The 265519-nt window shown below is 42.1% G+C and overlaps 5 protein-coding genes across 17 annotated transcripts in view; 1 reads left to right on the forward strand and 4 right to left on the reverse strand.

Annotated features, from left to right (window-relative positions):
* Window positions 1-422: 422 nt before the first annotated feature.
* SRPX (sushi repeat containing protein X-linked) lies at window positions 423-73882 on the reverse strand. 2 transcript variants are annotated; one of them, XM_073328353.1, is made up of 10 exons: window positions 73474-73882; window positions 30326-30385; window positions 25347-25538; window positions 24318-24494; window positions 12443-12569; window positions 9368-9489; window positions 8377-8556; window positions 4893-5026; window positions 3147-3268; window positions 423-952 (listed from the first exon to the last, which is right to left on the reverse strand). In XM_073328353.1, exons 1-10 carry the CDS (start codon window positions 73865-73867, stop codon window positions 772-774), a joined length of 1689 nt encoding a protein of 562 aa, XP_073184454.1. In that variant the 5' UTR covers window positions 73868-73882; the 3' UTR covers window positions 423-771. The 2 variants fall into 2 exon arrangements, with proteins under 2 accessions (XP_073184454.1, XP_073184461.1); XM_073328360.1 differs by lacking the exon at window positions 30326-30385 and having other exon boundaries at window positions 73474-73635.
* Window positions 73883-88936: 15054 nt separating this feature from the next.
* Window positions 88937-181879, reverse strand: LOC140916595 (X-linked retinitis pigmentosa GTPase regulator-like). Of its 12 annotated transcripts, XM_073358291.1 has the most exons (20): window positions 181812-181849; window positions 178109-178178; window positions 176079-176175; window positions 175516-175641; window positions 170462-170554; window positions 167058-167120; window positions 162318-162476; window positions 161017-161166; window positions 151921-152079; window positions 144586-144741; window positions 143906-144030; window positions 142552-142734; window positions 134803-134989; window positions 133837-133946; window positions 130225-130290; window positions 99911-100087; window positions 99635-99655; window positions 99394-99433; window positions 95496-95599; window positions 88938-90915 (listed from the first exon to the last, which is right to left on the reverse strand). In XM_073358291.1, the coding sequence occupies exons 4-20, from the start codon at window positions 175550-175552 to the stop codon at window positions 90688-90690; spliced, it is 2058 nt and encodes a 685-aa protein (XP_073214392.1). In that variant the 5' UTR covers window positions 175553-175641; window positions 176079-176175; window positions 178109-178178; window positions 181812-181849; the 3' UTR covers window positions 88938-90687. The 12 variants fall into 12 exon arrangements, with proteins under 12 accessions (XP_073214370.1, XP_073214379.1, XP_073214419.1 ...); XM_073358298.1 differs by lacking the exon at window positions 178109-178178 and having other exon boundaries at window positions 181812-181879; XM_073358305.1 differs by lacking the exon at window positions 176079-176175.
* LOC140916676 (uncharacterized) lies at window positions 125314-130215 on the reverse strand. Its single transcript, XM_073358321.1, has one exon. The coding sequence runs from the start codon at window positions 129227-129229 to the stop codon at window positions 127241-127243; it is 1989 nt and encodes a 662-aa protein (XP_073214422.1). The 5' UTR covers window positions 129230-130215; the 3' UTR covers window positions 125314-127240.
* A 12098-nt stretch (window positions 181880-193977) lies between the features above and the next one.
* On the forward strand, window positions 193978-232426 carry OTC (ornithine transcarbamylase). The gene is made up of 10 exons (XM_073358322.1): window positions 193978-194130; window positions 199620-199758; window positions 200362-200443; window positions 207339-207426; window positions 213538-213691; window positions 223252-223374; window positions 225501-225554; window positions 225635-225784; window positions 227723-227860; window positions 230197-232426. The coding sequence occupies exons 1-10, from the start codon at window positions 194054-194056 to the stop codon at window positions 230254-230256; spliced, it is 1065 nt and encodes a 354-aa protein (XP_073214423.1). The 5' UTR covers window positions 193978-194053; the 3' UTR covers window positions 230257-232426.
* A 26293-nt stretch (window positions 232427-258719) lies between these two features.
* Window positions 258720-265519, reverse strand: part of LOC140905222 (protein mono-ADP-ribosyltransferase TIPARP-like) — a 13203-nt gene continuing 6403 nt past the window's right edge. Inside the window, exons 4-7 of the mRNA XM_073328153.1 lie at window positions 262019-262190; window positions 261640-261827; window positions 259866-260138; window positions 258720-259161 (exon numbers count right to left, since the gene is read on the reverse strand). Of these exons, the coding sequence (XP_073184254.1) occupies window positions 258720-259161; window positions 259866-260138; window positions 261640-261827; window positions 262019-262190 (1075 nt within the window). The remainder of the gene's footprint in view (window positions 259162-259865; window positions 260139-261639; window positions 261828-262018; window positions 262191-265519) is intronic.

A 265519-nucleotide genomic window follows, 5' to 3' on the forward strand; every position in this document is an offset into this window, starting at 1 on the left:
TCTCTCAACCCCGCAGGTGTCTCCCCAAACAATCAGGTGACAGCTAGTACAGGTGTCCATCTGCAACAGCCTTCCAGTAGCTTTCCATTTAATTTCAACTCTGTGGAAAAGACAACTGTTCACCTTTGCCTACACATCTGTCTGGCAACTACCATTTATGACTGTAACTGTATTAAACTCTGTAAAGTGAGATAAAGATTGTATGAAGGACACTACAATTCAGAGCTGCTTTGTACAACAGAAGCAGAGAATAACTAGTGATGTTGAGGGATTCTGAATTGAAAACCCACACTTCAAAGTCTGGATCAAAATTTTCAACATTGCACTGTCCACAAGAATTTGGATCTGGATTTTTGGCTTGGTCTGACCCCTAGTTTTGAGATCAGCTTTTATACACACAAGGACCTTTAAACAAAACTATCTGAGTTTGCAAAACAATATTTTATTAATAAAAGATTTATAAACAGTAAGAAAGAAACTTTACTGCATGAAATGTCCAAAATAATTCCTGGAGCCATGACTACAGCTGTACAAGGGTTTCCAAAGGGGAGTAGTACTAAGTACAAATTTCTCTAAAGATGGCTGAAAGTACAAAAAAGCATCATGCATATGTCATATGCAGAGAAGCTACACAATAAAATAGACTTAAAAAATACACACACAAAATCTGTACATCAGTGATTTCAAAAAGCCATGCTTTGTGTAGCACCACGGGGGGAGATTAGGGATGATCATATAATTCACTAACAGAGGAAACGCCATGCTTCTGAATCAGGTACATGACTGGCCAGTTTCTGCTTGCAATTTCATCTCTTCTTTTCTCAAGGGGAAGCTGTCAATGAGCGCAAAGAGCTGCGCCGGTGTAGCTGGGAAAGGGTAACGCTCTTTGTCCATGCCGTGCTTGTCCATCACCACCACATTGAAGTTATAATGGGGGATGCGCAACAACAACCTGAAAAATTAGGAAATCCGATTTTGAACAGCCTTATTACCATAAGGCTCTTGAATGTCTAACACAGTAGTGAAAAGCAGGACACCAGGACAGAGTCGGAGGAGAGGGAAGGCCGGGGCGGCCAAGCTACAGGAGACAGCGTTCCAAAATGCAGACCACAGTTGTGCTTCACTGGAACGTGAGGCCTGCAGGGAATACAGCTCCTAGCGTGCCCAGCACCCTATTCTTCCTCTCAGAGCAGGTGCCACTGAGGGATTACAGGTGCTGCAGGCTGTGCCACTACATTAAAGGGCAGTCAAGGCAGCTGCAGTCTTTCATTTTATGCTCGGTCTGACGTCTGGTCTGGGCAAGTAGAGAGCCAGAGTACAGCCTGGGTACATATCCACAGGCCTCAGGAGCGCCTTTACTCGCCTAAGCAGTGCCTCGCCAGCTACCCTGCTATTTGCGCCTATGCTGGGGGGGGGAGTGTAGTGTATGTACTTTGCACGCTGCTGAAGGGAGTGTGCACCGTATAGCTGTACCTTAAGCATCTGCTCCCTAAGCGTTTTGCCAGTGGACTTCAAAGGGATCAATCCTAATTTGGCATGCCAGAAAAGCCCCCTGCATCAGTGTGTGTAAGGAATCATTTACACCTGCTACTTTGCCTCCCCATGCCCTGCCACTGGCTCTGGCTCTCCCCCCAGCACTCTGAGCCCCACTTAGGAAAGCCTAACCCCCTCCCAGTCCAGCCTTAGTGCTGTTAAAGCAGCCTAGGCACCTGTGTAACTGCTGAACGCCACAAGCAGGCTGGGCAAGGCCATGGTGGTTTCCCTTCTGAAGCGGCCCTGCCTGTAGCATTCCTAAAAGTGGGACTTCAAAGGGAAACCACGCCTAGCCTGGCTGCGGTGTTCAGCAGCACTACACAGGCAGCAGGGCTGGTTCGGCTGGGCTGGGTGCTGATACAGGGCTTCCTCGTTCAGCCTTTAATAAAGGCTTCAGTGTCTCGGTTGACCAGACATCCCGTTTTGCCCAGGCCATGCCCCTTTTTAAGCCCTGTCCCAACTTTTTTTTTTGGCAGAAGTGGACACTTGTCCCTTTTACTCTCGCCAGCTTGATCTGTTGGCAAGAGCAAACGGGACAAGTGCCTGCTTTGGTCAAAAAAGTAGGGTACGGAGGAATGTGTGAAGGGGTGAGCGGCACTGCCAGCCCCATGCTGGGGGCGGTAGGGCTCAGACAAGGAGCAACGCCAGCCCAGCGCATGCAGGGCTAAGGGAAGTGCGTCAGGCCAGCCCTGCGCAGGGAGGTGGGATGGGTGGGGGGTGGCCTCGAGCAAGCGGCTCTGCGCAGCCCCACAGGGGTGTTCTGTTTTCCCTTTGGGACGTACGTCACCCTACAATTGCCTGAAAGAGCAGCAGAGATAACCAGGGCTGGGAGGGGGAGAGAGGGGCAGACTGTGACGGCTGCTTGAGTGCGACCCTCCCACCAAGTTAATTTTCAATGGGATTTGTGAACAAAAGGGGAAACCAAACACTTCTATTCTGTAGACTAGGAAGTAGCACTCCAGGCCCCCATCGCTGGGCCAGGCGCAGTACAAACATACGCGCTGCTTTGCTCTACGTTGTAGGCTGGTGCGGCTGAAAAGGACCAGTGGCGCACTAGCGACATAACTGCTTCTGGGAGGAGTCCGCTAGCAGGAGAACGTGAGGTGGGAAGAGTCTTCCTGGCTGCTCAAAGCACCTAGTTACCACAAGTGGCAACAACCCTAAGAACGCGGAGAGAGTCCAATGCTCACAGCGTGTTTCAATAGGCAACAGGGTGAAGTGCTGGTTCATCTGTGCGTTTGGTAGACATTCCTTTTACACCGAGCAAAGACCAGCTCACCGTGACGGTGTGCAGCTAGAGCACAATCAGGACCAAAGAAACTCTGAGGCTTAGCTGTGCAGCCAATAGTTTTAAAAACCAGATAGCAAACCCCCTTCCCCTCCCCGCCCCGATATCCTTCAGCACCACCCTGTCTCTATAAAATTCATTCTTGGAAATAAGTCACTGATGTGTATTGTTAGAGCCTCTTCACACAACTACATTTCACTGCGGATGTTATACTGGGATCAACAAGGTTCTACTATAAAAAGGATCCAAGAAACGAAAAAAAGGACGACATCACGCCCCCCGCGGCTGAGGTGCAACGGACTGGTGGCGAGACTTTCCCTTTTACCTGAGTTGCAAAGCAAGTGCTGGAGGCAGCATCTTTACTCCTATTCTTCCTAGCTGTGCTGGAAAGACACCAACCAATTCGATCACTGTCACGTGCCGGAGGTCCAAACCACACTGCTCTGGCTAAAGGGGTCAAGAGAAAAAACCAGGAACATGCATCGGGCTTGGATTTGATTATAATAGTTGTTTACATTAAATGCACAATAAGGTGATATTCTATACAGAGCTCAAACTCTTTGCTCTCTCTAAATACTTTCTTATTTCTATTATTATTATGGGAACCTGAGAATGTTTTCTGGAGTCGTGAAGGCAGCAGTTCTGCTACAGTACTGGATTTTTAGCTGATTATTAAAAAAAAAAAAAAAGACCACCAAAGTACAATGTAGATGTCTTGGTAACGAACTGAAATGATGCCAGTCTATTAAAAATGGTGCCAGCACTTTAATCTGGCACCCAAACAAAGAATGTGAAATGTGAGCCTGCTATAGAAAAGTGTTCTCTGATGCCAAAGTGTCTGAGGATCACGGAGAGCAGGGGGGAAAAAAGGATTGCACCACTTAAATTTTACCTGGTAAAAAAGTCACCCAGGAATTGAGAGTTTGGTTGTATTAACTGGTCAAGCCACTCTTGTTTCAAAAATAAACTGTTGAAACACCATTACAAAAAAAAATTTTTTTTTTGACATTACACAACTGGCTTCTGGCATCTACGGGGGAAAATAAGAGTAAGATCAGGAGTCCAGATTTGCAAGCGACACATAATCATCACAGCTGAATTTTGTTCCAGTGGTGGCAGGCAGTAAATTTACAGTCCTCACGGCCACCAATCATGCGGTGCTGGCTCTATTCCCAGCTGGGCTGGCAAACAATCTCACTCTCTTCTGGGCACTTGTGCATCCCTCTTGCATGTCGCTAACTCTGACAACAGCCCGAGTAAAGTTTACAGTTAGATAAACTGATAAGCCCTGAGGGTGGGATTCACAAAGGTATTTAGGCTCCTAAGTCCCATTAATTTCAATTGGAATAACTAAGACTGTTGTCATCATTCCATGTTTTTGGAGCAAACACCATAGTCTCTTCTATAAAGACTGATCTTAGTTTACCTTGAGAAAAAATACTATTAGAGTTTATACTAAATAATTTGGAGCGCTTTCCGCAAGTCCTAGAAACAGGACCACATTGAGGCTACATTCAGGACCAGCGAGAAAACAATTCTTTTGCTGATGATTAATTTGGATTCTGTGCTCCTTTGGTTACTGGTGTATTAGTTACTTGTGCAGACAGCCAACACAAGCTTGACATGGATGAACAGTTTACCAGCAAGAATGACTGCAGGTTTCTTTAAAATCCTTCAGGGGTTCGCTAAGAATTGGATGGTGATGCTGGTATTAGCTGGTAATGAGCACAACATTAATTTCTCTTGGGAAGACAGAATAGGGTCAAACTAGAGCCATGTGAAGGCCAGTGTTTGGTTCATTTACCCCATTGAACTAGACTATACCCATGAGTAAAGTGAATTAGAGCGGTCCACTTTGGAGCAATGTTGAAACTGATGATATTTCAGAGCCTTGCAAACATGTTTACTACAAAACTAGCAGCTCTTGGGCCAGATCCTCAGTGCTGTAAATTGGCATAGCTCCACTGCAGGGAGAGGGTGAATCAATGAAGACTGACTGATTTACACCAATTGAGGATCTGGCTCTCGAGTTTAAACAAAAAAAATCCTGGAAAAAACGACCATGTCTTACCTGTAGCATTCCCAATTGCAACCTGTAGAAAAAATTGGCGGCAGTAGGAGTTGATATAATTAGTAGTCTCCGTTTCTCATAAAACTGATCCAAGAGAGCCGCTGCAGTTCTCACAGCAACGTTAATATTCATAGCTGGAATTAAAAAACAAAAGCCGTGGAGCTCCCAGAAACAGACCCTTTTCAGACTTCAGCAGCCAGCAGCTGGACATGCATGCCCCGAGAGGTATGCAGGAGCTGGGTATCCATGTTAAAGGGCCCAGATCAAAAGGTGCAATCCTGGTCCCACTGAATTCAATGGGAGTTTTGCCATAGGCTGCAGTAGGGCCAGGATTTCAAGCAGTCCCTCCCTCTCTCTCTCTCTCTAAGGCTTTGTCTAAGCTTGGAGCTGGGGGTGTGATTTGCAGCTCGAACAGACCTACTTGTACTCGCTCTCATTGAGCTGGTGCTCTCAAAATAGCAGCACGGGCAGCAGTGAATAGGGCCTAGCTGCCCCCGACTACAAACCCACCTGGACCCACTACCCCGTGCTGCTGCTCACCGCTGCCTGGGCTGCCATGGCTACGTGGCTATTTTTAGCTTCCTAGCTGGATGAGCGCTAGCACAAGTATGGCTCCAAGTGCAGACACAGCTTTAGTGACACCCAAACCTGGTGAAAGCTTTGTTTAGTTTTTATAGCAATGAGCAGGATCGGGTTCCTCAGTAAACTGAAGTAGCATATAGTGCTCCCTCTCTACACAAAAAGAACTGTAGGGAAGGAAGAGTGAACCTGACAATCACTGCACCTGAGGTCTAGCTTCTATCATGAGTACAATAATGGAGCCAAGGCTAAGAGAAAATACCTCCTAAACATTGGGACAGGAAATGGAACATGGATTTATTGGGGGGCAGGGGAAGTCTTGTAAGAGGAACTACGTTGGTGAGGGGGGGTTGTTTTAGAGTAAGAAAATGAGTGGAAAAGTGGTAGGTGTAATAAACTTTAGCTTTTAGTATTTAGCGTTTGAAACAGTCAGAGAATATATGTGCCAAATTAGAGCCAATCAGCTTGGCTAACGAGCACTGAAAACCTGACCTGAAATGACTGAAATCACTGAAAAAATGACCTGAAAACTGTCAGAAGGTCCATAAATAACGGTAATTATGGATGGAGAGGTATCTAATTGGCGGGTAAAGGTTTTTAATGCCCCTCAGCAGGGGATGGCTGCCGGAGTTGGCACAAGAGTCTATCATATTTAACAGCTTCCTCAGTAACAATCTGGAAGAGGACATGTAAGTAGCACATTAATGAATGTTAGAGATGCCACTAACCCATGCTAGCATGAACCAATGTAATGGGATCTAGAGAGATTCGAATTATGGACAGAAAATAACAATGAGCTTGGAAAAATGTAAGGCAATACATCTAGAAAAAAAAAGACATGAAACACAGACCTACAATAAGAATAGAAACCAGGAAACAGTCATGCTCACACAGTGAGGGGAGGTAAGGAACAGCAGACTAGATCTGCATTTGCAAAGTGATATGATAGCAAAAATAACCAGTGCAGTTTTGAGTTGTATACAGAGGCACGACATCATGGAGGGAAACAATTTAGGATGAGCAGGAGGCATGTTTTTCCCGGCTGGCAAAGATTTCTCAGAGCGTAGACTAGTTTTGTTTGGAGAATAGTGGAATCCTGGTTGCTTGAGGGATTCCAAATTAGGCCTGGACAAAATGTTGGAGAACATGATCTAATTTTGGGGATTCTCTGAAGATACTTCTCCCTTAGTTTTTAAAACACAAGTTAATACTGAGGATGGCACAATGCTGGGTACGTTTCTATAGCTTAAACAGAACTGATAGACATTGGTGAGGCCTCATCTGGAGTACTGTGTCCAGTTTTGGGCCCCACACTACAAGAAGGATGTGGATAAATTGGAGAGAGTCCAGCGAAGGGCAACAAAAATGATTAGGGGTCTGGAACACATGATTTATGAGGAGAGGCTGAGGGAACTGGGATTGTTTAGTCTGCGGAAGAGAAGAATGAGGGGGGATTTGATAGCTGCTTTCAACTACCTGAGAGGTGGTTCCAGAGAGGATGGTTCTAGACTATTCTCAGTGGTAGAAGAGGACAGGACAAGGAGTAATGGTCTCAAGTTGCAGTGGGGGAGGTTTAGGTTGGATATTAGGAAAAACTTTTTCACTAGGAGGGTGGTGAAACACTGGAATGCGTTACCTAGGAAGGTGGTAGAATCTCCTTCCTTAGAAGTTTTTAAGGTCAGGCTTGACAAAGCCCTGGCTGGGATGATTTAATTGGGGATTGGTCCTGCTTTGAGCAGGGGGTTGGACTAGATGACCTCCTGAGGTCGCTTCCAACCCTGATATGCTATGATTCTATGATCTGAAAGAGTCTTTTGGAATCTATTATTCATTATATTCCCTGAAGCAGTAATGGAGAAATTTTGCCCCTAAGCCAGGAAAGCACTATGCAGAATGCTTTTTAAAGCTCTCAGATTTCATGATTTTGGACGAAATTTTCACTCGTGCATGAGTAACTCTGGTGTCTAAGTTACATGCCTAAGTCACTACCCTCTGTAGTTAACGTGGTTTCAACTGGTCACCAGTTTCTTTTCTATTCCCTTTTTAAAAAACGGTTGCTGGGTGCAATTAAAGATTTGCTGCTATGTTCTGCTTTCGTGCTGTCTGTAACGATTCCAGAATGCGAAGTCTGTAAAGAGTTTTGAGGGTAAAGGTACTATATAATTGTAAGGCACTATTCTCATCCAAGGATAAAGTTGCAAAAAGAGGCAAAAGATGTGTGGGAAGAGGAATGGGGAAAATGTTGCACTTGTTATTTCTAATGGATTAAAAAAAACAAAATGTGGCTTTACCTTCCCACTCTCAATCCAGTAAAAATCACCACCTATTCCAGATGCCAAGTGGGATCCACTTTGTAAGATCTGCCTGGACTCAGTGTCAGTAGTAGAATGTAGGGCCTTCAGCAGTCAAATGTGCATGGATAATCAATTTTATCAGCAAAGAACTGGTATCTAAAGAGCACTAGGGAATGAGAACTAGAGGAGAAATAAAGAAAACTCAAAAGCCAGAGTAAGATAATCTGTACCCACTGATACCGGTGAAAGAAAAAGAAGAGCGAGTCAAACTTACAAAGAGATGTGAAAAGAGGTGATAGAACTGATGCGAGGGGAATAAGAAGCTTTCAGGTAATTAACAGCAGAGCTGGTCTCTGTCCTCTCCAATACACAATATGCTGCTTCAAAGAGACTTGTGAAAAATGCTACAGTTGTATTTTGTATATTCATTAGCAGAACTATCCAGGTTGATTCTATACACACCCAGGGCCAACCTTTGAACAACTGACAGCATCTGTGCCATAAACATAAATCATGAACCTTTGTGCAGTGCCATAGGGAAATCCTTTGTGCAAAAAGTACAAGCAATCCCCTTCACTGACCTTTCAAGAGGTAAGAAAGTACTCACGTACGTGTACAAGTTGGCTCTGTTCCTGACCAGCCTAAATTGTACTGGCACACTCTGGCTGGGCTTCCCTGCAGCTCATATCCACCAATGCAGGAAAACTCACAGGTGGCACCATAGTTATCTCCATCACCTGAACATTTTATGTAGCCATTTTCTGGGGCATTCAGTTTACCACAGCGCCTAACTTTAAATACAAAAAAGAGACAGAATAACAAATAATTCCCCATCTCTGGAGCAGGCTACTAATGAAATGATATTGTACTAATATTAAGGTGACATTCTGGCTCACTGCTTATTATTAGCTTTCAAAGAGAACCCAGCACTTATTTCTTTTTTTAAATACGAACCCAGCACTTATGTTCAGCTATTGATTCCTGGATCATGTATGCATACAAGCTAGTTTATATATTAGTAACACAGGGTTGTGGAGGGGAGGGGCAGTTGAAGTCCAGATTGTCAGAAACCCACAGCTTTCCCAACTCTGTGACAGAAGCAGCTGCTCTCCCTGACAAATGTCCTATAGTTTGTCAGATGGCAGCCCTGTACAGCTCTGAGGAAGTTCTGCTGAACTACAACTCATCTGTTGGTCAGCAACTATGGGACTAGATATTAAGGGAGGCATGGACCCAGGAGGTCCTGGATAATGGGAGGAAATGGACAGGGGAAATATGGGCAGGGGAGGAAGCAAAGATTTGAGAAGCAGAGCTGGAGGACAGGGGCTGGTCAATAGAGCTACTATCTGTCTCCTAGACCCCCCCACTGCTCATCTGACCCCTAGATCCCTCCCCAGAGCTCAGTTCCCTGGCTCCCTAACTTCCCTCTGGTGATTCAGGCACTTTCAAGTTGTATGAGACAGAGAATATTCTTCCAGTGGGAACAGTTCTCTCTCTCTCTCTCTCTCTCTCTCTCACACACACACACACACACAGGCTGTCACTTGGATCCTTAAGTAAGTATTAACTGGTTTTGTTTACACTATTAGACACTGTTCTTACCTCTGACTTTAATAAGAAATTTGCAAGTGCCTTTGTTTTCTGCTCTGTCGTACACAATGTATTGGATCTTGTGGTCACCTTCTGAAAAATGTGAGCCAGGGGATGGGCCTTTCAAAATCACACTAAAAAATGAAATAAAATAGACTGGGTGTTCAGAAGTTAAGTCAGGGTTTCTCCAGTAGGAAAATATTAACAACCTTTGGACAGAAAGCCCTTCTGTCACTGGGGAATGTTCAGATTGCCTGTCTGTGCTGAGAGTTTGTGGAGTGACAGAAAACAAGAGGAGGATGTGTGGCAGAGCCCACAATATTTAAGAGCTAAAATCGCAGTAGCCTGGCTACTCCTAGCAACATTATCCACTACTGCCTACAGCTAAGTGTAGACAAAGGTAGTGTGACTCGCATTGCTGTACGACAACTGTCAATGTCATTGTATTTATTTATTTAAATTTCATGTCACAGTCAAACAAACTCATGCCTTTTATCTTTCCATGAAAACAAAAAAAACCTGGATGGAGAATCTAGATCAACTGAGCATCATTCTATATAGCAGGACAGTTGGCTGTAAAGGATTTGAACATCAGTCAGGGCTAGTAGAGTACCTCTGTTTGTTTGCTTGCACTGTTGTTGTTGCTTGTTGGCCCAGGATATTAGAGAGACAAGATGGGTGAGGAAATATCTTTTATTGGACCAACTGCTGTTGGTGAAAGGTATAAGTCTTCAACCTACACGGTGCTCTGTGTAGCTTGATAGCTTGTTTCTCTCACCCACAGAAGTTGGTCCACTAAAAGATATTACCTCACCCATCTTGTCTCTCTCATTGTTTGTTTGTTTTTAAAAAGCCATCTGTTAACACTGCAGTATGCCCTTTGAGTGCTGCTTATAAGGTTACCTCTCTGTGCCAGACTATACATAAAAAAAGGGTAGGAGGAATCAGGATTTAATATCTTTCTTTTTGTGATAGGAAAGGCAGGCATCCCATTGCAGGCTTCAGCTCAGCTGCTCATTTCCAACCAAAGCATATGTCAAGAGAGTTCTAAACTCTCAAGGCAGAAACTTATAGACCAGGGCCAGACTAAGCATGGTTCAAGAAGCTTCAATCCACTCAGGGCCACAATTTTACCTCAGTAGAGTCCCCCTCATCCCTCCATATGCAGAAATTGTGGATAATTGCTGTCTGGGGCTTAGAGGACAAGAAGTCTTGAGACTGAATAAACATTCCTTAATCACCTGTTAGGAAAGTGCTGCAGCCTGGTATATGTGGCAAGTCCATTGGTAATGAGCCTCTGAATGTTATGCTTCCAGCTGAACAAATGGGGCTTAAGGTGATTCCTGAATCCAGGGTTCTTGGATGGCAGCTTAGTTTCATCAGACCTTGAACCATCTTACCAGCACAGTAAACAGTACTGCTAACCCCAACCAGTCAAAAACCGTGAGTCAGGCTTCAAAGTCAGGAGACTGGCTTAAAAATAATCTTACCATTTCTTTAGAAAATTTTGGAGGGTGGCATTATTAACTTTCTGGTTTTAAAGCCTTTAGGGTGTACGCAGGTCACATTTCTCTACAATAATTAGGGCTACAAACTTTCATTGAGAAAAAACTGAGATACTCACATACTCATCCGGCTCCAGGAACCGAGACTTTAAGAAAGGCAGCAAATATCACAAGATTTGCAGTAAAATCACAAGAGTTGGCAAAAGAAATTCGGAAAATGCACATAGCCTTCACAGAAAGTTTCCATAGAATAATAGCTATCTCACTGGATTGGGAACAGTTATTGGTCCCATTACATTGGATTATACAGCTCCTATTTTTATCATTTGACACCATTTCACTGGGATTGTGTAGGGGGCAGGGAGCATTATTAGTAATTTCCTCATTCTGACACCGAAAAACAAATAAGTCAAAGTTCTTATTTTAGAATGATAAGAGCTTCTTTACTGTCTCTTAACATCACAGTTCTTCTTTTGCAGTCACAAGCACTAGCCTTTATTTATCTAATGAATTCCTCCAGCTTATACTCTGATATATAAAAATGACCTGTGCTTGTTTCTTTTCATGTGCTTTTTTAGTACTTTCAAATGTCCTCATTAAATAGTTCAAGCTCTGAGTGTCTTTACCTTTCAGTGAACTGGAAGTCAATATTCTCAACTATTCAATTCTTTTAACAGTTTCTGTGAGTTTATAGGTGGATTGATTAAGTTTATTGCAGTAAAATAAATGATTTTCCATATTCTCATCATTCAAGTATTTTGATCATGCCCATCTTGAATCAGTGGAAGTGGCAGACAATGCTGCCATTAAAAAGGACACCATCAGCATAGAAATTATTAAGTTTCCCCTATTGTTTCTATGGGTCTTTAACATCTTAACAGGCAAGAGCAAAACACTGGGGGTCAGGGAGGAGAGGGAAAATGTGATAGTAAAATTACAGGAATTGGCAGGGGTCCCCAAAGCAAACGTAGTACCTGAAACTACATTTAACTCCTTTTTTAATATTATAGATTTCAAGTTGATGGTGTCATTTGAAAAGTAACATACTGAAGAACTCAGTATCATAGTAACTATGCTATATTATGTGAAACCTTAGAGATGCATATAAGTTTGTTATTAGCACACAATGGCTTTGTTTATTTTAACATGGTCACAGTTCTCCTCATGTAGTACTGTTCTCTCACTTTTAGTATACCTAAGAGGTGCTGCCCCATATGCAAAGTGTTGCCCCTAGGAGAGCACAGAGCCATAAAAGGCCCTTTGGAAATCTATTTATTGCAACACAGATGTGGGCAAAAATGCTAATGTATCTCATCAGCTTTAAAACAGTCTGCTGGCTATTTATATGCCAACTCCTGAATGATCTACCTTGGTGTCTGAGATGTCAGATTTTTTTTTTCAGCTAAGCCTGCATTATAATTTGAAGGGTCACACAGATCCAACAGCAAGTGCTCACTCCTTCACAGAACTGGTGGGGAAGGATGTTGACCAAGCATGTCACCTAGATCAGTGAAAGGGGGTCCAGGAAAGGGCAAAACAAGTGACCTTAGTACAATAATACAGTAGACACAGTTTCACCTACTCTGTCAAAATACCATCAGCAGTGTCTCTTCCTTCAGGGGTTTCCCAGAACACTCGGGCTGTCAGCTTGTTTGGCTCGGCTGTTTTCTCCTTCACACTTGGGCACTGGATTCTAGGAGGTTCCATATCTGTTAAAATAAGCACCAGAGAACCCATAGTTTAATTCTTTTCACTACTGTTCACTACTCAGTGTACATTGTGATACAGCTTCACACCACCCTGCCTACACGAGGTGCTACACTTAGAGAAGAAAAACCAAATGCACAAATACAAAATGGCAGATAACTGCACTGCTGAAAAGGATCTGGGAGTTGTGGTGGATCACAACCTAAACATGAGTCAGCAATGTGATGCTGTTGCAAAAAAAGCAAATGCAATTTTAGGTTGCATTAACAGAGGCATAGCATGCAAGTCATGGGAGGTGATAGTACTGGTCTACTCAGCCCTGGTTAGGCCTCAGCTGGAGTGTTGTGTCCTATTTTGGCCATCGCTATATAGAAAAGCTGTAGAGATCATGGAAAGGATCCAGAGGCGAGCGACAAAGATGATCAAAGGGATGGAATGAAAGCCGTATGAGCAAAGGCTCAAGGAACTGGGTATGTTTAGTTTGGATAAGAGGAGGTTAAGGGGGGATATGATAGCAGGCTTCAGATACTTGAAAGGCCAGGAAAAAGATGGAGAAAAATTGTTCTCTCTTGCCACAGCTGGCAAGACAATAGGCAGTGGGTTCAAACTACAGCACAGCAGATTTAGATTGAATCTCAGGAAAAACTTCTTAGCTGTAAGAACAGTAGGACAATGGCACAGATGCCTAGAGAAGTCATGGAATCTCCTTCGCTGGAGGTTTTCAAAAGGAGGCTGGATGGGGATAGCCATCTGTCTTGGATGATTTAGGCACAACAAATCCTGCATCTTGGCAGGGGGCTAGATCTAGATGATCCCTGTGGTCCCTTCTAACCATATGGTTCTATGATTTCTAACATCAGAGCCCAGTGCACATAGAGCACATGTTAATGTCTCCCATTTTCAAAGGGGTAGGGATGGGGAGGAAGCGTGAGAGATAGGCATAATTAATTCTATTTTAATCTCCCAGGTAGACTAACAAATAAATAAATTGATAAATTAATAATAAATGAAGTACCAACAGTCACCATGGTAATGAACTTTTTTTTATCCAGTCACCAGCAAGGTTGAGGCAGCTGTGTCTAGTGAACTGAGCTTGAGGCTGAAAGCCAGGAACTTCTCTGATTCTCTCCAAAGCTCTGCCACTGACTATATGTCCTTGAGCAAGTCACTTACGCTATATCTACCCAGCCCACGGAAGAGAATCTCCCTGCCCAGGTTGACAGACTCAGGTCCTGTGCTAGCGCACAATAAATAACAGTATAGGCAGAGCTGTGAAGTTGTGGCTTGGGCTGGAGCTCGGGCTCTGAAGCCCACCCCTCTACGTAGGCTTCAGAGCTCCTGCTACTTCAAAGTGCTGTTAATACAGCTATTTTTAGAGCACTAGTGCCACTTCTGCCAGCCTGAGTCTGCCAAACAGGCTGGGAGGCTCGCTTCCACGGGCTGTGTAGACACACACTTATGAGCCGTGCCTCAGTTTCCTTATCTGTACAACGGAAATTATACATACCCACCTCCCAGTGGTGTTATTTAAAATGTTAATCAAGTGCCTTGAAAATATAAAGCTCTCTCTAGGTGTTAGGGGAGACTCCTGTCTCTATCACATTCAAACGCAACACAGAGTAGCTGCCTATAAAGCTGCAGGAATGGTCCAAACAGCCTTTTAACAAAACAACCAACCCCCAGCCCCTCGTGAACCACCTCCACCACCCACATCTCTCCCTGCAGTACTGCCAATCAAGTCACCCTCCAATAGGTTACACAGAATATAGTCAGCAGGACAGCAGCTAACAGGAATAACAAGCTCACACTGTGTGAGCAATTCCCAGTGAACAAATTGTGTAGCACATTAAGCCATTTTTGCACGTGCATATCATCTGCCAAGAGACTGCATTTTTTAAAACAGATGTCTTTGCTGTGCAAAGCTGTTTGGCAAATGTTTTTTCAGCCCATAAATTAATTACATGTCTCCTACAAGTATACCTTTTGAAGTGACATGGTATTATTTCTTCTCCCCTTTTGGATGAGTCAACCTCTATAATGGGGTCCTGGTCTACAACTGGGGCTGACTCTACAGAAATACAATTAAATAAAATAATAAACTAATTATGCTTCAGCCCCAAATTCACTTTCCCCCAGCACTGGTGAGAGCAAAATCTTCCTTCTAGAAAATGAACAGGAAAGTGCTGCAAACACACTGAAAGTGAAGCTTTATTGAGAAAAGAAAAGGAGGACTTGTGGCACCTTAGAGACTAACCAATTTATTTGAGCATAAGCTTTCGTGAGCTACAGCTCACTTCATCGGATGCATTCAGTGGAAAATACAGTGGGGAGATTGATATACTGTAGCTCACGAAAGCTTATGCTCAAATAAATTTGTTAAAGGTGCCACAAGTACTCCTTTTCTTTTTGCGAATACAGACTAACAAGGCTGCTACTCTGAAACCTGTCTTTATTAAGAAGACACCAACACATTTGTGAACAACAGTTTTCATTATTTGCTCCAGCTCTAGTCACAAAACTTGCCAGAGCTTCCTTTGACTTTGAATAGTTATTTATGCCACTGAATTTGATACCAATCCACCTCTCTGCACTCCAATCACACAGCGCACTTGCCTTTGTCCTGTTACTCACATTTTCTCTTTCCTTCAGCTCTCTTCATTGCCACTTTTAAAATTCTTACCATTCCCTTCAACCTTGTCACCTGACTGCACCTCCTCTCTTGTCACCGCCCTAAGTGTTGATTTCATTCAGCTTCTCAAATTCTTCTCACTGCAATTCATTCATCTGCTGTAGTCTCTAAATAAGAAGTGTTTTCACACTTCCACTCCTCCTCTAGGGGATGCTTTAGGGAAATACTTTCCTGTTCATTCCCCCTCACTTTTCTTGTTCACTCCATCATTTTAAATCTGCCCTGCACGTTAAATATGAAATCCTAGCCACACAGAAGCCAATGGGAGTTTTGCTCTGTTACATCCTTAGGGCAATGACATTCCCTACCTACCTCCTTTAATGACGGCTAATGTTGCATTTGTACTGGGACTACTAATAGTGACGTTTTAGTTGTTTTTTTGTCTTTCTGGGGCTGGTTACTGTGTTTCCTTTGCAGCCACCGCCCAGGATTAAAGGCACTATATAACTAAATAAAATACCATGTAAATGATGGGAGAAGGAGCAGGGCAGTGTTTAGGATACTCATGTTTTAAGTATCCAATTAATCAGGAAGAAGATTCCATCACTAAGCAGCAGAGGACACTGGTTTGAATGAACAAGCATGAATTTTCACTTTATTAAGACAACAAAACTAAGTTACTCTAGGAACTGCATCACTAGGCACCCGTGGGTGAGTATGCACTTCTTGTTGGACCTGAAATCACCAGAAAGGATATTGTCTGTAGCTACTTTGACTGCCTTTAAACATTTACACACACACACAAAACCACCATATCACACCAAACAAACCTCAAAATGATCTAACTGAATACAACAGAGCACTCTAACTTTGCCTACTGAGGCCACACTTACAGACTGCCAGGGCCTGAAGGCCACATATAGGACCTGATCTAGCAGAGTTCTTAAGGGTGGGCTTGAAGTTATGCACACGCTCAAGTGCTTTGCTCTCTTGTTTTTAATTTGCACTAGGACCAGGTGGTGCAAATTGCCATCACCCTCTTATTTAACAGGAGAATGCCATGTGCAGAGATTACAGGGCCTAGTATCTAATGCTCTGTGTTGAATCAAGCAGCTCCAGGATTTACTCCACTCTGCCATTACCCTAGTATACCAGTTACATCCAACCTGCAATTACATATCATAGGATATTAAAGAGGCACAATGGCATGGGATAAAATAGATTTTCAGTCATCCTCTGAATCTCTTTGCTGACATGGCATATGAACTGGTTTATTTAAACCATTTATTAGGTATTTCTGACATTAAGGTTATTTAGTAAGTGGACTGATCTTGTTTGGAAGGTTTATATCCTGGTGGGGAGGGAAGCAGGCATTTAATGAAAAATTTGAAGCTGCTCAACCATGATTTTCCTCAGCTACTTTCTCATACTTTATTAGTGCTTCTTTGGCTACTATATTCTAGTAGCAATGGTACAAGTACTCTGCCTATGGAAATCATCTTGCTTTAATGACGGCTCCAGAACAAAAGGTCAGTAATATTCTACTGAATAAATGCAGCTAGTTGATCTCAGCGGAAAAGGGATGAGGATGAGTTTTCAAAGAGCCTGTGGCTTTCTGAACTCCCACACTTCTGACATGGGCCACCTCACACATTAAAAAGGTTTATTGACCACTTGTTTCTTTGGCTTGTTAAAGGTTTGAATTTATTTGTTTTTGAGAGAGTGGGGGAGGCGAGGCAAGGCAAGGCTAGGGAAGGAAGGGATGGTAGAGAATACAAAATCCTAATACTCATCTGAGTATCTGTATGTGATGGATAAAGATTTGATGCCAACACTATTACTGACTGTAGATGTAATTAAAGATTGCTATAGTTAATTAAAAATACTTATTCCATATAAAAAGCATGTAAGAATGCAAGGCCAATTTCAGACTCTCTCAGTCAGAAGGGTTACTTAATTGTTGGTCTTAACATTTCTATAGGATGTAACATAAAGGATGTAGTAGAATGGTGAAGGCTATTTACCACAACATCTGTTATACAGCTGGCTGAAAAATAAGAATTTTCAAAGTTTTGAGGTATTTCCATTTCCCAGGGACTGAAGTGGACTAATTTCCCCACAATTTGATAATGTTTTCTATACAAAGTGGTTACCGCCGCTCCCTCCCTTACCCCTCCCCCCCGAAAAACCTGGTTTTGATTGAACAAAAGGTTTCAAGGAACTCAAGCATTGTGTGAAAAAATTCATTTAGAAAGAAGTCACATTTCATTTTTAAAAAAACCATTTTGGGGGCAGGACTTCAACCAGCTCTAGCCCAGAGCTGGCAAATGTGCCCAGCCCTAACCCTATCCTGTTACCTCTTCCCAGTCCTGACCCTCACCCTAGCTTGAGACCTAGTAACCAATCCTAACACTAGCACAGAGCTATCATCCAGACCTAATGGTAACTGGGCCCAAAAGCTGGTCCTAAACCTAGCCCCAAAACATCCAAGATTCCCAATCCTAAATTTGGCCCATGGCTACTCCCTGTCTGCAAGCCTACCCCCAGCTTTACACCAGCCACCAACCCCAAACATGAGCCCTACTAGGAAGTACAACTGGTTGAGAAACTGGGGGGGAGGAAGAGTGTTTTGGGGAAAAAATGTTTTTCTCCCCACTTCTCAGGTCGGAAAAGGACACATATTTTGTCCCTTGGAATTCTTTCTGAAATTTTTTAATCAAGATTATTTTCTAAACCAAACTTTTCTTAACATTGTTACCAAAATTTGCTGCATTTCGGTAACTATTTTGATAATGATTCCAATAAAACTTTTACTTATTCGTTTTGATAAAAATGTTGCAAACATAAATTTTGTGAAAAACAAAAACATTCCAAAAAAGTCAAGAGTTTTTCATGGAAGTTTCATTAGTGAGAGAGAACATTTTCAACTAAAAACTTTTCACTTATTAGACTTCCAACTGCTCCAACCCTTTGTTATTGGCACAAAGAGAGGAAGCTGTAGGGGCACAGAAGTTGGGTTTTTAAGGTTTATTTTCTAGTGCAAAATGAGCTGCTTCATCATCAAGAATCATCAGAACATATGTAACCCACACACCTCCCGGGTTTGGTGTTCTGTCCCATCTAGTGGCACCGAGACCACTTACAGAGAGAGAAGATAGATAAAATGAGTCTGCTCTACAGTCTTAGCTAAAAGCCATTAGCTTTTAGCTCCTGCAGTAGAGGCTCATTACAAAGCTCCAGAGGTCCAAGCTTCGATCCCACCTGCTGACGACTGGGGTCTGTCGGTGTTACACATACAATGGGCCAAACTCTATCCTCAGTTACACCTTTGCAATTTTGAGCCAGGGAGTAGAGTAAGGACCAGAACAAAATTTTAACAAAAGAACAAAAATCAATACATACTGACAAGTACGAGAAGGCCAACATTTTCAAACATGGGTGTCTATATTTAAGCTTCCCAATTCATAGTTAGTGGCCTGATTTTCAGAGTGGCCGTGCCCCAACACACCCCATTGAGTTCAGTGGGGTTTGTGGGTACTCAGTATCTCCGAAAATCAGAGCATTTCTATTTAGGTGCCTAAATACAGATTTAGAAGCCTAACTAGGTTCAAAAACATTGGCATGTGTGTTTAAAAAGAGTCAGAAAAATATAACCACCACCTGAGATTTAAAAGTCTTGTTTTGCTAATTGTTGATCTGTGTCTGGTGCTACTTTTAAATGTTAGTTATTTTATTTTAAATATGGTGGCAGGGTTACAGCTTGTTTGCTAGGGTGGAATAGACCAAACCAGACCTTTTGTTCTTTCTCAAGGTTACTGCTGACCATGCATGTGGCTTGGGATAAATGAACCCCTGGCAGTCTGCAGACTAATTCTCACCCAAATGTAAATCCTATTTTGCTTTTTAAATGTTGAATAAACAAATACATGGGCCAATCAGTGCAGCCCATCTCACTAAATATGAAATTAGCCTCATGACTTCTGTATGTAGCTGCATTTTTAATATTGCACCTACAAGCTCTATATGATTGCTGTTGCCAAGATTCCGTTACAGTTGCATTGAGCTGGATAAATTTAAACCATGAAGCTACAGTAACAAAGGGTGGAGCTAAACCTGACATTTTGCAAAAACACCATTAATTCAGGTTTTTAAACATTTTTTGCATAGCATGGACCACATCTTAGTAGCAAGAGGTTCCCATGGACACCTCCCTTCCCATTCAAAGTAGGGTGGATCCTACCTCCTGTCCCATTCGTGATCGCTTAATGCCCCAAGGGTACCTATAGGAATTGCCTTCATGAAAAAGTAACACACAAAATGTCTCCCTTTGGTCTTCATTTCCTCTCTCCCTCTCACTTGTTCTAATTCTCTCAGCTGGAAACAAACCATCCCGATGTGTCGAAAGAATAGTAAATATGGCAGGTGACCAGCTTGGCTTAACGGTGAAATCCTAGCGGATCTTAAACATAAAAAAGAAGCTTACAAGAAGTGGAAGGTTGGACATATGACCAGGGAAGAGTATAAAAATATTGCTCGGGCATGTAGGAATGAAATCAGGAGGGCCAAATCGCACCTGGAGCTGCAGCTAGCCAGAGATGTCAAGAGTAACAAGAAGGGTTTCTTCAGGTATGTTGGCAACAAGAAGAAAGCCAAGGAAAGTGTTGGCCCCTTAATGAATGAGGAAGGCAACCTAGTGACAGAGGATGTGGAAAAAGCTAATGTACTCAATGCTTTTTTTGCCTCTGTATTCACGAACAAGGTCAGCTCCCAGACTGCTGCGCTGGGCATCACAACATGGGGAATAGATGGCCAGCCCTCTGTGGAGAAAGAAGTGGTTAGGGACTATTTAGAAAAGCTGGACGTACACAAGTCCATGGGGCCGGATGAGTGGCATCCGAGAGTACTAAAGGAATTGGCAGCTGTGATTGCAGAGCCATTGGCCATTATCTTTGAAAACTCGTGGCGAACGGGGAAAGTCCCGGTTGACTGGAAAAAGGCTAATGTAGTGCCAATCTTTAAAAAAGGGAAGAAGGAGGATTCTGAGAACTACAGGCCAGTCAGCCTCACCTCAGTCCCTGGAAAAATCATGGAGCAGGTCCTCAAAGAATCAATCCTGAAGCGCTTACATGAGAGGAAAGTGATCAGGGACAGTCAGCATGGATTCACCAAGGGAAGGTCATGCCTGACTAATCTAATCGCCTTCTATGATGAGATTACTGGTTCTGTGGATGAAGGGAAAGCAGTGGATGTATTGTTTCTTGACTTTAGCAAAGCTTTTGACACGGTCTCCCACAGTATTCTTGTCAGCAAGTTAAAGAAGTATGGGCTGGATGAATGCACTATAAGGTGGGTAGAAAGTTGGCTAGATTGTCGGGCTCAACGGGTAGTGATCAATGGCTCCATGTCTAATTGGCAGCTGGTGTCAAGTGGAGTGCCCCAAGGGTCGGTCCTGGGGCCGGTTTTGTTCAATATCTTCATAAATGATCTGGAGGATAGTGTGGATTGCACTCTCAGCAAATTTGCGGATGATACTAAACTGGGAGGAGTGGTAGATACGCTGGAGGGCAGGGATAGGATACAGAGGGACCTAGACAAATTGGAGGATTGGGCCAAAAGAAATCTGATGAGGTTCAATAAGGATAAGTGCAGGGTCCTGCACTTAGAACGGAAGAACCCAATGCACAGCTACAGACTAGGGACCGAATGGCTAGGCAGCAGTTCTGCGGAAAAGGACCTAGGAGTGACAGTGGATGAGAAGCTGGATGAGAGTCAGCAGTGTGCCCTTGTTGCCAAGAAGGCCAATGGCATTTTGGGATGTATAAGTAGGGGCATAGCGAGCAGATCGAGGAACGTGATCGTCCCCCTCTATTCGACATTGGTGAGGCCTCATCTGGAGTACTGTGTCCAGTTTTGGGCCCCACACTACAAGAAGGATGTGGATAAATTGGAGAGAGTCCAGCGAAGGGCAACAAAAATGATTAGGGGTCTGGAACACATGACTTATGAGAAGAGGCTGAGGGAACTGGGATTGTTTAGTCTGCGGAAGAGAAGAATGAGGGGGGATTTGATAGCTGCTTTCAACTACCTGAGAGGTGGTTCCAGAGAGGATGGTTCTAGACTATTCTCAGTGGTAGAAGAGGACAGGACAAGGAGTAATGGTCTCAAGTTGCAGTGGGGGAGGTTTAGGTTGGATATTAGGAAAAACGTTTTCACTAGGAGGGTGGTGAAACCCTGGAATGCGCTACCTAGGGAGGTGGTAGAATCTCCTTCCTTAGAAGTTTTTAAGGTCAGGCTTGACAAAGCCCTGGCTGGGATGGTTTAGTTGGGGATTGGTTCTGCTTTGAGCAGGGGGTTGGACTATATGACCTCCTGAGGTCCCTTCCAACCCTGATATTCTATGATTCTATGAAGGAGGAGAGACAGAACCGTGGGACCAGCCAGCTTTCTGCAGGCCACCAGCAAGTTCTTCACAGACCACAGTTTGGGAACAGCTTTTCTGCACTGCCCTTTCTCAGAGGCCCTGACCACTGCTCACTCCATCCCCCTTCTGTCTGTTGCTTGCTCTCCCAAACCCTCACTTACTTTCACCAGGCTGGGGCAGGGGGTTGGGGTGCAGGAGGGGGTGAGGGCTCTGGCTGGGAGTGCGGGCTCTGGGGTGAGGCCAGGGATGAGGGGCTTGGGGTGCAGGAGAGGGCTCCGGGCTGGGGTTGGATTGCAAGGGGGTATGGCCTCTGGGCTGGGGGTGCAGGCTCCAGGTGGGGCCAGAAATTAGGGGTTCAGGAGAGGGCTCTGGGCTAGAGTAGGAGTGCGGGGGGGGGGAGGACTCCAGGGTGGGGCCAGGGATGAGGGGTTTGGAGTACAGGAGGGGACTCTGGGCTGGGGCAGGGGATTGGGGTGCAGTGCTTGAGGACTCTGGCTGGGGGTGCGGGCTCTTGGCTGGAGCTGAGGGGTTCAGGGTGCAGGAGCACACTCAGGGCTGGGGGTACAGGAGAAGGTACGGGGCCCCAGTGGTGCTTACTGTAGCTCCCAGGAAGCAGCTACCAGGTCCCTGCAGCCTGTAGGCACAAGGGAAGCCAGGAAGACTCCGTGCGCTGCCCTCGCGCCCGTAGGCGCCGCCACCGCAGCTCCCATTGGTCGTGGTTCCCAGCTAATGGAAGCTACTTAGCTGGCACTTGGGGCGCTTCTGGGAGCTGCTCAGAGCTAGGGCAGGCAGGGAGCCTGCCTTAGCCCGGGGCCCCTGCTGCAACCACTGACTGGACTTTTAATGGCCTGATTGGTGGTGTTGACCGGAGCTGCCAGGGTCCCTTTTTGACCGGGTGTTCCCATTGAAAACCGGATGCCTGGCAACCCTAACTTCATTAATGAAGTACTTCACTCACCGGCACACTCCACAATTTGCACCCAAATCATGGGGGTGGAGGGTGTCTCTCTCTACTCTACAGCAACGTGCTGTATTTTGGACTTAACTATGGCACTGTCTTACAGAATTACTATAGAATACATTCACATGCTGTGAAGTTATAAATATTGATTGTCTGCATTTGTTAAAGGAACATTTCCAGTACACTGCTACATTGTCATTTGCAATGAGATGCCCAGGTCAGCAGTGCAAACTGGTGAAGTCGTATAAAAGATGATGACATTTCACCCTTCCCCTACCAAAATCATAAAACCAACCCTGCAAAAGAGCCAGACTTGAATTTGCACATAAAACACAAGACAAACCACAAACTTAGTCTGAGTATAGACAGGCAGGAGCATGTATACAATTGCAAGACAGAAAGTAACTGAAAAATTGAATGAAACCCCGCGAATGTAAAAGCCACAGCAGGGAGACTCCCATGTTGCTTCACCCACTAACCTAGACTGAGCCACAGGCATCCTGAGGAAAACCATAGTGTCACACACAGATCATTAAAAACACAAATATTGCTCCAGCCATGACATCAAACTGTTGGTGGCCAATTCAAGTGGCTAAAGACCTGCACATCTGGGTGACTGAAAACTGAGCCCTTATCCAGAGATTCCCAAGAACAGCAGCAGCAGCTGAGACACGTTGGCTACATCTTCCGACGAAATCTTATTAGTACAAAGGAGAATTATGTGAACTGAGCTGAAAATGTTCCCTAGCCTAATGTAACTGTTCCCATCAGAAAAGCTCATCCTCATTTCCCCAGAATTCACTGGGAGTCCAGGACCCCAAGATGCAGAAGTGACAGAGGAAGTCCCACCATACTGGTTAGTTCTGATTCTCTTCTAGGCTTAAGATGTCGTGTCTGTGACACAAAGCAGCAGGTACAAGATGCTGCTGAGGAAGCACAAATAATTACATCAGGCTTCATAGAATCATAGAATCATAGAATATCAGGGTTGGAAGGGACCCCAGAAGGTCATCTAGTCCAATCCCCTGCTCAAAGCAGGACCAATTCCCAGTTAAATCATCCCAGCCAGGGCTTTGTCAAGCCTGACCTTAAAAACCTCTAAGGAAGGAGATTCTACCACCTCCCTAGGTAACGCATTCCAGTGTTTCACCACCCTCTTAGTGAAAAAGTTTTTCCTAATATCCAATCTAAACCTCCCCCACTGCAACTTGAGACCATTACTCCTCGTTCTGTCATCTGCTACCATTGAGAACAGTCTAGAGCCATCCTCTTTGGAACCCCCTTTCAGGTAGTTGAAAGCAGCTATCAAATCCCCCCTCATTCTTCTCTTCTGCAGGCTAAACAATCCCAGCTCCCTCAGCCTCTCCTCATAACTCATGTGTTCCAGTCCCCTAATCATTTTTGTTGCTTCGTAGACGTTAAGATCAGAAGGGACTATTATGAGCATAGCACAGGCTATAGAACCTCACCCCGTAATTTCTTCATCAAGCCCTTAACTTCTGTCAGAGCTACAACAAGTATTTTAGAAAGAGATCCTGTCCTGATTTAAAGTGATGGAGAATCCATTATACCCCTAGGCAAGTTGTTCCAATGCTTCTCTAAAAGACACTGTGTTTGTTTTCTCACTGACATGGATGCAGGAGCCATGTTTCCAATACATTTAAAATATTTTGGCATTAACAGGCTACAACAGCTTTACATCTAGGCTCCTTAGGAAGTGCAAACCTCATCTTACTTACCAACACAGGAGGCTGGTCTGCCACTCCAAACTTTGTTGTCCATACATGTTACTGTCCGGTCTCCTTTTAGCTGGTATCCTGGGGAACAGTAATACTCACACCTGGAGTTAAAGTATGCACCATCTATGCACTTGAACCCTCCATTAGTTGGCATGGACAGCGTTGGGCACCGTATTTCTGTAAAAGAAAACAAATGTATCCAGGATCTTCTGTTTTCCATTCTAGAGGAGTGGGGGGTGAAACAGATGTGCAGTACTGCATGTGAACAAAACATGGTTAGGAATTGTTCAGTCAGAGCATGTGAAACTGCTCATATGATTTCCCCTCCTCAGACAGACTTCAAATTTTGCTATCATACAGCTAAGTTAGCCCAATGGAATGAAATCATTTTAAGGAAAGACCAACCGCCCACTCCCTTCTTCTGTCAAAATGTTTTCTCTCACAAACCAATGGTGGGCCCATTCAACCTGGTGACATTCAAATTTTGCAAAATGACACACAATTAACAGTGCAGCTAGAATTAACTATCCGCAGTATTTTAATATGTTTGCAAAGGGGAACTCTTATAACCCCTCATTTTCAGAAAGATTTCTACAGACTCAAAGCCTACCTATTCCATGAAGCATTCCTGCCTTTAATGCCTCTCTCCACTCTGTGTTTTCTAGATTGCACCTGCCATGATTTGAACCTGCAAGCTCCTCTGCATTCAGCTAATTGACACAGTCCACCTATCATACAGCACCATGTACATCACAGGGGCTATGTAAATAATGTCTGAAATAGGTGCAACTAAGTTAGCTATGGCTTCACAAAGACATATTTATTTTTAAATTCAAAATATGAATGAAAGCCCAAAGATAAACAGAGTAAACTCTAAGAGCAGCTCCTGTCAGTTAAGTTTCTCCCCATCCCAGCACTGACATTAAATATAAAAGCTACTCACATAAACTCATCTCTGTTTTATATCTAATGTCTATCACACAAACAGTGACATGTGCACACATGCACACACAGTTATGATCTACTCACGTTTACACAAAACCTTCCCAGACCAGCGCTTGTCTGACTGACAAATAAGCTGTTGAGGACCATGCAGTTCATAGCCTTTCTGACAACGAATATCACATCTCGTCCCCAAGACATTTTTGTAATATTCTCCTTGAGGTGTTCTGCAATACGCATTACCATGTTTCACCTTCATGGGAGAACACCAAGGTGTTTCTGGCAAAGAGAATGGAAAAACAAACACAGAACACACATATTTTACAAAAGACTAATTGGCTTAAGTCACAATTGCAAAGTCATTTTGTTTCTTCAGTGTTGTAGAGAGAGTTTATTAAAAAGGAAAATGTAGAGAAGCAACACACAGAGATGTAATTTCCTGGCCTGATTCCACAAGGTGCTAAAGATATCACAGCATCAGGCCTTTAAAGGTGAGCTGTTCCTGCCTGTTACAAATTAATGATCGTTTCTATTAAATTGGGTGTCTAAATGTCATGCTGGTGGAATAAGTGTGCCACCATGTGGACAGTTTGCTGATCATCATTGTGTTTAGGTTTTAATACCCCACAGAGGATGCATTTACCTTCCCTTTGGTAACAGAAGCTGGCAATTTAAATGCAAGTTCAATGCCAATGAAGCTTTATCTTTATCTGTGGCATAATTTTAATTTTCCTTATTCTTATCTTAACACCCTTTCATTCGAAACTTCCTTCAGGACCATCAGATACACGCATACCAGGGCACCATAGAAACAGACATGGCCACTGGTGAATTTCATGAAGGCTCAAGCTCCCTTTTATTAAGGGCATTATTATTTACGTCATATTACAGAAATGTCAAGTTTGGTTGCTTGGACACAAGAATGACAGAGACCCCAGGCATATGTGTGGGTGTTTCACTTATGCTGAATGAATTTCCAGTTTCCATCTCAGGCGTCAGACTAAGCCAAAACTCACCAGCATACCAGGATAGCACTTCTCTGATGGCCCCATTAGTTGCACAATATTTAAGATATCACTTTAAATATGCTTATTTTCTCATCCTGATTATGAAGAAAACCATCTAAATGTGAATGGGTGCAGTGTTGTCTTTCTTACTAGATCTGTAGATCTGTCTGTCTAGGTCTGACAAATTGAAACAAAAGCTTTTAGAGAGTTAAGAACTAGCTTCATTCATCCTGAGTGGGTGTTAACTCAGAGTCTCCAAGTACAATGTATGCACTCAGGCACCGGGTTTGAATGTCAGCCAGTATATGGATGTCCTATGAGTTTCAAGGTGTGCTTATATTAACTGATGAATGTATACTCAGTCTTGCGTTATTTCTTATGTCTAGCACAAGTGTACATACACACACACAAACGGGAAATGGACCCAAGCCGCAAAGTTCATATCCAGATCTTAAACTATTCCAAAATCTGAAGAGTTTGGTTCTGGGGTTTTGGTTCAGGCTCATCTTTAAAATATGATAGCACACACTGGTCCTGAAATGTGGCACTCATCCACCAGCAATTCTATACAATCATTCAGGAAAGAAAAAATACTTTGCCTAAATTCAATTTAGGAATGGAGGTGCAGAGATCCCATCAGAAAGGCACCAAGCTGATGAGGAACAGGGTTGAAGGCCCAAGCATCCAATGATGCTGGGCCACTCTGAGTTGTGCTGGGGATTGGAGCCAGATGAGAGGAAACACAAAGATGTCTGAGAGTCACCTTTTCCCCAGCCCCAACCCATTCCAGCACTTTGCACACAAATGGAGGAACACAGAAAACTGGCCTGAAGTATGTGATTCATCTTCCTCTAAAGCATCCAGTATAGGTTAGACATGAAATTCAATGGATCACAGGAAGTGTCAAATCAGAGCAGAACTGGCATTTGGCCACAATACTGGGATTAATACCCATACTGAATTATTGCAAAAATAAAGGGGGGGTCTTTAATGACTATAGGTGGTCAAGACTATAAAGATACATATTCAAGAGAAATCCTCCATCAGCAAAGCTTCCATTAGTACCATGCTGGGGCACTGGTTCAGTATGCACACTGGGGTGTGTCAGCTACAAACCTTTCCTAGGAAGCCAAAACTACTTTTGGGGGGTGGGGGTGGGGCAACAAGTGAGTTTTCTGAGGGGGGTCTTCTATCCAACTAATACCTAAGGTGACTCTGCTTAATTTTGGGATTTGACAAGGACACCACTTAAGGAGGTAAGAGTGTAGGCCAAAAGGAAGACAAGCACTGAAATGTCACACAGCATGCAACATTCAGAAGGTATATAATGAGCCTTTATGGGATCTGGGAGTGTTTCCAGAACCTCATGCCTAAACAGTGGCAAAACCACAAGAGTGATCTAAAAGTTGCCTTTCACAAATGTAATCAGTTTCACAGATATTTATTATTGGCTCTGTTGATTAATTGCATTTCCACATTTCAAATGTCTTTCCTCATATTTGGGATTAGTCCCATGAACATATTTAATGTGCTCTTATTTCATCTACCATACATGTTGTATTTTTTATTCAGTGTATAATTCCTCTACATAAAAATGGTGAGATATTTTAACATCTCCCCCAATGGAAATTTAAATTTCCACATAAATTCTACTGTGCTGTTACTAGAACCACAGAAACAGCATTGGACAGTGGAAGTGGAGAGACTGAGAATGGAAAAGCGTGTGACTGCCAGGGTTCTAGTTTATTTCACAAAAAGCATTTTAAAGTAGCACAGCCTGTTTCTGAAGCTGTTTAACTCAGTGACATACTTATGTTCTCTTACAGAACTGCAACATCCACATGGGTATTTTTAGTGCACTTGCTGGAGTTGTACTAACACGTCTGTCTACTCAGGCTGGGAGGCCCACTTCCAGCTGCAGTGTAGAGGTACGCTTAAGGGCCTGGATCAAAGTGGCTTTTGTGCTGTGGTGAACAAAGAAATAATGCACTCTGGGGCTTTTTTCTTCTCATGGGAACCCCAGGTAGAGCAGGCATCTTATAGGTCAGTTAGGGAAGAAGCATTCTTCTTGACAGCGGCACTTTCCAAAGTATCTGTCAGCACTGTCCAAATGCTGGCTTTGGATCAGTGTTCCTATAAGCTCAGCATGCAAAATGCAGAGGGTTTTTTAATACAATGGGGCTTATTGGTTGATTTGGCATTTGAACAGAGGGGTCACCAGAGAGGAAGGGAACTCTTAGCTAAGTTGTTGGGAAGGAACTCCATAGAGATGTTTCCTTGGAAGTCTGAGTTGGTTGAAAGACATCCAGATGAGCACGGAAGGTTTGGCATGTGGCCAACCCCTGGCAAACAAACTATAGGGTTTAATTTGCAAATAGCATTGCGAACTGAAAATCTGCTGGGTTTACATAGCTCTGCTTAAGATGCACATACACACCATGCCATGCTAGGCATGTACTAATGTACATTTTTCAAAAGGCATGCATAATGGTTAGTATATTTGATACTCTGAAATTTTTACCAGGAGAGATGGTCCATAACCAAAATCCTGGATATGAACACCCTCACATTTTGGTGAACTTTTGATCCAATATTAACAACTCAGGTCCATATCTGGTTTTTTTGTTGTTGTTGGGTTTTTTTTGTTTTTGTTTTTTGTTTTTTTAAGTGACCTGCTTGTCAACTCAAATAAATGCAAGCAAGTTAATACAACTTAGGTCTTCTCAGCTTCATGCCTTTGATTTTTGGATCTGAGTTGTCTAATCTGTTACTAAAGCTCACATTAGAGCTTCCAAATTCAATACAGTTTTTAATATTTGTGTGAAAAAAGCACTGTGTTTCACATACCACTGTTACATCCTTGCAGCCATTGAAATAATTTGTTTTCGATCGCTTTTAAAAGACAGTTCCTAGACAGAGTCTACATTTTCACCACTAATCCACAGTCCAGCCAGCATTAATTTATCTTTAGTGAATCATTTGAATTCTTTGTTTAAGTATCCACAGAGGATTAAATGTTAAAGATAAAGAACAACACATTTACCATATAAAGCTATGGGCAAATACATTTTTTCTGATTATACTTTTAAAGCAGAATTTTCACACTGGGATACACCTTGGTGGGGGAGCAAAATAAATATTTATAAAAACGTAAGACAGACAGTATTTTGTACCTTCTCCTTTGGTACTCATAAGTAGCTGATAGATTTGCATGCATATCCTTGTGTAAAAATCCAGTTTTATTCTCTGTCTACTACCAACATTAAGCAAAGCTACATTAATACCCAATATTTCTATGTTACCACAACAATGCAATACACTGTCTTGTATGTCCATAGACTAGTTTGCTGAAGCAAAACCTCAGTAAAATGACTTTTTTGGGGTGAGGGAAGGGAAGGGGGCTGTGTGTGGAACCAGATTCTTCAAGAAATAGGCACATATGTCACAGACTCACCAGTGATTTTGCTATCAGATCCCATTGGTCAGGAAACTTGTTTGCAATAGGGAAGAAAATCTGAATCTGATTTCTATACTTGCAGAATTCAATTATCTCATTAATGTGCCAGCATATTTTGTTTAATGTCTTGTATGTTCATTGGCAAACACATTTTACTCTTCATTCCAGGTTGCAAGATGAACCAGAAATGTCAAGGACTATATTAAGAAGCTTATAAAAATCAAGCTCTCTTTCATGAGCTTCCATACCTTACCATCAATAGGTCCAGATTCTGAACAGGATTATCACTGATGGCTTTGGCTATGAGGTATGAAAGAGGCAGAAGACAGCTTATTTTTAATATTCATGAGCTAGCAGCTTGACCTTTCAAGGGTGAAGGCAATAAAACCCAGCAATTTACTCATGTAAGCTAAACAACACACAGTGCTTGTTCCATTTTCCATTGTTTAGAAAAATAAAAAAATGAAAAGCTTATCTTGTCTGAAAAATCTGAACACAAACAAGGAGCTGGATCGCTCTAAGACTTTATGATGCAGGAAGGAAAGAGAGAAGATCTCCCAGCAACCAGCTGATTTTCTTTAGCACAGAAGCAAAGCATTCACCTTTATATCTATTGCGTGCATACACATCTTCGTCATCTTCTACGGGTGAATATCCTGATCCTACAATACAAAATGACAAGAAAAACTGCAGCAAGAAAGGAAATATAATTTTAAAAGAACAAGAAAAGCTCTTGCAGAGACATGCAAGTGAGATTAGGATGCAACAACCTAAGCAATGCTGACAGCGTAAGCTTCCATGATGATTAGATTTATAGTGGAACCAGTTTATAGTGAATTTGGATAGAGTGAATCTCTGTTTATAATTGAGTAGAATGAAAATCTCAGATTGTTATTATGCAACATGTATTGCAAAATGCAAATCACAATTTCTCTCAACAGGAACTTCAGCGAATGTGAAAGTTATTTGAGAGGGGGAGTCGGACGACGGAGTGATTTCACTGTAAGATGGTTCCCTAGTATAAGTGGCTGTTAACAGCCATCATGCCAACCAGCTGTAGTAAAACTGCCAAACAGCTGCAGTAAATGTGTGTGACTGAAGAACAACCATGGTTTACAGCACAACTTATATAAGTGAAAGGCTGGTTACATTCCCTGCAAACATAGTTCTGCCCAATCAAAAGGTTGTTTTGTTTTGTTTTTGTTTTAAGTCTTCCATGGTCATTCAAGCTAAAGAAATGACAGGTCAGCTTTCTTTGAAGGATCTGGACAATTGCTGTAGGCTAGCAGGGTGGGTAAGAATTGCAGAGATACTTATCACCATAGACAGTGTGTCTGAACATCTCCCATGTATTTAAAAATAGAAACAACTACTCTCCTTCCATTCTCGCCTCCAGGAGAAACAGCTTTGTTACTGTGTAGTTTTTGTTTTCATGCCTGCACCGCCTGTGTCCCCCATGATCTGAGCCCAATTTGCTGCTCCTTTATGTCTGCAGTTTTGTCCTTCCCATTTATGCCATTGCTACTAGTAACTCCCCAGAAAGCATGCCTTGTCTGCTCTGCCAGCATGGCCTCCCATCTCCATCCTGCACAACTACATGAAGCAGCTTAATCAGCATGTTGAAAGCCCTCGATTTGAAATGCGTGGCAAACACAGAACCTAAAAGGAATTTGCACTAGGTTCTCTGCTCTGCTTTACTGATGTTCCATAGAAAACCTGCAACAGGCCACAAACTCCAATACGAGAAATCCAGCCCTCACTTCCACAGCTGAGCTGGAAGTGGACTTGGCAGCGGGTTCCATTGTTAAAGGGTTCATACCCTTCATGCAGCACAGAGTTCAGCTATGAGGGGGGCATATGGGAAGGCAGGCACTGTGCAGATCCTCTGATCTTACCCCTTAAAATAGAACTGTGATAGAGGTGCCTAGGGCTCTTCACCCACTGGAGTAGAGTAACATACAATAGAGTCATTTTGATAGCCCCTCCATGGGCTATGGGGGAGAGAAAAGGACGCCTGAACCCAATTCAACTACTCACTCCTGGCATTGGGGGGAGAATTGGCCCGATGTGAACCCTTTCAGCCTCTGTGCTTGAAAATCAAGATAGCCCTAAAATAAACCTATCCAAGGATTAAAAAAAAACCCAGTCACAATTAATCGCAGTTTTAATCACACTGTTAAACAATAACAGAATACCAATTTAAATTTATTATATTTTTGGATGTTTTTCTACATTTTCAAATATATTGATTTCAATTACAACACAATGCAAAGTGCACAGTGCTCACTTTATATTGTTATTTTTATTACAAATATTTTCACTGTAAAAACGATTTTTAAAAGTGTAATCTATAAGTCAAAGCATGAAAGGGTATACAAATGTTTAGCATATCTGGCACGTAAATACCTTGCAACACTGGCTCCAACAGTGCCATGAGAACGCCTGTTCTCACTTTCACGTGACATCCTAAATAAGAAGCGGGCAGCATTATCTCCCATAAATGTAAACAAACTTGTTTGTCTGAGCGATTGGCTGAACAAGAAGTACGACTGAGTGGACTTGTAGACTCAAATTTTGATATTGTTTTGTTTTTGAGTGCAGTTATGCGAAAAAAAGTTCCACATTTGTAAATTGCACTTTCACGATAGAGATTGCACTACAGTACTTGTATGAGGTGAATGGAAAAATACTATTTTCTGTTTCTTTTTTACAATGCAAATATTAGTAATCAACATAATATAAAGTGAGCACTGTACACTTTGTGTTCTGTGTTGCAACTGAAATCAATATATTTGAAAATGTAGAAAAACATCCACAAATATTTATAATAAATTTAAATTGGTATTCTATTATTGTTTAACAGTACAATTAAATCTGCAATTAATCGCGATTTTTTCTAATCTAGTTAATTTATTTAGCATTAATCACTTGGGTTAACTGCGATTAATTGACAACCCTCGTTTATTTTGATTTACAAGAACAGTAGCAAAAAGTGCAATTTAATTTTGGCCTGATCCAATGCCCACTGAAATCAATTCAATGGGAGTCCAGTGGGCTTTAGATCAGGCCCCTGAAGCAATTGTCAATCAAATGTCTTTTCTTACTCATATTTTTGTACAGCACAGACTTCCTAGCCCTTGCATTTGTTACTTAGTTTACATTTAATGAAAAACTGCTGAGGCCTGTATAAATATTGCATTGTAACAGCCTTCCAGTATACAATATTGAATTTAGTAGCATTTCCAATCACATTGTGTAATACCAAGTGCAAGCTTCAGTCTCAAAGCACCACATGAAGATATTGATATTTTAATGATCATTGTCTATTCCAGCAAAATTAGGAGATTCTTGGTTGAATAATTTGAGACAGTTTTTAATCAAACATTATGGATAAAAGTTTTTAAAGTGTCTAGGTGACTTAGGAGCCTACATCCCATTTAAAGTCAATGGAATCTAGGTTCCTAAGTGCCTGATCATTTTGGAAATTGGGATATAAGCACTTCTGAACAAACTTGCCACATACTTTTAACACATTTTTGAAATCTTAGGTTAATCATGCTAAATCTGAACTACTCATCTGAGATTTTCTGCTTTGTGTGTTGGATGGAATAAAAAAAACCCCAAAACCAAATAAAAGTAAACAATTTTATTCAGCATCCCTCTATCGCGTCCATCTGCTCATTTTCTTATTAAAAATGGAAGACAGCAATCACATCTCTGGTTTTCATTATGTGCTGATTGTGCTTGTAGTAGTAATACTGGTCTTTGTCATCATTGTTTTAGTCAGGAAATGGATTACGGGAATCCCAAAGGTGAATGTAAAACTGTTGACCTTGCTTTACTTGTAGAGTGTGTCATTTATGCTTTTTTGTGACATCTATTTGCACAAAGAAAAATGGCAAACATTGGACTTCAACACAGATGTGTTATACCAGCAAAGGTATAGACTCCAAGTGAAGTCAATGGAAGTTTTGCCATTGACCTGTATAGGTGCAGGATCAAACTCTAAGGTGCAAATCCAGAGCCCACCCCAGCTAGCTAGGCTGGGTGCGTGCTGGCTAAAACGATGGCAAGGAACCCTTCAATGGCATGTACATGGAGGGAGAAGGATGGTACATCTGGGCAGTAGGAAATTTCCTTCAATTTCCCTATGTCCCATCTTCTCTCATGCCCTCTATGCTGTTCTCTCTACTTCTAGCCTTTCCTTTTTCCTTAGTGGAACCATAAGGAAGAGTGGGCTGGATTTACCCCTAAAATAAGTAGCCATATCATAACTGAACCAGGACTGTCCATTTGCTTTAGGAGATAGCATACTAGAAAAGCTAGCATGATTCAGTGGATGGCATATGGACTTGTGAGTCAGGAGTCCCACGTTCCATTCCCAGCTGTGCCACTCACTGACTGTATGACACTGGAAAAGCCACTTCACTTCTGCCTTAGTTTCCCCATCTCTAAAATGCGAAATATGTTTCTATATCTCACAGGAGTGCTGAGAAGGTTTATTCCTTAATGTTTGTTCATTGTTTGGCTATCAAGTGCTAAATAATGTTATCACAGCACTAATAAACATGGATATTTTAGAAGGAAGGGGGAGCACAATCCTACGTTAAAAATACATTGATGGCATGCTTTATATTTCGGTGGTGTCTTACAAAAACTGGCTGCAGCTCTCAAATTCCAGCTGATTACAGGCAAAAGCCACAACATGAAACTATACAATTTTAACAAGAAACCATCATCAAGATTAATCCACGGAATCTGATGATCATAGGATTAGCTTTAGGAAAAAATGACTTCTGTGTTCACAGAATAATCTCCATGTTTAATATTTGAGGAGGAGAGCCTACTGTTTTATATATTTTATTAGAGCATAACATTTAAATAGATTTAAATTCAGACCTACAGAAAATGATTGGTAATTACTGCCCCCCAACAATCCGTAATTGATAAAGAAACACAGAGAAGCATTTGGCAAAACATTTCAAAAGGAACTGAAACAATAAATTGGACCAATATTTTGATACAGTACAATCCTCAAACATACAAACCCCATTATTAAGGACAAGGAATAAATGATATAGGATCAGTTCATGAAACAATTATACCTTTGTGTCTAAGTTGTCAAGCCTAAGTAAACGAGGCACTTAAAAACTACAATATTTACCCACGTGTGGAAAAACGTCCTTAAAGCATTTTAAATACATTTTGTGAAACTTTTGCTATATAAACTGCCAAATACACTTAAAATGTTCTAACTATGACCCTGTCCAGGGATCAGCAGTTAGGCCCTGACCCAGCACACTATGTTGGCTCCAGTTCATCAAAGCACTTAAGCAAGTGCTTCATTTTAAGTATGTGAGGTCTTCAGTGGGACTACTCACAGTTAAGTACTTTGCTGAACAGGGATGGAGTCACGCATCTGGTAAAATGTTCTGCTGAACAGGGGCCTATGCACATGATTAATCCTATTGACATCAGATGGAGCATATGAACAGTCTCACTGACTTCAGTGGCATTTCTCACATGCTTTGTTGGGTTGGGGCCTTACCGAAGTAACTGACAAAGTAAGGTAGAAATTAGGAGATTGTGACCACATTGCTGAACCAGTAGGCAATACAATAAAGGGCTCACATTCACAAACAGTGCACAATACATAAATTGGACAATTTATTTATAAACAAAGTACCATGCCAAAACATGCAGACATGCAGGTAACACCACATTCTTTGTATTACTTCTCCAGAACCATTTAATTATCCCCACATATGTGTCATACCCTTCATCTATTACCTGCTAGTGAGGTATGCAAGAATTTATGGTGTGTGCATGTGGAAAAGCCACAGCCAGTCCACAAATGTGAGTAGCCAGACAGGAGCTTCCTAAGAGATTGTCTGGTTCTTGGCAGAAAGAAGAGGAAGGATGTCAGATTTCGGAGGACATTTCAAGAGGACTTTCCTGTTCCTCAGTTTGTTTAGAAATTCATCTTTTCTGCTATAAGATTCCCTTGCGCATGGCAGACCATCGAGCCAATACCGAGCTTCTTGCTGGGGGCCATCAGCCCCCTGCACAATGACAACCACATGTGGTGACCAGCAAACCTCTCTGTTGCATAGGTAGCACATAGCAGAAGTTTTCAAATATTATAGGGAACCAAGCTTCAAGGGGGGGGGGGGGGAATGACACTGTGCCCTGTCTCTTGGAATTAGAGGAGAGATTCTTAACCATTTTGATCACAAAATGTAGGAGAGCACTCATTACCACTTGAAACACTCTTATTTTTGGCTAAGAGGAGAATTTTTCTCATTGGAGCTTTTCAATTCAGCCTGGCTGGCAAGCAGCAAGACAAGAATTAAAATAATTATTAATGTAACCCTTCTGCCCGTCACAGTTGGCAGCAACAAGGCCTGGGTTCAGTATCTAGGGGTTCTGTTTCAACAACACAATGCAAAACCGGCTCAAGCCCCCACCCAGTGACCTGGGACAATTACATACCACCCCCCTGGGCGCCTCTAAGAGGCAATACTTCCCCTCTCGCAAGCACAGAGTCTGAGTGCAGCAAAAGCCTTTTAATAAAGGAGGGAAACAATGCGGCATTATGTTGCGGAAACACCAAAAACAGGATTCATAACACCAACCATGAGCAAAAGACCCACCCCAAGTAAGTTTGGCAGTGTCCTTTTCCCCTCAGGGTCTCAAGTCCAGCAACCCAATAGTCACCCCGCCACAGTTTCTGTCCTTGGTCAGTGCAGCCCCTCAGAGCTCAGAAGTTCATCTGCGGAGTATACCTACCAGCCTGGGTGGAAGTGAAGGGAGGTATGGGGGGCATCTTACATGCTCCACTGCTCGGGTCAACGGCCGAGTGCCATGCCTCTCCATGGGGTTCTGCTGCAGTCTTCACCGCCAGCCGCGCCTCTCCACCAGCCGCCCTGCTGCCCACTCTACTCCACTCTCTGCTAGCTGCCCTGCTGTCTGCTCCTTTCCAACAGCCGCCCTGCTATTCACTCCGCTCTGCTCTCCACGCCTCTCCGGTAGCCGTCCTGCTGTCTGCTCCTCTCTACCAGCTGCCCGGCTAACCGCTCCGCTCTCCACGCTAGCCATTCTGCTGTCGGCTCACCAACTTGTCTTCAGGCCCCTCCCTACAGCTCTCAGTAACTTCAGCTCTTCAGTGATTTCAGCTCTCAGTGATTTTTAGCTGGTAGTAGGGGGAGCCTCAGTGCTGACGCAAAGCCCAAAGTAGCTAGTGCACTAGCCCAAAGTAGGTCTAATGCTTAGAACTAGGTATCAGTGATTTCAGCTCTGCAGCATGTAACAAGACTCCTAAGGGAGCCAAAATTAGCTCTGTTATTACAGGAGGGGTCAGTCAAAGTTTAAGGCCCCTGTTCCCAGCCTCTCTCAATTCACTGGGTTTTGGAACCCATGTCCCTTGTCTAGTGAGTGCTACTTAGTTGAGGGTGAGTCCCTCTGTCATAAAATGCCACGTACAGTTCTACTGTCCTTGATTCACATAACTAGGATAACAACCCTTTATTACTCCTGCCCCAACAACAGAGAGACTGGGGATCCCACAGCAGCCAAAGTGACCATTTGGGCAAGCAGTCCACCATGCTAGGCAGGGTGGGTGTGCTCATGCAAATGAGATCAGCCCCTGAAGTCCTTTTCCACAGCTTACCACCACATGTCAGGGTAGAGCTCATTCTGACTCTGCTTACATTAACAATGGGCAAAGGCTCAACATAAACAATACAAGTTTTAAATGTTAAATAGGTAGCGTGGGTTAAATATCAAACATGGAACATTACGCTGGAAACACTTATGCATATGAGTAACTTTACATACAAGGGTTTCTGATAAAAATCCAATGGACTACTCACATGCATAATGGGAGTGCAAGCAGGCAGTGTTCAATCCCTTTACCGGATATGCTTTAGACATGCAAGTGGTTTCACATGGGTGAACCCCTGAGCTATGTGGAATCCCAGTAACGGAATGAGGGACTGCATGGTGCCAAGGTCCATCTGCGTAGATCTTTTTGGGGCAGGGACTGTGTCGTTCTCTGTATGTCAATAGCGTCTAGCACATTACAGTAGAACCTCAGAGTTACAAACACCAGAATTACGAACTGACCTGTCTACCACACCCCACATTTGGAACCAGAAGTACAGAATCAGGCAGCAGCAGAGACAAAAATAAAAAAATAAAAAGCAAATACAGTACAATACAGTGTTAACTGTAAACTAAAAAAACGGAAAGTTTAAAACAAAGATTTGACAAGGTAAGGAAACTCTCTGTGTTTATTTAAATTAAGATGGATAAAAGCAGCATTTTTCATCTGCACAGTAAAGTTTCAAAGCTGTATTAAGTCAATGTTCAGCTGTAAACTTTTTAAAGAACAACCATAACATTTTGTTCAGAGTTATGAACATTTCAGTGTTACGAATACCTTCAATTCCCAAGGTGTTCATAACTCAGAAGTTCTATTGTATATTGTGTTAACATTAGAATAAATAATAATGTATAGCCAGGAAAGGAGGTGGCGGGGGGAAGGGCCACAGAGCTATTTTCATTCTGACTGTCATGGGAGGGAATCTCCTAGCACCACTTCTGTGTTGTGTCAGATTAAGAGCCCACAACTAAAATAACCTACATATATTACTTGAAACAAACCACAAGTTTCTACGATTTGTTGCCATTAGACAATGTTAGACTTGGCACCAAAACATCAAAACAGGACTACACCACTTAAAAGTATCCCCAAACATAGTTACAAGCTAAAATAGAATGTAAAGACTTTATTCTGAGAGGCAGTATTCCATTCACTAGCTTGGCACTAGGGAAAGTGACAAACTTCAACCGTTCAAATCTATTGTAACTATATAGCTACAGAATAATATTTTAAGGCTTGGGTGTGCTCCCAAGTGCTATTTTTGCCACATAACCTGGACATATGACTTTAAGGTTCTCTCTTCCCCTCATTCTTTTGTTTAGAGTTTGCCATGTTGTGTGAAGATTACATAAAATTACAGAACATACTGTAAAATCAACAGCCAAAACCAATATGCCAGTTGCAGCTTTATGTTCTACTGAAGTTTACAGTCTTAAATACAGTACCAATTTACTTAAATACATCCTTCTGAGAGGATCAGTTCATTTCACATTTTGAAACATTGTTGGGCTTGAAATTAAAAGGAAAAAAAAAAGGCAGTTCGAAAGCCAGATTCTAATTTCAGATGTGTCTCATATCTCAGAGGAACTGAAACAACAACAAAGATCTGCTGATAACATCCTTGCACATACACACCCTAAGAATTAAGGGTTTGCAAAACAAGACCGAATGTCGCCTACTCTGGTCTCCTGACTCTAGCCTTGGCAATACCTGATCCTTCCAAAGAAAGGTGTGAATCATCCCTTACCCCTTTATTTACCAATCCAATTGTGTAAAGCTGTACCATAGGGAAGAGTTTTGAAATACCTTCCCAACCCCAACAGATGATCAGTTTATACCCTTAAGCACAAGAAAAAGAAAGGACTGATCTGTTTTCTCATCAATTTTTAATACCTCTATCTAATCCCCTCTAACTTTTCTTTTCCCACGGTAGAATTTTTATGTTCTACAGTAACACAAACCATGCAAAGAGTATGAATGGAGAAGCTAACCTGTTGCGTCTAAGTCTACAGAACCTCTTCCAGGAAGGCAGAAAGAGCTAAAGCCTGAGACCCAGAAAATCGGACAGGGAGATATTAAGGAGGGAGGAAAGAAAGGCAGCAAGAAAGGTCACCATCTTTGCAGGAGAAGGCAGCACCTGTTGTGAATATAGGTTTTCATACATTTATATGACAGTATCAGAAATACACACACTTCTTTTTTATTCATAGAGCACTCTGGCCCCAATTCTGAAAAGCACTTAGTTGAAGTAAATGGAATTTAAACATGTGCTTAATGTTACGCACTCCTCTAAGAGGACACAGCACTTCACAAAATACACTGAAAGGTAAAATACAATTTGGCAGTAGAGGAATGAGTAGCGAGGAAAGATTTAACTACGTTCTTCACATCTAGCTTAATCTTTGATGGAGTCACACAAATTAAGGAAAGCAGGTCTGAATCTGTTAGGTAATTGTGCTGTTTTGATTTACTCAGATTCATTCAGGGCTTGAATTGGGGAGGGGGAATAAAAGTTGTGACGGGGCGGGGGGAAGATTCCTTTTAGGAAATATCTTTAACACATGATTTGCAACATAACTGAAATTGCATGTTATATTGTGTACTCAGTTTGTATACAATAGCTCTGATGGGCCCAATTCATATTTGAAATTACAATACATTTTTTTGAAGTGTCAGCTGAGCCACAGAAATCAATTCACGGGACTTTTTTTTTTTTAAACCAAAGTGTTGATTAAACATTTTCATTAATATAAATTGCAATTTTATAAACGGGATGAAAATAACTTAACATATCCTCATCCTGATTCACCTTCAAGCCCTACAGTAACTCTTGATGATAAACATTAAATCTGACCTCCGTATGAGGTGCAATAACTGGCTACACTGCAGGCTACTACTTGAGAAAGGTCAAGACAACAGTCCTGAGCATGTATGAAGAGGAATGGAGTGCAAAAAAGAACAGGGAAGCTGTGGAGTTTTTTATTAAACCAGAGTTCCATTGGACTGGGATGTGCTGCATATCAAGTTTATCATAGTGTGTTCAGAAATCAGAAATGTGACACTGTGCACCCCACATTCACCATAGTAATATGATTATAGGTTTCAGAGTAGCAGCCGTGTTAGTCTGTATCTGCAAAAAGAAAAGGAGTCCTTGTGGCACCTTAGAGACTAACAAATTTATTTGAGCATAAGCTTTCGTGAGCTACAGCTCACTTCATCGGATGCATTCAGTGGAAAATACAGTGGGGAGATTTATATACATAGAGAACAAGAAACAATGGGTGTTACCATACACACTGTAAGGAGAGTGATCAGGTAAGGTGAGCTATTACCAGCAGAAGAGCGGGGGCGGAGGGGTACCTTTTGTTGTGATAATCAAAGTGGGCCATTTCCAGCAGTTGACAAGAACGTGTGAGGAACAGTAGGGGAGGGGGAAACAAACATGGGGAAATAGTTTTACTTTGTGTAATGACACATCCACTCCCAGTCTTTATTCAAGCCTAAGTTAATTGTATCCAGTTTGCAAATTAATTCCAATTCAGCAGTCTCTCATTGGAGTTTGGGTTTGAAGTTTTTTTGTTGAAGAATTGCCACTTTTAGGTCTGTAATCGAGTGACCAAAGAGATTGAAGCGTTCTCCAACTGGTTTTTGAATGTTATAATTCTGGACATCTGATTTGTGTCCATTTATTCTTTTATGTAGAGACTGTCCAGTTTGGCCAATGTACATAGCAGAGGGGCACTGCTGGCACATGATGGATATCACATTGGTGGATGTGCAGGTGAACGAGCCTCTGATAGTGTGGCTGATGTGATTAGGTCCTATGATGGTGTCCCCTGAACAGATACGTGGACAGAGTTGGCAACGGGCTTTGTTGCAAGGATAGGTTCCTGGGTTAGTGTTTTTGTTATGTGGTGTGTGGTTGCTGGTGAGTATTTGCTTCAGGTTGGGGGGCTGTCTGTAAGCGAGGACTGGCCAGTCTCCCAAGATCTGTGAGAGTGATGGGTCATCCTTCAGGATAGGTTGTAGATCCTTGATGATACATTGGAGAGGTTTTAGTTGGGGTGAAGGTGATGGCTAGTGGCGTTCTGTTATTTTCTTTGTTGGGCCTCTCCTGTAGGTAACTTCTGGGTACTCTTCTGGCTTTGTCAATCTGTTTCTTCACTTCAGTAGGTGGGTATTCTGATTGTAAGAATGCTTGATAGAGATCTTGTAGGTGTTTGTCTCTGTCTGAGGGGTTGGAGCAAATGCAGTTGTATCTTAGAGCTTTGGCTGTAGACAATGGATCGTGTGGTGTGGTCTGGATGAAAGCTGAAGGCATTTAGGTAGGCATAGCGGTCAGTAAGTTTCCGGTATAGGGTGGTGTTTATGTGACCATCGCTTATTAGCACCGTAGTGTCCAGGAAGTGAATCTCTTGTGTGGACTGGTCCAGGCTGAGGGTGATGGTGGGATGGAAATTGTTGAAATCATATTGGAATTCTTCAAGGGCTTCTTTTCCATGGGTCCAGATATTGAAGATGTCATCAATGTAGCACAAGTAGACTAGGGGCATTAGGGGACGAGAGCTGAGGAAGCGTTGTTCTAAGTCAGCCATAAAAACGTTGGTATACTGTGGGGCCATGCAGGTACCCATAGCAGTGCCGCTGATTTGAAGGTATACATTGTCCCCAAATGTGAAATAGTTATGGGTAAGGACAAAGTCACAAAGTTCTGCCACCAGGTTAGCCGTGACATTATCGGGGATAGTGTTCCTGACAGCTTGTAGTCCATCTTTGCGTGGAATGTTGGTGTAGAGGGCTTCTACATCCATAGTGGCTAGGATGGTGTTTTCAGGAAGATCACCGATGGATTGTAGTTTCCTCAGGAAGTCAGGGGTGTCTCAAAGATAGCTGGGAGTGCTGGTAGCATAGGGCCCGAGGAGGGAGTCTACATAGCCAGACAATCCTGCTGTCAGGGTGCCAATGCCTGAGATGATGGGGTGTCCAGGATTTCCAGGTTTAAGGATCTTGGGTAGCAGATAGAATACCCCTGGTCGGGGTTCTAGGGGTGTGTCTGTGCAGATTTTTTCTTGTTCTTTTTCAGGGCATATTGTAAAAAGTATGCCTTGTAAAGTATCATTCTAAAAGTCTTGATCTGTTGAACATTAATATCCTGTTGGGTTGTGTTATTATTGTATGTGAACTTATGAAGTTTTGCTATGTATGTGTTACTGAAAGATGTTGTGAAGTTGGAAACACCCACAGCTAGCCTTTCAGGTACAACAGTGAAGAAGCTAGACAGTGCTAACGGCCCATCAGCAAAACAAAGAACCATGGAAAAGGTTTGTCCTCACCTTGGAACGCTTCAGCCAGCCTCGGAATAATGGCTACTATGACTCAGCAAGTCATGCAAGGGTGTGTGACCAGACCACATGATACTGAACTCCATTTTGTATTTTTTGTGACAAGCTAGGCTGGAAACTTAGCTTGGAACAAAGGGTTCCTGCCATATGGAGAAACTATATAAGGTGGGGAGTGACATCATGTCTGGTCTTCACTCTTCCCCAACTCAACACCTCAAAGAAGCTCTGGAAGACAAAGGACTTGGAACAGGGGAGGGGAATCCAGGCTGCAGAGCAAACATAGCCCGTGTCTCAAGAATCTGTAAGCCTGCTTGTATCATCAATCAGGGCGAGATATTTCTGATTCAAATCTTATCTAGTACGTTAGGCTTAGATTGCTTAATTGTTTAATTTCCTGGCTAACCTGCTTTGAGCTGTTTGCTATCACTTATAATCACTTAAAATCTAACTTTGTGTAGTTAATAAACTTGTTTTATCTTAACCAGCGCGTTTCTGAGTGAAATACTCAGCTAGCAAAGGCTTGGTGCATATCTTTCCCACATCGAGGGGGGAGCAAACCATATTAATGAGCTTGCACTGTACAGATCCCTATGCAGTACAAGATGGTATAATTCTGGGTCTATACTCTAGCAGGAGTGTAAGGCTGGGAGCTGGGAAATTGGCTGGTGCTCCATTGTGGGTCCATAAATGGCTTAGGTAAAGCACTCTAGTAACTCAGTTGGGTGTGTGGTGCCACCTGTTGTCATGTTGGGTGCTAACAGGGCCTGGAGAGGCTAGCTGTGTATCATCAGCAGAGCAGTGTGAGAAACCCCATCCCAGCTGAATGGTTAGGGGGAACAGTGGTTCCAATGGCTTCCAGACTGCACCCCGGAGGGTACAACCCATCACAAGAACCCAGTTCATACATATGGCATGGCTTAACGTTTTTCCAATTAGTGCATGCTCAGCTTGGAAGCTCAGACACCTAACTTTCAGAAACCTCTAGGGCTGCCCTTATCTTACATAAATACTCATGTGGAAAACAAAGATATCAATTCTCCTGTCCCCCTCCACCTCAAGCAATATGCCATAAGTTTCCCTCTGCTGCTTGCAGGTGCAGGTTATTTCAGGCACAGAAGAGAATTCCTCATGAGGAAAATCCCTGAGGGCTGTATGTAAATTTGATTACCATCAGGGTATTCCTTAAGATGCACACACAACATTTTAAATCACAGGTTTTAACTTGCATTCAAGTTTGACAGATATCATGAGTCATAAAAATACATCTTTAGAATACCACGCAATTAATAACTTCAAAAGAGATCAGGGTTGATTGATAAATTTATGTTCCAGCAGTAGTATGCTTAGACACATTAGACTATCATTCTTATCACTTTACTCAGGAACTGTGAATTAGAGGAAGAAAATTTGGGACTCAGAACTCAGGTTCTCTCCAGAAAGATATTGACACCTGCCCCCTGGGTAATCTAATGGGGTCATAAAGAAATTCTGCAACTGATTTCGGCCAGTGGAGATATGAATTGAGGGCAGAAATGATTACCACTTCACGAGCGCCCGTGAAAGCTGGTTATGAAAATAACCATTTCATTTACTGATAAATAATTCAATCTCAGCTCCGGTTATTCAGACAGAATGTCTCTGGCCGTCCAATTACCCCTCCTGTGATTGCCTACTGGAGATTTAATACAACAACAACAAGTTGTCTCTCACCCTGAAGAATAAAATCTTGCATGGGTAGCTTTATTTTCATGAACATGTATAGGTAAGACTTTTCAGAGTAATTTATTGTAAATTGACAAATCAAACAGTGTTGTACATTTCCCAGAAGGTCACCCTGATACGACTGTACCTCAGAAGATTCAAAATAGACCAGTCTCCTTTCAGGTAAAAATTGGTTTTTAAGTCTTCTAAACAACTTGCCACTTTAACACAAAGAACATTTTCTCCCTCCCCCCAAAAATGAGTGGTAATGTCACTTTAATACTGCATGTAGGCTTTTAAGGAACAAATCATGTAATAAACTGTAGTGTATTTTGTATGCAAAATCCCCACAGCCCCCCAAAAAGATACATAATGTGATTCATTATTTTTAGTCTTATGAGACTTGAGTATCAGGAAGGAGAATTCCAAAATATTTCATAAGCATAACAAATACAAAGCTACAGCTATCAGGGGTAGCCATGTTAGTCTGTATGCACAAAAACAACGAGGAGTCCAATGTCACCTTAAAGACTAACAGATTTATTTGGGCATAGCTTTTGTGGGTAAAAAAGCCCACTTCTTCAGATGCATGGAGTGAAAATTACAGATGCAAGCATTATTATATTGACACATGAAGAGAAGCGAGTTACCTAACAAGTGGAGAACCGGTGCTGACAGGGCCAATTCAATCAGGGTGGATGTAGTTCACTCCTAATAATTGATGAGGAGGTGTCAATTCCAGGAGAGGGAAAGTTGCTTTTATAGTGAGCCAGCCACTCCCAGTCCCTATTCAAGCCCAAATTAATGGTGTTAAAGTTACAATGAATTTTTGTTCTTCAGTTTTTCTTTGAAGTCTGTTTTTGAAGGTTTTTTTGTTCAAGCATGGCTACTTTTAAATCTGCTATAGAACCATAGAATATCAGGGTTGGAAGGGACCTCAGGAGGTCATCTAGTTCAACCCCCTGCTCAAAGCCGGACCAATCCCCAATTTTTGCCCCAGATCCCTAAATGGCCCCCTCAAGGATTGAACTCACAACCCTGGGTTTAGCAGGCCAATGCTCAAACCACTGAGCTATCCCTCCCCTCTAGGGAGATTGAAGTGTTCTCCTACTGGCTTTTGTATGTTACCATTCCTGATGTCCGATTTGTGTCAATTTATTCTTTTATGTAGAGACTGTCCGGTTTGGCCAATGTACATGGCAGAGGGGCATTGTTGGCACATGATGGCATATATGACATTAGTAGATATGCAGGTGAATGAGTCCCTGATGGTGTGGCTCATGTGATTGGGTCCTCTGATGGTGTCGCTAGAGTAGCTATGGGGACAGAACAGGCAACGAGGTTTGTTACAGGGACTGGTTCCTGGGTCAGTGTTTCTGTGGTGTGGTGTGTAGTTCCTGGTGAGTATTTGCTTCAGGTTGGGGGGGGCTGTCTGTAAGCGAGGACTGGCCTGCCTCCCATGGTCTGATAGACTGAGGGATTGTTTTCCAGGATAGGTTTTAGATCATTGATAATATGCTGGAGAGCTTTTAGCTGGAGGCTGTATGTGATGGCCAGTGGCGTTCTGTTATTTTCCTTGTTGGGCCTGTCCTGGAGTAAGTGACTTCTGGGTACCTGTCTCGCTCTGTCATTCTGTTTCCTCACATCCCCAGGTGGGTATTGTAGTTTTAAGAATGCTTGATAAAGATCTTGTAGGTTTGTCTCTGCCTGAGGGATTGGAGCAAATTCGGTTGTATCTTAGGGCTTGGCTGTAGACAATGGATCTTCTGATGCATCCTGGATGGAAGCTGGAGGCGTGTAGGTAGGAATAGCGGTCAGTAGGTTTCCGGTATAGGGTGGTGTTTATGTGACCATCGCTTATTAGCACTGTAGTGTCCAGGAAATGGATCTCTTGTGTGGACTGGTCCAGGCTGAGGTTGATGGTGAGGTGGAAATTGTTGAAATTCAGGTGAAATTCCTCAAGGGCCTCCTTCCCGTGGGTCCAGAGGATGAAGATGTCATCACTGTAGCGCAAGTAGAGGAGGGGCGCTAGGGGACGAGAGCTGAGGAAGCGCTGCTCTACGTCAGCCATAAACATGTTGGTGGTGTAACCCTGGGCCACAGTATGTATTACTAGCTATATTACTACAACTAGTAATACAGATTATAATACCACCAAAGGGGTGTCCCAGAGTGAATCTCCTTCTAATTCACTTTTAGCTGCATAACTGCTTGGGTTTGGGGGTTTTAAAAATAGGGTTAGAATATTTCTTTTTGAAATATCGCTTTTCTATATTCCATATAACACCTTGCACCTACGTTACACTGTTCAGTGCCTTGCATGGTCGCTTGGGCTTCTATGAGGAGGGCAAACAGCTATGAAGGCTGATATTAGTGGAGCATGTTTTTTTTTAATCTTTATTTTCTGGCTGGTAGGTTCTGGTTTTGTTGATCAGGAAAGAGTGCTGGCTCTACTGTGGTTTATACACACTGTTGTAAACACTAATCAAAAGCACTGACCTAGATAGCTATTGCTAAGGCCCCATCACTGTAGTGTCTGAGTTTTCCCAGCTAAATACTAACTTGCTGAGGGCTGAGATCATGTCTTCCTAAATGTTTGTACAGCACTTAGGCTCATATCCTGACTGGAAACTCCCAGCCCAATAGGATCACCGATTGGTGATCTTCACTCAGGTACTAATTTTGGCCAGGCACTGAGGAAGCAATGGTGCTGTTCACATTTGATGTAAAATGATGTGGAGCTGAGCATTGCTGGCACGGCAGCCCATGTTGTCTCATCAGCTGTCCCAACGGTCTCACTTGTTTACTAATATGAAGAAGAGGACTAACCCTTGTGGGACTCCACACATGAATGCTGAGGTGAAAGGACAGTTGCCCATAACGATTTGAAGATGAGATCTAGTTCAGGTTGGCTTTGTTTACTCTTTCAGCCTACTAGAGGTGGAGCAGGGGCATTCAATCATCAATGGTATTAAATGCCATGGAGAGGTCCACCAGAGTAAGTAGAGATGGACTATCCTTTTCCATGGACAGAAGGAAGTCACGTTAGAGCAGCAAATGCTATTTCTACCCTATGTCCTGGCCTAAATCCTGATTTAGGGAGATCCAGATTATTGACAACTAACAGATTGCTAACTTCACAAATAACTGGCTTAGAAAAGGTAGGTCAGAGAATGGGCAGAAGTTTGCAAGGTCACTAGCACTGACTGATGGTCTCTTTAGTATTGGTCAGTTTATTGCATATTTTTGGGTTCCCTTAATTGAAGGATATTCTGGCCATGGAGTTGAACCCACAGAGAAGAATACTCACATTACCACTCCCATGAGACACCATGGTGGCACTTCTAAATTAAAACAACTCAAGTGAAAAACAAAGAAACCGAAACTGGTTCAAGTGAAACAACACTGCCACATATATTGGTATACGTACTTGTGTGGCAGGAGGTTGGGAAGCATGAACTACTACAGACACAAAGAAGGAAGGCACGATCAAGTAAGTTTGAGAACCACTGGTCTATAGGAATCTTTAATAAACACACTGGGCAAAGTCACTGAGGCTGTGCAAGGAGATGTAATATACAAGAGTCTGACACCTAGAGGTGATATGGCCACTGCCTTCCCTTGGATTTATCACCAACAAAGCAACTTTAGATTATAGCCAGGACTATGAAGCAGCCCTAATGGCAGGGGCTCCAGAGGGGACCGGCCATGCCTTCTCCCACTCGCCCACACTCACATTTTGAGCTGCACTAGCCATTTGCAAACTACCTTGCAAAGAGCAGGCTGTGGAGGAGAAAAGTGACTACAATCTCCCCTTGGTAGATCTGCCACCACTAGGAGCTTTGGCCAGGAATCATACTGGCAAAAGTACAGCAGGAAGTTTTCTTTAAGAACAGATTGTTTGCCTCAAAATTCATAAAAGCAAATATATGCCAAATGAGCAGCATCTGATTAGTTTATTTAGAAGTGACCCACGGATAAATACTCTATTTATTACAGCACTGTGAACTATGCCATTAGGAATGGAGAATTTCTAATGAAGACTAATAACGCAAAGCCTGGATGATAAATATCAGAGCCTGCAGGGAACAATAACAAAAGCTCTTATTTTAGTTTTTCATTACCATTGAATATTGTTGGTGCATTAAAAATGTGTGCAGGGGGTTGTGAAAAAAAGTTTTTTTTGTTTAGTCTGTGAGAAAGACCATCGGAATTTGATTTTGGCTTAAGGTATTCTTCGGCAGACAATGCCAAAACAAAGGAAGAATCTTTGTTTATGGCCATGAATTGTCACAATCCCATAGATGGTTAGCAATAAGTCATTAACTAAAGAGAAAAAAATGTTACCAATTTGCTCAAATGTAAAACAATACAATTCAATAAAGTTATTTATTTGATTCCTTAATTTACAAAGTCAAATGAAAAGATAGTATATAAAGTTGTGTGTTTATTTCCTATGGTAGCTTCACAGTGTATGTATGGCTAAATCAGTGTATTGCATAGTTTTGTGATTATCGGAGTGTATATATTGCTTATACACCATAAGTTACATATGCCAAAGAGGGAGAAGGACAAGGTGGGTGAGGTAATATCTTTTATTGGACCAACTTTGGTCAGAGAAAGAGACAAGTTTTCAAGCCACACAGAGCTCGTCCTCAGGTCTGGGAAACATACTGAGTGTCATAGCTCAAATCAAGATGGAACAGAGTGTTTAACATAAATAGTTAACACACATTTCAAGGGACCATTCAAAGTGAAGTGGCCTGCTAATAACCCTCTAGTCAGACGAGGGAAAGGATGGGGCAAAAGCAGCTGGGTGGGTTGTTATAGGTGGGTGCCAATAAGCCATAAATCCAGTGTCTCTCTACGCATTCCATGATTTTTAGTGTCTAGCGGAGTTATGAATATAAGCTTCTAGGCTCATCTTTTTGAAATTGTTGTGCAGGTTTCCTCTAAGGATGAGGACTGATAAGTCAGATACAAAGTGATCGCTTTGTGAAAAGTGTTCACCCACAGGTGACAGGGTGTTTTTGTCTTTTATCATTTTCCTCTGTAAGTTCATTTGAGAGCATAGTGACTGTCTGATTTCTCCTACATAGTTGTTATTGGGGCAGTTATTGCATGGGTAGTGATAGGCATGTGTAGGACCCATAGATCTTGAAAGGGGAGTTGTGGAGGGTGTTGATCATTGTAGCAGTGGAGATGTGTCTGGCAGGGGCTGGTGTCCAGCACACACCAACTCAAAGTGGCAACAGACTCTGCCAGAGCAACAGATGCAAAACCTGCAGACATATCTCCACTACTGCAGTGATCAACCCCCCCTCCCCCATGACATACCTTGCAAGATCTATGGCTCCTGCACATGCCTATCACAACACACTTGGAGCAGATCATCTACGATTTTACTCCCCTCTCTCAAGCAAGACGACCATCAAGTCTCCCTTTGGAACTGTGGTCATTGGTGCTGTTGTCAGGATGATGTCATTATACTATTATGAGGTAAATTGCTAAATGCATGTTACAAAAAGTCACCAGAGCACTGTACCTACAAAAATGTAAATTCAGTGTTTCCAACTCTCATGATTTTATTGCGCAACTCAGGACATTTGGTCAGCCATTGGAGCTGTGTGATTATGGGACAATCTCAGCTTTCATTAAAAATTTTAAAAAGTAAATTTTCTAGTCCTCAAGATAGCAGCAAAAGGCACAAAATCCTGAACCCTAAAGGCTCAAAAACTAGAAGGCAAATTAAAAAAACCTGACATTTTTTAAAATCTAATATTTTTAAGCTGATCTGATCATTTTGGGGATACTATTTTTTAGAACTCTAGGGTGCCAATACTGATATGATAAATTAACAAAAACTAAGTCCAACAGCCTCCTCCCCTGTCAACACACACCGACCCCTTAGAAGAAGGCGGCGGCAGAAACAGGAGAAGTACAAGTGGCCATGACTAATCAGACAATTAGAAAGGACTTACTTAGGAGATTTTCACAGCAGCCACAGGGGGCAAGTTCCACAGGCAGAGCCATACCACTGAGACAACTGCCGGGGAAGCCAGGGGATACATGCATAGCAGGTTCGCAGGGCTTTTGGGAGGTGTAGGATTGGAAGAAGAGGAAACAGGAGAAAAAGGCAACTGCCCCATAAGCCTTCCAGACTCATTTCCATTCCCTGTCCCCAGCCAAACCAGGGTTTCACTAGAAACGACCAGGACAGCCAAACTGGGAAAATCCTAGAGAACTCGCTGCCCCAGACACTGGCATCACCGGCACCCTGACCACACCAGCAGCACAGTCAGGCCTGCTTACCTCTCTCCTCCTCCCCATTCCCTGCCCTCCAACTCCCTCTCCTTTCCTACTTACATCTTCATCCCATTCCTTCTTTCCCTCATGACTGCTCTTGCTCTCTTCCTCCCTTGATACCACACTACATGGCCACAGTTGGTTCAGGGGCCTTCTCCACTGCTTTGTCTGCCATCTGATACAGCCTTCCTGTCTCTTTCTCTCTTCCACTCACCAGCTCATTTCAAATCTCAACTAATCATGCTTCTCCCTAACCCCCGCCTATTGCTGATAACTTCTCTCTCCCTCACTTGACCCTAATTGTATCATTTAATTCTGTAATGTAGAATTTCTGAATAGTTTTTATGGAACAGATGAAGTTGCATTGTATACAACATAACACACATTACAGGTCTGAACATGTTACATAAAGATTACTGTTTTCAGGCAATCTGTGTTTAGAGAAAGCCATTCTTTAAAAAAAAAAGATTTCTCTTTATTATTTTTTAAGGAAGTTTGGCAAGCATTACCAACACTCAGTCAGTCATCCAGAAGAGAACCTCATATATTAATCACAGCAATCTGAAGTTATTACTTGCCATAAAAGAATATGGTCCCTTGATTACTGAAATATGAGAGTCAGGTGTCAACACTTATTTAGTACAGAATGCAAGAAAGGTCCAAACATCATACACACTGCACACAAAGCATCCACAGATCCTAAGAAGGTTAGGATGGAGATCGGGGCAGGAAGGGTGGACAAATTCGGAGAAAAACAGCTGTTTTCTTTGGGAGTTTAAAAAAAGATTTACAGTTGTGCTTGTTCTTATAGTTTTTATTGACACCATTTTATAATCTTCATAAGCTATTGCCGAAATAATGTTTAAGCTATCCCATATCTAAGGAATTTTGGTGGGGGTGGGGGTTAGGGTGAGAAAAAGCGACATATTGCCTGCCTCACAGAACAAAGAATCTGGACCACATTATATTTCTCACCACATAGTCCTCATGACACAGAGACATCAAAGTCTGAAAAATTCACTCTGGAACTTTTAGAGTTTGCACATTTAGAGAGACATGCTGACAAAATTCAAGCTTCTCTGCTAGACTTGATGGACCCGATAGACACATGAAGGGAGCGTATTACTCTCACTGGACAAAGCACAGAGGCAGGGTATTAAGGAAATAAAAGGAACCACAGGAAAATTAAACTGCTGTACAAAGTAATATTAAAAGTCACTATTTGTAATGCAAGCTGGAGGTAGAGAGATTCATTTGGGGACAAAAAGATCTGAGACATCTAGGATTGCCCCTGGGTATGGAAACCTCAGAGTAGTGTGGAAAGGTACACCAAAGTACATCCTAATATGATGGAAAAAAGGTCAAGACTCCCTTTTAGAAATCACCTGCACCTCACAGGAGGGAAAAATAGAGAGGAGTGACCACATTCATAAAAGTTGTGGGGGACTTGAGCAATAGTGATGGGGTACAGAAGGCACCATGGTCTCACAAAAGGTAACAGTTTTAATTTCTGACCTGAAAAATCTTTTGGGTAATGGAAGAACATGGACACTGCACTTCTGTACCTACTGAAGAAACAGCCTCTCTTGTCAGATGTGAAGGCAGCATAGCCCCTGGAAAAAGCTTAACAATGGCTAGGACTGCACAGATACTGTCAAGCCAGGGAACTGACTCTACTTGGATTTCTTGATTGAATGCATTTGCTTCCTGTTTACAATGCTGACTAAGGGCCTGATTCTGAACCACTGAGATCAATGGGAGCCTTGGGACTGACTTCAACTGGAGCATGATGAGACCCTGAGTGAGAATGCCAGGTTGGTCAACGTATCCAAGTTCCTGTCTAGTTCTAAGTACTCCTTTTTGTTTTGTAAGTTGGGTAGGACATACACAAAATGTTTCCTGCCGGTCTGATAATACAAAGTTAGAGAGAGGTGCAATCCTGGCCTGCTGCCCTGAACATAGGATATAAGACCAATCCTGCATTTCCCATGCGTGCAAAACTCTGACTGAAATTGATGGGAATTCTGGGTGTACACTGAATGCAGGATTAGGCCCTATGCTGAGTAAGCAGGCTGCTCCGTAATTATTGTATTTTGCATGCTTTAGTCAGTGTTACCTAATTAGGTATGTACGGCATCACTTTAAACCATACCAATTTAAACTGGAAACCAAGTTAGCCTGAACGTCCTAGAGAAAGGGGGTTCAATAGACCTTATTTTTAGCTCATTCACTCCTGTTACCATTTACCCCCAGCACTGTTTCCCTTCACCTCCCCCTGCAATGGATGGCTTTGTAGTATTCTCCGAGTAGCAGCAAAACCAGTCCTGTGGCAGTTTCAAACAACTCAACATCTATCAGCATAAGATCAAGCAAAGGGTCCCACACACGACTAAGGCAGATGAATGCCTGTCTACCCTCGATTTGTGGATCATACTAGGGCCTAGGTGGGAAATAGGAATCTGGATGCATAGAGTGAGGCAGCACTGCACATGCCCAGAGGCAGAAACGTAAGTGCCTAGGGACATTTTACCCTGCAAATTTAGGTGCTGAGACAGTTTAGGCACCAACAGCATTTGGTGGGAGTTTTGTGGGCCTACGTCTGAGGTGGAGGTGCCTAAGTACTTTTGTGGATCTGGGACAAAGAGCCTATTTGAGAATAAAATAATACAGCTTTCAAAGCAGTTGTGGGGAAGATCTAATCCATACCAGGCTGTTGTGTGTCAGTTCTCATGGGAACTTGAAAAATCTGCAGTTGGTTGAACAGCCCAATGAACCAGGTTTTTTAGTTGATTTATTTAAATTGGATGATTTGAAACCACCAATTGTGCAATATCTAACAACATAACCACAAGTTTTTACCATTGCCCTCCCACCCACACTTCCCTGCTTTGTCTGTCACACTCACAAATTGTTGTGTCTTGCTTCATATAGGATTCCAAACTCTTTGGGGAAGAGACCATGATTTCCTGTGGGTCTGTCCAGCATAACAGGGCCCTGAGTTTGATTGAGATCTTCAGGAACTACTACAGCACACATAAATAATAACTACAGTAATAATAAATGTCATTCTACAGCATGTCACTTATTATGAACTGCAAGTTCTCTTTTCTTTCTTCCATTCCCTTCTATAATAATGGAAGAATGACTTTGTTAAGCATCCAGAGAAGAAGGAATATTCTAGGGCTGTCCTAAGACGACATATTACAATAAATTAAAAAATAATCTATTTCATTTTCATCATAGGGGCTTATTGTTGTGAGTCCATTGAGACTTGATGGGAGACTTACTTCCATTTCCCCAGCTTTGGCTCCAATTTAGGGCTATTCGGGTTCCCTCTGTGCTGTACTGTACATTCTAATTCCTTGTTATCTTTTAAAGGGTACCAGTTGAGTGTTTTTGTTCATTTAAAATACAGTTTGTATGTAATAAAACATACACTTGAATTATTAATGCTGAAATACACCATAAATTCTAAGAATACGACATTCTTGCCCACCTATTTCTTAAGAATATCTAATTTAACTGAGCATAATCAAATGGACTTTCAGGCACAAAATGAGTTTCTCTGATCAACACACTTTGCCATCATGCCCAAGAGGTCTGAAATGCCATCCTAAATCATCTAAAAGCATAGTAATTTGATTAATATAGTCTTGTATTGAGCATTCAGTCATAAACCCAGGCACACAACTGCCAATCAGAAAGATCTTTTTGTCAAAATAGTTCAAAATCATAACAAAAAAATGTGAACATTTTTATTTTCTGATAAAGCAGTGATAATCATCATTCAGATGAATTATTATTTAGCACAGTTGCCTTCTGAGTCTTTGATTAAGGTGTCAAATGTGCTACTACCTCCTTTCCACCACCATCAAAAAGCCAGAGATAATTAACGTTGCTGATATTTCTGGAAATATCACTTCACTCTGTTCTACAGGCACTCAGGCCATGTATGCACTACAAACTATGGCTGACGCAAGTTACGTTGGCATAAAGCTGCTGCAGTTAGTATATCGCTCATGCAAGTGCATATTTGGCTCCTTGCATCGGGCTGCATATACTCACCAGGAGTGCTTGTGTTGATGACAGTGCAGTGCACCATGGGGTAAGGATCCCAGTGTGCAAACTGCCACCATCCAGTGCCCTGTCTTTTGGGAAGTTTTGGCAATGCATGGGGCAGGGGGCAGAAACAAGTTGCACAGGGCTGACTGGGAGCAAAGGGTCAAGTTCCGAGCATGCAACTTTCTTCACCCTATAATGTCATCCATATCCCATAATTGTCATGCCTTCTAAAAAAATCCTATGAACCCACATGGCCCTCCTCACTGTCCACCATCTCTGACAGAAGCATGAAGCCTGCACTGCTCTGTACTATTGTCACAAGCGTTGTAAGCACAGGACGTACAATCTTCCAGTATTTGCAGAGCCGCGAGAACCACATCAGCACAAAGATTTCATGGAGGACAGTTTGCTGTGGGACATAGTTAAAACCAGTTGAGGTTGCTGCTGGCATTCACAGAGCAGCTGCAAACAGCAAAGTGCTGCTTCTGGGCCCAAGAAAAGAGCACTGACTGATGGGATCACATCATAATGCAGGCTTAGGACAATAAGCAGTGGCTGCAGAACTTTCAGATGTGAAAGGCCACATTCCTGGATTTGTGTGCCGAGCTTGCCCCAGCCCTCCACCGCATGGACACCAGAATGAGAGCTGCATTTATGTTGGAAACATGAATAGCGATTGCACTGTGGAAATGTGCAACACTGGATTACTACTGGTCACTCGGAAATCAATTTTGAGTTGGAAAATCCATGGTGGGGGCTGTTGTTATGCAAGTGGGCAGTATCATTAATCACCTCCTGCTATGCAGGACTGTGACTCTCAGCAATGTGCAGGACATAGGGAATGGATTCGCAGCAAGGGGGTTCCCGAACTGCAGTGGAGCAATTGATGGCACGCATATCCCTATTTTGGCACCAGCCTACCTTGCCCCAAAGTATATCAACAGAAAGGGCTACTTTTGTATGGTTATGCAGCATTGGTGGATCACCAGGGACATTTCACCAACATCAGCATGAGTTGATCAGGGAAGAAGCAGAATGCTCTTATCTTCAAGAACACGGGACTCCTCAGAAAACTGCAAGCAGGTTTCTTTCCCAACCGGCAGATTACCATTGGTGATGTTGAAATGCCAATAGTGATCCTGGGGGACCCAGCCTATCTCTTGCTTCCGTGGTTCATGAAGCCATACACCAGCCACCTCAACAGTACCCAAAGGAAAGATTCAACTACTGGCTTAGCACATCCAGAATGACAGTTGAACGTGCTGTTGATAGGCTAAAGGTATGGTGGCATTCTTTACTCACAAGACTGGTTCTCTGTGAGAAAAATATCGCAATGGTTATAGCTGCCTGCTGTGTCCTGAATAATATCTGTGAGGCAAAAGGGGGAACATTGCCTCTGGGGTGGAGGGAGGAGGTGGAGTGGCTGTCTGCTGAATTTAAACAACCAGACACAAGGGATATTAGAAGAGCTTAACACGGAGCTGTACAGCTGAAGGAGGCCTTGAAAAAAAAACCTAACAGTAACGTGTTGGTATACTGTGCTTTACCTGGCCCTGCAGTTTGGGGGCCTCTTAGGAATTGTGTGGTGCACGGTGCACATCTACAAATATAACACTGTTAATGCACCTATCAATTTTGTAGTGCTTTCTGTACATTTATAATTATTAAACTGTGTTTGTCATTGATCCTATAAGTTCTGTCACACTGTACAAAAACAAGTGGGTGCTTTCTGTACCACTAGGGGCATTATGCAGAATATGTTATGAACTAATAAAGATGAATTATTTTCCAAAGAATAGAATTTTATTGAGTAGCACAACCAGTGCAAAGAAAAATCTGTGCAATTAATGGAACAGAACTTAACAAGGGAAAGAACGTTCATGTCCATTTTGGCTACACATACAACCACTGTGGCGTTCACAGGTCACTATATGTAATGCTGTGGTTGTCTTTACTCTCCCCCGGTGTGGATTAGTAGGGGTAGGGATGCAGCTGCTGATGCCACTTGGGAACGTTGAGGGGGGTGTAAGGAGGTGCTGTAACAGAGTTCTCCATGTACTGCAAAGTGAGGCGAGCCTGTGATTGTTGAACCTGTAAGTCCACAACAGTCTGCAGCATCTGTGTTTGCTGCCCAAAAATCCCCATTATGTCCTGGTGGATCTACATCTCCTTTTCCTGCTGGGACTCCTGGGCCTCTCTCTCCATACAGTCTGAAATATTCATCCTCCAGGCCTTCTGCTCGAGGTCCGAAGCAGCACTGGCTGGCAGGCTCTCATTGAACATGTCACCCCAAGTCCTCTTCCTTCTCCTCCTCATCTGGCTCAGGCGTTCCGCAGGTGTGGAGATTGTGCACTCACAACACCAGCCCTGGTGAGTATGGCCTACAGGAGTGAGGGAAATGAGGAGGGAACTATTTGGTCACATGAAACTTTTGAGGATATGGCAATGGCACTGAATACCGGTATCATTGTCCACAGGTGGTGGTGATTTTAGCAGATATCTCACTCCTAAAGCACAGAGAGCACAGCTGCTACCGGCACCTCAAAGCCATGCTGGCCTATATGCTGCTAGCCTGCGTACTGCAATGATGCCTGCCAAAGTTATTGCAGGCTAGTATGGGAGAGCGTCCTATTGTGGAGAAAGACATATGGCTGCCATCCCTAGAAACCCTTTGGAGAGGATTGCAGAGTACTTCCATGAAAGTTGCATCGAGATCTCTCAGGAGATTTGAGGGACATCCCTGTATACAAACAAATTGCTCTGCATGGCCCCTCTGCCTAACTCCACAGGGGAGTGAAAAGCGGATAACAGCGCTACCTCATGTTGTTGTACTGGTACATCTTCTGGTACAAGCAGATTAATGAAAAGTCAATAGCTGTGTGCATCACTGTAATGGGAAATACATATACACAGTTACCCATGGTTTCTTCCCCTCCACTGGGCTTGCCCAGGCTCGACTGCCAAGATTGACTGAACTAAGGTGAAGATCCTGGCACAAGGCACAGCTGGACCCCCCACAGTTGCATGTCCCCCATCCACCACCTCCTCCTTCTCACTGTTCATGGCAGGGGTCTGTGTCCTGGGCTCCTCAGAGGTATCCAGAGTGGCCTACAGGGTGGTGGTGGGCTCCCCACCAGGTATGGCATGTAGCTCTTTGTAAACGCAGCAGGTCTGTGGCTCAGCACCGGATCAATGGCTGGCCTCCCTGGCCTTCTGGTCTGCCTGCCGCAGCTCCTTCGCTTTCACACAGCCCTGCGCCTGGTCCCGTTCATACTCATTCTCCTGCATCCTGCTCGTAGATGGCCACAATTCTACAGCCTCTTCTCCCCCACAGCTCCAGGAGATCCAATCTCGCCTGCCAACTCCAGGCTGGTCAGCTGGGCAGTTACACACAACAATGGGGAACAGCTTGATGTGCTCGCCAAGCTGGGCTATCAGGAAAAGGCATTTAAAAAATTTTCAGGGTTTTAAGGAGGGAGGGGGGGCAGGCTTTCAGTCTCTGTGACCCCTGAGCAATGAGTTCAATACTGTAACCAGAGTGGTCAGTGTCGGGCATTGTGGGACAGCTGCTGGAGGACTGTTAGGGTTGACATAGGTAATGCACTGAGCACACTCGCACTGCTTCGACCTCAGTACATTGACTATGGCGCTATGCCATTTCGGGAGGTAGTGCTACTGTGTCACCACGACAGAGCGCTTACGTCGTTGGGAGACAAATATAAGTGTAGACACATATGCAACTAGTTTGATGCAAGGCAGCTTACGCTGACCTTTGTAGTGTAGACCAGGTCTCAGAATATGGAACAGCCAGATGAAAATTCCTTCACAGAAAACCTGTCTACTGTTATGGTTGTCATTGCTGTGTCTCCCCAAAAAGATTTTATATCAAATTACTTAAATATATTATCAAGTACTCATCACATTTAAACTCTAAACCAATATATTTTAAAGGGTGGTTTCTGATAATGATAAAAAAATAATGAAATGTGTGTCAAAGAGCTGAAAACAAAACCATAAAAAGACAGAGGAAAAACTGCTTGAGAAGATGGTAGACATGACACTCCAAGGCATGATGCTAGTCATGAATCTCACACTTTCAGAGACAAGGAGATCTCAGATCTAAAAATAGGTCAAGAGCTCTTTGTGAAGGTTTTGTAACTAAACGGAGTGTAAATTCTGCATGTGTTTTCAATTATTATGATGCACTGCACATATAACAGTAACAAGAGTATCTGGCACTTACGCAGTGCTTCTTAGCCAAAGCTCTCAAAGTGTTTTATCATGGGGGACAAATATCACTATCTCCCCTTTACCGAGGGGAAAACAGACACAGAGGTCTAGATCCTCAAAGTTATTTATGCACCCAACACCCACTGAAATCAACAGGCATTAGGCACTGACATACCTTTGAAGATCTGGACCAGAGTGGTTAAACAAGTTTCCCAAGGCCACAAAATGAGTCAATAGCAGAGATGTGAATGGAACCAGACTCCCAATCTAGTATCCGATCAGCTGTAACATGCTGCCTTCAATATATTGTCTCTTTTATTCTAATACAGTGATGAAGAAAATATACTGGAGACCAGGCAGTTTTCTACCAAGGACAAATGATTGTTCATACAAAAAAAGAGGGATTTAACCTTACTTAGACTATGTTTTTAAAACTAACCTGCAATTTTTTCTAAAAATGATATCAGTAAGTATAATTCCACTTCACATCATATCTGTAAGATCTGGAAAAGCATACAAACAGAGGGCTCACTTGAGACTCAGGGGACTGAGCTCAGGAAGGGATCTGAGCAAAGCAAGCAGTGGCAGAGTGAAATGAACAAGATGTTGGTCAGTTTCACAGTTGCCATTCAGAACCTTACAACAGCAACACAGGTAAGAGCCAAGTCAATTTAACCTGGTTGTAGCTGCTGCTCCTGGGGAACACTACATAGCAGCAGCTGAGGTAGGCTACTGCATATGTAGCTTTCCCAAGCACCAGCAGAGTTAAATTGACATGGCGCTTACCTATGTTGCTGTTGTGGAGGTCTCAATAGGTATTTATGGGAAGGAAAAGAACCCAAAAACAAATGGTAGTGAAGGGAGAGAGTAGCAGACTCCCCACAACTAACTGGAAGCTCTGGATATCTGGGGGTTGGTGAGAAAGCTCTTTCTTACTTCCAACAGCTAGAGGTAGAGTGCAGAGAGGAGAAGGGACTTCACATTTATCAAACATCTACTAACCAGAAGCTGATATGAAAGATGGTGCCCCCAGTCAGGGTCCAGAGATGCACCCTGGTAGGACACCCAATATCCTAGCCACTGGGAGCGTGTGGAGGCTGGGGAAACTGGATTTCCCACCAGGGCATTGCCTCTGGAACTTGGAGGCGAACATTCAGTCTTTGGGATCTGCCTCTGGCTAGGACATTTAGTCTCCAGCATAGGGGATGTCTGGTACATAGACTGTTTTTAATCCTAATGTGTTTTTAATCTTGTAAAATAGCCAGATGAATGCATATTAATTGTGGCCTGTTTTACTTGTGAGTGACGTAGAGAAGCCAGACAGCAAGAATGCATGTATTCAGATGATGAGATTCAAATTAAATATTCCTTATAAATATGCAGCAATTACTTTGCAACTTTTTTTTTTCCACTGACCCAAAGTTAAAAACTCCAGAGGAAACTGTAACTTATTTAGGCTTATAACTCAGCTCTGACACAAGTTGGAGACAATGTCTCATCCTAGGTGGCAAGACCATCGCAACAAGTCTGACAAAGATCCTTTGAATGATGCCAGCATGGACCACAGTCCCTGGAAGGTTTAACATTGGCGGTACAGTCAGACATGGTTAACACTGACTCATATTTTGCCAGCCCATGCTGGTTAACTGTAGGCTTTTGGTAAACCATTCAGCATGACAAAGCAGTGCTGAAGAAACCTGACTGATAGAATGAATACACAACTACATTCAAACTATGATGCTATTCTTAGGGTCCATATGTCCCAAATGTCTACTTGTTGTTCCTTAAAAGGAAATGGCATTTCCTGAAAAGACAAAACAAGAGAATGAGGGGTGGGGGTGGAACATAATATATTTGTCTAGCTTTATCACAAACTGACAATCTACACACCAAACTCTTCACTACATCCCTTGAAATCTCAGATGTATTTATACTGTAGTTCTAAGGGCCAGCTGCTTTAACCAGTCTTCTCAAATGTATGATTTGAATAATGCTGTCCATGTAAAGTTGTGCAAGTAGTACAAATTGGCAAGATCATCGAGAAAACCTTCTACAGTGATAACGGTCTCCTCGGCCTAACTTGAGCAACTTCAGAGCAAGTTGTAGAAAATAATTTTCTAACTCATTCATGAAAGTTATTCAAATGCACACATATTTAATATTCACACATGGTGATAAACGTTAGCCACAACACTTCCTGAAACAAAAGATCATGCAATTTATGTCTAACTCATCTTCAGCCATGCTGTTGTAAAGCTGCAAAGCTCTCCTCTGTCTTCTTAAAGTATTTTTATACATTTATCATTCAAATCTGGAAGCTGTGATGGCTGAAACAATGCAGTAAATATTAATAACCCATTTCAACATACCTATATTATCTACAGAGGGCTAATTAGAGGAACTACCAGACTATGCATTCTCCTCAAGAAAGCAATTGCAATTTCTCATATCAGAGAATACCATCACTGCGTCTCTGAAAGCTACCTGCAGCATCAGAGCTGTCAGGTTCCATTACTCTTGAAGAGGAGCGTAAGTAGCACACAAATGTTTAAGCTATCTCAGAAAGGAAAAATGATGTGTGAACATTTCATGCATCCATACGCTCTCCCCATTTTCATTCATATGCCCAGCCTGATTTAGACAGAGCGGTTTGCCCTGGGTTCTCACAGGGCCTAATCAGAAGCCCACAGAAGTCTCTCCATTGACTTTAATGGCCTTTGGATCAGGCCCCTACTGACTGAATAGGATACAAAACGACATCACAAAAAATGTCCTATTTAACCCGCCTTGACTTGGAGCGGTTTGCAGTGTCTCAGCAACGTGGTATTTTTGCAGGGGCTGCCATGTTGTACTCCACAACTTACACTTTAATTTAATAAACTAGCCCTTATGATTATGAAGATAATGTTGAGGAGATTAAACGAGCATAACCCATGTGATGATGTCAGCCTAGCTCTGCAGAGGGCCAGCTGAAACAATACACCGGGGAGGTGTGAAAAGGCCATGTCCCTCTCTCAGCAAGGTTCCCAAAAATGATAAGTTATCTATTTCAGTGTGGGTTAATGCATGTGTCTGGAAAGAGAAGGAAGGGTCTCCAAGCCCCATCCTGGGAAAGCCAGGCCTGCAGAGCCCTGCTAGCCCCACCAAAGCACATGCAAACCCAAGGAGCCCAGTAGAGCACATAGGATCATATTTTAAACAAGGGCCCTGTCTGCTATGAATGGTCCCTCATTTAGACATCTCAGATGGATGGCATTTGTCTTGGGGGTGGAGCTTGGAAGTGTACCCCCCCCATGTGACTGCTATATTAACCTATGAGGGGAAAAAGAGAGAGAGAGAGGGGAGTTGAAGATAGCGCCAAGACTGAGAAACGGGTGGTAGGATAGACAGTGTTTTCAGCAGTAACAAAAGGGATACAAGGAGAGGACTTGGCAGAAAAGTGTTTTGGAAATGATATTCTTTATCATAGGAACCAGCTCCATGGGCGCCGCCAAAGAGCTGATCAGTGGCTTGGGGAGGAGCTTAGGGGAGGGGGGAGAGCAGTGAGCGGCAGGTGGGCAAAGGCCTTGGGGAGAGGGTGGAGCGGGGGCAGGGAGAGGGAGGAGCCTTGGGGGGAGGGACTGAGCAGGGCCAGGGCCTTAGGGCAGAGTGGAGGTGGAGCACCTGGGGAAAAAATAAAAAAGTCAATGCCTATGTTCTTTATTACTATTTGTTCTGCGGTAGTGCCATGAGGCCCCAGTCACAGATCAGGACCCCATTGTGCTATACACTGTACAAACACAGACCTAAACAATCGTCTGTGCCCCAGAGAGCGTACAATCTAGTATAAGCCAAGAGACAATAGGTAAACATAATAAAAACAAACAAGGGGAGCAGCACATACAAATGAGACAACACTGGCCAGCATGATAGGCTGTTGGTTTCAGCACACCAGCAGCCTAACCGTTGTCAAGTAGTTTGCAGACATCGCCGCAAAGGAGAGTTTTAAGAAGGGATTTGAAGGAGGACAAAGAGGTAGTTTTGCAGATGTTTAAAGGGAGCTCATTCAGAGTGTGGGAAAAAGTGTGAAGGGGTGTGTTTCAAAATTTAACAAATGGACCACAAAGGCTGGCATGTTGAGTATTAGGTGGCAGCAACACATCCAGAAGTTGTTAGAAAGACAAGCTGAGATACAACAAAAAGAAAAGGAGGACTTGTGGCTCCTTAGAGACTAATACATTGGTTAGTCTCTCAGGTGCCACAAGTCCTCCTTTTCTTTTTGCGAATACAAACTAACACGGCTGCTACTCTGACACCTGAGATACAACAGAAGTGAACAGAAACACCAGCTCAGACCATAAAACCACTAGTGATTCTTTTCTCATGGAATAATCTTTTCAGCAGAAACGTCCAATGTTAATATTAGCTAGTATCAAGTTGTTTGATATATTCAGCTATGCATGCTGGTCATCTTCCTTTATCACTCCCATCCTAAAAGCCCTTCCTCTCTTCACTATGCAGGATTTATAACATGGACATCAACTTAAACATTTGTCTTTGAAAAAAAAAAAAAGCATTGCTACCAAGTAACCCCTAATATTATACAGTAACTCCTCACTTAAAGTAGTCCCAGTTAACGTTGTTACACTGCTGATCAGTTAGAGAACATGCTTGTTTAAAGTTGTGCAATACTCCCTTATAACGTCGTTTGGCAGCTGCCTGATTTGTCCACTGCTTGCAGGAAGAGCAGCCCGGTGGAGCTAGCTGGTGGGGGCTTGGAACCAGGGTGGACCTGCAGACCCCCATCAGCTCCCCGCTCCCCTAAGTTCCCTGTGCAGCAGCCGCCCAGCAGGCTATCAATTGCCAGGCAGTTCAGCTGGCCCTCCCGCCACTGCCATGTGTTGCTCCTGTCCTCTGCCTTGGAGCTGCTCCCGGGAGCCTCCTGCTTGCTGCGTAGGGGAGGGAAGAGAGGGAGGCTAATGTCAAGGTGTCCCCCTCCCCCCTGCTCCTGCATCCCACTTGCCCCATCTCCATTGGGGGGGGGGGGGGGAGAGACACGACAGGCTCAGGACGGAGGGAGCTTCCTGGGAGCAGCTGCCATCTCAACTTGCTGATCTGCTTAACAAGGCAGTGTACTTAGAGTGGGGTCAGTGTACTTAAAGGGGCAATGCGCATCTCTCTCTCTCTCTCTCTCTCACACACAGGGTGTGTGTCTCTGTCTGCCAGGTTGTCTCCCCTCCCTCCATTCATGCTGCCTTGTAGAGTGTGAGGCTACATTAGCAACAATGGGTTAACCCTTGAGGGCTCAGCCAAAAGCTAGTTCATCATTTAGCAGCAAGACATTCCTTGGGAAATATCCCATCCTCTTCCACGCTCTGACTTCACCACCTCAACCAAGCTTCACAATCATCATCGCTGTGTACAGCATTAAATTGTTTGTTTAAAGTTTATACTGTGCATGTGTGTATATATCTATATCTATAGTCTTGTGTCTGGTGAAAAAAATTTCCCTGGAACCTAACCCCCCCTATTTACAATAATTCTCATGGGGAAATTGGATTCGCTTAACATCGTTTCGCTTAAAGTCGCATTTTTCAGGAACATAACTACAACGTTAAGCAAGGAGTTACTCTACTATGACTGAGAAAGAGAAATATTCTTCTCTTTTTAAAGTTTATTTTCTGCATTTGACAGCACTTCGTGTCAAGTCAATATCTACTTTTCCCTGTATAGTCACTTCCGCTTGTTTACCTGTGTCTTTTGCATAGCAAAAGAAAGGAGAAAAACATTAAAACAAACGAACGAGCGAGCAAGCAAGCCCACCCACAACAAGAAACCTGGCCAAACGAGTTAAAACATATTACAGGGGAATTTAGGGGCAGGACAACTTCATCAGAATGATTTGTTCATTTTGTAAAACTGAGCAGTTTCATGTTGACAGAATCCCCTTAAAAACATGAGAAATCACCCTGCTCATCTTCATATGAAGACAAAACAATACATCAGAAGTTTAGGTTATTTAAAGCTCCAGGAAATCTCAATTTATGAGCAGTTATTTCAAGTTACAGCAAAGATCAGAATCATGGAAGTTAAGAGATATAATTTGGAACCCCTTTTAAGGTCCTGCAACATAATTTTTTACTCTGAACAACTTTTATGGTGCTCCTTTAAATATAATTAATAGCTAGAAACCGTGGAAGAGTGCTCACTGTCAGCCAACAACTCTGTATGCACTAACCTTTTAATTTACTGAACTAAAAAAAAAGTCCATGCCTTGATTAAAAGATGATTTCTCAAAATTTCCCAGCATTTCACTCCCGGAAAAATAAAGTAAGTCAGAGACTGACCAGGTCCCATTTGAAACCTGAAACAGCAAACATGTGTTTGAGGCTACCTAGTATTCTTTGCCCCAGATGCTGTCACAGCCCCTGTATAACACAGTCTTCATCACCTTTGTAGATGGCATCAGAGATAGCTGCCGATACCATGTTAAGGAATTATCAATGAGTCGTCTCTGCAGTAACCCAGTCTCAAGCAATGTTTGATTTTTAACTTGGATATATATAAGCAAGACATCCAGCTTCATTGGTTAGACTTGGAGCACATCCGTGTAAAAGAATGCATATGACCATTGCTTGAATGGCTTTTACACAGATATCCAAAGCCCGTAAAAGCTGTCAAGATGCCTGAAATGCTGCTGAAGTCCACGTGTAGCTCCAGTAATATGCTCTACTCTAGCATCTAAATGTGCCTGAAACATAAATTATACTTTTCAGCTATGTAGCACTTTTTATCCATTAATCTCAAAGCACTTTTACAGAGCTAGGTATTATTACTATTCCTATTCTACAGATGGGGCAAATGAAGCAGAGGGAGGCGAAGTAACTTGCCCAAGGTTGCACAATGAATAAATGACATGGCTGGAAATAGAAACCAGGTCTCCAGACTCCTAGCTCAGTGTCTTATTCCATGCACTAGTTTCATACAATAATAGAGCACTGGTACAACAGTGTTCCTGGTTTTGTACTCCATATCTTTTTCAGCCACTATGTGACCTGAACTGTACCCATTCCATTTGCCCTGACATTCCCGGAAGGAATTTGTTTTCTATCATTTGTTTGTAACAACTATTTTAGCCTATTGCTATCTATGGGAGATGACAAAACCTCAGTAAAATGCATCTTCTCATTATCAAATTGTTTGTGAATCTGCAGCTTTAATATTCCAAATGGTAGTGTCATAAATATAAAGGGAAGGGTAAACCCCTTGAAAATTCCTCCTGGCCAGAGGAAAAATCCTCTCACCTGTAAAGGGTTAAGAAGCTAAAGGTAACCTCACCTGACCAAAGTGACCAATGAGGAGACAAGATACTTTCAAAAGCGGGGAGGAGGGAGAAAAACAAAGGGTCTGTATCTGTCTGTATGCTGCTTTTGCCGGGGACAGAATAGGAATGGAGTCTTAGAACTTTTAGTAAGTAATCTAGCTAGGTATGTGTTAGATTATGATTTCTTTAAATGGCTGAGAAAAGAACTGTGCTGAATAGAATGACTATTCCTGTCTGTGTGTCTTTTTTGTAACTTAAGGTTTTGCCTAGAGGTATTCTCTATGTTTGAATCTAATTACCCTGTAAGGTATCTACCCTGCTGAATTTACAGAGGTGATTCCTTTACTTCTATTAAAAGTCTTCTTGTAAGAAAACTGAATGCTTTTTCATTGTTCTAAGATCCAAGGCTTTGGGTCTGTGGTCACTATGCAAATTGGTGAGGATTTTTACCAAACCTTCCCCAGGAAGTGGGGTACAAGGGTTGGAAGGATTTTGGGGGGAAAGACGTGTCCAAACTACATTTCCCAGTAAACCCAGTTAAAGTTTGGTGGTAGCAGTGGAAATTCCAAGGGCAAAGGGTAAAATTAATTTGTACCTTAGAGAAGTTTTAACCTAAGCTGGTAAAAGTAAGCTTAGGAGGTTTTCATGCAGGTCCCCACATCTGTACCCTAGAGTTCAGAGTGGGGAAGGAACCTTGACAGGTAGTCATAGGCATCTTTGTTTATTGCAACAGAGATGAACTGTAACAACCAATAAAATGGATTCACTAATTTGTAGATGCGAGTAACTTGTCAGCAAGAGCTGTCTTGCATGTCTCCTTTGCCATCACCAGTGCTTGCATACATATGCCCATCCAAGCCATTATGTGGTTGTTCTATGTACACTATAGAATCTCGCTAGGGACGTCTATTTTAATGCAGGTAAAATAAGAGCTGGCCATCTCGTATACTCAGTGATTTTTTTGAAACCTCGCCCTTTTATTTATATGATCTCATGTTTGGTTTCTCATCAGTACAAAATTCCCAAGATGTTGCTGAATTGTTAGTAGGCTAAGTCTACCCATCAGAGGACTTACCGGCTCTACTGCGCAGGAACCTTTCAGTAAAGTGGGTTGGGCAGAAAAAGATTGGTCACGTATAGAGGTTGCTATGGTTTACTGTTTGGCATACTGTACTGTGTCATTTTCTGTAACACTTTCCTGTAGGTACACGAAGTTAGGATCTGTAAATAGAAGGCATAGCTGGCCAAAAGTAAAACTCTTGTTCTGCATTAGGATTCATGGGTGCAGCTGCCACTGAACTCGACAGGAGTGGTTTATGCACATCCAAAAGCACTAAGAGATCCCACATACACACACTATTTTCTCCATGATTATTAATAAAAAGACAGCAGACTCTATCTGGAAACAATTCTCAGACACCCAGGACAGGAAGCTGAAAGCCATGTGTTTCACAGCACAAGTAGTGTAGGTATTTCCAGAATTCCTCTACAGCATGGACCAGCGGATAGGGCCCTAGACTGAGAATCAGGAGATGGGGCTGGGTTCTAATCCCAATTTTGCCAATAGCCTGCTGCATGACCTCAGCAAGTCACTTAACATCTCTTCTCAGTTTCCCCTCTCATTCTTTGTCTGTTTAGGTTGAAAACTCTTCAGGGCAGAGACTGTCTGAATGCATGTACAGCAGTTGTGGCTTCTACACATTACTGTAATACAAATAATAATATTTGAAAACAGCTATTGTTTTTCAAAAACCAACCAAACTAGGAGGTTGAGAAATATCACAATGTGAGTATACACATATAGCCTTCCTCAAAATAATCAATTTAAAAAAGTTTTTGACTGCTTTGTTTTCAATATTTGAAAAACTTCTTAAATTGTTTTCATACCTTTCTCTTCAAGCCAGTCACTCAAAAGATTCATGGTCCATCCACTGGTCACTTACGTTCTGTTCCTGTCTGAGATCTCTTCTTTAAAACTGTGCCTACTTACTATGAACTTTATTTTAGATATGATTTTCCTCATTTCCATCCACTGAAACTGATGTGAAGAGAGAAGAGAGCACATTGAGTTCCTCTCATGAATATCATATACTCATTCAGTGTCTTATTATTTCATTCCCAGGATCCCAAAGAACTGGCTGAAATATATACATACAGGAATCATTTTACCGCTCAAGACACTGTTAACATCTGTCCCCTCCCCTGGTTACAGCACTACTGGAAGGTGCTCAGATACTATGGTGATGAGAGCAGTACAACCACCTTTTTTTCGAATGGTTACAATTCAGGACTTTAACCGTCTTGCTGAACTATCCTAAAGCCTACAACTGCCTAAGGAAAAAGATCAGAGGAGGGAACCTCCACAGGAAGAGACTGCAAAGAGCAGAAGTCTCCAAGGAAGAATTCCACAAATTATTTTCCCTCTCAAATCCCTGGAAAGAAGATTTGGGCCAAATACCAAAAGAATAAAATAAAATAAAGAGTAGAAAGACTCCTGTATTTAAAACTTCATCAGAAAGACTTCGCTACAGTAAACTGCATGGAACTGAATTTAACCACTTCCAAAAGACAGAGCTGAGTTAACCTGCTGGGATTTGAACCTGTTACAAGGAATCTAGGTATTCCGAAGCTGACACTGTAATCGTTTTGATGATTAGCAAAAGTGATAGGAAAATGAAGGAGTATGTGAATATCCCATAGAATTATCCAAACAAGGTTCAAGTAATCTTGACTTGAGTAGTTTTTACTGCACACCATCAGAACCATCAACCGCTATTCAAAGACTTACTTTAATCAAGGCATTGTGAAAAGAAGTATCTGAAGCGTGGTGTGTAGAACACTGTCAGAGCCAGCGCTAGGCATAAGCAAACTAGGCAATTGCTTAGGGCCCTGAGCAGCTCAAGGGACTCCCCATTCTCTTTTTTAGTATGTGTTGTGGGGAGGTCTCAGAATATTCCTGCTTAGGGCCCCCAAAGGGTGAGCACTGCTTTTGAATGCTGTATACTGTTGAATTCAGAATATGGAGCCCAGAAACACAGCATTGCTAATAAGTTGGCAAGCTGAACTGTCTCACTTCAAGAGCAGTAGCCAAAAGAAACTATTTTCCATGTTTAGGTAACAAATTATTATTGAAATAACAGAAGCTCTGCCTGGATCTAACACAGGGTGCTTTTCTTTATCAGCAGAAACGACCAATTACCAAATTCTTTGACTGCAACAGAGAGTTAAAATGGATGTACAGTATGATTTGTTTGTATTTAATATAGCATTGACACAATGAGATTTTTTAATTCATCATTTAAAAGTCTATCCATGTCTACTCAAAGGTATTTCACATTTAACAGCTGACAATTCTAGATTAAAGTAACTCCAAGGGAGAAAAGAAAACACTTATTTATAATTACAGTAGATTTTATATTGACCGAAAAGAAATATTTGAGAAGAAAACAAACATTTTTATTATATTAAATGATAAGGCCAATGGAATGTGTAATCTTTTAACTATACAGTAGGTTTATCAATACAGTTGCTACTGATTTTCACTGCCTCGGAGTCTTCGCCACTACAAGGAAAAGGAAAATTGGAATTTCAAATGCAATGAAAGCTGAGACAAGCAGGCCATTGTGCAGTCATCTCAAAGATTATGAGCAAAGACTTGGATTTTTGAAGTCTGGGTAAGCAGAGACTGGACACAGAGCAGTAGCGACATGTTTGGACTCTTAAGAGGAAAGCCAAACACTGGATATTAGCATTTTCATGCAGACCAGATAAAGAATAGCATCAACATGACCTGCAATGTAAGGCGCTCAACTGTCCTCCCAAGCAAAGAAACAGAATCTGGCAGCAGCAACTCTCAGAGAAATGGCAGTGCAGATATTTCTGTTGACTTCATTGAATTAGCAATTGATGTTTTTAATACCTTAGTGTTTATTACAGAAACAATGCAAATTTGTGTTCCAGCATCTTTGTGTTGGAAGGAAATTAACTGAAACATGCCAACAAAAATAGACAAACTTCAGCTCATTATAATAGTCACATATCTAATTTTAAAAAGAAAAGGAATACTTGTGGCACCTTAGAGACTAACAAATTAAGTACTCCTTTTCTTTTTATGGATACAGACTAACACGGCTGCTACTTTGAAACATATCTAATTTTACTATCCCCAAAGATCAGGACTATTGTTCAAGCAAAGAATGCTCCTGGACCCAAACAACAACTTATGTCAACAATGAGCAGAGGTTCTACAGTTGTAGATTCCTGGATTACATTATGAATCACACTTACTTGTTTACTGCTTCTATCTTCTGTGATCCTAGACAAATACATCCTTAGCTGAATTGACAAATACCCATTAGTTTTGAACAGCTTTGTTTTTGTGCATTAATTTCAGATGGGTAGATCTGTTACCATTTTGACATATCTTAATTTGGCAAGATAGCTGTTTTAAAGGAGCAGAGAGCTACAGACTCTGATTTCCTTTTGCCTTGGGAATGAATGCAAATTTCAGTTTCCAGCTTAAAACTTGATAAAATACATGTGATACTTTGAGAAAGACAGCATTAGAATAAGTGCAGTACAGTTTTTTAGGAGTATGATGGCTACAACTTACCTATTTATGGTCCAGTTGTGGCACTTCACAAGATTATTCTAAAATACTTTTAGTTAATTAACCTCTAATTAAATTAAAACAATTAACAAAAACAAACAAAAGCAACCTGCTGTAACTACTAAGAAGCAAAACTACATCACCATGCAAACTTTCTGTCACTGAAAATGGAAACTAAGATTAACCCTCTTTGTGCCCAGTCACAGATGGGATATCGGGAAGGGAAGCTAGATGAAGAAATCCTCAGTAATCCTATATTAAGTACTCGCAAAAAGAAAAGGAGTACTTGTGGCACCTTAGAGACTAACCAATTTATTTGAGCATGAGCTTTCGTGAGCTACAGCTCACTTCATCGGATGCATACCGTGGAAACTGCAGCAGACTTTATATATACACAGAGAATATGAAACAATACCTCCTCCCACCCCACTGTCCTGCTGGTAATAGCTTATCTAAAGTGATCATCAGGTTGGGCCATTTCCAGCACAAATCCAGGTTTTCTCACCCTCCACACCCCCCACACACAAATTCACTCTCCTGCTGGTGATAGCCCATCCAAAGTGACAACTCTTTACACAATGTGCATGATAATCAAGTTGGGCCATTTGGCCATTTGGCCCAACTTGATTATCATGCACATTGTGTAAAGAGTTGTCACTTTGGATGGGCTATCACCAGCAGGAGAGTGAATTTGTGTGGGGGGGGGGTGGAGGGTGAGAAAACCTGGATTTGTGCTGGAAATGGCCCAACCTGATGATCACTTTAGATAAGCTATTACCAGCAGGACAGTGGGGTGGGAGGAGGTATTGTTTCATATTCTCTGTGTATATATAAAGTCTGCTGCAGTTTCCACGGTATGCATCCGATGAAGTGAGCTGTAGCTCACGAAAGCTCATGCTCAAATAAATTGGTTAGTCTCTAAGGTGCCACAAGTACTCCTTTTCTTTTTGCGAATACAGACTAACACGGCTGTTACTCTGAAACCTGATATTAAGTACTGAGATCCTTAAAGAACATTGGGAAGCTGAGAGGTCCCACATTTGCCCTTCTCCTCAACTAAAAATACCACAGACATTCCATGCTCCTTACATGGACTTCTATGTGCACCTTAACTGTCTTCCACCAGCTTTACAGGAAAAAGGTGTGATGAGTCAAGGTACCATACCTTTAGGCCTGCATCAACAGAGCAGGAAATGCAGAGCAGTGGGTAGATATGCTGGCTTTGGTCCCTTAATTTAAGTGTTATTGTAGCCATTATTTTGGAAGGCTGATAACCTTTGACAACATGAATGTGCATTGTGGAACCAACATAGACACTGTCTCTTTAAGACACTGTCTTTTTGAAACCAAAAAATTGCATGTTTTAAAAACAAATAATCCAAAAAGCTCTGACACAGAGAAATTTTATTTAATGTTTTTATCCCACTTTTTTTCAGAACCAGCAATTAAAAAAAAAAAAAAGTGTGCAGACCTCCTGCACATTCCCATATAGCAAGTAAGTAACAAACACTACTTCAAGAGCCCTCTTCTGATAGCTTTTATGATGCTGGTACAAATGCAGGGAGCTAAAAGAACAAGAAAGGCTTTGTTCATTTCAGTGCCACGAGAAACACAAAGTAAATCCATGTTTGCCAAATAAAATAGCACACATTTGTCAAACAGTAAGAGGGTGCCACAAAGAATGGAAAATCAATAAATATTAAAAAGACATTAAAAAGCAGATGACACGGCTTGTGTTTCTGTAAAAACATGTGTAGATCACTTAATATTTTACTAGTGTAAACTAAGAGATCCCATATGTTACCTCTCCCCCACACCCCCAGGATTGTACTTTCTTCAGAAAGGGCTGACTTCAACGGAAATACAGAAAGCCTTTCCAGGCTAGTAACTCTGCCTCTCAGTGTCTAGTTTGCGCAGGGCTTAGTCCTGGAAAGATGCGAGACTTCAATGTCAATAGAGGAGCTGGGAAGGAGTTGCAACACTGCCTGCTAGCCAGGGCAACAAGAAATGCCCAGCACGCCTCTACAGTCTACGGTGAAGTTAGATATTTGCAAGAGTTGTGCGAGAGATTTTTACAGCTACTCCCACGTCAACAGACCAGCGTTTGAATGAACGCGAGGAGCCCAGGCAGGGGACCGCTTCTGGGTCTATCTGTGCGCAGGGAAATCAAGGCACGTTGGTATCCCGCTCCCGTCCCAACCCAAGTCACACAGCAGGCCGGGGGAGGGGGCGCTGGGCTACGCAGGGGAGCAGCCAAGCTAACACCTGGCGAAGGGGGGCTCGGCGAGGGAGGACTCCACCCGAAGGCCAGCGGGGCGCACCTAGGCTGGGCCAGGGGAGGCTAGAAACGGACGCGTCCCTCTCCCAGGAGCCTGGCCAGGGGCTGTTGCTGCAAAGGAAGGCGAGTGACTGCGGAGCCCCTGCCCCGCTGCAGCAGCGTCTCAGGGCTGGGAGCGCAGGCTCCCCTGGCCGGAGCCCCCGCCCCAGCACAGGCGCCCTCGGCTGCAGCAGGGTAAGGCGCCCCGCTCCCCTACCTTCATACGCGAGGCTCAGGCACACGCCCAAGGCCAGCAGCCAGGCTAAGCAGAGCGAGCGGCTCCCCATGTTGCGCGGCTGAGTCCCTTCCCCGCCGGAGGCTGAGCGACTAGGGGGCAGGCGGAGGAGCGGGACAGAGACATTCTCCGCGCGGGCTCGGGGGCTCCGCGGCAAACTCCTCCCTCCTCCTGCTGCTGCCGCCGCCGCCGCAGCTCTGAGCTCCCCCAGCCCGCGCCCCCCAGCGGCCCGGGACGCCGCGCCGAGCTGCAGGGAGCCTGTGGCCCAGCTGCCTTCCCCGTCTCTCCCGCCAAGTCTCACCCCTTTCAGATGCATTTGAAGGCGGCTCTGGGTTCTCCCTCTGGCGGAGTTTGCAAGAGTTCCTGTAGGAGCCATGGACGCTCAGAGCCCTGATCGCTGGCTGGTCTCCAGCCTGGAAACGATCAAAGCCCCACACCCCAGTGCTACCATACCCGGTCCCGGGCAGACAATACCTACCTCTGACAGACAGCTCGGGGGGCTCTCTCTGTTACACCTTGCCAACGCTGGCATAGCTCGGCCTGCCTGCAAGGGACTAGGAGTGAACTGAAAGGATTTTGTTACAGCCCTCTTCCCTCCCGCCCTCCAGCAAAATCACAAGACAAAGGATCTCACCCTGATATACACGCAGCAGTTTACTGCTTGGGACCCCCACCACACGGCTTGCCTCTCAATCCCCATACTGAAATGAGGGACATTATTGTTTTCTTGAACACACAGTTTTGTTTTGTTTTTTAATTACATACAAGGGTGTAAATAGCCTGGACCTTATTACAACGGAACTAAATGATTTTGGGTACTAAAAGCACATTATGTGGAAAACCACTATTTAAAAGAAAAAGACCATTTGTTCTGATCATGGAATATTAGAAATGGAGAGATGCAAGAGACCCTTAAAGGAGATCAAGTCCAGCCCCCTGTGCTGAGGCAGGGCCACAGTTACCAGGCCCCTGTGTCAGTGACCCTCAGCACACCCTCCCCTCTGTCAGAGACTTTGGCCCCAAATGGGTCCTCCCTAAGCCATCCACACCCACAGCCCAACTTGGTCTATGGAAAACTTTCTCAGCTGCATGCTACTTTAGAAGGGAGTGGGGCAGACACAGCACCACATGTATCAGGCAAGGTGGATGTATCTACCACTGGGTGTGGTTGTGTCCAGGTGCCAATGTGGGACTTTCCAATAGCAATGTGGGACCAAAGGACAACTTTACAAATCAGGGCCAGATATGAGATGTCCTGCTCTATGCAGGACACTTGAGAGGGATGCCATCTGGCATTGACTCAGCCATTTGCAAGCTGGGATCACTACTCTCTTTAGTGTGGGAACAGTGGGAGGAAGCTTGCCATGAGATCTCCTTCCACCTCCACTTCCACCAGTCCAGATCCCCTTTCAGGAGCTGTATGAGGGGAAGGCAATACGCTACTAGTTCCAATCCCTTCTCTCGCAACAGTGGACCAGAGAAAGAAGCAAATGGGTGCCAGCTCAGAGCTCCTCCTGTAACAGCAGTAGGACAATAGGGATGGCACTCACTGCTAGTTTAGGCCTGGAAAATTCCATCCCCCACAGCCCCCATATCAGATGTCCTGCACTTGCGCTGCTTTGGTTGCTCAGAAGTTTCCAGTATTTCCAACCTCCAGTGCTCAAAAATCATGAATCAAGCACCGCAAATCATGAGATTTTTAAAAAAAATATTTTGGGGGAGGGGAGGTATTTGTCCTTGGATTTTGAGGTACGAGGCTACCCTTGTGTCACGTTTTTAGGCTCTCCTCCATAAGCAGAAGGGACAGAAACTTTACTTTGTTTTTTTAAATGAAAGCTGAGATTCTCATGTTCAGTAACTCCTTGCTTAACAATTGTAGTTATATTCCTGTATATAGCCTGAAAAATGCTACTTTAAGCAAAACGATGTTAAGGGAATTAATGTAAATAAGAATTAATGTAAATAGGGGGGTTAGGTTCCAGGGAAATTTTTTACACCAGACAAAAGACTATACAGTAATCACTAATCTACAAGAGTTGGGACTTTAAGAAAAATATCAAAGTTTGCAAAACTTATGATAAAAAACATGGGAACTGGCAACACTATGTTGGCAATAGCTAGAATAAGAACTCATCTTCCTCCACTCTAGAAAGGAAGCATCTGATGTGGGTAAAAGAATGTTGAAGGGATGGTGTAAGGGAGTGGAGTCCTGCTGGCATGTAGCCTTCAAAGACAGTGCAGGCCAACAGTGTAAAAGGAGAGAGATTCCAGCAAAAGCCTGGGAGCCCAGGTCAAGACAACAGCAGGATTTGGAGCAGGCCTCTGCAGAACAGGGAAAGGTGCCAAACTGGGAGAGGGAGTTTTCTTTTTCTGAATTATTTTTTTTAAAGGGCATCAGTTTTCTCATGGAGGATAGTCACTGCTCAGAGAGTGATGTTTGAAAACAAAGCAGAGAGACTAAAACCAGGACACTGCACATAAATCCTCCATAGTAGGACTCAGGGATGGGTGTCAGAGGCTGGGCTAAAAGATCAGGGGTATCATGGTCCCTGTGTGTGTTTGTTTACTAACATGTTTTCTACGCACACGCAACTTATTCTTGCCGAGAATAGGATTAATCTGCACAGAGTAGTGTTGTATCAAGAACCATTGCCAGCAGAATCAAGGATGTAAAATTTCTTGCAGATAATTTCTGTTCTCCTAGCATTGTCCCCCCCAGATTTCTGACATCTGGGCTGCTCTCCTCCCTTTGCAGCTCACAAAGGCAGATCAGAGTTTTGGAGTTGCATGGTCTGGCCATGCCCTCTCAGTTCCAGCTTCCTTCCAGCTGAGTTATTCCCAAACTGTAGAATTTGCATAACATCATTAATAACAAATAACAAAGTAACTATACACTTTAGACCAAAGGAGACAGTCATATCATAACAATCCCACTTAGTATCTGACCCTTGACTCATGAGCCATCCAGGACGGGTAGAATTGTGGGAGACGCTACTACCAGAAAGGAAATTATCAGTATGAAATTTTCCATTCAGCAGCTCAGTATCTCCCATAGTTCTTGATATCTGGGAAGTAGCGAGCAATGAACAGATGTAAGGAGGGTTATAGAAATGGTCAGAAAAAGGAAAACAATATCCCTCTCCATCCATATTTTCTCAAACTGCAAAATCATTTCTGGGCAAACCCGCAGCACCTTCCTGCCAAAGGAAGTCCACCTTGTAGTTATTGATAAAAATGGTAGCATTTGACGAGGTGGTTGCCTTACAAATTTCCGCTGTGGATGAATTAGCTCTTTCCGCCCATGAGGTTGCCAGAGATCAAGGAGTGTGCCCTGAACCCTTTTGGAACCAGAATCTCCAATGCCTTGTACACTTCCACAATGCATAGTCTTATCTACCTAGCAACAAACGACTTTCAAGCTCCGAATCCTTGGCATTTCAGATGAAAGGATACAAACAGGGCACCTGATCGCCTCATGGCCTCTATGTTTGAAGAACATTTTCAGAGCCCTTCTGACAACTAAGGTGTGCCACCTATGCTCAGTGGATGCTGTGGCACTGGACAGAATGAAGATACAGTAGAACCTCAGAGTTATGAACACCAGAGTTACAAACTGACCAGTCAACTACACACATTTGGAACTGGAAATACACAATCTGGCAGCAACAGAGACGAAAGAAGAAGCAGCAGCAGCAAATACAGTACAGTACTGTGTTAAACATAAACTACTAAAATGGAAAGCAGCTGTCATAAATATAAAGGGAAGGGTAAACCCCTTTGAAATCCCTCCTAGCCAGGAGAAAGCTCCTCTCACCTGTAAAGGGTTAAGAAGCTAAAGGTAACCTCGCTGGCACCTGACCAAAATGACCAATGAGGAGACAAGATACTTTCAAAAGCTGGGAGGAGGGAGAGAAACAAAGGGTCTGTGTCTCTGTCTATATGCTGGTTTTCTGCCGGGGATAGACCAGGAATGGAGTCTTAGAACTTTTAGTAAGTAATCTAGCTAGGTATGTGTTAGATTATGATTTCTTTAAATGGCTGAGAAAAGAATTGTGCTGAATAGAATAACTATTTCTGTCTGTGTATCTTTTTTGTAACTTAAGGTTTTGCCTAGAGGGGTTCTCTATGTTTTTTAATCTAATTACCCTGTAAGATATCTACCATCCTGATTTTACAGGGGGGATTTCTTTATTTCTATTTACTTCTTTTTTTATTAAAAGTCTTCTTGTAAGAAACTGAATGCTTTTTCATTGTTCTCAGATCCAAGGGTTTGGGTCTGTGGTCACCTATGCAAATTGGTGCGGCTTTTTATCCAACATTTCCCAGGAAAGGGGGGGTGCAAGTGTTGGGAGGATTGTTCATTGTTCTTAAGATCCAAGGGTCTGGGTCTGTAGTCACCTAGGCAAATTGATGAGGCTTTTTACCAAACCTTGTCCAGGAAGTGGGGTGCAAGGTTTTGGGAAGTATTTTGGGGGGAAAGACGCGTCCAAACAGCTCTTCCCCAGTAACCAGTATTAGTTTGGTGGTGGTAGCGGCCAATCCAAGGACGACGGGTGGAATATTTTGTACCTTGGGGAAGTTTTGACCTAAGCTGGTAAAGAGAAGCTTAGGAGGTTTTTCATGCAGGTCCCCACATCTGTACCCTAGAGTTCAGAGTGGGGGAGGAACCTTGACAGCAGCATTTTAATTCTGCATAGTAAAGTTTCAAAGCTGTATTAAGTCAATGTTCAGTTGTAAACTTTCGAAAGAACAACCATAATGTTTTGTTCAGAATTATGAACATTTCAGAGTTACGAACAACCTCCATTCCCGAGGTGTTCATAACTCTGAGGTTGCACTTTTGAACCATCTCTTGGGAAGTGTGGAAAAATGTGGAAAGAACGTTTCTCTTTAGGGATAAACGATTCCAGAGTTCTGAGCACCACCTTCTCCTCATGTAACATGCAGTAAAGTTTCTGTGTAGGGAGCGCCGCTAGCTCCAACACTCACCTGGCCAACATAATGGCCAGCAGAAAGCAAGTTTTGATAGACAAATAAAATGCTGACACGGACATCAGTGGTTCAAAGGGATGGTTTGTCAGGACTCTCACTACAAGTCCCACTTGGGAAAAAGAGGTCCAATTGGCTAACCAGACTGCCCTCCAGAATCTGGCTACCTGGGGGTTCTCTGCCACAGAACCTGCAGATCCTGTGAACATCACACTACTAAGGGCAGACACCTGATGTACAGTGGTGCTAAGTTGGAGACCTTTGTCGAAGCCAAAACCAAGATAGCCAGAACTCCTGAATTTCTAGGGCTTGCTTTGTGTTCCTGGCACCAGCCCCAAAACTTGATCCAGACAGAGGAGTATGCTTTCAAGGTCAATATTCTTTGAGAAGAAAGAAGTGTTCTGATGACACTGGAGGACAGACCCAACAATATTAGAGCTTCCCTTTCAATAGCCAGGCTGTTAGATGCAGCCGGTTCAGTTCCGGATGAAGCAGAGGACCTTGTGAGAGGATGTCCTATGTTTCTGGGAGCTGTAGAGTGGTCCCAATTTCAGCTCTATCAGGTCTGAAAACCAGGGTCTCCTCAGCCAAAGTGAAGTTACCAATATTACTGTCTCCTGATCTCGCTTTATTTTCTGGACCACCTCCCCTAATAATGGGAAAGGTGGAAATACACAGAGGAGGCCCTAAGGCCATCTGTGTGATAGGCCATATGTCCCCATGGATCTGGGGTCCACTTTTCTATAGTGAAGTACTTTTGTGAACCATGTTAACATGGTTCACAAATAAGTTGGTTGAGGTCAGGTGGAATAATTAGACGATTAACTCAAAGACTACCTGATTCAGGCACCACTCAGAGTTGTTCACCTTGCACCTGCTGAGCCAGTCCACCTTCTGGTTCAGGTCTCCCTTTATGTGAACTACCCTGAGGGAGAGGAGAGAATGCTCCACCCACTGCACGTTTTCCATTGCTTCATCGTGTAGTGCTGGGCTTCTTCTTTCCCTCCTGAGTTGTTCAAATATGTGACCGCGGTTGTGTTGTCTGACTGAATCAGAGCATGGTTCCCCTCTAGGCTGGACTGGAACTTCATAGTGCCAGCTTGACCACTCTCCGTTCTAAAAGGTTTATGCTGCGGGTCCTTGCCTCCAGGTTCTTAATACCTTGAGCTGTTTGGGACCCCAGGTGTGCTCCCCAGCCCTCCAGGCTGGCATCAGTTGTAAGGATCAGGAGATCTGGAAAGGGGATCTGCAAGGCATATGGGAGTGCCCTTGCAGACATTGCCCTGGGCTGATCACCATTTGATCATCTGTGTCAGAACCCACACTTGGAGGCCCATACTAGGAGGCCTAGGAATTGAAGGCCCAGTGCAATACTGGGTGTCTTACAGTTCCAAAACAAATGCAAGGAAGTCTTCAATCTTCTGGTACCTCTCTAGAGATGGATATATCCTTGCTATCGAAGTGTCTGTGCACACTGCCAACTGAGTTATTTGGGTGGACAGAATCAAGGAGCTTTTCTTGATGCTGATAATAAAGCCATGTCTCTGCAGGAGATTCAAGGTCAGTTATGTAGCTCTGTGGGCCGCTGCTTGGGATGGAGCTCTGATTAAGATGTCACCCAGAAAGGGGTTCTGGTGGAACCCTGTGACTCTGGGTATGATCACCACCTTTGTAAAGACTGGGGGAGGGGGGCAAGGATGAGTAAAATGGGACCGGGATGACACCATAGAGGTTAGGGTCTCCCTCCAGAACTTCAATTTCTTCATCCATTTGTTGAGCCTTTTGAGATCTAGAATGGCTTGGATCCCTCCCTGTTTACTTCTGAATGATAAAGAAGATGGAATAGCACCCTGAAAATCTTTCTTCTGAGGGCATACTCTATTACTCCCATACCTGGGATATGAGAACTCTCATTCTGGATTAGATCCTGCTTTACAGGATCATTCAAGACGGGACTGGATGAAAAACAGATGGGGTGGAGCCTGTAACTCAAGAGAGTATCCCCACCTCACTATCTCCCTGACTCACTGGTCTGGGATCAAAGCAATCCATTCCTCCAGGAAATGGGAAATCCCTGCCCCCAAGCTTCAGCTCCAAATCTGGGCAGAGACCTATGCAGTCTTTGTCATAAAGAGGCTTTGGGAGTGGCAGGGTTCTCTTGAGCCTTTTCTCCTAAACCACATTTCGATGGCTTTCCTCTGGAGAACCTGCTTATCTCTTTGCTGGTATTTCTGTAAGGATGAAGACCAAAGGAATGCCTGTGTCTGAAGGCTGGGCTGTACGCTCTCTTAAAGGCACGGTGTGGCATTGGAAAGAACTGTTTAAATTTTGCGGCATTGTCTGCCACTAGCTTGTCTCCAAAAACCCGGCCTTTGTGAATTTGGCAGAGCACATATCTGTTTTGAGAGGCTATCCACCTTCCAGGGACAGAGCTATCTGTGAAACCCTCTGGCAAAATGTAGGCCTCAACCCCCTCTAAGGCTGGTTCACACAGACGATGACAACCTAACTACTACTGCTATCAGTTACTCCATTAGCTCAAGTGGCAGAGGGCTGTGCAGTGGATGATGAACCATATGGGTGTCAATATGATTCCATACAATGGAATTTTTTTTTCAGTTTCAACCTTAATTCGATTCTCTGGTGTGTCTGCATTATGATACAGAGGCTAATCATATGACCACATACTATTTCTTCCACAGGATCCATGCTTCTTCAGTGTATGTCTTGGGGAAAAATTTATCCCTATACTGTATATGCAGAAGAGAACTTACTCATTTTGTAGTTTTTCTGTCAGTGACATTCTAGTTTTAAAGTTCAGCAGCAGGGGGAGCAGCAGCCAGCTGTTTTTCATAAGCTACAACGGGACAGAACCACTAGAGGCCAGCATATCACCAGGTTTTTATCTCACTCACTGGATAAAATTGTCTGAAAGATACAGAACTAAGGAAGTTTCATTCTTCTTTAGACGGCAAATTACTAGTGCTACTTAACAGTCACTTCGCTGTTTGCAATAACCATCTTAGGAGAGATCCTAACCATTTTTATTAAAATGGGACCTACGCGGTTGACAGAGTAATGCATCAAATTGTTATACCATCTTCTGTTAAGAAGGTGGAGGACCAAAGTATTGTTGCTAAGTGTAGGAGTATTATTCTTGTACTTTGCATCATGGGATGGTTTTAAATTTTGTTAGCATTGATATTTGTTATTGGTAGGAAGTATGTAGCACGACTATTAATCTGAAAAACGGTGTCACATTACAGAGTATTGAAAAGGGCTAGGGTGACCAGAGGGCAAGTGTGAACAATCGGGACAGGGGGTAGGGGGTAATAGGTGTCTATATAAGAAAAAACCCCCAAAATCGGGACTGTCCCTATAAAATCTGGACATCTGCTCACCCTAAAAAGGGCTCATAGAAGAGCTGCCAAATAAAGCCTTTAAATTTCACAGGGAAATATGCTTGGATGTAGCATATGAAATTTCAGGGGGAATAATTTGTTTCTGTGGGACTGAAAAAGGAGGTTCATAATGGGAAGCTGGTTTGTCATTTAAAATATAGAGGCAGATGCATCCCTCCATAACTGAGTTTCACTGGTTGTATCTGTGAAAGTTCTAACTCACATAAGTAAATTTTATAGGGATTTAAAAGATTATAAGCCTTAGTGTCAATACATTTATGATAAAGCTTTCTAAATCTATTACCTTAGTAGCTTATCCATTTTTCCATCTGCAAACTGATGGAAATATATTGTCTATTAAAACTTAACCTTAAAATCTGCCAATCAGTTTAAAGATATTTGCTAACTTCGTAACTTGATACTTATGGCAGGGTTGTGTTCAGGAGATTCCACAGCTAGAAAAGTAAGGGTGTTATAGGTCAGGACTACACTGCAATTACTCCATCAGTTGAAGAAGAAGCATATAGCTGCATTATGGTTTTGTCTAGGGCTATTAACACACTTCTTCAGAAGCATTAAAAACTGAAATAAGGAGGTTTTTTTTCCTTTAGTACATAAAAGGAGTCAGTGAGATATGCTGTGGGCAATATTATCAACAAATATCTTGAGAATGTAAGTCTGGATATATTGGTTCAATTTTGGGCAACTGAAGTGATGCAGAGGTGTTTTTAAAAGAAATATAATAGAACATGTCAAATTCCATGCATTTTTGTGAGTGTGTTCCTGATATCTACACTAAAACTATAACTACGTTATAAAGTTCTTTTGGTCATCATTTGTCAAAAACCAAATTGTGATTAGCTGGACCATTTTAATGTCATACTCACGCTTACATTCTACCTGAACTCACATTTATGTTACCCACAGCCTTAGAAGAAGATAGGCTCGTGTACACATGATAACATGCCAAAATGTGATCTGATTTACATCAACTCCATTGACTTCACCTGGGTAACTAGAGATAAGGGATGGACACAATATGTGTATATAAGCTATCTGGGGAAAAAGTAACAAAAATTACCACTCGGTATAGCACTATGTTCTTTGGGAGTATGAAAAACAATCAGAAATGTGTGTTCATGTCCCACTGCCCTGTTCCTGCACCAACAAAGTCAATGGGAGTTTTGCTATTATATCACCAACATTATTGTGTGGGCTGTATTGTCTCTTGAGCTCATGCAGGGTTTTTGAACACCCTTGAAGTTGGTAGATGTAGGGCCAGATCCTGTGCTTTTTGACATCAATGCTGATTTACTATATCTCTATCTATAAGCTAAGCCATCTTTTAAAAAAGCATTATATAAAAATAGAAATGCAGAAAACATTAAAGCAAAGAGCAAAAGATAGCTGCACTCAGCCGTTTTCTTGAAAAGAAAAAAAGCTCTAAAAGATATATTTAAAGCAGCAAGTACAGTATGGATTAAGAGTAAGGTGACCAGACAGCAAGTGTGAAAAATCAGGACACGAGGTGGGGTAATAGGTGACTATATAAGAAAAAGCCCGAAATATCAGGACTGTCCCTATAAAATCGGGACATCTGGTCACCCTAATTAAGAGTGAGCAACTTAACTGCTGGGTCAGGGGCCAGAGGGAGGAAAAGAGTTGGCTGTAAAGATTGAGGTGCTATAGTTATACTTGCGGAGCACACAACCTCCACTGCGTGGTAATTTTGATGATGAGTTTTAGAAAAAAAATGAAGTTTAAAGAGCCATCCCACTGGCATGAGCCAGGACCATGTAATCCAGGAACAGTGATTTTTGCTGAAATACTTAGCTTTGGAAAATAAGGGTAAATGGTAAAAAACAAAAGCAGTGCTCCAAATCATTTCTATGATGGAACCTTCTGCTATTATTTAGCTCACAAAATACCTTTTAATGAACAATATCCTTTTTATCGTGCAGTAAACTAAACAAAATGTGGTATGATTAAAGATGAAAAATCATTTATTTTTAATCGGTGCACACTGCCTGTTAGAGACTTGACTTTTGTGGCAGCAAACATCCCGTTTTCATGTTACTGTACTTGGAAGGGAACCAGGCAGAGGAAAAGACAGGCTACTGAAGGAGAAATAGAGCTCAAGAATAGGTTTGCAGAGTTGGAAAATGAAGAAGGGGCTCAGCAGGTGGTCACTGAAGGTGGAAGAGCAAGGAAGAAGAGAAAAGCAGCTAGTCCTATAGGGAAAAGGGAAGAGTCAATGGAGACTACACCAAATATGAGTCCCAGGAGGTTACACAATGGGTTGAAGAGGATTACAAGGGAGAATAGGAATAGAAAGAACTTGCAGCCAGAGGGAACAGGGGATAGACTGGAGAATAGCACAGTCACTAGGAAAAGGCAGGTCTACGTGATCAGGGACTCTTTACTGAGAAGGATGGACAGACCTGTAACCAGAGCTGATCCAGAGAATAGAAGGGTGTGATGTCTTCCAGGTGCTAAGATATGAGATGTAGACCTGAGGTTGAAAAGGATCCTAAAGGGAGTGGGAAAGAATCCCCTAATTATCCTTCATGTGGGAACAAATGATACCGGTAGATTCTCACTGGAACGTATCAAGGGAGACTATGCTAGGCTGGGGAAGATGCTTAAGGAAATCGAGGCTCAGGTGATCTTTAGTGGGATTCTGCCTGTTCCTAGAGAAGGGCAACAAAGGTGTGACAAGATTATGAGTATCAACAGATGGCTTAGGCAGTGGTGCTATAAGGAGGGCTTTGGGATGTATGGCCACTGGGAGGCATTCATGGACAGAGGTCATTTCTCTCAGGATGGACTTCATCTGAGTAGGGAAGGAAATAGACTTCTAGGATGGAGGCTGGCACAACTGATTAAGAGAGCTTTAAACTAGGAATTTGGGTGAGATGGTTGGGAAATGTCCAGGTAATCTCCACACCGGATTTTCGCATTGAGAGGGAAGAAAACAAAGTAAGAAAGGATACAGCCGTGGGTAGGAGAATGGACATAAGGAGGAAGGGCAGTGTAGATACCAGTCTATTAGGCTATACTGGCTGTAGAATCACCGTGCCTAATCGGGTACAGAATGTGAGTGAGGCCAAACAGCAAAAATTAAGATGTTTGTACACCAATGCGAGGAGCCTAGGTAACAAAATGGAGGAACTAGAGCTACTGGTGCAGGAAGTGAAACCAGATATTATAGGGGTAACAGAAACATGGTAGAATAGTAGTCACGACTGGACTACAGGTATTGAGGGGTATGTGCTGTTTAGGAAAGACCGAAATAAAGGTAAAGGTGGTGGAGTAGCGTTGTATATCAATGATGAGGTAGAATGTAAAGAAATAAGAAGCAATGGAATGGATATGACTGAGTCTGTCTGGGCAAAAATCACATTGGGGAAGAAAACTACTAGAGCCTCCCCTGGGATAGTGTTCGGGGTGTGCTATAGACCGCCAGGATCTAATCTGGATATGGATAGAGCCCTTTTTAATGTTTTTAATGAAGTAAATACTAATGGAAACTGCGTCATCATGGGAGACTTTAACTTCCCAGATATAGACTGGAGGACGAGTGCTAGTAATAATAATAGGGCTCAGATTTTCCTAGATGCGATAGCTGATGGATTCCTTCATCAAGTAGTTGCTGAACCGACTAGAGGGGATGCCATTTTAGATTTGGTTTTGGTGAGTAGTGAGGACCTCACAGAAGAAGTGGTTGTAGGGGACAATCTTGGTACAAGTGATCATGAGCTAATTCAGTTCAAACTGAATGGAAGGATAAACAAAAATAAATCTGCGACTAGGGTTTTTAATTTCAAAAGAGCTGACTTTCAAAAATTAAGGAAATTAGTTAGGGAAGTGGATTGGACTGAAGAATTTATGGATCTAAAGGCAGAGGAGGCCTGGGATTACTTTAAGTCAAAGCTGCAGAAGCTATCGGAAGCCTGGATCCCAAGAAAGGGGAAAAAATTCATAGGCAGGAGTTGTAGACCAACCTGGATGAGCAAGCATCTCAGAGAGGTGATTAAGAAAAGGTAGAAAGCATACAGGGAGTGGAAGATGGGAGGGATCAGCAAGTAAAGCTACCTTATTGAGGTCAGAACATGTAGGGATAAAGTGAGACAGGCTAAAAGTCAAGTAGAGTTGGACCTTGCAAATGGAATTAAAACCAACAGTAAAAGGTTCTACAGTCCTATAAATAAGAAGAAAACAAAGAAAGAACAAGTTGGACCGCTAAACACTGAGGATGGAGTGGAGTTAAGGATAATCTAGGCATGGCCCAATATCTAAACAAATACTTTGCCTCAGTCTTTAATAAGGCTAATGAGGATCTTGGGGATAATGGTAGCATAACAAATGGGAATGAGGGTATGGAGGTAGATATTACCATATCTGAGGTAAAAGCGAAACTCGAACCGCTTAGTGGGACTAAATCGGGGGGCCCAGATAATCTTCATCCAAGAATATTAAAGGAATTGGCACATGAAATTGCAAGCCCATTAACAAGAATTTTTAATGGATCTGTAAACTCAGAGGTTGTACCGTATGTTTGGAGAATTGCTAACACAGTTCCTATTTTTAAGAAAGGGAAAAAAAGTGATCCGGGTAACTACAGGCCTGTTAGTTTGACATCTGTATATGCAAGGTCTTGGAAAAAATTTTGAAGGAGAAAGTAGTTAAGGACATTGAGGCCAATGGTAAATGGAACAAAATACAACATGGTTTTACAAAAGGTAGATCGTGCCAAACCAACCTGATCTCCTTCTTTGAGAAAGTAACAGATTTTTTAGACAAAGGAAACGCAGTGGATCTAATTTACCTAGATTTCAGTAAGGCGTTTCATACCATGCCACATGGGGAATTATTAGTTAAATTGGAAAAGATGGGGATCAATATGAAAATTGAAAGGTGGATAAGGAATTGTTCAACAGGGAGACTACAGTGGGTCCTACTGAAAGGTGAACTGTCAGGCTAGAGGGAGGTTACCAGTGGAGTTCCTCAAGGATCAGTTTTGGGACCAATCTTATTTAATCTTTTTATTACTGACCTCGGCACAAAAAGTGGGACTGTGCTAATAAAGTTTGCAGATGATACAAAGCTGGGAGGTATTGCCAATTTAGAGAGAGACCAGGATATCATACAGGAAGATCTGGATGACCTTGTAAATTGGAGTAATAATAATAGGATGAAATTTAATAGTGAGAAGTGTAAGGTCATGCATTTAGGGATTAATAACAATAATTTTAGTTATAAGCTGGGGCTGCATCAATTAGAAGTAACAGAGGAGGAGAAGGACTTTGGAGTATTGGTTGATCACAGGATGACTATGAGCAGCCAATGTGATATGGCCATGAAAAAAGCTAATGCGGTCTTGGGGTGCATCAGGCGAGGTATTTCCAGTAGAGATAAGCTCTGGTCTCCCATGTTTAAGAAGGATGAATTCAAACTGGAACAGGTACAGAGAAGGGCTACTAGGATGATCCGAGAAATGGAAAACCTGTCTTATGAAAGGAGACTCAAGGAGCTTGGCTTGTTTAGCCTAACCAAAAGAAGGTTGAGGGGAGATATGATTGCTCTCTATAAATATATCAGAGGGATAAATACCGGAGAGGGAGAGGAATTATTTAAGCTCAGTACCAATGTGGACACAAGAACAAATAGATATAAACTGGTCATCGGGAAGTTTAGAATTGAAATTAGATGAAGGTTTCTAGCCATCAGAGGAGTAAACTTTTGGAATAGCCTTCCAAGGGAAGCAGTGGGGGCAAATGACCTATCTGGTTTTAAGATTAAACTCAATAAGTTTATGGAGGAGATGGCATGATGGGATAACATGATTTTGGCAATTAATTGATCTTTAAATATTCATGGTAAATAGGCCCAATAGCCTGTGATGGGATGTTAGATGGGGTGGGATCTGAGTTACTACAGAGAATTCTTTCCTGGGTATCTGGCTGGTGAATCTTGCCCGTATGCTCAGGGTTCAGCTGACTGCCATTTTTGGGGTCAGGAAGGAATTTTCCTCCAGGGCAGATTGGAAGAGGCCCTGGAGGTTTTTCGTCTTCCTCTCTAACATGGGGCACAGGTCACTTGCTGGAGGATTTTCTGCTCCCTGAAGTCTTTAAACCATGATTTGAGGACTTCAATAGCTCAGACATAGGTGAGAGGTTTATCGCAGGAGTGGGTGGGTCAGATTCTGTGGCCGGCATTGTGCAGGAGGTCAGACTAGATGATCATAATGGTCCCTTCTGACCTTAATATCTATGAATCTATGAATCTATAAGGGCAAAAGGGAATAGAAAAAATATGCTGTATAAACATAATTGGATCACAATAGAATGTGCTTCCAAGTGTGTTTTGCTGTGTCAATAGCTTTAAGGAAACCTCCCCTTCTAGACTCTAGAGTAACATCATATTTAAGAGAATTACTCTTCACTAACTGAACTCACATTTTAAAAAAAAGAAAAAGACCTTAGGGGACCTTCCTTTGGGATCAATTCCAGCCCCCTTTAAAAATGTAAAACTAATTTCAACTCACTGAAGGAAACCATTTAGTTTATCACTCCTCTTCCAAGATTTTTTCCTATTCAGACTAGGATCCAAGCAGAACAGAAGTCAAATGTGCACTGAGGAAAAGAGGAAAACAGTAAATACCATGTATTTTTCTAGAAAGAAAATAACATATTTAACGTACATCTGTAGAACTCAAAGCTGCCGCTTGGAAAAATAGCAGAACAAAAGGACAGGATCTTAATTAATTCTGGAAAAGGATGACACAGAATGCAGGCTTTTAATATGATGCTACTTACTGCAGTCCAGAGGAGGCTCCATTAAAGTATTTGGGTATTTGCCATACTTATAGGGATGAAGCATTCAGCTGGACCAATTTCTAGGTTAAGAACAGCCCTAGTCACTTGTGACAGGGTTATATAAAGACTAAGCAGCCCTGAAACTAGGAAAAATAGATAAATCAGAGGTGAAGTTGGGCCAAAGGCAGATTCAAAAGTGTGCACGAGTCAGTGAAATTAAATAACTTTTTCCTAGTTGTTTTTTAAAGATCAGCTCGTCTCTTATGAAATATTTTGAAAAGGATTCAATTTGGCTACAATTCTGATTTTATATTATATGTTGTACTTTACATGTTTAGCTTTGTTTAATAACTAAGGACTTTTGAATACAAAAACACAATCCTGGGATCAGATTAATCACAGGACAGGATGTGTTTTTAAGTTTATTAATAAACTACATGCTTATTTCTTATTTATTTGCAGCTGAATTTTAAGGAATCTTGTCTCTTTATGAATTTGGTAATTAGAACTGTGTGTTAAATATAAGAAATGTAAACAACAAATAAAAATGACAAATTCTGAAAGAAAAAAACATTTGCATCCCACTGATGGGTCTGGAAATTGGCTGAAGCATTCACTTGCTCCTTCTGCATAATCCCTACCTGAGAGAGGGCCAAATCCCTTCTCCTCCCTTAGAGCAGAGCCACTGAAGCTACAGAAAGTACTTGCCTGAGAAAAACAAGAGGGATTTAGCCCATAATGATCTGTTTGCAACATCAATATTTCCCATAGTAATTCATTCAGATATCCCAGAGGATATTAACTCCAGGCGGAAAGCAGGCAGCTGCAACACATGAAATGTTAATGAAGAAAATGTTTTCCTGCAAATGTCCTTCATAAAATGAAAAGGAAAAAAATACAGAAAATTATACATAAACTCAAATGATTTCTTAATACGACAGAATGCTTTTCAAAGTTTTTCCACAAGGCATCAGCTGCTCTATAAGGATGAATATCTTAGTAGCCTTGTCGATGTGATCAATTTATTTCCTTTACTAAATATAAAGTTTTGCTTACTTCAAGATGTCCACCATGTGTAATCATAATTAAGGGTCTCAGATGCTGTAGCTTGTATGCTAACAAAACCTCCACTAAAGTACAGTGAAAATTTGGGTGCTCAAGGATGCAGGAATAGGCTCCCAGTAAAATGGTAAAATGGCAATATTGACAATTGGTTTCATTCTGCCCTGCTGTTGGCTTGATTCTATGTAGAGGTGAATTCCCTCAACAACTCTCACTGATTTCAGCTAGAGTTGAAAGCACTCAGCATCTCCCAAAAATGAGTGGAGTTTCTGCAAGGCCCTGATTTGTCCAGGTACATAAGCACATTACACATTACTTACAGTTAGGCATCTCATTGACTTCACTGAAACTAAAAATATTCATAAAGCTAGACACATGTTTACAGTACCTTGCTGAATCAGGGCCTATATTCTTAAATACTTTTGAGTTTTTATTGCTATTTTTCTATTTCAAAATGGAACAAGACAGATGATTCTAAGTGGCTCAATACCCTTAATGTTAATTTCTAAACATTCCTAGCTATTTTGTTGAACTAAATAATACACTACAGTAGCTATTTACAGCTTTGCACCACATCAGACTGTAAGTGGTACCATATAGATACAAGCTTAGGATACAATTATTTAGCAAAAATTATTAAAATGCCTGAATCCAACTTTTCACATACAAAAATATATTTTTATTACAACACTGAACAGTTAAGGCCACAACACTTCAGTAACACTCTGATAAGCTTATCAGTTTCAATTACTAAAATTATCAATAGAAATAAATACCAAAACCATGGTCTTCAAGTCCAAAACCAAGGCAAACAACTTAATTATTTTTTTTAAATCTGTCATCAGTAACAATAAGAAGTCATAATTGTTTTCAAGTATAAATTGCAACATGTGCTTGCAGCCTGTCAAATATATATTCTGACAGCATTACAGTATTATACAAGTAGAGGACTTGGTCTTTCTGCCCTGGTTAGTTGTGGTTTCCTTAGGATTCTTCCTCGTGTGATTTTGGTTTTCATCTTTCCTGTCATAGCCAGATAAATCTGCTTCCTTTCCTTTATCCTTTTCACTTTGGAGTGGCTTTTCAGATTTACCTTCATTGCTGTTATGTACATTTTTCTGACTTGTCAATGACTTTCGCTTAAACAAAGAAAACTAAAATAAAAGATGATATATTACCCCCTCGACAATTAATAGTGATTTTCAAGATGTACAAAAAAGCCTGCACACAAGTTAAAAGTTACACTCTCAAATGAACTTAGGCCACACAATTATGTTTGGTAAAACAAACAAAAACCCCACCTCCTAAACAAAACAAAAACCTCCTAAACGTAAATGTTTCAACAATCTTTTAAAAATGTTAAATGGATAACATTCCTTTGCAGTATTTGTAACCCAAATATTGCAAGTTTTGCCCGTGTGTGTAAGAACGAGAAAGTGAAACTGAGCATACACTGATGAATAACACAAGTTTGTTTACACAGACCAAACTCAGCAAATTGCAAGAAGTAAACAGTGTAAATGATGAAAAATAAGTTAAATTTGTAATATTTTTTTCAATTTTAGCATTAGGGCTCAAAAAATTAATTGCAATAAAAAAACTGCTATCAATCACAGTTTTAATCACACTGTTAAACAATTGAAATTTATTAAATATTTTTGGATGTTTTTCTACATTTTCAAATATATTGATTTCAATTACAACACAGACTACAAAGTGTACAGTGCTCACTTTATTTTTATTTTTTATTATAAATATTAGCTCTGTAAAAATGATAAAAGAAATAGTATTTTTCAATTCACCTCATACAAGTACTCTTGTGCAATCTCTTAATCGTGAAAGTGCAACTTATAAATATAGATTTTTTTTGTTACATAACTGCACTCAAGAACAAAACAATGTAAAACTTTAGATCTTACAAGTCCACTCAGTCCTACTTCTTGTTCAGTCAATTGCTAAGAAAAACAAGTTTGTTTACCTTTACGGGTGATAATGCTGCCCGCTTAATTACAATGTCACCTGAAAGTGAGAACAGGCATTCGCATGGCACTTTTCTAGCCAGCATTGCAAGGTATTTATGTGCCAATACGCTAAACATTTGTTTGCCCCTTCACACGTCGGTCACCATTCCAGAGGACATGTTACCATGCTGATGATGCTCGTCAAAAAATAATGCCTTAGTTAAATTTGTGACTGAACTCCTTGGGGGAGAATTGTATGTCTCCTGCTCTGTTTTACCTGCATTCTGCCATATATTTCATGTTATAGCAGCCTCGGATGATGACCCAGCACATGCTGTTCATTTTAAGAACATTTTCACTGCAGATTTAACAACATGCAAAGAAGGTACCATTTGAGATTTCTAAAGATAGCTACAGCACTCGAACCAAGGTTTAAGAATCTGAAGTGCCTTCTAAAATATGAGAGGGATGAGGTGTGGAACATGCTTTCAGAAGTCTTAAAAGAGCAACACTCTGATACCAAAACTACAGAACCCAAAACATAATAAAGAAAAGCAACCTTCTGCTGGTGGCATCTGACTCAGATGATGAAAATGAACATGCGTTGGTCCACACTGCTTTGGATCATTATTGATCAGAACGTGTCATCAGCATGGATGCAAGTCCTCTGGAATGGTGGTTGAGGCATGAGGGGCATATGAATCTTTTGTGCAACTGGCACGTAAATATTTTGCAACACCAGCTACAACAGCATGCGAATGCCTGTTTCTCACTTTCAGGTGACATTGTAAACAAGAAGCGGGCAGCATTATCTCCTGCAAATGTAAACAAACTTATTTGTCTGAGCGATTGGCTGAACAAGAAGTAGGAATGTGTTGACTTGTAGGCTCTAAAGTTTTACACTGTTTTATTTTTGAATCCAGGTTTTTTGTACATAATTCTATATTTGTATGTTCACCTTTCATTATAAAGAGACTGCACTACAGTACTTGTATTAGGTGAACTGAAAAATACTATTTCTTTTGTTTTTTACAGTGCAAATACTGGTAATAAAAATAAATCTAAAGTGAGTACTACCTTTGCATTCTGTGTTGTAACTGAAATCAATATATTTGAAAATGTAGAAAACATCCAAAACTATTTAAATAAATGGTATTCTATTATTAACAGTGTGATTAATCGCACGATTAATCGCGATTAATTTTTTTAATCGCTTGACAGCCCTATTAAGAATTTAAAGCCAGATCCTGGAAACGTAGTTCATGAACAAAGGCAAACCATTTAGTTACATGCTTAATTTTAAGTATGTGTGTAGTTCTAATGAAGTCAATGACAACAGACTTTGACGTTAATGGGACTACTCATGTGCTTAAAATTAAGCGTATGTTTAAATGCTTTGCTGGATTGGGGACAGAGTGCTCAGTACCTTGAATGACTGAGCATTTGAGTTCTAACCCTTCAAGGGGCTCCATGTAAGGTGGTCACCTGCAGCCCTGTAAAGAACTCCATGGACATCAACTCTGTATGTTTTCAGCTCAGTAAAACTCAAAATGGTGAATTATTTCCTTCTTTGAGGTACACTGTATAAGATCAAATAAGAATTATAGGCCTGATCCAACTTTCACTGAAGTCTTCAGAAAGACTTACAATGACTTTAACAGGAGTTGAATCAGATCCTAAATCTGTGGTAGACCCTGCAAACCCTGAAAAATATTAGCTCTTAATTATGCAAAGAACAGTCTCATTCAAGTCAATACGAATATTCATGTAAGTAAGTTTGCAGGATCAGTCTCGTCATTTGGACTATAAAAAAAATTTTAATCTAAAAATCCCAGACAAGTTCTCTAATTTATTCATTGTCAGTTATACAAGAAAACAATTGTGTATCTGATTTAAACTAGCTGTTGAAATTGATGAAACAACACTACTTCCTTTTTGCTTTTTTGCCAGGATATGGAGAATTGTGTGTGTCAGAGGGTTCAGAGTTCATATGCATGTTCTTTAGGAACTGCCTAAAATACTTTGGAAAAGACAGATCGTTATTTAAAAATCTGGGGTTGGAGTAAAATGTTTACTTTTCAAGCAGGTGATACTCACCTTTTGACAGTGTTCTATTCTGCTGTTATTCATATTATCTGCATTCATTTTAGTTTAGAGAATAGCCTATTTTAAGCTTCAATCGGAGAGCAACATAGCCCTAGAAAACTTCTTTTAAAACGTACAATACGTTGTATCTATAAGTATTTTTACACTAAGGTGTCTGACAAAGAGATTCCAGTAATAAATTCACCACTTAACCTTCTTTTACTGGCACAGAATTGTTTTCAGCTTCACAATACTTCTCCCCCACTGTATCTGATGTATACCCCAAAACTCAAACCTCTGGGGGTTGGGGAAGGAGGTGAGACTTTGTGGGTTGCTTGGAGCAAAGCAACATATATTCAAATAAAATTTTAACGGAATGCTTCTTTGTACCTGTTTTTTATTATGTGATTTCTGGGTTTTAATATTATCTTGTTTTCTACAGTCTTCTGCTTTGGAGGAGATTTTTGAACATGGGGGATAAAATCCTGGCTCCATTTAAGTCAATGGGAGTTTTGCCATCATTTGAGTTCAGTGGGGTCAGGATTTCACCTGGGTGTTTCCATAGCAATAGGTCCTGTATGTCAAATGCATTGGCTACTTCTTCTCAGAGTTCTTTACATTCCCAATACTGCAAATAGGACACAGGCCCTTGAAATGGGGTTCAGTAGTCTCTCTACATCTTCCAAACCAGGTTTGTCTTCCTTCTTTGGTCCCTTTCCCCTACAGAGTGTGTCTACACAGCCCAGGGCAGTCAGAGTCCTAGCCTGGTGTCCATACACTCCGGCTTATGCTACTGTGTAGACAGCCCTTTGAAATTGTGCCTTGGGCTGGAGCATGGGCCCCTCCGTAGGCTTCAGAGCTCAAGATCCAGCCTAAGCCGCAACCTCAAGCACAGTCCACACAGCTGTTTTTAGCATAGTAGCACAAGCCCTGTGAGTCCAAATCTATCGAACCTGGGCTGGGAGCCTCACTGCTGCAAGCTGTGTAGACATACCCAGAAGCTCTTCACCAGTCATACTGTGCTGAACCCCCACCTCCACCCTGAGTATTCCTAAGGCTGTTCATATGCCATCAGGTCCTCTCTTCCTCTGATTAGCCTCTGGTTCACTCCTTGCTCTACTAAAAATATGGGCACAGTAGGGAATAACCAGAGGAAGAAGAGAAACCTGGTGTAAAAGCAGCATAAACCACTGCTACACTGTGGGACATATAGAAACATGACAAGATGGTATGACACAAAAATGGAAATATCCGAACAAGTGAGATGTACAGCAAATGTAGGATACTTAAGAGATAAGCCTGCCATCAGTGGTCCAAGTCTGGATATTTCCCCTGACTATGTCTCAACTCTTCCATTATGGGGCTGTGGCTCATAATGCTTTCACATGATGTCTTATCCTCTCTATCTGCATATTGGAGTCAATGGAATCACTCGTGCAATAAGTTACTGTTGAATGTGAGTAAGGTTCTCAGGCCTTCTGCAATTCCAAGAATGATCCACAATAATGGATACTCTTCAACAGTAGCCGGCACATACAAAGGGATGTTCACTGGGGCTTTTCAGTCAGCTATGATGATGAGGCTCACTTGTGTGGACAAGGATCAAAAATTTCAGTAAGTGCTCACCATTATTATTATTATTTTATTATTAGTCAAATTACACAGAACTGAAAACTCAGGTGGTTTACCTTTTTAGTCCTTCCAAGTATTCCTCCAGATATTCTGTCAGTACTACTTTCCGAAATTGCCCCTAAAGAACTGTTCTCAGGATGAGTGTCGGTATTTTCTCTTTCTAAAACAACACAAGACATTACATTGAACTTTTTTTCACAACTGCAAAAAGAAACCTGTGCTTTTAATTATTTTTAACACTCAGACACACAAATTAGTTCTGCATCTAAAATGGAACAGACAGAATAAAATATTCAGTTCCACTTGATACCCAGCCAAACCTGAACAATTCTGTTTTTATTTTTCTCATTTCTATTTATATCTGTTTACCATACCCCAGATGTTTGATTTTCAAAAGCAGAATTAATACTGAGGGCACTGGCAAATATGTAAACTATTTTGACTAATCCACCTACAACTGCATATGGTTAACAGAAGACAGAGTATATTGCACATGAATTTAGAAAATGTATCTTAACCAGCAGAGAGTGACTCCTGGTGCAAGAGTTGTATTTCAGCACAAGTCTTTGTTCTGTAGCAACAATACAGAAAGGCACAGAATTCATCTCGATTTTCATACATCCAAGTTGCCCTCTAGTGCTAGCTTTAATGATATAAATCCCCCTCCTAGAATCAAAGAACCCCAGATTTATTGGGGGTTGGAAAAATATTTAAAGATCTGTTCTGGGTTACCTAATTGCAGCGCAATATTGGAGCGAGATGCCCTAGCTTCTTTGTAATTAGATGGAGTGATGTGTTACTTTATGATGCATCACTGATTTCCATAAAGGCAGTAATCATTTTTTATTCCAGAAGTTGAAGAAAAAAAAAGGCTCGATTTTTTTCATTCCAACATGTACATTCCAGTATCTTTCCAAAGGACAGCATAATCTTCCCTGATATTCTCAAACCTGTAAAAAAGCTTTAGGCTTACTATATCAATGTTGCTGCATACTGTCCAACAATTCTATATTTCATCTAAGATGGTTATCCCTTTCAGTAGTGGTGGTAGGAAACAGATTCCTACTTACAGTGAGTTACATCCAAGTGGTGAAAAGGCTTATGAATTGGCCTTCAGGTAAAATGCCACACAGTGCTAGGGCATTAGCACTGGTGATGAAGGGGTGGGTGGTCTGGAACAATAAGGTGCAGGAAAAGTGCATCTGGAATGCTGCAGCATTGTCTGCCCCTTTCTTGAAGACTGAGGGTGAAATCCTGGCCCCGCCAAAGTCAGTGGGAGTTTTGCCATTGACTACAATGGGGCTAGGATTTCACCTGATTAGGTATACCAATTTAGTCAGTTTCTTGGTTCATTAATGTCAGCCAGGAAGGTGAGAACAGCTCACTCTCCAAGAACTTAAAGGAGTGTCCTGGAGCCTGAGAATCAGCTGGAAGGGGAGCCTGATGATTAAAATATGAAGCTAAGCAATCAGGACAGAAGTATCCCTCCACACAAGGTATTGTGCTTTAGTTGATATTTTATTTTATCCTTGTCCACTGAATAGGGAAGGATAGGGTTACTCTGAGCCTGGGACATCTGTACCCCAAAGCAACACCCTGGCACCCCCACATCTACCATGGTGATATAATTATGATGTGTTTTGTACACAGTATGCCTTGTGGGGTACATTTTAAAAGTCTTGATCTGTTGAGCATTAATATCCTGTTGCATTGTATGTGCTCTCATTTTATGTGAAGCTTACTATGTATGTGTTTCTGAAATATGCTGTGAGGTTGGGAACACCCAAAAGCAGCCTTTCAGGTACAACAATGAAGAAGCCAGATAGTGTTGATGGCCCATTAAGGGGAATATACACACTACTAAGGATTACCCCAGAAACTAAACAATGGAAACCTCTCTGAGATAGCATATACACAATGGAGGCTGTTTGACTCCCATCACAGCAAAGGATCTTTCCAGCAAGCTGAAAGAAGCTATAAAAGGGGGAAGTGACATCATCATTTGGCCTCATTCCTCCACAATTCAACACCTGGAAGCGGGTCAGGAGGAAAAAGACTTTGAATGGGGGAGGGTTGTCCCAGGCTGGAAAGGCGTTCCAACCTGTGTATGGAAGATCTGTAAACTGCTTGTACTATCGGGGTGAGACAGTGCTTGATTCAAATCCTGTCTAGTTAATAGAACTCAGATTGCGAATTTGTTTTATTTCTTAGGTAACCAACTTTGATCTGTACGCTATTACTTATAATCACAAAAAATCTATCTTTCTGTGGTTAATAAATCTGTTTTATAGTTTTTTACCTAAACAGTGTGTTGTTTGAAGTGTAAGGGAAATCTGCTCGGGAATAGGTGTGTTGTCCTCTCCACATTGAGGGACTGGGTAATAAACTTACACTGGTCAGGCTTCTGACCAGGGCAAGATGGTACAACTCTGGCATCCTAGGCTGGGGAGCTGGGGGGAATTGGCTGGAGCCACTCTATTGTGAGTGGCCGGTGAAAGCATTAATGTAAGTCACCTGTGTGTGTCCCTACCTGTGAATGTTTGTGTGAGTGCAGGACCTGGAGGGGTTTGCAGCTTGTCACATAATCACAGTGTGAGAGGGAGCCCACGTTGGTAAGAGAGAGAGCTCAGCAGTACCCCACTTCCAGGTTGCACCTCGGGGAACCTGTCACATTATACTCATGGACTCTCTCTTCACCACTATTGTAAAGTGGAGGTGGGCACCACTGCAGGTGGAATTTCCCAGAATTCCCAGAGGAAAATGGGCAAAGTTGACTGGAACTGTGATTTCCCCCCGTTCCTTTTTTCCAGCTGAACTATTACAACAATGCAGCAAACCCCCAGTCCTAACCCTGTTATCTCTGCAATCAGTTCCCTGTAGTTGGCCCAGGACACTGCACAACTAATAGATTTGGCTTCAATAATGTCTCTCTTGCAGATTTAAAATTGGCAGTGTTCAGTTACTATTTCAGCAGACAATAGGAGTGGAATAACTCTCCTCAGATACGGAAACTGATGGTATGCTAGATGTATGAGTGCAAAAGCATACAGAAACTTTTGAAAAATTTTACCCTGAGTATTTTAGGAGCCTAAGTCCAATCTTCAAAAGTAACTTAGACTCTTAGAAATCTAAATCTCAGACTTATGCTCCTAACTCACTCTTGAAAGTGGAACTTAGGTTCCTAGGTCATTCAGGTGCTTTTGAAAATGTTACCCATAATCTTTTCAAGAATTTTGAAATCACATTTTAATTAATCCACGTCTGGCAGCCTGTCTTTCCCCCTAGTATGGTAATGAAGGCAGGCAGCTAATCAGACCCTACAGTTTTCATAACCATATAGATTTCATTTCATCCTTTGTTTCTGAGTATTCCCCATACAGTTTCATGCATAATAATTACTAGAAGGACATCTGAAAAAGGCAGGGTGCAAAGCTCTCTAGTGCTCCCTCCCCTCAAAAGTATATAGTCAACTAAGGGGGTGGGGAGAAGATATCTGTCTGTCTGACACAGGATCCCCACAAGGTGAGGCAAGGAAACACCTGGCAAAACGAGTTCCCTATGCCAAACAGTCAGCACAGATACCGGCCTTTACAATTAGTTTGTCATCTGTGAACTAGAACTTCGATGATTTCTCCTTTAATGGTTTGCCTGTGGCAACAAGCATGTAAAAAAATACAGAATATTCCTGCAAGGAGCATGCCACTATGATAAGCTTCCTCTACTACACCCCCGAAAATATCTTGTGAAGAAAAGATTTCTTTCTTGGAGGCAAATAAAATTGGTAACTTTGCTGTGTTGCTAGCTTTAGAGCATTGCTTTGTGTGTCTTACAAAGTGTCTGCCTCATTTAACATTTATATAACCTAGATACATATATAAATGTTGCCAGGTAAAATATGTAGTTTGTATTTAGAAGTGCTGTAATGGTTAGATTCTGAATGGAAGGTTCCTGTACCTTGCTGAAGTATTTTCTCTTCTTGGGTGGTCTTCTCTTCCTATAAATAATAAATAAAATAATGAAATCTTTATACTGTACTTTCAAACCCTTTAAAAAAACTATATTTAACTGCAACATGTGAAATACATTGTATTTTTTTTAAATATTGCATTATTAGTATAATTCTTGAAAAAATATAGTACAACTGTAGGTATTACTTTATTGGTAAAAGATGAAATAAGATAAAAAAATAACATACCTGTTCACCTAAGCAGCTAATCTTAAAAAAATAGGAAATATATTTATTTAGACAAAGCATTCCAGAATATTTCTTTTGGCTACAAAATAAAATAACTGAATTATAACTGCACTCCTATTGCTATTAAAACCACATACGAATGAAAAACTAATTTGGACTCAAACATAGGGGTAAGTTTTCAATGCTGAGCACAGGTATTTAACAGCATGCATGTTATAAGGAATTATACAGCTAATTCCTTCACAGTAAACAATTTAAAAGAAGTGCATGCTTTACCTCTGTAGTGGTGTTATTGCTTCTTTCTCCCTCAGGTGTTTTACTGTCACGTTCCTCCTTTTCATGCACTTTCCCATCATCACTGCTCCCTCCCTCCTCCTCCTCCTCTTCTTTGTCTGTTATTTCTTCTTCTTCTTCTTCTTCGTCAGTCTCTTCATCTTCAGAAGTTTTTTGATCCTGTGACAAAATGGAAAAAATAATTTTTTTAAAAACTGTGTTCTGCAGCAATAGTAACCAGTACTCTACAACAGCCCTATGCCTCATATTGGAATGGATTCAGGTACCCTGGCCCATGTTCCCTTCACAGGCAGCTGAAAATAGGAAAAGACAAAAGCATTTTATTTCAGAGTATTATGAGTCCTTATTTAGGCTCTGACCTTGGAGTCTTATTTTAATGTCTGTTTTAAGTACAAAACTCAACTCAGCCTTAATTCTGGAGCTGTGGCCAGTAATAGCCTTTTTCTGACGAAGATGTCCCCTTACAACAGAAAAACAACGAATGCGAATGCTTTTTTGGAAATCCTGGATAATTCTTTTTATTTGATATCTGTGTGAATAATGAAATCGATAATGCTTCCAACACTTTAACAGAAGGAACCTGTTAAATACCAGGTCTATTTTTCAAAGAGTTGATTCAAATACTAAAGTCACAGCAAATGGAATGCTCTGATTCCCTTTAGACGCTATCATTCACAGCATGTTTGAGCTCAACCCAGTATAGCACCTCAATATATCTAGGCTTTTCTACAGATACTGTTTTGTTTTTATGATAACCATGGGGTATTATGAAAAACTAATTTACATCAAAGAACATGTCTCTGTGAAAACTGTTACTAAGAAAGCAACGAGTAATTTGTATGATTTACATGACATCATTTAGTCCAATCACCTTTGCTGTGCTAGTTATACAGTTTTGGTAACATGAAATGTAACTTTTTTTAAAAACAGAAACATTCTTTCTCCTATTGCAAATCTACGATGAACATATAACAGCCTAATCTGAAATTCTAGCTTGGATTTCTAATGACAAAGCAGTGGAGCTCTGCTCTCAGTTGATCATTTCACCAGAAAACGTAGACGATATTACATCCTTGCACTGTGTGGTTGTTTAACTATCGTTGTTAAAATACATTTAGATGTTCCAACTAACATTTCACAGAAACATTCACTGAGCTATTGAACATAACACAACGATCCCAGTTGTAACTCAAATCAGTGGTTCCCAGCCTTTTTTTTCTTTTTTTTGATGCCCTGTTTTGATTTGTTGGTGGATGGGCACTCCTTACCTGGTAGCCTCTCACTTCATGCTCAGGCATAGTTGCTGTGTCTCTCCTATTTTCTGTCCATTCTCTCTGGTTTTTTCCTCCTCTCCTTTTTGGCTACACTCTCATAGTTGCTTACTGTGCCCATTCAGGATACTTGTTGCTCAGGGCAAAGGCCATTCATTGGTGGTTCTGTGGGGCCGGGGCACAGGATCTTGCAGCCATGCTGTATATCATGAATGTGGACACAAATGCCTAAGCTGATGAGCTCCTTCCTGGATGAGTTGCTCTTATGAACAGGTGTATTTGAGGCTGCTGCAGGAGCAGGAAGGGTAGGTAGATTTCAGGAAGCTGCCCACCACTTTTCCCACATCAGCACGTTTGTAGAGAGCAATCAGAGTGGATCCAACTTCATGCAGCTTTCCATACTTCCACTGCTTTCCTCTGCTCCACTTTTCATGGACTAGTCTAGTGCTCTCCCACCCGCAGAGACTTGTCCCCAGGCTGAAAACACTGCCTTCCGTACACACAGGCAGCTTGCACTTAAGTCAATGCATGCATATATATCTAAGGGCAGAATCAGGCCAGCTCCCTTTAAACAATGATAAAATCCTGAGCTTGAATATGCTAAGTTTATGTTATCTAACTGCGTGTTTCATTACTTCAAAGCAGAGAAAATGTACGGTTTCAGAGTAACAGCCGTGTTAGTCTGTATTCGCAAAAAGAAAAGGAGTACTTGTGGCACCTTAGAGACTAACCAATTTATTTGAGCATGAGCTTTTGTGAGCTACAGCTCACAAAAGCTCATGCTCAAATAAATTGGTTAGTCTCTAAGGTGCCACAAGTACTCCTTTTCTTTTTTAGAGAAAATGTAAGTTTTCAGTAGCATAATTCCACCTTTTTTAGAGTGGTGGTGTTCATGACCTGACAGATTTTGTCAGCTTCTAAGGCCTAGACTGTCTAAGGCCTAGACTGTACCCCTATGATCCATACTTGGATTTCCCCACTTTCACATCAAGGGAGTGGGAGATGCAGGAGTCACTTCTGTAGCAGCAACCCCCTCACTCTCTAGAACCTGCAGATGGCACTTTGCCTTCTGGGCAGGGAGTGAGTATAGGGTGGAAGCTGGACCATATGGACACACATCATCCCCACACTGACCCCACGGAGATTAGCTGGAAAGGGAAATGCAGCTTGGGAGTATATTAATTTTCCTACTGAGCCCCATCTCTGTTGGGGAATGAAATTTAAGCAGTGGTCATGGGCAGTCATGACTAGGAAGAATCCTTGGTAATACAGCAGTATTGTAAGCGTACTACGAGGAAGACGGGAAATGCAGGGGAGCTTCTGCTGATGTGGATGGCCCTGACCTTTGGGGATCTATGAAATTTGTAACGGGCACTGCAGCTCACTCTGCTGGGGGCAAGCCCCATTACCAACATAAAATCTGCAGTGTTGCCTTCACTGAGATTCCCTCCCCGTTTGCTCCCTCCAACCGATTTCACTGCAGTTTCATTTAGTTCTATAAGAAGAGTCTTCATAGCAGGCAATGAAAAAACATCCTCATACACAACCTTGAAAAAAGAAAAAAGGAATCACAAGCAACCCAGATGCAATCACAGATGCAATATTTTGTTTTGCCTACATTTCAATAGAATAATAGAATCACAGAAGATTAGGGTTGGAAAAGACCTCAGGAGGTCATCTAGTCCGACTCCCTGCTCAAAGCAGCACCAACCCCAAGTAATATTTTACATTACTATTGGGACTTGCAAACTCGCATATCATTGTCAGGATTCCTGGAAGCAGGCTGTGCAGATTGCAAATGGAGAGCCAACTGTGAATTCCACATAGTGGGCAGTCATCAGTTTGAGAATGTTGACAAGCTGCCAGCAAAGATCATGCCTGCTGGCTTTTGGAACAAATATGAGAAGACTGACAAGAGGTTTCAGAAGGGTATGATTTTGTTGCTGAATTTTTTGTTTTTACTGAGGAACACATTAATCATCAAGTTACAAATAACAGTCTCTTACACACCAGCTTAATTTCTATATCATTATTTATTCAAGCATCTATAAAGCAATGGAAAAAATACTAAGTGTTCAGCAAAAGCTGTCTTTTTCAGGCCAGCTCTGAGGGGGAAGAATTTACAGATAAAAAATTGGAAATGTTTTCATCTCACAGTTCTGTGAAATTGCTGTGTTATTTATCTTTAGTATGATACACATGCAGGCCTGGATCTGCAAGTGCTTGTACATTGCATAAGGTGACTGTACTCCAGTGCATATGTGAGAGGAGATTACACATATGCACAGGACTGGATGTCTTTCTAAAAGGTATGCTCCACCTCAGCCAGATGTTATAGACTTGATGTAGGACTTAATGGGTGAAATTCCATGCCTTGTGTGGAAGGTACGACTAGACGGTCATAATGGTCCCTTTTGGCCTTAAAAATCTATACATCAGTAAGGGTGAAATACACCACTGTGCAATGGGCCAGCAAAAGGCCTATGCAGCACTTAAGTCCCACTTTAGTCCTATTTTGAGGAATTAAGTGGTTCATAGGTCTTGGGTTGGTCCATTTCACAAGGGTAAATTTCATCCCACAAACTTAGTCCTCTCCAAACTGCAAAGAAGATTAAAGCCCTGATGGGCCTACTCCCTTGGACTTCAGAGCACAAAGTTTAAACAAAAAGGAGTGTGGGTCATAGGCGGAAAATGGGCATGTCTCAGGAGATACTGCATTAAGTGTGTGTGACCCACCAATCTCTTAATGCCAACTAGCAAGAGGATGCACAAGGGTTACAGGGATCTCTTGGGTCTGGCATGTACATTCTAGTTTACCAAAGTGCGTCATGTGAAGTCTCAAATAAAAGTCAGTGTCACACTGATCACCAATATAACTGCAAAATGCATGTGCGGATGTTGTGTAAGGAAGCATCTACACACTCAGAAAATTATGTTCTTAAACTCTGCGTCTAGCGACTGGCCACCAGCAAAGGTGAAAAACAAGTTTGCTGCCAGACAAGCAAAGTTTATCTAGGTAGCTGTTTACATGTAAATTAAGTATTGTATAGTTCAGAATGGGTCCCCTCCCACCAGTCTGAACAGAATGCTAATGGAAGATTGTAAGAACTTCAAGAAAGACAAGTAACAAGAAGAAGCAAACAGCTGGGGGCAGAACCCTATCTTGAAGTGCACATTGAAGGTTTTGGGACTCTCTTTAAAGTACAAAAAAAGACACCCTATCATCCTTCATCTAGGAAATAAACTGACAGCACATTCTCTTAATGAAAGAGGGGCTTCAAATAAGCTTGGATGAAAACGTTGGATAGTAACTGCGGGTGAGATAGCTTCGTTAGACAGGAGGTAAACCTGTTAGTTAAGGTTAGTCTCCAGGAAGTATGTTATGATTTTGTTTTATATGTAACTGTTTGTTTCCAATATTCTTACTCGCTACCACTTGAATCTTTGTTCTTTGACAATAAACTTATCCTGGTTTTCATACTGAATATATCAAAGTGCTGTGGTGTTAACCAAAGTGGTTGAGTTGAATCTTATGAGCTACTGTATACTGTTCCTTTGGGAACAGTGGGCCAGGTAATACTGTGAGTGTCCAGTGGACAAGGGGCTGGACACTACCAGGAAGGCTCGGAGGGCTCGGGATTTGATGTGTGCCTTTCGCTAACCTGTCCAGAGAGAGAGAGAGAGAGAGAGCACTGCAGAGGCTACCACACGCTGGTGGGTCAGGGAGCTGAGCCACAGCAGGCACAGACAAGATACCCTCATGCTAAGGGCAGGTGGTGCTGAGGTGCCGCAAAACCCTAGGCACCCCTGGGGAGTGTCACAATGTGATCCTCAGCACGCAAATGGGAAAATTCTGTCTTACCTCTGAATTTGCATTCTAGGACGCTCCATGTCAGACAGATTTCACACTGCGGTGTTCCCAGTCTCCATGGAAACCAGACCTTGCTCTGAGTCTAGGTTTAGGACCAGCCCTCAGGAAGAACTCTCCAGACTCATAACTTCCAAATACTAAATTATGTAAAAGTTTAAATTTATTATTTGGCTCAACATGTCAGCCTTGACATGAAATTGAGGGATTTCCTGGAGGAACTCCCTTTCCTTTCAAACTACTTAACAAGTGAGCAATAGCCAGAGAGGAGGAGGGTGCAACCCTGGACATAGTCTGACCCTCACTCAGAGGATTGTACTATCTCCCATGAAGGGTCCTAGGACAAAAATTCACAGGTAAAACAGAACTTTCCCTTTCTCACTCCCCTCCATGTCAGACACTCTTCACAACAGGACACAAAAAGCAGTAAATCATCTGTAGTGAGGAAGGAAGGATTCAATTTATCCAGACAGAACTGAGAAGAAACTTAAAGATCGGTGGGGCATCCTGTTCAGTAACACCCTTCTACCAAACACTGCATCAGCATGGGTGAGGATGTCAAGCCTAGAGTGTAGGAGAAATTGTGAACAGATGACTCTGAAGTAGACTTATGAACTCTCCTTCTCAGAAGATGTGTAATCTCTTTGCCCACAAAATTGCTACTTTTTTCAGACTGCATAGTAATGAGAGGAGCAGTACCTGATGCTTTGAATGCCTCTACTATCTATATCTTTATTCCTCTGTAGGCTCTGTTCACATCTAACTTATTAATTTCTACTTCCTCAAGATGTTTGTATTAAATCAGAAATGCAACAATACCACTTCCTATTAAATGCGAAAGATTGGTGTAATCTTGGGGATGGATGCCTGGTTAGTTCACAGAACTGCTGCCTTTGGCAGAACACGTAACGGGTTTCATTGAGAGCATGCCAAGCTCCAAAACCCCTTGGACAAGAAGGTGGCAATGCAGTAGGCAAAATACTTTCATTGAGAAGAGGAAGAGACCTACCAACTGTGAAGCTGAAAAGTGGTTTTATTAGGACTTGTAGCTCTCAGAACAAGACCAGAATCTGCATATTGCCAGAGGACTGATAAGAGTAATGGCCCTCAGAGATCTGTTATATGACAGTGATGAGAGATTCTCACGGGTTTCTTACAGTGCAACGTCCCCGCAGTCATTGACCTGTCTTTCCAAAATGTGTTGGCCTTGAACCCCATGATCAGACTATCTTGTAAAAACACCAGAACATTCTTTGCTTCAGCTGACTTTGCTCTGATGTATATCCCTTATAAGCCCAACATCTAAACCTCAAGTGAGACATAGACATCTTTTGAGAATTTCCTCCAAGTGGCTAGGAGGGTGTTTATTCACCTTCTTAGAATAAGTGACCGTAATTCTTTCTTCTCAGCTTCCCAGACAATGGGTTGATGGGTTAGGCAATGCTAGATATTGGTACAGGATAGGTCCCTGTTGCACTATGCTTTGTCTGTGTTAGGAATTGGAGCAGAGATTCCAGTTACATCTAAATCAGGTCTGTAAACCGAGAACTGAAGGTTAATGGGCAGGTGATTATGATCACCAAGGTCTGTTCCCTCACAAACTTCTTTAAAATCATTACTCTCAGTAGTGGGGATGGGATGGGGTCGAGATGGCATAGACTCATAGATCATAGTCTTTAAGGTCAGAAGGGACCATCACGATCATTTATCTAGTCCAATCTCCTGCACATTGCTGGCTACTGAACCTCACCAATCCACTTCTGTAACAGACCCCTAACCTCTGGCTGAGTTACTGAAGTCCTCAAATCATGATTTAAAGACTTCAAGTTACAGAGAATCCACCATTTACACTAATTTAAACCTGAAAGTGACCCGTGCCCCATGCTGCAGAGGAAGGCAAAAACCCCAAAGGGTCTCTGCCAATCTAACTGGGGGAAAATTCCTTTCCAACCCCAAATATGGTGATCAGTTAGACCCGGAGCATGTGGGCAAGACCCTCCAGCCAGACACCTGGGAAAGAATTATCTGTAATCAGAGCCCTCCCCATCTAGTGTCCCATCACCAGCCACTGGAGATATTTGCTGCTAGCAGTCACAGATCAGCTACATGCTATTATAAACAGTCTCATCATACCATCCCCTCCATAAACTTATCAAGCTCAGTCACGAAACCTGTTCCAGAACTTCACTCCTCTGAGATAAAGGAACCATAGCCTCTGCTTTTGAGTGTCTCTTCTTCATTTAGTGCCTTTTTTGGTTTTAGGATGGAAATAGGTTCATCAATAGGCTTCCAACATGGCCTGTGATGCACCGAAATGTTCTAAGCTTGTCTTGCTGAGCCAATCGACCATGACTTTCCTTTTTGGTGTAGAATCTTGAGTAGAGCAACAGCTTCTGCATAGGATATGAACTAGACTTCTTTTCTCAGAAGTGCTGAAGGTTTTCTGCCTTCTTAGCAGGCAAATATACGCTATGTTTCTGAAGAATCATCAGCTGGAAATGGAGATGCTGCTTGATGGTCCATAGCATGAGACAAGTTATGCTCCATGTCACCTCCTTGAGCCACATCCCAACCCTCAAAGTCACATAAGTGTCCAGATATGTTCCCCCTACATGGAGTCTCGTATCTATACTTTGTTTCTATGTTTCTCTGGGCCTAATACCACACAGCTGTTAAGTAATAGTAAGAATGAATTCAGCTAGTACTGAACTGAACCAAGATCTCTATATACTGATTTGCTGCAGTTGCTCACTGGAATTGAAACAAGGATTGTGCTGGATATACATATGAGACCAACTAGCTCAGGAGCCAAGTCAGAGATTTTTTCTGAGGAGAGCGTGTGCTCACGTTTGAAAATCAGAAACAATCTTCCTCCCTCTCCTCTTTTGAAATAACTACTGTTTTGGAAATGATTATTGTTTTGACAATAACTTAGATACTAGAGTTTTGTAAAGGCCATAATTGGTCCTTTCACTTGTTCGCGCAAATCAATGTTTCTGAAGGCTTTCAGTGATGGCTGCGGGGCTCTGTGTAATGATGAGAAGGCTGTCCAGACAAGGATATCCCTTTCACTTGCAGGGAGGGATGATATGGTATTTATGAATACCCATGTAGAAGTTACAAACCAAAGAGGGAGTACTCTATTGAAAATATTTCTTATAGCAGAAGCTGAAGTATCTCCAGTAGTTCTCCAGGAGGTTTATTTTCATATTCTGAAGTTTTGGGAAAATAATGTATAATTGATTTCAGTATTTCCACCTACAATATTACACTCTTTTATGAACTCATTGAGAGACCTGAGATCTAAAGTGGCCTACATGTCACTGTTTCTCTTTGTACCACAAAAAGAATAATTTGAAGAGTGTCTCACTGGAAGAAAGGAGTGACTTTTTCCCTTCTCTAAAGCCCCAGGGACTGCTTCGTCTCAGTGCTTCCCAAAGAGCTTCCCAACAAAATATTTGGAAGGATATTAGATGTTAGCACACAATTCCAATTTCATTAAGTGGAGCCACAGTTGTTCCTGAGACACATCTTTGGAAGTTCTGAATATACAGCAAGTCAGAATCAGGTGAGACATCATGCACTGAAAAAATTGCTAGGGAAGCCTAGTTTAAAGCACATTCTTTGTGGTGGGTTTTGGAAAGGTTGGGATGGGTGGGGCGGATGTTTCTGCACGCTTAAAACGGCCTTCCAGTTGAGCACAGACCTTCACAATAAGAGACTACAGCCAATATTCTCAGGCTACTGTATCCACATTTAGCCTGAGTGATGATCTTATTCTCCTGTCTGTGGATTTGACAGAAGTACTCCCTTGGCTGGTATGACTATGCCCTTTACTAAGAAGGCTGCAGGAGGCTTAACCTTAGGCAGATTAATGAAGACCTCTTAGTCCTTACCTACAAGTAGGTCTTAATCACACCCCCATAAACCAGGTGAAGAATTACACCATTCTTCAACTTTGCAACATGGGTTTTTTAATTTGTTTTGTGTTTCAATTGCTTAAAACACAAGCACCTACAAAGTTAGGCCTCCCATTCATGCTTACTTCTGTGAAGCTTAGTTAAGACAGTGAGGTATCTTGTTCATAACCACAGCTCTAGAGATGTGTCCATCTCTTTAGAGGATCTAGAGGGGAGACTCTCTCATGAGAGGTTTTAAGACGATGAACAACATTCTTCACCAGTCCCTGAGCCAAAACAGAGAAGGGGAGGGGGCGCTGTGAGGAGAGTTACTAAGGAGATTGAAAGGACAGTCTGAAGGCATATATCCTGCATGTCTTACTAAAGGAAAAGAGTAGCTACTTTATGACCTCATGTCACACCCCTGGAGGCAGGAAGGGGAATGATGGTAGGTCCATCTTCTAGGAAAGGTGATCTAAAATGCTTCACTCTATATTCCCTGCTGCTGGATCTAGGCTAAGTGGGGACTGACTTGGATCTCCTGGAGACAAATGACTCTTTGGCACCTTGCATAGCAGCTAAGGTCATGCAGGCAAAATAGCTCGTGGGAAGGGAAAATACCTTGCGGCCTTCTCAACCACCTCAGCCTGGACCTTGCCAGGCTGGGAGGAGGAATTTCTTTACCCTGCTCACTACAGGAAGAACTTTTGCCTTCTGCCAAGATTCAGGAGGCTCCGGTGAAACTTTCCTGCTTGCTCTGCAAGCTGTGGGAATGGGGTCCCATGCCTAGGGAAGACGCAGGGGCACTTTGAAATAAAATTTAGCCCCAGTTCCATGCCACTGATTCTGGTTTTGTCTCAGTGAAGGGAGTTTTCATGTGGCTGTTTATCTCTCTTTGCATAGGCTTCAACCACACACTGACTAGAAGCCAAGTTTTAATGCAGCCTGCTGAACTATTTCCACATGGCCTTTCCCATACACCAGCTGAGAGTTCAGTTCCTGGGACCTGCTGTGTGTGCCTGCCATTTCTGAAGCAGGAGGAGAGGTGCTATCCTTCAAATCCTCCTCAGAAAGTCAAGATTTTTTTTTTTTTTAGTTTACAGTTTTGAGAAGACAAACTTTAAAACCAATGAGGAAACAGAGACATTTAGTTGAAAAATCTTTTTAAAATCCCGTGAAAGCTCTGCTACAAAGGGGCCCCTGAAGTCTGTTTTGTATGCCACCTAGAAGCAGAGAATTCTGAGGATTTCTTCCTGAGGGCTGGTCCTAAGCCTAGGCTCAGAGCAAAGATCTGGTGTCTCCACAGTTACCATGGAGAAGACTGACAGAGGAGACTGAGAATGAGGCACTTAGCTATGTGCTCTTTCCGTGGCCCAGCTCCTCCTAATAAGCAGGAATAAGTTGGCAGTGACTCAGCTGTCCTCTCAATAATGCAGGAACAGGTTCCCTCACAACTGTCCAGCTCATCACCTTAGGGTGTCCAACACTCTGCCAGTGTTGTACAGGCTCAATCCCAACAATCTCCAATATTACCTTCAAAGTCAGCAATTCAGAAAAGTTTACCAATTACTGTGCTATTTCACACCTAAGGACACAAGTGAATAGAAGGAAAAGCAAGTATATTTGTGGACACAGATTCCCAGCATTATATGAAGCAAAAGGCTATGCAGACAGAAAATCATCTGTGCCTGCAAAATTTCTAAAAGGCAGAAGTATACAGTGAATTCTGCTTTGTCATGCACACTATCCCTAGGTGAAACGTTTGAAAAGTAATCAAGTTAGTTCTAAATGTTTTGGCTACACTGCAGTTTTAAAGATTGTTCTTTAGAGATGTTTATGCAGCTGTATTTGTTTTACAATTTCACATAGCAGATAAATTAGTCATTTTTTGTTTACCTCCAGTTTATTAAGAACGATTTGCAAACTCAGATGTCGCCTTTTTCATATCAGGCTTTTAAATTTAAGGTTTCACCTTTTAAAGAAATCAGAAACTAGATCCAATGGGTCAGACCTTCCTTTGCAATAGACCCCCCCTGTGAGGTACCTCGGTGGTGCAAAAGGGCCAGAAAGTTTCCCTAAATAGGTGGTTGGGGATTACCCCACTGTGGGTGAATGTAGAGCTGGCAAAGCTCCTCCCTGTCTTCCAAGTCTGTGTGGTAGGAGGGGATACAGCCAGAACATCCCCAACAATCTGGAATTCACAGTCCAGTGTAACAGACCCAAATAGGCCTTTACAAGCAGCATATTTAAAGCTGGCTGCTCTAGATTACATCAAAGGGCCAAACCAACCCAGCAGCCCCTGGGACAGGGAAGGTGAGTGGTGGTATAAAGCTACCTTTGCTCTTTCCACCCCCTAACACACAAACCTTGTGTCCTGTGCAGAGTACCGCTCAAGCAAACTGAAGGATTGGAGTTTATGCTATAATCTAATTAGGATGTGGCCAGTAGGCTAATGGTTCTTGAGAGACTTTGCAGGTCAGATTTTTTCCCCCCAGATTCTCAGGGGAATAAACTTCTTTTAAAGCTTCATAAATACTGAGAAGTCATGGCCCTTTGCATGGGTGCAATGTGGGTTGAGTGTGGACAGGTTGAGAGTTTTAGAGACACCCACTAATTCCCATGCAGCAGCTGAGCAGAATATATACTTAGCAAGACCCTGAGTACTAGGTGGGGCACCCAGACAGAGAAGCTGATAGGCCTCATGGGTACAAGGGATTGTGGTCAGCTGACGTGGGTGCACAGCCAGCGTGAAGGCTGCCTTCATAAGAAGGTCTGAGGGAAAATGAACACTAATTGTTTTATGAGCAGTGGTGAGGGGTGCTACAGAGTGCATTGCCCTAGACCATCCGACCCCGCTGAGGCAGGACTTCACAGGAATCCTCCACTTGGCAGATATTTTGTTGTTCTCCTCTCCACTACACCTCAGAGATGGCAAGGACAGGATTTTACCCTCTGGGGGCTTGTCTCTATGGGAAAAATGCATCATGCTAATTAAAATGTGATAACACTTGTTCTAACAATATTAAATAAAGGTTTGGTAGAATTCATTTTTAATATAATTTTGATGGATAATATCCTTGTTTATTTTTATCAATTTAAATTTTCATAGTTGTGCAAGATTATAGGTTTTACTTTTTCTTTTTAACAATTGAAATTTTCACAGTTGTGGAAAATTATGGAGCTGTTGAGATTCAAAAAGTTAAAGCTTTATAACTGTCAAAACAAATATCACGTCAAAATATACAAAGTAAATATCCTTAGCTCAAACTCTGGTAAGTTCTCAAGCAGCATTTTTCTTACTTTGCCTATTTGTAGATTTCTATTATTATTGTTGATAGAAATATTTTTTCATCAGTTTATGTAAGTATGGTGAAATTGATGTTTACTGACATTTACACACAAAAATCTAATCCTTCCAAGAGTAATTATATATGACTTTGCCTTGAGTGTGGACAAGGACAGTCATTTAAAAAAAACATATCTGACCACGGTTAACCCTTAGGGGATTAGATATATGTGGGTATCTTGATCTGTAGAACATTTCTTTAATACTGTTGTGCTTATTGCTCTGATCTTGGATTACTTAATGTGATGACTGGAGGTACTGCTTTCCTAAGCTCTTAGCAGTGCTAATAAATACATCTGGTTATCTCTTACTGAGCAACAGGGCAAGCTTAACATCTTAAAACCCAAATACTCTCAGCCATTTACCTTCATAAATTGAGAGCCTTATTTAAATTTCTAACTATTAATATAGTAACTTTGTTAGCTTCAGCTATTCACCAAAAGTGGCAACAGTTTCAGCATCCACCACAGGAAAAGCTGTCCACAGAGTTTGATGACAAAACTACGTAAAAGCATGAGTTGAGCACTCTGATGGATTTAAGAGCTTATTCTTTCAGCTATAAGTTATTAAGGTAGCTGTCAAGCTAGAACTTCCTTCTGTGTTTTCATGGACACAAAAGCCCCACTGCATACTTTAAAAAGAGTTCTGACAGTAAAATTTAGGGAACAATTACTAATTCTTGCTTAAGAGAGAAACTTTGAGTAAAATCAATCACTTTTATTCAAATGATTTGTTTTATTTTACTAAAAGATCATATAAAGCATTATCTGAAACCTGCTGATTGTGAGCACAACGTTTTATTAAAGGCTATATTTACACCGGCCTTCAGTTTGGACTATGGGGGCATGAAGAGCAATGTTGCACCAAAGTGCTATGCTGTAACTCCCTCATGTGAACACTGCGGGCATGAATGAAAATGGTTCCTAGTTCGCATTAACATTAAAGAGGACTACATTAATGTGAACTAGGAACCTTTTAATTCATGCCCAGAGCATCCACATAGGGCAATTACACAACAGCACTTTGGGTACACACTGCTATTCATGCCCCCATAGTCCAAACTGCAAGGTAGTGAAGACAAGCCCAAATTGCATGTTCCTATCTCTGTTATTCCTGTTATTCTTTCTCCATTCCCTCCAACTGTTTGCAATGCCCACTTATTGCAACCTGTCCAACATTATAGTATAAACTCTTCAAGTCATATTTCTCCTTATGTGTTTCTACAGTGGGCAGCACAATGGAGCTTTGATTTGATTGGGGCAGCTAGGTGCTAATGCCATACAGTTTGGCAGACGTATAGTTGCAGAGCCTGGGACAACTGGGGTAAAGGAGACAGACAAGTTGTGTCAGACCACCAGTCAAGGCTGCCTGCTATAGATGGTATCTGTTATATACAAACATATACTAGATATAGGGTAAAATTCCAAAATTGCCAAAGAGACATAGGAACATAAGTCCCAATGTCAAAAGTCACTTTCAGTGGGATTTATGTTCCTATGTCACTTTTGAATATGGAACTTAGGCTCTTAAATCTTAGGCACTTTTGAAAATTTTAGCCATAACATTGGTACATGGAGAAACACACATCATGCAAGCTACAAAGTATATCAGCCTGTGTGCTGTTCCCTCACAGGTACAGCTAAGAATACAGTAGATTCTTAAGCACCATCTACTGTTCATCTCCCTTATTGGAAACTAACTCATTTAACACATATTATACTTAACACAAAATACTAATTTGATAGGTAATCCAGCACTATTCTATCTACATTTTAATTGCACTTTTGTGTTTTACAATACCTATTCATCTACTTCTTACTTCCTTCTCATATCAGTTTTTCTTAGTAACTGGAAACATTTGTCCTGCAGTATCTCTTCTTTTACACTCTGTCTCAGATTAAATTAACCTTTGGAATTGATTGACAAATCTGAAACGGGTAATTATTCCTTATATCAATGCTTTGTCTTGAGCTTTCACTTCATGCGGGGAGCAGGGACATATGTGTTGGATCAAGTTGTTTCTATATGGTAATACAGTTCGTCCTATGATTTAAGTGGGTTGGTAGATTGCTGCTGTGAATCTCCCCAAGGAAGGCTAAGTCTTTGCCATGTTGTCCAAGCAAAGCATAAACAACTACTGTACTTTTATAATTGTTTAAAAATTATAGTTGTTTGTAACACGTTTGTTTTAAGTATCTGCTTAATCCCTTTTATTTTACAAGCAATCTAAGTGGACGTTAACATCTTTTCTGCCAACAGTGAATCCAGAGAATTACCATCAGGTCTGAAAGATTTTTATTTACATATTCCCAGGGCAAGTCAGCATTAGAAATAGCTCAGGTAGGCTATGTCCTTAATTTACAAAACAGCATCTTCTGAAAGGAAGCAGGCTGTGTGGAAAGAGCAAAAAGATACAACTTAGATGGCCTCAGGCTTAACTGATCTTCTTGCTAAAATGGACAACTGTAGAATTTGAAGCCAGTTTTAAGGAGCTTTGCAAAGCATCAAACAACAAACTTAACACTCTCACTTCTTCCAGACCACCTTAAATAGTAAAGTAAATATCTTTTAATCTTCAGTCATTTGGGAAAAGTCATACCAAAAGCAGCCCCAGACACAAAAATAAAATAGTCAGTCAAACTAGGATAGACTATTAAATCACAGTACACTTATGATATCAACTACTTAATGAATCTCCAGGAAATTATTATTAATGCTAATTGACACTAGAGAGACTAGCTTAGGAACATTAGCCTAGCTTTCTGGCTGTAATTTGTATACGTTTCCCAAATGCTTGAAGAAGGAAACTTTAAACATTATGCCATGCAGCTTCCACAAATTTCTCAACTGAGTAGTGGACAGATGCAATGTGTTCACTGGTATCGTGCCTTGGAAACAGTGAAATTATTATTCCTTTCACTTTTTTCTAAACATTAGATATTCTGGCCTAAATTTTCAAAGTGATTAGTGATTTTGGGTGCCTCTTTTTTTTATATCTAAGATGAAACATCTTAAAAAGGTCTGATTTTCAATGGATGAGTGCTCAACACTTTATGAACATGAGGCCTATTTATGGTCTTTCAAGTGCTGAGTGGCCGAACCAAATAATCAATTATTCTTTCAGCTCTACTTGCTACTAGAGGGTCAGATGCTTTAAAAATGCACCTATCAACCCATTCAGTGAATTAAAAACCTTTAGGGTTTTAGTTTCTATATCTGCCTCAAGAGGTGAGATTAAAATCTTCTTCTGAGCACCCCTGTAAGTGACCTGGCTATGTGGGAAAATCTGACTCTTCCAAGCTAGAAGTGCTTTTAATGTAAAGAAAAAACTTTTGTTTTTCTTTCTGGTTGAGTTCCTGGATCTGTATCCAAGCATTTCCCCTTCTTTTGATGGCAATTCAGAGCAAGATTTCTGAGCAGTCTTTACCTCCAACAATGCAACCGTTGCAATGTTTGCAGTAAATTATGAAGTCCTGTGAATTGCTCGAAAATGGTGATAATATTATTGTACATCCCTCATCTTCTATCCTATAGACAGAGACAGCCAGCATAGGACAAACTGCTTCATGATTTTGCCCACCAAGAAACTGAGCAAAAGATCCATCAGCCAAGTTCTGTATGTAAACCCCAGTCCATGCATTTTCCACCAGTTTTCTCTCTCCCCCCCATTGGGTCTGGAAACAGACATTTTGCCTCATTGGTCATAACCAGCTCTCTCTTATTTTTCTTTGTCTTTCTTTTATTCCAACTCTCCAACAGCAGACAAGGGGGACAAGAAGGATCAAAGAGCCACACTGAAAGGAAAAGGAGAAGAGAACAGGCAGCAGAGATATAAGCTCTCCCAGTAAATCCTTGCTTCAAATAGAGACCCCAACAACTAGTAGTCTAGTAGCACACCCTCCAATCTGTCACGGAGATAAGGCTGGGACTCTTTTCCTTCCCTGCCTGGAATACTGCAAGCTCCTCAAGACTCTGTGCTTTCAACTTGGATTCCCCAAGCTGCTCCTGCCACAGTGAGCCCTACTACAGTGAGCCTGTCCTCCTGCTGGACTGCTTCATTCCTATCCCTTTTGTCGCACATGTACGCACACACAGTTCTTCTCTATTGGTGATTTCTCTCTACTGCTGGCATTTTTAAACAAACTTGAATTGTGCCTGCTCCTATGTTGTGCTCTGTGGGACCCCACTAAACAGCTCACATAGCACCTTCCAAATCCTCCCCCCCCCACATTCCCAGACATCTGTCTTGATTGGCCTTTGTAGCAATGGCCCTCGTTTCCTCTTTCTAGTGTCATCCCTCCACCCCATAAGCTGTGCAGGTCCTAACCAGTCTGAGCCCGAAGATATGATCTGGGCAATTTTTGCCTCTATCCTTTAAGAGGGCCCTTCTTCCAAATGCAGATTCTTCAGACTCACAGACCTACACACACACCAGAAGGGATGCCGCAGTTCCTTCAGTTCACTCCTAAACGTCCTTCCCACCAGGTTGACTTTCTTGGAGACGATTTCTAGATTGATATTACTGTGGTACAGAAAGAAAGATTTCTCCCAAACCACTGAAGGCTCAGGATCCCAAGGCTGAGTCCATTATCTTTTATATCCTTGCAACTGTTTAGAGTAAAGAACCCTGGAAAAATCATGGAGCAGGTCCTCAAGGGATCAATTTTGAAGCACTTCAGGGACAGGAAAGTGATCAGGAACAGTCAGCATGGATTCACCAAGGGCAAGTCATGCCTGACTAACCTAATTGCCTTCTATGATGAGATAACTAGCTCTGTGGATGAGGAGAAAGCAGTGGACGTGTTATTCCTTGACTTTAGCAAAGCTTTTGATATGGTCTCCCACAAAATTCTTGCCAGCAAGTTAAAGAAGTATGGGCTGGATGAATGGACTATAAAGCAGATAGAAAGCTGGCTAGATCGTCGGGCTCAACGGGTAGTGATCAATGGCTCCATGTCTAGTTGGCAGCCGGTATCAAGCAGAGTGCCCCAACGGTCGGTCTTGGGGCTGGTTTTGTTCAATATCTTCATTAATGATCTGGAGGATGGCGTGGATTGCACCCTCAGCAAGTTTGCAGATGACACTAAACTGGGAGGAGTGGTAGATACACTGGAGGGTAGGGATAGGATACAGAGGGACCTAGACAAATTAGAGGCCAAAAGAAATCGGATGAGGTTCAACAAGGACAAGTGCAGAGTCCTGCACTTAGGAAGGAAGAATCCCATGTACTGCTACAGATTAGGGACTGAGTGGCTAGGCAGCAGGTTCTGCAGAAGAGGCTGGGATGATTTAGCTGGGGATTAGTCCTGCTTTGAGCAGGAGGTTGGACTAGATGACCTCTTGAGGTTCCTTCCAACCCTGATATTCTATGATTCTATAACCCTTAGCTAAAATCCAGGGATCTGGAGTGGAATTTTCAAACACACCTCAGATATATAGGAGCACAAGTCCTATTGACTTCCAACTAGATGAGAGTTCCTAAGTCACACAGGTACCTTTGAAAATTCTACCCTTGATGTTTAAATGGACTACTTTAAAATGTAGTTTGCCTTCCCCCTGCACTCTGCCATCTGGGATATACTCCAATTTTATTGCAGAGAGGACAATAAACGTACCCGATTTTAAATTCTATTGTTTTAAGATGTGTCAGATGAGTCGAGCCTGAGGCAGCTGCTTGATAAAACACAAATACATTCTTTAAACCTCTAATAATTTTGGTTTTAAATATATCCAACCTCTGCCAAGGTGGTTCACAATTCTGGGCTAATATGGGATCCATGCCTGCTCCTGGGTTGCCAGGTGATGCTATTACAAAGTGACTTTTATCATCTACAGTTGATCTGGAAGTGGTGAACATTCCTCTCCAATGTCATAGAGATCCACGCCCTTCTAGCCACAGGATTTTTTGATTAATACAATGTGTCCTATTTGAAGCTACCTTTGATAAGCACCTGGAAGCTAAAAGCATGGACCACAGAGAATCATCACTTTAGTAGGGTATCAGTTACATTCTGAGTATGTAACGAATGATTTATGCTCTGCATTTTCTACTTGTCCATTTCCAGGTGCAGTTCAGAATATTGGTTACAGTCTATAAAGCCTTACATAATCTGGGACACAGTATGGCAGTGGAGGGCTCATAGGCAGGAAAGCAATCACAACTGAGGGCAAACATGGCTGATCTTTCTCCAAGAGGGAATATGCCAATCTTCACGGTTCAATATAAAATTCTGGTTATTCAGAAGTCTGATATCTAGGTCTCCAACAACAAGGAATGGGTTCTTGAGATTCTGTTGTTGTTAAGTATCCGAGGTGTGTTTGAAAATTCCACTCCAGATCCCTGGATTTTATCTAAGTGTTCTTTACTCTAAATGATTGCAAGGATATAAAAGATAATGGACTCAGCCTTGGGATCCTGAGCATAAAATTCCTAATTAAGGATGCAATGGGAACGGTTATAAATCTCTAAATGAAACAGTGATCAAGCATACTTGTTTTGTCTTTTTGCTATAGACTAATAATAACCTATGAAGTTCTCAGCAGTACAAATTAGTTTTTCTGAAACAAAAATACCCATACCTCATCCAAATATTTTCACATACAAAAGCCTAGGTTTAAGTGTACAATCACATTCTGGGCTCGGTGAGCGTCTCCAAATCAAGAACATATTGCAAAATGTAACTCAGGATAACACTGGAGATTTCCAAATTGCACAATCAAAACATTTGGCTCAGTTGCTCACATACTGCCATGATCCCAAACATTCATATATTTGCACTGCACTGCTAGAAATGAATTTCAAAAGAGACAGTTTGTTAGTGTACATCAGCTTCTGTACATTCCATTAAAATGTACAGATCTCACAACTGACTAGATTGTTAGGTGTTCACGCAATTTGCTATATATGGGGTCGATCCTATACCAAATTTAGTCAATGGCAATGCTGTCACTGACTTCAGTGGATGCAGAATCAGACTCTAGGTGCATTTCCAATGTAGCAGCAGTATGGTAAACAGATGTCAGGATACTTTTATTTGATATTTATTCTAAAATTAGAAATAATGTCACAAATTCTGTTGAAATCGTAATGGATAGTTCAAAACATATTTACAGCTTCAAAATGCATATTTCCATATTACCGCAGTCCCTTCTTATTTAGGTTTCCTATATATAAACATCAGGTATACAGCAAAAATCAAGCTATACAAGATAAAACACCATTTTAGTGCAGACATCTTAAATCTTGGGGCAAAGCCAAAAGAAATGCTGAAATTATTTCTTGTTGCGTCACACAAATAGAATACTTTGCATATAAAATTATATCATTTGAAGTTCTCATACTGTATCACAGAAGAAGATTGTGGGCCAGAGTATGGTCCTGCATAAGTTAGGAAGGGAAGAAGGTGACAGTAATCAGCCATAAAGACTGCTCCAAGCTAGTTCTGGCCCGTAGAGCTGACCTGGCACAAAGTCAGGGGGACCGTATACATGGAATGCTTGCAAAAGGTGATCAAGCTGCCTTTTCATCATGTACTCTTCCTAAAGCCCCGTGAAGAATTCTGGGGCAGTCCAGCCACCATAGCTCCAGAGGCTTTTGCAGCAGCGTTTTCTTCAAATTCCCCAAATGCAGGCTGTGATTTGAAGTTAAAATCTAACTCTATGTAAAGTGAAACTTATTCAGACTGGGATTTCAAAGGAGCTTCAATGAGAGTTAATGGGGTTTGGGCTTGCTGAGGCCCCTTTGGAAATCCCACCTTTAATCTAACTAAAGCACTATTTGTCACATTAACTTTTATACATATCAATGCTTGCATATGCCATTTTAGAGGTTTTTATTGTGGGTTTGTCTGTCATTGGTTAACCATGTCATTTACTGTGGCAGTTACCCAGTCTTTGACTGATTTCTTTCTTTAAAAGAAAAAGCAACTTTATCTACAGACTTCTCATGAGTAAAGCAACCCAGAAAGAGGCTGGAGTAGACTATACAAGGCTAAGAAGTAGGATATCATGATAACTTTAAAACAAAAGCCCAGACAGATGTAAGGCCATCATGTCTAAGACAAGTATCTGGCTTGTTTATGAAAATTAAAGTAATGAAAAAAGTATGGCTGTCAATCGCAGTTAATGCGCACAATTAACTCAAAAATAATCACGATTAAAAGAATTATTCATGATTAATCACAGTTTTAATCGCATTGTTAAACAATAGAATACCAATTGAAATTTATTAAATATTTTGGATGTTTTTCTACATTTTCAAATATATTGTTTTCAATTACAACACAGAATACAAAGTTAACAACTCATTTTATATTATTTTTTATTACAAATATTTGCACTGTAGAAATGATAAACAAAAGAAACAGTATTTTTCAATTCACCTCATACAACTACTGTAATGCAATCTCTTTATCGTGTAAATGTAGATTTTTTTTGCTACATAACTGCACTCAAAATCAATGAAAAATTTTAGATCCTACAAGTCCACTCAGTCCTGCTTCTCGTTCAGCCAATTGCTAAGACAAACAAGTGTGTTTACATTTACGGGAGATAATGCTGCGCACTTCTTATTTACAATCTCACCTGAAAGCGAGAACAGGCGTTCTAATGGGATTTTTGTAGCCAGCATTGCAAGGTATTTACATGCCAGATATACTAAACATTCATATGCCCCTTCATGCTTCAGCCACCATTCCAGAGGACATGCGTCCATGTGGAGGACACTTGTTAAAAAAATAATGTATTAAATAAATTTGTGACTGAACTCCTTGGGGGAGAATTACATGTCTCCTGCTCTGTTTTACCCGCATTCTGCCATATATTTCATGTTTAGCAGTTTAGGGTGATGACCCAGCATGTTGTTTGTTTTAAGAAAACTTTCACTGCAGATTTGACAAAACGCAAAGAAGGTACCAATGTGAGATTTCTAATGATAGCTACAGCACTTGACCCAAGGTTTAAGAATCTCAAGTGCCTTCCAAAATCTGAGAGGGATGAGATGTGGAGCATGCTTTCAGAAGTCTTAAAAGAGCAACACTCAGATGCAGAAACTACAGAACCCCAACTACCAAAAAAGAAAATCTGCTGGTGGCATCTGACTCAGATGATGAAAATGAACATGCGTTGGTCTGCACTGCTTTACATTGTTATCGAGCAGAACCTGTCATCAGCATGGATACAAGTCCTCTGGAATCGTGGTTGAAGCATGAAGGGACATATGAATCTTTAGTGCATCTGGCATGTAAATATCTTGCGACGCTGGCTAAAACAGTGCCATGAGAACACTTATTCTCATTTTCACGTGACATTGTGAACAAGAAGCAGGCAGCATTCTTTCCCACAAATGTAAACAAACTTGTTTGTCTGAGCAATTGGCTGAACAAGAAATAGAACTGAGTGGACTTGTAGGCTTTAAAGTTTTACACTGTTTTATTTTTGAATGCAGGGTTTTTTTGTACATAATTCTACATTTGTAAGTTCAACTTTCATGATAAAGAAATTGCACTACAGTACTTTTATTAGGTGAATTGAAAAATATTTCTTTTGTTTTTACAGTGCAAATATTTGTAATAAAAAATAAATGTAAAGTGAGTACTGTACATTTTGTATTCTGTGTTATAATTCAAATCAATATATTTGAAAATGTAGAAAACATCCAAAATATTTAAATATTTGGTATTCTATTATTAACAGTGTGATTAATCGCATGATTGATTTTTTAATCACGCAATTAATCGTGATTAATGTTTGTAATTACTCGACAGCCCGAGAAAAAAGGAAAAGTAAGATGCTCAACTTTTGTTCTCTTTCTTTTGTATTTAAACAATGGTCCACAAGATATTCATGCAGTAGGAAAAACAAGGTACAAAATGTACTTACTATTCTTATGTACTTATCCAAGAATAACTAAGTTTTATTCACATGTTGAACCAACAAAAATAAAGTTCTGTTTATCTTAAAGTTTATAAATGTATAAACTGTTGGCAATTCTGAGGGTGAGGAATGTTGTGTCATGTGGCCTGAAGAGCCCAAAGAGTTATTTTAAATTCCTGATTGAAACAGAAACTAAAGCTAGCTACAATTTTTCAGCCAAGAGTGATTTAAGAAAAGAAAAGAAAGAAAAGAAACTAAAAAAACCCAGAAAAACCATTTTCTTTTTTTTAAAAAGATCATTCTTAAAGGCTCGCTCATGACCAAAAAATTGTTGCTAAATTAATAGAGAAAAGAGAAAACAAAGTTAAGTACCTTCTTGGGCCATTTACTAACAATTTTACCCACAAACCTGTTTATGCTCCTCAATAAACAATACCTTGGGCATACTCAGTGGAGTCTATCTTGTGTCAGTGACAGTTGTCCAAATGACACATTACAGAAGCACTGCTCGTCATTCCATAGTAAAGGGTGAGTTTTGCTCTTAAGAATGAGAATTCAACTACATTATTACTATGAAAAATACAGCACATCCTCTTCAAAATTAGAGCATTTTTGTCTGAAAAAAAGGGTGGACTTAAGGAGCTAGCAACTTGACTTCCCCTCAGACCTGGTGGAGGGGTTGTAGTTGTCCACACTGGAGTTGGAAGCACGCCTCCCAGCCTAGTGCATGAGCTGAGCTAGTACATTAAAAATGGCAATGTGGCTGTTAAGGGTGGGGCTCAATCTCAGACTCAAGAGCCTGAATGGCAATGCCCACGCTGCTACTTTTAGCATGCTAGCTAGAGCACCACTAGCACGAGTCTGTCTACCCGGGATGAGAGACTCACTCCCCGCTTAAGTGTAGACAAACCCAAGACAGCCCCACAACCTGGGGCAACACATAAACTGTCTATGTTGAAAAGGACAGCAGCACAGAAGGCCCCAATATGGCATTCTACAGCCACCAAAAAGGGGGAAGCTGACATTTTAAAATGCCTCCTATAGCAGGGGTTCTCAACCTTTTTCTTTCTGAGGCCCCTCCCCGCCCCCATGCTATAAAAACCTCCACGGCCCGCCTGTGCCACAACAGCTGTTTTTCTGCATATCCAGCAGATTAAAAGCCAGGGCTGGCATAAGGGGTAGCAAGCAGGGCAACTGTCTGTGGCCCCACACCACAGGGGGCCCTGCAAAGCTGAGCTGCTTGGGCTTTGGCTTCAGCCCCACATCTTGGGCTTCAGCTTTCTACCCTGAGCTCCAGGGAGTCTAACGTTGGCCCTGCTCTCTGGTTTATTTTGGGGGACCCCCTGAAACCTGCTTGTGGCCCCTGTGGCCCCTGAGAACTGCTGTCCTAAGGTATAGCAATTTGCCTTCATAAATGAGAAAAGCTGAAAAGAGTAAAATACATAAACATCTTCTCCAGTCTGTATGACATATTTTCCATGGTTTTGGTAATCGGCATTGACTGTAAAGTTTACTAAAAGGTAGAACTTTCTGAATAAATGACTATGTTTAAGTATATTGGCATTTTCAGATAAAGTCATGCCAAAACTTACTTTTGTTGAATTTAAATAAGTTTGGAAGTATGAAGGGATGACAACTCTTTCAAAATTTTCAGTCTGCTAAAGAGGATTTCAGAAGTACTGCTATAGTGCTGCTTAAGTCCTGCACATAAATCTTTGTGCATCCGCTAAGGAATACTTAACCCAGACTGAACTATCATAGTATTGCCAGGGAAATACTATACAACTGAATGACGGTATGAAACTTTGAGCAGGGCTCAGCAGGTGTCAGTTCCAGTTATGTTAATGAAGTTAGAAGTCGCACAAGAGCCCAGTAACGTTGGTGTGTTGTTCAGTTTATGTAACAGTTCCTTGGAAGACCCTTAGAAGTGCTGCAGCTTTAATGTGCTTATTCCCCTTCAAAAGGAGAGATCCACATAGCAATATTAAATCAGTTTCTTCGCTCTAATGCATCCCTATCCAGTCAGGCCCAGATGATGGCTGGTCAAAAAGAAGCTTCCCCCTCCCACCGCATGGTTGTACAAAAGCCATTCACAATAGTAATCCCTGCACTCCAAGGAGAAGAGATTATTTGCTCTTGCAGCTCCCCAAACCAGGGAGGAGATGAGGCCATGACTTAGCTTCCCTTCTCCCCCTGGAAGCCTTGGGAAGGGGCGGGGCGGGGCCAAGCACTACTCCTTCGTAATGGATGTAGAAAACTGTGTTCCCCACTTCAACAAGGTGGGGGACTCCACTTACACAGGCTGTGGCTTGAAAGCAACGTTCTAGCGGTCAGTGAAGAATCAGTTCCTGCCTGGATTTGGACTAGAGATCATTGGCCTCAAAAGCAATAGCTCATCGCCTAAACTAAAGAAGACTCTCCAGTATCTATCACCAGACATAACACATATAGTTAGGGGCCTGAAAGGAAACGATTAGGGTTTGTTGTAACTATGCCAGGTGTTCAGTCTAAAAAAACAGTTTCAGTCCTATACAAATCTCTTTTCAGCATTACCCTAAGTTAAATCACAGCAATATTCTAGGACTGATAATGCATCACCTGAGATCAGGTTAGCAATGTATCTAAATATTTTCAGAACAGTTCAGTGATGCTTTTGCAGCACTTAAGCAATATAAATGAAACTCCATCATTAGAGAAGTCTGTTTTCAGTTCCTCAACCAGTAATTTATTCTGTTGTGCAACATACATACTATTTACACAGGCCACTCTGCTTTGATGTCAGAATTCATATATGCACCCCTTTACCAAGATTTACACACACTGATACCAAACCAATAAGGTCTACAGATCAACATTATGTATGCACCTGAGCTAGAGACAGTTGAATTTGGAGTTCATTTCATTTTGAGGACTTTACCTTGAACAGCGCAATCTAGAAAATTCAGAAATTTACAACGGCTATGTTTTCAGAGGCAAAATTCAAAACCACAAAACTAATTAGGTTGTGAAAGTCATTGGACAAACTCACATTAGTGATAGTGAAAATATCTTCTGAAGCTTGTGAAAAGGAATGAGTGACTGACTGAAAAACAGGAGAACAAATAGTATAGCTGATCAAGATCTATTGGCGTTTGGTGATTTTCATGGAGGATAGGTCAATCAATGGCTATTAGCCAGAATGGCAGGGATGTGTCCCTAGCCTCTGTTTGCCAGAAGCTGGGAATGGGCAACAGGGAATGGATCAGTTGATGGTTACCTGTTCTGTTAATTCCCTCTGGGGCACCTGGCATTGGCCATTGTCGGAAGACAGGATACTGAGCTAGATGGACCTTTGGTCTGACCCAGTATGCCTGTTCTTATTACTAAATTACTACAGCCTTTTTTGGAAATAAATCTGGAGACAATGAATTAAAACATTTTAATACCAAGATGTTACAAAACAAAAATTTTAAAAAAATGTTTCATAACCACAATACAAGTGCTAATTAACATTTTTACTGCTTGACATCTGTTAATCCCACGCCCCTCCCCCATGCATTTTGATTTCCTCTTCCTCCTCTTGTCCTCATTTTGAAAGAGAGATTGAAGGAACTCTCTTCAGAGACTGTCAAGACCACTCAGGTTGGTTAACAGAGATTTGTCTACTTTAGGGTTTCCTATAGTGGCCACCAATATGGTACGCAAGTACTAAGGAAAATGCTGGATGACAAAACCACCTATTTTTCCCTTCCCCTCACCAGACGCACCATTACAAACATAGTGCAAATCCTTTAAAAATTATTTGCTAAGAGTTTCAAAAATTGAAAAAAGGGGAACTATGATTATTTAGAGTTTAGGGGAACACCAAATCTTTTAGAAATTCCAAAAATTGTCTTTTCAGCCATCTAGATCTTTTATGGCAATTTCCATTCTATTTCATCTAGATTCTTGATTTACTACATCTTCCTTTCATCACTTAGGCCCCGATCCTGCAAACAGTACCCACATGCTTTATTTTAGTACTGTGAGTAGTCCCACTTGCAGTAAAATTAAGCATTTGTGTGTTTGCAGGATCAAGACCTTTGTGATCCAAATTCCCAGTCCTTTGTTACCTAGGGGTATTGGGTGCCTATCTGATGCGCTCTATGAGGCAGGGACCATGTCTTCTCTGTAATGTATGGCACAGAGTACATTAACAGTGCTCAACAAGTAAATAAGAATGAAGAAACATTTCATGGCTCTGTATGGATCTGAGGTGAATTGCCTCTAATAATTAAATAGTTTTGTTATCACTAACTGGATATACTTTAACCACAAATACATTTGGGTTCAGATTTTCAGAGGCCCCTGATTTTGTGCTCATATTTTTTAGCACACAATTGCATGTTGGCACTAGAATCAGAGACTAAGCTGAAGTCCTTTTGAAACATCAAGGCCTCAGTTTACAGAAACCAAGTACTGACCACATACTGGCACTGTCTTTTCTTGGACTTATCTGGAATTTTCTAACAAACTATTTGTCTATAAGAACAAATGAATACATTGGCCTACTAGAAATTAAAAGGAAAAGAACACTGTTGATATATTTCTCAAAATTGAATTTTTATGATTTATTGATATTCCATTCATATAAGGCACATCAACATGTTAGTTACCCCATAATCAAAATTAAATGTTTCAGCTCCAGAAATCTGATTAAAAAGGCAATTAAAATTACATTGTTACAAGACATAATACATGCCATCATCCTAAAATTATGACAAAATTTGTGTCAAGCAAATGCTTTGTCTCAGGGAATCACTTTCTGTATCTGTAATAGTGTTGTACACAGTAAAGATGAAAGTGATTTCACCAGAATTTATATCTGATAATTTGGTCTGATAAAGGTCACCAAACTCTTAAATGTTTTCTGTAGCCCTTTAGGAAACTGGCACTTGATGTTAATATAATACATTTATTGTGATTAATTTTTTTTAAAAAATCACTTTAAAAAAAAGTATTATAGCTAAATAAACTTGGTATGGCACAACAATATCCTGAATGAATCTGTTTAAAGTAAATCTCCAGCATCCTGTACTATTTTAGTGTCAAATAATGAGGTAGCACATTGTTCCAAAATTGTTCTGAATTGTGTAATCCATTCACTACATGTTGTTTAGTCCTTACTTTCTGTTTAGAGCTCTGTACAGCACTTTCTTTCTTCTCCTGCTTTCTGTTTTTATTATGTCTTTGCAGAGGCTTATTTTCTTTGATTTTTTCTCCAACATTCTCCTCTTCCTCCCCTTCTTCCCCCTCATCTTCTCCCTCTCCTTCCTCCCCCTCCTCATCTTCCCCCTCCCCTTCCACCTCCTCCTCCCCCTCCCCCTCATCTTCCCCCTCCCCCTCCCCTTCCACCTCCTCATCCTCCTCCCCCTCATCTTCCCCCTCCCCCTCCCCCTCCCCCTCCTCATCCTCCTCATCTTCCCCCTCCCCCTCCATCTCCTCATCCTCCTCATCTTCCCCCTCCTCATCCTCCTCCCCCTCATCCTCCCCCTCCCCCTCCTCCTCCTCATCCTCCTCCCCCTCATCTTCCCCCTCCCCCTCCTCCTCCTCCTCCCCTTCCTCCTCATCTTCCCCCTCTTCCTCTTCCTCATCCTCCTCCTCTCCCTCCCCATCCTCCCCCTCTTCCTCTTCCTCTTCCTCATCCTCCTCCTCTCCCTCGCCTTCACCTCCCTCTTCCTCCCTTTCACTGTCTTCATCCTCTTCTCCACCCTCACTCTCAGCCTCCACTTCTGTGTCTTCACTCTGCTCCTCCTTACATTTACCCTCCTTTCCTCCTACTGACTCATCTCTCTTCTCCTCTTCTCTCTTGCCCACTGTTTCTTCCTCTTTAAAATTACACTCTTGACTTCTCTCCTCTGTGCCTCTTCTGTGATGATTCTCTTCAGCCTTTGCCTTTCTCTCATGATCACCTTCCGCTTCATACTGTGCTTCAGATTTTTCACTTTCTTCTCCATTACCTTTCTCCTCTTCATCTCCATCGCTTACTATTGAGGTATCATCATCATCTTTTCTAACCTCATTTTCATCTTCCTCCTCTCCAGATTCTACTTCACTATTAGGGTTTTCATCTTGGTTCTCCTTTTCACTTTCACCCTCTTTCATTCCCATTTCACTTTCTTCACTCTTCTCTGCCTGATTAAATTCTTCATTCTTAGCATCTTGCTGTGGGGCCTCATCAGGTTTATCATCAAACTTTTTCACTTTTGTTTCCTCTTCACTCACGCTTTTCATATTGGTCTCTTCTGCACTCTCTCTTTGTTTATTTGTATCTTGCTCTTCTTCTGTCTCAGTATCTCTTTCTTCTAAATCATTCACATTTTCTACTGCTTCTATTTTCTTCTGGGTTCCTGTGTCTTTATAACGATCCTTGCGCATTCTTCTCCTTTGAAGTACATATTTCGCAAAATCATTACTACTTTCCTCACTTGAAGATGATGACACAGTTACTGCTATTTGTTTAATGAATTTCTCCTTTTTCTTAAGTTCTCTCTGTTCTTCATTACTTTCTTCCCCTCTGACATATATTTCTCCATATTTGTCAGATGTCCTAACTTCATCCACTGCATCTTTACTTTCTCGTTTACCAGGTTTTGGTTTTTGTGCAGTTACTGAAATGGTCACTGGTTTGTTACTCGCTGCAGAAGTCAGTACATCTGTTTTAGGGGGGTGCTTAGATTTAATAGCTTTTTTTAACTTTTCAGTGGAAAACAATAATTCTTTAGTCTTATCACTGGAGAGACCATAAGATGTGTCTTGTATTCTAGGTTTAAGATTTCCTGCATAGTCTTTCTTCCTTTTCACTAATTTGAGTTGATGTTTAACAGTTTGCTGAACATCAGACTTCAGTTTGCTAATAGTATATGCCTGTTCTAGTTTATCTTTTATATACCTGTTATTAGCCTTAATTTTCCCCACAAAGGCATCATAATCACGGCATTCTAGATCTGAACCATTTCCATGAGACACTGAATTTAAAGACTGCTTTTGCAAAGAACCATCAGTTGATTTTGAACCCTCCTGCATGAAATTAAGATTAGTCTTTTTCAACCCACCCTTACCATCACTTTTCAGTTTCACATTTTTATTGTTCTTCTATTCCACATGAAAAGCAGAAAATTAAAAAGAAAGAAGGAAAGCATTAAGAACAAATTAAATGAGAACAAATGGAAAAGACTATAGACACATCTGAAAAGATTTGTTTGATAGGACTAAAAAAAATGGCATAAAATACGGAATATTCCAAATAAAATTAATTTAAACAATACATAATGTTTAAAGAATGAAACACTTATTGAGTAGGTTAAATGCACTCTCCCTATTCCACGGTCAATGTATTTACTATTGACCTAAAGCTACTTTGTCTTTTTTGGCTTAAATTTAAATTTTTCTTTTTATATACTCCATTTATCAATCATATTTTGTGTAATCAATTTTGAAATATAAGATTATGAGCTGATATTGATGTACCCCTAATATCAAAATTCAGTTATCACTTTAAAATTAATACAGGATGGTAATACAGAAGTCTCAACTTTATAATGTGATAAAAGTATTATTGCCCAGTGAATCATTACATTTTACTGTAAAATTACATCCAGCATTTTGTAAACATGGTTACTTTACATATATTTTGACCTGGATTTTAATCCAAATATTCTAGTATCAGCAATCAAGTAAAAGGCAAATTATCATTACTATATGTTACAAATGTATAATGTAAGTTACAGTATACTGCCCCTTCAATTGCAGTAATATTATAATGTCTCATCTCAAACTGCTCCAAGCAGACAGATCCCTGCATCTGCACAGAGCCCCAGTGATTTCCTTGCAAGCTCAGGGTTCTACCAAGTGGAGCCGTTTGCAGGATCCAGGCCTAAACATTTAATGTAGGAAGTAGTCTATGGAAATTGAGGTTTACTTTATGAGAGTTAGGAGCGAAAGAGAGAAAGAAAAAAAGACGGCGCCCTATGAAGAGAGTTATACATTTTCTACATTTCAAACATGATTAATTACAGTACCTTTTGTTTTTGAACTGGTGTTAATTTTAAGGACTGGTCACTGGGATTCAGTCTCATCATATGTGTCTGAAAAGAATGAGGATACAAATTAAAGAATGAAATGTAAATTAATGAATAAGAATGATACCTTATTTACATTTAATACGTTTCTTCAGAGGATCTAAAACATTTCCCAAAACATTAACCCTGTCAATTAAATTGTAATTAAAACTGCTGTGAATAAATGTATTCTATTGTTCAATTATCAATATACTAAATCCATCACACCATTTAAAAATAAAGTGAGCTGTAGCTCACGAAAGCTTATGCTCTAATAAATTGGTTAGTCTCTAAGGTGCCACAAGTCCTCCTTTTCTTTAAGCTACAAGATGACATTTAAGAGGTCTCCAGTATATTCACACTGGGCTCATTCAGGTGATCTTGAATCTGAATCAAGATTCTGATTGAATCTGAACCATTTTTAGCAAACAGTTCAATTCAGCTTTTAATGAACCAACAGTTCACCATTCTGTAACCAACTATAAGTATACTTTGAAGCCACCCTCCATGCATCACAGATGTATGACCACTAGTGTAGTGCCTTTTTTACTTAAATATGAAAAGGGGGGGATCCTCATTTTCTCCCATGGTCACAATCAATTCTCTTTTAGAAAGGAAATCTGTCACCGCTGCAACAAGATCAATCTCCAATTGAATGGCAGTAACTAACACCTAATCCTATGATCAGAACCATGTACAGAACTGCTGATTTTCCCCTGAACCAACAACATTTTAGTTTCTAAGAGAGCTTTTTAAAAATATAAATACCCACATATCCTTTCTACTAACGCCATCAAAAAAACACCACCAAGGCTTTTCATGCCTTTGGGGCCCACAAAAAACAGTCACTGCTGCCATTTAGAATTGGAGTAGCTGGTGCTGTAAACAGATAATTTAGCACCAGGAAGAATAATTGTTTCTATTTCCGTCTTGATACATTTTCCTGAAACAGATATCTTTTCAAAACGCTATTTAAAAATATATTTCTACTACTTCTATATCAGTCTCTTAACAGAAAGGTATTTCTGAATTTGTTCACAACCCAGTATACAAAAAAAAAAAAAGTGAAAATATGCCTGGCATACAGACAGTGCATGATGAATGCAAGATAGTTTAAAGAGATTTCTTCATGTGTCAGTAAATTCTTCAAGACCTATTTTAATTTGTATATTTGGCAATTTTTACACCAAATATGTATGGAGTATTTTCACCATTCTTTTACAAATATGGTATATTTAAAAAAAAAGTAAACCTCTCTCTCTTATTCCCGAGCTACTATATCTATTTTGCTTTACAGAAGAAATTCCCAAAATATTATCTATGGAGCACTATTGGGGGAAAAATTATTTTATTTTTTAAATATTTTTTTCTTTTTTTGTATGTAAATGACTAGACTTTTTAAAAAATTTTAAATGATTAAATTAGCAAGGAACTCTGGCCAAACTAATAATGGCTCCTGCAAAGTACTGCATCAACCACAGCACATTTAGGAACATAGATACAGTATGTTCACTATGGCATCAATTCAGCCCAGCACTTAAACATATGCTTAAGTCCCCTGAAGTAAAAAAAACTACACTATTGCCTCTCCATAATGCTGATCTGGATTCACCAATTCCTAAACAATGGATGGGGCTGGGACATGTTCTAGTATGCCTGGATAGGATAGGCAAAGATATGTAGGTGATACATTAAAAATTATTTTAAACCCCCCCAAAACTATTATGGCAACATGTTTTAGGGTTGTGAAATACTCAAATGCTCCATATTTGGGATCCTTTCTTTAATCTCCTCCACCTGTATCAAAAAAGCTGTGCCAGGAGCATATTAAAAAAAAAAAGGTAGAATCCTCTGTCTTCCCTTTGCATAGTAATGTTGTCACATGACAAATTATAACAAGCTGCAGCCCTGAACAATGGCAGCATGAAACACTCACTGTGTGATGAGAATTAGTGGTACACAAAATATTTTATACCAATGCCACTTGAACAAACTTTTTGTAATAAAAAAAATATCCAAATATTTTCAATGATGAAATGAGAGGTCAGCACATTTCAAGCATCTCTATAGTAGTCCTCAGGATTAAGGGACCTCATGTGAAAAACCAAGACTGTCCTGGTAAAACAGGGATGGCTAGGTGTCTTGATCAGGTGCGGGTGTTTGAACAAAAAGAATGACGGGCTGACTATAAAACAGTTTCGTCCTGTCATCAGGGACACAAAATTTTTCAGATATATGCAAAAGCAACAGCCTGATGAGTGCTGTAATGGGGTGCCTACCCCACACAGGCATAGAAGGGGTTAACCAGGCCCTGCCACAGATGAAACAATGGAGGTGTCTTCCGAGTGGCCCAGAGAGGCTCCATGAAGCACAGCCAATCAGGGAGGAGTTGCTGGGAGCAACCAATCCAGGCCTGGCAGGCTTAGATAAAAAAAGAGCTGCAGGACAGAATAGGGGCAGTTGCTGCTGGGAGCCCAGGGAGTAAGGACTGCATCCCTGGAAGGCTGAGAGAACTGTAAGCACCTTGGACAGAGCAGTGGCTGGCTACTGGGACTGAGCAGTTGAGTGCCCTGAGGTGAGGGTGAAGGAAGTGCTGGAACCACAGGGAAGTTGACCAGGGAAATAGAGCAACATTGACAGAGGTTACAGTGGAGCAGCAGGAAGCTGCTATTTATCAGATTCCTGGATTGGGGCCTGGAGTAGTGAGCAGGCTCCTGTCCCCCTCACTTGCCACTGGGGAAGTGGCTGGACTGTTGGACAGAGATACCCAACCTGCAACACCTCCCCCACACCAGAAGGGGGAAACCCAGATGGTGACATGGATGGAGGGCTGAGTTGCAAAGAGGACGCTGCAGGTCTGGAAGCGAAGAGAGGAGCCGTATGTGGGAGCAGAGACAGATTGCCAGTGTGCAGGCCTGGGTGGGGACGTGGGTGTTGGCCTTGAGCTAATCCCCAGCACGACTGGGAGGAGGTGGCAGTCTGGCTATGAGGGCCACACCCCATGACAGGCTCCTATGATGAATCAATTAGGAAAAAGAAAAAGCAAGAGGTTCACATATAGACACCAGTAAGTATGATTATCACTACCAACCTTCAGCCTTTGCAACTAAGATGGCTAGTACATTTTAGCAGGGCTCTGTGCCGTTCTTGCTTAGATGAGAATAAAGTTCATGCTACCATTTTATTTTTTGTTTTTATCTATTTCTTCTCTCTCTTTCTTGAATGAATGGCATCTGGTTTAAACACAATTATAATTTGGATGTAATTTTTAATATTCAAGGAACAAATGCCAATTGTCCATCCTGGGAGACATGAAAGGTCCTATTCTCTGAGGAGGAAAACAAAGAGGTGGAGTCCACTAACGCAAACATGCCAAGGACATAAAGGGATTGTGGTCCTTGTAGTAACAGATGCCCCAGACTGGGGTCTGTGCTGGCATAAAGGGAGCCCCAAGAACTTGGAGGTACCAAGGTGTGGTGACTACTTTTATTACAGCCATAATACAAACAATTTTACTGCTATGTTCTCCCTCAAAATGATTGCTAAGCCACAATTTAGTAGTAGGTATTTTACCATATTTAGAACATCAGTTGTGTTTCCAAGGCTTCTGTCATCACTTTCCTTATCTGAATCTTCCTCTGTGGTACTTTCTTCAGGTTTATCTTTTTCCTGCTTCCGATCCTCTTAAAAATAAAACAAGAAAATAAAAAGTATAAACAATAAGTACAATAAATTGGAGCAGGTGATATATAGCAAGCCAAACATCACCCTTAAGTGGTAGGGAAGTATTATTATCCTTATACAGATGGTGCCTTAGCTCCCAGACATGCCCCAACCCCTAACCCCAGATGGCAGCTCCTCCACATGAGTTTAGATTAAGACTAGGATGAAGTCTAGCAGACCAATGCATCCCAGGGCATTGCAGGTCTCAGCTTGTATTTGCAGATTTTCAATGCAAAAGAGGCATCTGGAGCAAAGTTCCTTTTGGGTGAGCCTTTTAGTAATATTGTACTTCCAAGGAAGAAAGAGTCTTGTGATTAAGGTACAGAATTGGGAAAGACCCAGGTTCTCTTCCTAGTTCTGCCACAGACACATGTAATGTCTTGGACAAGTCACTTAATCACTCCGTGCTGCGGTTTCCTTATTTATAAAATGAGGGTAACAATTACCTACTTTACAGGGCTGTTGTGAGGCTAAACTCATGTATGTTTGAGGTCTTTAGCTAGCAGGAACTATACATAAACAATAGCAGTTGTTTTTTCTTTTAATTAGCCCCCCCCCCATGAAATCCTTAAACATCTTTTCCACAAAAGGGCTGGGGAGGAACAGATTCCCCAGCCTAGCATAGGCACTACTTCCCAGCCCTTGTTTTTGTGCTCTCTGAGTCTGACCAGCCAACACTGGGTTGAGACAAAGGTGTAGTGCTCAGTCGCAAGTTGTGAAGATCCCTTCTTCAAATGAGTGCTTCTCTCACAAAAGTACAAACAGTATATATGTAGCGCTTGAAAGACAACAATGAACAGAAACATCATGTTTTACCTGTTTCGCAGTCCACAGTTGATTCAATGGCTTTATTTGTATTCGCTTCCGTTACATCAGGATGGTTTGTTGTGGGTAAATTGGGTGGGACAGTGTTGCTGGCAGCACGTAAAGAAGGTTTTAGGGAGCCTTCTCCCAATGGAGGTAACGTTCGCACCATTCGACAAAACTGTTCTGGAGATTTTTCCTTAAAAAAATATTTGAGAAAATGTTGAGAACATTCTGAGGCTGATAAGAGAATATCACCTTCTCATACTTTAATTACAGTATTTGCCTAGCAAATACTGTAATTAAGTATGATAAAAGCTGTTTGTACATGTCAATTATTTACAGTCTTAAAAAAATGGACAGGTATATTAAGCTGATGCTTTCCACAAAATAGTCAAATAATTGTGCAATATCTTAAAATAAGCAACAATAAAAAAAGCTTCCATTATGATTTTAAAAGAATGAGAGTTTATTTAATCCACAATTTAAGTACATAGAATATTTCCCTTTATTTTGTATTTATCTACATTCTGTAGAATGGAAACTGGATTTCAAAATTCAAAGGTATCAAAAGGGCACAATCTCCTTCAAGGGATATATCTTTTTAATATTAAACTAAAGGTAATTTGAACAGGTCAAAATTCAAAGGTTCGCACATTTCTACACTCTTTTCAAATGTAAGAATCTGTAGAAATATTATAGTATGTTTCATTACATTATACATAATAAAAGCATCAGAGCTTAGCATAAACAAAGCTTGGAAGCTAGTTTCTGAAGAAAAATGGGCTTGTGTGATTTCCTGTTTCTTCATGATGTATAAAGAAGGCCGGAGAAGTTTCTCCTCCCCAATGCTAACCTCATCCCTGTTTTCTTTTCCTGTTTTTTATATTATAAATTCAAGTGTTCTCTATGCTGTTTTTTTTTTCCCCTGTAAGACACTATGGACAACTGGAGAACTGGTGGTTTTATGACACCACAGATATCAAGGAAGCAAAACCTTATTACTTAAGAGGAAGTGATTTTTATTCAGGTTAAGAAAACAAAAACCAAACACCTATTTAACTCACACATTAGATAAACAGCCAAGAAATTGCCTAATTTACTTCTCAGGGGCCTCCAAAGGAAGCCTCTGGGAAAACAGGGAAGGTGAGATTCGACATTCCTGATATCTCTAAAGAGAGGAACAAAAAGCTTCAGGCTCTTACACATTGTTAAATTTCAGGCCTCTACAGATCATAAAAAAGCAAAACAGGGCAATTACCCATTTTTCCCCCATCATCAAATAAGAGGAGGTTATTCACCTTGTGCAGTAACTGAAGTTCTTCCAGATGTGTGTCCCTGTGGATGCTCTACGTCAGGTGTGCCTGTGCCCTGCACCTTTGACTGGAAATTTTGATGGCAATGCCCGTCCAGCCCGCACATGCGTCCTACACATCCTTCTGCCCCACACTCAAGTTATATGGGGCTGCACAAGTGAATCACCCTCAGTTACTTCTCCACCATAAAGTCCCACCAGGGAGACTCCAAAGCAGAAAGGAAGGAGGGCGGGTAGTGGAGCACTTACAGAAACACACATCTCAAAGAACTCCAGTTACTGCACAGGGTGAATAACCTCTCCTCCTTCAATTAGCGTCCCCCTGAGTGCTCCACTTCAGGTGACTCCCAAGCAGCACCCCCTAAGGAGGCAGGAGCTTAAGAGCAGAGGAAAGAACTGCATTGCCTACTGCAGCATCTGATCTTGCAGCAGGAATGAAGGCATAATGGCTAGAAAAAGTATGAACAGAGGACTATGTTGATGCTCTACAGATCTCTGCAACTGGTATGACTTTAAGTAAGGCTACGGATTTTATATAGTGCTCTTATGGAATGTGCTATCATTCCTGAAGGAGACTGAACCTGAGTTTGGTTGTAACAGACCTTAATACAGCTGGAGATCCATTCTGATAACCTTCTGTTTCAAAATTACCAATCCCCTGTTTCTGTCTGCAATGGATACAAGCAATCTAGATCTAAACAGCCTGGTCCTAGCTAGATAAAAGGCTAATACCCTCCTAACATTTAGGATATAGAATATAGCTTCCTGACATCAATGTGGTTTGGCAGGGGAGTGGGGGGAAAGAGGAGATAAATAGTTTAATATGAAATTCTGATGACACCTTAGGTAAAAATTTTGAAAGGGGCTGCAGCACACTTTGTCTCTGGTGAATACCATAAATGGGGAGTCTGACATTAAAGCCCTCAGTTCTCCAACCCTGAAGGCAGACATGATGACCACCAGGAAAGTTGTCTTAACTGATAAATTTAATAAAGAACACACAGCTAGTGGCTCAAAAGGATGTTTCATGAGGCAATTAAGAACTAGGTTCAGGTCCCAGCTGGAAATAATATCTCTGATTTGAGGGGAGAGATCCAATAGACCTCTTAGGAATCTTGCCATGATTGGGTGAGTGAAGACTGGTAAAAAAACCCTATGGATAAAGTGAAAAGCTGTTATTGAAGCTAAGTGGACCCTAATGGAATTCACAGAAAATCCTGATGTTTTCAATTCCAACAGGTAATCAAAATACCATGGGAAGAGAAGAGTGAGTCCGTGAGATCTGAATGTTACACCAAAGATGATATTTTCATTTCAGGAAGTAAGTATTTCTTGTAGATTTTTTCTACTATCTAATACAGTGCTCTTCACTATATTTGAAGTGGGGGCCACTTTAGCAAAAAACCTTCAACGTAAGAGCCACATGAACTACTAAATTAACACACTGCTCACTAACCTTAATGATGTAATGTTACAGAGCCACTCGTAACTAAAACAAAGTCTACTTGCACAATAAAACAATACTCCTTTTATAAAAATAATAACCAGAAAAATATATGGAATTAAAAAGGCACCTATGCAAGTAAACTTTTTGAGAGCAGAATAATGCAAAACTTACTTTAAAAACTGGATGAGCAAAAGTGTGCCTGTTCCTCCTTGACTTTGTTCATGCAGTATTTGTAATCTGTCATCGCAATCCTAGTAAGGCTGTCCAAATGTTCATTGGACCATATGTTCCTCTGTTTTCTTTTCACCCCACTGGCTGGGGGTGAGGGCTCTAAAATGGAGCTGCGGATGAGGGGTTTGAGATGTGGGAGGGGGCTGCAGCCAGGGATGAGGGATTTAGGGTGCAGGAGGGGGCTCAGGGCTGGGGCCTCTCTCTCCCTGCCAGCAGGCAGCATGGAGCTCCAGGGGAAGGGATCCTCTCTCTCCCCTGCCAGCAGGCAGCACGGAACTCCTGGGGAAGGGCCCCTCTCACCCCTGCAGCAGCACGGAGCTCTAGGGCTGGGGGGAGAGCCCCACAGCAGCCCTGCAAGCCACAACTTGCTCCCTCCGCAGTTCCGCCCACACCCTACCTCTCTCCTCTCAAGGTCCCTGCTGCATGGCCCTTTAGAGCTGCTGCATGGCTATTTATAGCCTGCTGTGCGGCTGCACAGCTTACAGGGAACTTAGTGAGCCTCATTTAGGGTCGATGGGAGCCACCACTGGCTCGCGGGCCCTGCAATGAAGAAAACTGATCTAATAAAACATGTTGTACTTCTGATGAACAGGATATCTCTACTTCAGAGAACCTTTGAGGAACCATACTTGAAGCCTCAGTATCTGCAGGTTGGGGTGAAGTGTTTAACCAGCATACTGAGTCAGCAGACGAGAAATGACTGGAAGATGCTATGGAGAACAACAGTTGTGTCTATTTAGACAGGGATCCCAAACTTGTCTCAGTCACACTGGTGCAAGCACTATCAACCTGGTCTGATCTTGTTGAGAACCTTCAACAATAACGGTGTCAATGGATAAGCATAGAGAAGACCCCTTGTCCATGAAATGAAAAAAGTGTCTCCTATGGGCTAGGGACTGAGACCCCTCTGGAGCAATACTTGATGCATTTTGCATTGGCTGCTGTTGCAAACAGATCAACCTCTGGGAACCCTCAAGCTATGAATACTGTGTCAAGGACTCAAGAGTCCAGTTACCAATGGTAATTCAGGAAGAAATCTTTGCTGAGGTCATCTGCCATGGTATTCTGATTATCAGGGAGGAAAGAAACTGCAATGACTATCTGGTTGGCTATGCACCAATGCCAGAGTTTTGATCACCTCAGCACAGAGATGGGGCATGTGATGCTCCCTGACGATTGATATAGTATGTGTATTCCACATTGCCTGTCATTATCTTTTTGACCACTCTCAATTCCAGACAATTGATGAGGAGGAGGAGCTGCTCTTGTAGTGACAATTTGTCCTGTATCTTCTGAGGTCCCAGATGTATCCCGCTACCCAACATTGAAGCATCTGGCATTATCATTATGGTAGGAGGATGCTAAAAGAACGCAACACCTGTGCAGGTTTTGGTCAGGTCCTTCAATCTGTTGAGTGACCACAGAACCCACTGGGGAACAGACACTAACCTGCCTAGAATGTGCTTGCTTGATTTGTAAACCATTCAAAGCCATCCAGGGAGACCTCGGAAATGTAATCTGGCACGTTGCACTACAAAGACACAAGCTGACGTGTGCCCCAGCAGTCAATGACAATCTCTTACTGTTACTTGAGGACTGCCATGAATCCTTGAGATAAGACTCAGCACGAGATAGCTGCTGGAAGAGACGCATGTTCTGCCTGTCACTGCATCCAGGCAAGCTCCTATGATGTCTAGATACTGTACTGGAGTCAAAACAGACTTTGAGGCTGAGTTGAAGGCCCAGGCTGTGGAACAGAGAACACGTCATCTTTACAGCCACCAACACTTCCTGATAAGTTCTGCCCCAATCAACCATTCATTCAGATACGGGGAAATGACCCAGAAGACGTAGGTGGGTGGCAACTATCACCAGAATCTTTGAGAATAACCTGGAGCAGAAGATAGCCTGAAAGGGAGCATGTGATATTAGTAAGTGTTTGTTGTTGATCAGAAAATGAAGAAACCTCTTATGTGAAAGGTGAATAGTGACATGAAAATGTGTCTTGTAGGTCAAGAGTCACAAATCTTGGTTTCCTGGCCAGGGGCTCAGATGATCTATGGTAAGTTGAATTGAGGGCTGGGTGTGATCTTTGTGCGCTCTGGGACCTACTAAATCTCCTCTTATTTACAGACGTATAAATCAGGATCTCAGCATGGCTTTCAAGTCCTTTAAAATGTGGAAAGATGTACCCATTGAGTCTGCAAAGAGCTTGTGAATATCAAAGGGAAGGTCCTCAATGGTACTCTGGACCTCTCCTGGGAAGCCTTACAGCGCAGCCCAAGACATTTTTCTCAGACTGTGCTGGAGTATCTGAAGCATCCAAGGAGACCTGGAGCAATGTCTTTGCTAGGAGCTAACCCTCTTGAATAATTACCTTAAATTGGTCACAATGTTTCTCTGGCAGATGATCAATAAAGGAATTAAATTTGTTGCAATTCAAATAGGCATACTTCACCATGAGCACCTGATGGTTTACTATTCTAAAGTGAAGTGTGGCTGAAGATTTATGGCCAAAAAGATAGCACTTCTTGTGGTCCTTGCTGTACGGGGTGGACTTTGAGCTATATTGTTTGCCCCATTCATTAACAGACTTCACTACGAGAGAATTTGGCACTAGGTGAGAAAATAGAAATTATGATTTCCTGGAAGAGACATAATACTTTTTATCCACCTTCTTGCGGATAAGCAGTGCAGTAGCTGGGGTTTGCCAAACAGTCTTAGCAGGTTCCATAAGAGCTTTGTTGACCGGAATGGCAATCCTCAAGAATTTTGACATAGGTAAAATATGTAGGAGTTTATGGTGTGACTCCTGAACTGTGTGTCATCAATTTCATCAGTTCCTGTAAGTACCTGAAGTCATCTGCCAGAGAAGATAGTGGAGGCAACACAACTTCTTCAGACAAGGAGGAGGAAATATTTGTAAGAGGTGTTACCTCCTTGTCTGCCCTTGAGTCCAACTCCACAAAGGTTTCCTCCTCTGGCATTTATGGTGCCACAAGTGGTTGGGGAATGTACTCTTCTTTGCTTCCTTTGGTGGTGTGATAACTTCATCACATATTGTTGACAGAATGCCCACAGCTCCCAACAAGGCCACTGGAGGGGGGGCATATGGGATAGGTGGAGGCAACCATCTCTCTTCTTGCCACCTCGGGTGTCCTTTGAGGTTTATCCTCCTCCAATACCTCAGTGTAGGAGAGGCAGCAATGTGTTCTAGAGTAGACAGGGGAAGCCTGTACTGAGATTTGAGAGTCCTAGGACTCCTTTTCAACATATCCAAGTGGGGAGGAGGGAAAATAACTGTTCTGCTTGTGTTGTAAACGAGGGTGAGTATGATATTCTAGATGATGGGGGTCAGTGACCAAGTAAATCTTGAGGAGAGTAACCCCCAGTACCAGTTGGCAGAGGAGTGTCTGACTCTGAAGATACTAGATGATCCTTAGAGTATCCAAATTCTTGCGGTACTAATGGCATCAATGACAGGCCCAAGCAAGAACCTGTGGAGGACAGCTTCAGTACTGATGTAGCTGGCACCAAGTGCTTGGCATGGGAATGAGTAGACTCCAATTACACCAGTCAAGCAGTCTTCAGTATCACAGACTTCTAAGTGGCCGGCACCAACTGATGTTCAGGGATGAGACTAGAATTCTTCTTGGAAGAGTGTCTATAGCTCTGGGTATGATACCTGAGTTCGGTAAGGAGTTTGTCTTTGAGGACTGACTCTTTGAAGCTGTCTTCCCTGTCTTTGCAGTACCAGAATCACTTGGACCCTGCATGATACTCCTCTGGGGACCTGAGGTTTTCGTAGCCTTCTTGTGCACCAGTGACTGAGACTTTCTCAGAGATTTACTCTTTATTTCTTTCTGAATAGAGGCTGATGTCAAGGCTACCTTTGCTGAGGTCTTTGGTGCCATAGATGCAATCAGTGCCATGATATTGCCTCCATCTCTGTCGACCTCCAGTGACCAGGATATTGATGTGGATGGGGCACAAGCTGTTCTGGGAGATCTGTATACAGGGTGGTCTTCCGCCCCTGGATCTGAAGCCAGTTTTAAGGCTTGCTCCATCATCAGGAGTTTAAACTTGATCTCCCTATTTTTTCAGGATCTATCGTTGAAGGAAGTGCAGATTATGTACTTACTGGGAAGATGAGTATCTCACAGACAATGGAGGCACTGAGAATGCCTGACTGGGACAGCCTCGCAGCAATAGAGGCACCTTTTAAATCCCGGGGAACCTGGACTACCCAAGCAATATAACAAAAAATGATCCCTAAATAGGGAAATCTTTCCCATCAATATTTTTTTAAGAGAAAGGAAAAGAAAAAAGGGAACAACTGTTCCAACAACTACAAACACTATAAAATATCTAACTACATATTAATTAACTAGCTGCTAAATAATAAAGAGAACAGGCATACAGAAGCCACTGTCTCAGGCTGAAGGCAGTTGAGAAGGAACTGAGGGCAGTTTGTCTGCACAGCCCCATTCAGCCTTGCTGCAAGGCACAAGGATGTATGGAGCACATGCATGGGCTGAATGGGCACTGTTACTAAAATCTCCAATTAAAGGTGCAGGCACACCTGAAGTGGAGCCCTCACAGGAACATTACTCAAAGAAGAACCTTGAAATACAAACATTTATTTCAAAGAGGGATATTTATCTGGTGAGTGTAAGTTATAATTTAATTTTTTTTAAAAAAAGTCTTTTTTCCTGTAAAAAATCATGAAAACTTAATAAATGTCAGAAATAATTAGCTCTGAATTTACCCTCTCTCTCCGCCGCATTCGAGCCGATAACGTTCTCTGCAAGGTGTTAGTTACTAATGAATCACCACCCAGTTTAGAGATAGTAGCAGCCAAACAGTTTTCACGTAAATCTTCGTGTATTTCTTCAGACCCTTTAGGCCTTGGAGTGGCAAAAACTAGCATATGACAGCCACCGCAAGCAACCTACAGTGTAAACACAAAAGGATCTCATCGACTTGCATTCATCTTCTGGACCAACGACTAAGAAACAGGTTAGAAGATCCAAATGTTTTGCTCCACACTAAGTTACAGATTTCAGTAAGATAGAGTACAAACTGTAATCACTGATGTTTAAAATATATAACGGATTGAAACTTTTTAAATACAATATATTGTAAAACCGAATAAAACTAGCCAACTCTCTGGAAGCAAGCAACAAATTCTGCATCAATTTTCAAAGGAGTTTAGTAAATCATTCTGAAGTTAGCCAATATGACATATACACAATGTTACCATCTCTTGAAAACTACCACAAGTCTCATAATATTTGATGTTTTATTTAGAGCCCTAGCCAATCTGGGAGACAGTTATTACATGAGAATCTCAACTTTCTTTTTTTAAAAAAGTTTCTAGCCCTCATAGCTGTAGAGAAAAGCTTGAAAACATGACCCAACTGGCATGTTGATGGCCCAAGAAACAGAAGCAAATAAAAAGAACTCAAAATGGTTTTGGTTTTGTTTGTTTGTTTAATTGATCTTTTGGGGCCTGACTCAATTTCTGAATGTTTGGAGCTAGCATTACAGCAATTTTCCTCAATACCAGCAGAAAGACTAAAACAATAACCTAAAAGAACAATATTGCCTCTCTTTTCTCATCATGTTTGGAGTAAAAAACTAATACATTTTCATTTGATTAAACTTTTGTAAATAACCTACATTATAAATAATCTGTGATATTAAAGTGATATAAACCAGGTGGTTTAGGTCCACACACTGGGTAGAAGGCTATTCCTAAAACTAAAACTACCAAAATGTTTAAAAAAAAATTTGTCTGAAATTTATGGATTCCTTTGAAGTGTTTGCAACATTGCAGTGTTGTGAAAGCGCATAACAATCTGAAAGAAAAACTGACTAGTCTATTTTTATGGTCCAAACCGATCACAGAGCAAGAAGTGAAGCAGCAGAATGAGAAGTGGTAAATAAAACAAAACATTTTAACATTCTTTCAGTATTAATCTACAGTATTAATAAAATACTATAAAGAAATAATATAAATATGATTTTAAACTGTCAGATTTCCTTTAATAAGATATGAAATGATTTTATAAAGTATAAGCATTTCAAAGCTTGAGAAAAAGAACAAAGCAAAGCCTTACCAAACAGACTGTAAACTTCAAGAAATTAGAACATAAGGTGGGTATGAATTGATTAGTAAAATTCTCTTCTCCAAGTCCTAATTTGCCGTGTCGTCCATCTCCAAAAGTAAACATAAGGCCGTTGTCTACATGGAAAAAGAAACATGTTACTAATGTAGAAGGTGCATTAAAAGCACATGACAAAACTGTTATAAGAGTAGAATTCAATACATTTTGAAAGCAAGGTGTATTTCATTTTCAAAAATTGAATCTGAACCAAGATTTGTATGATTTTTAAACTGCTGAATATGTTTCCAGAAGATAAATACATTTTCAGACAAAAGTATTGTCTGGGATTGTTAGTCTAGATAACCAAAAAATAAAATACTAATAAAAAATACAATAAAACTGTATAGCAAAACTGAGACTCATGCATGAGTGTTAGAGAGGACTTTGTGAGGCTACAGCTTCCTTAAGAGGCAGCATGGTCTACAGGAATAAGCATATACAGAAAGTCAAAAACAGAATTCCTAAATTCCAATCTGGCTCTTCCACTGACCACTGGATTGGGCAGTCACTTAACCTTAAATGAAATCTGCATGTTTTCCTCACTGTGCTCATTTTATAATAAACCAATTCCATATCATAAATGATAATACTTTATCATTTTAAGTACATTTCAGAAGTTTCAGCATACATACCTGCTATTACAGCTGTATGATTTTCCCCACATGCAATGTTACATATTTTATGCCTCTTCAGATGTTCCACAGCCTTTGGTGCCGACATTTCAAAAATAAACGTACCATGTCCAAGTTGCCCATATTGTCCAAGGCCAAAGGTATATACATCTGTTTCTGAAAATTGTACATGGAAAGTAAACAAACAGTTAATATGTCCTAATTATGACCTCCCCACTACTGGCAAAACAGAAATCAAATCACTCTCCAACTTTATGAAAAAAAGTTTTACATTTTATCAATTCATAAAGTGTAATCACAATGAAAGAGAAAAATCAAAAGGAACATGACATGAAAAAACCACCCTCCGTCCGAAAGATTTAACTAAACATATAGATCAGTGGTTCCCAAACTTGTTCCGCCGCTTGTGCAGGGAAAGCCCCTGACAGGCCCGGCCAAGGGGCGTACTGGCCACCGCTTCCAGCAGCTCCCATTGGCCTGGAGCAGTGAATCTTGGCCAGTGGGAGCCGCCATCGGCCGAACCTGCGGACACGGCAGGTAAACAAACCAGCCCGGTCCGCCAGAGGCTTTCCCTGCACAAGTGGTGGAACAAGTTTGGGAACCACTGATATAGAAAATAAACTGGTACGAGCTGCTACATATTTTGTTTCACGGCGTACTTGCAAAATAAGCTATTGACTAAATGCACATGTGAAAGTCAGCCAATGAAAATTATACAATGTTATATATTACAGCTGAGGTCAACACAAGCGCACAATTATTTTAAAAAAATCATTATGTATATTTTCCTCTTCAACAGCTTACTCTTGAACTTCTTGCCATATGCAAAACTCTATTTTGTACGATCCAGATCTTTGCAGGTCTGCTATTGCTTAAACATTAAAAAACACTGACAATGTTGTTATTGCAGTGTATCTGGAGACTCCAGGCTTAATTTTCCTCTTCATATACATTATCCATATAACCACCAGCAGGTGTCAGGAACATTTGCTTTTAGAAAGTTTCTCTCTGTTCAAGAATCAAGGTCATTCAGATGGCAAGGTTACATTCAGCAGCTAAATAAAAGCATTTAAAAATAGTTTTAATGTTTGCATATGTTGAAAATAGCTGATGATTTTTTAAGTGGAAGTAAAGGAGCCACACATCTCGCTAGCAAGAGAAAGAGAGAACTCAAGACTTTTGAATGGAAGTGAGTATGTCTGAACGTACATTGTACTCCCACAGGAAATCAAACTTAAGTAGAAGTCACACTGCACACCAGCAGCAGGGCGACTAGGTGCTCCTCCCACTTGTGGGGTAAAAGCCAGACTGCAGCACAGGGGCAGGAATTCCTCCTACCCACGGAGGTAGACACCACACCATAGCACCAGAAGCAGGGCAAGCACAAGCTCCTCCCACCCCTGTGGAGGATGCCAGGCCGTCACACCAGCCATCTATGTACAGTAACTGAATGCTTTTTTGCTGCATTCTCAGAGGAGCAATAAACTGGTAGCACATTTAAACACAAATCACACATTACATTTACTCCAGCGCTATCTTCCAACCACTCTCCCACCTTCATCTTGTCTTTATTGTGGGAGAAGAGGAGGGATGGGAAGAAAATAGAAGTGGAACAGACCCGGCATTACTAGCCCAACATAGTCATTGACTTTAATTGCAACTTCAGGTCAACAAAGAATACAGGATCAGACCTTCTAACACAAAGCTGAAAAAAAAAAGTTTTCTGCTTACAGGATATCTTTTCCTCTCATCACTCTTTTAAAACAATTTTAAGGGTCACTTCTGCAAAATCAAAAGACCATGAAATATAAAGAGCAAGACTTTTTTTTTTTTAAGTATGCAGAATATTTTATAAAAAGTTATCTTCCTACTAAATTTAATATTACAGCTCCCTCTGCTGGAAGATTCAGTGCTAGGAAAAATATCCAGAAAGGGATTGCTAACAAGTAAAGTAAAATAAGAAATCAGAAAGAGATCCCTCAATTCCAATTAACAGAAGAATAACTGATAGATATCTAGGCTTTCCATACGAAGTCTATATGAATACAGATTGTTCTTGAAGCAGATACTTTCTTTAGCCAGAACTGAAGTCTCACCCTCAATTTGGCAAATGGATTTCCCAGGATGCAGGATGCCATAAATTCTAATAGCCTTAGCAACATTCAAATAGGTTGTGAAATTTCTCTGGAGACAAATAGACCTTTGTCATCCTTGCTCTGATGAACATAATGAGTTTAAGTGAAGTTGGATGTTTTATCATATTTTTCACTAAGTCTAAACCGAGGTATGGAACATACTCTTCTCTAAGGCAATTTAAGCCTTTTTGAACATCTGTGCTTTCAATAGTCAGTTGCCATGGAAGGAGAAAAAAAGAAAGCACAGCTTTCTCAAGTGAGTTGCCACCACAGTAAGACATTTGCTGAAGAACATGGATGCAAAAGAAAAATCAAATACAGGTAATGATCCTCTCCAACACAGAAAATAAGGTATTTCCTGTGAGCAGTCTTTATGGAATACATAGAAACAAGAGGGTCAGGCAAACCATCCCTTAGATTTGTAATGCAATTATTGAGGCCAAGGCCACTATTCTGAATTTTCAGAGTGCTTGAGCCTACAATAGAAGATACCCCCCCAAAAAACCCAACCAAACAAAAACCATTAGGGCTAAGGAAATATTGGGAACAGCATCTCTGTCTCTGATATGGCTGAGGAATCACTTCTGTTACTCTACTCGAGATAACCCTTCTCTATGACTAAATCCCTCAGCAGTTTCTCATGAACGGGATCCCTGTAAAGGGATAAGAAAAGGAGGAAGTTTTGGTCGAGTGCAAAGGCATAGCAAAACTGTTCCAAACTATCTTGAACACTTACTGTTAGGACATGATTCCATTCCATGCCACCAAAACAGAATAAATATGGTCCCCTCCAAAACTTAGTAAAATGGGATAAGTTCAAGATCGTTTGAGTTAGGACTCAAGCATTGTGTTCGACAGCAGAAAAAGGCCCAAAGGTACAAGCAGCATAACTGTGCTTCTGACAATAGGGTTTTATATTTTTTCGAGCCAAAATAAGGTTTGAGATTTCTTCTCGTCAGTCTGGCTTTGGAGCAAGTTGAGAGGATTTATGATATATGAAATATTTTTCTTAAAGAAGGGGGTGGTTTGGCAAATGACCAAAGACTTCAATCTTTTTTCTTCTCTATCACCTTATTTATGAAATCTCCACCTTTGTATACATGTCAATAGATACAGAAGAACACTTCCTCCAAATCTCACCTCAAAGTGGTAGCTGAGATTACAGATGAAGCAGTTGTAGCCAAAGAGACCAGGTAGTTTTCACATTTTTGATTTTCTGTGATGGTGGCTAGAGGAAATGAAGGTGTAGGAGGACCATGATTCCTTATAGGAGTGCTCCATGACTCAAGATGAGATCCATGCAATCCCCGATGGCTAGAGATTTCTAGAAGGATCCAGGTTTGGTGTGAAACATGCAGGCACATTCCAAGAGTGTGTTTGCATAATGAGAGAGCTCAAAGGACAGCTATCCAAATATTACACATATCCCTTCCCTATCCAGATTAGCTATAACTCCTATTTACCTCCTCAACTTTGAATTTTAGGAGACTTTTGAAAATGAGCTCTGCATGCTGCCTTAATTTTCTCCTCGGGAAAACTAATTTTTCCCAAATCATTTTGGGCAGCTGAACTTCAGTTAATTCAATTATATTGCCCAATTCCTTTTTTCCTTGCTTGCTTCTTGCACCACAGTATATTCTGGCTTCGCACAATGTTTGGTTTGCTTGATTGGGTATCATCTATAGGCAGTAGCAACACCATTAAGATCTTCAATAAAATCTGTTCTATTTGCTGAACTTCTAAAAAGAACAGCATCACAGCTGACAATAAGAGTAGGGAATAAGGAGTTTGGTCACTTCTGCTCTCCCCATTCTGAGCCTGAAGAGGGAGACCTCAGAAATAGGCGGTAGAAGGCAGTTATTTGCATTCATGGAGTATTAGGAGTGATATGGGCTTTACTCAGCCTGCCAGTGGGGTGAGGGAACAGGGTATACTCAGGATCTGTTCCTTCATGCCAAACAGTGCACCAATAGTATCTGCTCACACACAGCTTCATAGCTGCTGTGCCTGTTATTCTTGCTTCATGTTCTTAAAGCTTTTTTATCATAATCCTTAGAGACAGATGAGTTATACAAGAAGATCTAGATGATCTTGTAAACTGAACTAATAGAAATGAGATGAAATTTAATAGTGCAAAGTGCAACATTTTGCTTTTGGAGACTAAGCAACATAAATTTTTGTTATAAACTGGGGGGGCGTATCAATTGGAAGTGACAAAGGAGAAAGACCTGGGTGTATTGGTTGATCACAGGATGACTATGAGCCATCAATGTGATGCAGCTGTGAAAAAGGCTAACGCAGTCCTAGGATGCATCAGGCGAGGTATTCCGGTAGAGATGGGGAAGTGTTAGTACCATTGTACAAGGCACTGGTGAGACTTCATCTGGAATACTGTGTGAAATTCTGGTTTCCCAGATCATGTAGGAAAGATGAATTCAAACTGGAAAAAGTACAGAGAAGGGCTACTAGGATAATTTGAGGAATGGAAAACCTACCTTATGAGAGGAGACTCAAAGAGCTTGGCTTGTTTAGCCTAACCAAAAGAAGGCTGAGGGGAGATAAGATTGGTCTCTATAAATACATCAGAGGGATAAACAACAGGGAGGGAGAAGAGTTATTTAAGTTAAGCATCAATATGGACACAAGAACAAATGGATATAAACTGACTATCAACAAGTTTAGGCTCGAAATTAGGCAAAAGTTTCTAACCATCAGAGAAGTGAAGTTCTGAAACAGCCTTCCAAGGGAAGCAGTGAGAGCAAAAAACCTAACTGGCTTGAAGACTGAGCTTGATAAATTTATGGAGGGGATGGTAGATGAGACTGCCTACAAGGGCATGTAGCCAGTGGTGAGCTGGAGCTGTAAAATTTAGAAGCCCTTTTAGAACTGGCCAATAGTAGCGCCTTAGGCACCGACTCCATGAGTGCTCCTGCCATGGAGCACCCAAGGGGAAAATTTGATGGGTGCAGAGCTCCCCGCCCTACCCCCTGCCCCAGCTCACCTCCGGCTCCTCCCCTGAAAGCGCCGCCCCGGTCTGCTTCTCCGCCCCCCCAGGCTTCTGCGAATCAGCTGTTTGCGCGGGAAGCCGGGGCAGGCTGAGAAGTAGGCCGCGGCTTCCCACTCAGGCCCAGGGAGGCGGAGGTGAGCTGGGGCTGGGGGGCACGAGGAGGGCTGCCCGTGCCCCAGCAGGTAACCCAGGGGGCCGCGCATGGGAACTGCTCACCTCTGCCCTCCTCGGCCTGAGTGTGAAGCCATGGCCTGCTTCTCAGCCCTCCCAGGCTTCCTGCCGAACAGCTGATTCGCGGGAAGCAGGGGAGGGGGCGGAGAAGCAGAGTGGGGCAGCCCGTTCAGCGGAGGAGGCGGAGCACGGTACAAACAACTAATACATTCTCACAAAATCCCGATGAGGTATTATATAATAGTATCATATATGGAGGCAGACACATTAAGTACTTTGCCTAAAGCCACAGTATTGGAGCTAGGATTGGTATTCCTGGGGGAATTCTGTGCCAAAAAAATTAAAATTCTGTGCACCATATTTTAAAATTCTGCACATTTTATTTGTCAAAATAACACAATATAATCATGCCAGTTTCAATTATTTTAGTAGTTTATTTCAAAATATATGTCAGCAAGTATGTCTGTAACAATACAGACCCTCCCTCAAAAAAAGATTCTGATCATTTTTTTTGACAAATAGATTCTACACTAAGCATATTAATACAGAACTTTGAATAATTAATTTAAATTACAATATAGAACTGTCAGAAGCAGTGCAAAGGCTTAGGGGAGTCAGGGGTAACAGAGGAGCTGAGGGAGAGGGAAGGAGTCTGGAGTGAACCTGGAAAATTGTTGGGTATGGATGTAAGAAGTATGGAACAGGTTTTTTGGGGGTAGGGGCGGGATTGTTAGGGAGTTGGGGAGCCTCTCCCATGAGACCGTAGCTGAACCCAAACCTCTCCCATTCAGGTCAGGCACATCTGCTCTTGCCCCCACAACCTCATCCGCATGGGTCTCTGCAGCCTCCTCCCCTATCCTCATGTGTCCCTGCAGTCCCCCCGCCTGTCGCCAGGCTCAATGCTGTCAGCCCACTAAGTCCTGAGCCTTTGCCCCAGTATTTCCACCCCTAGCTATTCTGAACCCCAGTCTGTGACCCCGCTTCCCTCCCCGCCCCAGCAGGCCTGTGTGCCTCACTCTGTTGTAACCTGGCTCTGCGAGCAGGATGCTGTGATGAACTTCTACTCCTGGGTGAATTCTGCAATACTGGGCATGCATAGAATTCCACCCCCACCCCCCAGTACATTCTGCCCCAGAAGTGCTGCAGTTGAAGTGAGCTGTAGCTCACGAAAGCTTATGCTCAAATAAATTTGTTAGTCTCTAAGGTGCCACAAGTCCTCCTTTTCTTTTTGTGGATACAGACCAACACAGCTGCTAATCTGAAACAGTTCTGGGAAAGTCACTTTTCTGACTATAACCACTCTTTAATGGCTATAAAGAAAAATGTATGATCTATTGGGAAAAATACAGGACTGGGATCCATGAACTGATTTTTTCTAATCTACTCCTGGCGGAATTCTGCACATCTGAAGATATTCAGAATTCATGTATCCTGCAGAGAATTTTTTTTCTGCAGAAAATACATTTCTGCCAAAGAAGTGCTGCAGTTCCACCTTTCACCCACCAGAGGCCACTGTGGTGCCAGAACAGCCAGCAGCACAAACACAGCCAGCTGTTGTGGCACCACAGTGGTCTCTGGTGGGTGAAAGGTGGAACTGCAGCACTTCTTTGGCAGAAATGTATTTTCTGCAGAAAAAAAATTCTCTGCAGGATACATGAATTCTGAATATCTTCAGATGTGCAGAATTCCTGCAGCAGTAGATTAGAAATAATCAGTTCATGGATCCCAGTTCTGTGTTTTTCCCAATAGATCATACATTTTTCTTTATAGCCATTAAAGAGTGGTTATAGTCAGAAAAGTGACTCACTAATTAACACATATTCAAGATTATTTTAAAATTTCACAAGGGGAGGCTTTCTTGTAGAACTCATGGGAAAAAAACACAGATTTCATTTTCAATGTAATAAGATAGAAGAAAAGTTTCTCTAGGCATTGTCTGACATTTCATAAGAGTGTTTGCTCTATCAAGCAAAGTGATTCTTTTAATTACAGGATCAGAGAAAAGCCAACTAGTTTGCATACCTGTAAGTGCCACCGTATGTCCTCCACCACAAGCAACCTGATTAACCCTTTCCAAAATTCCAGGAACTAGCTGTGGAACCCGATTGTTTTTCAGTTGTTCAGGCGACAAACCTAGCTTCCCATTTTCAGGTTCTCCAAAAGTGTAGAGCTCACCATCTCCTGGGGAAATACAAAACAGAGCAGGAGTCATAGTACTTCACTAAAAGGCAGAGCTGGGCCAAGTTATTTTCTCATGCTTTCCTGGTTTGTAAAGTACCCGTTGCTTTTTGGACTTTTGTTTTAAATTATAAATAAAACAAAATGAGAGTTGTAATGTTTCCCTATGCGAGGAGTCTGTCAAGAAGAAAACCAAAACAATACTTGATTCTGAGAGGTGTCAGTGAATCACAACTCCCATTCTAGTCACTATTTACATCAATTGGAGTTGCTTGCAGCAGTCTTAGCAAAGACTGGCCCTACTAATGGGATACATGAAAGTCCATGCTCGCCTCTGATGGAGAGTGAGGGGACAGAATAGGAAACCAGTGCAAATATTGTAAAAAGATTTGTTAATGAGCTACATAACAAGAAAAGAACCATTGTACTGAATACTAGAAATAAATGGCACTATATCAAGCGCTCCAAGGTTCACCATGGCATTATCTCCGTCAGAAGAGATTTCACCACCTCAGTATTACATAACAGCTTTCTGGTCAGCCCAGCAGTTAAAGAAAAAAAAAATCCTTCCCAGGCACCCAGACTTAGTTTTACGAGCACAGGGTTTTCAGTCTGTTCAATCCTAAATACAGCAATCCATTCTTTTATAAAAGAGTTTCCTTTGTTTTAACACTTTTCAGTTTCCACCTTTGTTTTTTTTAAACAATCAGATAACAGTCTGAGTTATCTAATCTGGCCATCTGTTTACCCTTCTACTATATTGATAGAAGAGTTAAAAATTTCAAAGTTACTGTCTACTGCTGTGCCAGTTCCGATCTGATTTTCTGTTCCAAAAGCTCTGTTAGCATTCTGCTATCCTAGGTAAGAGCTAGGTCAAGTGGGAGAGATCTCTGGTTGCTGGGTAAAGCTCCAAGGACGTAGCTATGGGTCTCCACCAAGCCTGAAAGAGGCCTGTAGAAACATTTTTCATAGTACTTGAGTTGCTCCTTAGAACTGATGTTCACATTGAGACTCCCTCTGTACCTGAAGCAGCTGGATGCAGTAACTTTTTTTTTTAAGCGAAAATTACAGTTACTCCATGATGGTGCTCTGCCAAACTGTAAAAGCAATAGGCATTAAGCCAGTTGTAAATAACAGAAATCAGGAGGCCTGGGTTCTATTCCCAGCTCTGCACCGACCAGCTGGGTTATTCAGCACTCTGTGACTGTTTCTGCAACCGTAAAGTGGGACAATGAAACTTACTTTCCCCTTTTTAAAGCATTTCCATGGACTTCTATGGATAAAAAAGCTATATAATAGCTAAGTATTATTAAAAGGTGCTTACTGACTAAGGGTTTGACCCAAAATCTATTTAAGTCAAAAGGAAACTTTCCAATGATTTCAATGGTCTTTGGATCAGGCAAAAAGTTCTTAGTCAAAGTCTGTCCAAGACTTTGAAGACATAAAACACTACATTAAGTGCTATATATTATTACTATTATGGAGTTATCATGCACAGTGTCTTTATACCAAGCAAACTTTATATAAAGTCATTTAATCTTTTCAGCGGACAAACAGGTTAATAATTTACACTTGGGCCACATTCTCCACTCCCATTCACATGCAACTCCCATCCACCAGAGTCAATGGAAGTTGCGAACAACTAAATGAGGTAGGAATTTGGCTCTTAATAGATTTGGCAGAAAGAATCATCATAAAAATTATTTACATCTCCATATATGCTCTAAGAACCAGAGCATTGATTTTGTTTTTTAACCTATAGCTGGATTTACCAAAGCAAAAGGATAAATAAAACTCTCATATGAAACAAATCGAAGACAAAGAAATGTTTTGACTAAGGGCTGGGTGCTCAGGGAAACGTGTTAATTATGTGCTGAAGCCATTACTTAAAACACTGGGCAACTGTCCCATTATTGAAGCATAATTATAGATATCTATCTAGAGTACATTTCTGAGATACACTAATTTTCCATAATTATAGCCCAATAAACTTAAGCATTAACAAACCACATTTATAGAATTAAGAGGCAGTCCTAATACACACAGCAAATGTCTAAAGGATCATATCCAAATGCTATGAATTCAAACACACTTTCATAAAACTACATTTTAAACGCTCTTGATACACACAAATCACAGACTCCAAAACATGAGCCCATAAGTAACTGCACTGTATATAACACTATATTTCCTTGTATGGCACAAGCAATTTTACATTAGAATCCTTCCCTCGTGTTTATCCCTTTCCGCATCTCTGTCATTTGGATTTTGAGGTCCTAAGGGCAACAACCATGCCAAAACCAAATAAGTCTAGAGGACAGAAATTGAAAATAAGAAGAAATTAAAAATAATCACATAAACTCAAAATAGAAATATATACACACTTGTCCAAAGCAAATGGGTATGACTTATTAAAAAGCAAGGTTAATAAAATCAAGGACCAGTTTCCAAAGCCTACTGAAGTCAATGAAACCTAAATGGGCAGAACAGACAAAAGCAAGGAATTAAAATGTTTTTTTATTTTGAAAAATGAAAAAGTAGCAATTCAGAGTTCAAAAGAAATGCACCATTTGTGTTGCATGCATTCCATTTCCCTCTTCCCTTTACCAAATCTTTATTCAGCTTTTACTCTGGTAAAACACTCACTGAGTGTGCAAGACATTCTATATATAGAGTTGTGGCTCAAATTAATTGCTGAGGTAATTCTATTTAAATCATCTGAATTGCCCAGGGCTGAATTTGGCCCATTGTATTTTTCTGCTGAGCCACTGTTTAATTTTTGTGAAATTTTGGTTATTAGTTATTTGGGATTAGATCGTGTCAACAGCGGATGGCAAAGGGTAGCAAAGAGCCTTCTATCCCAGGAGAAGGACTGGATTAGTCAGAGAAGCAGAATGCACCAGAAGCACATACAATATGCAGCATTTCTTCCTGCCACCACCTTCTTGGAGGAAGTAATTAGGGAACAGTCCATGCACTCCTCCAACTGCAAATCTGCCTGGATCTTGCACGGGATACACAAATGATTTTTCAAGACAGATTTTTTTCTTCACTTCCCCCCCGACTCCTTCTAGTGCTGGTACAGGGCAAATTTAAGGTTGTTTGCATGCTTTAACTGGGAATTTCTTACTTTAACATAAGGGTACACACTAAAAAAAAAATCCAGTTAACTCTGAAATTTCTGATTTATATTGCTGATTTTGGGGATAATTACAACATCCCTGAAACATTGTTTACCGCTAAATTACTGATACTTCTTCTCAATCTTAGTTCCATTTTAAAGTAGTTTTTTGTCTGGGAATTTCCCTAAGGAGTGTCCACACATGTGTACTAAAAAAGAAATCCCCAAACAGTACTAATATGCAATATTTCTAATGATCTGAAGATATGCAATATTAACCTTAAATCATTTACGTTTTAACTTAAGGACACATTCATTGGTACAGCAAAGTAGCCAGAGTGCACTGAGCAGTTAAGTTTGTCTCCCCAGAGCAGCACAAAGCGGCGGAAGTGTTCTGGTGAATCTGGCCCTTAATGTGCAACTGATTTAGGCATTTAGAAGGCTGTGTTAACAAAACCGGTGCTAGATCGATTCCCAGTGACACTCTGCTTTAATGGCTTCTCCTACCTTCTGCCTCCCGCTTCCTCAGTGTGCAGTGCTATCAGGTCAATCAACTGACACATAAGCCAGCTGGCAGCTACAGAATCTTTAAAGAGCAATGATCACTGGACTAAATCTGCCAATTTTATACAACTCTCTCCGTCTCCTTTATACCACTGAGTAATTACCACCAGTAGAAATGCTGAATGTAAATTAGCTGTAGAGGAAGGGTGGCAACTGGTTGAGTTACCCTTAACGTCACAACAGCTCCACTTAAGAGTTACCTGGGCTGTTGACTTGAGGCTGTTGACTTGAGCCTGTCTGTAGCCTATCATTAATAACTTAATTACAATCTAATTTCTTCGAATACAGCCTATGCACAAGATATCAATTAATTTTAACTACATGAAAAGTTTGAAGTGTGTGTTATTCTGTTGCTAAGATCCTTTGGGACAAAAAAGACAGGCCCAGGTGCTAAATTTCATAAAGAACCCAGTTTAATTAATCTGAATGCAAAAAACGAATGGATTTATTGGTGTATCCTCAGAAAATTAATTCTGTACTCAAAAAGTAAGTGTTGTAAGTTTGAGGAGAACACATGTGAAACAGAGTTGAATCCCTTCGTTAAGTGCAAAATGGATCACTACCTTAACTATGAAGTCACAATCAGTGCCTCCATAACAAAGATAATGTGAAAACTGTAACCTTGATAGCATACCATTCCTAAAGTTTTTGTAAATCCATTAGATAATTAACACTTTTTGCAACTTGGGGTCAGACTGATACAAAAGAGGCTGTAGCACCAGGCTCTTACTTTGGGATTCTGTTAAGGATTCTCAGAGAGGCCCCAGTGTTTCTGGGCGAAAGAAGAGAAAGAAAAGAGTAAATCAACAGCTGCAAATGTTGAAAAACAAGAGTCATCATTTTTACGCATATATATTTAAGTGTATCTCATTTATTTCTAGAATCAAGTCAGTGAGCTACTGACTGTTAGAGCTGCACATGAGATTTTCTCTCAAAAGAAGCTAAAGCAGTCTTTTTAAAATTCAGCGTCAATTTTTCATAAATCTGGAAACACACTAGTGCACCATATCTATTAACCTGCTCACAATCTTAATTAATGGGGTTATAGGTTCAAGTGGTCAGTCTTCCATTGACTTCCCAAACTAACCAAGCTTATTCAATTTCTTTTCTAAACTTCATAATCCAGCTAAGAAAGATAGCCCCAATTACTACAGTACATTTTTGAATACATTAAGGAGACCCTCTTGGGCAAAAGCAGTTTAGGAAATGCTGAAGCATAACTTTCAATCAAACATAAGAAGTCCTACAAGGCTCCAAAGTCAGATGATTTGAGTACAGTTATACAAACATATTAAGTTTAGATATTTGGCAAGTCCGATCTATAACGCTTCCATCTAATATTATTGTTTACTCTGCTTTTCCACTATGAAATCTCTGAGTTTTTCCCCAAAAGGTAAAATTCTCCCTAATGTGAAGGGCCCTCTGTCCTACTAAACCCTGGCCCACAGGGGCCTAGCATGGAAATGCAAAGGGAAAACTTCTCTCTCTCTCTCTCTCTCACTGAGTGGCGTTAGGAGGGGGATCTTCATGCCAACCCACATAAGCAAGTAGAGAGCAGACACCAGGGCAGGCTGGAGGTAGGCCAGGGAAGACAACATAGGAATTGTGTTTACAGATCCAGTAGCCCAAGGATTCCATACATGGTGACCCACAGGAGCTGAAGCGATTATTGCAGCCCAAGTCAGCTGAAATAGCTAGAAGGAAAGGAACAGAATATATGAAAGTGTATTTGGAAAGGATGGACCTTGAGGTACGTGCTAAGGCTCTTACTGACCACTGATGTAGCTAGAGAGGCCTCTTGCATTATGACAGAGGAACCAAGAACATTTTCTGTGAGCATAAGCAAACCTTAAGTGCCCAAGAGCAACCAGAAAATTATTAGTGAAGTTTCAGAATTCTTTGGGAAGCTGAGCTTCCACACAGGGAATATTCTTATGCGGAGAGCCATTCCATGCATGGTCTGGAAGTAGAGGCAGAAGTCTACATCCTAATGAACTTTCTATATTTTTGTCCAAACAGAGCTGGTCAAAACTTCTCAAATTCCAACATTTGGATAATAACTGGGGAGAAACTGATGACATTTCTTGACTCTTCCCCCGCAACGAGCTCTACTCCAAAATGGCTTTTGGAAAGTTAGTGGCCCTAATGGAACAGAGAAAAACTTGGTACATGTTGCCACAGAGACGTTCATGGGGCAGGGACGGGGGAGAGAGCGATAACAACAGTCAGGCTTCCTACATTTCTGTAGACAACATAGTGCTTATGGACCTAGCCAGGGATGTACCTGGGGATCCCTTCAGGAATTTATCTCCTATATCATTTTCAGTTAAGAATATTCTTTTCCCTTTTGGAATCATTCGAGAAGAGAGAGCACAGTCTCCACCTCTACTTCCACTATTGGCACAACTTTAAGGGATATGTGACAGGCTTGAACATTCCTTTCCTCTGAACCTTCTAAGCGATTCTGAAGGCTGTACGTCTGGATCAAATAGCAGCACCTCTCACACAGCAGAGGTCTATGAAGGAGCTTGGTGAAGTGACGGCTTCCGAGCTGGGCTGTAAACAGTTCCATGAAAATAAGGAACACACATGAAAGGGACCCATGGGAACCTGCAAAGCACTCTTCAGAGGGGCTTCTCCAAAGGTTTCTATCTATGTCAATCAAAGTCTCATTTGTAGCAAGGATGCCATCGTGGGGGTTTTAGAGTCTGTCTTATCTGCTTCTGGCAAGGGAAAAGCACAAGGGGAGTTCTAATCCAAAACATCATTCAAATTTTCATTTAACTCAGAGGATCCATTTCTGCATGGGGGACCAGGGCAGTGGGCAGGCACAGTGTTCCTCTCAGCCCATTCTTGTGCAGAGAGGGTATCTGCATTGCAGAGGTAGGCCATGTCTTCCATCTATTCCCAGAAGCACGTCCTTGACAAAGGGCCTGGTTATAGACTTGACAAGAGAACCCAATAGATATGACCCCGAACAGTGTCATCACAAAAATATATATGAAATTTTAGTCCATCCGCTGAAAGGGCAGAAAGAAAGAAAGAAAAAAAAGCTGGCAAACACACTACAGAAAAAGTCCAAAAAGGACTAAAAGACAAAAGCCATCTTTGCTGCTTCTCCTCAGTGAAACAAGAGAAAAAATTGAGTGTGGGAGAAAAGGAGAGCAGCCAATGATCCAAAGACTACAAAGAAAGTAACTGGCCATCTTTCTGCCTGATCTGCATATGGAGAAGACCTATCAGTGCTAGTGGCTAGACCAAAGCTCAGAAGATTTATTATTATAGACTTTTGGTCATACTCTCCTCTCACAAATGTGCATAAAGCTCTTCTTGGCTTCAGTAGGGCCCACTTACCCACATGGTAGAATTTAGTCCATTAAGTTAATATGAACCTTCTTTGACACCAGATACACTATATCCCTCTTCAGATATCTGATTGCTAAAACACTCAAATAAAACAAAAAGTTAAATATTTTTCCAATGGCCCAACACCTTGATCTAGTACTTCCATGCTGAGAAAGTCTATCAAGCCTGACAGCTGGGACAATTAAGTATGTGCAAGTATCTCTCAAACCTCTCTCCTGGGTTAAATTGTCACAGGGCTAAATATTTTGGATTATAGTCTCTACTAAATTCTACTGTGGCCAAATTAGCAACTCAATTTTTGGCTCCATATCATAGTAAGCTATCAAAAAACATTTGTTGATCAAGTTTTTAGTATACCACCTTCTCGCTATGCCCTGGAAGAGCTGGGTTTTTTGACGTACACATCTACTTGTCGATTGTGATGCTTGGAAGCTGAAGAATATTTAATGGCTGCTAAACTTCTGGTCAATCATAAGCATTTAACTTATTTATTTTAAGAAAGCATCATTAATACAAAGTTGCATACTATAGGCAAAACACCCTATTACATATACTTTATAGTCACTGAATGCTTTCATTCTGTTCACGGCATACTCTCAGGGACCCACACAGATGTTATCTGTAGAAATCTGTCATTTATCAAGCAGGTTGAATAAAGCACCAGATGTAGTTTCTGGATGCCTGTTAAAAGCTCTGTAATCCAAAATTATTGATCTGTTGAAGTCTTTAATACTTTATTGGGACTGAGATAAGATTAAAGACTTAGTATTATTTGGGGTCCACACATATGATGAGAATAAATAGTTGCCCATGCCTTTAATATCATCTTCACTGTAATTCACTCAAATCAGGAAACGTGATTTTGGAGATGGGGGGTGGGAATGAGCTATAGAAATGTCAAAGTGTCTCTTAGCCCAAATCCTGCACAGTAAAAACTATCTGTATATAATCTGTCATTATCTCCCTGAAGGAAACATAGATCTTAACAGTCTTTGCATTCCTCCCTTCTTTGCCTCCTTAGAGCTGCACGTCTTCATAATTCTCTGCAAGGTTATAGGTTTTCATGAATGGATTATTGCATTTAATACATTATACTTCCTGTTAAATCTTTTGATGGTGCTTTGACAAAATTCCAGATGTCTATTTTGAGCATGCTTTCTAAAAATATTTAACTTTTTTTATTGCACAGCTGTAAATAGCCATACATAGCATTCATTCCCTCAAGACATTTCTACTTTATACAGCATATGTTCAGTTTGCCTCAGAAACTGCCTTGACAATTAAGGCAGTGAATTATCAGGAAAGATGCATTTTTCTGAAAAATATGTGATAGGTGCCTATTCAAGATTTGCATTTTTGGGGGAAGGGAGGGAAAGGTAGAAGAGAAGCGGGTCAGTACACATGAGCAAATATGAATAGTCTCAGAGATGCTGGATTATTGTACAAAATAGAAATCAAATTCACCTAAGGCATTTGTTGTATGTCTCACTAAAATCAAATCAGTGTGACAAGACATTCATTCAGCATTACACCCTTTTCCATAACACTGTCCACACACTAACGTTCACTGTAATTTGTTTTCACATGGTAGTATTAATTCAGTTACAATAAAGAATCATGGAACAGAATACATCAGTTTCCCAAATCATTTCACAGCATGGAGCAAATTTTAGAGATTGTCCCTGCGAGACTTACCTCTAATTCACAAGTGTACAGACCACTTTCCTTTGTATTTGTGATCATATAACATACCCATGGCATAGATCATTAGGGAAGTATTTAATGTGTCATTAGCTATTTTTAATGCAATTTAGCAGATGAAAATAAGGACCACAATTTGAGGCCCATTGGTATAGTTAGCTCTATTACACAGTATATCATTATCTTACTTGTTACCAAAGCAGAATGGTAATATCCACAGGAGACCCAGGAAACAGGCTTTCCAACATCCACTTGACAAGGTAGACACACACTGGCTTCACCAGCCAGGCCAATCTGACCTTCAGAATTGTCACCCCACACGAAAAGCTGTCCATCCTCTAAAATAAAGCGGCAGAAAGTCAGATTTAAAACCAAAGCTGGTCTAACAATAATATTTACATTTACTTGTGGCTTCCATCCAGAGGCAGTTCACACACTCTATATGACACTGCTAAAACATAGCCATTGCTGAAGTATGAGGACAGCTATCAACTGGCACTCAACACATAGCCAAAGCATAGGGCCAGAGATACCAACGCATCCCATCCCCCACAATCTTCTGAAACGTGCCATGGAATATTTAGTGACCAGGTAGTATTAGACCAGAGATGGCAACATTTAACATTTATTTCCAGACATGTTTCTCCAGTAAGCAATAAGATTGGAGGCTGTCAGACTCCCAAGTTGCTGGTGGTCTGTGTACACACATTCTGGGTAATGTTGTGGATGTTAGGCTTATTCCTACCCTATTAGTAACTTCATGATGGCATGACTCCACTTGCATCATCAATAGGATTCCCATTTCTCTTTTCTCCAAATTGATTCTCTATCCCAGCTTTTCCATTCACCCCACTAATTCTCTTCTTTTTCCCCTGCTTTCTCCTATCCCTCTCACACTCACCCCAACCTCGTTCTGTCTCCCTCATGCTGATTAGAGTAGCTGTTCTCCTATTTGTCCCAGACCCAGTCTCATCTGCACAGAGACCCATGTCAGCAACAAGGAGCGGCTGAGGCAAAGGAACGATACAATAATCTTCAGCCACCATCCAGCCTTCTCTGTACAGCAATTCCAAGTTGTGGGAAGCTAGCTCTGCATAAAACCCTTCTAGCTGCAGCAGTTCCTGGGGCAGTATTTGGAACTAAAACTACACAGGGCTGCTTCGCAAATCCGAGGAGAGCTTTAGCCGTTGGTAGAAAGGAAAATAGCCTAGCACACATCTTACTGGCTGCTATAAGGTAGGATTTGTGAAAGAGGTATGAATGAGATTGCAAAGGGAGAAAAGGGGCCTAGCATCAGATAGCTGAAAGCCTTTCTACCAACACACGGACTTATCAAGTCTCCACTGCTAATTACTGCTTTTGGAAAACAAATGATCATGGTATAAGGCTTCCATCAGACTCAATGCGGCTGTCAAAGGATAAGCTATGTTGTTAACATATTTTTTACCTTTTCATGGTATAGGCATTTGTTATTAGCTGTTGCTCTCACCGGTTAGTGCTGCTGATGTGTAAGATCCAGCTGCCAGCTGTTTGATCTTGTACTGGTTGGTAAAAAAACTAATTAGATGAAACGCGTTTCTTTCCTCTGTGTCACCTAATCCCAACTGCCCTTCACTGTTACCTCCAGCAGCATATACATGTCCTCGTTCTGCACATAGAAAAGCACATGTAATACGTAGAGTAAGTGACAGCAAATCAGAAAGTTTGAGCTCAATTTCTTCCTACAGAAAAAGTATTGCAGGAAAACTGTGCTAAGCTGTCCTAAAATATTCTAACACTGATATTATGAATTGCTGCTGTAACTCCCGAGGAAGCTTTCCTGGGCACTTTTGGATGGGGAAGTTCTAACAGTCTTCCTCTCCATTTTAGAATACACATGCATCTAGAGAAGGTTGGGTTTTCCCTCAGCTTGGAGAGAGATGTCAAAAGTGAAGGAATTCTACATACTCTGGAGTTCTTTTAGAGCTCAAGAGACATGAAGACATCTTGGAAGAGCCTTAACTTAAAAATATCTGCAGACTGAGTAATTGCTGGAAAGTCCAAGTTACCAAAGGCAATTTATAGATAAATGGAAAACTAAAAAAAGAGCCTTTTGGTAACGAGCTAAAATTAGGGTGAAGTTTGTCACTTATGATTGTTTTCTTCAATTCTGGTACATCAGATTTTGTTTCTCTATCATTTATGTACATAAAAAGAGTTTTACATTTCCCAATTGGACTGTTGCTTGTACATAAAAGGTTAAAAAAAGATATTTATAAATTTAGTTCTCCCTCAAGACACACTACATTAAAAATTTAACACACAGGAAGGATATCAGGAGAATCTAATCTGCGCTGAAAAAAAACTGAAAAACTCAGATGTTACAACGTATATGAAAGTAACGCAGGTGTTACACAGGAATCACAAGGAATATTCCCCAACTGAGAAACACAAGATACATTTTTTTACCCTAATTTTGCAGCAGGCCAAGTTCCTCTGAAGACTACAAATCACTATAGGTAAAATTCAGCTTTATGCAGAGAGCTATTAAAGACCTTTGCAACCCTTAAATCCCAGATAAACTCTATTTCAAGGGCATAAGTTGTGCACAGGCTATATGTTGGACTCTACCTACAGCTAAACTTTACCTCAGCAATTTTTATTGGATTTTAAAATATAATAAAATTATGTTTGTATATAGGAGCAGCATTACAAAGATGTTTAACATATTACTTGGTATACAGCCATGGACTACTGGTCAGTCCATTTACAAATAACTGGGAAAATATATGCTATCCAAAAAAGGACATATTTAGTTAATGAATTAAGTTGTATGACTGGTTTCTTATTCATTTGCATTGTGATAACAATAAAACACCCCGGTGTTGGGGGCCCATTGTAGTAGATGCTATGCACACACACAGAAAGACACAGTCAATAGTTTACAATCTACTTTAAGACAAAACATAATAAGCAAGTGTGACAAAACTGGAGGCAAATGGGGAGGCATGGCCATGGTAACAATATTAAAATCACCTAATTAGTTATGTACATAGCTTGATGATTTTGAACAGGGTGGATAAAAATAATATCTTAATTTAAAAAATTTTATTTAAATCATTCTTACTTAATTTTTTTAGATTGACCTCCTTCTGAAGTGCTTTGACATCTACTGATGAAAAGTGCTATAAGACTGAGGTACTATTATTTCAATCAGATTTTTATTTATTTGTTGCTAGCTCTATATTTTTCTCAATATAGTTTTAAATTGGCAAAGCTGATGTTTTGTACTTGTTTCTTTAGCTTCCTAATTAAAATAATTTCAGAGTTTGTGTGTCTTCTACTAAAGAGTTTAATATTTAAAATGCTCATCTGTGATAAAAGAGACTAGCCCAGGGCCTCGCTAACACTTTTAGCAGAAGAACACCACAAAAATCAAACACAAAATTGATAAGCTATATTTCCAGCCACCCTCTTCCAATATGTTGAGCCTCCACAAGACAAGTACAGCCTGAAATGCTTTACCAGGCTGTATTCACCCATCAAGGTTTGCTGTTTGAAGTCAACATGACTTGAGCTCCTAAGGCACTTCGGTGCTTTTGAAAATCCCACACCTGGGTGCCTACATGTAGGTTTAGGAAACTGGTATTAGGCTCCTACTTTTTAAGAATTTTGATCTCTGTGGACATAACAGTTCACAATAACACCACTAATGTACTGAAAGACTAAATAACTTGCGCCAGGGTTAACAATGTAACAACTTTGTCTTGAAGTGACAGAGATTTTATGCCACTAAGAAAAATTATTAAAAATACAGATTTAGCCCCTGATGTTGCAACATTTATGCCCGTGCTTAACTTTAAGCATATGAGTAGTCCACCTGAAGTCAGTAGAACCACGCATACAGCAAAGTAATATACCCACTTAAGGATTTGCATGATAAAAGCCTTAATTTTCAAATTTTTGTCAGGGTTTCTTTCGTGTGTGCCTATAGCAGTTTTGTAAAATTCAAACGAGAGCCCACTAGTAGTGGCATTTTGTTTAAAAAGCTTAAATTTAGTTAATTATAAATGTTAACATAAAGTTGCAATAGCACAGTTCTTCAAATTAGTTGTACAAATATTCAATCAAATTTAATAATTTTTAAAAAATTAAGTGTTTTCTTTAATTGCTTTACCCTGGATCTTAATCATTTAAAAGTATTAGGTGATGGGTTTTGTGGAGCTTTTTGTTTTGTTATTATGAATTGTTATGCATTCAGAGACCAAAATTCTTAAAAATCTGGACCCTAATGTTAGGTTCCTAAACCCATAATTAGGTACGCATACGTGGGATTTTCAAAAGCACCCAAGTGTTTTAGGAACGCATTGATTTTGTTTCTGACTTAACCAATCTGGCCGATTTCTGGTAAGCATCACAGCAGAAGAGAATCTTGAAGGTGGATCTGAAGGAGGTGAGGGGTAACCCAGAGGTAAAAGATTCCATCTCTAATTATACCACTACCTTGGAAAAAATACTGTTCACATATATTCTTGCTTTAATAATACTTAGCTCACACACAGCAGTTTTTATCAATTACTATAGTTATTGTAGCTACATTATGTATTGTACTTCTAGTGTTGCAAATTTTTTCCGTATTGTAAAATTTCAAAAAAAACAAAATCTCATGTACACTATTACTGTACATGTTCTAACACTTTGTCAAATGATAATTGTAACAAAAAGGTTTTAGATTACAGTTCTCATTTCTTTCAGATACATCTCCTCAAAATAGTTACAGTATATTGGATCTGTCATACCAGTCTGAACTAATAGTCCATCTAGTTCAGGATCCTCCGACTGGAAGTAAACAGCACCTTATGCTTCAGAAGAAGGCAAAGAAACTCCATAAGAGGCAGGATGGTCCAGTGGTGAGGGCAGTAGGCTAAGACTTGAGACGTGGGTTCAATTCCCTGCTCTGCTACAGACTTCCTGTGATACCTTGAGTGAGTCACTTAGCCTCTCAGTGTCTCATTTCCCCAGCTGTCAAACGGAGATAATAGTACTTCCCTATCTCACAGTGGTATTGTGATGGATAGATACATTAAAGTTTGTGAGATACTCAGCTACTATGGTGATGGGGGCCATATAAGTACCTAAGATAGATAGATAGATAGATAGATAGATAGATAGATAGATAGATAGATGCTTCCAGGTGTACAACACGATAAAAAGGGCAGGGGAAATAATTTCTTTCTTAACCCAGGGTTAATTAGCTTGTGCCCTGAAGCATGAGTTTTAATTACCCTTAATGTTATCTTAACATACATAACTACAAATGTTAATGGTGGTCATAAAAATTATTCAGCCACAATACCTGTTTCAAGTTGTAAATCTGTACCTTGTTCAATTTACTATAGTCAATCCTTATTAAAGTGTTCTGTTATATTGTAAGAATAATTTACTATATCCTGAGTTCACACAGATATTAAACCCTTAGCAAATCAACCACTCTCTTCACATCACTGTAGGCTCCGAAGATTGGTGCCATATGGAGGATAGTTCCTTTCTACAAATTTTAAAAACATGTCAATCCTTGCATATTGTCTCTGTAAAATGAAAGTGCCAACTTCTAAAGCTTAGCAAACCAATTTCTCAAACCCAACAGTGGGAGACAGAGCATATTGCCTTTTAGGAAGACTAGAAGAGGGTTCTAAAAGATATTTGCTGCATATCCAGACCTTTTCTGAAGTTATATAAAATTGTTACCCTCAGATCAAAATAGGGCAGGAGGAAATTCTTCAAGCTGGCTATTGTTTGCAAACTCCTATATATAATTCCTTTACAAACACCCTGGCATGGAAAAGTTATTTCAGGAATGCAGAGCACAGAATGCATGACAAGTGGTTTAAGTGGCTAGTCATGGGTAAGTGTTTTGGTAGAAAAGAGGGAAGAAAAAAGGGGCATTCACTCTCCTCTAAAAAGAACAGGAGTACTTGTGGCATCTTAGAGACTAACACATTTATTTGAGCATAAGCTTCATGGGCTAAGCCCACAAGTACTCCTGTTCTTTTTGCGGATACAGACTTACACGGCTGCTACTCTGAAACCTGTCACTCTCCTCTAGTAACTCCTCCCCATTTCACTGCGATGTTTTTCCCCTAGATGCACATAGTGGGCTCCCATTACAGAATTAGAACTATGCATAAAAACCAGGGCAGAATTTTGCCTTAAATATTTACCTAGTATGCAAATAATGTAGATTACATACCTGTGTAAACTAAAGTGTGGTTTCTCCCGCAAGCAGCAAGTTTAACTTTTTCTGGTTTTAAAGCTATGAATTAAAGTCAGAGAATAAGTTTACAAACAGGTTGATAGTTACATTTGTTTAACAACATTTTGTAATCTGAATATAGCCATCTGCTCTTTTCATATTTTTACCAGCAGCAGGTAAACTTACAATATAAACTGAACACTCTAAGATAACTTTTCTCTTTATTTCATAAGAATGTGTCAATCAAAATCACCCCTTGGTAAACAAAAATAGAAAGATTCCCCAAATGCTTGTAGCTGTCATTCATATTAACTGCATGAGTGCTAATATTCCAGTCAACCAGAGACCACATCTTACCATGGTAAGGTAACCCTCAGCAGAATGCAGCAAGTTGTACTGGCGACTATATGGATGGCACTTGCTCCAATTTTCAGTACTTAAATGATGTTACTAACCCACTATTTTCCTTCTCCCTCCATTTTGTGTCCTTATAATCACCCATTTCTGTTGCCTCCTACTCCCCTAACTTTTCACCCCCACATACCAATTCTCTATTGTTCTTCTCTCCCTCTGGCTGTCATGTTCTATATCACCCTCTCAACTGGTCACATTAACCAGCGTAATCACCAGCTGTTAGTGGCAAGCCTACTGTGGGCTAGTGCCCAGAATAAGCGGTGTGGCTGCAGATAGCAACCTCTCTTTACACCCACCACCGTGCACATGCACCCAGCAACACACTCATTCTTCCTCTATCCCTCCCTAGTGCTTTTGAAGTGAAAAACTGGACCCTGTGTGGGGGAAGGGGCTAGTCACAGGGAAGTGTTTTCGTAGAAAAGAGGGAAGAAAAACGGGCATCCACTCTCCTCTAGTAACTCCTCCCCATTTCAGAAATAGAGAAAAATATTTATCCGTGTGACCTCTCACCTTCTCTCTACTTCCCAATTTCTGCCCCTACAACCTATTTGCCACTTATCCTACTATCCTTATTACTGTTTCTCTCTACCACGTCCACACACCCACTAGCAATACACCCATACTCATTCAAAACTGATTTGATTTCCCCCAGCACTCAATCCTGCCACCCTAGGGCATCTCCCTCCTTTTTCAGACCCTTCTCAAGCTCCCCACAAACCAACCTCCACCAGCTCCAAAACATCTCCATCCTGCCAGACTGACGGTCCTTGCACTTTCTACCCAGTCACTCCACAGCTCAGACTTACCCCCTCAACTCTGAACCCTCTCCCACCCCAGGCTTAGAACTTTCCCACACAAACACAAATCCTCCCTGCTCTGGACCCTTTTCCACCCAACACCCACCGACACCATACAGTAGAACCTCAGAGTTACAAACACCAGAGTTACGAACTGACCAGTCGACCACATAACCTCATTTTGAACTTGGAGTGCACAATCAGGCAGCAGCAGAGACCAAAAAAAATGCAAATACAGTACAGTACTGTGTTCAACGTAATCCACTAATAAAAAAGGGAAAGCACCATTTTTCGTCTGCCTAGTAAAGTTTCAAAGCTGTATTAGTCAATGTTCAGTTGTAAACGTTTGAAAGAACAACCATAATGTTTTGTTCAGAATTATGAACATTTCAGAGTGCTCGTAACTCTGAGGTTCTACTGTACTCAGAAATCGCCATGCTTTTCCGAGCCCTTTTACTTGTTGCACCTGGAAAAAAAAATGGAAGTACTGTGGGATCACAGAGCATATGCAGAAAACCCTACATTCTGCCTCTTTTGGGTATGGAGATTATCTGAATTAGCTCTTCAGAAGCCTGCATTCTCCCCATATGTACCTCCTCCATCTGCTGTGTGCCATCTATAGCCTGTAAGGCCAGGAGTATCCCCACAGCAACCAGATGTATGGCACCTCGGTATATCAGCCCTGCTACACAGTGCCTGTAACATGGCTGACAGTTTTGGCATTACTGATAAAGTTTACCCTCACTTCCCCACAAGGATCGTCTGCTCCTGGGCAAGCCCAAGAAGGCACTTTCTCAGGATTGCAACAGCAACATGCTACGACTGCTGCTTGGCCCCAAGCAGGACTTGAGCAGGGAATTGTTGCCATCCCATTCCATAGCCAGCTGTCACCATCTTGGAGTCACCACGAGTCCTTTCCACAGCTGGCCACTGCCAAGGAGAGTGAAGAAACTGTCCTGTCTAGCCCTTCTCCCAGCCCTCCCCCCACTTCCTAAAAGAAGGAGCTCTGTTCTGGGCTCTCCTCACTCTTTCCATTGCCAACCATAGTCTGAGAGCAGAAGCAAAGGGAGAGCTCCCACGCTATCTTAGCCGAGGCAAGAACCAATCCCATATCCTCACATGGCTGTTGACAGAGGAGGTGAAGATCCCAGTGATCCTGCTCTCCCCTCTGTCGTCAGCCTGAAAAAGGTAGAAGGAGAGGAACAAAAACAGCAAAGGGCTCTGGAAAGATGTTTGGGGCAGAATTGACTGATTCCTGGATGAAAAGGGTTTGAACAGACTGAATAATTTGTATTTGATGATGGGCAACTGAACATATCTGATGAGAGAGAGGAAGGAAGTTAATGGATTTGATGGTGGAGAATGATGTACTGATAATAATGGGGTGAACTGACAGAATAAATTTTTTGATGTGGAAGGAATTATTGATTTGTTAGAGAAGGTAGAGCTGGCTGGGAGAAACTGTAAGAGTTTGTGATGGAATGACAAATTCCATAATCTGTAAAAGTGCCTGGGTATTTATTTCATTCCTTCTTTATTTAATTATGTGTATAGTGGGTGTGGGTGAATCCATTAATGGCTCTGCTTTTTTGGGATACCTTCAGGTATTTCTCATATTTGCTCAAAAAGTAGTAGGACAGATAATGAGACGGTCTCGGTCAGGGGTTGCATTGGCAGAAGGTTACATATAATGATATTAGAGAGACAAAGTGGGTGAGGTAGTATCTTTCATTGGACCAACTTCAGACCTGACGAAGAGCTCTGTGTAAGGTTGAAAGCTTGCATCTCTCACCAACAGAAGTTGGTCCAATGAAAAATATTACCTCATTCACCTTGTCCCTCTAATATCCTGGGACCAACATGGCTAAAACAACAATGCATACATATAATGATACTCTCTCTTGCTGTCTAAGCACCAAACAGCACTTCAGAGATCAACCGTTCAATAACTTCCCTGCACATGGAATGGAGTTGGACAGAAACAGATGACACTGAATGGGAATTCTTAACGGGTATCCAAAAAGATCAGATTCTGTGTATCTTGAGTAGTCCTCAAAATCCATAAGACCTAGAATCGTGAGGTGACGGAAGATCAAATAGGGACCTTGTATTTAATTTGGAAATTGATACTATAAATCACTTTTTCATCAAGCCATCTATCAAAAAGCCAAAGAAGAAAATAAGACAAACCTTTTATACAAGTTGGCTTGTTGATAGTATTCTTTGTTCCTAGTCCTAACTGGCCCCAGTTATTGCTGCCAAACATGTAAAGTTTACCATTTCCTGCAAAATAAAGACATCAGTCGGAACTCATAAAAGTGTTTGAATATGCAGCAACTTTACAGAAGACCATAATTAAGGATGGCCATCAACTCATGGCACACAATAAATTAATTATTATTAAAGCTTTTTGTAAGGGAAATTATGAATGAAGTTAAATATTCTTTATTTTACAATTAAATTGTTTAACACTATTTAATATTTAACTAACAGACTATTTTCAAAAATATAGTCAATTACAATACACATGGACGGAATTGAATTTTTTCTACAAATTAACATCACAGGCTTGCTGTGTAGTTGGTCAGCCACAGTTAGTAGTCAGAATGGCTTTAAAAAAAAAGGAAAAAAAAACACCCTTGTTTGTGTCATGGCTGCGACAGCCTTCTCCATAACAAAACAGTTTGCTTTGTTATCCATAACAATTTACTTTGTCTCAATTGTCCACATCCTAAAAAGTGTCTGAGACTGTTTTGTTATGGACAACAATTTGGCTGTGGTGAATGCATTCTTGAGGCCAAATTCTACACTTTTGATGATTTTTTTTGGCAGATCTTTTCAGTAATATCAGCCAAATTTTAACAGGCCACTGTACACAGACATCTGCCAGAAAACCAGCACTCAGAAGAGGGCACATAAGGCAGAAGTTGTTTATTTCAGTTATAGTTTCCCCTACATACACTATTGATAGGCTGTTCCACAGAACCTCCATGACACAAAATGGAGAAGTATTCTTGGACAGGACCTATGGATTAAGAAACACGGTCTCTCTGCATCTATTTACACAGCAACAGTATGGACACGTGAACAAGCAAATAATTCTAGATAGGAAAAATGAGTAATCTGTGCAGGTGACTGATGAAAGTCAGAATAGGGTGCATATACTTCTCCCACATTTACATGCCTGCATTTTGTACAGTTTATACAATGTCCAGATTTTGGCCCTATGAAAGCACAGTAAGAGGTTGTTTGGGGGTGGAGGGTTGTTTGTTTTCTTTCGGTTTAGTTTTTTGTGCGTGTCAAAATTTTCCCTGTGATTTCTACAGACGTATATGCACAATTTGGCCCGTGGGAGAGATTTTCCAAATTTGAACTTCTGCAGAACATTGTCTGTATTTAACTTATATAAATATGGCCACATATTGTGTGGGTTCCTCCTTGAACATGTGTCTGCCGTATGCCTTGTTCCCAGAAGAGTGTGTTCTCCTGTGAATTAGATTTAGCATCTGGATGTAATATTTACCGAAAGGATATATTAAAAACCTCTTACATTCAGACAGTTCTGTAAGCCTACAATGTAAAAGCTATACTACAAAACTTAGCTAAGAAATAATGCCAGAATCACATTTTTCAAGAAATTAGTAGACGAGTTTTTCATTAACTTTACGGGCTCAATCAGTTTACAAATAGACAAGTGATTTCAAACAATAGATCCATAGATTGAAGATGGAAGAGTAGCAGATCAACAATTTGAAAAACCTAACAGCATCCTTTTCAGACACATATGAAGATTAAACAGCTCCATTTGACCGTTTGCTTAATGCTGAAAACATTTATTTTTTTAAATGGTGATCTTGTGTAATACCATGGACCAAATTTAGCAAAGTTGGCATAGCAAGGTGTAAATTACAATACCTGCTCTAGCAAAGTTCCTTGTATACAAGGGTATGTCTACACAGCAGCTGGGAGGGTATGTCTACACAGCATACATGTTCAAGCTCTGCTGGAGCTAGCATGCTTAGAATAGCAGCGTGGCTCTGATGGCACCGACAGTGGCTCTTGCTAGCTGCATGAGTACATATCCGGGGCCAGGGAGGACTGTAATCAGGTGGCTAGACCAAGCTGTTACCCTTGCCACCGCAGCCACAGTGCTATTTTAGCATGCTGGCTCAAGCAGAGCTAAGACAGCTGAAAAGTCAGTTGCCATGGCCGTTCTCTGATGAACCCCCATCTGTCAGAGCTTTATGGAGCTTCAGCAGGAGTGCACTCTGCTCCTCCTATTGGGAAGCACTGTGAATGAGTATGTCTACACAGCAGCTAGAAGGTGTGAACTTCTGCCTTAGCCGCCTTGACTGTTAAAACCAGCACAGCTCACATCCATGATCCCGCATGTACACTCACCTAACTTGCAGCTGTTTTGTGCTTCAACAATCTGGTTCCCCAGTGAAGGTTTTGAGTTTGGGTTACAGAAACTCTGACTTTTTCGAAGTGTATAAGTCAGTCATTTTTCATTTTTGAAGTACATAGCAAAAGCACTTATTCTACATTATAAACATATAGTTTTTAAAAGATTTTTAACATCATTGTACAGCTTTAAAACCCACATAATTCTTAACACACAAAGCCCGAAAACAACTGTTGGGAAGGGTTGTTTTTTTGGTAATGGTCACCCTTTCCCAATGTAATGTCTTGCCAATAAAGTTAGAGAAGAATAAAAATAAAAGTTTAGCTTATCAGAAATGTTAAGTGGTAAATACAAACTATTTAATAAAACTTCCACAACTTGAAAAAATACTTTGAAGTTTTGGTCAAGTATAATTAAATCGCAGTATCACTGTCTCTGAAGTTAGACTGGAAAAACCCTGCTGTGCAGTAAATACTTTGAAAAATGTGTTGTAGTGAAAAAACAGTCTGTTATAAAGGCATAAAAGCATTTTCATTGTTAGAACACTTGTTTTTCACAAATCCCAATTACCCAACATACAAACGAAAAGCAGCCTAGCATGGGGACAGACAGGATATTCTCAAACACCTATATAATGAGAAAACATTTAAGCAACACAGAAGTAACAAGGGGGAACACCTATTTCAAACGTCCTAGGGTGGCAGATGGGGAGAATTCTACCTCAGAATAAAAATCCACTCTGAAAATGCATCATGAATTTTTGGTTTCAAAATTCCATTTCCTATTTTTTTAATGCTGGCATTTACATGAGATGAACTGCCAATATATTTAACTGACATGATCGCCAATTAAACTGTAGTCTCTTTTGCATTAGTTCAGACAGGACTCTAATTCTTTGTTGGTTACTGCTACTAGCATTTCAAAGAATCAAAAATGAGATTTTTATTAAAAGTGTGTTTACTATGCTCCATCAAAACTTTTTCTGTGTTGTTGTTGTAATTTACCATAGTAGTAGTATCATTTATTAAAATGTTTAGAGTTATTTTCTGTTCACATATGATTTATAACTCCAAAAAGTTTTAATTTTAAACATATAACATCTTGAATATTAAGTTTCAGATAAGGATTCATATTGACCTTTGCTAGTTACATTCAGCATTGCTTCTCAAACAAAAAACAACCCTCCAGGTTCATTTTCAGTTCACGTCCTGATTATCTCCACTACATAAACTTTCTCTATTTAAGAATAGTTATTAGACACTGTCAGTGTCATAAATATAAAGGGAAGGGTAAACCCCTTTGAAATCCCTCCTGGCCAGAGAAAAAAATCCTCTCACCTGTAAAGGGTTAAGAAGCTAAAGGTAACCTCACTGGCACCTGACCAAAATGACCAATGAGGAGACAAGATACTTTCAAAAGCTGGGAAGAGGGAGAGAAACAAAGGGTCTGTGTGTCTATCTATATGCTGTTTCTGCCGGGGATAGACCAGGAATGGAGTCTTAGAACTTTTAGTAAGTAATCTAGCTAGGTATGTGTTAGATTATGATTTCTTTAAATGGCTGAGAAAAGAATTGTGCTGAATAGAATAACTATTTCTGTCTGTGTATCTTTTTTGTAACTTAAGGTTTTGCCTAGAGGGGTTCTCTATGTTTTGAATCTAATTACCCTGTAAGGTATCTACCATCCTGATTTTACAGAGGTGATTTCTATTTACTTCTATTTCTATTAAAAGTCTTCTTGTACGAAAACTGAATGCTTTTTCATTGTTCTCAGATCCAAGGGTTTGGGTCTGTAGTCACCTAGGCAAATTGGTGAGGCTTTTTACCAAACCTTGTCCAGAAAGTGGGGTGCAAGGTTTTGGGAAGTATTTTGGGGGGAAAGACGTGTCCAAACAGCTCTTCCCCAGTAACCAGCATTTGTTTGGTGGTGGTAGCGGCCAATCGAAGGACAAAGGGTGGAATATTTTGTACCTTGGGGAAGTTTTGACCTAAGCTGGTAAAGATAAGCTTAGGAGGTTTTTCATGCAGGTCCCCACATCTGTACCCTAGAGTTCAGAGTGGGGGAGGAACCTTGACAGTCAGTCTCAGTGTTCTTTTTCAAGTTGATTTAATTCATTTTGATAGCTGGGGGGGAAGGTCCTCTCATAGATCAGTAACTGGTTAAAAGTCAGGAAACAAAGGGTAGGAATAAATGGTCAATTTTCATGGTGGAGAGAGATAAACAGCAGGGTCCCCCAAGGATACATACTGGGATCTGTGCTGTACAACATATTCATAAATGATCTGAAAAAAGGGGTAAACAGTGAAATGGCAAAGTTTGCAGACGATAGTTAAGTCCAAAGTTGACTGAAGAGTTAAAAAGAGATCTCATTAAACGGGTGACTGGGAAACAAAATGGCCGATTAAATTCAATGTTGATAAATGCAAAATAATGCACATTGGAAAACATAATCCCAGCTATACCTACAAAATAAGGGGGTATAAATTAGTTGTTACCAGCCATGAAAGAGATCTTGGGGCCATTGTGGATAGTTCTCTGAAAACATCTGCTCAGGATACCAGGCTAGATGGACCATTGGTCTGACCCAATATGGCCGTTCTTATTTTGATCCAATACTGTCATTATGCACCAAAGACTCATTCATGTGGGGCATCAGGCATCTCCTGTTTAGTGTGCACTGGGAATTAAATTCTGAGACTTCAATGGGAATGAAGGCACTCCTTCAAAGAACGGGGGGAGGGGATTGTTTGTTTATAATACTACCAAAGACGTGAAACTAAGCGATACATTTACAAGCCGTGTATTAAAAACATGTTCCTTAAACTGTGTTGATACTAACCTGTAACAATAGCAGTATGTTCATCTCCACATGACATATACAAAGGCTTGTCATTTTTAAACCAGAACTTGCTAGGAATATTTTCGGCAAATTTGCTTTTTCCAAATGTGAAAACAGCACCGGATTCTAAAACATAAATAAGACAGTTTCAGTATTAGTGCAAATTAGTTATACCTCATTTATCCAAAATAGTAACTTCCCATTAATCCAAGCATCCTTTTTATTTTCCACCGTCTTTTCTTATTTCTTTAATTCTCTTCAAGATCTGGTGGTTTCTCTCAGTCAGCTTCCTCAAGGCTACCATTTTTAGGATCACATTTTCTTCCCTCCATTCCTTCCTAGTCTCATGGGCTTTGCTAATAGATTAGATACAGATGTAGATATATTTTTCTTTAAGAATATAACTAAGTTCTTTTGTCCTTTACCACTATCCTCTAAGAAATACGGCAATATTGCCATATGTAAGAGGGCTTAAAAAAAATGAAAAATTTGACCCAAAAAAGTAAAACACAAAAAGCTCAACCTGAAAGCAGGCTGAGACAAAAAATAATAATCTCACTTACGTTTACACTTGAATTCAAACAGGTTTTCCAAATTGGATTAGACAGAGACACTGAAAAGGTTGACAGGCTCCAAATCTGACCACTCTTCCTCACTCATCTGAAAAGATACATTTGCTCTAAAAACTGCCCCCTAAAAGCAAGACTCTCAGCCCTTGAAAACTAGGGCTGCCAAAACCAACTTCCATTTTAAAATTATGATCTTTAAAAAAAAAAAAATCCAACCCTGGAGATCTTTATTTTTTACACTCATAATTCTTCCCACTTTGGAGAAAAAAAGAATCTCAAGCTTATTGTGCTACAATGGACATATAAATTGAAGGATTTGCCCAACATCATGCAGGAAGACTGTGAAAAGCCAGAACCAGGACCAGAACTCAGATCTCCTAACTGTGAGTCCTGTGCTTTAACCATTACACCATTCTTCCGCAAAAAGAATTTTCATTGTTTTGAAAAGTGAAAGCCCTATACATACAAAAACACACACACACACCCCTCATGCCTATACACACACACACAGTAATGGATGAAGTAATGTTCATGGCTATTCCTGTAAAATACTGTCATATAGTTCTAGAGATATTGCTTACATTGAAAATTAATAAATGCAATGCTTTCTATTATGCTATTCTCCCCGACATTCCCAACTTTGTTTCTTAGCTTCAATTTCTAATGCTCAACATTTAAGTCTTCTTAAAGAAGTTTTCCCTGTACTTAGGAAGAATATGCTTACTTTACACATCATTTTGTTCAGGAGACCATCCAGAACTGCATCTGCTGCCCACAGAGCTTTGAGATTTTCATAGCTTTCTCTACTGAAAGCTAGCATTAGTGCAGGAGAATGAAAAAATGGGGAAGGGGGTCCAGTACCCACCTCCACTACATCTGACAGCTCTACCATCGCTGCCAGCTCAGAGCTCCAGGGGCCCCACCACCTGTAGCAGATTGGAACTCTGAGTCCCATCCCCCTGGCAGCTGGGACCTGCAGGGGGCCCCCACCACCCATTGTGGCTCATAGCTCCAGGGCCCCGGCAAGCTGACATTTTCAGCCCCAAATGTCCCAAGACAGAAGCAGAAAATGTTACAGAATACATGACTTCCGTAACATAATCTTAGCCTTAATTATAGATGACAATTTCCTAATTCAAAAAATGTTGCACCCAGTGTGGGGGAATTCATGATTAGACTTTGTCTAAACAGAATAAAGAGGAACTGATCACAGAACTAAAAATTAATGGTAGCTTAGATACAAGTGATCATGACTTGATCACAATTATAATGTTCAAACAGAATAAAGTCCAGACCAGTAATATATATACTTGGTGCTTTAATAGGGCCAGTTTCACAAAGCTGAAAACAATTATGAGCCAAATCAATTGGGAGGACAAATTTAAGGACATTTAAGAATCGTTTAAGAACACTTTACGAGAGGCCCAAAAAATCCACAAATTGAGGAAGAAGGCCATATTGATTTAAAAAATGACCGGGTTTAGACAGGAAGTGAAGGCAGCTATAAAAAAAAATGTAAGTATAAAACAAATGGAAGAACGGGGAAGCTGATGGCAATACATTTAAATCAGAAGTTAGGGATTGTATAAAACTGATAAGGGAAGCAAAGGTACGCAAGAAGAAATCAATGGCCTGCAGAGCTAAGGCTAATAAGAAGGAGTTTTTAAAAATATATTAGAAACAAAAAGAATTCTGAGAATGGTACTGGTCCATTACAAGATGGAAACGGTAGAATTATCAATAATGCAAAAAAGGCACCAGTGTTCAATAAATATTTCTGTTCTGTATTTGAGGAAAAAACAGATGATATAGTTTCATCACATCATGATAACAATCTTTCCATTCCACTAGTATCTCTGGAGGATGTTAGACAGAATCTACTAAAGTCAGACGTGTTTAAAACTTCAGGTCTAGATAACTTGCATCCAAGAGTTTTAAAACAGATGGCTGAGGAGCTCTGGGGAAGTTCCAGAAGACTGGAAGAAAGCTAATATGTCAGTTTTTACAAACATAAACGGGATTACCTGAGTAATTATAGGCCTGTCAATATGACATCAATCCCAGCCAGGATAGTGAAATGGCTGATACAGGTCTCTAATAAAGAAATAAGGAGGGTAACATACTTAATGCAAATCAATATGGGATTAGGGAAAACAGACCCGGCCAGACTAATTTAAGATTTTCTTTATGAGATTACAAATTTGGTTGATTAAAATAGTTTTGGTGTAACAGACAGATTTCTGTAAGGCATTTGACTTGGTACCACATGAAATTTTGATTAAAAAACTAGAATGATATAAAATTAACAAGACACACATTAAATGGATTAAAAATGGCTAACTGATAGGTCTCAAAATGTGATTGTAAATGGGGAATCATCATAGAGCAGGTGTGTTTCTAGTGGGGTCCTGCAGGGATCAGTTCTTGGCCCTGTGCTATTTAACATTTGTATCAATGATCTGGAAGAAGCCATAAAATCATCACTGGTAAGTATACAGATGACACAAAAATTGGGTGGTAAATAATGAAGAAGACAGGTCCCTGGTTCTGAGCAATCTTGAGCGCTTGGTCAACTGGGGGCAAGCAAACAATATGCATTTTTATACAACTAATGTATATACCCAGGAACAAAGAATGTAGGCTGTAGGTACAGGATGGGGGGCTCTCTTGTGGGAAGCAACGACTCTGAAAAAGATGTGGAGGTTCTGGTGGACAACCAGCAGAATGTGAGCTCCCAGGGTGATGTTGTGCCCAAAACTGCTAATGCAATTTTGGAATGTATAAATAAAGGAATTTTGAGTAGGAACAGAGAGGTTATTTTACCTCTATATTTGGCACTGGTGCGACTGCTGCTGGAATACTGTGTCCATTTCTGGTGCCCACAATTCAAGAAGGATGTTGATGAATTGGAAAGGGTTTTGAGAAGAACCATAAGAATGATTAAAGAATTTGAAATCATGCTTTATAGTGACAGACTCAAAGAGCTCAATCTATTTAACTTAACAAAGAAAAGGCTAAGGGTGATTTGATTACAGTCGATAAGTATCTACCTGGGGAATAAACATTTTATAATGGGCTCTTCAATCTAGCAGAGAAAGGGATAACATGATTAATGGTTGGAAATTGAAGCTCGACAAATTCAGACTGGAATAAGTTTAACAGTGAGAGTAATTAACCACTGGAACAATTCACCCAGGGTCCTGGTGGACTCTCCATCTCTTGCCACTTTTAAATCAAGATTGAATGTTTTTCTAAAAGATATGCTTTAGGAACTATTGTGGGGAAGTGCTGTGGTTCGTGTTACACAGGAAGTCAGACTAGATGATCACAATGGTCCCTTCAGGCCTTGGAATCTATTACAAGTATCTTTTTTTTACTATATCCACAATGCTACTCTTGAACTAATAAATATTAACCAAAAGTGTGGTCTTAGTTTTTGCATTTGTCCCCCTACAGAGAGGTGTCCATTTTCCATGTCATTTGGATATGCTTAGAGTGATGCCCTTGACATTAATACCAGGGTAGAAGTGTCTGCCAAGCTGAATAGTAACATATTTTGTTCAGTTAAGAGCCCTATGGCTGAATATATATATATACACACACACGCAGTAAAAACTTTTTTTTCCCAGCATGTTGGGGGAATGGGGGTTGCCAGTAAGTGAAAAATGCCAGTTAACTAAGAGGTAGGCAGTTTGGGTGCAGCAGGAGTGCAGGGCGCAGGCTCTGAGAGGGAGTTTGGCTGCAGAAGGGGGCTCGGGGCAGCGGGTTGGGACATGGGAGAGGGTGCGGGGTGCCGGATCTGTGGGGCACTCATCTCAGACGACTCCCCGCAAGTGGTGACCTGTCCTGGCTGCTCCTAGGAGGAGGCATGGCAGACTGCTCCACACACTGCCTCTGCCTGCAGGCTCCACCCCTGCAGCTGCCATTGGGCGTGGTTCCCAGCCAATGGGAGCTGTGGAGCTAGCACTCAGGGTGGAGGCAGCACGCAGAGCCACCTGCTGTGCCTCCACCTAGGAACAGCCGGGACAGGTCGCCACTTGCAGGGAGCACCTGAGGTGAGCGCTCCCTGGATCTGGCACCACACACCCCCTCCCGTGCCCTGAGCCCCCTCCCCCACCCAAACTCTCTCCCACACCCCGCATTCCACACCCACTCCCACACCCCAACCCCCTACCAGCCCCAAACCAACCAGACTATAAACCGGAATTTCAGTGAAGCTTTCTGGTTGGTGATGTGCCAGATAAAACAGCTTTTACTGTATTCTCAATACAATACATACAAAAAAGGCAGAGGGAGTCACAATTTGCACTGCATCGGGTAATTACATCATAAAACACACATACTTTTAAAATTTATTTGATACTAAATTTAGCAACTTAGTAAATATCTTCATATTTCCCAGGATAACAATACAGCTTGTAATACTATAACAGGGTTCAAAAAAAGAACTAGATAAGTTCATGGAGGATAGGTCCATCAATGTCTATTAGCTAGGATGGGCAGGGGTGCAAAACCATGCTCTGAAGTGTCCCTAGCCTCTGTTTGCTAGATGCTAGGAATGGGTGAGAGGGGATGGATCACTTGATGATTACCTGTTCTGTTCATTCCCTCTGGGGCACCTGGCATTGGCCACTGTCAGAAGACAGGATACTGGGCTACATGGACCATTGGTCTGACCCAGTATGGCTGTTCTTAATACATAGTAAGAATATGCAGATATTTTAGCTCCAATTGACATTATTATAAAATGTCGTAGACTAAGCCACATTCTTTAGCAGCTGGAAAATAGTCATGATAAGATTTTAAATGTGTTTTATTAGTTTCTGGGGGCAACATTTTCTTTGCCTAAAATCTTTTTTTCTTGACTGAACACATTCTGTACATGACAGCAGTTGCTCTGCAACAGACACTTTATTTTGTCATTTGCCTGAAAAAAACCAAACCCATAGAATAAACAGTTTTATATGGAATTACATAAGGAACACCATACCAGGAGGGTCCAATGGTCCACCTGGGCTGATACCTTTCTTCAGTAGAGGCGAGTGTGATGCTTCTCAGAAAAAAGCATTAGAAGACTAAATCCGTATGATTGTGTGCTACTATGATGGGGCTGGGGGTGGAGGGCGGGGGCCACTTGCATGTAACCTCAGCCCGCAGTTCTCTTATGATCTGTAGCATGAAAACCGATAATACCTAGCACTAGTGAGGATAAAAATGAACTATCTGTACTAGGCGCTGCAACTCTTGCTAGCTCTCAAGAGGCCAAAGCGTGGCCCAAATTGCCCAAGGTACAAGCCAGACATTCAGCGGGGATGGGACACGCACTTCGAGCAACAGGCTGCGCAGGGGCCCCAAAGAAACGTGCCAACCCCGGGCCCGCCCCGCCGCCGGCCCGGCCAAGCCCGGGGCGAGAGAACTGGGGGGCCGCAGCCGGGCTCGCCCGGGCCCCGGCGCCGCCGGCAGCCCCCAGGGGAGGGCCACTGTGGGTCCCGCCCCGCAGCCCCCGGGCGGCCCGGACACGGGAGTCCGGATCCTTCCGCGGAAACACTCAGGCACCGCAGCGCCCGGGCGGGGGGTTGAAGCCCGGGGGAAGCCGAGCACGGGACGGAGCCGCCCCCGCCCCGGGGGCGCTTTGCTCACACAGGGGCTGCCCGCGTTTCGGGGCGGGCCGCGGCTGGGACACAGCGGACGAGCGACCCACACCCCGCAGGGACCCGGGAGACTCACCGGGCACCGGCTCCTCCGCCTCCCCCATGGCGGCTGCGGGCGGCGGGGGGCGGGGGCGGGTCCCGGAAGTAAACAAACCTCCTGCCACTGGCAACGGGAGGCGGGGCCCGGCCATAGAGAGCCCCCGCGCGCGCCCCCTGCCGGCCGGGGCGAGCCGCAAGCGCGGCCCGGCTCGGCTCGGCTCGCGGGGCGGTGGGGCGGGCGGGCTGGTTGCAGGGTTTTCAGCCCTGCTGGGCTCTCAGGCCAGGTCTTGGCTGCCCCGTGAACCCCGGCTCCCAGCCACGTGCCTGCCCAAACCTGGCTCCTCTCCGCAGACAGCAGCCCCCCCAGCCCTGAGCTGTGGGGGTGCAGCCCTGGCTGGCGCAGTCACCCTGCAGGAGGGTTACGTCAGGGGACTGTTGCCCCCTTCCTAACAGTCAGGGTGGGCGTTTTGGTTGCTAGCTCCCAATACTAAAAAGGGGGAAGGGTCGATGGGGAATCAGGACCCTGAGACTGACAGTCCCCAGGAACAATGGGGAGAGGCCAATGCTCCAGGTCAGCCTGAATGACAGGGTGGGCAGGCTAATCAGAGAGTCAGGAGGCCACGGAGGTCCCCTCCTCCCTGTGAGCTGGATTTGCCTGGGTCAGACAGAGTGGGGCCCAGCTGAGCTGGGGAGCAGAGGTGGGCTAGATGCAGGGAGAGCAGCCCCTGTCCTGGGAGCAGAGCTGCAGCAACCAGAGCCAGAGGGACCAGAGAAGCAGCCCAGGGAGCTGGAGGCAGAGCAGCAGCAGAGTGGGGCTGGCGATGGGGCAGTCTGGAGCCAGGTGTCCTGAGCAGCTGGGGAGAGCGAGGGGTGACCTTGGGCAGTGGGCCCAGCACAGGGAGACGCCTCAGCCAGGAGGCTCTGCAGGCCAGACTCATGGGGGGGGATTGGTAACCCTGGCAGGGCGGGGGCAATGCTGGGAAGAAGGGTCCTGCCACCTAGAGCGTGAGAGCATGTGGCCACCACCAGAGTGAGTGTCCAACCCACAGCATCCCTGCAGCACAGCCAGGGCCTGAGAAGGAGGCCTGGGATTTACAAGGAACAAACTGCGAACTGCCCTGACATTCCAGAGACACTGTTTGTGATGTTCCCTGCCACAGAGTGGGGTGATGTGTTTCCTTTAACCTTTCCCATTTTTCGTTACTCTTTTTAAAATTAATTGTTGATTAAATAACTTGCATTTGCTTTAAATTGTATGTAATGATCAGTGGGTCAGAGAAGTGCCCAGTGCAGAGAGAGTACCCTGGAGTGGGGACACCCTAACCGCTGTCCTAGGTGACCACAGCAGGGTTGGGGATCAAGCCCCACAGGAATCCTGGGTGCAGCCTTGTTGGGGTTATGAGGACTTTGCCAGACAGGGGAACGGAAGGGGAGTCCTCAAGGGCAGGGAGGCCTCTGGGTAAAGGAAGTGGGAGCAAGGACTCAGATCCTTTCGCTAGCCCACTTCACCGGGGTAGTACAGAAGCCAGGAAAGTTCCCCACAATAGCGGGACTATTCCCTCGCTTACAGTTAGGAGCCAGGCTTCACTTTTACTGGGACTGCGGCTGTATGCATGCAGGGGGGATAGCGCCAGGACTGATAGTTCTTCAGTGCCCCCCTCCCCCTGGCCAGACAAGCTCTCAGGCAATCAACCGGGAAAGAATCCCACTCAGAACATCTCTGTACAGAGAGCCCTGGCGCATGGCCCCAGCCACATGGCTGAGGAAGTGCAGAAACAGGGAGGGCACAGTAACACATATACACAGTGCTGTGGGCACTCCCATGGGCTAAAAGGCTAAACCAGGTGATCAGACCCAGGAACCAGTCACCCATATTAACTGTGCAGATGCGGAGAAGACAAAACCTAAGGGTGTTAAGTTTCGGAGTGGTAGCCGTGTTAGCCTGTATCAGCAAAAAGAATGAGGAGTACTTGTGGCACCTTAGAGACTAACAAATGTATTTGAAAATAAGCTTTTGTGGGCTAAAACCCACTTTATCTGGTGCATGCAGTGGAAAATACAGTAGGAAGATAGATATAGATATACACACAGAACATGAAAAAATGGGTGTTGCCATTCCCACTATAACAAGAGTGATCAGTTAAGGTGAGCTATTATCAGCAGGAGAAAAAAAAACCTTTTGTAGTGATAATCAGGATGGCCCATTTACAACAGTTAACAAGAAGGTGTGAGTAAAAGTGGGGGGGGGGAAATAAGCAGGGGGAAATAGTTTTTACTTTGTGTAATGACCCATCCACTCCCAGTCTTTATTCAGGCCTAATTTAATGGTGTCCAGTTTGCAAATGAATTCCAATTCAGTAGTTTCTCGTTGGAGTCTGGTTTTGAAGTTGTTGTTGTTGTAGTATTGCCACTTTTAGGTCTGTACTCGAGTGACCAGGGAGATTACTTACATGCCTCCAGCTTTCTTCCAGACCTTCCGTTGTCTACAGCCAAGCTCTGCGATACAACCGCATTTGCTCCAACCCCTCAGACAGAGACAAACACCTACAAGATCTCTATCAAGCGTTCTTACAACTACAACACCCACCTGCTGAAGTGAAGAAACAGATTGACGAAGCCAGAAGAGTACCCAGAAGTCACCTACTACAGGACAGGCCCAACAAAGAAAATAACAGAACGCCACTAGCCATCACATTCAGCCCCCAACTAAAACCTCCCCAACGCATCATCAAGGATCTACAACCTATCCTGAAGGACGACCCATCACTCTCACAGATCCTGGGAGACAGGCCAGTCCTTACTTACAGACAGCCCCCCCAACCTGAAGCAAATACTCGCCAGCAACCACATACCACACAACAGAACCACTAACCCAGGAACCTGTCCTTGCAACAAAGCCCGTTGCCAACTGTGTCCACATATCTATTCAGGGGATACCATCACAGGCCCTAATCACATCAGCCACACTATCAGAGGCTCGTTCACCTGCACATCCACCAATGTGATATATGCCATCATGTGCCAGCAATGCCCCTCTGCCATGTACATTGGTCAAACTGGACAGTCTCTACGTAAAAGAATATATGGACACAAATCAGACGTCAAGAATTATAACATTCAAAAACCAGTCGGAGAACACGTCAATCTCCCTGGTCACTGTAAGGTGTACAGTGTAGACGTAGCCTTAGTTTTTCCCATTTGTTCTGAGCTCATATTTTATTAAAAGGTGTTTCCAAACTAGCCAGGTTGCTCATTTGCAGCTTTATTTTCCTGTTATTCTCAAATATTAAGCTTGTACATTAAGTGAGAAAGATTTGCTTTTCCAACTGTTAAGATGTCAATTTTCAAACTCAGCAACACTAAAAGTTGAGTGAAAACAAAACGGAAAGGTACTTTAGAGAATATTTGTGGCAGAATAGGCTATGAAAGTTTTTTTTCACACTTGCATTTTTAACAAATACTCTCTTCCACTTTTGATTTTAGTTAAATATCTCCATCACATGTATCAGAAGAGTCTCTGAACACTTTAACAGAGTTGCCCACATTCTTCAATCATCAGCTTCCCCCTGACATATATGACAGCTGTAGAATTAGCAGTTTTCTTGGAACAAGATTACTTACAGCAAGTAGTCAACAAGCGAGGAGAATGGGGGAGCAGTTGATGAGGATATCAACTTTAGGGCTGCTTTGTCCCTTTAGAGGATGACAGACCAGGCTAGGGCATAGTGAAGAAATAAAATAACCAGAATTTCTCAATCTATGGCCAAATAACATTTGTGGATTTGAGTCCAGAAGATATGAAAGGGGATGTTTCCATAACCAGTGATGCAATGTAGCCTTTGGCAGAAGACATTTAGAGTAATATGATGGTAACTCTAGCTCTCTTATTGGTGATTGTAAAGACAGCAGTGTAATCTGTGAGTAATAAAATATTGCATTTCACAAACCTATAACAAGTGAGAAAATGTATAGGGTATGTAAAGCTTTCTTGAATCATTTGGCCTGATTCTCCTCCTCTAACACCAGCGTAAATCAAGAGTAACAGGCCTGCTAAATCCAGATATCTGCTTTATGAAGTTGTGGATGTTTTCACAGTTGCAGGGCTAGCTGCACCTCTTTCCCCTCCCTGGTCTCTGAGTGCTCCCCCTCGGTTGTCAGGCCTTATACCTTTACCTATCCCAGATGGAATTCCATAATTTTCCCTCTCTTAGCCTCTGCCCTGGGCTACAGTACCTCATTTATCAATTGTGCTTGCTCAGCAGATCCAGTGGGGTTTGGCACACTTTGGGAGTGTGTGACCAGTGGTATACAATGATCAGGCAGTCTTCTGAAAACCAAAGTATTATTTATTTTATGTGTAGGAACAAAATACTGTATGCAGAGAAAAAGGATTTTTAGTGTACATGCATGTCTGCCTTACCTAAACCCCTGCTATACCCTGATGGTAGCCTAGGAAAGCCTAACTTCTTCAGACACTCCTGAGGTGCCTGCACCTTAGTCTGGTCTCCCAAACAACTCATTGAACAGCTACTGCCTTCTTGAGAGAGAGAGAGAGAGATCCTTTGTAAACTGCCAGAGTTTTTTTGTTCTTCTGAATTCCTGAGCTTTGGTCCATTAAGACAAACCTAGTTTTGCAGGTTGACTAGGGAGAAGTAAAATCTTTAAAGCTAAGAAACCAGGTGTTGTCTTTTACCTCTCAAGTGTTTGCTGAGGGGTGGCTTATCTTGAGTCATTCTTTTTCCTTTCTGCTTGTTTTCCTTACAGCCCCCAATAAACTGAACCTATTTATTCAAGTAGTAAACATGACAGTAACCAGGTCAACATACAGTATTTATAAATTATTACAGAACAGCTCCATGACCATCATAAATGTCATGCAACAATGGTACAGAATCAGAGAAGGCATCTTTCTCCACTTTCTCTGTGAACCAGAAGAATGATTAGAATAAGGAAAACAGTATTTTCTCTCTCTCAAGCTTCTGCGTAGAATCATCCCCACTCCCCCCACCTCACACACACTCCACCTTTTAAAGAAACAGTACAAATATCCTCAGAGACACCTGAACCATGCCACACCTCATAACATTTTTAATATTTTTGGGTGGGGAATTTCTCGATTAAAAGAAGATATGGGATGCATTGGTGAAATGAGAAATAGCAATCAAAGCATGGGCTGTGGGTGGAGCCCCCCTTCAGGGAGGCTAGCCCCAGCTCTGCCCCTTTGGCCCAAATGCCTCCTCCATGCGGCTGGAGCCCTTAGACCCCCTGCAAACCCCCACACAGTTGGGGCCCCCATGCCCAGAGGAGCCCCGGGCCAGCCGAAGCCCCGAGCCCACCCCTCCCCCCCCGCCTGGAGGAATCCTGGGTCAGCTGCAGCTGCATCTCCCCTCCTTGCCCTTCCCAGACCCCAAGCTGCCCGAAAGGGAAAAGTGTCTCTCAGGTCCAGAAGAAGCTTTTGATATGTCCCATGCAGGTTCCAGGGTGGCTACAGAGGTCACTCCTTGATCTGCACAAGCTGGCAACTGACAAGAATGACCCTCATTTGTGTGACTTCTGTTCATCACTAATCTCCCTGGAGTCCATGGGGCATAATAAATCAAAAACATCCCCCCAAAACCCTGCAACTGAGGGTCCGGAAGACACAGCAGTTCCAGGGGAGGCTGCCTATTATACCCGCCGCCCATGAATCAAAGGTTCAACTAAGCAAATAAATGAACACAAATTACTTTGCAACTTGACTTACTTAGCAAAGTAAAGAGGGTAGTCAGATGCCAAATATAGTTTATGAAAGGGATGAAATTTGGAACATTAAAAGGAAGTAGTTTTTGATTCCAAGGTCGAATGAATAACAGAAAACATTTTTTAAAACAGTCTCAGGGCTAGCCCTTGTTTTCTGGGCAAACAGGCTGGAAAGGAGGACAATAGCAACTCTTTTTGATGATGTATGGGACTGTCATAAAAATAAAGGGAAGGGTAACCACCTTTCTGTATACAGTGCTGTAAAATCCCTCCTGGCCAGAGGCAGCATCCTGTTAACTGTAAAGGGTTAAGAAGCTCAACTAACCTGGCTGGCATCTGACGCTATAAGGGGACAAGATACTTTCAAATCTTGGGGGAGGAAGGATTTTGTTTTGTGCTCTTTGTTTATGTGGTTGTTCTCTCTTGGGACTGAGAGAGACCAGACAGAAATCCATCTTCTCCAACCCATCCTAATCCAAGTCTCCAATATTGCAACCAGTATAGGTAAGCCAGGCAAGGCAGATTAGTTTATCTTTTGTTTTATGTGAATTTTCCCTGTCCTAAGAGGGAGGTTTATTCCTGTTTTCTGTAACTTTAAGTTTTTGCCCAGAGGGGGATCCTCCATGTTTTGAATCTGAATACCCTGTAAAATATTTTCCATCCTGATTTTACAGAGGTGATTTTTACCTTTCTTTATTTTTTTAATAAAAGTCCTTTTAAGAACCTGACTGATTTTTCCATTTTTCGAGGGGTTTGGGTCTTTGATGATTTTGTAATAAATTGGTTAGAATATTATTCTCAAGCCTCCCCAGCAAAGGGTATGTGTAGGGTTGGGGGGATATTTTGGGGGAAGACTTCTCCAAGTGGGCTCTTTCCCTGTTCTTTGTTTAAAACGCTTGGTGGTGGCAGCATACTGTTCAAGGACAAGGCAAAGTTTGTACCTTGGGGAAGTTTTTAACCTAAGCTGGTAAAAATAAGCTTAGGGGGGTCTTTGATGCAGGTCTCCACATCTGTACCCTAGAGTTCAGAGTGGGGAAGGACCCCTGACAGGAGCAATATTAAAAGGCTCTAGAGGGAGCAGTGTCCAGTCTGCCTAAGCTGAAAAAAAGTTAGCATAGAGGAGGTCATTTGAGAATGGTCAGATCAGATATAAAAGAAGGAGGGAAACTGAAAAGATATGAGAGATCCTGAAGGTAAATTAGAAATCTTGTCCATTTCAGTTTTGACTGAAACCTGAAAATCCTGTTTTCTAGAAGTTAGGATGTTGTGGATGTTGGCCTTGGCTCTTGCAGTAATTTTGTTTGGAAAACAGTTTTTAATACCAATGTGTTTGTAAATAAAAATACAATTATGGTACTCAAAATATAGTTCCTAATTTAAAACCCCATTTCTAAGTCAGTTTTTAAAATTACACTTTATTTTATAATGTGAATGATTTTTTTATAAAACAAACACCATCCAGCTTGGGCCTCATGCCACAGAATGTACTCTGGGTCATCAAGTAAAACTTCATACATTATCACATGTCCCTGTAGACCAGCGGTCAGCAACCTTTTAGAAGTGCAAAAAGAAAAGGAGTACTTGTGGCACCTTAGAGACTAACCAATTTATTTGAGCATGAGCTTTCGTGAGCTACAGCTCACTTCATCGGATGCATACTGTGGAAACTGCAGAAGACATTATATACACAGAGACCATGAAACAATACCTCCTCCCGCCCCACTCTCCTGCTGGTAATAGCTTATCTAAAGTGATCATCAAGTTGGGCCATTTCCAGCACAAATCCAGGTTTTCTCACCCTCCGCGCCCCCCCCCCCCCCCCCACACACACACACAAACTCACTCTCCTGCTGGTAATAGCCCAAATCCAAAGTGACCACTCTCTTTAAAATGTGTATGATAATCAAGGTGGGCCATTTCCAGCACAAATCCAGGTTTTCTCACCCCCCCACCCCCCTCCAAAAACCACACACACAAACTCACTCTCCTGCTGGTAATAGCTCATCCAAAGCGACCACTCTCCCTACAATGTGCATGATAATCAAGGTGGGTCATTTCCAGCACAAATCCAGGTTTTCTCACACACCCCCCCCCACTCCCATACACACACAAACTCACTCTCCTGCTGGTAATAGCTCATCCAAAGTGACCACTCTCCCTACAATGTGCATGATAATCAAGGTGGGCCATTTCCAGATCACTTTAGATAAGCTATTACCAACAGGAGAGTGGGGTGGGAGGAGGTATTGTTTCATGGTCTCTGTGTATATAATGTCTTCTGCAGTTTCCACGGTATGCATCCGATGAAGTGAGCTGTAGCTCACGAAAGCTCATGCTCAAATAAATTGGTTAGTCTCTAAGGTGCCACAAGTACTCCTTTTCTTTTTGCGAATACAGACTAACACGGCTGTTACTCTGAAACCTTTCAGAAGTGGTGTGCCAACTCTTCATTTATTCACTCTAATTTAAGGTTTCGCGTGCCAGTAATACATTTTAAGGTTTTTAGAAGGTCTCTCGCTGTAAGTCTATATTATGTAAATAAACTATTGTTGTATGTAAAGTAAACAAGGTTTTTAAAATGTTTAAAAAGCTTCAATTAAAATTAAATTAAAATGCAGTTCTTATCAGTTTAGTGAAGTGGTTCTTAACCTAGGGTGCGCGATGCCCTTTCTGGGGGTGTGAGATGCTCTTTCTGTGGGTGCGAAACATCTGAGATTTTTTTAGAAGGTAAATCATCGAAAACACAAATTAAGCACAAGCACATAAATACAACTACTTTGTTTCATCAGACCTATGTATTTTTTAACATACATTTTTTAACCATTACTACAATATACAAAAAGCCTGAGCAGGGCAGTCAGGGGGTCCCAGGAGGGGGTGGTCAGGGGACAAGGAGCACGGGAGTGGGGGTTGGATGGGTCAGGGCTTGCGAGGGGGGCAATCAGGGGGCGGGGAGTGGGCCGGTTGTTTGGGGAGGCACAGCCTTCTCTACCCTGGTGTAGTGTATTACATTTCTCCCCATAGGAATGTGTTACTTACAGTGTACTACTTACGGCTGCCAGTCCTGGTGATCCACAAGTAGCACACTCCTACGGGGAGGAATTTAATACACTACAGCAGTGGACAGAACCCCAGGCCGGCAGCAGGCTGAGCAGGGGCAGTGGCCGGGACCCCGGCTGGCAGCAGCGTGCCAGTAAAAATCGGCTCGCATGCCGCAGATTGCCGACCCCTACTGTAGACAAAAAGAGATAGGGAACAAACGCTCATGGTAACTAATGCAAGTCATAAGGTTGCCTGAACATCAGAGGTCAGATGACATGGTACAAAGAACTAAGTTTCAATGGTTTCTGGGGTGATCAGAATCCAGACTGGTTCTTGTTCATAGCTGGCTAGTGCATAATATGTATGCATATACTCAGCACTGCCAAACCCTAGCATTCACTAATCATGAGTCAGATATCCAAAAATCATGAGATTGCAATATATAGATATATATTTTCACGTTCTTTTTACTTGCCTTATAATTCCTGAACTTTCAGGGTGCACCTAGGGCACATTTTCAAGCTTTTCTCCATAGTTATGTGGGCTACAAACTTACTTTAAAAAAAATGAATCCTGAAATTCTCACATAATCTCCTGATTCCAGGAGCTGGGGCTTTAAGTAAAAGACCAAATATCATGAGACTTGCAATAAAGTGATAGGAGTTGGCAACAGTGCATATTGTATTGAGCTGTACCTATTACGTGTCTTCCTTGAAGAAAAATATAGCAATCTATACTCTAAAAGTGCATGTACAGTACCTAGCAAGAGCAGGTCCTGGCCCATGACTAAGGCTGCTAAATGCTGCTGCAATATAAATAATATAATAAAAAATGAGTTTGCTGATGATTCTGCTTTCATCTCGGTATTTTTAAACGAATACAGTAGTCAAAGAGGAAGCCCAGTGACAGAGGAGGAAACAAATATTTTTATACTTTATTATATTATTAATTATTATTATTACACATTACCTGATTGCATCTAAGGCTGCTACATTTGTATTCAAGGACAAGCTGAAATACTCTTGTCACTACTGAGCTTGTGACTGGTGAAGTTGTAGTCCTTCCATTGATTTCAGTGGACATTGGACTGGGCCCTTTTATTGCCAGTTCACATTATATTCTATAGTTTTAAAATACTGCTGCCAAATGTTGAGGGAACAAATGACTGTATGTCGACAAGCCTTAATTTTCCTTCTGTCTATGGTACTGAGACACCCTCCCCCCCAGCCTCCATCACTGTAGTATCTGAGTACTTCATAATCATTAATGTCTTTATTTAGCCTCACAACACCCCTATGAGGTAGGGAAGTATTATTATCCCCATTTCCTAGATGAGGAACTGAGAAATTAATGGCCAGATTTCCAAAGGTATTCAGGTGCCTAATGACAGAGAGAAGTGTCTAACGGGATTTTTAAAAATCCTTAAGAAGGTTAGGTATCTAACTCTCATTTTATTTCAATGGGAGTTAAGCACCTAATCAGCGTAGGTACTTTGAGCATCTGGCCCCAAATTGGGTTGTGAATGTCACACAGGAGATCTGTAGCAGAGTAGGCAATTGAAGCCAGTAGGTCTCTCAAATCCCAGCCTAACCCCCTAACCACTGGACCATTCTGCCTCTAATTAAATTATTTTCTCTGCTGTCAGCAATACTTCACTATGAGAGGGCAAAAAATAAAACAGATTTCCTTGCAAAAACACTTTAACAAAATATAGAGCATTGCCCCAACTAGGTTGGGCACATGGCATGTCCCCTTGCCTTCTCCATAGAGAATATCAAAGAAACAGTGAGAGACAAAGTGGGTGAGGTAATATCTTTTATTGGCCCAACTTCTGTTGGTGAAGGACGAGCTTTGGAGCTACACAGAGCTCTTCTTCAGCATTTTGCCCTCCAACAGAAGTTGATCCAATAAAAGATTTACTTCACTCACCTTGTTTCTCTAATATCCTGGGACCAACAAGGCTAGAACAACACTGTACACAAAGAAACATATCGGCCATTAAACAAAAAAACAACATTTTGCTTGTTGATTAATTAGGAAGCTTTGGAAAGGTTTGGACTAGTTTATGGGATCATCACAAAACATTAAACAAATGTAATCATGAAAAACAGAAAACTGGAACAAGATTAAAAAACAAAGAAATGAGGATCAATTCTTCTTCTCAATTCAGTGGGAAAACTGCCATTATTTTCAGTTGAGGTAGCATAAAACCAAAGTTACCAAGAATATATGAAGTTTCTAGATGAGATTCAGAATGTAGCGGATAAAAAAATGCGATCAAAGGAGCATATTTTTCAATACCATAATTTACCAAGTATAGGGTGACCATATGTCCTGTTTTTGGCCCGGACAGTCCATTTTTAAGTCCTGTCGCAGCCATCCTGACTTTTTTGGCAAAAGTGGGCATTTGTCTGATGTGCTTTTGCCAACTTGATCAGTTGGCAAGAGCAAACAGAACAAATGCCCACTTTTGCCAGAATAGTAGGGTGCGGAGTAATGTGCGGGGTGGGGGAGGCAGGGCTCAAGCAGGGTGCAGGAAGGGCTCAAATGAGCAGTGATCATGTCCCAGCCTCGCGATGGGGAGGGAAGGTAGCAAGCGGCTTGGGCCAGCCCTGCAGGCAGGGAGGGGGGCGCTTTGGACTAGCCCATGCAGTGTCCCATTTTCCCTTTAGGAAATATGGTCACCCTAACCAAATATTGTAAAAAGAAAAGGAGTACTTGTGGCACCTTAGAGACTAACAAATTTATTTGAACATACTGAAATTTTCCACAGTATGCATCCAATGAAGTGAGCTGTAGCTCACGAAAGCTTATGCTCAAATAAATTTCCACAGTATGCATCCAATGAAGTGAGCTGTAGCTCACGAAAGCTTATGCTCAAATACATTTGTTAGTCTCTAAGGTGCCACAAGTACTCCTTTTCTTTTTGCAAATACAGACTAACACGGCTGTTACTCTGAAACCTGTCAAATATTGTAAGCACCTTAAGATGAAGGGGTAAATTTCCAGAGACAAACAAAATTATTAAGCTCTTTACCCTCATTGGGAATCTTACATGTAGAGCACCGTGGCACAATTTGAAAGTTTACTCCTAAAAGGCAAACTATTTTAGAACACTTAAAAATAAATTTTGCTGCTCCACATTCTTCTTAGTCTGTATCCACCATCTTGCTCTCATGTACAAATACCTAACAGCATGGCATTGTTAAGAAATAATATTGATACTGCCATAATGTAATGCTCCCTCATGCAAACGCACAATGAGTTGTGCAACTGACCTTGTGAGAAACATCTAGCTGTAAAATCTGAATAAGGGGAGATTCAACCTCAGCTCTCAGCTGGTTGAAATTTCACAACTAGGAAAATACAAGATAAGGTTGCCTCATCATGATACTACCTTTGCTCTCTCCCTGAAGCATAAGGCATTCTCTGCTTCATAGAACTTCAGATTAGTTGACTTTGCTCCCCGGACTAAGGCAACTTTCATTCTAAAAGAAAATGCTCTTTAATTTGCGGAACCTGCTCAGTGCTGCAACTTTAAGAAAGAGCAGCAAGCAACTGGTGCAACATTTTCGGTAAGTGTATCATTTAGATTTGTCCTTCAGTTCGCAACATTTTGAATCATAAACCTGGAAACTAAAGTAATGAGTTCTGTAGAGAGATCAGTATCTCAGCTAAAGGCCTCCTTCAGCGTTCTTAGAGCTGTTTTGCTCTTTGTTTTCAGGCAGCAGACTGTAATTGCACATGAGACGGGAGGGTTTTTATCCTTTCACTTTTCAGTCCTTCTGGAATCATGTTCCATTCTTTGCAAATGGTTAGCAGCACACACTGAAATATTTGTTTTTTCTTAAATTCAATTAATCTTTGAGTGCTGGAGGTAGCATCATCACGTATCATAAACGCCCAATCACATATCTGAATATAATGTAAGGGACTGTAATTTCTACAGACAAGTATTTTGATCAAATATTGAAGGGGAAAATTCTCCTTTCACAGCTTCACGGTGAATTTCAGCTCTAGTGTTCTGCTCTCTCTCCATATAATACATGCATGCAGGAAGAGCATAATACCAGGGTCAAGACTAAGCATGGAGATCTGAGAGCAGCACTTGGATGTAATTGTTTCAACAGTGTAGATTGCGCATCTCATGTGGGCCTCTGAAAAATACATCTATGACAATATTTAATTACACCATTTTCAATCCTTGTCACAACTTGAAGAACAAGTTAAAATTAGAGATTTAGGGCTTGAATCTGCATCACTGAGATCTTTAGGTGTTTTGACATTGACTACAATGGGAACAGGATATAACAAGTTTTTAAGTGTTCAAAAACTGTATGCAAGGGTTACATACGCACAGATCCTATTAAACTATAAAAGTCATTTTCACTTGTCTTCTTTCTCCTTTGGACCAGTTTGAAAATGTTTTCTGAACTCTCTGATTTATTCATCCCCGCATGTGAAGGATGCCCTGTAATAGTCCAGCTTTGCATTTGCATTGTTGGTGACTAGCAAAATCTTGCTTTGGTTGCAAACTTGATATGGAAGTCATTATGGGGAAATAACTACAGTGGCTCCGCTTTCTCAAATGTGGCCACATAACTTAATTGGGCTCTCTATGCTATTTTTACAGACTCACTTTTTTACCATAACTACCCTCTAAATCGGATTATAAGGGAGACTATGTTAACACAACCCTTACTAACTTAAGATATCACCATAAGCTCTGATCAATGCCAGCTAACCAAATGATGGTTTAGAGCTCCAGGAAGTCAACCAGTTATGATAATGATTTAAGGAAATTGCCTCTCTCATTCAAAAAGAAAAATCCTATTTGGCTTACGATTTTTCACATTGATTTTGCTTCCCTGTATACAAACTGCCACTAGTATTTATTTGGTCAGTTATGCCTCATTTGAAAAGACACTGGCAGCCCTGAAAGGAACACTACACATTGCTGAGGACCATAGCTAATAAATCTTGAAGATCAGTTTGGGTCATGCAGAATTTGGCTGAAATTTTTTTAGGGCTGGAAACAATAAAATGTTAGAGACAACTCAGTGAGGGAGAGTGGAGTGACTGAGGAGCAAGAGGTTGCAGAGCCATAGAAGTAGAACTCATGCATGGGCCCCAAATTCTGGTGACATTTAACATTAGGCTTCAGATTTATCTGCTAAAAACCTGGGAGTCAAATATTTGAATATTTCCGTTGGCTCCCCAGAGCCATTCAGAAAAAAGCAAACAAACAAATAAAAACCCATGCCATCTCTTTATGTTCCAATCAATTCAGTGACCTGCTCACCCTGCCCTAATCTAAAAAAAGGGAAACAATTAAGAAACAAAGTTTCCTTACAGTATATATCCATAAAAGTTAGAAGCAGAATCACATTTAAGCTGTTATTTAGTCTGCCTTGCTATTTTATTTTTCATGAGATTGTGAGAACTGCCCAATACATATGAAGGCTCAAAGTCAAATCTGCTCTTCAGTGTCCAAATATATGTCAGTGTGTATCTTGTAAAATCAGGTAGAGCACTTGAACATATATGCAAATAAAGGATTTTGCTGGTTATACCATACCTGTATTGATTGCAAGGTGCTTTGCAACTGAGTGCTTTGTGTGATTTTTAGTTGTTTTCTTAGTTATTCAATTTGAAATTTTATTTTATTGCTTTATTTTTATAGTATTTTATTTTTAAGTTTTGCTAGACAAAGGTATAAATAGATCTCAATAGCCCACAGGACCTATCCTTTCAGAAATATCTTGCTAAGAACAACAGAACACATAGATTTAAAAATTAGGATCTACTGGTTTGTTGGGTTAACAAACATTGTGAACTTCAAAGCCAGATTTCCAAAGGGATTTAGGGGTCTAGATATATGGCTAGGCATCTAGTGGGATTTACAAAATCTCCTAACCATGAGAGTTAGGTGCTTTTGTATATTGCACTAGATGAGTAACTACTACTAGAGCTGGCAGGAAAATGGAATTTCCCTCCCAGTGGAAAATTTCCATGTTTTGAAGAAAAAAAATTGTTCCAAGTCAGGGCAAAGTCAAAAAAATCAAAATTATTCTGGAGGAAAATTCTGAAAAATTCCTTTCTGAGAAAACCAGAAATGGGAGCCTTCAGCTTGATCCTCGCTGCCTGACTCCAAGGGTAGCTGCCACTTTGTGTTGCCTGACTCCTCAGAGAGCTGTCTGCTTGCAGAGTTAGGAAGCTCCAGGTGGCAGCTGCCCAGCAGGCTGGGGATCCTGGGCTAGCAGGAAACTAAGCAGGCTAGTTTCTATGGAAAGTTTCAATGGACGTACCACCTTCCCACAGAATGTTTCCACAAAGCAGCATTTTCTGGAGGAAAAGTTCTGTCAGAAAATTTTCAACCAGCTCTACTACACGTCTTTAGGTGCCTGTCTTTGTAAACCTGGCTCAGAGCTACTAAAATACAACTAATAGATGTTTGTTACTAAGCAAATGTAAAATAATTATGGGTGAGGTTTCCAAAAGTGCTCCAGGTTGGCCTTACTCTGCTCCCATGGAAGTCAGTGGGTATTTTACCATTGCTTTCGCACAGTTATACCAATGCTTGTGAAAATTCCATCCTATAATAACCTATCAGTGCCAGATTTAAAAAACAATGTGGGCTACTCTAGGGTGCCCATACATCCTGTTTTGGCTGGGACGGTCCCTTTTTTAAGCCCTGTAAGTTGGCAAGAGCAAATGGGACAAATGCCCCGTTTTGTCCAAAAAGCAGGGTGCAGATGAATATGTGAGGGGATGAGCAGCGATGCCAGCCCCATATAGGGGGAGGTAGGGCTCGAGTGAGCAGCCATGCCAGCCCCAGCCTTGCGCAGAGGGGGCAGACAGGGCTCGCAAGCAGTGACGCCAGCCCTGTGCGTGAATGGGTGCTTGAGCCATCCCCGTGTGCGGGGAGTAGGGCACTCGGGTGAATGCTCAGGCCAGACCCGTGGAGGTTGGGGGGCGCTCGGGCTAGCCCCACATAGTGTCCCATTTTTCCTTTGGTAAATACGGTCATAAGGCTACTCTTATTCCTTGTCTCTATGCTATACATATCCCCTGAAACAGATGTCACTTTGGGAGGGGGGCGGGGGTGGAAACAATCCAGTCTGATGTTGTAGTTATTTCATATGCAAAACTCCCTGATGTTGTATGTAAATGTGCAGAATGAATGCAGAATCAGGCCCAGATGCTAGTGCACAGTACTAACCACTTCTGACCAGGTAGAAATCTTTTTGAATCTTCTGAATCATTTTAAATAGGAAAGTTTTCAATTGACATTCCTGTGCCAATGTTGGCGGAATCTCTTTTTGTGCTAGATCTTCCACCCGCTGACATCCATGGGTGTTCTGCAATTGACTTCAGTGGGAGCAAGGTTGCAGCATATATCTTTAATGGCTAGAATAGCCTCTTTGGGGATAGTTTTCCTTGCCCCTGGGGATAGGAACCAGGTTAACTTCGCGGTGGATCCAGTGGTGACCCAGCACCTCCCTGCAGCCCACCACCCCTCTGCATGAGAGCATATAGTGAATCCTGATCGGCTGGGCTTTATGCCACGCAAGACAACTGCCCCACATCCTGCCCCTGCTTGTGCAGCTACTGCATCATTTCCATTGTAAAGAAGCCCCCTGCACCAAAAGAGTTGAGGACAGAATTTACCTGGTGGAGCAAACATTTTTAAAGGGGTCAGTAATAAAACAGTGTTTAGAATGGATATTTTCAGTTATAGGGAGAACTACTGCTTCTTGGGTTGAACATGTGACGGACTGTGAGATCTGTCGTATTTGCACATGAAGATTTAAGAACTGCCGTGACTGTGTGTGGTACCACAACTGTAAGGTCTGGAACCTTGTGTGTGCAGAGTTCCATGTCTTGCCTACACCAGGAGGATCGTAGAAAAAGAGTCCCACTAGTTTGACATGATGGTAAAGACAGCAGAAGCCTCGAGAGCTTCATATGGCACTGGTGCTCCCATTCAGCTCAACTGCTAGTAGCACTCCTAGGGATTTTTTTGTCTGCAATTCCTGGCCTCAGAGACCTGTCAGCTGGAAGCAGTTTCAACTGAGCATTGGCTTGAGGCTTTACTCAGGAATGGACTGGAGTTGGAAGTATTTGCAAATAAAACCCCACTAACTCCATTCATTTATTATTTTATTCTTCTTGGTGTTTTGACTCTGATCTAATTAAAGTCACTGCAATTAATGAGAAAGACATACTTGGCTTAGGACCTTCTAAGCTTTAGTACTAGTGAAGTGCAAGTTGTGTTATAATAAAGAGGGTTGCAGATATAATCAGTCCCTGTTTAGCAGAGAAAGGGTTAAATTACCTATCAGTCTTCATTATTCGGTTTAAGGTTATAGGAATATTGGCTTTACTCTGCTGTTTGATCAAGTCATGTGCCATGTAAGATAATATGAACTTTGCAGTGTCACTTCTGTGGGAGACTATAAACATTCCATTTCATCTGGTTCTGGAATGAGCCCTCAAACCTACTCCCTTCATCAAATATTATTGAGCAATGAGCTGCTGGTTTCTCTTATTGGCAATATCAGTTTCTGGAAACGAATTTGAAAATTTGTGCATGTGGTTCACAAATCAAACATTATTTATATCCATATGAGCAGTCCTGGGCCAGCACCCCAAAGTTGGGATTGGGAAAAAGAGCACAAGGAGCCATCTTGCCCCAATTCTTTGCACCTCTGTTCAAAACAAGCTACAATGCAGCCTTAAGTGTTTAACCAGACCCTGAGTGGTTTTCTACATTTGGATTTATTTGATTATATAACCCAGATACAAATATTAGAAGTTAGAAGAAACAAAATCAGTTTCATTGATGATAATAAGAGAGATGGTTACAATGGTGATTAATATAGCGAACAACGCAGTGTTGTGGCTGTGTGAGATGAAAAGTCACAAACTAATTACCACATTCCATGAAGGTTATCTCACTGCATCAAATGATGGTAGTGAAAGAGATTTAGCTGGTTGTACATTAGCTTTAGCATGCGCAACAAATTAATACCCAATGACAAACAGCCTGTTTTTGGTGTAGGTCTGGGCAAGCAACTCAAACTAATGTTAATCTGAAAGGTCGTGACCTCCTAACTCTGCAAAATTACACAGCAGAAGAAATAAAGTATTTGCTATGGACGGCATCAGATTTGAAACAAAGAATAAAGGACAAGGGAGAGGTATGTAAAATTTCAATTAAAATCCACTTTGCTTGTTCAGTCACTCAGCTCACCAAATCAAGATTGTCATACAAGATCATGTGAATCAACAACTAAACTGGCTTGTCCTAAACAACCACTTCAACTCTTAATTAGTGTAAATTGTTTACATCAAATGAAGGGCCAGCCAGTAAAAGGCAAAGTGTTGTTCTTTGGATGAAGTAGGGGATTTATGCTGTTCAAAGGTGTGTACCCCTTATCTAATTCCCTGTTATTGGATATTCCCAGTGATTTTCAGTTGGGCTACATGCAGAAGTAAAGGTTTGCAGGAATAGGAGCATTATTCTGCATGTATTGTGGGAGCAAGATAAGAGTCAGAGATCTCTCTCATTTGTTTAAAATAACAAAACAAAAAAATGTAGATGCTTTTTGCCCCTAGAACTTTCTGTTTCTCCCAAACTCTTCCCAATGCTAGTGACTGCTTTGGCAGGGCAGAGGATTAGAACGGATACAATTACTGCTTTTATTATTAGTTTCCTGCAGCCATTAAACTGTGAAGAAAATATTAGATAATGGACAATGAGTGAACAATTTTCCAAATCCCCTTCCATTCTTGTTTTTCAGTATTTGCCTCTGTTGCAAGGAAAATCTTTAGCCATGATTTTTGAGAAAAGAAGTACTCGAACAAGATTATCCACAGAAACAGGTAAATTTAGACAAAACCATGTTATAATAAATACTTTCTCTGCAGAGTACATTTGTCCATATCATGAAACCATTACTTAATCATGTAGTTAGCAGTTTCTACTTAGAAGACATCTGAGGTTGGCGAGCAGCAAGGATGAAACTCAAGTCTGAGGAGAATGGTAGTTTACTGGACAGTATGAGCAGTGTCTTGTTCCGTTATGCCTCATTAATACTACAGGAACATCTCTTTGTTCACTAAAATCTCCCAGGGTCAACTCTAAACAAGTTAGAACTGAAATAAAACAACAGGAAGCAGAAGGTTTTCGTGATATAAGCTTCATGCCATATTAGCTAGCTGTACGCTTGCCCTGCACTCATTTTAGAAATAAAACCAATTTAACCCGGCACAGGCTGTCATAACTAACATCTTTCTAATTTATTATGCATAACTGTTGTCAGTCTCAAGGCTTGTCTACATGGAAATTTAGTGTGCGGTAAGCCAGGATGTGAACACAAGCCTGTTATGTATTAAGTCACCATGTAGACCCCGCTACTGTGCACTACAAGTTCCGTAGTGTGCTTTGACATACTGTTGTTTGACACAGTGGTATGCCAGAGCATGATATGGACTTTTTAGTGAGTGGCAGCAAGATCCCTACAACTAGAAAGCTAGTGCACTGTCCATTCACACACTGGTTTGCTGCACCCTCAGGCTTCATGTAGACAAGCCCTCAGAGCATGGGTTTAGACTGAGAATCATAGCAACATCTTGATTTAAATTAGAGAAAAAAGAAAAACCCCATGACTACCTCTAGAGAAACAAAACTTGATGGGATGGAGGAACAGGGATACTGGCCTAATAATACTAGGCACTGTAGACGTGGATGCTAAAAGAATAAACACATACATAACTACTCATGTTCTTAGCAGAGGCTTACGTGTTTGCAGGATTGGGCCCATAATGTTTTTGCACAGACCTAACTATTCTAACGTTGCATCCAAGAAATCATTTAGGTTTGGTGTTCTCTTTATGGAGACATTTATACCCACCAGGTGAGGAAATCTTTGCTCCCACATTTACCCTGAAGTAAACTGTACTGGGCCCAACCTCCCTCAAGTAGAATTGTCCCATGTAAGGGACAGGTTAACTTTGTAAGGCCTCTCTCACTGAGGTTCATCCAGATTTCTCTGTAAGAAGGAAGAGAGAACATAGGAAGAAGGGGAGGAAGGAGCAGACTATTCTGCTCTCAAGTCTGAAGATTCCCCCAATATACATATGAATCTTAAGCAATTTGAGGCACCACAGGTGTCTGCATGGAGGTCCTGTGTCTTCCTGCTGACTCCATGCCCCTCTCTACTCCTTCTTCCAAATCACGATCAGCATAGCTTCAGAGGGGTTTCAACTAGGGTGACCAGACAGCAAGTGTGAAAAATCGGGACAGGGGGTGAGGGGTAATAGGCGCCTATATAAGAAAAAGCCCCAAATATCGGGACTGTCCCTATTGGTCACCCTAGTTTTAACCCCAGACCAATGTACCGACAACTCCCTTTAAGGTCAGCCTTCCCCCTTATACATCAGATCTCATAGAGCCACCTAGTATCAGTTTCCTGCACTTGTGCACCAGGCATGTGTCAGACTGTTCCCTGCACCCCCTCCTCTGTCTAGGACAGATACAGACATCATGTTGCCCTTTGCTTCTAAGATCTGACTTCCACAGCAGATTCATGTATTCCCCCTCCCTCCACCTCCATGGTAATTCTGTACATCCCAGCTGCTATTTAAGATGAAATGGCAGCTTCCTCCGCAATCAGAACAAATGCCTCACACTGCTTTGTTGTGAAATAAATTCATTTCCTACCAATTTTCTAAAGTGTAAGTGAGGCCTACACTGGTTATTTGCAAGACTTCAGAGGCACACATTATCTCTAATGGCATTTCTCAGGCACAAATCACCCTGAGGTCTTGAAAAAGGTCACGTGTGGGCCAAGGCTTTGATAATCTGTCCTTGTGAATTTGCGTAAGCAAACATTACAACACTCCATTAAGCTGGTGGACAATTGAGCTGGAAATGACTGTATTTCACTATTGCACAGTGCAATATCTAAGAGTGTGTTAACATTGTGGAAATGTTAAAAAAAAAGAAAAAAAGAGAGAGAGAGATCCTGCCATTCTCATATCTGTAAAGAACTCAGTTCTTAAAAAAATAAATACATGTTAATTTGCAATGCTATATGAGAGCATATTTTACATTTATAGTTCTTCCAACATGTATTATTTCTAATTCATTATTCTGATAGGATTTGAAATGTAATGGAGAAATGGTGTTCTTTTGAACAAATACAATCTTGATGTTAATTTGATACACTCAAGATTTCTAGTACACGTATTATTTTAGCAGCTTATTAACATTAAAACTATTAGTGTAAATTAAGACTCGTCAATAACTTTCAGTGTTTGTAAAATAAACCCGTTTTTTCAGAACCTACCAAATTTATTACTATCACTTCCTATTACAGTGGGAAAGGTCATCTGTTTGCAGTTACAGTCCCATACTCATTCTATGTACACATACACATAGTCCTTGTATGTTGAAAAAAGTGCAGTCCACATGGTTATATATTGGCTGTAAAATAAAGCTTCCTCTCTGTCATGGTATAAAGGTGAATGCCATTCTATGTTTCCATTATATCTGGCATAAATCATGCCGCCTCTCAGTCATGTCTTGCCGCTCCGATTGTAACTGCACTTAAATATCAGTGAACTGACTGGTAGTAAATCAGGCCATTCTACAGACACTGAAATATGGACAATATGCTGCAAGTTTGAAATAAGGGAGGGACACACAACTAATACTCAACGTTGAGGGCAACTTCAGATATATTCTTTCATGTCATGAGACCCAGGGCCTGATTCCTCTATAGTGGAATACCACTATCAACTACAAAGGAGTTACTCCCAATTCACACCAGTGTGAAAGAAAAGTGAGGTCCATAATGGTATAAACACACCATGTACTTATATTCACACAAAATTACATCATTTTACATCATCCTAAAGAATGAGTGAAACATATCCGGGAATACACTACCTGGCATTTAGAGTGCCCAGTAGTGGATACTGTCTGAACTGGCTATACTACTAAGGCAGATTACTTTGGTACCTTGTTATCCTCTTCCAAAGCTATCCTTAAAAATATTCATTAGGTTTCAGACTTCAGCCTAATTTAGTGAATGTTCCTCTAATTCAGTGGTTCTCAACTGTGGTCCACCTCTTGTTCAGGGAAAGCCCCTGGCGCACCGGGCCGGTTTGTTTACCTGCCATGTCCACAGGTTCGGCCGATGGTGGCTCCCACTGGCCATGGTTCACCGCTCCAGGCCAATGGGGGCTGCAGGAAGGGCAGCCACCACATCCCTCGGCCCGTGCCACTTCCCACAGCCCCCTTTGGCCTGGAGTGGCGAACCGCGGCCAGTGGGAGCCACCATCGGCCGAATCTGTGGACGCGGCAGGTAAACAAACCAGCCTGGCGCACCAGAGCTTTTCCCTGAACAAGTGATGGACCACAGTTGAGAACCACTGCCCTAATTGCCGCTAAGTAGAGCTTTTAATTTTAAATCTTTAAAATGCATTTTCTACACTACATGCCAAATTCTGTCAGGCAGTGCCAGCCAACTTACAGCAGAAGTGGAAGAGCAATGAGGAAATTGGCCACTCAAAGAGATTATTCCTCAGGGCCTCCATGATAGAACCAAGCTGTCGATGTGTGTGGGTGAGGATCTCAGCCCATGACTCTACAAAGATAGGCGTGCACAACTCTCTGCACCAATTATTCATAATCTTAGTAGAAATGGATTGTATAGGTGAATTCTATATATAAGGCAACAAAAACAACCACTGTTTTTGAAGTCTATTTGCACCAGGCTGAGGAGTATTCAAACCTTTTCCACCACACTTCATGGAATGTGCTCCATGGATGTCCAGCCTTGACATCTCATTTTGTAACAAGCCCCCAGATAACTTTTTATAGGAGATTGTAACCGGGTGGTCATTTTACTGAGTGCTCCCTCATAGGTAGGGGTCACTTTGCAGGCACGCTACTCTGTAAGCCCCCTTTCACAGGCCCCTTAAGAACACCACATAATATCTCTTTTGGTTAACCACCCAGGGCTGGTTTAATCACAGAAATGGTTCAAGCAATCCTCAAAATCCCCCAGATAAAGTCCATAACCATAACACAAAAGTCAATACAGTATTCACCCTTGTTCTTTTGCTACACACAGAACTCTTCCTCTGTCCCAGTCTACTCCACCCAGAGCTGTCAATCCCCATCTTTCTGACTGGAGTTCAGCCCTCTGGCCATGGCTTCATTCTTCTGTCAGCTCTAGCCTGTACCTTCCAAACCCCCGGTATCAATCCACTACTTTCCTACAAGGACCTTTCTTATTTCATGAACTTTCTCCCCTTCACTCCATCCACCTGCTGCCCTTTATAGGAAACTACCTGATTCCATAAAGGGCTGCATCTTTAGTAATGAGGGTTGGGTAGCCCATGGCCTTCCAGCCCTTTAAGGGGTAAGCCACACTGCTAGATGTTGAGTGATTTTAAGGAGAGGGATTTTCCTACAGGGACACGTTCTGCTCTGAGTTATGCGCCATGAAATCTCACTGAAGTGTATATTTTACAAAAGGCACATGTTGCTCTATGGACATATGCTTTGCCTCCTACACACACCTCTTTGTTTCCTTTTTAAAACTGGCCACAGTGAGAAGCATGTGCATGGCTTCATTACCTGTCTCTGCTTTCCAGCATGAGCTCGGGTCCTCACGATAGTTGTTTCATTTTAGCTACTAATATTCACCCCAAGATCAATCATTTGTAAAGAACAATAGTTGTGGTGTTATTCTTTTAATTTTTAATATGCTTGCAAAAGCACATGTGAAAAGCTGTAGTAATGGAAATGCCTGCAGTGCTATCTGCTGGTGAGAACAAAGCTGATCTACTTTAAACTTCCTTGAGGTTTAACAAAGCTACAGTTGCCCAGCACCTTTTGGATCACAGCTTCCCAGACAAAAGATTCTAAACTCTCCTATAGTTTATGTGGTCCTCTCTTCACACCAAATGAAAAACGACGTCAGCTTATTTCCAGAAAATGCTGTGTTTAAACTACTCCTACTTAGCGTATGTGCAATGTGCCTCAGGTGGCACATGACCAGGATTCATCACCAAATTTGGTCCACTGGGTTGGATCCTTAGCTTCCCCTGCCCAGCCCAGGTACTGAGCAGGAGCGTGACATGAACACTGATTCATGCTCCCCTTTAAACTACTGAAGATGTGTTTTCTGCTCCAGAGGATAGCAAATTACCATGACAATGCTGACCTGCCTGTGGGATGCTATGATGATACTAGGGTTTGTTTGGTTACTTCCTATAATCAAAATGGGAGATGGGAAGACCTGCTAGATCACCCAGTCCATTCTCCTGCCAGGGAAGAACTGTTCTCTAGTGCAGTGGTTCTCAAACTAGGGCCACCACTTATTCAGGGAAAGCCCCTGGAGGGCCGGGACAGTTTGTTTACTTGCCGCGTCCGCAGGTTCTGCTGATCGCGGCTCCCACTGGCCGCGGTTCACTGCTCCAGGCCAATGGGGGCTGTGGGAAGTGGCACAGGCCAAGGGACGTGCTGGCCGCCCTTTCTGCAGCCCCCATTGGCTTGGAGCAGCGAACCGCGGCCAGTGGGAGCCGCAATCGGCCGAACCTGTGGACGTGGCAGGTAAACAAACCATCCCAGCCCACCAGGGGCTTTCCCTGAACAAGTGGCAGCCCTAGTTTGAGAACCACTGCTCTAGTGGATGAAATTTACCCCAGTGTAGAGGGAGCCTCACAAGGCCACTTAAGCCCAGTTTAAACCCTTAGGCCCAGACCTTCAGTTGCACCAGAGCTAGTCACTGCATCTGAGCAGCTGGGGCACAAATATGGCTTTAAACCAGCCTTGTGCTCCCTCAAGCATATCATTTAGAACATTGTCAGAGTGGTGCTAAATTATACCCATGTGCAACAGCCCTCATGGCAACACTCCAGCCAGGCCTCCCCCACCCAGACTGTGCCCAACATGCCCTCTACGCTGAGGCTGGGAAGGCAGGTGGCATAGGGCTATTTCCCCTTATGTTGGGATAATTCTCAACCAACTCTTTAAGATAGCTGTTATCGCTCACTGGAGCAGTGAAAAGCAGGCAGAACAGAGGCCAGGATCTGGCCCGTAAGGTAAAATTCACATCAGCGCAGAGCCCCAGTACTTGGGAGAGCTCAGTGGTTTGAGCATTGGTCTGCTAAACCCAGGGTTGTGAGTTCAGTCCTTGAGGCGGCCATTTAGGGATTTGGGGCAAAAATTGCGGATTGGTCCTGCTTCAAGCAGGGGGTTGGACTAGATGACCTCCTGAGGTCCCTTCCAACCCTAACCTTCTATGATTCTACTTAAGTCCCACTTAAAATGGTGCATAGGGCTTGTGCCTGCACAGGAGTGAATTTCATCCATAGGGCCTGGTCCTAATCTCCTTAAACTAGATTTACACAAATATGTACCTTCACTCAGATCAGTGGCTATAAATTAGTGTGAGAAAAGAATAACCCAGCCCTTAATGTGGGGATTCAGTGATATTACCATGCATGAACTTGCATGGATTTTGCCTTGAACATAGGTTTGAAGTGGTGTCTAAAGGCCTTTTGGAGGGCTGTCTGAACTTGAATTGATTTCACCCTAGTGCGTATTTACCATTGTTTTGTGAAGTCTGGCATTAAATGTCCCAAACAAGGGGGTGCCTTCCTTACTGCTGTTGTTGTTGCAAATACCTGTTCTCTAGGATTTATTTTTAAATCTCAAATTGTAACCATTCAGATTGTGTTTTGTTTTTAATCTTTGCAGGGTTTGCTCTCCTTGGGGGACATCCTTGTTTCCTTACAACCCAGGATATACATTTGGGCATTAACGAGAGTCTCACAGATACAGCACGGTTGGTAAAATATCATGGGATTGTTTTACATATGTGAAAGTGCTAGATCTGGCTGAAATTGGTGAGAAAATGTTGTGAAATAAACACACCAGGTTGCCAATAACTTTTTGCATGATTTTAGACTCCCTAAGTATTATTTTCCATGAAATTTCAAAGGCACCCAAAATTCTCCACATTTTTGCAGTTTGCAAAAAATTCACTTGTCACCTTTTTGCATTTTTTCCATCCAGTGGGGGTGAATTGAGCCCTTGGATTCCCCCCCCACCCCCCACCCCCCACCCAGCCCATTCTACAGGAAGTTGACCAGAGTTTTTAAAACCACAGAAGCGGGAGGCTATTTCTTGCAGATGCTGTCACTTTGCCTCGCTCCCCATTAAGCCTTTATTAATGACTCATACAATCTGGAGTATTGTGCTGCTTTCTAAGAAGCCCCTCTGTAGTTTAAGATTAATGTGTCAGGGCTCAGATGCTCCAAGGTTAGTACCTTTCGAAAAGGTCCTTTCTGCTCCGTCGAAAGACACACAACCTCAGGCTTGTCAAGCTCAGTTCAAGAAACATAATCAGCAAGCCGTGGTTTTCTCTCTCCTGCTGACTGTGTTCTTTGCAGTTGTTAGCTGGAGTGATGGTTTCTCAATACTGCATTGCTTTTCCCTTTGCAATGAAATCCAAGGAAAACATAGAAAAAGACCAAGCTTTTGGACATTTTAGAGTGTCCTTTTCCACCTTCATCAGTTGAAGGAGAGTGGATATGGGGCAGTGATGATAGAAAGGTAGGCTTGCAGTCTCTTCAGACTGGATATTGAAGACACCAGAATATGCATTAATTGTAATTCATGTTAACATGTTTTACTTAAAGCACCACCCAATGGCTTGCTTTGGTATCTATACGTGTAGGTTTCTAACACCCATTGAATGATGGGAGCTGCAGAGAGAGGCAGCCTAAGCTGTCAGGGAGGCACAGTACAGTCTCAGGTTCCATCTCTGGGTTGTTCCTTTGTTCAGTCCTACTTCATCTCCCTTCTGTTTGAATTCAAATGCTACAATGGGATTCAACCTCATTTTCCCAAAGTGACTTTCTTTCTACACCTAAGAACGTTGCCTCAAATGAAGCTGCTAGAGCAGCTATTGTTACATCCAGGTACGCCATCCAAACTCACCAGACCACATTCATCGCTGGTGTAACTCCAGGGACATTAGGGACAGGGAAGTATTACAACAGAAGGGGGACAGCTTCCCCTGCTCTATTAAAGGCAGAGGGAGAGCTCCTCCCCCAGCTCGAGAGAGCACTGTTCTCCCAGCCCCTTCCTGCCTGCTGGTTTCTCACTGGCTAGCAGTAAAGTGAGAACACACCATTTAAGAGGGTTTGAAAAGCAAGCAGCAGGAAATTGTTGACAGGCTTGAGAGAGGGAAAGGGGATCAAATGGACACAAAAATCACAGTGGCAGTTGGGAGATATTTGCCAAAGCTGGAACGTGAAGACCACATTTGATCAAGGCAAAGGTTAGGGGATTTAAAGAGCGACTGGATGTGGTCAGAGCAAAGGTGCAGCTGCACTTTGGATGGAATGAGGGGAGGGTCCATGATGCCAGAGAAGAAAGGTTGCAGTAATTCAAGTGAGAATTGTTTTTTTTTGTCTTTGTTTTTTTTGCTTAAGGAATGGATGGATTTTGGAGAAGGGCAGGATGTGGTGGCAGCTTGAAGGTAGGGGGTCAAAGGAAAGAGGGAAGTGGAGGGTGGCCTCCAGCCTGCAAAGCAAACTGACAGGGAGGGTAGGAAGTTGCCAAAGGTGACAGAGGGAGGAAGAGAGGATAGTTTAGCAGGGAAGATGAGGAGTTTAGACTTTGCTGTTAGCAACTGGTTCCAGGGACAGGGGAAAAAGGGTGAGACTTACCAGGGAGAGTACCCCCCACCACTTAAAAGAAAGCCATCCCCAGGCAATACCACACAGAAAAAGCACAGACACTGTATTTAGTTTGGAGGCTGTTGGTCATTTACTGACCTGGCAGGCAAGCTGCTCAACTTAACAAAGACGTTCTGATCGATACAGTGGGCCTGCTCCTGCTCTGAATAAAGTCAATAGCAAAATCCTTTTTGACTTCCCCAGGAGCAGGACTGATCCATTCACACAAAGAACAAATGAAGCATTGTGAGTGACCTCCCTAGCATTATTAGCATATAGGTAGATACCAATATAGAAGCCTGGTTCAAGGAGCATGAAAATAAACAGACAATAAAAAACAAGGAATACTGGAGTTTTAACAAGTCTGGAGAGTATTTCAAATAATTACAGCTTCATACCTAGGGCTCTAAAGGCTTAGAAATAGTGGAGGCTGACGCTTAATGTAAAGGGGGATAGAGGGCTGTAAAAGGCCCACAGGTTATTATAATAGTTGAAATACAGCCTCGTTGCAGGTCAGCGTTTGTCAATGTTTCCACTGAGAACACGTTTTAGTGACTTATAATTTGGCCATAACAGAGCTCCTCTGTGCTACGTAATAGCTCTTAAAGACATACACTTACACAATAACAGAGTTCTAGCCTATGAAGGGTCTTTAACATTTTCACTGCTGCTTAGTATGTCCGGCCCCTCAGGAAAATGGAAACACTGCCAGCATTCCGTGTACCTGCCATGCCATATTGTTCTACCGTGACATCAGTACGGGTCACCACACATTACGACAGCACAGGTGCTGAGCTGCAGCACTGGCACTGAAGCAATCAGTTGTTAACCTTGAGAGTCCACTGAGATGAGCAGGAGTCAATTCCTACATTTGTAAGGGATAGGCTTGCACCCTTCACCTGCCCACCACTATATGCCCCGAAGCCATTTTAACAACCCCACTAGTGGCTTGGTAGCGTTGAATTAGAAGATTAAACCATTTATTCAAGAACCGTTTTTAGGGTTATACATTTTGGATAGAAACACTTCCCTGTCTCCTTGAATCTTTGGGCGCTGTTCCATGAGTCTGCGCTATTGCCACACCCAGTGCTCCCGAATCTCGAAATTAGCTTTAAAATTACAAGACTTTCAAAAAAATAACCAGGGAGTTATTTTTCTTTGCCTTTTGGTTTTTGAGGCTTTAAGGTGCACTTGGGTCATATTTTCAAGCTTTCCTCCACACCCATCAGGGCTAGCAATTGTTTTTAAATTAAAGTTGAGAGTCACACATAATCACATGTCTGCAGGACCTGGGGGCCTTATGAAAAACACCAGACATCGCAAAACTCCCAAATATCATAAGCATTACATTGAGTTAGTATCAACATAGAAATCTTGGTAACTTTCCCAGATACAGGGTAACCACTGGTAATCAGCCCCAGGGTGCAGGGCCTTGCCCCTCCGATTGTCTTCAGAAACTCACAGACACCCTCATGGGCTCCAGCTTCTCTCAAGATCACTCTGATTTAGTCCAGGTCTCCCTTTCTGGGCAAACCCAGCTATAGGCTATTTCTTTCAAATTAGCTTCAGCCCGATTCAGCCATGGGTGAGCCTGGTTTCCTCTCAGGCCAGCTCCAGCTTCCTAGTGACTTCAGTCTGGTCTAGATTCTAACAGGACCTTCAGTTCTCAGTTGGACTTTCTAGTAGCATAACAAAGGTATGTGTGACACAGTAATGCTGGTAAGAGACTGGCCTTTATTTCCTGGCTCCAGTTCTGTGACATGAGTCAGGGTTACAAAAGGTGATACCTTAATCATAAGGCATGTGGTCAGTATTCACTGATTCCAGTATTCACTGCAGTGGCTACCTTTTCAACAGGTGAGGCAAGAAATCTAGCATTAGGCCATGTTATGGCTGAGTTTCCTGTAGCTACCATACATTGAAAGGGATCTATCTTCTTGAAGCTCTTTATCAGTCATATGATGACGAGTTTGGATAAAACTACGTTTTTCCCAAACACGCATCCAAGGTAGATTAAACAAAAGTCATACCTTTATAACGTGTTAGCTAGAAAAAAATAATGGCACAAACAGCAACCTTACAGGTTATTCTGTTCAGTTCTTCCTCTTTACCTGTATAGGTGGCATCAACAATTTAATCTGCAAAGACACTTCAGTAAAGAGAATTAACTCCCTTAATGGGAATCTTATCTGAATAAAGAATGTTTGATTTCAGTTGTAACAACAATATAATTGACTTCAATGGGAGACTTGCCCATGTAAGGACTCTGACACTGGGACCTATCTTTCCAGAGGAGATGTAAGAATCCATCATGGCAGGTCAGCAATCCACCAATTGTAAGAGCATTCCTGTGACATTTTAGGGTTCAATCAAGACCAGTAAGGGATTGTGTCACCACCTGCCCTGCAACTCTGGGTGCCTTAAATGCTATGCTGCTGGAGTGTCCAGCCCTAACGCCTGCAGGTAACACCCTGGCTCCCACTGCTCAGTTACTTTTTGCAGAGTGACCCCAACACCCTCCCAGTCCCAGATTTCCCTAGAAACATCTTCCCTGCAGTGTCCAGCCCTCTCACCGAACCCTTGCAGAAGTTATTAAGTTTGTTCCTCCTTTAAAGAGACATTACACTGCAGCCTCTTAATTTAACTTGGGTTAACACACCCTGCACTGAATTGGTTTATAGTAAAAGTAAAACAAGTTTATTTAAGAAAAGGACATAGGTTTAAGTGATACCAAGTATAAGGAATAAAGATAGAAAGGTTACATGCAAACAAAAATAAAAATATGCTTCTATGACTAAAACCTGATTTAACTAATTAGACTCTCTTGTTCAAAGAAGTGTTTCTCATGAAGTCTCTTTTCCAGTATAGCTGGCCAGAACCCTTCACAGATCTCAGAGTCCTCAGTTCCTTTGTCTCTTCAGGTGAAAGATACCAGAATGGTTTTTTCTCTCTCCTTATATCCTCCCAAAGTTCATTGAGCCTACTTCAAGAGCCAGGAAGCCTTGCTGGGAACTCAGCTTGCTGTGTCCACCAGGGAGCTGAGACCATGTTCACTTTTGCAGTCTGCTGCCCCTATTGTGATAGTTGTGATAGGCTGTCTCCCCAGCTTGATGGCTTTGTTTACCTCTTATGTAAATATAGCATCATTGTCTCTGACAGACAACCAGGCTGGACAGACAAGCAAATACACATTCCCTTTTTTAGGGCAGACTAGGCCTATGTACTGCTTGCCAAACACATTTAAAGAATCTAATTCTAGTGCATATTTATAACTGTTTGTACATATCCTGTACATACACCTCACAATGATTTTCCGGACCAGTGTGAAACCAGTTTGTGTATGATACCTTACACGACACTTTTTAGGTCCAGATCATGACAACTGTGGAAGGTGCAGTGAGTGTGCCAGGCCTGACAAGAATTGCTGACAGAGTAATGAACCACCAATAGCCTTTGTGTCACAGTTCCATACCCTTCTGTTCACAGTTTTGCCTTTTTGGTTTTAAGATGCTACGAGAAAACATTAGAACATACAAAATACTTCAAAATCATTATACTTGAGTGCCTGATTACTTCCACAAAAGCACAGAATTGCAAAGCTAAGCCTCTGATTTCATGCTAGATTCACCTAAGAATATCCATATGATATAGAAAATGCAGTGCTCTCATTCCATACTCCTCTGTGAACCCCCACTTCCAAGGCACAACACCATGAGCTGTAGCTAGAGTGCCAGTGATGTATGCTAAATATCTTTATCCCTGTAGTTTAATTTAGAACTCTGATGCCACTTTAATAGTGTTACTGTGTGGGTCACAAAATAGATTTATATAGGTTACACATTAGGATGGTACTGTTGTTCTTTACATCTTTCTGAGTTATTGAATCCCTGTCATTTTATATTGTCAAACAATCGCCTCTATTACCTGCACATTTATTAATGTTGCATCATTAGTTCTGCTTTAGTGACAATCAAAAATGAAATAGAAAATCATTGAATGGGATTGCGTGTGGAGCAATAATTTCCTTTTACTTCTTACAGCTTGTTAAATGCCTGCATTTTAGTGGATTATTCAGACATCGTATATTATTCAGGCAACTGCAAAAAATTATTCATTACCACCACTTATTAATATTTATACATTGCACATTGAAGAATAAAGAAGCAATATATTTATGATGTTTGACTTGGATATCTTTTGCTTTACCGTAGGGTGCTGTCTAGCATGACAAATGCAGTCTTGGCCCGAGTTTATAAACAATCTGATCTGGACCTGTTGGCGAAAGAAGCCACAATCCCAATAGTCAATGGTCTGTCTGATTCATACCATCCTATCCAGATTTTAGCTGATTACCTTACACTGCAGGTAATAATACCCTTCTCTTGATAAGAACACAGCTTTTAGAAAACTAATCAGTCTTGCTAAATATTGGGAAAAGTCCTATTCCAAGCAGTTTATCCTTAGATATTTTGAGATGGAACTGATATGTCATTTGGAATATGTGTTGGTTATAGAGGCCCCAATCGGACAATATACTTTAAGCAATTGAATAATCCCATCAATTTATGTGGGAATGAAGTTAAGTTTATAATTAAATTACTTGCTGGACTGAGCCCAGGATGTAAAAAAATGTGGAGGGTGCTTTACAGATTAGGATAACTGTGAGCTCCTGTCCCCATTGAAATCAGTGAGAGATTTACCATGGAGCCAGCATTTCATTCTGAAGTCCTTGCCGTAACCTGTTTATAGTTGAGACTGAGACCTTGTCTTCTGTTAGAAAGATGCACTGGGTCAACTAGATTGATTAAATCAATCTAGTTAAACTAGTGTAAGTCCCTAATGAGGATACATTAAACCTTGCTTACATTGAGAAGGAATGAATTAGGATCACATTTTGTTGTTCTGATTTTAATATAGTATTTTATGTGATAACTATGTAAAATTGTACACATACAGGGCCAGATCCTCAGCCAATGCAAATCAACATAGTTTTACTGAAGTTAATAGAGCTATGCCAATTTACAACCAGTTGAAGAACTGGCTTATAAAAATTCATCAGTACATTGTAGGGATGGATGAAAATTTTGGCAAATGCTTCCTTACTTTCTGAATGAATAGAAACTACTTTGTATGGATGTGGTTAAAGGGGGATATGACTGAGGTCTATAAAATCATGATGGGTGTGGAGAAAGTAAATAAGGAAGTGTTAGTTACTCCTTCTCATAACACAAGAACTAGGGGTCACCAAATTAAATTAATAGGCAGCAGGTTTAAAACAAAGAAAAGGAAGTATTTCTTCACACAATGCACAGTCAACCTGTGGAACGCCTTGCCAAAGGATGTTGTGAAGGCCAAGACTATAACAATGTTCAAAAAAGAACTAGATAAGTTCAAGGAGGATAGGTCCATGAGTGGTTTTAGCCAGCATGGGCAGGGATGGTGTCCATAGCCTCTGTTTGCCAGAAGCTGGGAATGGGTGACAGGGGATGGATCACTTGATGAGTACCTGTTCTGTTCATTCCCTCGGGGGCACCTGGCATTGGCCACTGTTAGAAGACAGGATACTGGGCTAGATGGAGCTTTGGTCTGACCCAATACGGCCGTTCTTATCCATTTCCTAGATCATTCAGTCATGTCTCAGCCTGTGAAGGCCCAAATGTAGGAGAGTATATGGCTAAGAACCAGAATGAGGGGGAGAGAAAATTATTCATGCAGGAAACTTTACATGCTGTCGGGCTCATTCCTTTAGTGCAGTGATACTCAGACCTCAGTGGTTCAGGAGCCAAATTAGCAATCAACATTACCCAAAGAGCCCCAGTAGTGTGAATTCATTGTTTCATTTACTATAGTACTATGTATTCATATTTAAACAGTATGACAGGAAATATTTCATTTTTATATAGATATATATTCTTCTCACAGCAAAATGACTGACCAAGTATTATTACTATTTTATCAACTACAGCTGGTTAATAACATAGTTAAAGCATCCTGACTGGTTAATAATTAAATCACACAGCATTTTAATATGTGCTGCAAAGAGCCACAGGAGACATGTTATGCGCTGTTTATGACTCGGGAGCTTCAGTCTGCTTTAGCGTAAATGACTCCTTCTACATTTGATGACCCTGTTTTTGTTAGAAGTCATCTTCAGCTGTAAAAGTGAGGGGACACCAAGTCTTTATGGAACAGAGGTAACCTTGGAACTGAAATGAGTCATCCCTCAGAATGAGGTACACTTGAGAGAGATGCACTCAGCCAGCCTTTGTGTGCAGCTTAATTTATGTAAGGCAGTGAGTCATAACTAGAATTTTGGAAGTGATAAAAAGTCATTTGTTTCATTTAAATGCTGAGTGTAATTGTAAAACAGTTTCATCTGGGCTTTTATTTTTTGTCTTATAAACACTCTACCTATTAGCACTTCTTTTCCTACCAGAGATTAGCAAGTTTTCAATAGCCATATGACTCCTATGTTTTATATAACAGTATTATATTCCATACTTACCAGCTGCAGTGCTGCTCACTAGTGCACTGTCACCTGTACTCTGGGATGCCTTTCTGCTGGAGCTTAAAAAGCACAACTATTAACTTCCATGTTTCTTTCTGACTTTACTTCTATGGTTTGGAGAGAAAAAACATGACACATAGGTAGCAGGTTCCTGTTAGGGGGCTTATTCCTTCACCCACTTACTTCCCTGGTCCTTCTCACATGAACAGTGAGCAACAATACCTGAAGTCCAAAGGTGCAAACAATTCCATGTTTATTGGGGTGAACTTCCAGCAAGCATGATTCCAGTTTCCCTCCTTAGTGTCCTCCTTCCCAGCTCTGATACCACAGAGCCTTACACCTGTATCCTTGTTCCCATTCCTGCCCTCAGCCAAACATGATTCCAATTTCCTTACCCCTGTTCCCATCTCCCCCACCCTTCCTGATTGACTGCAGACTATATAGTAAAACTTGAGTTCAGCTTAGCTATACCTTAACCAATCATTTTCCTGAAATTTAACTAACCAATCCTAACATATTGTAACATGATTATGTAACCAATTATATCCCACCACCTTAATTAGTTTACACCCAGCAAAATTAATTATAAGCAGACAGAAACAATCACAGAACCAGACAGAGATTATACAGACAAACAATAGCAAAGTGGGAACTATAATGACAAAACAATACAGAAGTGAGGATTTCACATCCCAGCTATTGATAAGTGAGTTCTTGCCAGACAGGATGCTATCAAACTAAGTTTCCTTTTACATTTTCTAGGCACTTCCCTTTCTCTGGAGGTGATAGGCACTATCGGGACAGGATTGTATTACTAACAGCCCAATAGCACCTCCTTTCAATGTGACTAATTTGGAATGTGAGGATATGACCGTTCACTTTCCATCTTATGGCTGCCTCGGTTGCTTAGCCAAAGACCTTAGCCTAAGAACAGGGCCTCAGACTGTCACAGTAAGAGAAGGCCCCTACGCTGGCAGACAGTGATTTTGATTCTTTCTTTTATACCTCTATAACTAGCCAAGTGATAAGAATACACCTAAATTCTTAGAGTACAGGCCTTTGCAGACAGGCCTGAATATCTATATCCTAACAGTTCCTGACTCCCAGCCCTGCCCTGTGTTTTTCTGGGAGAGGTTAGAGGTAGACAGATAGGATGAGATTTTGTGTTTTGTCTGTAAGAGGGCACCTTGGGGGAGTGGGAGCTAAGCCACTTTAGTACGCTCCTGATTCTGGACTGTTCTGCTTCCCTCCATATAATTTAGACAAGTCCAGGCTCCTGTTTATGTTACTTCACCCTTACTGGGCTGCCCAAAATGTAGACCCACCCTGAGAGACCACTGCCAACCCCCAACCTCTCCACCACATCCTTCATACCAAGGTTTGCAAGGGGGTCTTCAGAAGGTAGACTCACCGCTATCTCCCACACTCCCTGACTCTTCCCCCAGCCAGACCGGGCACTTTTGGCCTCTTCCCCTTATACTGCTCTGGCCTTTTTACCCAGAGTAAAAGAAGTGGAGCCTGGGTAAAAATCTCACCCATAGACTATTGGTGATGGCTACCCACATAGCCTCTTTTCCTCTCTGGCTTGCACTTCTGCAGTGGGATTTCCTTGGTTTTGTTCTCTCATGTATCAGACAGTAGCAGGAAACATATTGTCCTGTTGCATACTGTGTTGTAGTTGCAAAAACCAGTATTTTAATAACTCAGTGAATTTCACCAGTTCCAAGAACAGAGGTAGGATATTGCACCCGAACCGTTAGCTCCATAGAGTCCAGATGTTACTTCCTGTAACAGGACTACAGGGTTTTGCAAGATTTTCAGGGAGATGAAGGCATATATTATCTGAACATTGACTGTAGGAAGACTAATCTAGGGGAGCATCCTCCTAGTTATTTTTAAAATCAGCTAAAATGCCATTTTTGTGATATTTGAATTGATAGGCTGCGTACATATGAAATCTGTCGGACAGATGTACACACAAAATGCAATAGCAACAGAGAAACATTAAAGTAGGTGTGTATCTAAACAAGTCTAACCCCAGAAAGGTTTTTTCTTTAATAATAGCTATTACCTTAGCGTTATAAATATTTTTCTGCAATTTCTCTTTTGTCAGTATGCCCCCAGAATTCTTCCAGTAGAGGACTGATTTTTCTTTTTACTGTGCGTGCCAGTGGATCTCCATTTTCCCCGAATCTCTGCATGCTTTAACATCATTTTATTCTTCTCTGTTATAATTCCCATTAATTTGTTCTTCTTCTTTTTTACAGCATCACTTTTGCTATTTTAGTTTACACATGCATACTTCAGAAAGTGCTTCTGGTTTACTTTCAGAGCTTTCTCTATTCCTGTCCTGTGTTCAGAGCACTGCATTTCTGACAGGCTGTGAGTTGTGCTCCAGTCACGAAGACTGTGTTCATATGCCTCCGATTCAGTGTCTTATTCTGTAGCCATTGCCTGACTAACCTGGAGTTCTCACATGTTAACTCCATAAGACAGCTTTCCCTTTGCCAATGCTCAGCTTTAACTCTGTCACCTAGAGTAGGCATTGTGCAATGAAGTATTTTTTCTTGCCACAACTATGACCTTCTTTTTCCAACCAGTTGGTGAGCTGAGTATCCTCCTGGGTGTAGTTATGACCCACCAGATCTTCTGCAAGTGTTTTGAGACCCAATTTTGGTTGTTCTTGAGACCTGGCCTTCTAGGATTATAGGCTTGTATGCCTTTAGTGTACACACAGGTTTTCCATTCTCTTCCATGCTTAAGGCGCATGACTGCCACTTCCATAGTTCATCCAATGCTTAAACTCTGTTCGATATAAGCTCTGGCTTACTTGGTGTTCTGTGAAGCTTGACTGATGAACAATTTTGCACTATTTAGATCTTGATCTCTCTGTCCATGTCAGCTGACTCACATGTGAGTGTGGATCAGTTTGTCAATGCCTCACCTGGTTCTTATCTCACTTGTCTGAAGTCATATGTTTCCTACACCACAATCCTTTTTGTAAAGAAGTGGTCAGGCACAATGCTCACTCTTTCTCAAGGCTATCCTCACCTCTGCTAACCGGTTAGTTGACCAGTGATATATAAATATCATTGCCCTCTTTGTCCACAAAGTAGCAGAAGTGAAACTTGGAATTTCAATATCAAGTAGAGCTGACAGATTTCGGAGTCTGCTTGTCTATTTCTGCCATTGTTGAGTGACTGCTCCATCCTCATAGATAGTGAATGCTGGGCATGTCAGGAAATACAAATACCATGCTGCTTTTTAATTTTTGTTTGTTGCTCACTTTATTATCTTTGTTTTCTTTCAGAACCTTTCTTTCAGAACATGCTCCTTCACCCCCTTTAAGTTTTCTATTCCTTTATTGTTGTAGACTTTGAGAAGTTCCTCTTTAAGTATTTTCAGTACCGTGAGTTGTTGCACTATTGCCCAAATCAAAGACAACTGCCATATTGTCCCTGTTAGCTTCTTTTGCCATCAAAAAGCTTCTATGTGGCCCACAGAACCCAAACTAAGAGATTCTTGTCACTCACTTCATGAGAACGGCCATACTGGGTCAGACCAAAGGTCCATCTAGCCCAGTATCCTGTCTTCCGACAGTGGCACATGCCAGGTGCCCCAGAGGGAATGAACAGAACAGGTAAGCATCAAGTGATCCACCCCTGTCACTCATTCCCAGCTTCTGGCAAACAGAGGCTAGGGACCCCATCCCTGTCCATCCTGGCTAATAGCCACTCATGGATCTATCAAATGATGAGTGCTCATATTATGGTAGCACCTAGAGATCCCAACCAAACCAGGTCTCTATTGTACTAGGTGTGGTATATACACGTAGTAAAAGACAGTCCCTGCCCTGGAGACTTTACAGTTTAAATAGATAAAATGGGAAACAGAGGTAAAGTGACTGGCCCAGGGTGTCACAGCAAGTCAGTGGCAGAGCCAGGAATAGAAGACAGGTCTCCTGACTCCCACTCTGAAGCACTATCCACTGAACCACGCTGCCTCCTGTACAAATATGTTTTCTGGCTACCCCACTAGATTTATGTTTTAAATTATGCCAAATTATTGACTCATTAGTCAAATGCATGCTATAATTGAATCCTGTATGATTAATATTGTCAATAATTTACAGTATCAACTCAAGCTGGTGTTACAGTTTGTGGCTGGCTAGAAAGAAAATCAGATGATGAGATAGACCTGAAACTTCCTAATTAACTAAACTAGCCTCTTCCACTTTCAGAAGGAGAGGCTTGCGGCATGGCTTCCTTTAAAATAAGCAAGCAAACAAAAATAACAACAACTGATGTGTATTCAGTTTGTGTTTTTTCTGAAATTTTCTGATAAGCTGCAGCCCAGGGTAGGGACTGCATGAAACCTGGAAACTAAGTCTCGACATGAAAAGAAATAGATTGTATGGGCAACTTTAATCATATAGGTGGGTCTTTTCAGTAAAGAGCAGAAGCCAAGTTTTGTTGCATTTCAGAGCACTCCCAGACTGCCAAAGGGAGGCAATCATGTGGGGGAAAGGGCTCCAGACTTTAAGAACATTCAGTTTTGTGGTTTTACTTAAAACCAAAATACTTGGTTGTCATGCCTAAAATGAAAAGGGAAACTGTAGTGCAATCTTGGCCAACTGGATAAAATACCTAAGGCCGCGTACTAGGGTTGAGGGTGGAATGACAGCAGAGAAAAGTCACATGTCACTCTCTGTGGCTTCATTGTCATGGTCCTGGTTTAACCTAGATTGTTACCATTACAGCAAAAGTCTCTTGCTGTATTCCTTCTGTGCAGTTTTACAAGCAGTGAACTCTAAAATAGAAAAAGGAGAAGTGCAAACCATACAGGGTAGCTCCTAAGCTTCCTCAGAGCTCCTTCCTCTGGATTTGGGTCAGCACAACGCCCTTGTATCTCGCAACCATTTTTAAGGCTGCGTTTCTCAATGTTTTAGCATGGGCCGCATTTTAATATAAAGTTGGCTGTGTGGACCATCTCTGCTCCTATTTGCCATCCCATAGCATCTCTGTGGCCAAACTGGCTACATGAGAACATCACATAGGAAAGTATTTAATATATGTTTGCTTCTTTTAATGCAGTTTAGCATCTGGAAATAAAGAGGAGCTGGCACCATAGGAGTGGCCAGCTTTCCATGGCCCACCAACAAGTGCCTCACACACTACAGTTTGTAACTTCAGTTTTAAAGTAATGAGCCCAAAGAGGCTCAGTTGCAACTAATTAGCTCCCAGCTGGGAGTTCCACCCTGCTACTACTGTACCCTAGATGGGAATTAACCCCTGAAACTAGAGGCTTGGCATGGCCTCCTCTGAGGACACCACTAGAACGGGATACAGTGGGGCTTTTGGGGATGCAGGGAAAATCTGTCCAGCTGTTACTCTCCAATACCCTGTATCCACCAAGTCCTATCCTGTTCTTTTGTAAACCCCTAATAGTATTCCAGAAACATCCTTTCAGCCAGTGATCTGCCTACGAGTCATTTGCATTATGATTCCAGCTGGTGAAATGGTTGTAGCTGTGCCGGGAGGAGATGCAATTGCCTGCCAGCTACAAGGACAAACCAAATTGGCAATGCTGGGCTTACTACTGGGGATTTGTGAAGCCTCCCAAAGGATGATATGGGCCTGGGGTGAAGTCAGGCACCAGAGATTGGCTCTCAAGTACTTTTCTATGAATTACATTAAATATCCCAAATGTTGCTATTTTTGACACAAAAAAGCTGTGGCCACTGTCAGAAATTACGATATTTTTGCCCTGGAACAAGTCCACAAAAGTTGCTTTGGAGAGGCCATCTCTGGGAGAGAAAGGGGAGTTCCCTCTCTATTCTTGTTCAGGCCCCCAGATCTCTGCTGAGACTGTCTACATGGATGCTTGTCCACTATGCCAAACCCCAAGTCTTTTAATTTAAATAATTGTTCAATGGCAATGGCTTTTGGCTACTACAATACAACAGCAAACTGGGCGGGAACGGGTGACCTAGGGCTCTAGATCATGTTTCAAGTCCTCTCATCCTTACTGGGGGCACAGGGGAAAGAGTGAACATATTTGGTTTTATCTTTGTATAAAAAGCATATTGCCCTGGAGTTACTATGGTACATCCAGAGATGCTTATTTTAAATAAGCCCCTTTTTTGAAAAGGACCTTCAATTGGTCTGATCAGCAGAACTGTGGAGCTCATTTCCAGTTGCTCCTTCTTGGGTCTTGCATATACTGAGTATTTGCCCCCACTTCCAGCCATCAATGGTATATACGGGTATAGCTGCCCTGGTACAAACCCTAACTGTAAACTGACAGAGCCACTATTTGTACTGGTGGCATTTACCTCAGTTTGAAACCTCTACCACTACTAACTGTGGCTTTCCTTAACTATACAAATTTGTACTGCTGCAGCTACACCAATGGCCGTAACTGGGGCAAATCCTCAGTGCAGACACGGCCTGACCGTGAGTGCCCATAGCTGGTTTTAAAATGTTGACGATTGCTAAACCTTTTGATACATGTGCAAAGCTAAAAATAGAAATAGGAATTTCACTCCACTTGACTCCCAGTAGACTTGGAGTGGGATTTTCAAAGCATCTAAGTGTCATAGGAGTACAATTCTCCTTGGCTTTCAAGACAACTTCTCTTTGTAGATCACCTAAGAGCTTTTGAAAATCCTGCCCTTTACCTTTTGATAGCTATATATATTTCTGCTATGAAAACACTACAATAAAAGTTTAAGTCAAGGTGAAGCAATAACACTCTGCTATATATAAGACGGGGTTCTCAAACTTCATTGCACCGTGACCCACGTCTGATAACAAAAATTACTACACGACCCAGGGGGGCAAAGCCGAAGCCCAAGGGCTTCAGCCCCAGGTGGGAGGCCTGTAGTCTGAGGCCTGTAGTCTGAGCCCCGCTGCCCAGCGCTGAAATCAAAGCCTGAGCCCTGCTGCTCAGCCGGGCGGTGGGACTCAGGCTTTGGCTTTGGGCCCCTGGGCCCCAGAAAGTCTAATGCCAGACCTGGTGACCCCATTAAAATGGGGTCATGACCCACTTTGGGGGCCTAACCCACAGTTTGAGAACTGCTGGTATAAGACAAGGGGGTATACTCATTTAGTTGTCTTTTCTTGGATTTAAGGGGGTATACTCATTCAGTTGTCTTTTCTTGGATTTAAGTTCAGCTGTAGGATGCTTTTTTTCGCTCAGCTTTGTAAAGTCTTATTGCTGGTTTCTGGAGTGACCATCCTGTGACTGCTACAGGTTTGATCAAAGCAATGCTCCACACATGACAGCTACTCATAATTGAAGGTGGCAAAGTTACACTCACTAGTGTAACTAGTGTTGTCACCACTCCTGGCACCTTTTGCCACTTGTTTGCTGAATCTCCAAAATCATAATTGCGGTATTGTTATTTGCTTGTGAGGAACACTATGGATATCTGAAGGGGCTCACAATAAGCTGGATTGGTGATGGAAACAATGTCCTGAACTCCATCCTGATGAGTGCTGCTAAATTTGGAATGCATCTGCGTGTCGCTACTCCAAAGGTAAGAGAGTCCTGCACTTCGAGGAAGGGAAGTAAAACTTTCTAAGACTCAAGTTCTATTCTCAGACACTTGCATACCTCCTAGAAGCTGTGTATCTGGCTAGCCTGTGCATAGGCCACACAAGTGTGAAGAGGTTCCTCCCCCATCATTGTGCCACCACAATGTAGCCCACAGTGAAAACATGCTGAATTATTATTTATTTCTAGAGGGGCTAAAGTGCAGTTTCATGCAAAGAAAGAGATAAGCTCTCTACCCCACATTACTTACAGTCTAAAAAAGACCACCATTATGTGCTTCACTATGGGGTCTCAGTACCTTGATTTAAGGAGATCCCCAGGAAGACATAGTGTAACACCATCAGACCCCGGTTATTGATAGGTGGGATTGAACCTGGGACTTCTGGAGCTTAGTGCATGAGCCAAAAGTCAACTGGCTCTTAACTAAGGCTGTAGAGCAGACTCATTTAATTCTTTCTAACTGGTCTTGGTGCCACTAGATGGGACAGAACACCAGACGCAGACAGTGTGTGGTTTACAATAGCACATAGCCTATACCAGTGTTTCACAACCTTTTCAAGTTGGCAACCACTTATTCAAAGTAAACAAACACCAAACCACTTTATATTTACCATAGAAGTATTCCAGTGAGAACAATGCTAAGGCAATATAATTTATTTGTGTGTGTCCTGGAAGGTTGACAGAGAATACTTCCCTTAAAGGGTAAGGATGTGTGGGGAGTGGAGGAGTGAGATTTTCTTTGCTTTAGATTATAATAAAATTTTCAACATCTCATGATGCCCCTGATTTCCTTTCTGGTTCATCAGTTCAGAAACACTGGCTTAGGCACAGCAGATGGAGAGGAACAGGGTGTCAAGCTGGAATATAAATCTCCTTATCTTTGCTATTTGGTATCATAGTTGCCTTAATCTCAATGGATATGCACGTTTTGTTTGGTAGATTTTTTACATAGATTTGCTTTTATATATAAATTAAAATGCAACATGACTCATTGGGGCAGGGACTGCCCTTCTACAGTGTGTTTGTGTTGTACTCTACCTAATGAGGTCCTGATCCTGACTGGGGCCTTTCAGCACCTACTTAAATATAAATAATAGAATTGTGCAGGGGATGGACACTGGGCTTCCCAAAATTTTGCTTTGTTCCAAATCGGAATGAAACTTGAAAGTTTCAGAAGTCTCTGGAAAGGAAAATTACAAAGAACTCCTTGCTTTACATTGACTGAAATTTTTCATTTAGACAAAATTGTTTTGTTTTAATTTTAACTTAAAAATCTGATAACATATAGTATAATACAGAATAAAAAATCAAGACAAAGTTATTTCAAAATGAAAAATTGAAATAATCTGTTTCAAAAGTGTCAAAATGGAATGTTTTAACATTGTTGGAACACCTTGTTGATGAGGCCTGGCCTGGCCTGGCCTGGCCGGAATAACTAACACCTGGAGGGAGGTCTCAACAGTTTTTGGAGGATAGGATTAGGGTGATAAAGAGATCAGTAGGCTGAAAACAGAACATTTGTGCTAAATAAGCTAAATAAATATGTCAGCAGGCTAAAAAGACAGAATGTCTGAGCCAGCTAAGATAAGAGGGAGAACACCCAGAGAAACATTTACTAGTAACAAGAATAACAATATATGGACAGAATATGCTTCACAGGGATTGGTTCCTGCAACATAATCAAACCAATCCCAAAACGTATAATGCAATGTTTAGTAAATGCAATGTGTAACTCTCTATATATAAAAGAAGTGGTTCGCTGAGTAACTTTGAATGTGTGGTATGCCCTACCCACTCCCTGCGTTTGTGTCTGATCAACTCAGCTTTGCATTGCTGTATGCCAAGTAAAAATATCAGTGACGATGTCTGGAGTAGAACAGAGTTCTTGGGAGGCCACGTGGAAACAGTTCTCGAAGGGAATTCCAACACACCTTTCCCCAGTTTTTCTCCAAAATGTAATTTCAGTAAAATCGACGCAGTTTTGCAGAGCATTTTGATTTAGACAGAACAGCATTCTCCCATGGGAAATGGTTCCATCAAAGTTTTTCTGACCAGCTCAATAAAATAATAATGTAAATGTGCATTGTAACGTTATCATCTTTTTGACAGGGCTTTGAACCGGACCCCAACATAGTTAAAGTAGCTGAAGGGTACTCCAAAGAGGTATGAGCCAGTATGTTAAATATGGTTTACTTTATGTTTTAAATGAAGTTGTCTGACCTCCCCTGCCTTATTCACATTAGTATGGCACCAAATTGTTTTTCACAACTGACCCCTTGGAAGCTGCAAGTGGAGCCAACGTCCTAGTTACGGACACATGGATAAGTATGGGACAAGAAGAGGAGAAGGCAGAGCGAATGAAGGCTTTTCAAGGTTACCAGATCACAATTCAGGTAAAGGTCAAGTTGACAGTGTTTCCAGCTCTTGTGAATGTTTTGTGAGTGATGGTATTTCAGAGGGCTTTGGAGCTGGTCTTGCGATGATGCGAGAAGCTCCTGCCCCCTTGTAAAGTTCAGCCCTGCCAGAAGCTGGCTGAGTCTTTCCCCTTCACTTGCTGTTCTCACGGCGGGAGGGAAGGGGAGATCAAAGTGCCCAGCAGCTCAGGGATGCTCCTCTCCCTTCTCCCATAAGAAACACAGACAGGACTGTGCCTCTGCTCCTCCCCCACCCCCCTGCAGTACCTGGCCTGGGAAGGGGCAGAGGGGGGTGAAGAGCCCCTAGAGCCGCCCCCTCCAGCCTGGTAAGGGAAGAAGCCCCTTCCCCACCCCCCGCAGGTCTATGAGAAAGGAATGAAGAACACCAGGAGAAGCAGAGCTGAGTGGGCTGGATGGGGGGAGGGGAGGGTGGAGGCTGATGGGGTAGGGGAACTGAACTGAGGGTGGGGGCTGGGTGAGGGCAAAACTGAGGCGGGAAGGGGACAGGATTAATTGCTGGGCAGAGGGTGGGCAGATTAGGGGTGAGAATTCCTGCAGCAGAGGCCAGAATCACCTTACCCAATACATTTGGGAGAGTGGACAGCAGTAGCTGCCACACATAGACACACTGGGGATGGGCTCGGGTTGTTTAAAAATTAAAAAACAGACCAAAAAACCACAATATAATCTTTTTAAAAAAATCTCCTGATTTTTTTGGGGAGGCAGGTGAAGTGTCGGACTCATGATTTTTGATCTCTTGAGGTTGGCAGTACAGAGTTTATTTGTTCTGGTCCACTTCTGTAGATTCCATTTTTAAAGATCAACACCATCAAAGCACTCATTTGGTAGTTCTTATGAGGAAATGTCATGGGTATTGGTGTATACTTCACACCAATGCAAAGCCCCCTAACCAACACAATTGCTATCTGAGTTACCTGAGGCTTCCCCGCCAAGCTTTCTCTTTCAGTCTGGCCTTTCTGGATGGGCTCTTACTGAATGCATAAATCTGGGGCACAAACAGAGGGGAGAGTCAAGGCTCTGCTTTCTCCCCTTTTCAAGGACTCTTTATTTAACCTTCTGGTCCTCCCAGCCAACTCTCCTTATTATATCCACACTCCAAGAGAAGATCCTTTGACTGTTTCTCAGGCTAAGTTGCAATAATGCTCATATTGCAATTCATAGAGAACACAGCCAGGACACCATGTTGGGCAGATTTGTATGTATCTGTAAATGGGCAAAGCTTTAAATAAATATTTTTAAAAACCCATTTAGCTGAAATATTTATCAGAGCAACAACTGCTAGAGATAATGGAAACAAAATATTAGCGATTGGAATATAAATAATGACATTTTAGTCTCTGTTAGAATCAGTGATCTAACTGATCATGTTTTAACTCTCGGTCCCCAGAATGCTAGTAGGAGGCATGGTTCAACTTGCTTAAAATGCTGTAATCCTTTGTTCATCTATTAGATTGATGTATTATGAGTTACTGATGTCAAAAGAATTGACCAAGGCCTTTTTAGGCCTGTCTTAATATGCAGTTATTGACATTATCCATATATTTTGTTGGCATGTGGTGTTACTGTCCAGGGTGTACTTATTGATTGACCTGCTGCTTCACCACAATTTTTACTCTCCTTTCAAAGACAAAAGTCTAGTGATGAAATCCTGGCCCCACTGAAATCAATGGTAAAATTCCCATTGACTTGAATGGGCCCAGGATGTCACCATGGATTCTTATCTTATTTGCACTCGTATCAATCTGGACTAACTCTGCTGACATCAGTGGAATTACTTGGGGTTCGCACCAAGTGTAAATGAGATCAGAATCTGGCCCAAACCAGTTGCTCACCACTTAAAGATCTTGCTAATGTACCATCACATCACTCAACTCTTTCATGCTTTTTTATCTTTAGACTGGAAAATATGCAGCCTCTGACTGGACCTTTTTACACTGTTTACCAAGAAAGCCAGAAGAAGTTGATGATGAAGTATTTTATTCTCCACAATCACTGGTTTTCCAGGAGGCTGAAAACAGAAAATGGACAATTATGGTATGAAAAGCAAATAACAGTTTGGGCATGGGTGGCCGGTGACCTGGCTGTTGGGGGCAGCTAGTCCCTCCCCTTGTGTCCAAAACCCCACCTCACCTCTCCCGTTCTGTCCCCCTCCCCTTCAGGAGCCCAGAGCACCCCCACCACAGACTCCGGCCCCAACTCCAGGCAGCCACGGGGCGAGGCCCCAGCCCTGGTGCTCCGGGCAGCAGCACGGTCAGCCCTGGTGTGCCAGGCGGTGCAGCCGTAGTACCAGCCCCCTGAGTCCCTACAGGAGGCAGGCCAGCCAGTACCAGCCAGCCCGGGCCAGCTAGGGAGCTGGGAACCACAGAGAGGGGGCCTGGCCTGGGGGTGGAGCATGGGCAGGGCCATGCTAGGCTGTTTGGGGAGGCACAGCCTACCTCTGCCTACGATACCTGCCACCCATGAGTTCGGGGTTAGGCAGTACTTGACTATCGTTCTACCCTTCAATCCAGATTTGAATTTAGCATGACTTCTCAGTAAAGCCCGTGCCTTAATATAAATGTTTCAAAACCCTACCCTAATATGTCATGGTTTTAAGTGCATCAAATGTCAACTCTTTCCTGCTTGTACCTAAATCTACTCTTGCTTGACCCAGATTATTTTAATCGAGTGAGATCTACTCTTTCAACTGCAATTTATTGTATGGAAGTCATTGAGTTACACTAGCAATTAGCTTGAGCCTTGTCTACACGTAAAACTTAGGTTGACCCACCTTTGGCACTCGGGTGTGAAAACTCCATACCCCTGAGTGCTGCAGCCACACTGGTCTAAACTCCCAGTGCAGATGCTGGTCAGTCAATGGAAGAATGCTTCCATTGCCCTAACTATCATCCCTTGAGGAGGTGAAGTTACTGCTGCAATGAAAGAACCCTTCTGTCTCTGTAGCGTGTGCCTACACTGTAGGGTTACGGCACCAGCACCATAGCTATGGTAGTGTTGACAATCTCTTAGCTCCACCTCTTTCAAACACTCCAAATACCAATCCCAAGAATGGTGCTATAAAGGCTACAGTTTTAAAAAATGGTTATAGCAGATGGCATCAGAGATGGCTCTCAGAGCTGCCATGGAAGGTAGTGGGAATTTTGCTTGAAGGATTGCAAAATGAAGCCTTTGAAGTAAAAGTATGTGCTCTCTACTTACATATTGGGCTATAGCCCTGGATAACGCTAAGTGTACCATGCGAGCTACAAGAATATATTCAGCATTAAACACAAATTGTAACTCCATCCTCAGTATTCCTACCAGTGTCATATTTTTCACAACTACTAGTTACTGTAGGTTTTAGGTTTCAGAGGAACAGCCGTGTTAGTCTGTATTCGCAAAAAGAAAAGGAGTACTTGTGGCACCTTAGAGACTAACCAATTTATTTGAGCATGAGCTTTCGTGAGCTACATCTGATGAAGTGAGCTGTAGCTCACGAAAGCTCATGCTCAAATAAATTGGTTAGTCTCTAAGGTGCCACAAGTACTCCTTTTCTTTTTGTAGGTTTTAGAACAGTCATGCTGACAAACATCAACCTTCTCGAAGTGAGAAAACAGAAATGGGGTCACCAGCATTCGCAGAGGAACTTGCATTTGTTCTAAGCACACCTTTCCGATCAGATATTACTGTAAAACAGTGGCAATATAAACTAGAGAAAGAACAGAAGTGCACGGTCTGTGTATACAACACATAGAGAAAAACAAATCTGATTAGATACAATCTTACTTCTCTCTGACTGCCACTTTCCAGTACTCTCATTCTACAATTGATATATCTAAAGATTGTCAGAAAGTATGAAGCAAGCAAGAAAGTTGCATGACACACAATACAGCCAGGGTTTTCTATTTTATGGGGCAACAACAACTGTAGTTAAACTGGGCCAAATCTTGAGGTCCTTATTCAAGTAAAACTCCTATTGATGTCAATGGAAATTTTGCTCATGTCTGCATCGAGGGTCAAATTTTGCTCCCATATACACAAGTGCGGATCAGGAGTAACTGCAGACAGAATTCAGTTAAAAAGACTTTAGAATTTGGTCCAGTATTGATATTGGTTCTAGCATTGTTTTTCTGAACTCCACCCCTATTGTGCATTCACGTATGGTGTGCACAGAGGAAACCTATTGAATACTAACAGAACACACTAATTTTTAGACTCTTTGATGTTTTGCCATTGGAAATTCTAGAAAATAAATCTAAGCATGCAGTTTCTGCTGGGAAAAATCGTTTTCAGCACAAAGCCTTGGAACTCAAAAATATTTTTTCCCTGTTTATTTTGTTTGCAGTGTCTGTTTCCAATATGACTGGGGTTTTTTTTCCCTCCCCCTCTAGGCTGTCATGGTTTCCCTGCTGACAGATTACTCACCACAGCTGCAGAAACCTACATTTTGATGCTTGGGTTCCTGCCAAGAGAAAATATTCCTCACCAGCAGAATATTCTGGTCTGCAAATATATAGCTGTCTTTCATACAGGATCAAAGCAATGAATGATTCCTTCATAAAATTGCATAGGTTGGCTCCACTGAATGTATGATATTGCTTTGCACTCATGAAAACCTTGGAGATGATGTGAATTAAACAGTGCAGCATTGCAAGAGTAGCGCTTTTTCTAGATGCTTTAAGTTCTGTAGCTTTTATATCGATTCATGTCTTTTAAGTTTTCCAAAGCTGTAGTTTAACAAATGGATCCAGCAGTATCATAAGCAGTGGTTTATGTATGGTGTGGTAGAACTAGTGTTGTAAAGCTCCAAATCTATTATATAACCACTATGCAGCTGCCCCTAAATCTACTGGGTTTTCTTGCTGATCTCGGAGCACATGTGCAGAGAACTAGCACCTCCTTACTATACTCTGGGACCTCAACATTCCCTTGTTAGTACAATTTCCCTAGCTGCACCCTGGCCACCTTGTAACCCCACCTCAGTCTGGGTTTGAGACCGCAGAGGCTCTGTCAGATTATCATAAACAGGAAAATTCCTGAGGGCTTGCTGGAGAATAGTGATGTGGTTCACACAGAGGGACTGCCACAGGGTTGGGTATGGGAGAAGAAAGATGGCAAGAAGTATGGGCTCACTATTCTTCCTCGCCCCGCTCCGTCATCCCCCCCGGACAGAATTTTGGCTAATGAAGCAAGTCTTCCCTTCTTTTCATACTCTCTGTGGCAAAAACCAGAGATGAGGTGGTCCTAAGTGAATGTTGCTGTATGGCAGGAGTTTGCTAGGTTTCATCTAGCAGTGACATGTGGTGTACATACAAGTTAATCCCTCTTGGTAGTAAACAGAAGTTTGTGACAACTGTAGGTTGGTTGTGAATTTTTGAAATTTCAGTGAAAACTTGACATAAAATGTTTTCAAACCTTTCCCCAAATTTCTATCTTTTTTAAACCAGCTCTTAGATGAGTTGGAATTTTTCAAAAAGGTGAAATTCCAGCAAAAAAATATTGATGAAAAAATCTCAAAACAATCTAGTGCATTTTTTTTCTGCAGTTTTTGACTAGCTCCAAACACTATTTGATCCACTTCACAATTGGAATTCACTGCTGGGCCACACATTATTGAAACAGCATTTCATAGGGGATAAAAAAAATTCTTTTAAAACCCATTTGACTACACAGTGTGTGATTGATTCAGTTTTTCATTTGTGTATCTCTTGTCAAAATTACATTACAAAATCAGAAGAGCTTCAATAATCATGTGATTATTTTGATCTCAAAGAAGATGATCAAAGCAGTTAAGATAGATGAAGAGGGCATTTACATGGAAATAATATCCAACCCAGAAGAATGAATGTTTTACTTCCCCATTTTGTGTATGTGTATGGTGTTCGCACAGATGTGTGCACTCTGGCATATGTTTGGTTGTACTAGGTACGGCTTAGTGAATTTGGCCTCAGTGCAGCAAGGTACTTCAACATGCGTTTAGTCCCAATGAAGTTAATGGGATTAGTCACATGCTTAAAATTACCCAGCTGCCTATGTACCTTGATGAATCAAAGCCTTAATGCTTGTTGAGAGTTAGCCAATTACTTTTTGCCAATCCTTTCCCAAAATTGTATTTTGTTGCGGTTCAATGACAAGACAGCACAGAGCTTTAAGCAAGCAAACAGGCTGGTCTGCCAACGGACTTCTGCCTGTCAGCTTTCCACCCTCTCCTTTATTCTTTCTCTCCCCCCGCGCATTACATTCTCCAATAGATAAAAGGAATACACTGGCTTTGTTTAACATTATTTACCAATTTCTATCTACCGCATTCCTTGCTCTCGGGCCTTGAGCCCAGTCCTGGGAGGCTTCCCACGGTTCATGTCATCTGGGCGAGATTCCAAGGTTCATGCCCTTGAGAGGAGCTGTGTGTGCACAGCTCCTACACAACACTCAGGGTGTGCCCTGAATGTTGCCAAGCGCATGAACCTTGTATGAATCCTACAGTATTTAGGATAAAACTAATCTTATTATGGTCTGGATTAATATACTGTCATAAAAGACAGATGGCTTTTTAATAACACTTAATTTTATTGTTGATATTTTCAAGGATAAATATTTTACAATAAACTCATTTAAAAATCACCTTCTGTCTTACCTACCTCTGTGCTTCGGTTTCCTGATCTGTAAAATGGGCCTAATAATACTTCCTTACCTCACAAATGTGTTGCGAGATTTAATTAATTAGCGTATGTAAAGCATTCAAGATCTTTGGATGGAAGTTGCTGTAGATGTGCAAGGTACTATTATTCCTTCCAAATGTGTCATGAATTCATTACACCGATAAGCGAGAGATGAATGCAGATGAGGTAAGCAATGCAGAAGCAATAAAATGGAAAGATTTTATGGGAAAAATATTTTCCAGTTATTAGCAATCAAAGAACCTAAAACAAATGTATATTAGATGACAGCATGTAATGCCTTGCAGTGTCCTTCATTATGTTTATTATGCTTTAATCAGTAGAAGTGTTATTTTCATTGGTAAATGTACTTGAAGTTGTTGGTTTTTTTTAAAACATGGTTACTTGGAATGTCGTGATTGCTGCAGGGGTAGAACCCAGATCCTCCTTCTCCAGAAGCCCTGTGCCCTTCTTACTTCAGTTAAAGAAGAATCAGTTCTAGTAGTACAGGGCCTATGATACATAGGGTGACTTACATTTCCCTATGCTGAATACGGGACACCTGGTAAAATTACTTGTATTCAAGCGAGTTCAATGGCAATCAATGAGAACTATACAGTACAAATGTTCAAATTAACATCAGGTTGACTGAGCCCCTGTTAAAAAGAAACACTGCGTAGTTGGATTCTTTTTATTTACCTTTTTTTTTTTTAAGGCTTTAGGGTACACATGGGGAGCGGTGACACATGCACTCCCATACACCTCTCTCACACAGGGAGGTGGTGACTGACTGACCCTCCCCTCCCTGCCTGGTGCTTTCCACCCCTCATGCAGGGGCGGATTAGGGTTTTGTGGGGCCCCTGGTCCAGAGCAAGTGGGGGGCCCCTCTCCACCCCTTCCACCTGCCCTCCCCCTGCTCTCCTCCTGCCAGGGCAATGGGGCTGAGGCGCGGGGCTTCCCCCGCCCGCCTGGCGCTCCAGCCGGGGAGCGGGGTCGGGGCACGGAGGCTTCCTTTGCTCTGCCCGCCTGGCGCTCCAGCCGGAGAGCGGGGGGAGCCCCCATTTCCCGACCCTGCTCCCCACTGGAGTGCCGGGTGGGTGGAGCAGGTCAGGGCGGCACCCATTTTTCCAGGGCCTCCCAATTGGCCGGGGCCCCTGGGCATGAGCCCCATGGGCCCAGTGGCTAATCTGCCACTGCCTCCATACATGGCTGGGCCCCCAGGACGGACTAACTTCTTTTGGTACCTGGTGCCGCATCTTCCCAAGGCAAAATGTGGCAGGGGCATGAAGGGTCACATGCCCCCCCGCCAGATTTCTCCCAGGGTTCACACCAGAATGTGGCCAGCAGCAGCCTTTCAGCACTGTGCAGGAGAGAAGGGACAGGAGCTGCTTCCAGCTACAGGGGAGCACGGAGGATGTGGGGGATGACTTGGCCAGTGTCTTTGAAGAGATCATCTCTACCCCCTCCTCCCCCTCTGTCCTCCCCAGTGGCTGGAAGCAGCTTGTCCATTCCTGCCCGCACAGTGTCTAAAGGAAGCGAACGCCTCCAGGGTGCTGCTGGCCACCGACATAACCCAGCCGCCTCCTGTCCCCTGGCCACAGTGCGGGCACAGTGCACCAGGGCCCAGGGAACCTAACTGCAGGGGCTACAGCGAACCCAGCCAGAGAGGTGGCTCAGCAGGAGAGGGTGCCTGGGGGATAGAGCAGCCCCACACTCCCTGTGGGCAAGACCCAGGGTGGGGGGAGGAGGGGTAAAGAGGGTGCTAAGGGCTGTTGTGGAGCCCACAGGCTCAGGGCACAAACAGGCTGGAAATCGCTTCCCTCCCGCCACTCCAGAGCTTAGCTGAGGAGCAGAGAGGCTTTGGCACATGCAGGGTTCGGCTCCTTCTGGCCAGTGCCCCGGGCCAGAGGTTTTCGGGCTTTCCTGGGGTGCCAGCCCAGCCAGAGGCAGTGGGGGAAGGACGGAGCCATGGACGGTGGGTATTGTAGGCAGGGGGAGGCAGAGCCTCCTCAAACAGCCTTGTGTGGCCCTGCCCACGCTCCACCAGGCCCCTTCCTTCCTGCTGCTCCCTTCTGTGGCCAAGAGCTGGGACAGGCAGGCTGGGCACCATGGTGCGCAAGACCAGACCATGCCATGCCACCCGTCCTCCCGGAGCTGGGACCACATTGGTGCTAGGAGCACTCCAGTGGTGCTGCCCACTCACCCAGCACTAGGACCATGTTGGGGCCAGGGGCACTCCGGCAGCACTGCCCACCCACCCAGTACTGGGGCTGGGGGAACACGGAGGGGGCAGTGGCCAAGGGGGGGTGGGGTGATCCGGGCTCCAGCAGGGGAGCAGAAGGGGCGGGGCCATGGTCAGAGGGGAGGGGCTGGGAGCTAGCCTCCCCCATGGGTGTGTTCACCCGCTGCCCACGGGCCAGTCTCTTGGAGAGCTGAGCGCTCCAACCAGTGGCTGGATCTCTGCACAGCGATGGGAGTGGGACGTGCCCTCCCATGTGCAATATAGAGGAGCAGCGTGACTGTGGGGTGCGTGTGAAGGGACAAAGCAGGGAGAGGACTGTGAGATGGGAAGCATGTAAAGGGCCAATGAATGGGCAGCAGAGGCAACATGTAACCGGTCACTGCCCGGCGCCTGCCTGCACTCACCAACCCCTGCAGCTCGCAGCGTGCAGCCAATGCCGGCCAGAAATGGAGCGGGGCTCTGTTGTCCGAGAGCCAGCACACAGCAAGGACTGTGCTGATGGACCAGCAGGAGGAGTGGCCAGACCTGTGTGCTGCAGCTTTGACCCACCACCAGCCTTGCACACTCACCCCTATCTTCAGCCACTGGACCCTCCACTCACCGCTGGTGGGCAGGCGGCTGGTGAGCAGGGATCTGGCCAGGACTGATGCGTAGGAGACAGAAAATATGGGACAATTTGCCCATTTTTAAGAAAAAGTTGGGGCACCGGCAGGAGGGCATAAATACAGGAGTGTCCCTTTAAAAACAGGACATCTGGTCACCCTAATGATACATTGTCAGGGTTCCCTCCTCACTCTGAACTCTAGGGTACAGATGTGGGGACCTTCATGAAAGACCCCCTAAGCTTATTTCTACCAGCTTAGGTTAAAACTTTCCCAAGGCACAAATTCTTTGCCCTTGGAGGGTATGCTGCCACCACCAAGTGATTTAACAAAGAATCAGGGAGAGGACCACTTGGAGTTCCTATCCCCCCAAAATATTCCTCCAAGCCCTTACACCCTCTTTCCCAGGGAGGCTTGAGAATAATATCCTAACCAATTGGTTACAAAGTGATCACAGACCCAAACCCCTGCGTCTTAAGAAAATAGAGAAATCAGTCAGGTTCTTATGTAAGCAGTGTCAGGATGGCAGGAGCTGCTTGTGGGCCGTGGAGCTGAGCGAAGGAGTTCGTGGGGCGGCTGTCGGAACGGAGCGCAGCTGAGCGAAGGAGTTCGTGGGGCGGCTAGCGGAGCGGAGTGCAGCTGAGCGAAGGAGTTTGTGGGGCAGCTGGCGGAGCGGAGCGCTGCTATGGAGCTATGGGGCGATCAGCTTCAGATCACATAAGGTGCCTCTTACCCCCATCCCATTTCCACCCAGGTTGGGAGGTAAAGCTCTGCAGATAAACTTTCGAACTCTGGGGCTGCCCTGACCAGGGACAGAGACTTTTGGGGCATTGGACTTTTGGGATTTTGGGTGATTTGGGGTTGCTGGACTCAAGAACCAAAGGGAAAAGGGCATGCCCCAATTTGCCTGGGGTGGGTTTTTTTTGCTCATGGGTTGTGTTATGAATCCTGTTGGTGGTGTTTCCCCAACATAATGACACATTGTTTCTCTCTGTTATTAAAAGGCTTTTGCTACACTCAGACTATGTGCTTGCGAGAGGGGAAGTATTGCCTCTTGGAGGCGCCCAGCGGGGGTGGTATATATTTGTCCCAGGTCACTGGGTGGGGGCTCGAGCCGGTTTGCATTGTGTTATTGGAATGGAACCCCTAGATATTGAACCCAGCCCTTGTTGCTGCCAACTCTGACGGGCAGAAGGGTTACACTTAAAAGAAGGATTTTATTTTTTAAAAAGGTAAAAATCACCTCTGTAAAATCAGGGTGGAAAATAACTTTACAGGGTAACAAAAGATTCAAAAACACAGAGGATTTCCCTCTGGGCCAAACTTTAAAGTTACAAAAAGAAAACCAGGAATACACCTTCCTCTCAGCACAGAGAAAATCACAAGCCAAAACAAAAATAAGCTAATGCATTCCCTTGCTAGTACTTACTAATTCTAATGGAGTTGGATTGCTTGCTTTTTTGATCTGTGTCCAGCAAGCACACAGAACAGACAGACCAAAACCTTCCCCCCTCCCCCGATTTGAAAGTATCTTGTCCCTTTATTGGTCCTTTTGGTCAGATGCCAGCCAGGTTACCTGAGCTTCTTAACCCTTTACAGATAAAAGTATTTTGCCTCTGGCCAGGAGGGATTTTATAGTACTGTATACAGGAAGGTTGTTACCCTTCCCTTTATATTTATGACATACATAGTCAGTGGTTCTGATTCTATTAGAGACCAAGGGGCATATACACACTAGCCAGTTCATTACAATTTACTGTAGGGATCAATTCAGCAGAGGGTGCAGTTTGCACGGTGGGCACACACACAGCTTAATTCCTGTCTGCACTGTCCTAGAGCTTAGACGGTGATGCCTGGTCGACACTCACAGGTGTAAATTATGTAGTCAATTAGCAGGGTTGCCGCAGTTTGTGCACTCTCCAAGCTCTTGCTCTTAACTCCACTACCAGCAGAGCGGGAATTCTTCAATTACAGTAATGTGGTGGCCTGACAGGGACACACCACGGAACTGCCTGGGATTCAGGAATGAATCAGAATCTAAAAGCCAAATAGTATGTGATCATTAGTGTACTATTGTCCTGGCAAAGTGTAGAAGACAAGGTAATGAAGTAGCAGGTTGTCTACGTTATATAATATAGCATGTCAGCTGATGTTGCAGTATGTGACTATCACAGGATGGTTGGCCCCTGTAAATGAAGTAGGTCCAGTGCCAATTGCCAGACCTGGTGCTACCAATTTGGCCAATTAAGAGGATGGGGCAGCAGCTGGGAGAATCAGAGGACAGCAGGCTGCTGGGGAAATTCCAGTGAGTCAGAGTAGACTAGGCCAGTCAGGAAGGGCAGGTGAGAGTTGCCAGAGACCAGGGGCCTGGAGGAGTCCTAGCAGAAAGTGATTCCTGGAAGAAGGCTGCAAAGCAGCAAGTGGGGTTTGCTGGTTAGCATCCCCAAGCCAGGTCTTGAGAGGGTGGAAGACAGCAGAGGGAATTCCTTGCTGGCTCTGAGCTGAGGGTTGAAGACAAGGGAGTAATGGAGTAGCTTACCTGCTGACTTCTCAGAAACTGTGAGTGGGCCAGGGGAGTGAGAGATCTCCCCAGCAGAGAGACTGTGGGGATTGCTTCTGAGAGGTGCAGGGGTTGCATTCCAGTTGGAAGGGTGGGAGTGGCTGTCCTGGTACAAGGACAGGAGAGGACTGACTGTGCCTCCATGTGGTAGATAATGCTGGTGTGTGGCATGTAGGGTGTTGATGGATGAGACACCTCGAGTTCTAATGACTGCTTGTACTGGAGTAAGAAATGTCCTACATGTTTGGGCCTTTTGTTGTGGACTCTTAGGGCTGGTTTATTACAATAACCTAGTCCTAAGGAGGGTAGCATTGAGACAAGAACCCTGCAGTAAAGTTATTGGGTCACCTGAGAGGGGAAACAGAGGCAGGAGTGCCTGCCATGCTGTGGCCTGGCACAGAAAGGTGCTCCAGGCAGGGCTGCCTTATGACTATGCCCATACTAGAATTTGTAAGTTAACAGCCTCCAGCCAACTTTAACTAATGCCTTCTTTCTGCTCCCCAGCTTCTTTGCACATTGGCAGAGCAGATGTAAGTAGATGAGAAAAATCTAAGTAAGGCTAAGGAGACCTAATCTATAGCACCTTATAGATCACTTCTGAATAGAACCCTGAAAGTCCCCACTGTTTTTGATCATTAATATGAATTTCTAGCCTGTGTGTGTTTATCCAGCCTTTTAAATACTTCTCCATATTGTGTAGCTTAGAGTTACAGATCACAAACATATTGGTGATTTAGCAGACATAGGACCTTTCTTTGTGACCGCCTGGTCCTTACTGACCCTTCCTAAGGGAGGGCTGGCCTCTTAGGGACTTTTACCAGCATGGCTGTCAGGGACAAGCCCATAAAATTTGGCTAAGACACATGGCTGCAAAACTATATTGGCCAATTTGCAACTGGTTGCTCTTTTTTGCCTCTCCCGATCTTCCAACATGTAAGACTGCCTAACTCCTGTTATGATTCCCCCTAGTTTTCCCTTATTCCTGAGGAGAGAGTGCATTATTTTTCTGCCCAGCCATCTCCTATACAAAGGGCATATGTCAAGACAGCAAAAGCTGTTCTTAGGCTAACTTACTGAAGCTAGCTTGAATCCAACTAGGGCACATAACAGTAATACTCAGGTTTTATATAGATCTCAAAACACAGTGCAGGCTTCAGAGCAGACTAGCGAGCTGAGCACATAGCCAGGGTCAGCACTGGACTTGTATCACTTGTGCGGAAGCCTGCTGTGGTGGGGTGTACAAACCCCATGCTGGGGAACAAGGAATTAATGGATTGTTTTGGATTCAGCCAGCCCTGCCCCGCCACACCTGCAGCAAATGTTCCATCTGCTGGAGGAGGTAAGAGGCAGGAAAGTAACTCATTTGGGTGGTAGAGCTGGAGGGAAGCAGACCTGCAGCCCACAGCTCCAGCAGAGCAGAGGGAAGCCTAAAGGCTCTGACACAGGGAGGGCTCCTTTGGCCAGTTGTGGGAAGAGAGGACCCACCCCAGGGATAACCGGACAGAGAAGTATCCCATGACCTTGGATGTTGGTAACTCCCTCTTTCTTCTTTTGGTTTGGCTTTCCCCACCAGAGGAAGGCCTTGGACTGAGCTGACCCTGGAGGACAGAGAGGAGGACAGCCTCAAGCAGCCTTGGTTGCCAGACTGCTGGTTGCCCAAAGGGCCCTGGGTTGGAGCCTGGTGGAGTGGGAGGGCCTGGGCTCCCTTCCTCACATCCCCCTTGGCAGTCAGGGGTTGCGGCCATGACCACTAGGCCATGCTCCCCAACCAGACCCCAAGTGAGGACCATTACACCAGTGTTGTGCTGCCTTTGCTGCTCTTGTTACTTGTGCTAGCTGCATTCAAGCTGATGCAGGAAGGCTAGGTGGCATACATCTTTTTCTGTGTAGGCATAGCCACAAAAAGATGGGCCTGTAGCCCCAGTTGCTGATGCTGTGAGCATCACGACGACATATAAGCCTCCCCTAGGCACATCAAACATCCACTGTGTGTGCTGGACTGGGGCTATGTTGCTGGTCAAATGGTGCATCTCTTAACCCCCCTTTTGGGCTTGCTGCTGGTCAGTGCAGCTTGAGGAGAGCTTTCTGGAAATGAACTTGGCTAAATCAAACTGAAGTAAAATAAAAGTAACTTGAGTAAAATTAAGAGGCTTCAGCTGGCCTACTAAGCAAACCCCCTGTGGCAGCGTGTTCCTATGCTTTTCACTGAGAAGGAGCAGGAACACAGGCTCTGAGGCAGTGCCCTTCCTTAAATTGACTTAGACGTCAATGTCACTAGAGTGCAGCTCTGACAGACACCATTTTGCTAAGTTTCCTGAGCTTGACACCCCCACTTGGCAATGAAGAGAGGCCCTCAGAGAAGAACTTTCTGTTGGGGAAACTCAGACATTTTAAGACACAGTCTGGAACATCCCTCCCCTTGGGGTGGCATGACAGGTTAGCTAGGGAAGGTGCAGATAGGTCCTTTAATTGTTCTCTAGTATCTCAGATTTCATTTAAAAGAAAAGTATGTCTCCAGCTGTTATGGTTGTGAAGAAAACCTACAAGACATGACTCAAATGGAACAGACGCAGCAATATCATCCTGAATTTGCACAGAGCCTGAAACAATAGCTCTGAGGTGTGAAGGACCCCAATCATTTCAACAGGTGCTAACCCAGATGCCAGTGATTGACCCTTTAAATGTCAGTATGGTTAACTACGAATGTGAAAGAAAGGAGAGAAAGCATCCTATTATGAAGATCTACACAATGTGCTGTGAGTTGACTGCTCATTTTGGGTAGCTGGATGTGGTGAGATTGTGATTGGTTGCATTTTCCGTAAGTGGGGTTCACCTTTCAAAAATCTGGGGGAGATGCCTCATAGTGCAAAGGAAAGGCTTCTTCCTACTGCTCTTTCCCATCATTCAATTAATCGGTGGATTAATGTATTACAATAAAACTTGTTTAATTATTTGGCCAGGGCTATTCAACCAGCTGCCTAATGTATACAGAACTCAGACTGTCTGGTTCTTTCCCAAAGTTACGGATAAACACTTCACGATCCAGAGTAAGCATTTCATTCGGTAAAGTACTTGCTGCGGTGCCTAATGGCATGCAGGTATTTGCATGGCTGTTTGGTTCTCAGTGAATCTCACATTGCAAGGGTTATGTAAATGAATGTTTTTGCAGGCTCCTGTAAATACTGGTGATGTTTCATGTGTATGTGAGAAAAATATTTCCTCGAGGCCTTGGGAGAAAGAGACCTGAAGTGACTTCATGCTGAACCCAGCTCCTTCCCATTATCATTCAGACCGCTGCTTGGCTCTGCCAAACTCCTTGGCAAACTCCTTGTGGTTTTTATTCCTTTTTATTTATTAGTAGGCCATTCAAGTGTGGACTCTACAGCTGTGACAAGCAGGCCCTCCCAATAATATCTGGATAGAGGTAAAAAATGACTGCCCTATATCTGACCTCTCAGTCCTCATCGTTGAAGGAAACATCCATGACCCCTTCAAAAACCAAAGCTATGAGCTTAAATTCATGATGCTGCAAGACACTAAGGCTATGTCTACACTACAGCTTACATTGGTATAACTTATGTTGCAACATGAGTTACACCGACATAAGTGTGGCTGTGGACAGTGTTATGTCAGCAGGAGAACTTCTCCTGCACATTGGTGCAGCTGTGCTGATGTAAGCTCTCTAGCGTAGCTGTACCCTAGAAATCATGGATTTAATCAAGACACCGGTTCTATGGATCATTACAACAATCTGTAACCCACTAACCCTCTTCTGTGCTGCCACTATAGAGGTGTTAACTGCCCATTCTCTTGCAACATGTGTTAACTCCTGTCAAGGTTCCTTCCCTGAACTCTAGGGTACAGATGTAGGGACCTGCATGAAAACCCCCCTAAGCTTATTTTTACCAGCTTAGGTTAAAACTTCCCCAAGGTACAAACTATTTTACCTTTTGCCCTTGGATTTTATTGCTACCACCACCAAGCGTCTAACAAATATATAACAGGGAAAGAGCCTGCTTGGAAACTTCTTTCCCCCCAAATCCTCCCAAACCATACGCCCCCTTTCCTGGGGAAGGCTTGATTAAAAATCCTCACCAATTTGCATCGGTGAACACAGACCCAAACCCTTGGATCTTAAGAACAATGAAAAATCAATCAGGTTCTTAAAAGAAGACTTTTAATTGAAGTAAAAGAATCACTTCTTTAAAATCAGGATGGTAAATACCCTACAGGGTAATCAGATTCAAAACATAGAGAATCCCTCTAGGCAAAACCTTAAGTTACAAAAAGACACACAAACAGGAATATACATTCCATTCAGCACAGCTTATTTTCTCAGCCATTTAAACAAAACCGAATGTAATGCATATCTAGCTAGATTACTTACTAAGTTCTAAGACTCCATTCCTTTTCTGTTCCCGGCAAAAGCATCACATAGACAGAGAGAACCTTTGTTTCTCCCCCACCTCCAGTTTTGAAAGTATCTTGTCTCCTCATTGGTCATTTTGGTCAGATGCCAGCGAGGTTATCTTCGCTTCTTAACCCTTTACAGGTGAAAGGGTTTTTCCTCTGGCCAGGAGGGATTTAAAGGTATTTACCCTTCCCTTTGTATTTATGACAACTCCTTATCAGTTCCATCCTTCTATTTAGCTGTCACACTTTCCCAGAGCTGAAGAAGAGCTCTGTGGAAGCTTGTCCCTCTCAGGATAAAGCATGTAACACAATGACTGACGTAGACAAGGCAGATATAGAGAATAAAGTCCTCTATTTCATAACACAAGAGCAAGGGATCATTCAATTAAATTAAAAGGTGTTGTCACAGGGGAGCTGGCTCTCTAATGGGGTTGGGTTTCAGTTTCATTTGTACAAGGCTTAGGCTTCCTCCTCAGGTAAAGGAAATGACAGCAGCAATCATGTGATGAGGGTGAGCCTGTGGGTAGAAAACAGTCCTTTGAGGGACTATAAAGACAGCCTGAGTTGACCCAGGGAGAGTTTGGGAAGGGAGCTTACTAGGTAGAGGGCAGGTAACAATTGTCCAGAGCTCCTAGGCAGAAGGATCTGGCAGGGCAGGAACTGTTGAGGGCTAAGTCTCAGTTGAGGGGCATGCAGGAACCAGGAGCCTGATGGGTAAGAAGGCCCAGCTAAGAGGATTGTGAGCCTGGAGGGAAAGCTTTAAAAAGGGGAAACTGAGGCAACACTTGGGCCTGAAGCTGGACAAGGGAAGCCTTGCTGTAGATGTCAAATTCAAAACTGATAAGAGGAAAAGAAGTCCACACAATGCATCATTAGATTGTGGAACTCATTGCTACAAGAAGCCTCTGAGGCCAAGAACTTAGCAAATTTCAAAAAGGGACTGGGTACTTTTATGGGTACCAAGTATACCCAGTTATGGTTGTCACTGCTAACAAAAATTGGTGAAGAGGTATTAAACCTTATCCTTCCGGATTGAAACCAATCTTGAACTATTAGCAATTAGGATGAAACCTAATGTAGGAGCCAGACTATCCTACTATGAGGTTCTTGCACCTTTTTCTGAAGCATCTGGTGCTGACTGCTGTTGGAGACAGGATAGGGTACTAGATAGACCTAAGGCTTGATCCAGTCTGCCAGTTTCTATCTAGAAGAATGTGAGGACTCATTAGGTTTTTATCTGCACCTTTTGACCACTGGGAGTTATGGCAGAGCTGTCATTGTAGGGAAATCCCTGGATTAGTGGCTTTCAGAATTTGTTGATGGTTCACTAACTAAATGACTTACTAAACAACTTTATCAGTTAAAGCGCAAACACACATGCAGGTCAAATTCATCCATGGCCTGGTTTATAAAGCTACATGAAAAGGGATTGCTTCACTTACATTGTGAATAGAATTTGATTTCTGGCAGCTGATTAAAAGTTCTGAATGTGCCATACCATTGGATACAAAAATGAGGCTATTTTAACATAATGGGGATCTTAAACTCCCTGGACAATGAGACTCTTGTAGTTAGAAATGGCTCTATTGTCACTGACTGCATATGGGGATTGTATGGTCATTTTGTGTGTATGGCAGCTTTGGGCTTTCAGTGGGCCACCATGTATGAATAGCACCATACCCTGACTGGGGACAAATTCCCCTGTGGCATGCTGCATTTCCAGGGACACACCCTGCTCCCTCCAACTATTTTCTGTTGTCAAAGGGAATCCTGCAGCACAGTGTCTGGGGTCCTGATCCATTTTACCTTTTCACATTCCCCTGGCCCTTGTGTGTTAAGATCACTTTCTAAGTGCAGCAGGAGTATTTGGTACACTTCACAGAAGGATTTGCAAGCAGGAGAATTGGCCGCCCAGCCGAGCTGCTATTTTAATCTGAGTTTAGTCACTGTTCACTGCTCTTTTAATCTGAGTTAACTAACCCAAGTTAATAGTAAGTATTTTTTTTTTTTTGCACTGTAGACATACCCATAGTTGAAAAACAAAATGTGGGAAGGGCAGGGGCTCATAGTTCCATCAATTGACCAGCTATGTCACGGCAATGGGAATGTCCACTGATCCCAATTTTAAACCAGTGTCAGCTCTGATGAATAGTTTCTTGAATACTGGGTGGGGGGATGGGGAAAGAATCCTTGCTTTTATAGCATTTGCTTTCAATCCTCCAAATTCCTGTTCCAGAATTTACTTTAAACCTTTGGAAGCATTTTCAGAAATAAAGAAAACTCCCCTGGTTGATGATAGTCAGCTGAAAAAGTGATGAGTGTGTTGGGCTAAGGGAGACTGTTGAGATGACTAGCCAAAGGTAGTCTTGTTTAGAAAGAGACAGAGGACCTGCTAGTAAGTTTCCACTTCGTATATAAATTGCCACCACCACAACAATAAAAAAACCTTCTCCCTAGCACATCTTACCTCCCCTATTGCTACTAGGCTCTTCTTGCTGGCCATTGTGGATTATGCTGCCTGTACAGGGGCACAGTAAGGGTTACATGCTATATATGCACTAACAACAGGAACTACAGGGGTAGGGGGAGAGCGTGTGGGCATATATTAATTATTATTTGTGTACCTCAGAGGGTAGCTCTTCAGGGTAATGGAGGGAGGAAAAGTTGCTGCATTTGCTGGGGAATCAGAAGGAAACTGCACAGCCAATCTCACTGCTGGCTGTATCCACTGCCTTGAAGGGTGGGAGAGGCTGTGTTGTGCCTTAAGAAGGTCTTTGCATTTATAACATTTTATCACCATTTACAAGCTACAGAAAGGAAATACTGCAAGAGCAACCTGCCATATTTATCAGTTATAACATAGCCTAGCAACTGAAGGACCATGAAAGAGTCTGAACCACCATCCACTTCCCAAAGAACATTACAGCTGCTCCTGCACTTCTGGAAACTGGATATAGCCAGGAATGGTTTCAGCAGGAGTGCTTGCCTGCACTCTGCAAGCAGGTCCATCTCCGATGTTCCCTCTGCCTCTGGGTTCCCCTCTCCCAGGCAGTGTGTGGTATATGGCTCAACCTTCAAACCTGCTGCTGTGGGACATGTGCAAGCAAAATGTGTGACATGTGAAATACCTGCATTTTAGAGCATCACACCATAATTTACAGGCTATAATAAACTTTAACACCCCATCCCCCAACACCTATTTTAAAGGATATTTGCTCCCTGTGTGAATTAAACTAGGTTTTAAAAAATTCTATTACATGCACCTATAAAACCCCCAACATGAGTCAGTAGCAGGCTTTGAACCCTGGACCTATAGATGCCCCACTTGAAGCACTAGGCTTTCGGGGGACCCAGCCACTAGGTGAGTTGGGCCCTACTTTCCCAACAGGTTTTACAAGTTGTTGGTTTTTTTTTTTTAGACCGGGACAGTGCAGTTAGCTGTTAGAGAGGGCGGAGTGACGGCCTCGGGGTGGGAGGAGTGAAAAAGAGATCAAATGTTTCTTAAAAATCAGTTTAATCTAAGCTAGGAGCTCACATCAAAATGCCTTTATTGTAATCTAGCAATTGGCTAATACTCCTCATATTGAGATGTATTACACACACCCCCTACACACACGCTCATAATGTATTGGTGGTGTTGCTACAGAAAAGAGTTAAGGTTCCCTGGATCCCCTGCCTCTGCACTTGCATGCCTCAACATATTTGGATTCCTTTCATGGTTGGTCCGAACTCTGAATTTCCTGGGTTTATAATGCTTGGGCTTTGGATAATTACCTTCCCTGTAGTGTATTTTACCCTAAATTACTCTTATATATTCTCAACCTTAAGTCATTTATTGCACTTTTGTCTGGGAATAAGTATGATATTTATTATTAGAGATGCATTAAGTATGCTCTGTTTGCTTTTTGCTTCACATCCCCTTAACCTACCCATTATCAGTTGCCCAAATTTTAGTAGGTGTGTGATGCTTTGGAGTTCACCCGGACCAGTAAGGGGTTCTGTCACTGCCTGCCTGTCACCTGGGGGACCTCTGTGCTGTGCAGCTGTGGCTCAGAACCCTGACACCAGCAGCCTGCTCCCTGTACAACAGTCTCACCCTGGCTTCCACCAGCCTGGTTACTCCTTGCAGGGAGACAACTTCCAGTCTCAAGTCTCCCCAAAACCATCTCCTCTGCAGTGTCCAGTCTCTCTGATTGGACATTCACAGAGGTAACACCAGGTTTGCTGCCTCCAAAGAGCCAGTGTACACAACAGCTTGTTAGCTCAGCTGGGATTATACACGCCACCTTAATACACAGTACTGAGATGGTCTGCAGTAAAACTAAGAATAAGTTTATTAACAAAGAACAGAGTTAAGTGATGTCAAGGAAGAGTGAAAGAGGGATGAAAGGGTTACAAATAAAACAAAAAATAACATGCTTTCTAGTGTCTAAAACTTAATTCTAGCAAGCTCTAGCTTTGCCTAACGCAGCGTTTCCCAAACTGTGTTCTGCCCGATGTGAATAAGTGTTCCGTGAAAGAATCGTAATTAAAAAAAAGGGTCTTGCACTTGATTTTTGTACTACTATATACGCTCTTTCCATTTAGCAATTGTTAGTTCAAGTTATTTTAAATTTGTATTTTTGCTTTGTTTTATAAAATAAAATATATTTGAGCATAAATAACGCAATTTTTTAATTTGAAAACCAAAACGACTACAAAATAATATGAGAAGTGTTCCGTAAATATATAGCAGGTGTTCCATGGCCAAAAGAATTTGGGAAACACTGGCCTAACAGTTTCTTACTCATACCAAGTTGTCAGCATTTGCCAGCCTGTTTTAGCAGGTCCCATCTTTCATAGATACAAAGTGCTGGCTGCTTTGTTCTCTCGGGTGATGGATACCCTAATGTCTTTCAGCAGGTCCTTATGGCCCCAAAGTTTCTTTGTCTTCAAAGCCAGGAAGCGCTCTTGGGGGCTCAGCTTTCTGTGTCCACTAGGGAGCTGACGCCATGTTAGTTTTAGAGTCCTCTGCATTGTAAATTATAATCTTCCTGAAATCTCCGATGCAAATGAATAGCCCATTGTCTCTGTGTCTGGTCACACCTGGCTTGATTTACAATTGAGCCAAAGTGGTGGTTTCTTTTCTCCTCTGTCTGGGGGGAAAAAACCTGTTTTGCCTCCTTTTGTCTTTTTACTGACTTCAACAAACATATCATATAATTTTCACATACATTTACAGTGACATTAATGATGTGTGCTATTAGTTTTCAAATAATATATTACAAGACACCTTTTAAATACATACATAAGTACTGAGCTGGTCAGGCCAGCTGAGATTTACTGTTCCTCACCAGGGAGCTCATTGGCATCTAGAAGTGGGGTGCCCTTAGGGTCACAAGGTGTAACAGAAGCATTTGGTCTTGAGAAGAGAGCTGAAGGAGGCAAGTGTAGCAGCATCATAATCTGCCTCCTACCAAGTATAAGAGGCCCTCACTTTCATGAACACTAAAAATTCACTCCAAAAATTATTCCACTAGGCATGAAATATCACAGTTGTGAGTGTCATTCTGGGTGTTTCAGAGGCTCACTGTGCTTCAGGAGAGCATCTGAACTCTGCTCCAGAGACAGCAGTTTAATTCTTACTGTAGCACCAGAGTGGTAAATGCAATTCATAATAGCTACAGGAAGTTGCAATACAACAGGCCTGTCTATTTGACTAGTTGCCTCCAAGGGAAAAGAAAACCATGAGAGATTATATTCATTCTTCCAGCACCACTGCTGATTTTGTCAGGGTAATAAACTCCATTAGCAGGACTGCAATCAAAGACTCAGCAAAATAATGAAATAAACGACAGCAAATGAATGTAGTAGTGTGACTCTGGGCTTTTTTCTTTCTAGTGTCAGTGTAATTGGACATTAAAGAGTGGGGTAATTTTTGTTGTTTTGTTGTTGCTAATTTAACAGTAGAGAGGTTGGTAGTATCTTCACTAAATTCAAAGCCCTATTAAAGAGAAACTCTGGGTTTGTTTATTTTTCAAAAGAAACAACTGCAAGAGTCATGAACATAAAAAGTGACTACTCACCCTCCCTCACCCACACAACTCCAGCTGCCTATCAGAGGCACAGAAAGGCAGAAAATATTTTGCTCCCCGGACTCTTTAAGGTGCAGTTAGTTATTTCTTGTCTAGTTTGCAGTTTTTAGTTCTAAACATATATATATATAAAAGTCACCTGTTTGTCAATCCCTTTCCCACAGCTAACACACAACTCCCCACACATAACAGAACATAAGAACATCCATACTGGATCAGACCAATGGTCTTTCTAGCTCAGTATCCTGTCTTCCAACAGTGGTCGGTGCCCGGTATTTCAGAGGGAATGAACAGAGCAGGCAATCATCAAGTGATCCTTCACCTGTAGTCCACTCCCAGCTTCTGGCCAACAGAGGCTAGGGACATTCAGAGCATGGTGATGTATTCTTGCCCTTCCTGGAAAATAATCATTGATGGACCTATCCTCCAGGAAATTAACGAGTTCTTTTTAGAACCCCGTTATACTTTTAGCGTTCACAACATGCCCTGACAAAGAGTTCCACAGATTGACTGTGTGTTGTGTGAAGAAGTACTTCCTTTTGTTCGTTTTAAACCTGCTGCCTACTAATTTCATTGGCTTACCCCTAGTTTTTGTTTTATGTAAAGGAGTAAACATTTCCTGATTCACTTTCTTCACAGCGGTCAAGATTTTATAGAAAAATTTTATAGATTTTTATATTTCTATCATATCCACCTTTAGTCAGCTCTTTTCCAAGCTGAAAAGTCTCATGTCTACACTATGAAATTAGGTCGATTTTATAGAAGTAGATTTTATAGAAGTGATTTTATACAGTCAATTGTGTATGTCCCCACTAAGCGCATTAAGTCGGTGGAGTGTGTCCTCACTACCATGGCTAGCATCGACTCACAGAGCAGTGCACTGTGGGAAGCTATCCCACGGTTCCCGCAGTCTCTGCTGCCCACTGGAATACTGGATTAAGCTCCCAATGCCTGATGGGCAAAAACATTGCCGTGGGTGGTTTTGGGTACATGTCATCAGTCTCCCCTCCCACCCTCCCTCCATGAAAGCAACTGCAGACAATCATTTTGAATCTTTTTTCCTGGATTACCTGTGCAGATACCATAGCATGGCAAGCATGGCGCCTGCTCAGTCACCGCTGCTGTTGCGAGCATTGTAAACACCTTGCACATTATCCTGCAGTATGTGCAGAACCTGGCGAAGAGACCCCAGCACGAGGACAATTGTGAGGAGGACATGGACACAGACGTTCCTGAAAGCACGGGATGTGGCAATTGGGACATCATGGCAGCAGTGGGGCTGGTTGATATAGTGGAATGCCGATTCTGGGCCCGGCGAACACGTACACACTGGTGGGACCTCATAGCGTTGCAGGTAAGGGATTATTCCCAGTGGCTGCAAAACTTTCGCATGCGTAAGGCCACTTTCCTGGAACTCTGTGAGTTGCTTTCCCCTGCCCTGAAGGGCAGGAATACCAAGATGAGAACCGCCCTGACAGTTGAGAAGTGAGTGGCAATAGCCCTGTTAGAGAGCTTATTCCTTCACCCACTTACTTCCCTGGTCCTTCTCGCATAAACAGAGAGCAACAATACCCGAAGTCCAAAGGTGCAAACAATTCAATGTTTATTGGGGTGAACTTCCAGCAAGCATGATTCCAGTTTCCTTCCTTAGTGTCCCCCTTCCCAGCTCTGACACCACAGAGCCTTACCTGTGTCCCTGTTCCCATTTTCCCCCTTAGCAAAACATGATTCCAATTTCCCCACCCCTATTTCCCCCCCTTACTTCCTGATTGACTGCAGATTCTACAGTAAAACTTGAGTTCTGCCTAGCTATACCTTACCCAATCATTTTCCTGAAATTTAACCAACTAATCCTAACATATTGTAACATAATTATTTAACCAATTATATCCCACCACCTTAATTAGTTTTCACTCAGCAAAAATGTTTATACAGCAGACAGAAACAATCACAGAACCAGACAGAGATTATACAGACAAACAATAGGGAAATGGGGATTAGAGTGATAGAACAACCAATGAAGTGAGCTGTAGCTCACCAAAGCTTATGCTCAAATACATTTGTTAGTCTCTAAGGGGCCACAAGTACTCCTTTTGTTTTTGCAAATACAGACTAACACGGCTGCTACTCTGAAACAGAAATGAGGAGTTCACATCCCAGCTATTGATAGGTGAGTTCTTGCCAGACAGGATGCTATCAAACAAAGTTTCCTTTTACATTTGCTAGGCACTTCCCTTTCTTTGGAGGCGATAGGCATTATCAGGACAGGATTGTATTCCTAACAGCCCAATAGCACCTTCTTTCAATGTGACTAGTTTGGAATGTAAAGATGTGACCATTCGATTCTGCTGCTTAGCCAGAGGCCTTAGCCTAAGAACAGGGCCTCAGACTGTCACAGTAAGAGAAGGCCCTTACACCAGCAGACAGTGATTTTGGTTGTTTTATACCTCTATAACTAGCTAAGTAATAAGAATACACCTAAATTCTTAGAGTATAGGCCTTTACAGACAGGCCTGAATATCTATATCCTAACAAGCCCTGTGGAAGCTTGCAACGCCTGACTGCTACCGGTCAGTCAGGAATCAATTTGGAGTGGGCAAATCTACTGTGGGGGCTGCTGTGATCCAAGTAGCCAATGCAATCATTGACCAGCTGCTATCAAGGGTAGTGACTCTGGGAAATGTGGAGGTCATAGCGGATGGCTTTGCTGCAATGGGTTTCCCTAACTGTGGTGGGGTGATAGACGGAACGCATATCCCTATCTTGGCACCGGACCACCTTGCCAACCGGTACGTAAAATGCAAGGGGTACTTCTCAATGGTGCTGCAAGCACTGGTGAATCACAAGGGACATTTCACTGACCTCAGCATGGGATGGCTGGGAAAGGTGCATGACACTCCCATCCTTAGAAACTCTTTGAGCAGCTGCAAGAAGGGACTTACTTCCCAGACCAGAAAATTACTGTTGGGGATGTTGAAATGCCAGTCGTTATCCTTGGAGACCCAGCCTACCCCTTGCTCCCATCGGTCATGAAGCCATACACAGGCAGCCTGGACAGTAGTAAGGAGCAGTTCAGCTACAGGCTGAGCAAGTGCAGAATGGTGGTAGAATGTGCCTTTGGACATTTAAAAGCTCACTGGCACTGTTTGCTGACTAGATTAGATCTCAGCTCAACCAATATTCACATTGTTATCACTGCTTGCTGAGTACTCCATAATATCTGTGAGAGTAAGGGGGAGACATTTATGGCGGGGTGGGAGGTTGAGGCAAATCACCTGGCTGCCAGTTTTGAACAGCCAGACACCAGGGTAATTAGAAGAGCACAGGTAGGCACGCTGCACATCAGAGAGGCTTTGAAAACCAGTTTCATGACTGGCCAGGCTATGGTGTGATAGTTGTGTGTGTTTCTCCTTGATGCAAACCCGCCCCCTTTGTTTATTTTAATTCTCTGTAAGCCAAAGACCCTCCCACTTCTGATCACAGCTAGCAAAGGAAATAAAGTAACTATTGTTTTGAAACCATGCATTCTTTCTTTATTAATTAAAAAAAGGGAGATAACTGATAAGGTAGCCTGGGTGGGATGGGGAGGAGGGACAAAGGCACATTGCTTACTGTAGCCACACTGCAAATCAAAACTGTTTGAATGATAGCCTTCTGTTGCTTGGGCCATCCTCTGGAGCGGAGTGGCTGGGTTCCTGGAGCCTCCCCCCTCCGCGTTCTTGGGCATCTAGGTGAGGAGCATATAGACCTTGGGGAGGAGGGCAGGCGGTTGTACAGTGGATGCAGCAGTGGTCTGTGCTCTTGTTGGCTTTCCTGCAGCTCCACCAGACACCTGAGCCTGTCCGTTTGCTCCCCCATTAGCCTCAGCATTGCATCCTGCCTCTTCTCATCGTGCTCACTTAATGCTTTCCTGGACTCTGTATTATTCCAAAAATATTTCATTTTAACCTTATGAAAACAGTAAGAATGAAATGTTTTGTTCAGGTTGAAACATTTTGTTTCAACTCTATCATCTCAACTTTTATATTATATTACACTTATAATGTTAAAAAGTTGTAACGATAACGTCAAAATGAAATGTTTTGATAATTTCCTGTGAAAGTTTTGGCATTCAATACATTTCTGTGACTGAATGCACCCCTGTATTCACACCCTAAACATTATTGTAATAATATTTGTAAAAATATGCCTTGTGAGGTATCATTTGGATAATAATAATTTACTGGTCAATATCTTGATCAAATGTGTGTAGCAACAGTATATGTAAAGTTATGAATATAATCTGAAATCATGACTGAAGTGTGTTTATTAGACAAGTCTGGGGTGTGGGTAAATCTGTTTCTCAAAGACATAGGATAAGCTGATGTCTCCAGCCTGTTGTCATCAAAGTTGATGGGCAATCACCTATCAAGTGGCCATTCTTTCTCAAGGAAGAGGGTCAGGAACAAACAGATCTGCATCTTAGTAAACAACAGTATGAAACCTCTTTCACCATGAGACTCCATGACTCCAATCTCAAAATGGAATGAACTTTATCTAGAGGTAACCCTCAGGAAAATGTGTTTCAAAGGACTATAACAGGAAGGGCAATAACACTTCAAGGTATCTCTCTCTCTCTCTCTCTCCATCTCTTGCTCTTTCACCTAAGAAGACAAAAGAAACCGGTCCATTTGACTTTGGGAGAGATCCTGGCATGAAAATTGGTCAGCTCTGTTGCTGGGAGCACGTGGTAGGAATTTTATTTTGAACCAAGTCTAGTAGGTTAAGTTTAATAGTAGGAAGCATTTTATCTTTGTTTCTCTTGTAACCATTTCTGACTTTGATGTCTTGTACTTGTACTCACTTAAAACCTCTCTCTTTGTAGTTAAATAAAAATAAATAAATAGTTTATTTTTTAATCAAAACAGAGGGCTGGACAATACAGGACACGCTTTTTTTTAAAAAAAAACTGGGACTAGGAATGTGTTGGGGGCACCCAGCAGGTAGTAACCAAGGCTGCTGGAAGCCAGAGTGTGGTTCATGTTCTGCTGACAGGCTGCTGGGGTCAGAGTTGCTGGACCAGAGCTGTAGCTATACGTAGACACTCAGGGTGTGACCTGCATGCTGTTTGCCTGTTTGTGGGAGACACAAGCAGATCATTGTAAGGCACCCCAGGTTGCAGGGTAGGGGTGACATAGCCCCTCACTGGTCTGGATTGCACCGCAGAATGTCATAGTTCCCCAAACATTTCTATTTCATGGAATCAGCAAAATTCCAATGGAAAACTGTTCTGTTAGAAAATTATTGACCAGCTACAAAAGACAGACTTTGTCAGGTTTTCTGGTCCTTTTTTCAAGGTGAAAATTTCAACAGGCAGATTATGAAGGTCTGTGGCAAACCAGTGGACTTTTCTTTAAGGGAAGTAGCCCTAAAGATCCCTCATCCTTTCCCATTTCTGGGGCTTAGGCTTCAGCAGTAAAGGGTAAAGCCAGTAGAGGTGTGAGCACACAGGAAACATGGGAAGGGGGTGGCACCGAAAATACAGTGAAGGTTGAGTGCTGTAATTCAAAACAAAACCAAACTGAATTTTACTTATCTGTATTATATGTAGGCTTGGAATAAATTATCGGTAAATGTTGACCTCCCCATACTCTCATAACTGACAAAAAATATTTCTGTTGATAATGAAATTTACAGATGGACAAAAGAAGAAAAATGCCACTTGAGAACTTCTTGGAGTCAAAATTCAGTGATTTAGGCTTTTGTATTAGGCTTGTTACAAATGGACAAGCGAATGAATAATTTTAAAAAAAGGTATTTGACTTAAGGATATTTACTTTGTATATTTTCACATGTGATGTTGACAGTTTGTGTGTTAATGGTTTATAAAGCTTTGACTTTTTGAATCTCAACTGCTATCTGACTCTCTTCCCCCTTAATTTCCTGCAACTATGAAAATTCAAATTGATAATCTTTAAAAAAAATGCTTAAAAATAAGCATTGATATCATCTGTCAAAAGTATAACAAAAATTGAATTCTGCTAAGCCTAATTATATGGCAGTTTGTAACCACTCCCCTTTTAGGCACATTACTGTCCCTGCATTCTCAGCTAAGAGAAACAATAATGATAAAAAAAGTGAAAAAGTAAGTTGAAATCCAAAGCACTCAGAAACATTCACATTCTGTTTTCCAGCTCTGCATTATCTCCCTCCCTCTACCCCCTTGGTCTCTCTCAATATTTTAATAAGGTAAAATAACAAATCAGAGTGTTTTATTAAACTCTAATAACTTGTCTAGTGCCTGCTAATCTAAAAATTAATTATCATTATTTCAGATGAGACTTCCCTTTCTTTTAGAAAGAAAAAACACACTACCTCTAACGCTTTCCAGTAGTTTCAAATGGCCTGTGAGATTTTCAGCCAGGATAGTTAGAAAATGCTAGATCTATTTATGCAGGGAACAAAGAGGAAAATAGAAAAGCCAGTCATTATGCACAATGCATAAGCAAAACACTTTTACCAACTACATATTTGTAACTATTTCCCTGGGCAAAAGAATTCAAATCCAGGCTTTATTTAGGAACACCTCTTTGGATTTAAAAACAAAATCTTCACAGAACAGCTGGAGCCATTTGCTTTGACAAATCTGATGCTACTCTCAAATTTCATGGGTTGTTAAAGCCATGCAATAGATGGTGTATAATACACTTTTGTTGTCTACATTCTTGTGTTGTGAACACAGATATTGTAATTTGACAACAAGGAAGAAAGAAAAAATATGGCTCCAGTTTGCAATGGCAAAACCATACATTCCCTCAGCACCCACTGTAATTAGTGATAGGGGAGTTTAGGAAAGCCTGTTTGGTGAACATGCTTGAACTCTTTGGTTTTTCCTGCATTAAGGTATTGTTCTGGGCTGAAAACAATCTGGCTCTTCTATTGCTTCTTGAATGCTTGCTTCCTGGACCTCAGTCCCACACAGTTTCCCACAGTCTCTACACATTTCTACAGAGAACCTGATAAAAACAAATAGGAGCGGGGAAATGACGATTTATAAAATTAGCTACTTGGTGCAATAACTATGGAAATTCTGTAAAGTAAAATTGAGGTGAAATATCAGTGAGATTCTTAGGAAAGTGTGGAAGTTTCACTACTTGGGACAAAGCCCTAACGAGAATAATCTACTGAAGGGATATTACTGTGCTGTATTTAGCTATATCATTATCTTGTTTTCTATGTATTAAATTTCTTGGGGTCTGTTGTTGGCAGAGGTGGTCGTTACATTTGAAGGAGAGTAGATATAGCATTACAGAAGAGATGTATGGTACTTTTTCAGTTTGTCCTTTTTTGTTGTTAATATTCATATTATAGTAATAGTTATGCTAATTAATAAAGTGCTTTGAAATCCTCCAGTTAGCTGTTAGTCAAGATTGAAAAAGTCATTTTTGTTGGCAGGGAAATCACTAGCTAAAATTACAAGAAATAATTCTAGGTTTTTTGGCCTTTTTTTTTTTTGTCTGGAAATCCAATAATAATATCTTCCTTGTTGGCTGCAGGAGACTTTCTGTTCCAACCTGTGATGGGGCATCTGCCCAACAAAAGGAGCAAAAAGCATTAACCTTAACAGGCAGCAGTCGAGGTGAGTCCTTCTGAGTGACCTAGAGAGGCTGCCTGGGGTGCAGCCAATAGGAGAGAGGCTGCAAGCAGCAGCCAATCAGGGCCCAGCAAGCTTACATAAAAGGAGCTGCAGGTCAGAGCTGAGGTCAGTGGTTGCTGGGTGCTCAAGGAGTGGGCACTGTTCCTGAGAGGCTGCAAGAATAGGAAGCACCTTTGATAGACCAGTTGCTGGCAGGGCCCAGGGGAGCTCCTGGTGAGCTGCAGGAGTTGAACAGCTGAGTGCCCTGAGGCAAGGGTGAAGAAGGAGCTGGGGCCATGGGGAAGTAGCCCAGGGGATTGTAGCAGCGTTGAGAGGATCTAGAGGTGCAGCAGGAGGCTGCTATCCCACAGGTTCCCTGGGCTGGAACCCGGAGTAGTGGGCAGGCCTGGTTCCCTGCCACTTGCCGCAGGGAAGTGGCATGATTATTTGACTGTGATGCTAATCCCCAGAAGGGGGAAACACAGATGATGACACAGCAGGAGGGCTGAGTTACAAAGAGGGCACTGCTGTTCCTGAAGCTGTGAGAGGGGCTTCAAGCAGATGCAGAGATGGAGGGATGGTGTGAAGACCATGGACGGGTGGATACCCTCAAGTTAATTCCCAGAGTGACCAGGAGGAGGTGCCAGTCTGGTGGTGAGTGATACGCCCCATGACACAGCCCATATTTTCAACTCCTAACTTTCTCAGTAATTCCTCCTAGGCAAAAATTCTTCTGCTTAGTCTGAGGAAAAAGAGAATTGTTTGGACATTTAAAAAAAAAACAACAACCCAAAACATCTTGGGCATTTGCACTATTGTATACATTTAAAAAAATTTAAAAACACAACTATTTTTTCTGCTTTTTTTTTTCCAGGTTGTATGTGGCGGAACACAAATTAACCAGATACTGAGTGAAGTGGAAGGCATGCTTTATTTTCATCAGATCAACCTGTTTTTATCTGTTTAAAATATGTTTTTATGTTTAAATTGTAACCCACAATTCTAAGCATCAAACTCTTGCTATTTTGAAAGCTATTTTTAAATACAAGAAACCATAATAATATTTAGACTAACAATACACCGTATCAATGAACAATTCTTTGCAATTAGAGAAAGTATTGAAAAATGAGTAGAGTAACCCACAGGAAACTGGCCAGTTCCTAACAGCCTGGCATTGGCTGTTTGCAAGAGGTTTTGTGGCTCAGGTAGAGGGAACTAAAGACAAGGGAGAGTTCCAGAAATTGTGAGGGAGCACTTGACTAAAGGAAGTCATGACCTGCCTGTTCCTACAGCTGCTGGGGAAAAACCCAAATATCCAGCCTGTGCTCTCCACATGATCTACCAGACACAGAAAATCACTTAACATCCACTCCCACACAATCTCCTCTATTTGCCCCCCGCCCCCCTCTCTCTTTCTCACACACACACACTCACTTCCTTAAACATATATCAAACATTTAATTGTTTTAAAAGAAAAAAAAATGCAAACAGTTCTAAATACCGAAGTAGCAGTATTTTTAAAATAACCACTGAAACAGGAGAACTTAGCAAGCAATATGACAACATTTAACTGTACTCAGTAAAGATCAGGGCAGGGGGGATATTTTGGAGCATGTTTGGGAGGGAAGGAGAATAGTATTTTATAAGCCAGAACTTTTCTATTTTGCAATTGTTGGGGAAAAGATATTCGTTAAAACCTACAAGAAATCCAGGAGGGAAGGGTTGCTCTTTCTGGCCTGTGAATAAAACAGCATTTGAATGGCTTCTGGTGGTGGGTCCTGTGCAGGTGTTCTCATCTGAATGTAGCTAACACAGAAAGGGTGCATCTACGCAGCAGCTGGGAGGTATGATTCTCAGTGCGGGTAGACATACACACACTAGCTCTGCTTGAGCTAGTGCCTAAAAATAACAGCGTGGGATGGTGACACAGGCAGCCGCTTGGGCCAGCTGTCCAAATACAATCCCTTCCGACCTCCTGGGTGTGTACACTGGTCGCTAGGCCGAGCTGCCACCTGTGCACGGTGACTATGTTGCTATTTTTAGTGTGCTAGCTCATGTATCTATACCTGAGCTGGGAAGTAAACTGTTATTTTAAACAGCTGTTGTGTAGAGATACCAACAATGAAGTGGAAGTCAGGGTGGGAAGTGGGGGAGTGGACTGTCAGGAGTCCAAGAGGAACAAAGGGAGACTCTCTGATAATGGATATTGGAAAGGTCACATGCACCAGTAGCAAACCCTTGCTGCATATGCCCATGGGATGTTTTACTTAACATTTTAGAAGAAGTATGCTTTAATGGGAGGAGTGTGGAGGATGCAAAACAGATCCCTACACCTCTAGGGTGGGTGCCCTGATCAGCAAAGTGACCATGAGGGTTGTTCTTTATATCAAATGCTTTATGAATAGGGCAGTATAAATAACTGATTTTTTGATTCAGTTGCCAAACTAAAAAATTGGCGGGGGAATTGCTTTGGGTCAACCAGAAACAAAATGTTTCTATGAACCAAAATGTCAAAGTTTCATTTTGATTTTTAGAGGTGTTAAGTGTTTTTAAGTACCATTGAGGGAAAACCTGAAATGAAACACCTTTCCAAAAAAGAAAAGTTGAAATGTTTCATTCCAGAAATGAACTGTTCTGACATTTCTGAAATTCTTTTTCCTGACTGAAACAATTCACTGAAACTGACCTGAATTTGCAAATTGTTTCAGTTGGGAAAAAAAAGTTATGCACAAATTTTTTTGGCCAGCTCTAATTATGAACCATCTAGTGCAACAGGGTCAGAAAGCAGTTTGTAGCGGATCAGGAAGTATGGGTAGGACTGGCTACTGTTAAAGATCACGTAGATGCTGGAAGCAGAATCAACACATGAATCAAAGGGTCGGCCACTAGATCTTATTCTTGGGGGTTGACAGTAATTAGCATTCCCTACAGCAGACTTTCCCACCAGGACTTTTGCCAGAAACATATAGCGCAGCCCAGCCTTGCATGCTGTACAAAATCCATTTGAGTACTGGGCATTCTTGGCAAAATAGCTGCCTTTGCCAAAGGCAGCAAGATTCTGTCCTGAGAGACGAGGGTCAAAGCCCATCTGACAGATGGAGTTCTTGCTGTCTGCTGAGGTGCCATGGAAGAGATGCCGTTCTAGCTGTTTTTTCTCTTCTGTTGAGAGTCCTCGGGACATTATTTCCTTCTGACTGAGTAGAGAAAAGAACACAGAAACAGGGAAGTTAGGCTTACTGCTGTGCGGGAACATTTGCTAAGGGACTGAGAGAGAACTGGAGACCTCGTCTTACTTTTATGTTCTCATTCCTCCCTGCTTACTCAATATCTAAAATATCCAATCCTGAATTCTAAGCACTAAGGGTTCAGTTACCTATCATTTGAGAGAGCACAAGATACCCCACACAACTAATCACACCCACACCTGTGTATGATCACTGTTGTGCAAAAGTTCTACTCCACCCAAACTCAAAGATCACCCATCAAAAACCATTATACACTCACCCAGTGCATTAAGATTCACCCACTGACAAACATGTTCACTCTAGTACAGTGGGATTTGCATTCAGTTCATTAGTGATAAGATCTATGGTCTGCCACAAAGCACAGCAGGATCTTTATTCTAGTGTAGTAGCATCTGAGATTCAGGTTCCAAGATTTTTGATTACACCAGGATTTGCAACACACTATTCCCAACGTAGATCCCATGGTACATTCTATAACCTCATGTATTCCTCCAGTGCCGGGGCTAGCCCACTAGGGGCCCTAAACAGGAATCCTGCCCTCCCACAAATCATACTAATAATTAATAGGGGGGCCCCTTGAGCTGCTCAGAGCCCTAAGCAATTGCTTAGTCTGCTTATGCCTACACAAGCTCTGTATTCCTCTTTCTTTTTACCTGCTGTATTTTTGCCAAAGATACTCCTGCCTGATCCTGTAAATCCCTAACACCAGAAATGTATCCTCTGAGAGAGATTTGTGGAAGAGAGTATAAACTGTGCGGTACACTGCTTCTGATGGTGCTATTTCACATTGCACATAAGTGGGTCCTTCTGAGGGGCATGAGATCCAGGATGCAGGATATGGGCCAGAGTACACATCAGTGGGATCCTCCCCAGGGATGTTGGCAGCATAAGGATTGAGATGTCCCCTATAACCATTTGGGAGTGTCCTAAAAAGAGAATAGGAGAAATATTTGTTTTGTCTTAATATGTTTTGGTTATCTTCATCGTTCCATCCTATCCCCACACACATATGTTCCACTTGTTTTAATTTAGACTATAAGATCTTTGAGGCAGAGACTGTGTCTTACTGTGTTTGTAGAGTGCCTAGCACAGGGGCTCAAATCTTGATCTGGGCACTACTGTGTTATAAATGATAATTACTTACAAAAAAACTAATTCAAAAAGATAGTTAAATTGCAAAATTGGGCACTTAAAAGTTAGGAAATACAGATTTACAGTTGCTATGGCAACCTAATTCTGTCCCTCGGTGCATTCAACCTGTGCACTGAGTGACACAGGTTCCTGTGGAAAAAATCGTATGCGATCATGTAAAAACTGCCTTAATAAAAAGTTAAATAAATAACCCGATCATAATGTATAGGCACAAAGAGGATAAATTAAGGTTGCACAGGCTTTCATAACTCAAATTCTTGACTTTGCAACTAGAGCTGGGAAAAAAACTGATTTTTTTCAGTTTGCTGGCAGTCCCCCTCCTGCTACCTCCCAAAACAGTTGGTTTGGTTGAACCAAATCTTAAAATTGTTAAACATTTTGGTGAATCAAAAAGATCTGTTTTGGGTCAAAGTAAGCATCTTGTTTGGCCCAAAGTGTTTTGTTTGGGGGCATTTCTAAAGGGTGAGATTCAACACAAGAATGCACTACAATACCTAATGACTTTTAGCTCAGATGTAGGAGACTGGGTTTGCCTGATGTGGGGAAGGGATTTGGAGCTGGGTTTCCCCCACTGGAGGTGAGCACCGTAACAACTGGGCTATAGGTATTCCAGTACAGGTCTCTCTCAAGCTCTTCTGTTGAAGCTGTTCCACTTTGTGGAATTGATTAGCCGTTGGAGCAGGGACTTTAATGTAGGCCTTCCATATCCAAGGTGAGTACCCTAGCCGCTAGGAGAATCATTGTCACCCTTGTTCCTTCACCCAGTGACCATTCATTGTCACGTACAGTCATTCACGCTGAATCCAGGGGGAGATATGGCTGTGGGAGGAAGCCTTGCCTTGCCTTCTTCCCTCCTCTTGCTACTCCAGTAGCTCCCAGAGGAGCTTGTGATGCTGCTGCTTTGTCAGTGGCATGGGCCTGTCCTTAGAATGTTTGTGGTGTTATCTTGGCATACTGCCAACATTTTCCTTAGGAAGGCAAGTGAGAGAAAGAAAATGGCAGACAGTCTGTAAATGAGCTAAACCCAATTGAAAATTTCAGGGAGAAAAGAGAGGAACTTCTCTAGCCCCAGGGCTTTCTCCCTGCTTTATGTTAAAGGCCTGCTGAAAACAATGGATGTGTGAGACCTTCTCTCAAAACATCACAATAATCCTTTACAATAGAAAGTGTGAAGCAATTTAAATATATAGGTGCCCTCACCAGTTCCCTGTACAATAATTATCTGAATGCCACTTACATTTTTTTAGAGAGAGTAGTGCAGGTGGAGTTGCTTACCGCAGATGTGGTACCATGTCGATAGGTGTGCGGTAGGCAGGACGGCGCTGAATGGACGACTTTTGTTCTGTTGTTGAGTTAGTTTGAATAAGGTTCTTCAAATCTAGAGAATACTGTTGGCCTTCATGACTGAAGCTGTAGCTCTGTAAGCCGCTCTCAAAGGCATTAATGATTTCTTGGGAAATTGGCTATGCAGAGAGAGAAATTGGGGGGAGGGGGAGAAGAGATGGAATCAGAATATGATAAGGAAGAAGGCCAATTTTCCCTTCTGACACTTTGCCTATAATAATCCAGTTCTACTCTCATACACACTACTTCCCACATTGCAACTCCCAACTTTGCCCTGGAGGGCATCACCCTTGCCTCTTTCTCTCCTGACCTCCTCATATTCCTTCCAATTGGTTTCATCAAGCCAATACATGTGCCACTCTGTGTGGAGATGTGGGTTCTGCTGTGGATCATGGGTGTTGGAGAGTCGCCGTATTTTGCCATAAGGACCAAAGGAGAACAGTTCCATAGCATTTAGGTTGACTTTGCCTTTTGAACCATCCCTGTGGAAGAAACAGAACTTGCAAGAGGTTCTCCTGCTGAAAGAAGCTGGTGTTGAAGCACAAGCGAACATCATCACTCTTGAACCATCCCCCGCAGCACCTCCTGCTGAGAGATGCTGTGAACAGAGTAGCTTGGAGCTTCCCATACACCAGTGCTCCTGCATTGCTTCCTACAGCACGTCCAAAAAGAATGTGCTCTCATAGGACCACGTACAACCAGTAAAAGATCTCAGGCTGGGGTAGTGCGACAAGCTGCTCGCACACATCAATACAATCAGAATCTGCAGCATAGAAACTACTTTTTTTTTAAATTGTTTCTAGCCTTTATGGTTGAATATTACCAAAGCTGGACTATCTGAAACCACATCCATACTTGGGTTGCCAACTTTCTAATCGCACAAAACCGAACACCCCAGCCCTGCCTTTTCCCCAATGCCCCGCCCCTACACACTACATTCCCCCTCCCTCAATGGCTCGCTCTCCCCACCCTCACTCACTTTTTCTGGACTGGGGTGTGGGAGGGGGTGCAGGCTCTAACTGGGGGTGCAGGCTCTGGGGTTGGGCCAGGGATGAGGGGTTTGGGGTGCAGGATGGGGCTCCAGGCTGGGACCGAGGGATTCGGAGTGCAGAAGGGGCTGCAGGTTGAGGCAGGGGGTTGGGGTACAGGAGAGGGTGGGCTCCAGTTGGAGGTGTGGGCTCTGGGGTGGGGCTGTGGATGAGGGGCTCAGGGTGTGGGAGGGGGCTCTGGCCTAGGGCAGGCAGTTGGGGTTCAGAAAGGCTAAGAGCTCTGGCTGGGGGGTGCAGGCTCTGTGGTGGGGCTGGGGATAAGGGGTTTGGGGTGCAGGAGGGGGTTCCAGGCTGGGGGGTGGGGCCAAGGGATTTGGAGTTCAGGGGGGGGGCTGTGGGTTGACGCAGGGGGTTGGGATGCAGGAAGGGGTGAGTGCTCCGGCTGGGGGTGTGGACGCTGGGGTGGGGCTGGGGATGAGGGGTTTGGGGTGCAGGAGGGGGCTTCAAGCTGAGGGATTCAAAGTATGGGAGGGGGTTGTGGGTTGGGGCTCGGGGTTCAGGCGTGGGCTTACTTTGGTCAGCTCCCAGTCAGTGGCGCAGCAGGGCTAAGGCAGGCTCCCTGCCTGCCCTGGCCCCGTGCTGTGCTCTGGAAGCGGCCAGCAGGTCCGGCTCCTAGGCGGGGGAGTGGGGGGCAGGAGGATCATGTGCTACTCTTGCCTGCAGGCACCACACCCACAGCTCCCATTGGCCGTGGTTCCCGGCCAAACCGTGGTTACTGGCCAATGGGAGTGCGGAGTCAGTGCTCGAGGTGGGGGCAGTGCGCGGAGCCCCCTGGTTCCCTTGCCTAGGAGCCAGACCTGCTGGCTGCTTCTGGAGCACAGTGCAGAGACAGGACAGGTAGGTACTAGCGTGCCTTAGCCCTGCACTACCATTGACTGGACTTCTAATGGCCCGATCAGCAGTGCTGACCAGAGCCTCCAGGGTCCCTTTTCAATGGGGCATTCCAGTCAAAAATGGGGTGCCTGGCAACCCTAATCCATTCAACAAATTTTACCCTTCTTTTAACCAGTTAGAGGGTATAGTTGCCTAAAAACAGGGTTCATGTTCAAACAGCATAAGGTTAATAATCAGTAAATAGTGTATTAATTTGAACTGGGTACTACCCTTGCTAACTGCCTGGTCTGGCAGATGGATCTGTTTCTGTTACTAGTTAGATTTATGTTACTTTTGCTGTATGGTCCAACCTGCTAATTACCTGATTACCTCTTCCATGACTATGTCAGCTGGAAACAGGCTGATTTTAAAATGTTTGTAATTTGTTTTACTGGACATAGAATTCACGCTATTCAGATTCATGAATTATGAAACTACTGCATCTATCTATCTTAGGGTTGTTCGCTGCCTCCCGTCACTTAATATCTAAGAGCATCTACTACTTCCCTACTGTGGAAAAGTTGAGACATAGGTCTTGATCCCTACTTTGGACCAAGGCTTTCTAGGTATTGGAAAGAAGAGGAAGGCATCTTGCCCACTTTGAATTTAGCAAAACTCAGTCAGAAGATGTAACAATAGATCTTTGATCATCTTGCAGATAGAGGTAGATATCTGACAGACTGCCATGCACTGCTGGGAAAAAGTCTTTGAAGGCTCAATCCAGTTTCTGGCAACTATGTGTGAGCGCTCCTAATCAGACTGAACACAGAATTAGTGAATCTTATGGACAGCCATGAACCCAAAGCAGAGGAACTATTGGAGGATAGGGAACATGGAGTGAGGATGTGTATGATTCAGGTATTATTTTTACGCCCTTGCTATTGCATGTTTGTAAATGCAAATTGTGGTATGGATGGACTTGGGGTGGGAGCAGTGACACATCAATGGCTCCTGGTGCATCCTCACTGGTCTTGTTACTGTGCTGGCAGAACTGTCCTCATGTGAGCATGGAAACTCCACCCTCCCACTCCCATGTGCCTGGCACAGAAAACACTTTTTCTCTCCATATCTGCAGCCTATATTTACCCAAAGTACACATTAAAGATGGATGTGCCCTTTGATACTGCTGGCCCATTGCTCCCATCTCTCCATAATACTGCAAACAAGTCACACTTAAAGTTATATAGTCGATTGATGATTAGCTTACAGTTTATTTAGGTAATGGGGTCAGGGTGCCAACACTACTGCTAACTGCTGCTGCTGCAGAGTCTCTTACTGGAGTCTCATGACTTGGCCAATGTACAAATGATGTCTTGGTATGTAACTTTTTAAAAATATTCATCTGGGATCATGGAGAACTTTCCTGACATTCATTGTTCTTAGTCCGAAACCACAAGCGAAGTATGTAGTTCATTTAGCTCTGCCTCCTCCTCAGGTACCACCTCAGAGTGTTTTGCATTCTGTTATCATTGCTGCTTGACAGTCTGGAAGAATAGAAATCTCCAGAAGCTGGAGGATAGATCTCACTGAAGTACCTGGTTGGTTTCCATGATGGAAAATGGACACTGCAACCCTTGAAGTAGGATTATGGGATTTGCATATGAAATCTGATAATGCTACTCCGAAAGTATGTGCGGGTTGAAAAAATAGCCAGTGCTTTGGCGCCCCTATTACATTTTGGGCACTATGGTGTAGTTTCCTAGAATAGGCTCATAAAAACATGGCTAGGCAGAGCATTATTTATTGATGCAAAAATCACAAATGTGGTGGCAGAAAAGCTGTTGAATGGATACAACCCAAACTGTTTACATTGTAACAGATTAAATGCAGCATGCCTCTAACCACTAACAAAATTGCAGTTGTAGCTGTTGTGTGGACATGGTCTGAGT

Source organism: Lepidochelys kempii, chromosome 1 (genome assembly GCF_965140265.1).
Source record: "Lepidochelys kempii isolate rLepKem1 chromosome 1, rLepKem1.hap2, whole genome shotgun sequence".
Taxonomy (NCBI): Eukaryota; Metazoa; Chordata; order Testudines; family Cheloniidae; genus Lepidochelys; species Lepidochelys kempii.

What these genes read in the sequence shown, in the direction of transcription:
- SRPX (XM_073328353.1), bottom strand. Translation starts at nt 73,867, where the DNA reads ATGGCTCCTACAGGAACTCTTGCAAACTCCGCCAGAGGGAGAACCCAG. An exon ending in CCTGAGCCTCGCGTATGAAG is followed by an intron (nt 30,386 to 73,473) that starts GTAGGGGAGCGG and finishes TTTGTATTGTAG; the next exon opens with GATCAGGATATTCACCCGTA. An exon ending in AACAGAGCCAACTTGTACAC is followed by an intron (nt 5,027 to 8,376) that starts GTACGTGAGTAC and finishes TTTTAATTCCAG; the next exon opens with CTATGAATATTAACGTTGCT.
- LOC140916676 (XM_073358321.1), bottom strand. Translation starts at nt 129,229, where the DNA reads ATGCAGGAGGGTTCAAAATCAACTGATGGTTCTTTGCAAAAGCAGTCT.
- LOC140916595 (XM_073358262.1), bottom strand. Translation starts at nt 181,839, where the DNA reads ATGGGGGAGGCGGAGGAGCCGGTGCCCG. An exon ending in TGAAGTTTACAGTCTGTTTG is followed by an intron (nt 142,735 to 143,905) that starts GTAAGGCTTTGC and finishes TTTACACTGTAG; the next exon opens with GTTGCTTGCGGTGGCTGTCA. An exon ending in GAATGCGGCGGAGAGAGAGG is followed by an intron (nt 134,990 to 142,551) that starts GTAAATTCAGAG and finishes TATTTTTTTAAG; the next exon opens with GAAAAATCTCCAGAACAGTT.
- OTC (XM_073358322.1), top strand. Translation starts at nt 194,054, where the DNA reads ATGCTCTTTAATTTGCGGAACCTGCTCAGTGCTGCAACTTTAAGAAAG. An exon ending in CTGAAGGGTACTCCAAAGAG is followed by an intron (nt 225,555 to 225,634) that starts GTATGAGCCAGT and finishes TATTCACATTAG; the next exon opens with TATGGCACCAAATTGTTTTT. An exon ending in ACAGAAAATGGACAATTATG is followed by an intron (nt 227,861 to 230,196) that starts GTATGAAAAGCA and finishes CTCCCCCTCTAG; the next exon opens with GCTGTCATGGTTTCCCTGCT.